General features: G+C 48.7%; 2 protein-coding genes and 1 pseudogene across 10 annotated transcripts in view; 2 read left to right on the top strand and 1 right to left on the bottom strand.

Annotated features, from left to right (window-relative positions):
* Window positions 1-64,899, top strand: part of vill (villin-like) — a 213,885-nt gene extending 148,986 nt beyond the window's left edge. For 6 of the 7 annotated variants that reach the window (XM_070881777.1, XM_070881774.1, XM_070881773.1 and 3 more), the window contains 14 exons: window positions 245-450; window positions 2,444-2,522; window positions 22,567-22,665; window positions 25,735-25,888; window positions 30,278-30,378; window positions 37,130-37,267; window positions 40,243-40,401; window positions 41,675-41,854; window positions 47,411-47,556; window positions 48,423-48,567; window positions 53,409-53,597; window positions 57,713-57,787; window positions 63,208-63,483; window positions 64,362-64,899. In XM_070881777.1, coding sequence (XP_070737878.1) covers window positions 245-450; window positions 2,444-2,522; window positions 22,567-22,665; window positions 25,735-25,888; window positions 30,278-30,378; window positions 37,130-37,267; window positions 40,243-40,401; window positions 41,675-41,854; window positions 47,411-47,556; window positions 48,423-48,567; window positions 53,409-53,597; window positions 57,713-57,787; window positions 63,208-63,483; window positions 64,362-64,475 — 2,061 coding nt within the window. In that variant the 3' untranslated portion in view covers window positions 64,476-64,899. The remainder of the gene's footprint in view (window positions 1-244; window positions 451-2,443; window positions 2,523-22,566; window positions 22,666-25,734; window positions 25,889-30,277; window positions 30,379-37,129; window positions 37,268-40,242; window positions 40,402-41,674; window positions 41,855-47,410; window positions 47,557-48,422; window positions 48,568-53,408; window positions 53,598-57,712; window positions 57,788-63,207; window positions 63,484-64,361) is intronic. The other variant, XM_070881779.1, reaches the window with a different exon arrangement.
* A 29,988-nt stretch (window positions 64,900-94,887) lies between these two features.
* On the bottom strand, window positions 94,888-237,038 carry plcd1a (phospholipase C, delta 1a). Of its 3 annotated transcripts, none has more exons than XM_070881769.1 (15): window positions 236,829-237,038; window positions 173,994-174,158; window positions 155,744-155,972; window positions 148,837-148,966; window positions 143,121-143,349; window positions 142,574-142,775; window positions 138,085-138,229; window positions 124,682-124,834; window positions 120,761-120,898; window positions 118,076-118,232; window positions 115,273-115,389; window positions 109,274-109,452; window positions 98,905-99,040; window positions 97,197-97,346; window positions 94,888-95,077 (listed from the first exon to the last, which is right to left on the bottom strand). In XM_070881769.1, the coding sequence occupies exons 1-15, from the start codon at window positions 236,854-236,856 to the stop codon at window positions 94,995-94,997; spliced, it is 2,241 nt and encodes a 746-aa protein (XP_070737870.1). In that variant the 5' UTR covers window positions 236,857-237,038; the 3' UTR covers window positions 94,888-94,994. The 3 variants fall into 3 exon arrangements, with proteins under 3 accessions (XP_070737870.1, XP_070737869.1, XP_070737871.1); XM_070881768.1 differs by lacking the exon at window positions 236,829-237,038 and adding an exon at window positions 219,870-220,062; XM_070881770.1 differs by lacking the exon at window positions 236,829-237,038 and adding an exon at window positions 200,932-201,299.
* LOC139264845 (U2 spliceosomal RNA) lies at window positions 201,451-201,683 on the top strand (annotated as a pseudogene).
* Window positions 237,039-288,358: the final 51,320 nt, after the last annotated feature.

The raw sequence follows: 288,358 nt of genomic DNA, 5'->3' as shown, positions 1-288,358 counted from the left end.
TGGGGAGATGGGAGGCCGGCCAGGAGAGCGTTCGGTGGGACTCGATGTGGGAGGTCGGGGGGGGGGGAGGGGGTGGGGAGATGGGAGGCCGGCCAGGAGAGCGTTCGGTGGGACTCGATGTGGGAGGTCGGGGGGGGGAGGGGGTGGGGAGATGGGAGGCCGGCCAGGAGAGCGTTCGGTGGGACTCGATGTGGGAGGGCGTGCAGGAGTTTCCCCTCACTCTCTCGCTCGCTCGCTCTCACAGGCCCTGCTGCTCGCCCAGGATATCAAGGACCGGGAGCGTGGTGGGCGAGCTCAGGTCGGCATCGTCGACGCTGACCGGGAGGACCAGCATCCCGAGCTGATGAAAATAATGACGGCCGTGCTGGGAGAGCGGAGAGGGGAGCTGAAAGAGGCTGCACCCGACGACAGGGCGGACCAACTCCAGAAATCCAACGTCAGGCTTTACCAGTAGGTCCCTCGTTCGCTGGCCAAATGCCAAGGGCCACCGGAATTGAGAGACGAGAAGGGGCAAGGTCTATCTAATTCATCAATCATCATAGGCAGTCCCTCAAAACGAGGATGACTTGCTTCCACGCCAAAAAGGGATGAGTTTACAGGTGTTTCAATGAAGGACCTAATATTCCAGATCCCGAACTACATGTTGAAGGGTGGAAGGTGCCTGTGCGTGGATTTTTTTAACGTGTGGTGGCCGTTGCACACCAGCCACCACACGGGCTTGACAGAGCAAGGTTTTGGTCCAGAGGCAAGGATTAACCAAAACAACTGGAGACCAGCTCTGCTGCACGGACCTAGTGCGCGCACATATCGCAGTGTGGGCTGGCCCGTGCTGCCCCTGGCCCCGAACTCACGCCTCTCCTAATCACCTTCCTGGTAGTCACGTGATACAGCAATAGTGGGAGCGGTTGACCAATCACAGCAATGAATCCCCAGCAATGAGTCCACAACAGACTCAGACACGAGGCCAGGAAAACCCCCAGTGATGGAAAGCTTTGGGGAATCACAGGTCTCAAATCACCTGTTCCTCCCGAGCAATGCTACACTCCTCACACCCCACGTCTCAAATCAGTCGTTGACTAAGAAAACAGAGATGTGCATTTATATAGCACCTTTCACATCCTCAGGACGTCCCAAAATGCATTACAGTGGCCCCATTACTGGCCGCATTGTCCCTTGCAATGGTGTGAATCGCCGTTCAGCTTGCTATTGTCTCTGTCGAACTCCCCCTCTGTGTTCGACTACATGTTGGGGCATGCCCGACTGCCCTTGTCTGCCTGGAGAACTGTGTGCTGCTTTAACAATGTTGAATCTCTGTCCCAACCATTCCTTAACACAGTACCTCTCGTCTGTTCTGCTAGTGGCCATGCTCGCGTGGTTTAAATCCCAGTTTCTCGTCGCCATTGATACGTCCTTACTGTACAGTATAAATGCACACGAGGCCCATGCTTGAGAGAAGGTCAGTCTGTGACCTGTCCTTTATTCCTTAGCACTCCAAGTGATGAAGGTGGGTGGAGCTTCCCCTTTTATACCTGAAGGTCCAGGTTAGGAGTGTCTCCCACCTAGTGGTCAGTGTTCTCACAGTGTACAACTTAGGTCAGATTATACATGGGTTACAATGCTGGTTGAGTACATGACACAGCCAATGAATCATTTTTTTTTTGATGCGTAGTCACTGTTGTGATATAGGAAACGTAGCAACCTGATTTGCACTCAGCAAGATGCCACAAACAGCGTTGAGATAAATGACTAGTTAATCTGTTTTTTTAACGATGTTGATTGAGGGATAAATATTGGCCCAGGACACCGGGGATAACTCCCCTGCACTTCTTTGAAATAGTGCCGTGAGATCTTTTACGTCCACCTGAGAGAGCAGACAGGGCCTCGGTTTAACATCACATCCAAAAGACGGCACCTCCGACAGTGCAGCACTCCCTCAGTACTGAACTGGAGTGTCAGCCTGGATTTTGTGCTCAAGTCTCTGGAGTGGGATTTAAACCCACACCCTTCCAACTCAAAGGCGAGAGTGCTACCCACTGAGCCACAGATGAATCCAGAGGGGAGGGATTGTCTTGCACGTCTTCAATTTGAGCTGGATTTGAGACCATGCCCTAGAGGTGAAAGGTCAGCAGGCAAACCCACGCCAACTGCCCAATCGTTTGGTTTTCCTGATGTCTGGAGGGAGTCTTGCCGATTGTGACAGCTATTGGATTCAGGTTCAATTAAACTGGGTCAGGATGGAAGCCCAAGATGATTTTTGGGAAGAGGGGACGGAGAGGCAGGAATGGTAAAGTAAATAAAACAACAAAGGGAATCAAATTAGGAAATTTCTGAACCGCCACTTGAGTTTGGTCTTCAGTAAATGACTTTCTCTAAACCCGTGTCACTACTCGTTCATCCTGTCTGAATTTAACATTCAATGCCTTCTGTTTTTCTCTCTTTCCAGCGTTTCAGATGCTACCGGGAGTCTGATGGTCCAGGAAGTAGCCACGCGACCTCTGACCCAGGACCTTCTAAAACATGAGGTAGGTATCACACCTCAGCCTTGTTATTAATCTTCACACTGGGTCTAATTGATCCACTAACAGTGGCCTCCGTCTGGCTGGGCTACAGGTCCCGATCCCAGACACCAGGTGACCATTCCCGATCGCGGACACTGGGTGACCATTTCTGATCCCGGACACCGGGGAGACCATTCCCGATCCCAGATACTGGGTGACCATTCCCGATCCCAGACACCAGGTGACCATTCCCGATCCCAGACATTGGGTGACCATTCCTGATCCCAGACACCAGGTGACCATTCCCGATCCCAGACACCAGGTGACCATTCCCGATCCCAGACACTGGGTGACCATTCCCGATCCCGGACACCAGGTGACCGTTCCCGATCCCAGACACCGGGTGACCGTTCCCGATCCCGGACGCTGGGTGACCATTCCCGATCCCGGACACCGGGTGACCATTCCCGATCCCGGACAGTGGGTGACCATTCCTGATCCTGAACACTGGGTGCCCATTCATGATCCTGGATACTGGGTGACCATTCCCGATCCTGGACACCAGGTGACCATTCCCGATCACAAACACCAGGTGACAATTCCCGATCCCAGACACCAGGTGACCATTTCCAATCCCGGACACCGGGTGACCATTCCAGATCCCGGACACCAGGTGACCATTCCCGATCCCAGACACCGGGTGACCGTTCCCGATCCCGGACGCTGGGTGACCATTCCCGATCCCGGACACCGGGTGACCGTTCCCGATCCCGGACAGTGGGTGACCATTCCTGATCCTGGACACTGGGTGCCCATGCCTGATCCTGGATACTGGGTGACCATTCCCGATCCTGGACACCAGGTGACCATTCCCGATCACAGACACCAGGTGACCATTCCCGATCCCAGACACCAGGTGACCATTCCCAATCCCGGACATCGGGTGACCATTCCCGATCTCGGACACTGGGTGACCATTCCTGATCCCAGACACCAGGTGACCGTTCCCGATCCCGGACACCAGGTGACCATTCCTGATCCCAGACACCGGGTGACCGTTCCCGATCCCGGACGCTGGGTGTCCATTCCCGATCCCGGACACCGGGTGACCATTCCCGATCCCGGACAGTGGGTGACCATTCCCGATCCCGGACAGTGGGTGGCCATTCCTGATCCTGGACACGGGGTGCCCATTCCTGATCCTGGATACTGGGTGACCATTCCCGATCCTGGACACCAGGTGACCATTCCCGATCACAGACACCAGGTGACAATTCCCGATCCCAGACACCAGGTGACCATTCCCAATCCCGGACATCGGGTGACCATTCCCGATCTCGGACACTGGGTGACCATTCCTGATCCCGGACCCCAGGTGACTATTCCTGATCCCGGACACTGGTGACCATTCCTGATCCTGGACAACGGGTGACCATTCCCGATCCCGGACGCTGGGTGACCATTCCCGATCCCGGACACCGGGTGACCGTTCCCGATCCCGGACAGTGGGTGACCATTCCTGATCCTGGACACTGGGTGCCCATGCCTGATCCTGGATACTGGGTGACCATTCCCGATCCTGGACACCAGGTGACCATTCCCGATCACAGACACCAGGTGACCATTCCCGATCCCAGACACCAGGTGACCATTCCCGATCCCAGACACCAGGTGACCATTCCTGATCCCAGACACCGGGTGACCGTTCCCGATCCCGGACGCTGGGTGTCCATTCCCGATCCCGGACACCGGGTGACCATTCCCGATCCCGGACAGTGGGTGACCATTCCCGATCCCGGACAGTGGGTGACCATTCCTGATCCTGGACACGGGGTGCCCATTCCTGATCCTGGATACTGGGTGACCATTCCCGATCCTGGACACCAGGTGACCATTCCCGATCACAGACACCAGGTGACAATTCCCGATCCCAGACACCAGGTGACCATTACCAATCCCGGACATCGGGTGACCATTCCCGATCTCGGACACTGGGTGACCATTCCTGATCCCGGACCCCAGGTGACTATTCCTGATCCCGGACACTGGAAACCATTCCTGATCCTGGACACTGGGTGACCATTCCCGATCCCAGACACCAGGTGACAATTCCCGATTCCAGACACTGGGTGACCATTCCTGATTCCGGACGCCGGGTGACCATTCACGTTCCCGGACACCAGGTGTCCATTCCCGATCGAGGACACCGGGTGACCATTCCCGATCCCAGACACTGGGTGACCATTCCCGATCCCAGACATTGGGTGACCATTCCTGATCCCAGACACCAGGTGACCATTCCCGATCCCAGACACCAGGTGACCATTCCCGATCCCAGACACCGGGTGACCATTCCTGATCCCGGACACCGGGTGACCATTCCCAATCCCAGACACTGGGTGACCATTCCCGATCCCAGACACCAGGTGACCATTCCCGATCCCAGATATTGGGTGACCATTCCTGATCCCAGACACCAGGTGACCATTCCAGAACCCGGACACCGGGTGACCATTCCCGATCACAGACACCAGGTGACAATTCCTGATCCCAGACACCAGGTGACCATTCCCGATCCCGGACACTGGGTGACCGTTCCCGATCCCGGACAGTGGGTAACCATTCCTGATCCCGGGCACCGGGTGACCATTCCCGATCCCGGACAGTGGGTGACCATTCCTGATCCCGGACATCGGGTGACCATTCCCGATCCCGGACACCAGGTGACCATTCCCGATCCCAGACACCAGGTGACCGTTCCCGATCCCGGACGCTGGGTGACCATTCCCGATCCCGGACACCGGGTGACCATTCCCGATCCCGGACAGTGGGTGACCATTCCTGATCCTGGACACTGGGTGCCCATTCCTGATCCTGGATACTGGGTGACCATTCCCGATCCTGGACACCAGGTGACCATTCCCGATCACAGACACCAGGTGACAATTCCCGATCCCAGACACCAGGTGACCATTTCCAATCCCGGACACCGGGTGACCGTTCCCGATCCCAGACACCAGGTGACCATTCCCGATCACAGACACCAGGTGACCATTCCCGATCCCAGACACCAGGTGACCATTCCCAATCCCGGACATCGGGTGACCATTCCCGATCTCGGACACTGGGTGACCATTCCTGATCCCAGACACCAGGTGACCGTTCCCGATCTCGGACACCAGGTGACCATTCCTGATCCCAGACACCGGGTGACCGTTCCCGATCCCGGACGCTGGGTGTCCATTCCCGATCCCGGACACCGGGTGACCATTCCCGATCCCGGACAGTGGGTGACCATTCCCGATCCCGGACAGTGGGTGACCATTCCTGATCCTGGACACGGGGTGCCCATTCCTGATCCTGGATACTGGGTGACCATTCCCGATCCTGGACACCAGGTGACCATTCCCGATCACAGACACCAGGTGACAATTCCCGATCCCAGACACCAGGTGACCATTCCCAATCCCGGACATCGGGTGACCATTCCCGATCTCGGACACTGGGTGACCATTCCTGATCCCGGACCCCAGGTGACTATTCCTGATCCCGGACACTGGTGACCATTCCTGATCCTGGACAACGGGTGACCATTCCCGATCCCGGACGCTGGGTGACCATTCCCGATCCCGGACACCGGGTGACCGTTCCCGATCCCGGACAGTGGGTGACCATTCCTGATCCTGGACACTGGGTGCCCATGCCTGATCCTGGATACTGGGTGACCATTCCCGATCCTGGACACCAGGTGACCATTCCCGATCACAGACACCAGGTGACCATTCCCGATCCCAGACACCAGGTGACCATTCCCGATCCCAGACACCAGGTGACCATTCCTGATCCCAGACACCGGGTGACCGTTCCCGATCCCGGACGCTGGGTGTCCATTCCCGATCCCGGACACCGGGTGACCATTCCCGATCCCGGACAGTGGGTGACCATTCCCGATCCCAGACAGTGGGTGACCATTCCTGATCCTGGACACGGGGTGCCCATTCCTGATCCTGGATACTGGGTGACCATTCCCGATCCTGGACACCAGGTGACCATTCCCGATCACAGACACCAGGTGACAATTCCCGATCCCAGACACCAGGTGACCATTACCAATCCCGGACATCGGGTGACCATTCCCGATCTCGGACACTGGGTGACCATTCCTGATCCCGGACCCCAGGTGACTATTCCTGATCCCGGACACTGGAAACCATTCCTGATCCTGGACACTGGGTGACCATTCCCGATCCCAGACACCAGGTGACAATTCCCGATTCTAGACACTGGGTGACCATTCCTGATTCCGGACGCCGGGTGACCATTCACGTTCCCGGACACCAGGTGTCCATTCCCGATCGAGGACACCGGGTGACCATTCCCGATCCCAGACACCGGGTGACCATTCCCGATCCCAGACATTGGGTGACCATTCCTGATCCCAGACACCAGGTGACCATTCCCGATCCCAGACACCAGGTGACCATTCCCGATCCCAGACACCGGGTGACCATTCCTGATCCCGGACACCGGGTGACCATTCCCAATCCCAGACACTGGGTGACCATTCCCGATCCCAGACACCAGGTGACCATTCCCGATCCCAGATATTGGGTGACCATTCCTGATCCCAGACACCAGGTGACCATTCCAGAACCCGGACACCGGGTGACCATTCCCGATCACAGACACCAGGTGACAATTCCTGATCCCAGACACCAGGTGACCATTCCCGATCCCGGACACTGGGTGACCGTTCCCGATCCCGGACAGTGGGTAACCATTCCTGATCCCGGGCACCGGGTGACCATTCCCGATCCCGGACAGTGGGTGACCATTCCTGATCCCGGACATCGGGTGACCATTCCCGATCCCGGACACCAGGTGACCATTCCCGATCCCAGACACCAGGTGACCGTTCCCGATCCCGGACGCTGGGTGACCATTCCCGATCCCGGACACCGGGTGACCATTCCCGATCCCGGACAGTGGGTGACCATTCCTGATCCTGGACACTGGGTGCCCATTCCTGATCCTGGATACTGGGTGACCATTCCCGATCCTGGACACCAGGTGACCATTCCCGATCACAGACACCAGGTGAAAATTCCCGATCCCAGACACCAGGTGACCATTTCCAATCCCGGACACCGGGTGACCGTTCCCGATCCCGGACACCGGGTGACCATTCCCGATCCCGGACAGCGGGTGACCGTTCCCGATCCCGGACACTGGGTGACCATTCCTGATCCCAGACACCAGGTGACCATTCCCGATCCCAGACACCGGGTGACCATTCCTGATCCCGGACACCGGGTGACCATTCCCAATCCCAGACACTGGGTGACCATTCCTGATCCCAGACACCAGGTGACCATTCCCGATCCCAGATATTGGGTGACCATTCCTGATCCCAGACACCAGGTGACCATTCCAGAACCCGGACACCGGGTGACCATTCCCGATCACAGACACCAGGTGACAATTCCTGATCCCAGACACCAGGTGACCATTCCCGATCCCGGACACTGGGTGACCGTTCCCGATCCCGGACAGTGGGTAACCATTCCTGATCCCGGGCACCGGGTGACCATTCCCGATCCCGGACAGTGGGTGACCATTCCTGATCCCGGACATCGGGTGACCATTCCCGATCCCGGACACCAGGTGACCATTCCCGATCCCAGACACCAGGTGACCGTTCCCGATCCCGGACGCTGGGTGACCATTCCCGATCCCGGACACCGGGTGACCATTCCCGATCCCGGACAGTGGGTGACCATTCCTGATCCTGGACACTGGGTGCCCATTCCTGATCCTGGATACTGGGTGACCATTCCCGATCCTGGACACCAGGTGACCATTCCCGATCACAGACACCAGGTGACAATTCCCGATCCCAGACACCAGGTGACCATTTCCAATCCCGGACACCGGGTGACCGTTCCCGATCCCGGACACCAGGTGACCATTCCCGATCACAGACACCAGGTGACCATTCCCGATCCCAGACACCAGGTGACCATTCCCAATCCCGGACATCGGGTGACCATTCCCGATCTCGGACACTGGGTGACCATTCCTGATCCCAGACACCAGGTGACCGTTCCCGATCTCGGACACCAGGTGACCATTCCTGATCCCAGACACCGGGTGACCGTTCCCGATCCCGGACGCTGGGTGTCCATTCCCGATCCCGGACACCGGGTGACCATTCCCGATCCCGGACAGTGGGTAACCATTCCCGATCCCGGACAGTGGGTGACCATTCCTGATCCTGGACACGGGGTGCCCATTCCTGATCCTGGATACTGGGTGACCATTCCCGATCCTGGACACCAGGTGACCATTCCCGATCACAGACACCAGGTGACAATTCCCAATCCCAGACACCAGGTGACCATTCCCAATCCCGGACATCGGGTGACCATTCCCGATCTCGGACACTGGGTGACCATTCCTGATCCCGGACCCCAGGTGACTATTCCTGATCCCGGACACTGGTGACCATTCCTGATCCTGGACAACGGGTGACCATTCCCGATCCCGGACGCTGGGTGACCATTCCCGATCCCGGACACCGGGTGACCGTTCCCGATCCCGGACAGTGGGTGACCATTCCTGATCCTGGACACTGGGTGCCCATGCCTGATCCTGGATACTGGGTGACCATTCCCGATCCTGGACACCAGGTGACCATTCCCGATCACAGACACCAGGTGACCATTCCCGATCCCAGACACCAGGTGACCATTCCCGATCCCAGACACCAGGTGACCATTCCTGATCCCAGACACCGGGTGACCGTTCCCGATCCCGGACGCTGGGTGTCCATTCCCGATCCCGGACACCGGGTGACCATTCCCGATCCCGGACAGTGGGTGACCATTCCCGATCCCGGACAGTGGGTGACCATTCCTGATCCTGGACACGGGGTGCCCATTCCTGATCCTGGATACTGGGTGACCATTCCCGATCCTGGACACCAGGTGACCATTCCCGATCACAGACACCAGGTGACAATTCCCGATCCCAGACACCAGGTGACCATTACCAATCCCGGACATCGGGTGACCATTCCCGATCTCGGACACTGGGTGACCATTCCTGATCCCGGACCCCAGGTGACTATTCCTGATCCCGGACACTGGAAACCATTCCTGATCCTGGACACTGGGTGACCATTCCCGATCCCAGACACCAGGTGACAATTCCCGATTCCAGACACTGGGTGACCATTCCTGATTCCGGACGCCGGGTGACCATTCACGTTCCCGGACACCAGGTGTCCATTCCCGATCGAGGACACCGGGTGACCATTCCCGATCCCAGACACTGGGTGACCATTCCCGATCCCAGACATTGGGTGACCATTCCTGATCCCAGACACCAGGTGACCATTCCCGATCCCAGACACCAGGTGACCATTCCCGATCCCAGACACCGGGTGACCATTCCTGATCCCGGACACCGGGTGACCATTCCCAATCCCAGACACTGGGTGACCATTCCCGATCCCAGACACCAGGTGACCATTCCCGATCCCAGATATTGGGTGACCATTCCTGATCCCAGACACCAGGTGACCATTCCAGAACCCGGACACCGGGTGACCATTCCCGATCACAGACACCAGGTGACAATTCCTGATCCCAGACACCAGGTGACCATTCCCGATCCCGGACACTGGGTGACCGTTCCCGATCCCGGACAGTGGGTAACCATTCCTGATCCCGGGCACCGGGTGACCATTCCCGATCCCGGACAGTGGGTGACCATTCCTGATCCCGGACATCGGGTGACCATTCCCGATCCCGGACACCAGGTGACCGTTCCCGATCCCAGACACTGGGTGACCGTTCCCGATCCCGGACAGTGGGTGACCATTCCTGATCCCGGACACCGGGTGACCATTCCCGATCCCGGACACCAGGTGACCGTTCCCGATCCCAGACACTGGGTGACCGTTCCCGATCCCGGACGCTGTGTGACCATTCCCGATCCCAGACACCGGGTGACCATTCCCGATCCCGGACTGTGGGTGACCATTCCTGATCCTGGACACTGGGTGCCCATTCCTGATCCTGGATACTGGGTGACCATTCCCGATCCTGGACACCAGGTGAACATTCCCGATCACAGACACCAGGTGACAATTCCCGATCCCAGACACCAGGTGACCATTTCCAATCCCGGACACTGGGTGACCGTTCCCGATCCCGGACACTGGGTGACCATTCCTGATTCCAGACACCGGGTGACAGTTCCCGATCCCGGACGCTGGGTGACCATTCCCGATCCCGGACAGTGGGTGACCATTCCTGATCTCGGACAGTGGGTGACCATTCCTGATCCTGGACACTGGGTGCCCATGCCTGATCCTGGATACTGGGTGACCATTCCCGATCCTGGACACCAGGTGACCATTCCCGATCACAGACACCAGGTGACAATTCCCAACCCAGACACCAGGTGACCACTCCCAATCCCGGACATCGGGTGACCATTCTCGATCTCGGACACTGGGTGACCATTCCTGATCCCGGACACCAGGTGACCATTCCCGATCCCGGACACTGGGTGACCATTCCTGATCCTGGACACCGGGTGACCATTCCCGATCCCAGATACTGGGTGACCATTCCTGATCCTGGACACTGGGTGACCATTCCCGATCCCAGACACCAGGTGACCATTCCCGATCCCAGACACCAGGTGACCATTCCCAATCCCAGACACTGGGTGACCATTCCTGATTCCGGACGCCGGTTAACCATTCACGTTCCCGGACACCAGGTGACCATTCCCGATCCCGGACACCGGGTGACCATTCCTGATCCCAGACACCAGGTGACCATTCCTGATCCCGGACACTGGGTGACCATTCCTGATCACGGATGCCGGGTGACCATTCACGTTCCCGGACACCAGGTGACCATTCCCGATCCCAGACACCAGGTGACCATTCCCGATCCCAGACACCGGGTGACCATTCCTGATCCCGGACACCGGGTGACCATTCCCAATCCCAGACACTGGGTGACCATTCCCGATCCCAGACACCAGGTGACCATTCCCGATCCCAGATATTGGGTGACCATTCCTGATCCCAGACACCAGGTGACCATTCCAGAACCCGGACACCGGGTGACCATTCCCGATCACAGACACCAGGTGACAATTCCTGATCCCAGACACCAGGTGACCATTCCCGATCCCGGACACTGGGTGACCGTTCCCGATCCCGGACAGTGGGTAACCATTCCTGATCCCGGGCACCGGGTGACCATTCCCGATCCCGGACAGTGGGTGACCATTCCTGATCCCGGACATCGGGTGACCATTCCCGATCCCGGACACCAGGTGACCGTTCCCGATCCCAGACACTGGGTGACCGTTCCCGATCCCGGACAGTGGGTGACCATTCCTGATCCCGGACACCGGGTGACCATTCCCGATCCCGGACACCAGGTGACCGTTCCCGATCCCAGACACTGGGTGACCGTTCCCGATCCCGGACGCTGTGTGACCATTCCCGATCCCAGACACCGGGTGACCATTCCCGATCCCGGACTGTGGGTGACCATTCCTGATCCTGGACACTGGGTGCCCATTCCTGATCCTGGATACTGGGTGACCATTCCCGATCCTGGACACCAGGTGAACATTCCCGATCACAGACACCAGGTGACAATTCCCGATCCCAGACACCAGGTGACCATTTCCAATCCCGGACACTGGGTGACCGTTCCCGATCCCGGACACTGGGTGACCATTCCTGATTCCAGACACCGGGTGACAGTTCCCGATCCCGGACGCTGGGTGACCATTCCCGATCCCGGACAGTGGGTGACCATTCCTGATCTCGGACAGTGGGTGACCATTCCTGATCCTGGACACTGGGTGCCCATGCCTGATCCTGGATACTGGGTGACCATTCCCGATCCTGGACACCAGGTGACCATTCCCGATCACAGACACCAGGTGACAATTCCCAACCCAGACACCAGGTGACCACTCCCAATCCCGGACATCGGGTGACCATTCTCGATCTCGGACACTGGGTGACCATTCCTGATCCCGGACACCAGGTGACCATTCCCGATCCCGGACACTGGGTGACCATTCCTGATCCTGGACACCGGGTGACCATTCCCGATCCCAGATACTGGGTGACCATTCCTGATCCTGGACACTGGGTGACCATTCCCGATCCCAGACACCAGGTGACCATTCCCGATCCCAGACACCAGGTGACCATTCCCAATCCCAGACACTGGGTGACCATTCCTGATTCCGGACGCCGGTTAACCATTCACGTTCCCGGACACCAGGTGACCATTCCCGATCCCGGACACCGGGTGACCATTCCTGATCCCAGACACCAGGTGACCATTCCTGATCCCGGACACTGGGTGACCATTCCTGATCACGGATGCCGGGTGACCATTCACGTTCCCGGACACCAGGTGACCATTCCAGATCCCGGTCACTGGGTGACCATTCCTGATCCTGGACACCGGGTGACCATTCCTGATCCTGGACACTGGGTGACCATTCCCGATCCCGGACACCAGGTGACCATTCCCGATCACAGATACCGGGTGACCATTCCTGATCCCGTACACCGGGTGACCATTCCCGATCCCAGACACTGGGTGACCATTCCCGATCCCAGACACCGGGTGACCATTCCCGATCCCAGACACCGGGTGACCATTCCCGATCCCAGACACCGGGTGACAATTCCTGATACCGGACACTGGGTGACCATTCCCGATCCCAGACATTGGGTGACCATTCCCGATCACGGACACCAGGTGACCATTTCCGATCCCGGACACCGGGTGACCGTTCCCAATCCCGGCCACTGGGTGACCGTTCCCGATCCCGAAAACTGGGTGACCATTCCTGATCCCGGACACCGGGTGACCGTTCCCGATCCCTGGAAAGTGGGTGACCGTTCCCGATCCCGGACACCGTGTGACCATTCCCGATCCCGGACACCAGGTGACCGTTCAAATCCCCGGACAGTGGGTGACCATTCCTGATCCCGGACACCGGGTGACCATTCCCGATCCTAGACACTGGGTGACCGTTCCCGATCCCAGACGCTGGGTGACCATTCCCGATCCCAGACACCAGGTGACCATTCCCGATCCCAGACATTGGGTGACCATTCCTGAACCCAGACACCTGGTGACCATTCCCGATCCCAGACACCAGGTGACCATTCCCGATCCCAGACACCGGGTGTCCATTCCCGATCCCGGAAACCGGGTGACCATTCCCGAACCCGGACACCGGGTGCCCATTACTGATCCAGGACACCTGGTGACCATTCCCGAACCCGGACACCGGGTGACCATTGCCGATCACAGACACCAGGTGACAATTCCTGATCCCAGACACCAGGTGACTATTCCTGATCCTGGACACTGAGTGACCGTTCCCGATCCCGGACACTGGGTGACTGTTCCCGATCCCGGACACAGGGTGACCTTTCCCGATCCCGGACAGTGGGTAACCATTCCTGATCCCGGGCACCGGGTGACCATTCCCGATCCCGGACAGTGGGTGACCATTCCTGATCCCGGACACCGGGTGACCATTCCCGATCCCGGACACCAGGTGACCGTTCCCGATCCCAGACACCGGGTGACCGTTCCCGATCCCGGACGCTGGGTGACCATTCCCGATCCCGGACACCGGTGACCATTCCCGATCCCGGACAGTGGGTGACCATTCCTGATCCTGGACACTGGGTGCCCATTCCTGATCCTGGATACTGGGTGACCATTCCCGATCCTGGACACCAGGTGACCATTCCCGATCACAGACACCAGGTGACAATTCCCGATCCCTGACACCAGGTGACCATTTCCAATCCCGGACACCGGGTGACCGTTCCCGATCCCGGACACTGGGTGACCATTCCTGATCCCGGACACCGGGTGACCATTCCCGATCCCGGACACCAGGTGACCATTCCCGATCCCAGACACCGGGTGACCGTTCCCGATCCCGGACGCTGGGTGACCATTCCCGATCCCGGACACCGGGTGACCATTCCCGATCCCGGACAGTGGGTAACCATTCCTGATCCTGGACACTGGATGCCCATGCCTGATCCTGGATACTGGGTGACCATTCCCGATCCTGGACACCAGGTGACCATTCCCGATCACAGACACCAGGTGACAATTCCCGATCCCAGACACCAGGTGACCATTCCCAATCCCGGACACCGGGTGACCATTCCCGATCTCGGACACCGGGTGACCGTTCCCAATCCCGGAGACCGGGTGACAATTCCTGATCCCGGACACTGGGTGACCATTCCCGATCCCAGACATTGGGTGACCATTCCCGATCACGGACACCAGGTGACCATTTCCGATCCCGGACACCGGGTGACCGTTCCCAATCCCGGCCACTGGGTGACCGTTCCCGATCCCGAAGACTGGGTGACCATTCCTGATCCCGGACACCGGGTGACCGTTCCCGATCCCTGTAAAGTGGGTGAACGTTCCCGATCCCGGACACCGTGTGACCATTCCCGATCACAGAAACCGGGTGACCATTCCTGATCCCGTACACCGGGTGACCATTCCCGATCCCAGACACCAGGTGACCATTCCCGATCCCAGACACTGGGTGACCATTCCTGATTCCGGACGCCGGGTAACCATTCACGTTCCCGGACACCAGGTGACCATTCCCGATCCCGGTCACTGGGTGACCATTCCTGATCCTGGACACGGGGTGCCCATTCCTGATCCTGGACACCGGGTGACCATTCCTGATCCCGGACACCGGGTGACCATTCCTGATCCCAGACACCAGGTGACCATTCCTGATCCCGGACACTGGGTGACCATTCCTGATCACGGACGCCGGGTGACCATTCACGTTCCCGGACACCAGGTGACCATTCCCGATCCCGGTCACTGGGTGACCATTCCTGATCCTGGACACCGGGTGCCCATTCCTGATCCTGGACACTGGGTGACCATTCCCGATCCCGGACACCAGGTGACCATTCCCGATCACAGATACCGGGTGACAATTCCTGGTCCCGGACACTGGGTGACCATTCCCGATCCCAGACATTGGGTGATCATTCCCGATCACGGACACCAGGTGACCATTTCCGATCCCGGACACCGGGTGACCGTTCCCAATCCCGGCCACTGGGTGACCTTTCCCGATCCCGAAGACTGGGTGACCATTCCTGATCCCGGACACCGGGTGACCGTTCCCGATCCCTGGAAAGTGGGTGACCGTTCCCGATCCCGGACACCGTGTGACCATTCCCGATCCCGGACACCAGGTGACCGTTCAAATCCCCGGACAGTGGGTGACCATTCCTGATCCCGGACACCGGGTGACCATTCCTGATCCTAGACACAGGGTGACCGTTCCCGATCCTAGACACTGGGTGACCGTTCCCGATCCCAGAGACCGGGTGACCGTTCCCGATCCCGGACACCGGGTGACCGTTCCCGATCCCGGAGTTCGGGTGACCGTTCCCGATCCCGGACACCGGGTGACCGTTCCCGATTCCGGACACCGGGTGACCGCTCCCGATCCCGGGCACCGGGTGACCGTTCCCGATCCCAGACACTGGGTGACCATTCCCGATCCCAGACACTGGGTGACCATTCCTGATTCCGGACGCCGGGTAACCATTCACGTTCCCGGACACCAGGTGACCATTCCCGATCCCGGTCACTGGGTGACCATTCCTGATCCTGGACACGGGGTGCCCATTCCTGATCCTGGACACCGGGTGACCATTCCCGATCCCGGACACCGGGTGACCATTCCTGAACCCAGACACCAGGTGACCATTCCTGATCCCGGACACTGGGTGACCATTCCTGATCACGGATGCCGGGTGACCATTCACGTTCCCGGACACCAGGTGACCATTCCAGATCCCGGTCACTGGGTGACCATTCCTGATCCTGGACACCGGGTGACCATTCCTGATCCTGGACACTGGGTGACCATTCCCGATCCCGGACACCAGGTGACCATTCCCGATCACAGATACCGGGTGACCATTCCTGATCCCGTACACCGGGTGACCATTCCCGATCCCAGACACCGGGTGACCATTCCCGATCCCAGACACCGGGTGACCGTTCCCAATCCCGGAGACCGGGTGACAATTTCTGATCCCGGACACTGGGTGACCATTCCCGATCCCAGACATTGGGTGACCATTCCTGATCACGGACACCAGGTGACCATTTCCGATCCTGGACACCGGGTGACCGTTCCCAATCCCGGCCACTGGGTGACCGTTCACGATCCCGAAGACTGGGTGACCATTCCTGATCCCGGACACCGGGTGACCGTTCCCGATCCCTGGAAAGTGGGTGACCGTTCCCGATCCCGGACACCGTGTGACCATTCCCGATCCCGGACACCAGGTGACCGTTCAAATCCCCGGACAGTGGTTGACCATTCCTGATCCCGGACACCGGGTGACCATTCCCGATCCTAGACACTGGGTGACCGTTCCCGATCCCAGACACTGGGTGACCATTCCCGATCCCAGACACCAGGTGACCATTCCCGATCCCAGACATTGGGTGACCATTCCCGATCCCGGACACCGGGTAACCATTCCCGATCCAGGACACCTGGTGACCATTCCCGAACCCGGACACCGGGTGACCATTCCCGATCACAGACATCAGGTGACAATTCCTGATCCCAGACACCAGGTGACCATTCCTGATCCCGGACACTGAGTGACCGTTCCCGATCCCGGACACTGGGTGACCGTTCCCGATTCCGGACACAGGGTGACCTTTCCCGATCCCGGACAGTGGGTGACCATTCCTGATCCCGGACACCGGGTGACCATTCCCGATCCCGGACACCAGGTGACCGTTCCCGATCCCAGACACCGGGTGACCGTTCCCGATCCCGGACGCTGAGTGACCATTCCCGATCCCGGACACCGGTGACCATTCCCAATCCCGGACAGTGGGTGACCATTCCTGATCCTGGACACTGGGTGCCCATGCCTGATCCTGGGTGACCATTCCCGATCCTGAACACCAGGTGACCATTCCCGATCACAGACACCAGGTGACAATTCCCGATCCCAGACACCAGGTGACCATTCCCGATCCCGGACATCGGGTGACCATTCCCGATCTCGGACACTGGGTGACCATTCCTGATCCCGGACACCTGGTGACCATTCCCGATCCCGGACACTGGGTGACCATTCCTGATCCTATACACCGGGTGACCATTCCCGATCCCAGATACTGGGTGACCATTCCTGATCCTGGACACTGGGTGACCATTCCCAATCCCAGACACCAGGTGACCATTCCCGATCCCAGACACTGGGTGACCATTCCTGATTCCGGACGCCGGGTAACCATTCACGTTCCCGGACACCAGGTGACCATTCCCGATCCCGGTCACTGGGTGACCATTCCTGATCCTGGACACGGGGTGCCCATTCCTGATCCTGGACACCGGGTGACCATTCCCGATCCCGGACACCGGGTGACCATTCCTGATCCCAGACACCAGGTGACCATTCCTGATCCCGGACACTTGGTGACCATTCCTGATCACGGACGCCGGGTGACCATTCACGTTCCCGGACACCAGGTGACCATTCCCGATTCCGGTCACTGGGTGACCATTCCTGATCCTGGACACCGGGTGCCCATTCCTGATCCTGGACACTGGGTGACCATTCCCGATCCCGGACACCAGGTGACCATTCCCGATCACAGATACCGGGTGACCATTCCTGATCCCGTACACCGGGTGACCATTCCCGATCCCAGACACTGGGTGACCATTCCCGATCCCAGACACCAGGTGACCATTCCCGATCCCAGACACCGGGTGACCATTCCTGATCCCAGACACCGGGTGACCGTTCCCAATCCCGGAGACCGGGTGACAATTCCTGATCCCGGACACTGGGTGACCATTCCCGATCCCAGACATTGGGTGACCATTCCCGATCACGGACACCAGGTGACCATTTCCGATCCCGGACACCGGGTGACCGTTCCCAATCCTGGCCACTGGGTGACCGTTCCCGATCCCGAAGACTGGGTGACCATTCCTGATCCCGGACACCGGGTGACCGTTCCCGATCCCTGGAAAGTGGGTGACCGTTCCCGATCCCGGACACCGTGTGACCATTCCCGATCCCGGACACCAGGTGACCGTTCAAATCCCCGGACAGTGGGTGACCATTCCTGATCCCGGACACCGGGTGACCATTCCCGATCCTAGACACTGGGTGACCGTTCCCGATCCTAGACACTGGGTGACCGTTCCCGATCCCGGAGACCGGGTGACCGTTCCCGATCCCGGACACCGGGTGACCGTTCCCGATTCCGGACACTGGGTGACCGCTCCCGATCCCGGGCACCGGGTGACTGTTCCCGATCCCGGATACCGCGTGACCATTCGTTCCCGATTCCCGGACAGCGTTGACCATTCCCGGTCCCCGGATACCAGGTGACCATTCCTGATCCCGGACACCGGGTGACCGTTCCCGATCCCGGACGCTGGGTGACCATTCCCAATCCCGGACACCGGGTGACCGTTCCCGATCCCGGACACTGGGTGACCATTCCAGATCCCGGACATTGGGTGACCATTCCCGATCCCGAACAGCGGGTGACCATTCCAGATCCCGGACACCAGGTGACCATTCCCGATCCCGGACACTGGGTGACCATTCCTGATCCTGGACACCAGGTGACCATTCCCGATCACAGACACCAGGTGACAAATCCCGATCCCAGACACCAGGTGACCATTCCCAATCCCGGACACCGGGTGACCGTTCCCGATCCCGGACACCGGGTGACCGTTCCCGATTCCGGACACTGGGTGACCGCTCCCGATCCCGGACAGTGGGTGACCATTCCTGATCCTGGATACTGGGTGCCCATTCCTGATCCTGGATACTGGGTGACCATTCCCGATCCTGGACACCAGGTGACCATTCCCGATCACAGACACCAGGTGACAAATCCCGATCCCAGACACCAGGTGACCATTCCCAATCCCGGACACCGGGTGACCGTTCCCGATCCCGGACACTGGGTGACCATTCCAGATCCCGGACATTGGGTGACCATTCCCGATCCCGAACAGCGGGTGACCATTCCAGATCCCGGACACCAGGTGACCATTCCCGATCCCGGACACTGGGTGACCATTCCTGATCCTGGACACCGGGTGACCATTCCCGATCCCGGACACGGGGTGACCATTCCTGATCCTGGACACCGGGTGACCATTCCCGATCCCAAACACCGGGTGACCATTCCCGATCCCGGACACCGGGTGACCATTCCTGATCCTGGACACCGGGTGACCATTCCCGATCCCAGACACTGGGTGACCATTCCTGATCCTGGACACCGGGTGACCATTCCCGATCCCAGACACTGGGTGACCATTCCTGATCATGGACACTGGGTGACCATTCCCGATCCCAGACACTAGGTGACCATTCCCGATCCCAGACACTGGGTGACCGTTCCCAATCCCGGACACCAGGTGACCATTCCCGATCCCAGACACCAGGTGACCATTCCCGATCCCAGACACCAGGTGACCATTCCCGATCCCAGACACCGGGTGACAATTCCTGATCCCGGACACCGGGTGACCATTCCCGATCCCCGACACTGGGTGACCATTCCCAATCCCAGACACCAGGTGACCATTCCCGATCCCAGACACCGGGTGACCATTCCCGATCCCAGACACCAGGTGACCATTCCCGATCCCAGACATTGGGTGACCATTCCTGATCCCAGACACCAGGTGACCATTCCCGATCCCAGACACCAGGTGACCATTCCCGATCGGGTGACCATTCCTGATCCCGGACACTGAGTGACCGTTCCCGATCCCGGACACTGGGTGACCGTTCCCGATCCCGGACACAGGGTGACCTTTCCCGATCCCGGACAGTGGGTAACCATTCCTGATCCCGGGCACCGGGTGACCATTCCCGATCCCGGACAGTGGGTGACCATTCCTGATCCCGGACACCGGGTGACCATTCCCGATCCCGGACACCAGGTGACCATTCCCGATCCCAGACACCGGGTGACCGTTCCCGATCCCGGACGCTGGTTGACCATTCCCGATCCCGGACACCGGTGACCATTCCCGATCCCGGGCAGTGGGTGACCATTCCTGATCCTGGACACTGGGTGCCCATTCCTGATCCTGGATACTGGGTGACCATTCCCGATCCTGGACACCAGGTGACCATTCCCGATCACAGACACCAGGTGACAATTCCCGATCCCAGACACTGGGTGACCATTCCTGATCATGGATACTGGGTGACCATTCCCGATCCCAGACACCAGGTGACCATTCCCGATCCCAGACACTGGGTGACCGTTCCCAATCCCGGACACCAGGTGACCATTCCCGATCCCAGACACCAGGTGACCATTCCCGATCCCAGACACTGGGTGACCATTCCCGATCCCAGACACCAGGTGACCATTCCCGATCCCAGACACCGGGTGACCATTCCCGATCCCAGACACCGGGTGACCGTTCCCAATCCCGGAGACCGGTTGACAATTCCTGATCCCGGACACTGGGTGATCATTCCCGATCCCAGACATTGGGTGACCATTCCCGATCACGGACACCAGGTGACCATTTCCGATCCCGGACACCGGGTGACCGTTCCCAATCCCGGCCACTTGGTGAGCGTTCCCTATCCCGAAGACTGGGTGACCATTCCTGATCCCGGACACCGGGTGACCGTTCCCGATCCCTGGAAAGTGGGTGACCGTTCCCGATCCCGGACACCGTGTGACCATTCCCGATCACAGATACCGGGTGACCATTCCCAATCCCAGACATTGGGTGACCATTCCTGATCCCAGACACCAGGTGACCATTCCCGATCCCAGACACCAGGTGACCATTCCCGATCCCGGACACCGGGTGACCATTCCCGATCCAGGACACAGGGTGACCATTCCTGATCCTGGACACCGGGTGCCCATTCCTGATCCAGGACACTGGGTGACCATTCCCGATCCCGGACACCGGGTGACCATTCCCGATCACAGACACCTGGTGACCATTCCCGATCCCGGACACCGGGTGACCGTTCCCGATCCCAGACACCGGGTGACCGTTCCCGATCCCGGAGACCGGGTGACCATTCCCGATCCCGGACACCAGGTGATCGTTACCGATCCCGGACACCGGGTGACCGTTCCCGATCCCCGGACAGTCGGTGACCATTCCTGATCCCGGACACCACGTGACCATTTCCGATCCCGGACACCAGGTGACCGTTCCCGGACACTGGGTGACCATTCCCGATCCCAAACAAGGCTGAGAATTTTGAAATCGAGGTGTTGCAATTGAAGGATATGTTGATGGGGTGAGATGAAGAGGGGTGGGAGGAGGCTCGTGTGGAGCATAAACACCGGCACAGACATGCTGGGCCGAACGGCCTGTTTCTGTGCTGTACATTCCATGGAAGTTATGTTCTTGACATCAATGCATTTTCTACTGACAATGTTCTGCTATTTAAACCTGTAAAAATGTTGATGTTATCAAAGCCTACAGATCCTTATTGTTGACATTTTTATCTCATTCAGCTATGACAACTGTATTTAATTTTTGCCCTGATGGTACAGCTGATGGAATACTGACGTAGAGTGCATTTCAGGTCCCACTCACATCGTAACTCATTCTTTTCAATCGACCGTCTGTAAGGGCAATGGGTCTCTGTGTTCACACAGACACAAACCAGTAAAACACAAATTGGGAATGCTGAAACCGAGTGTAAAAGCGAGAGATTTAAACAACTCCGTCACCTTGAAGCAGAGGCGTGTGTCTCATCACTGGTTTTACAGAGGCTGTTATTTCAGCTGTGCGTTTGTTCCCAGAGTGCTGAGGTGTTTCGGGAGGAGCGGTGTTTCGGAACCGTTTGTTGGGGTTTCGCTGGGTTGGGCCTGGTGTGATTTCCTTATGGTGCCCTTCCAACTGCTCTGTCTTCTTCCTGCAGGACTGCTACATTCTGGATCAAGGCGGGGCCACCATCTTTGTTTGGAAAGGGAAGGAGGCAAATAAAGAAGAGAAACGGTCAGGGATGAACAGGGCCTTGGTGAGTAGGGGCATCAGTTAAACTGAAACACGTAGGGGGCTGAAAATGGACTTAGCTTGGGATGCAAAACAAGTGGAAATGAATATCAGGCGGGGCGTATATTGGGCGGTGTGTAGAACGGCCGGGGTGTATATTGGGCGGGGTGTATAATGGGCGGGGTGTATAATGGGCAGGGTGTATAACAGGCAGGGTGTAGAACGGCTGGGGTGTATAAACGGGCAGGGCGTATAACGGATGGTGTGTATAACGGGCGGGGTGTATAACAGGTGGGGTGTATATTGGGCGGGGTGTATGACGGGCAGGGTGTATGACGGGCGGGGTGTATAACATGCGGGGTGTATGACGGGCAGGGTGTATAACGGGCGGGGTGTATAATGGGCGGGGTGTATATTGTGCAGGGCGTAAAAACGGGTGGGGTGTATAACGGGCGGGGTGTATAACGGGTGGGGTGTAGAATGGGTGGGATGTATAATGGGCAGGGTGTATAACGGGCGGGGTGTATAACGGGCGGGGTGCATAACGGGCAGGGTGTATAACGGGCGAGGTGTATTACGGGCAGGGTGTAGAACGGGCAGGGTGTACGGACAGGGTGTAGAACGGGCGGGGAGTATAACGGGTAGAGTGTATAACAGGCGGGGTGTATAGCGGGCAGGGTGTACGAACAGGATGTAGAACGGGCGGGGAGTATAACGGGTGGGCTGTAGAATGGGCAGGGTGTAGAACGGGCAGGGTGTAGAACGGGCGGGATGTATAACGGGCGGGATGTATAACGGGCAGGGTGTATAACAGGCAGGGTGTATGACGGGCAGGGTGTATGACGGGCAGGGTGTATGACGGGCGGGGTGTATGACGGGCAGGGTGTATAACGGGCGGGGTGTATAATGGGCGGGGTGTATATTGGGCGGGGCGTAAAAACGGGTGGGGTGTATAACGGGTGGGGTGTATAACGGGTGGGGTGTAGAATGGGTGGGATGTATAATGGGCAGGGTGTATAACGGGCGGGGTGTATAACGGGCGGGGTGTATAACGGGCAGGGTGTATAACGGGCGGGGTGTATAACGGGCAGGGTGTATAACGGGCGAGGTGTATTACAGGCAGGGTGTAGAACGGGCAGGGTGTACGGACAGGGTGTAGAACGAGCGGGGAGTATAACGGGAAGGGTGTATAACGGGCGGGGTGTATAACGGGCAGGGTGTACGGACAGGATGTAGAACGGGCGGGGAATATAACGGGTGGGCTGTAGAACGGGCAGGGTGTAGAACGGGCAGGGTGTAGAACGGGCGGGATGTATAACGGGCGGGATGTATAACGGGCAGGGAGTATAACGGGCAGGGAGTATAACGGGCGGGGTGTATAATGGGCGGGGTGTAGAACGGGTAGAGTATATAACGGGCGGGGTGTATAACGGGCAGGGTGTATAACGGGCAGGGTGTATAACGGGCGGGGTGTATAATGGGCGGGGTGTATAACGGGCGGGGTGTATAACGGGCAAGGTGTAGAACGGGCGGGGTGTATAACGGGCAGGGTGTATAATGGGCAGGGTGTAGAACGGGCGGGGTGTATAACGGGCGGGGTGTAGAACGGGAAGGGTGTATAACGGGTGGGGTGCATAATGGGCAGGGTGTAGAACGGGCGGGGTGTAGAACGGGCAGGGTGTAGAACGGGCAGGGTGTAGAACGGGCAGGGTGCATAATGGGCAGGGTGTAGAACGGGCAGGGTGTATAACGGGCAGGGTGTAGAACGGGCGGGGTGTATTACGGGCGAGGTGTAGAACGGGTTGTGTGTATAACGGGTTGGGTGTATAACGGGCGGGGTGTATAACGGGCAGGGTGTAGAACGGGCGGGGTGTATAACGGGCAGGGTGTATAATGGGCAGGGTGTAGAACGGGCGGGGTGTATTACGGGCGAGGTGTAGAACGGGTTGTGTGTATAACGGGTTGGGTGTATAACGGGCGGGGTGTATAACGGGCAGGGTGTAGAACGGGCGGGGTGTAGAACGGGAAGGGTGTATAATGGGCAGGGTGTAGAACGGGCAGGGTGTATAACGGGTTGGGTGTACAACGGGCGGGGTGTATAATGGGCAGGGTGTAGAACGGGCGGGGTGTAGAACGGGTTGGGTGTATAACGGGCGGGGTGTAGAACGGGCAGGGCAGGGTGTATAACGGGCGAGGTGTAGAACGGGCGAGGTGTAGAACGGGCAGGGTGTATAATGGGTTGGGTGTATAACGGGCGGGGTGTATAACGGGCGAGGTGTAGAACGGGCAGGGTGTATAACGGGCGAGGTGTAGAACAGGTTGGGTGTATAACGGGCGAGGTGTAGAACGGGCAGGGTGTATAACGGGCGGGGTGTAGAACGGGCAGGGTGTATAATGGGTTGGGTGTATAACGGGCAGGGTGTAGAACGGGCAGGGTGTATAACGGGCAGGGTGTATAATGGGCGGGGTGTAGAACGGGCAGGGTGTATAACGGGCAGGGTGTATAACGGGCGAGGTGTAGAACGGGCAGGGTGTATAACGGGCGGGGTGTAGAACAGGCAGGGTGTATAACGGGCGGGGTGTAGAACGGGCAGGGTGTATAACGGGCGGGGTGTATAACGGGCGAGGTGTAGAACGGGTTGGGTGTATAACGGGCGAGATGTAGAACGGGTTGGGTGTATAACGGGCGAGATGTATAACGGGCGAGATGTAGAACGGGTTGGGTGTATAACGGGCGAGGTGTAGAACGGGTTGGGTGTATAACGGGCGGGGTGTAGAACGGGCAGGGTGTATAACGGGCGGGGTGTAGAACGGGCAGGGCAGGGTGTATAACGGGCAGGGTGTAGAACGGGCGGGGTGTAGAACGGGCGAGGTGTAGAACGGGCAGGGTGTATAACGGGCGGGGTGTAGAACGGGCAGGGTGTATAACGGGCGGGGTGTATAACGGGCGAGGTGTAGAACGGGCGAGGTGTAGAACGGGTTGGGTGTATAACGGGCGGAACCGATGCGGTCGGAATGTATCGATGGTGTGACCTGTGCCGGTGAACCCCATCCTTTAGTCCAGTGCCTCATTCCCTTTCTTACCTCCTTCTAGGGTTTCATAAACGCCAAGAACTACCCGCCCAGCACGAACGTGGTGCTACTGAATGATGGTGCCGAGGCGGCCATGTTCAAACAACTCTTTAAGAAGTGGAGGGTCGAGGGGCAGACCATGGGCATGGGCAAGAAACATACGGTGGGCAAGATCGGTAAGTGCCCTGCTCGACTTGACTGCCACGTCACAGGGACTTTCTGAGCCCGCACTTCCCTCTGCCTCTCAGGCCTCCACCTCTCCTCCCCACTCCTCTCCTGTTCATAGAATCATAGACTAGTACAGCAGAGCAGGAGGCCATTCGGCCCATCGAGTCTGCACCGGCTCTTTCGAAAAGCAATCCAGTTAGTCCCACTCCCCGCTCTTTCCCCATAGCCCTGTAATTTTCCCTGGCCAATATTTATCCCTTTATCAACATAACAAAAAAGCATTATCTGATCATTATCACATTGCTGTTTGTGGGAGCTTGCAGTGCGCAAATTGGTTGCCGGTTGCCTACATTACAACAGTGACTACACTCCAAAAGTACTTCAGTGGCTGTAAAGCACTTTGTGACGTCCGATGGTCGTGAAAGGCGCTATATAAATCCAAGTCTTTCTTCTTCTTTCTTTCTTATTAATCCATCCCTTTTGCAGGCTGCTATTGAATCATATCCAGCACCCCACCAGGCAGCGCATTCCAAATCCGAATCACTCGCTGCGTAAAAATGTTTTTTCTCAAGTCACCTTTGGTTCTTTTGCCAATCAGGAAGGATAGACAGAAAGGAAAAGGAGGCGGGGTGGCATTGCTGGTTAAAGAGGAAATTAACGCAATAGTAAGAAAGGACATTAGCTTGGATGATGTGGAATCGGTATGGGTAGAGCTGCGGAACACCAAAGGGCAGAAAGCGCGATTGGGAGTTGTGTACAGATCACCAAACAGTAGTAGTGAGGTTGGGGACAGCATCAAACAAGAAATTAGGGATGTGTGCAATAAAGGTACAGCAGTTATCATGGGCGACTTTAATTGGGCTAATCAAACTGGTAGCAATACGATAGAGGAGGATTTCCTGGAGTGTATTAGGGATGGTTTTCTAGACCAATATGTCGAGGAACCAGCTGGAGAGCTGGCCATCCTAGACTGGGTGATGTGTAACGAGAAAGGACTAATTAGCAATATTGTTGTGCGAGGCCCCTTGGGGAAGAGTGACCAGAATATGGTAGAATTCTTCATTAAGATGGAAAATGACACAGTTAATTCAGAGACTAGGGTCCTGAACTTAAGGAAATGTAATTTCGATGGTATGAGATGTGAATTGGCTAGAATAGACTGGCAAATGATACTTAAAGGGTTGACGGTGGATAGGCAATGGCAAACATTTAAAGATCATATGGATGAACTTCAACAATTGTACATCCCTGTCTGGAGTAAAAATAAAACGGGAAAGGTGGCTCAACCGTGGCTAACAAGGGAAATTAAGGATAATGTTAAATCCAAGGAAGAGGCATATAAATTGGCCAGAAAAAGCAACAAATCTGAGGACTGGGAGAAATTTAGAATTCAGCAGAGGAGGACAAAGGGTTTAATTAGGAGGAGAAAAATAGAGTATAAGAGGAAGCTTGATGGGAACATAAAAACTGACTGCAAAAGCTTCTATAGATATGTGAAGAGAAAAGATTAGTGAAGACAAACGTAGGTCCCTTGCAGTCAGATTCAGGTGAATTTATAATGGGGAACAAAGAAATGGCGGACCAGTTGAACAAATACTTTAGTTCTGTCTTCACAAAGGAAGACACAAATAACCTTCCAGAAATACTAGAGGACCGAGGGTCTAGTGAGAAGAAGGAACTGAAGGAAATCCTTATTAGGCGGGAAATTGTGTTAGGGAAATTGATGGGATTGAAGGCCGATAAATCCCCGGGGCCTGATAGTCTGCATCCCAGAGTACTTAAGGAAGTGGCCCGAGAAATAGTGGATGCATTGGTGATCATTTTCCAACAGTCTATCGACTCTGGATCAGTTCCTATGGACTGGAGGGTAGCTAATGTAAGACCACTTTTTAAAAAAGGAGGGAGAGAGAAAACGGGGAATAATAGACCGTGTTAGCCTGACATCAGTAGTGGAGAAAATGTTGGAATCAATTTTTAAAGATGAAATAGCAACGCATTTGGAAAACAGTGACAGGATCGGTCCAAGTCAGCATGGATTTATGAAAGGGAAATCATGCTTGACAAATCTTCTAGACTTTTTTAAGGATGTAACTAGTAGAGTGGACATGGGAGAACCAGTGGATGTGGTGTATTTGGACTTTCAAAAGGCTTTTGACAAGGTCCCACACAAGAGATTGGTGTGCAAAGTTAAAGCACATGGTATTGGGGATAATGTACTGACATGGATAGAGAACTTGTTGGCAGACAGGAAGCAGAGAGTCGGGATTAACGGGTCCTTTTCAGAATGGCAGGCAGTGACTAGTGGGATGCCGCAGGGCTCAGTGCTGGGACCCTACCTATTTACAATATACATTAATGATTTAGATGAAGGAATTGAGTGTAATATATCTCCAAGTTTGCGGATGACACTAAGCTGGGTGGCGGTGTGAGCTATGAGGAGGATGCTAAGTGGCTGCAGGGTGATATGGACAGGTTAGGTGAGTGGGCAAGTGCATGGCAGATGCAGTATAATGTGGATAAATGTGAGGTTATCCACTTTGGTGGCAAAAACACAAAGGCAGAATATTATCTGAATGGCAGCAGATTAGGAAAAGGGGAGGTGCAACGAGACCTGGGTGCCATGGTACATCAGTCATTGAAAGTTGGCATGCAGGTACAGCAGGCGGTGAAGAAGGCAAATGGTATGTTGGCCTTCATAGCTCGGGGATTTGAGTATAGGAGCAGGGAAGTCTTACTGCAGTTGTACTGGGCCTTGGTGAGGCCTCACCTGGAATATTCTGTTCAGTTTTGGTCTCCAAATCTGAGGAAGGACGTTCTTGCTATTGAGGGAGTGCAGCGAAGGTTCACCAGACTAATTCCCGGGATGGCAGGACTGACATATGAGTAGAGACTGGATTGACTGGGCCTGTATTCACTGGAGTTTAGAAGGATGAGAGGGGATCTCATAGAAACATATAAAATTCTGATGGGACTGGACAGGTTAGATGCAGGAAGAATGTTCCCGATGTTGGGGAAGTCCAGAACCAGGGGTCACAGTCTAAGGATAAGGGGTAAGCCATTTAGGACCGAGATGAGGAGAAACTTCTTCACTCAGAGAGTTGTTAACCTGTGGAATTCTCTACCGCAGAGAGTTGTTGATGCCAGTTCATTGGATATATTCAAGTGGGAGTTAGATATGGCCCTTACGGCTAAAGGGATCAAGGGGTATGGAGAGAAAGCAGGAAAGATGAATGATCAGCCATGATCTTATTGAATGGTGGTGCAGGCTCGAAGGGCCGGATGGCCTACTCCTGCACCTATTTTCTATGTTTCTGCGTTGCAGATTAAATCCCACTGCCCCTTGCCCCCCCATCCCTGTTTCTAACAATTCTGGGTGTAAGGGCAGCGATTCCTGAACATATTCTCCACAAGGTGTGGGGGAAAGGCAACGTTGGCTCGGAGTTCCCTTGGAGCTGCCTATGTTAATTCCAGCCTCGACTATTCCGGCTCTCTCCTGCCCGGCCTCCCACCTCCCACCCTTCGTAAACTTGAGCTCATCCCCAAACTTTGCCATCGGTACCCCAACTCGCACCAAGTCCCGTAACCCCTCCCCCCTGGGCTCGCTGACCTACATTGGCTGCCGGTCTGGCGATGCCTTGATTTTAAAATTCTCATCCTGGTGTTCAAATCTATGTCTGAGCCAAATGCAGGTCTTTCTTTTATTTTTTTCTTTCATACAATCATGGAATCATCATCTTCATCATAGGCGGTCCCTCGAACGAGGATGACTTGCCAAAAGGGATGAGTTCACAGATGTTTCAATGAAGGACCCGATATTCCAGTCCTGAACGCCCATTGAAGGGGTGGAAGATGCCTGTGTGTGGATTTTTTTAACGTGCGGTGGCCGTTGCACACCAGTCACCACACTAAGGTGGGATCATATGGCACTGCAAGAGGCCATTCGGCCCATCGTGCCTGTGCTGGCTCTTTGACAGAGCTGTCCAATTAGTCCCACTCCCCTCGCTCTTTCCCCATTAGCCCTGCACATTTTCTCCCCTTCAAGCATTTATCCAATTCCCTTTTAAAAGTTACTATTGAATCTGCTTCCACCGGCCTTTCAGGCTGCGCGTTCCACAGCACAACAACTCGCTGCGTAAAAGAATTCTCCTCTGGTTCTTTTGCCAATTACCGTAAGTGCGTGTCCTCTGGTCACCCGAGTGCGCGCTGCTCAGGGGTGAGCCCGGAGCTGAGGGAGAAAGGGACGAGCCGGTGACGCCGACAGGATTAGGGTGAAGTAGGGTGTGGGGCACAAGCACCAGTGTGGAGCGGTTGGGCCGAATGGCCTGGTTCTGTGCCGCGCAGTCCATGTAGAACGAAATCCCCGCAGGCGTTCATGCTCTGCCCGTTCTCTGTTACAGCCAAGGTGGAACGGACCAAGTTCGATGTGACGGAGCTGTACGCCAGACCGGATCTCGCAGCTCGGCACAGGATGGTGGACGATGCATCTGGGAAAGTTGAGGTGAGTGGCACTGCGCTCACACTAAGTGCTGACTCACCCCCTGGAAGGGGGGACGCGGGGGGAGCTATTCTCAAGTTTACCAGCAGGGCCTCTACAACCTTGTCTAAGTGGTCACTTTTCAAAATCAGAATCTTACAACACAGAAGGGGACCATTCGACCCATCGTGCCTGTGCCTGCTCTTTGAAAGAGCTGTCCCATTAGTCCCACTCCCCCTGCTCTTTCATCGAAACATAGAAACATTAAAAATAGGTGCAGGAGCAGGCCATTCGGCCCTTCTAGCCTGCACCGCCATTCAATGAGTTCATGGCTGAACATGCAACTTCAGTACCCCATTCCTGCTTTCTCACCATACCCCTTGATCCACCGAGTAGTAAGGACTTCATCTAACTCCTTTTTGAATATATTTAGTGAATTGGCCTCAACAACTTTCTGTAGTAGAGAATTCCACAGGTTCACCACTCTCTGGGTGAAGAAATTCCTCCTCATCTCGGTCCTAAATGGCTTACCCCTTATTCTTAGACTGTGTCCCCTGGTTCTGGACTTCCCCAACATTGGGAACATTCTTCCTGCATCTAACCTGTCTAACCCCGTCAGAATTTTAAATGTTTCTATGAGGTCCCCTCTCATTCTTCTGAACTCCAGTGAATACAAGCCCAGTTGATCCAGTCTTTCTTGATAGGTCAGTCCCGCCATCCCGGGAATCAGTCTGGTGAACCTTCGCTGCACTCCCTCAATAGCAAGAATGTCCTTCCTCAGGTTAGGAGACCAAAACTGTACACAATACTCCAGGTGTGGCCTCACCAAGGCCCTGTACAACTGTAGCAACACCTCCCTGCCCCTGTACTCAAATCCCCTCGCTATGAAGGCCAACATGCCATTTGCTTTCTTAACCGCCTGCTGTACCTGCATGCCAACTTTCCCCACAGCCCCGCACATTTCTCCTTTACACGTATACGTCCAACTCCCTTTTGAAAGTTACCATTGAATCTGCTTCCCCTGCCCAGTGCATTCCAGAGGTGACCATGTACACAGGCTGGAATTTCGGTTCTGCTCACTTCGGGGCGGTAATGGTGGCGGGGCGGTAAAGCTTGCGCCCGGCAACAGTTTGCGCCTCAGTCAGCAAAATTGGGCCGCTGGGCCCCGAGTGTGGGGCGGAGCGCTAAGGGAGGCATTGCACATCGCTCTTAGGGCGCTTGGCTGGCTGAGCTTGGGAAAATCCCGAGCTAAACACTCGGCCTGGGAGTGCTATGTGAGAGGCCTGCGGGGGGGAAAAAAAACCTGAAAAAATCCACCAAAAACATTCCCAATAACTAACTCATGCCAGCACAACATAAATCACAAAAAAAATTAAATAAAAAACAATCGTTACTTACCTCATTGCGACCGCTACAGTTCAGACCGCCCGCTTTCACAGGCGGTCCCAGCAGGGGGCGCTCTATGGAGCACTACGGATCGGGTGGCAGCCACAAATCGAGCCAGTGTCGTAACCAGGGACATTGCACACCGGCTCGCGCCGCACCGAAACCAGCCCCGAATGTCCCGGCAGAGCGCTGGCAGCTGGCCGCCCGCCCGGATGAGCTGACCGCCGCCATTGCCGCCCCTCCGGGGCGAAAACAGAGACAGCCACGAGTGGAAAATCCATTTCCATTTAACAATCCCTTCCAGACTCTGAGTGAACAGGGAGGGAGTGCAGGGACCGGCTTCCTGTGGAAGGTATTGACTGGTTTTAGTGGTATAGCTTAATGGCTCGTAGCGATACAACTGTAATTTGGTTTAAGTGGTATAACGCAGGTTTTCATGTGTGTGTGGGTGCGTGTGTGTGTGTGTGTGTCTGTGTCTGTGTGGGTGTGTGTGTGTGTGCGCGTGTGTGTGTGTGTGTGTGTGTGTGTGTGTGTATGTGTGTGTGGGTGTGTGTGTGTGTGTGTGTATGTGTGTGTGTGTGTGCGCGTGTGTGTGGGTGTGTGTGTGTGTGTGTGTGTATGTGTGTGTGTGTGCGTGTGTGTGTGTGTGTGTGTGTATGTGTGTGTGTGTGTGTGTGTGTGCGTGTGTGTCTGTGTGTGTGTGTATGTGTCTGTGCGCGTGTGCCTAAAAAGTGAGTGTTATATCCAGCTATTTGACCATGGAAAGCAGCAACCCCTATCCTGATGCTGCCGTCACTTGGTATGGCCATACTTTTCAACAGGAGCCATCAGATAGCCGTGGGTTACTCTTTCTCCGGGGGTTTAGACACAACCCAAGGCTCAAACTCTGGACTATTCCCAGCCTGCATGGCCTAATCCTGGATCAGGTGGTGCAGCTTCCCACTGAGCCAGTGAGGAAAGCTCCCAATTAGATTTTTTATTGTGGGTGAGTCTCCCTGTCTGGTTCAACCTGTGAAGCTCCGTGAATCTTTCTTGATAATAAAAGCTGTGTATAAATGTAAGTAGAAACATTGAAACAGAGAAAATAGGTGCAGGAGTAGGTCATTCGGCCCTTCGAGCCTGCACCACCATTCAATAAGATCATGGCTGATCATTCACCTCAGTACCCCTGTCCTGCTTTCTCTCCATACCCCTTGATCCCTTAGGCGTAAGGGCCATATCTAACTCCTTCTTGAATATCTCCAATGAACTGGCATCAACAACTCTCTGCGGTAGGGAATTCCACAGGTTAACAACTCTCTGAGAGTTTCTCCTCATCTCGGTCCTAAATGGCTTACCCCTTATCCTTAGACTGTGTCCCTTAGTTCTGGACTTCCTCAACATCGGGAACATTTTTCCTGCATCTAACCTGTACAGTCCCATCAGAATTTTATATGTTTCTATGAGATCCCCTCTCATCCTTCTAAACTCCAGTGAATACAGGCTTAGTCGATCCAGTCTCTCTTCATATGTCAGTCCAGCCATCCCGGGAATCAATCTGGTGAACCTTTGCTGCACTCCCTCAATAGCAAGAACGTCCTTCCTCAGATTAGGAAGAAATAGCGGGACATCTAGATAGGAATAGTGCAATCAAGCAGACGCAACATGGATTCATGAAGGGGAAATCATGTTTAACTAATTTACTGGAATTCTTTGAGGATATAACAAGCATGGTGGATAGAGGTGTACCGATGGATGTGGTGTATTTGGATTTCCAAAAGGCATTCGATAAGGTGCCACACAAAAGGTTACTGCAGAAGATAAAGGTACGCGGAGTCAGAGGAAATGTATTAGCATGGATAGAGAATTGGCTAACTAACAGAAAGCAGAGAGTCGGGATAAATGGGTCCTTTTCAGGTTGGCAATCGGTGGTTAGTGGTGTGCCACAGGGATTGGTGCTGGGATCACAACTGTTTACAATATACATAGATGACCTGGAAGAGGGAACAGAGTGTAGTGTAACAAAATTTGCAGATGACACTAAGATTAGTGGGAAAGCGGATTGTGTAGAGGACACAGAGAGGTTGCAAAGAGATTTAGATAGGTTAAGCGAATGGGCTAAGGTTTGGCAGATGGAATACAATGTCAGAAAGTGTGAGGTCATCCACCTTGGGAAAAAAAACAGTAAAAGAATATTATTTGAATGGGGAGAAATTGCTGAGGTGCAGAGGGACCTGGGGGTCCTTGTGCATCAATCCCAAAAGGTTAGTTTGCAGGTGCAGCAGGTAATCAGGAAGGCGAATGGAATGTTGGCCTTCATTGCGAGAGGGATGGAGTACAAAAGTAGGGAGGTCCTTCTGCAACTGTATAGGGTATTGGTAAGGCTGCACCTGGAGTACTGCGTGCAGTTTTGGTCTTACTTAAGGAAGGATATACTAGCTTTGGAGGGGGTACAGAGACGATTCACTAGGCTGATTCCGGAGATGAGGGGGTTACCTTATGATGATAGACTGAGTAGACTGGGTCTTTACTCGTTGGAGTTCAGAAGGATGAGGGGTGATCTTATAGAAACATTTAAAATCATGAAAGGGATAGACAAGATAGAGGCAGAGAGGTTGTTTCCACTGGTCGAGGAGACTAGAACTAGGGGGCACAGCCTCAAAATACGGGGGAGCCAATTTAAAACTGAGTTGAGAAGGAATTTTTTCTCCCAGAGGGTTGTGAATCTGTGGAATTCTCTGCCCAAGGAAGCAGTTGAGGCTAGCTCATTGAATGTATTCAAATCACAGATAGATAGATTTTTAATAAGGGAATTCAGGGTTACGGGGAGCGGGCGGGTAAGTGGAGCTGAGTCCACGGCCAGCTCAGCCATGAACTTGTTGAATGGCGGAGCAGGCTCGAGGGGCTAGATGGCCTACTCCTGTTCCTAATTTTATGTTCTTATGTTCTTATGGAGGAGACCAAAACTGAACACAATATTCCAGGTGAGGCCTCACCAAGGCCCTGTACAACCGCAGTAAGACCTCCCTATTCCTATACTCAAATCCCCTCGCTATGAAGGCCAACATACCATTTGCCTTCTTCACCGCCTGCTGTACATGCATGCCAACTTTCAATGACTGATGTACCATGACACCCAGGTCTCGTTGCACCTCCCCTTTTCCTAATCTGCCGCCATTCAGATAATATTCTGCCTTCGTGTTTTTGCCCCAAAGTGGATAACCTCACATTTATCCACATTATACTGCATTGCCATGCATTTGCCTATTCACCTAACCTGTCCAAGTCACTCTGCAGCCTCTTAGCATCCTCCTCACAGCTCACACCACCACCCAGTTTAGTGTCATCTGCAAACTTGCAGATATTACACTAAATTCCTTCATCCAAATCATTAATGTATATTGTAAATAGCTGAAGTCCCAGCACTGAGCCCTGCAGCACTCCACTAGTCACTACCTGCCATTCTGAAAAGGACCCGTTTATCCCGACTCTCTGCTTCCTGTCTGCCAATCAGTTCTCTATCCACATCAGTACATTACCCCCAATACCATGTGCTTTGACTTTGCACACCAATCTCTTGTGTGGGACCTTGTCAAAAGCCTTTTGAAAGTCCAAAGATACCACATCCACTGGTTGTCCCTTGTCCACTCTACTCGTTACATCCTCAAAAAATTCCAGAAGATTTGTCAAGCATGATTTCCCTTTCATGAATCCATGCTGACTTGGACCGATCCTGTCACTGCTTTCCAAATGTGCTGTTATTTCATCTTTAATAATTGATTCCATCATTTTCCCCACTACTGATGTCAGGCTAACTATAATTCCCTGTTTTCTCTCTCCCTCCTTTTTTTAAAAGTGGTGTTACATTAGCCACCCTCCAGTCCATAGGAACTGATCCACAGTCAATAGACTGCTGGAAAATGATCACCAATACACTTCCCTAAGTACTCTGGGATGCAGACTACCAGGCCCCGGGGATTTATCGGCCTTCAATTCCATCAATTTCCCTAACACAATTTCCCGCCTAATAAGGATATCCTTCAGTCCCTCCTACTCACTGGACCCTCGGTCTCTTAGTACTTCCGGAAGGTTATTTGTGTCTTCCTTCGTGAAGACAGAACCGAATCATTTGGTCAACTGGTCTTCCATTTCTTTGTTCCCCATTATAAATTCACCTGAATCTGACTGCAAGGGACCTACGATTGTCTTCACTAATCTTTTTCTCTTCACAGATCTATAAAAGCTTTTGCAGTCAGTTTTGATGTTCCCAGCAAACTTCCTCTGATACTCTATTTTCCCCCTCCTAATTAAACCCTTTGTCCTCCTCTGCTGAATTCTAAATTCTCCCAGTCCTCAGGTTTGCTGCTTTCTCTGGCCAATTTATATGCCTCTTTCTTGGATTTAACATTATCCTTAATTTCCCTTGTTAGCCACGGTTGAGCCACCTTCCGCGTTTTATTTTTTACTCCAGACAGGGATGTACAATTGTTGAAGTTCATCCATGTGATTTTTAAATGTTTGCCATTGCCTATCCACCGTCAACCCTTTAAGTATCATTTGCCAGTCTATTCTAATCAATTCACGTCTCATACCATCGAAGCTACCTTTCCTTAAGTTCAGGACCCTAGTCTCTGAATTAACTGTGTTACTCTCCATCTTAATAAAGAATTCTACCATATTATGGTCACTCTTCCCCAAGGGGCCTCGCACAACAATATTGCTAATTAGTCTTTGCCATTACACATCACCCAGACTCGGATAGCAAAGCAAATCAAACGTCAATATCTAAGTTGGATATCCAGGCCAAAGCTTCCGGTGTAACAGCGTGGATATCTTATAGGCTGCCTGCGAATTCCCTCTGAGGGCAGTACTCAATGATGTGCTCCAGGGTCTGGTTAGGAGCTCCACAGTCACGTGATGGGGATACTTTAACCTTCCATCTGTGGACAAGGTGGTAGCATTGACCATGACCTGTTCTGAAGCGGGTGATGGTTGTCCACTGTTAGCGAGGAAGGTTTGATCCTTCAGGTTGCACTGTGGGGTCCTCTAGAAGGAATCCATTCCGTATGTCGCAGTTCTTCCGAGCATTTCGCCACCAGTCATCGAGACTGAGGGGAGATCGCTGAAGGGCTTCGGCGACGGTCCAGAATGGCCTTCTAGATTGGAGACGGGTTGGTGGTAGGTTGTTCAAGTCGGCCTGGATCGGCATGTCTTTGCTGGTGTAATGGCTGTATTCTCTGGAGACCGCGTATTCGTGGTCGTGTGATGTTTGCAAGCACGGGCAGCCAAGGCGTTGGATGATATTGACTGATGCACAGGTTGAATTAAATTGACTCACGCGCTGAATGGGATCAGTTCGGCAGCACGTTAAGTCACAGCGAGTGCTAATGTGTCCCCTTCCTTGGATTAGGTTTGGAGGATCGAGGAGAGAGAGCTTGTCCCGGTCGATCCCAAGACCTACGGCCAGTTCTACGGGGGAGACTGCTACTTGGTGCTGTACACTTACATGAGAAACAACAAGACTGCCTACATTCTCTACATATGGCAGGTGGGGATTACCCATTGATACCGGCATCCACCTCGGGGCCAGAGTTCCCGCTTTGGGCACGATCGGCGATTTGCGCCTGTTTTGAGAAGTGTGTTTATTGTTTGCCTCGAGTTCACGCTGAAATTCAACGGCATGTCGGCGATCGCAGATCACACCATGACCCAACGCAATCGGGCAGTGTCTCCAGACGTAATTCTTTTTAAAAAATGGCTTTATAAATATTCCTTGATATATGTAAGAGTGGTAACTTGGTGCAGTTTGACTCGTGCAGCGGAACGTGGGATTATCACAAGAAATAACCTCAATTTTTAATCACAGTGTCGATCCACTACCTGAGAGTGACCCCAATTTAAATGACTGAAAATTACCTTTAATAAAAACTGTTCAGAACCATTTGCTAGTTTTATTGGGGGTCAGTAGTCAGTTTCATGGTAAATTTAAAAATAAATTGGCCCTGAAATTGTGTCCTCTCCGGGTGCTTTCGATATGCGTGTGCGCCCCACAAGTTCCAGGTTTAGGTGTGCGAAGTTTATGCGCCTGAACCCAGTATTTGCGATCTGTCAATGTCTTTTAACAGATCGCACACATCCCCAGGAGAAGGCCCTCCGCGGATGGAGATTTGGGCTATTGGCCCAAATCTTGCCCAGCGAATGTCCTTCAAACCCTTACCAGTGTAAGAACATAAGAAATAGGAGCAGGAGTAGGCCATTTGATCCCCCGAGCCTGCTCTGCCATTCAATAAGATCATGGCTGATCTGATCTTGGCCTCAACACCACTTCCCTGCCTGCTCCCCATAACCCCTTACTCCTTTACCTTTCAAAAATCTGTCTCTCTCCACCTTAAATATATTCAATGACCCAGCCTCCACAGCTCTCTGGGGCAGTGAATTTCACAGATTCATGGCCCTCTGAGAGAAGAAATTCCTCCTCATCTCAGTTTTAAATGGGCAACCCCTTATTCTGTGACTATGCCCCCTAGTTCTCAATTCCCCCATTAGTGGAAACATCCTCTCTGCATCTACCTCAGAGACTTATACGTTTCGATAAGATCACCTCTCATTCAACTAAACTCCAATGAGTATAGGCCCAACCTGCTCGACCTTTCTTCATAAGACAACCCCTTCATTCCAGGAATTAGCCTCGTGAACCTTCTCTGAGTGTTGATAGATAGAAAATATAAATGTTGTTGCTTATTTTTATATTAAAAAACCTGTATAAGAAGGTAAGTTTATTTTTAACACTATTAAAACATTAAATTTCATTCAATTTCTATTATTTTTTTTAAAAAATGAAAGTTTTTATTTATGTGTGTGTTTTATTTGATTATAGGGGGATTCTCATTGATAGTAGTTGGAGCTCAGAGCTCCCATTACTATCAATGAGAATACTACATTGTGATTGGTGGTCCAGGCCCATGTGATCCCGGGATGCACTTACGCTGCTGGAATACATGGGCCTCTGCTCTGGGCAGTGCATCTAGACCTCGGAGAGTAAGTGTTCCTTCCTCCGGGACCACCAGGTACTTTCGTTACAAAACTTTCAGTCGGACACGTCCGCCCAGGGGAAGCCTCCAACTGCAATTTTTGGCCCAATATTATATTCAAAAGCTTTTAAAACATTCCTATTAGTATCCTTGCGCCCCCCCAAAAAAACAGCTTAACTGTTACACCTTAATATTTAATTCTCAGTAACAAAAAATGGCCTCACTGCATCCCTTTCCCAGCTCTTTTATTATTGCTGTCCTTTGTGAAAGAAAGAACTTGCATTTATATAGCGCCTTTCACACGGCAGCCAATATGTGTACAGCAAGGTCCCACAAACAGCAGTGTGATAATCTGTTTCTAGTTACGTTGGTTGGGGAGAATGCCCCTGCTCTTCTTCGAAATAAGGCTGGTGGCACTTTTTACGTCCACCTGAGAGAGCAGACGGGGCCTCGGTTTAACATGTCATCCAAAAGGCGGCACCTCCAACAGTGCGCCGTTCCCTCAGCACTGCACTGGGAGTGTCAGCCTGGTTTATGTGCTCAGGTCCCGAGCGGGAGGCGAACCCACGATTGGACTGGTCACCTCCTTGTGATGTACAACATTCCATGGCTGAGGTGGCGGGCGGATGAACCCCAGCTTAGTCTGGAGTTGTCACTTTGGCGGATGGGGGTGGGTAACAGCGCACCATGTCGCCCTCCCGCTGGTGCGCTGGGCTATTGGACTGCCATCAATTGACGGTTCCCCACCCAATTCATCCCCTGTTGAAGGCGCTGGCACTCCCCGGTTCCCTCCCTCCACGCCTGTCCCGAGTCGCAGGTGTCCCAGTGCGCGTAGACGTCTGGGGCCGAGAGGGCTGAGTAATTTTCACTTTCACTGCCATGGGTGGTGATCAGGCGGAGACTGTAGTTTGCACATTGTAAAGACCGCCCGGCCCTCGTGGCTGTTGCAAGGGATGGAAGCTTGGGCAGGGGAGAGGGTTGGTGCACTAGATGCTCACCCAGATTACTGCCCAGCTCCTCAAGATAAAATTCACTCCCCGTTGACTGCTGGTAAGTTATTGAACCACAGTAAGTGAGGCAGGTGAGCCCAGCCTGTGCTCCCCGATATCCACATCTCATTCTGGTACATTGCCTCCACACCCTCTCCAAGGTCTTGTTATCTGTAATGTATTTGCTTCAGGGGTTCGTTGCTTAAGAATTCATAGCAATTCATTGTTATTAAGAACTAGTTGGTTCATTAGCAAAGGTTTAACAATCACACGACACATTACCAGTTCATCCACTAGGCTCACAACTGCATACCTCATCGTGGATCCCCCGAACCTAACTGGCTGGGGTTTTATTGAGTGAACATCACGTGACTGGCTAAGCCACTCCCAACTCAATAGCTCTACCAACCTGTGAGCATGCTCACTGGTGCATACATTACAGCCTCCTTCCTGAGGTGATGGACTATGGGCTAGAGTAATGCTGTTTGTCTTTGGCTATTCAGGGATTGCACGCTTCCCGGGACGAGGTCGCTGCTTCCGCCTTTCAAGCTGTCAACCTCGATGACAAGTACAATGGTGAGCCGGTTCAGGTGCGGGTGACAATGACCAAGGAGCCGCGACACTTCCTGGCCATCTTCAAGGGCAAACTCGTAGTTTACGAGGTGAGCCTTTTCAGCCCTTTGGGAATGGGGGGGGGGGAGGGGGTGGGGAGGCGGGGGGAAGGGGTGGGGAGGTAGGGGTGGGCGAGGTGGAGAAGCGGGGCAGGGGAGGGGAAGCGGGGGTGAAGGGTGGGGGGTGGGAAGGTGGCAGGCAGGGTGGGGAGGTGGGGTGGGGAGGGGGAGGTGGGGGTGAGGAGTGGGGGAAGGGTGGGGAGGCAGGGTTGGGGAGACGGGGTGGGGAGGCGGGGGTGAGGAGGGGGAAGTGGTGGGGGAGGGGTGGGGAGGCAGGGTGGGGAGGTGTGGTGGGGAGGTGGGGGAAGGGTGGGGAGGCAGGGTTGGGGAGACGGGGTGGGGAGGCGTGGGTGAGGAGGGGGAGATGGGGTGGGGAGGTAGGGGTGGGCGAGGTGGAGAAGCGGGGCAGGGGAGGGGAAGCGGGGGTGAAGGGTGGGGGGTGGGAAGGTGGGAGGCAGGGTGGGGAGGTGGGGTGGGGAGGGGGAGGTGGGGGTGAGGAGTGGGGGAAGGGTGGGGAGGCAGGGTTGGGGAGACGGGGTGGGGAGGTGGGGGTGAGGAGGGGGAGCTGGTGGGGGAGGGGTGGGGAGGCAGGGTGGGGAGGTGTGGTGGGGAGGTGGGGAAGGGTGGGGAGGCAGGGTGGGGAGGTGGGGTGGGGAGGTGGGGGAAGGGTGGGGAGGCAGGGTTGGGGAGACGGGATGGGGAGGCGGGGGTGAGGAGGGGGAGGTGGGGGAGGGGTGGGGAGGCAGGGTTGGGGAGACGGGATGGGGAGGCGGGGGTGAGGAGGGGGAGATGGGGTGGGGAGGTGGGGGAGGGGTGGGGAGGCAGGGTTAGGGAGACGGGGTGGGGATGCGGGGGTGAGGAGGGGGAGGCGGTGTGGGGAGGTGGGGAGGTGGGGGAGGGGTGGGGAGGCAGGGTGGGGAGGTAGGGTGGGGAGGCAGGGTTGGGGAGACGGGGTGGGGTGGCGGGGGTGAGGAGGGGGAGATGGGGTGGGGGAGGGGTGGCGAGGCAGGGTTGGGGAGACGGGATGGGGAGGCGGGGGTGAGGAGGGGGAGATGGGGTGGGGAGGTGGGGGAGGGGTGGGGAGGCAGGGTTAGGGAGACGGGGTGGGGTGGCGGGGGTGAGGAGGGGGAGATGGGGTGGGGGAGGGGTGGCGAGGCAGGGTTGGGGAGGGGGGAAGGAAGGCGCGGGTGGGCCCAACATGCTACTCAAACTCAAAGTTACCAGCACTAATTGCCGTTTTCTTTTCCTTTTCCGATGGCGGCAGGGGGGAACGGGACGTGGCGGGAAGAAGATGGACGATTTGCCTGCCAGACTCTTCCAGGTCCGCGGCACCAATGAACTGAACACCAAAGCCACCGAGCTGCCCGCCCGTGCCTCCCACCTCAACTCCAACGACGTCTATGTCCTGGTGGCGAATCAGACGACCTACCTGTGGTGTGGGAAGGTAAGCAAACCGTGAGGGAGTGGACGGGGGAGTTGTGTGGGGATCACTTAGATGCGGAGTTAAGGTGCATTCAAGGGTTTGGATAGGAAGGGGATCAAGTGATATGGGGCTCGGGCAGGGAAGTGGAGTTGAGATAGAGGAGCGGGCATGATCTCATTGAATGGCGGAGCAGGCCCAAGGGGCCAAATGGCCTACTCCTGCTCCTAATTCTAATGTTCTTCTCCTCAGTGTAGGCAGATGAGAACAGGCTGCGTACCTGTTAGGGAATGGATGTTCTGACTTAGGGCGGTGGAAGCAGATTCAGTAATAGTCTTCAAAAGGGAATTGGATAAATACTTGAAGAACAAAATTGCAGGGATACGGGGAAAGAGCGGGCAGTGGGACTAACTGGATTGCTCTTCGAAGGAGCCGGCACAGACTCGATGGGCCGAATGGCCTCCTTCTGTGCTGTACTGTGCTTCTATTCTAAGTTATTCCACAAGCTAATAGGGTTCAACAGCATTTGGTGGCGTTCATAGGAATTAAGCATTCAATGATAACTATTATTATTCATAATTGAACATATACTTGAGACACTTACGTTACAATGTGGCAGAGAATGCACCACCTTCTTTCGTATGGTAGTAGCAGAGCAAATCAAAGGTCAATATCTAAGTCGGATATCCAGGCCAAAGCTTCCAGTGTAACAGCGTGGATATCTTGCGAAGTCCCTCTGAGGGCAGTGCTCGATGATGTGCTCCAGGGTCTGATTAGGAGCTCCACAGTCACATCCCTTACCACATTTAAAAGATGGTTGGATGGTCACTTGAAGTGCCGTAACCTGCAGGGTTATGGACCTAGAGCTGGTAAGTGGGATTAGACTGGATAACCTCTTGTTGGCTGGCGCAGATGCAATGGTAAGTACTGCAGGGAATAGAATACGGCCAGGGTGATCTAGACTAGTTTCGATCGCCTGGATGGGTCGGAGAGGAATTTTCCCAGATTTTTTCTTCCCAAAATTGGCCTGGGTTTTTATCTGGTTTTTGCCTCTCCCGGAGATCACATGGCTCCGGCTGGGGTGGAGTATAAAATGTTGCGGTGCAAGGGGTGTCGCAGTTGTGTGGGGCGGACTGGTTGGGCCGGGTGCTCTTTACCTTTCCACCATTATTCATTGTTCCTAGGTTTATATGTAACCTTCAGGGCTGCTGACCGAGGGCCATGCGGCTCTTTGTCGGCCGGTGCGGACACAATGGGCCAAAATGGCCTCCTTCTGCACTGTAAATTTCTGTGTTTCTATGTTTCTATGATGGGGCTGCTTTAATCTTCCATCTGTGGACAAGGTGGCAGCATCTACCATGACCGGTTCTGAAGCGGGTGATGGTTGTCCACTGTTTGCGAGGAAGGTTTGATCCTTCAGGTTGGACTGTGGGGTCCTCTATAAGGAATCCATTCCGTATGTCGCAGTTCTTCCGAGCATTTCGCCATCGGTCATCGAGGCTGAGGGGAGATCGCTGAAGGGCTTCGGCAACGGTCCAGAATGGCCTTCTGGATTTGAGACGGGTTGGTGGCAGATTATTCAAGTCGGCCTGGATCGGCATGTCTTTGCTGGTCTAGTGGTTGTATTCTCTGGAGACCGCGTATTCACGGCGTTGGTGTGGTAGTGGTGCGATGTTTGCAAGCATGGGCAGCCAAGGTGTTGGTGTCGTGAATTCCCCCTGTCATCGAATCCGAGCTCCAGGGGAACGACTGGACTGGTCTTGTCGAATTCCATAGTTATTCTAACACATTGCCTCGTCCAGTTAGCTGGACTTCAGCTTTAACAAGAAAACCTCCCCAAGCCTTCCCCTTCACTGAGCTGTCAATCAAGTCCTTCACCCAGAGGCAGTTAAAGGGCCGAGCCCTTGTTTTTCGCAGATGTGTCCTTGGAGGAGTTACTGCCTAGGAGGACAGTTGAGATCGCGAAGGGACTTGGACAAAGGACCTTTGTAGCCCAATGCTTATCAGCAAAGTCTCTGTCTGATGACTTATTATTTCACCCACGCTTCCAGCCTTCTAATGTTCAACTCACTTAAAAGAGTGAACTGGTATAATTGCAGGAAATGTTCTCAGTACCCTCGCCAAGGCTTGACATCCTCCCTAACGTGTGGTGTCCAGAGTTGGCCACAGTGCTCCAGGTGGGGCCTAACTTTGGAGGAAGTTCTGGCTCATCTGCGACTTGATGTCAGGCAAGAATTGGGGCGACACTTGTAGAGTTTCGAGTGGTGGGTTGATGGAGCTGTGGCCTATGTTTGGAAGCCTACGGAGGAAAAAACATTGGACAAGCAGTAGAAGGAGGGCTGAGGATGGAACATTGGGGTAACCTCCAGTGCTGGCAGGCGGACAAGAGGAGAAGGCTATGTTGCGGCAAGTAGGAGTGAACAGTGATTTCATGGGTGACTTTAATATGCACATAGATTGGGCTAACCAAACTGGAAGCAATACGGTGGAGGAGGATTTCCTGGAGTGCATAAGGGATGGTTTTCTAGACCAATATGTCGAGGAACCAACTAGGGGGAGGCCATCTTAGACTGGATGTTGTGTAATGAGAGAGGATTAATTAGCAATCATGTTGTGCGAGGCCCCTTAGGGAAGAGTGACCATAATATGGTGGAATTCTACATTAGGATGGAGAATGAAAGAGTTAATTCAGAGACCATGGTCCAGAACTTAAAGAAGGGTAACTTTGAAGGTATGAGGCGTGAATTGGCTAGGATAGATTGGCGAATGATACTTAAGGGGTTGACAGTGGATGGGCAATGGCAAACATTTAGAGACCGCATGGATGAACTACAACAATTGTACATCTCTGTCTGCCGTAAAAATAAAAAAGGGAAGGTGGCTCAACCGTGGCTATCAAGGGAAATCAGGGATAGTATTAAAGCCAAGGAAGTGGCATACAAATTGGCCAGAAATAGCAGCGAACCCGGGGACTGGGAGAAATTTAGAACTCAGCAGAGGAGGACAAAGGGTTTGATTAGGGCAGTGAAAATAGAGTACGAGAGGAAGCTTGCAGGGAACATTAAGATGGACTGCAAAAGCTTCTATAGATATGTAAAGAGAAAAAGATTAGTAAAGACAAACGTAGGTCCCCTGCAGTCAGAATCAGGGGAAGTCATAACTGGGAACAAAGAAATGGCAGACCAATTGAATAAGTACTTTGGTTCGGTATTCACGAAGGAGGACACAATTAACCTTCCGGATATAAAAGGGATCAGAGGGTCTAGTAAGAAGGAGGAACTGAGGGAAATCCTTATTAGTCGGGAAATTGTGTTGGGGAAGTTGATGGGATTGAAGGCCGAAAAATCCCCAGGGCCTGATGGACTGCATCCCGGAGTACTTAAGGAGGTGGCCTTGGAAATAGCGGATGCATTGACAGTCATTTTCCAACATTCCATAGACTCTGGATCAGTTCCTATGGAGTGGAGGGTAGCCAATGTAACCCCACTTTTTAAAAAAGGAGGGAGAGAGAAAACAGGGAATTATAGACCGGTCAGCCTGACCTCAGTAGTGGCTAAAATGATGGAATCAATTATTAAGGATGCCATAGCAGCGCATTTGGAAAGAGGTGACATGATAGGTCCAAGTCAGCATGGATTTGTGAAAGGGAAATCATGCTTGACAAATCTTCTGGAATTTTTTGAGGATGTTTCCAGTAGAGTGGACAAGGGAGAACCAGTTGATGTGGTGTATTTGGACTTTCAGAAGGCTTTCGACAAGGTCCCACACAAGAGATTAATGTGCAAAGTTAAAGCACATGGGACTGGGGGTAGTGTGCTGACATGGATTGAGAACTGGTTGGCAGACAGGAAGCAAAGAGTAGGAGTAAATGGATACTTTTCAGAATGGCAGGCAGTGACTAGTGGGGTACCGCAAGGTTCTGTGCTGGGGCCCCTGCTGTTTACATTGTACATTAATGATTTAGACGAGGGGACTAAATGTAGTATCTCCAAATTTGCGGATGACACTAAGTTGGGTGGCAGTGTGAGCTGCGAGGAGGATGCTATGAGGCTGCAGAGTGACTTGGATAGGTTAGGTGAGTGGGCAAATGCATGGCAGATGAAGTATAATGTGGATAAATGTGAGTTTATCCACTTTGGTGGTAAAAACAGAGAGACAGACTATTATCTGAATGGTGACAGATTAGGAAAAGGAGAGGTGCAACGAGACCTGGGTGTCATGGTCCATCAGTCATTGGCATGCAGGTACAGCAGGCGGTTAAGAAAGCAAATGGCATGTTGGCCTTCATAGCGAGAGGATTTGAGTACAGGGCCTGGGAGGTGTTACTACAGTTGTACAGGGCCTTGGTGAGGCCACATCTGGAGTATTGTGTACAGTTTTGGTCTCCTAACTTGAGGAAGGACATTCTTGCTATTGAGGGAGTGCAGCGAAGGTTCACCAGGCTGATTCCCGGGATGGCGGAACTGACATATCAAGAAAGACTGGATCAACTGGGCTTGTATTCACTGGAGTTCAGAAGAATGAGAGGGGACCTCATAGAAACGTTTAAAATTCTGTCAGGTTTAGACAGGTTAGATGCAGGAAGAATGTTCCCAATGTTGGGGAAGTCCAGAACCAGGGGTCACAGTCTAAGGATAAGGGGTAAGCCATTTAGGACCGAGATGAGGAGAAACTTCTTCACCCAGAGAGTGGTGAACCTGTGGAATTCTCTACCACAGAAAGTTGTTGAGGCCAATTCACTAAATATATTCAAAAAGGAGTTAGATGTCGTCCTTACTACTAGGGGGATCAAGGGGTATGGCGAGAAAGCAGGAATGGGGTACTGAACTCATTGAATGGTGGTGCAGGTTCGAAGGGCCGAATGGCCTACTCCTGCACCTATTTTCTATGTTTCTATATTTCTATTAACAGTGTACAAACTTCCTAAGCTCACATTGACAACACCTCCCAGTCCCATGATCCCTGACACCAAAAGGAATGAGAGCAACAACAACTTGTATTTATATAGCGCCTTTAACGTAGTGAAACGTCCCAAGGCACTTCACAGGAGCAATTAAAATTTGACACCGAGCCACAGAAGGCAATATTAGGGCAGATGACTAAAAATTTGGTCAAATTTGATTAAAAAAAAGGTAGGTTTTAAGGAACTTCTTAAAGGAGGAGAGAGAGGTGGAGGGCGGAGCGGTTTAGGGAAGTTAATTCCAGAGCTTGGGGCCTTGGCAGGTGAAGGCACGGCCACCAATCGTGGAGTGATGAAAATGAGGGATGCGCAAGAGGCCACTAATGGGGGGAGTGCAGATATCTCGGAGGGTTGTAGGGCTCGAGGAGGCCACAGAGGTAGGGAGGGGCAAGGCTGTGGAGGGATTTGAAAACAAGAATTGAGAATTTAAAAATCGAGGTGGTATTGGACCGGGAGTCAATGTGGGTCAGCGAGCACAGGGGATGGGTGAGCGGGACTTGGCGTGAGTTAGGATATGGGCAGCAGAGTTTGGGATGAGCTCACGTTGATGGAGGATGCAGTAGGAAGATGTGGATGCTTTGTTTAAAGGATTGAAAGTGAGTGTTTGTTCCAAACCCCAGGGCTGCAGTGGGGACGAGCGTGAGATGGCGAGGTCTGTGGCCAACAACCTGTCCAAGCGTGAGAAGCAGACCATTCTGGAGGGTCAGGAGCCCGCAGACTTCTGGGCAGCTCTGGGAGGGAGAGCACCTTATGCGAATGACAAACGGTAAGGACCACCTGCCAGTATCGAGCTTCGGGAATCACTGTCGATAATTGTAAAATCCAGTGTCAAACCCCACCTATTACATCCCCATGCCAACCTAGTGACCGTAGGGAATGTATTTTGTGATGTCTCACTGGCTCGCTGAACCTCACTGTGTGTTGGTCACATGACCCTGAACCTCACTCTGTGTTGATCACATGACCCAGGACCTCACTCTCTGTTGGTCAATGATGACTCTCTCTCTCTAAACTTCACTCTGTGTTTTTCAGTGATGACTCTTGCTTCAAGGGTTCTTGCTTAAGATTTCATAGCAACACGTTGCTATTACTAACAAAGGTTTAACAATCACCAGTTCATCCACCAGGCTCACAACCACCTGCCTCATCGTGGATGACCCAGACCCAGCTGACTGGGGTTTTATTGAGTCTTGTGAACGTCATGTGACTGGCTAAGCCACTCACAATGCAACAGCTCTACAACTATTTTAAAGTTGAACTGTAGATCAAGTGCCCCCTGATTAAAGGGGGGGCTCTAAAACCGACAAAATAAACCAATTAAACTTCTGACGTTAATGGATCAAATTAAAATTTGGTTGCCAGGGGTGATGATGCACTCCAGTCCCTCCGGTGAGCATACTCATAGGTGCCTACATTACAACTCTCTCCCTCTCAATCTCACTCTGTTTTTCAGCGATGTCTCTCTCTCTCCCTCTCAATCTCACTCTGTTTTTCAGTGATGTCTCTCTCTCTCAATCTCACTCTGTTTTTCAGTGATGTCTCTCTCTCAATCTCACTCTGTTTTTCAGTGATGTCTCTCTCTCTCTCAATCTCACTGTGTTGGTAACTGACGATGCTTTATGTGAACTTCAGATTTCAGGAAGAAGAAATTGAGTATGAGCCTCGCCTCTTTGAATGCTCCAATCAGACTGGGCGATTCATCATGACAGAAATGTATGACTTCTCGCAAGAGGACCTTGATGAGGATGATGTCATGTTGCTGGATACGTGGGAAGAGGTACGAGCGAGTTCAGAGTTGGTCATCAACATCTGCCCCACCATTACTGAGCAGCTCAGTCCCACAGAGCCTCAGCAAATGGCCTGTTCTTTGTAGGGAGGGTTGCCGAACTCGGCCTCCCTTGTTGCCCACACTCCCAAGACTCACAGGACTAGGAGGTGCATTTAATGCTTTCCCCTACCCACCGGCCCAGCTTCTCCATTTTCTTCCCTCTTCTCTTGATGGCAATGATTCATGCCAGCACTCTGTCCCACCACACGTGGATCGTGTCCCAGCCCCTGCGCCGACACGGTGGGCTCCTTAACCAACCCTCAACCACGTTCTACCCGACGTAAACTAGAAGTGATCCAAAACTCGGCTGCCCGTGTCCGAACTCGCACCAAGTCCCGTTCACCCATCACCTCTGTACTCGCTGACCTACATTGGCTCCCAGTTAAGCAACATGTCGATTTCAAAATTCTCAGCCTTGTTTTAAAATCCCTCCATGGCCTCGCCCCTCCCTATCTCTGTAATCTCCTCCAACCCCACAACCCCCCCGAGATGTCTGCGCTCCTCTAATTCTGCCCTCCTGAGCATCCCTGATTATAATCACTCAACCATCGGTGTCCGTGCCTTCTGTTGCCGAGGCCCCAAGCTCTGGAACTCCCTCCCTAAACCTCTCCGCCTCTCTACCTCTCTTTCCTTCTTTAAGATGCTCCTTAAAACCTACCTCTTGGACCAAGATTTTGGCCAGCTGCGCTAATTTCTACTTAGGTTGCTTTGTGTCAAATTTTTATCTCATAATACTGTGAAACACTCTGGGACGTTTCACTACGTTAAAGGCGCTATATAAATAAAAGTTACTGTTGTTGTTGTCTGAACCAGATATGCATGAAGAAGAGGTGTAGTGGTCATGAGCTGACTGACTGATCCCCTCCCTACACAAGGGATAACTGTAGCACCTTACCGTCACTCTGGCTGACATCAGTCGTGTTGTTGGTACCACAGAACAAGCATTAAATCTGAGTCCCTCCTGATCTGTGTGGCTTAGCTCCACACTAGGGGGTGTATTTACACAGCAAAACCCTTGTCGGACCCTTTATTTTGGGTTTCAGACACTTTTTTAATCTGGGGTTTTTCCTCGAATTTACAGCCCAGCGAATGTCATACAATGAAAGAATAAACTGGCACTTAGTCATAAAACAGTGCACCTCCATCAGTTTCTGCAGGTTGAAATTAAGGTGATGATAGAAAGACCCGCATTTACCTATTTGTCTTCATTATTGCACTTCTCAGAAGTGTTCATCACACCCGTGGCTTGAACTGTTACAATTCGGCCTAACAGGTCCGTGCCGGTGTTTATTCTCCACACCAGTCTCCTCCTACCCGATCAGCACATCCTTCGATTCCTTTCTCCCTCATGTACACATCTAGCTTCTCTTTAAATGCATCTATGGTATTCGTCTCAACCATTCCCTGTGGTAACGAATTCCACATTCTCACCACTCTCTGGGTGAAGAGGATTCTGCTGAATTCCCGATTGGATTTATTGGTGACTATTTTATATTTATGGCACTTAGTTCTGGTCTCACTCACAAGTGGGAACACCATCACTTCGTCTACCCTATCAAAGCCTTTCATAATCTTGAAGCCCTCTATCAGGTCACCCCTCAGTCTTCTCTTTGCTGGAGATTTTGCGCTCGTGCCCCCCTGCCAATGGCTTTTTACAGCACCAGTGCGTAAGAACATCAGAATTAGGAGCAGGAGTAGGCCATACAACCCCTCGAGCCTGCTCCGCCATTCATAGAAATATAGAAAATAGGTGCAGGAGTAGGCCATTCGGCCCTTCTAGCCTGCACCGCCATTCAATGAGTTCATGGCTGAACATTCAACTTCAGTACCCCATTCCTGCTTTCTCGCCATACCCCTTGATCCCCCTAGTAGTAAGGACCTCATCTAACTCCTTTTTGAATATATTTAGTGAATTGGCCTCAATAACTTTCTGTGGTAGAGAATTCCACAGGTTCACCACTCTCTGGGTGAAGAAGTTCCTCCGCATCTCGGTCCTAAATGGCTTACCCCTTATCCTTAGACTGTGACCTCTGGTTCTGGACTTCCCCAACATTGGGAACATTCTTCCTGCATCTAACCTGTCTAACCCCGTCAGAATTTTAAATGTTTCTATGAGGTCCCCTCTCATTCTTCTGAACTCCAGTGAATACAAGCCCAGTTGATCCAGTCTTTCTTGATAGGTCAGTCCCGCCATCCCGGGAATCAGTCTGGTGAACCTTCGCTGCACTCCCTCAATAGCAAGAATGTCCTTCCTCAGGTTAGGAGACCAAAACTGTACACAATACTCCAGGTGTGGCCTCACCAATGCCCTGTACTACTGTAGCAACACCTCCCTGCCCCTGTACTCAAATCCCCTTGCTATGAAGGCCAACATGCCATTTGCTTTCTTAACCGCCTGCTGCACCTGCATGCCAACCTTCAATGACTGATGTACCATGACACCCAGGTCTCTTTGCACCTCCCCTTTTCCTAATCTGTCACCATGCAGATAATAGTCTGTCTCTCTGTTTTTACCACCAAAGTGGATAAACTCACATTTATCCACATTATACTTCATCTGCCATGCATTTTCCCACTCACCTAACCTATCCAAGTCGCTCTGCAGCCTCACAGCATCCTCCTCGCAGCTCACACTGCCACCCAACTTAGTGTCATCCGTAAATTTGGAGATACTACATTTAATCCCCTCATCTAAATCATTAATGTACAGTGTAAACAGCTGGGGCCCCAGCACAGAACCTTGCGGTACCCCACTAGTCACTGCCTGCCATTCTGAAAAGTACCCATTTACTCCTACTCTTAGCTTCCTGTCTGACAACCAGTTCTCAATCCATGTCAGCACACTACCCCCCAATCCCATGTGCTCTAACTTTGCACATCAATCTCTTGTGTGGGACCTTGTCGAACGCCTTCTGAAAGTCCAAATATACTACATCAACTGGTTCTCCCTTGTCCACTCTACTGAAAACATCCTCAAAAAATTCCAGAAGATTTGTCAAGCATGATTTCCCTTTCACAAATCCATGCTGACTTGGACCTATCATGTCACCTCTTTCCAAATGCACTGCTATGACATCCAGGCTGACCGGTCTATAATTCCCTGTTTTCTCTCTCCCTCCTTTTTTAAAAAGTGGGGTTACATTGGCTACCCTCCACTCTATAGGAACTGATCCAGAGTCAATGGAATGTTGGAAAATGACTGTCAATGCATCCACTATTTCCAAGGCCACCTCCTTAAGTACTCTGGGATGCAGTCCATCAGGCCCTGGGGATTTATCGGCCTTCAATCCCATCAATTTCCCCAACACAATTTCCCGGCTAATAAGGATTTCCCTCAGTTCCTCCTCCTTACTAGACCCCCCGACCCCTTTTATAACCGGAAGGTTGTTTGTGTCCTCCTTCGTGAATACCGAACCAAAGTACTTGTTCAATTGGTCCGCCATTTCTTTGTTCCCCGTTATGACTTCCCCTGATTCTGACTGCAGGGGACCTACATTTGTCTTTACTAACCTTTTTCTCTTTACATATCTATAGAAACTTTTGCAATCCGTCTTAATGTTCCTGCAAGCTTCTTCTCATACTCCATTTTCCCTGCCCTAATCAAACCCTTTGTCCTCCTCTGCTGAGTTCTAAATTTCTCCCAGTCCCCAGGTTCGCTGCTATTTCTGGCCAATTTGTATGCCACTTCCTTGGCTTTAATACTATCCCTGATTTCCCTTGATAGCCACGGTTGAGCCACCTTCCCTTTTTTATTTTTATGCCAGACAGGAATGTACAATTGTTGTAGTTCATCCATGCGGTCTCTAAATGTCTGCCATTGCCCATCCACAGTCAACCCCTTAAGTATCATTTGCCAATCCATCCCAGCCAGTTCACGCCTCATACCTTCAAAGTTAGCCTTCTTTAAGTTCTGGACCATGGTCTCTGGATTAACTGTTTCATTCTCCATCCTAATGCAGAATTCCACCATATTATGGTCACTCTTCCCCAAGGGGCCTCGCACAACGAGATTGCTAATTAATCCTCTCTCATTACATAACACCCAGTCTAAGATGGCCTCCCCCCTAGTTGGTTCCTCAACATATTGGTCTAAAAAACCATCCCTTATGCACTCCAGGAAATCCTCCTCCACCGTATTGCTTCCAGTTTGGTTAGATCATGGCTGAACTCAGTCTTGAATATACTCAACTGAGTATATTCAACTGAGTATATTCAAGACTGAGCCTCCACAGTCCTCTGGGGCAGAGAATTCCAAAGATTCACCACCCTCTGAGTGAAGAAATTCCTCCTCATCTCAGTCCTAAATGGCCAACCCCTTAATCTTGGACTGTGACCAACTTTCCCTCTAAGCTTTGCAGTTACTCTCTGCTGGTTCCGGGCAGCACCTTAAAGGGGCCACGCACCCAAAGAAAACTACTGGCAACATTGACTATAGCCCCTAGTTCTAGACTCCCCCAGCCAGGGGAAATAGCCTCTCAGCATCGACCCTGTCAAGCCCTTTAAAGAATTGTATATGTTTCAATGAGATCACCTCTCATTCTTCTAAACAGAGAGTATACGCCCAATCTACTCAATCTCTCCTCAACCTCTCCTCTCTTCTCAGGGATCAATTTGGTGAACTGCCTCTAACCTTGGGGCTTGTGATGAAAGGTGCCCTCCTCATTGCTAGCTTATAAAGATCCCACGCTTGAGTCTGTGTTGCCTTGACGCCCGCCACCTCCCCAATGGCTGGTAGGCTAAGGAGGGAAGGTTTAGATCTTACCATTGCTCATGTTTCTTTGTCCCCACAGGTGTTTACGTGGGTGGGCCGATCGGCCAACGATTATGAGAAGAAGGAGACCATTAAGTCGGCGACAGAGTACCTCCAATCCCACCCAGCTGGACGGGACCTGGACACACCTATCATCAGGGTAAACCAAGGGTCCGAGCCCCTGACTTTCACCGGCTGGTTCAATGGCTGGGATTCGCACAAGTGGAGCGTAAGTTGGGCCTGCCTTACCTACCTTGCCTGCCATCATTAACCCTTTCAACACTCAGCACCTTTGGCCAATGTTTTGAAAGAGATCCTCCCTCCCGCCTCTCATTACAGAGACTTCGTAGCCCGTGAAACGCATTACCTCGAGTGCTCGGGGAGGGAGCTATCAATCAGCTGTGAATTTTTCTGAGAGGTGTTCAGGTTTATTTATCTTTCCCTCACCCCCCTCCCCTGAAGACATCGATTCATTTTCATAGCATGATACGGCACAGAAGGAGGCCATTCAGCCCATCGTGCTTACGCCTGCTCTTTGAAAGAGCTTCCCCATTTATCCAACTCCCTTTTGAAAGTCACTATTCAATCTGCTTCCACCGCCTTTTCCGGCAATGCATTCCAGTGCGACTTGCAGTGTAAAGAAAATTCTTCCTCATTTCCTCTCTGTGTTTTTTAGCCAATCACTTTAAATCTGTATCCTCTGGTTACCGACCCTTTCACCAGTAAAAACAGTTTCTCCTTATTTACTCCATCAAAACTCTTCGTGATTTTAAACACCTCTATTAAACCTCTCCTTAACCTTCTCTGCTCTAAGGAGAACAACCCCAGCTTCTCCAGTCTCTCCATGTAACTGAAGTTCCTCATCCCTGGCACCATTCTCAGAAATCTCCTCTGCACCCTCTCCGAGGCCTTGACATTCTTCCTAGAGTGCGGTGCGCAGAATTGGACACAATACTCCAGCAGAGGCCTAGCCAATCATTTATAAAGGTTTAAGAACATAAGAACTAGGAGCAGGAGTAGGCCAATTGGCTCCTCGAGCTTGTTCCGCCATTCATCTAGGACAAGAAATTCCTTATTTCCATTTTAAATGGGCGACCCCTTATTCTGAAACGATTCCCTCTAGTTCTAGATTCCCTCGAGGGGAAACATCCTCTCTGCATCCACCTTGTCGAGCCCCCTCAGAATCTTATAAGTTTCAATAAGATCACCTCTCATTCTTCTAAACTCCAATGAGTATAGGCCCAACCTACTCAATCTCTCTTCATATGACAACCCTTTCATCTCAGAAATCAACCTAGTGAACCTTCTCTGACCAGTCTCCAATGCAAGTATATCCTTCCTTAAATACGGAGACCAAAACTGTATGCAGTACTCCAGGTGTGGCCTCACCAATACCCTGTACAGTTGTAGCAGGACTTCTCTGCTTTTATACTCTATCCCCCTTGCAATAAAGGCCATCATTCCATTTGCCTTCCTGAATACTTGCTATACCTGCATACTAACTTTTTGTGTTTCATATACAAGGACCCCCAGATCCCTCTGTACCACAGCATTTTGTAATCTCTCCCCATTTAAATAATAATTTGCTTTTTTATTTTTCCTACCAAAGTGGATAACCTCACATTCCCCACATTATACTCCCATCTGCCAAATTTTTGCCCACTCACTGAGCCCATCTATATTGCTTTGTAGATTCTTTGTGTCCTCCACACACATTGCTTTCCCACCTATCTTTGTAGCAACAGCAAATTTGGCTACATTACACTCGGTCCCTTCATCCAAGTCATTAATATAGATTGTAAATAGTTGAGGACACAGCATCAATCCCTGCGGCACCCCACTAGTCACTGTTTGCCAACCTGAAAGTGACCTGTTTATCCCGACTCTGTTTTCTGTTAGTTAGCCAATCCTCTATCCACACTAATATATTACCCCCAACCCTGTGAGCTTTTATCTTGTGCACTAACCTTTTATGTGGCACCTTATCGAATGCCTTTTGGAAATCCAAATATACCACATCCCTTATCCACCCTGCTCATTACATCCTCAAAGAACTCCAGCAAATTTGTAAAACATGATTTCCCTTTCATAAAACCATGCTGACTCTGCTTGACTGCATTATGATTTTCTAAATGTCCTGCTACTGATTCCTTAATGATGGACTCCAGCATTTTCCCAATGACAGATGTTAGGCTAACTGGTCTATAGGTTCCTGCTTTCTGTCTCACTCCTTTCTTAAATAGGGGCAATACATTTGTGGTTTTGCAGTTCATTGAGACCTCTCCAGAATCCAGGGAATTTTGGTGGATTACAACCAATGCATCCACTATCTCTGCAGCCACCTCTTTTAAGACCCTATGATGCAGGCCATCAGATCCAGTGGCTTGTCCACCTTTAGTCCCATTCGTTTGCCTCGTACTTTTTCTCTAGTGATAGTGATTGTATTAAGTCTCTCCCACCCTCCAATAGCCCCTTGATTATCAATTATTGAGATGCTTTTACTGTCTTCTACCATGAAGATGGATACAAAATATTTGTTCAAAGTCTCCGCCATTTCCGTTCCCCATTATTAATTCCCCAGTCTCATCCTCTAAGGGACCAACATTTACTTTAGCTACTCACTTCCTTTTTATATACTTGTAGAAGATCTTACTGTCTGTTTTTATATTTCTTGCTAGTTTACTCTCATAATCTATCTTTTCTCTTTTTATCATTTTTTTAGTCGTCCTTTGCTGGTTTCTAAAAATTTCCCAATCCTCTGGCCTTCTATTGTTCTTCACAACATTGTATGCCTTTGTTTTCAATTTGATACCATCCTTAACTTCCCTAGTTAGCCACGGATGGTTCATCCTTCTCTTAGAGTCTTTCTTTCTCAATGGAATATATCTTTGCTGAGAGTTATGAAATATCTCCTTAAATGTTTGCCACTGCTTTTCTACAGTCTTACCTTTTAATATATTTTCCCAGTCCACTTTAACCAACTCTGCCTTCATATCTTTATTTAAGTTCAGGACACTAGTTTGAGACCTCGATTTCTCACCTTCAAACTGAATTTGAAATTCAACCATGCTATGATCACTCTTCCCAAGAGGATCCTTCACTATGAGATCATTCATTAATCCAGACTTGTTACACATTACCAGAACTAAAATACTCTGCTCCCTGGTTGGTTCCACAATGTATTGTTCTAAGAAACCATCCCGCATATACTCTATGAACTCTTCCTCAAGTCTACCTTTGCCAATTTGATTTGCCCAATCAATATGAAGATTAAAATCACCCATGATTATTGCCGTACCTTTCTTACAAACTTCCATTATTTCTTGATTTATGCTGTCCTACAGTTTAGGGGTCTGTAGACCATTCCCACCAGTGACTTCTTTCCATTATTATTTATTGTCTCCAACCAAAACTCATTCTACATCTTGATCCTCTGAGCCAATATCATTTCTGACGTCTACACTGATCTCATCCTTTATTAACAGAGCTGCCCCACCTCCTTTTCCTTTCTGTCTATCCTTCCGAATTGTCAAATACCCCATAATATTCAGTTCCCAGCCTTGGTCACTTTGCAACCTCGTCTCTGTAACGGCAATCAGATCGTACCCATTTATATCTATTTGTGCTCATCTATCTTGATACGAATGCTGCGTGTGTTCAGATATAGAGCTTTTAATTTTGTCTTATGTGTATATGCTCTGTCCCTTCCTGTCACATTCTGGTTTACAACAACCTCCTTGCTTTTGTACTCTGTGCCTCTATTAATAAAGCCAAGGATCCCGTGTATTTTTTTAACAGCCTGATCAACTTGTCTTGCCACCTTCAAAGATTTGTGTATGTGAACCCCCGGGTCTTTTTGTTCCTGCATCCCCATTAAAATTGGAGCATTTATTCTATGTTGCTTCTCCTCATTCTTCCTTCCAAAATGTATCACTTGACACATCAGGTTAAACATGGCACATCCCCATGGCCTCTTCCAATCACCTTGCCCAGAGGCCAGTCTTGGTGTGTGCACTTACTTACTGTTGGCAGGCAGTCCAACAATGGTGGTGCTCCTCTACTGCCATCTGGGGGTGAGAGGGCGAACAGGCTTCATATGCCCCACTGCGGTGCTGCTGCTGTTCCAGAGATGACCACCGGGGGAAGGGCATCAGAGCAACCCTCAACTTCCTTCACCAGGCATTTCACCTTGGAGTCAACCTGACCCCATTGGAGATCCCATTTCCTCCACCCCCCGCCCAACCCATCAGCTAAAGGTCCGAGCAGGAGATTGGCCTTTGATTTAAACATGAGTGGATCAGGCATGCACTTGGGAGATAACCTTGCTTCTCTCCTGCTCTTTAGCCTGGCAACAGAAACCACTACGATGAGATGATAGGTAACCTGGGCGATGTTTCCGCGATCACAGAGATCTCTGTGGTGAGTACTGGCAGTCATTTTATTGACCATTCCTTCTTCACAACAACAACTTGTATTTATATAGCGCCTTTAATGCAGTGAATCGCCCCAAGGCGCTTCACACGGGTATTATGGGATTTTAAAAAATTGACACCGAACCGCATAAGGAGAAATTAGGGCAGGTGACCAAAAGCTTGGTCAAAGAGGTAGGTTTTAAGGAGTGTATTGAAGGTGGAGAGGTTTAGGGATGGAGCTCAAGGGTTATGGGGAGCAGGCAGGAAATTGGAGTTGAGGCCAAGATCAGATCAGCCATGATCTTATTGAATGGCGGAGCAGGCTCAAGGGGCTAAATGGTCTACTCCTGTTCCTATTTCTTATGTTCTTATGTTCCAGAGCTGGGGGTCCACGCAACAGAAGGCACAGCCACCGATGGTTAAGCGATTACAATCAGGGCTGCTCAAGAGGGCAGAATTAGAGGTTCGCAGACACCCCAGGGTGGGTTGTGGGGCTGGGGGAGGTTACAGAGATAGGGAGGGGCGACGCCAGGGAGGGTTTTGAAAACAACTTCCTCATTCCGTTTCAGAGTAATACACATCGAACAGCCGCTCAGCACACAAAGTGCCGCTCCCCCTCAGTAAAGGAGCTTCGCCTTCTGTCCGCCCTGTCTCAGGTTTCTCTGCAAATCACGAGGATGTGGGGGAGGGGCCGGACTTTCAGGTGTAAGGCAAGGAGCAGCTAGAACTGGTGAACAAGTCTCTTGCCATCCATGAGCTTACTGCGGATCTTTGCATTGACATCATGGTCTTGACTGAAACTTGGCTCACGGGCGATAACACTTTGCCTCTTTCTGGAGCCTCCCTGCCGAACTATACCTTCTAGATCCTCACTGCTTTCCTTCCTCAGCCTCTGCACCGAGCGACTTCTCATCCTCGGTGATTTCAACCGCCGTCTCCACTCATCATGCCCTCCTCGCTGAGGGAGAGAGAGGGAGTAGGGAGGGAGAGTGAGCGTGAGAGGAAAGTGGGGTTGGGGGGAGAGAGAGGGAGAGAGAGAGAGTAATGGTGACCATGAAACTACTGGACTGTTGTAAAAATATAACTGGCTCACTAATGTCCCTTTCGGGAAGGAAACCTGCCGTCCTTACCCGGTCTGGCCTATATGTGACTCCAGACTCTCAGCAATGTGGTTGACTCTTAACTGCCCTCTGAAATGGCCCAGCGAGCCACTCAGTTGTACCAAACAGCTACGAAAAACAACAATAAGAATAAAAGCGGACGGATTACCCGGCATCGACCTTGGCACCGGCTTCGGACACGAAAATGGCACGCCCAGCCCAGTCGATCCTGCAACATCCTCCTCACCAACATCTGGGCACTTGTGCCAAAATCGGGAGAGCTGTCCCACAGACAAGTCAAGCAACAGCCTGACATAGTCACACTCACAGAATCCTACCTTTCGGCCAATGTCCCAGACTCCTCCATCACTATCCCTGGGTATGTTCTGACCCACCGGCAGGACAGACCCACCCGAGCTGGTGGTACAGTGGCCCTGGGAGTCCTCAACATCGGCTCCGGACCCCATGAAGTCTCATGGCTTCAGGTCAAACATGGGCAAGGAAACCTCCTGCTGATTACCACCTATCGCCCTCCCTCAGCTGATGAATCAGCACTCCTCCATGTTGAACACCACTTGGAAGAAGCACTGAGTAGCAAGGGCACAGAATGTACTCTGGGTGGGGGACTTCAATGTCCATCACCAAGAGTGGCTCGGTAGCACCACTACTGACCGAGCTGGCTGAGTCCTGAAGGACATAGCTGGGCAAAGGGCGGGGGGGTGGGACTAGCTAAAGTTATCTTGCAGAGAGCTGACATGTACTGCAACCATCTATGATTTTATAATTCAGACTGGGCCTGCGGCAGGTCGGGAGAGAACTAACACGATGGAAAAGCCTACAAAGTGTCAGCTGTGGCTCAGTGGGTAGCACTCTCGCCTCTGAGTCAGATGGTTGTGGGTTCAAGTCCCACTGGAGCACAAAAATCTAGGCTGAGACTCCAGTGCAGCGCTGAGGGAGTGCTGCACTGTCGGAGGTGCCGTCTTTCGGATGAGACGTTAAACCGAGGCCCCGTCTGCTCTCTCAGGTGGATGTAAAAGATCCCATGGCACTATTTTGAAGAGGAGCAGGGGAGTTATCCCCGGTGTCCTGGCCAATGTTTATCCCTCAATCAACATCACAAAAACAGATTACCCTGTCATTATCACACTGCTGTTTGTGGGAGCTTGCTGTGTGCAAATTGGCTGCCGCGTTTCCCACATTACAACAGTGACTACACTCCAAAAAGCACTTCATTGGCTGTAAAGCACTTTGAGACGTCCGGTGGTCGTGAAAGGCGCTATATAGATGTAAGTCTTTGTTTCTTTTTACTTGACCTTGTCCTCACCAATCTACCTGTCGCAGATACATCTGTCCATGACAGCAGTGGTAGCAGTGATCACCGCACAGTCACTGTGGAGACGAAGTCCTGTCTTCACACTGAGGACACCCCCCATCGTGTTGTGTACCACTACCACCGTGCTAAATGGGATAGATTGAGAACAGGGCTAGCAGCTCAAAACTGGGCATCCATGAGGCGCTGTGGGCCATCAGCAGCAGCAGAATTGTATTCCACCACAATCTGTAACCTCATGGCCCGACATATCCCTCACTCTACCACTACCATCAAACCAGGGGACCAACCCCGGTTCAATGAGGAGTGCAGACGAACATGACAGGAGCAGCACCAGGCGTACCCAAAAATGAGGCACCAACCTGAGGAAGCTGCAACACAGGACTACTAAACAGCAGAAGCAGCATGCTATAGACAAAGCTAAGCGATCCCACAATCAACGGTTCAGATCAAAGCTCTGCAGTCCTGCCACATCCAGTCGTGAATGGCGGTGGACAATTAAACAACTAACGGGAGGAAGAGGCTCCATGAATATCCCCATCCTTGATGATGGCGGAGCCCAACACACGAGTGCAAAAGACAAGGCTGAAGCATTTACAACTATCTTCAGCCAGAAGTGCCGAGCGGATGATCCGTATGGGCCTCCTGTTGAGGTCCCCACCATCACAGAAGCCAGTCTTAAGCCAATTCGATTCACTCCACGTGATATCAAGGAACGGCAGAGCGCACTGGATACAGCAAAGGCTATGGGCCCTGACAACATCCTGACTGTCGTGCTGAAGACTTGTGCTCCAGAACTAGCCGCACCTCTAGCCAAGCTGTTCCAGTACAGTTACAACACTGGCATCGACTCGACAATGTAGAAAAGTGCCCAGACATGTCCTGCCCACAAAAAGCAGGACAATTCCAATCTGGCCAATTAACACCCCATCAGTCTACTCTCAATCATCAGCAAAGTGATGGAAGGTGCCATCGCCGGTGCTATCAAGCAGCACTTACTCACCACTAACCTGCTCATCAATGCTCCATTTGGGTTCACTCGGCTCCAGACCTCATTACAGCTTTGGTCCAAACATGGACAAAAGAGCGGAATTTGAGATGTGAGGTGAGGGTGACTGCCCTCGACATCAAGGCAGCATTTGACCGACTGTGGCATCACGGAGCCCTAGTAAAATTGAAGTCAATGGGAATCAGGGGGAAAACTCTCCACTGGCTGGAGTCATACCTAGCACAAAGATAGATGGTTGTGGTGGTTGGAGGTCAATCATCACAGCCCCAGGACATCGCTGCAGGAGTTCCTCAGGGCAGTGTCCTAGGCCCAACCATCTTCAGCTGCTTCATCAATGACCTTCCCTCCATCATAAGGTCAGAAGTGGGGATGTTCACTGATGACTGCACAGTGTTCAGTGCCATTCACAACACCCCAGATAATGGAGCAGTCCATGCCCACATGCAGCGAGACCTGGACAACATTCAGGCTTGGCTGATAAGTGGCACGTAACATTTGTGCCACACAAGTACCAGGCAATGACTATCTCCAACAAGCGAGAGTCTAACCATAAACAGCATTATTATCACTGAATCCCCCACCATCAACATCCTGGGGGTCACCATTGACCTGAAACTTAACTGGGCCAGCCACATAAATACTGTGGCTACAAGAACAGGTCAGAGGCTGGGTATTCTGCGGCAAGTGTCTCCCCTCCTGACTCCCCAAAGCCTTTCCACCATCTACAAGGCACAAGTCAGGAGTGTGATGGAATACTCTCCACTTGCCTGAATGAGTGCAGCTCCAACAACACTCACGAAGCTCAACACCATCCAGGACAAAGCAGCCCGCTTGATTGGCACCCCATCCACCACCTTAATCATTCACTCCCCACATCACTGGTGCACCGTGGCTGCAGTGTGTACCATCCATACGATGGACTGCAGCAACTCGCCAAGGCTTCTTCGGCAGCACTTCCCAAACCCGCGACCTCTACCACCTAGAAGGACAAGGGCAGCAGGCGCATGGGAACACCATCACCTCCACGTTCCCCTCCAAGTCACACACCATCCTGACTTGGAAATATATCGCTGTTCCTTCATCGTTACTGGGTCAAAATCCTGGAACTCTCTCCCTAACAGCACTGTGGGAGCACCTTCACCACACGGACTGCAGCGGTTCAAGAAGGCGGCTCACCACCACCATCTCAAGGGCAATTAGGGATGGGCAATAAATATCAGCCTTGCCAGCGACGCCCACATCCCGTGAACGAATACAAAGAGAGGGAGGAGTAAAAGGGAAGAAGAAGAGAGAGAGAGAGACGATGAGAGAAGAAGGAGGGAGAGAGAGAGGGCTGAAGAGAGCGGAGTAAGGAGGGAGAGAGAGAGAAGAACAGTACATTATCCTGAATGACAGTCTGACCAAATCCCAAAACTGGGAAGCCTGTGAATCGGATTCCCAGAGACACTTGGAGCAGAAACTATTCTGAGGCTGAGGAGGATGCAGGCAGGAACAACTCTGTCACACGCGCAGTGCTCCAGATCAAGTTTTGCTTTTAAAAGTTGTTATGTCTATAATGCACTTATGAATGACTCCACGAGGCAATGTGTTGTACTCAAACTGTAGTGACCTTGGTCCTTTATTCGTAACCCCAGAATGAGGCACAAGCCATGGTGGGCAGCCTTTTATACTGGGCCCTGCACACCTATGCAGGTCACCCTCAGGTCTCCCACCGCAGTGCCCTCTGATGGACAGCCTCTGCCACAGGGGCAGGAAACCCCGGTCTCCACCAGTTACACCCTCTAGTGGTGCCAGCATAGTATATACACAGTGTAAACCTTATTGATAGTACATCAGGTAACAAGTCTCCATCTTATGCAACTATACAGTGACTACACAGAGAGTATATCTATAGTCTGCATATATAACAAAAGTTATTTACACTTTCAACAAATGGAAGATCATGACGCTTTATAACGATGTGTTTCTTCTCCCGTGTTCTCTTCCAGGACCTCAACGATACAGATCTGAACAGAAACGGAGGCCGATCCCCTGCCTCTCCCATGGCCCCTCCCTCGGGCTCGGCCTCTGCCGGCCGGTCCTCTCCCCTCCAAAGGTCTGGGGGTCACGATTTGGACAGCCCGCAAACTGGAGCCGACCGCCCTGCTTCCCCACCCCCCACAGCTCCCATCGTCGTCAACGGCAAGCAGTATTACCCCCAGGACGTGCTGGTGAACAAAACGCCCGATGAGCTTCCCGAGGGAGTGGATGCCGGGAAAAAGGAGGTGAGAACTAAATGGTCCTATTTTCAAGAGTGCGCAGGAACAGCGAGACCTGGGCGGTGTATGTGCACAAACCTCTAAAGGTGGGCAGACAAGTTTATCAGGCTGTTAAAAAAGCACGGGGGGGGGGGGGGGGGGTCCTTGGTTTTATAAATAGAAGCAGAGTACAAAAGCAAGGAAGTTATTCCAAACGTTTCTAAACGATTGCTTAGGCCTCAGCTGGAGTATTGTGTCCAATTCTGGGCACCGCACTTTAGGAAGGACGTCAAGGCCTTGGGGAGGGTGCAGAGGAGATTTACTCGAGTGGTGCCGGGGATGAGGGATTTCAGTTATGTGACAGGACTGGAGAAGCTGGGGTTGTTCTCCTTCGAGCGGAGAAGATTTAAGGGGAGATTTAATAGTGTTCAAAATCATGAAGGGTTTAGATCGAGCAGATGAGGAGATACTGTTTCCAGTGGCAGGATGGTCGGTGACCAGAGGACACAGATTTAAGGTAATTGGCAAAAGAGGGGAGATAAAGGAGACTTTTCTTGTTGCACAGAGAGTTGGTTATGATCGGGAACGTGCTGCCTGAAAGGGCGGTGGAAGCAGAATCAACAGGGAATTGGATAAATATTGGAAAGGGAGTAAGTTGCGGTGGTAATTGGATAGCTCATTGAACGAGCCAGCAGAGACACGATGGGCAGAATGGCCTCCCCCTGTGCGGCACGACTCGATGAACCGGGCTTTAGGCAGGACGTGTGAGGAAGGGTTTTACTGACGCACTCCGACCTTTCTTAAAGGTGCGCTGCCCAATAATCCCCAACCCCCCCCCCCCCCCCCACACAGTTTATGTTCTGGTCACTTACCTTAAATAAGCCCGTTGTCCGATCTCTCCGCAGGACTATCTGACGGACCAGGACTTTGAGGACATTTTCGGGATGACTCGTCAGACGTTTCACAAAATAGCAGTCTGGCGGCAAGTGATCTTGAAGAAACAGAACCACCTTTTCTAAAGGGTTTGCGGATTTTCTATCTCTGCTCTGCACATCTTCAGTTGTAATCGCCGAGAATCTAACCTCTCTGTGGAAGGTGTGGGGTGTGGGGGCGGGAGGGGAGGGCGGCGGGAAGAAATTAGAAAATAGAAGTCAGGCTATATATACATATATATTTTCTTTTTTAAAAAAAATCTCTAGCTCTTTGTGCAACACCGCTGATTATACGAGGTCAATAGAATAATGGTTTATACAGTTTTTCGAGGCAGCTTCTGGTGGATTTCCCACAATGATGTCCTCTGGCGAGGGATGCACCAGTTGCCGGCGATCCGGCTCCACCTCAGTGGAACGGGAGCAAGCTGTTTGCCGATTATCCCGCCACTAGTGCTGCCGCTGGTCGTCCCGTCCGCCGCTGACCGTCTGAGTCCGTGGGAACGGGAACCGAGGGAGGGAGGAGGGGGGGGGGGGGTTCCTGCTCCCGGCCATTGTCCAGTAGGTGCCCGGCAAAAGGGCGGGTGTGCGGAATGTGTGAGGGTGGGGGAGGAGGCGGACCCGCCTCGGGCTCGAGGGCGATGCACCCCACAGTCAAATAGTCTGCCGGTACTTCGACCTCTGGGCCTCACGGGGGGGGGGGGTGGGGGGGGTGCAGATGAGAGCGGAGGTGAGGGAGTAAATGGTCACCGGCGGCTGAGGCACCAGGCGGCCACTGTAACCGTGCCAACCAACCTGTGGAAAACTGCAGCCCCGGCAACAAGTCGATTCTTTGCAGAAAAGGACGGGAGCAAAGTGGAGGGGGTGGGGGGTGTAGGGTACCGTGGTCAGCATAATCCACAGCAAGACATGTCAAACTACACGTGTCCTGTCTGCAAGCGGCCCAAACTGGTTCCTCATGGGCCTCAGTAGCGGCTGACAAGCAGCAATGCTTGAGGCCATCAATTTCATCTTGTTTGCTAGTTTTTGGTTCTCACTTTGCTTTCTGAATAACAACTTCCTCCTTTCCCAGTTCTTGTTTTCTCCTTTTTTTAAATTTGTTAAAAATTGTAGCTCTTTGGAAACTATTCGGGAATGTAAAGTAGATCGTGTGAGCGCGCAGACTCGATGGGCCGAATGGCCTCCTGTGCTGTACTATACTATTCCGTAGTATACCTGCTCATCCCACAAGCTGTTCGTGGACAGGGGTGGGCTTATTCGGGTTGTTTCATTTTCCCAAGTTTCTGGAGTGGATTAGAGTGGGGGTGGGGGTGGGGGGGAGCGGAGGGGGTATTGGGGAGGGGAGGGGAGGGAAAAGTAGGGGCAGGATGCTGGCCTGCGTCTGTAACCACAGGACAAGGATTCCTCTCCTCACCCAGAAGGACAAGGGCAGCAGGTGCATGGGAATACCACCAGATCACAAAGGTCACAGATCAGCCACGACCTCATTGAATGGCAGAACAGGCTCGAGGGGCTGAATGGCCTCCTCCTGTTCCTATGCTCCTATCACCTCCATGTTCCCCGACAAATCTCACACCATCCAGAGGTTGAAATATATCGCCGTTCCTTCATCGTCGCTGGGTCAAAATCCTGGAGCCCCCTCCCTGACAGCACTGTGAGAGTACTTTCACCACACGGACTGCAGCAGTTCAAGAAGGCAGCTCACCACCACCTTCTCAAGGGCAACTATTGATGGGCAATAAATGCTGGCCTTGCCAGCGATGCTTACAACCTTCATCTTTTTGAATACATTTTATAATTTCCCCAGAAGTAGCCCCCAGATCAAATCCTTCTGAGAAGACTGTTACGTGTATTAAGTAGGGGAAGTCCCATTTCCCAGACCCATCTATGTTGATTATTATTACGGGAGTTCAGAAGGACATGCAGCATCTATTAGGCTGGGTAGATTTGCAGTGTGACTGCAGAGTGGTACTCATTAGAGGGAGTAAGATGAAATGAAGGTTACGTGATGTTATGTGATGTCGTCTAATGTTATGTGATGATGTGCCTTGACATTGCCTGACGTTGTATGACATTATGTGACATGACGTGATGTTATGTGACGTGTGAAGTTATGTGACATTCTGTGGCATTGTATGACATGTGCCATGACATGATATGTGACATGTAACATTATGTAGCATTGCATGGCATGTGACATGACGTGATTGTATGAGACGTGTGAAGTTATGTGACATTATGTGCCATGACATGATTATGTGACATTATGTAGCGTTGTATGACATGTGACATGACGTGATGGTATGTGACGTGTGATGGTATGCGACATTATGTGGCGTTGTTTGACATCATGCGACATGACGTGATGATATTTGACATGTAACGTTATGTGACATTATGTGACATTTTGAATTTCTCAAAGAAGGCGGTACATTCAACTTTTACCCATGATTCATAGAACATTTCAAACTCTTCGATGTAATGTCATACAGAAGTAAGTAGGGTTTAAAGAATAGACTTTTTTGGGGGGAGGAGGGGGTGGGTGCAATTTTAACCTAACCTGACGGGATCAGTTCCGCCACCCCTTTGAGACACCCGCCTGATTGACCTTCCAATTGGCGGGTGCTGTGTAAAGCGTACGGCTGATTTGATCCCGTCAGTTTCCCACCAGGTGAGTGGGGTTAAAATGAACCCCCTCCCCCCCCGCCCACCCCCGGGCGCCCAGTTTACCCACCAGAACCTATCAGAGAACCCAACGAAAGGACCTGGACAACCTGGTCCAAAGCGAATCCCTCGTTGGCCAGGATCTCTCCAGTGCCCAAAACAATTTACTCTTGACATTTTTTTAAATATTGGAAACGTGCAATCGTCCCAACAGGCCCCACCACCGGGGGTTGCCAGCTCCGATCGGGTGTGTCTTGCTGGAGGTTTCGTCACATGATGTCCCACACTTGTGCCATTGGCCCATCCTCCAGGTACCAGGGTTGTCCCATGGCAGACTGGGAAGGACCAGACCCATTGTTACCGAACTGGATTAACCGTGACTGTCAGCGAAACAGTCATTTCCCCCGCACACCATCTCCAATAGTTTTATCATTAAAGACTTTCATTTATACGAAGAAAGATTTATATAGCGCCTTTCATGGCCTCAGAATGTCCCGAAGCACTTCACAGCCAATTTTTCAAGTGTAGTCAACATGAAATGAAAATAAACTGCACCACCCCCTCACCCCCCCCACCCCACCCTACAATTTTGTTTGAAGCCGCTGTGTGACTTTTCTCCCGGGAGTCGCTCGGTGCAGGGTCCCGGAGATTAATCTTCCATTCCTGGAGACTCCCGGCCAATCAGGGAGCACGGGCGACGCTCAGCAACAAATCCCATTGGCCAGTGAGAACTGTCAGGCTATCGATGCGTCAACTGAGGTAACGGTCCTGTTGCAGCAAAAGCGGGTGTCTGGGTGCCACATGTATCACCAGCTGAGCTCGGGGGGGTTGGCCGGGTGATGGTGGGGCAAGGGCCGAGGGCCAGCGATGTTGAATATTCCAGTTCTGTTATCGCGATTGGACGTGGGTTTCTCGAGGGAGTTTTACACAGTTTTTGCTTTGTAAAGTAGGGCAGATAAATAATATCTTGCCTATTGATAGCTGGGGCTCCCTGCTTTCCCCTCCTCTCCCTGTCAATTGACCTGATGTGATACTACTACAGCACTAGTTTCATGTACTAATATTATTAAAACAATTAACGCTTTAAGTGTTTGTGCATTGATTTTTTTTATTGTGTTGCCTGAAAGGGATTTCGCTTTATTCTTTCTATAATCATAGAATGGAATGGCACAGAAGGAGGCCATTAAGCCCATCATGCCTCTGTCGGCTCTTTGAAAGCACTATCTAATTAGTCCCACTCTCCTCCCCTGCCTTCAGTTTAACTCGTTAGGTCATACTCGTGTCTCTCTACGTCCAGGTTGTGGGTTTGAGCCCCGCTCCAGCACTTACAGGCATAATCTAGAACACAAAGTTCAGTGCTATACCGTCAGAGGTGACATCCTTGGGATCAGATGTTAAACTGAGGTGTGTCTTCCTGTTCTGCTCGTTGGCGTGGATCGTAGAATCATAGAAATTTATAGCACGGAAGGAGGCCATTTCGGCCCATCGTGTCCACGCCGGCCGACCAAGAGCTAATCCCACTTTCCAGCTCTTGGTCCGTAGCCCTGTAGGTTACGGCACTTCAGGTGCACATCCAAGTACTTTCTAAAAGTGATGAGGGTTCCTGCCTCTACCACCCTTTCAGGCAGTGAGTTCCAGACCCCCACCGCCCTCTGGGTGAAGAAATTTCCCCTCATATCTCCTCTAAACCTCCCCCCAATTACTTTAAATCTCTGCCCCCTGGTTGTTGACCCCTCTGCCAAGGGAAACTAGGTCCTTCCCATCCACTCTATCCAGGCCCCTTATAATTTTATACACCTCAATCAGGTCTCCCCTCAGCCTCCTCTGTTCCAAAGAGAACAGACCCAACATCTCCAATCTTTCCTCATAGATAAAATTACCCAGTCCAAGCAACATTCTTGTAAATCTCTTCTGCACCATTTCCAGTGCAATCATGTCCTTCCTGTAATGTGGTGACCAGAACTGCACACAGTTTTCATCATAGGCAGTCCCTTGAATGAGGATGACTTGCTTCCATACCAAAAGGGATGAGTTTGCAGATGTCTCAATGAAGGACCCGATGTTCCAGTCCTGAACTCCAGTTGAGGGGGTGGAAGATGCCTGTGGGTGGATTTTTTTTAACGTGTGGTGACCGTTGCACATCAGCCACCACACGGGCTCGACAGAGCTAGGCCTTTATCCAGTGGCAAGGGTTAACCAGGACGACTGGAGACCTGCTCTGCTGCACAGACCTAGTGTGCGCACATATCGCAGTGTGGGCTGGCCCGTGCTGCCCCTGGGCCCTCGCCTCTTCTGGGCCCCGTACCCTCATTTGCCGCGCCTCCACCACGATCTCTCGCCGCTTATCCGCCCCAACCTACCCGCTCCTCCGTTGTACCTGGCCTCTGCCGATGCTCCTGCCCACGCTCCAAATGACGAGCTGGGTTTTAATGATGTCACTCAATCGCCCACCAGTTGCACACAGTACTCCAGCTGTGGCCTAACCAGTGTTTTATACAGTTCAAGCATAACCCCCCTGCTCTTATAGTCCATGCCGCGACCAATAAAGGCAAGTATTCCGTATGCCTTCTTAACCACCTAATCTACCTGGCCTGCTACCTTCAGGTATCAGTGGTCCTGCACACTTTTCAGTGTCATACCATTTAATGTGTATTCCCTTGCCTTGTTAGATCTCCCCAAATGCATTACCTCACACTTCTCCGGATTGACTTCCATTTGCCACTGTTCTGCCCACCTGACCAGTACATTGATATTGTCATGTATTCAACTGTCATTGTAATCCATGTATAAGCTGACCTAAGTTGTACACCTTGAGAACATTGACCACAAGGGGGTGAACTTATGGGAGACACTCCTAACCTGGACTTTCAGGTATAAAAGGGGAAGCTCCACCCACCTTCATCACTTGAGGTCTTGGTAATAAAGGTAACTGGTCACAGAGTGACTTTCTCTCAAGTATGGGCCTCGTGTGCATTTATACTGTATAGTAAGGACATATCATTGGCGACGAGAAACTGGGATTTAAACCACGTGAGCACGGCCACTAGCAGCACAGACGAGAGGTAATATGTTGATGATAATTGGAACGACTTTATTGCGAGACTACAGCAAAGTTTCGTCACCAAGGAATGGTTGGGACAGGATTCGGCCGACAAACGCAGGGCTCATCTCCTGACGGTTTGTGGATCCAGGATGTACTCCCTGATGAAGGACCTTCCAGCACCAGAGAAGCCGGCAGACAAGACGTTCGAAGAGCTCAGTAAGTTGATCAGGGAACACCTTATACCGGGGAGCAGCATGCACATGGCGAAATACCGGTCTTACACGCACCGGCGGCGAGAAGGGCAAAGCGTTCCAGATTTCGTGGCAGATCTCGGGCAACTGGCGAGCCTATGTAAGTTCCCAGATGCATGCAGAGCGGAGATGCTGTGAGACTTTTTTATTGAGGGCATCGGGCACGCTGGGGTTTTCAGGAAACTGATTTGAGACCAAAGACTTGACCTTTGGAAGCGGTGGCTCTGATAGCCCAGACATTTATCTCAGGGGAGGAAGAGACCAGAATGATGTATGACAAAAATCTTGGCTCAAATGTGGCAAACGACCAGGGAGTCAACATTGTTAACGCGGCACACAGTTCTCTAGGCAGACAAGGGCAATCGGACATGCCCCAGCATGCAGTCAAACCCAAAGGGGGAATTCAACAGAGACAATGGCTAGCTGAATGGCGATTCATGCCATCGCAATAGACAATGCGGCCAGTATTGGGGCCATCAACGCCTGTTAAGGGTGCGCTTAAGGACAGTTACAGAGACAGTCAGAGACGATCAACTGGTAATGGACCTTTTGTTTCCAACAATGGGGCCTCCAGCACATGCTGGAGGTGTGGAGGCAAACATCCAGCCAGAACTTGCAGGTATCAGCAATTTACCTGCAGAAACTGCAACGTCAGCGGTCACTTGGCGCGTATGTGCAGGAAGCCTGCAGCCAGGTTGATGTAAGAGGAGGACGGGCTCAATGTAAGCCCTACGAGGCCAAATGAATACTGGGGGAAATCGCTGGAAGCTGAAGTTCAGCGAGTTCATGTGGAGCACATATACAGTTCATATACCAGGACGCCACCGATAATGATGAAAGTGCTCCTCAAAGGCATCCCGGTATCAATGGAGCTAGACACGGGGGCCAGCCAGTCCCTGATTAGTATTAAACAGTTCAAAAGGTTGTGAGTGTCCAAGGCCAGGAGGCCAAAATTATTGCCGATTGATGCACAGCTACAGACATATACAAAGGAGATCATTCCAGTGCTAGGCAGCGCCACGGTAGAACATAAGAACATAAGAATTAGGAGCAGGAGTAGGCCATCTAGCCCCTCGAGCCTGCTCCGCTATTCAACAAGATCATGGCTGATCTGGCCATGGACTCAGCTCCACTTACCCGCCCGCTCCCCATAACCCTTAATTCCCTTATTGGTTAAAAATCTATCTGTGACTTGAATACATTCAATGAGCTAGCCTCAACTGCTTCCTTGGGCAGAGAATTCCACAGATTCACAACCCTCTGGGAGAAGAAATTCCTTCTCAACTCGGTTTTAAATTGGCTCCCCCGTATTTTGAGACTGTGCCCCCTAGTTCTAGTCTCCCCGACCAATGGAAACAACCTCTCTGCCTCTATCTTGTCTATCCCTTTCATTATTTTAAATGTTTCTATAAGATCACCCCTCATCTTTCTGAACTCCAACGAGTAAAGACCCAGTCTACTCAATCTATCATCATAAGGTAACCCCCTCATCTCCGGAATCAGCCTAGTGAATCGTCTCTGTACCCCCTCCAAAGCCAGTATATCCTTCCTTAAGTAAGGCGACCAAAACTGCACGCAGTACTCCAGGTGAGGCCTCACCAATACCCTGTACAGTTGCAGCAGGACCTCCCTGCTTTTGTACTCCATTCCTCTCGCAATGAAGCCAACATTCCATTCGCCTTCCTGATTACCTGCTGCACCTGCAAACTAACTTTTTGGGATTCATGCACAAGGACCATTATTTAAAGGGGCTGCACCTGAAATTCTGGCTGCACTTCAGTCCCACTCTCCTGATCTTTGGGCACCCTGTGCGGAGGGGAGCGGGTAGGTCCGAAGGCCTCCTCGTAGGACTGTTCCTGGGCACGGCCAAGGGTGCCATCAGCCGGTCCAGGCAGCGGGCGGTCGAGGGGGTCGTCCAACCTGACTGCCTGCCTCTCTTCCGCTCTTACATCCGGTCCAGGGTGTCCTTGGAGATGGAGCATGCGGTGTCCACCGGTACGCTCGCGGCCTTCCGCGAGAGGTGGGCACCGGAGGGACTGGAGTGCATCATCACGCCCGGCAACCAAATTTTAATTTGATTTTACGTTTTAAAGTTTAATTTGTTTTAATTGCCGGTGCTTTTAGTGTCCCCCTCCCCTTTTATAGGGGGCACTGGAGGAAAAAATTTGATTTTAGTGCCCAAAAAAAAAACACAAAAAAGAAAAAAAAAAGGTGCCTTGTAAATGTCTGGTGTGTCATCCAGGTTGGGTGGCACAGATTAATGTTTTATGTTTTGCAGATAAACTCCAAAAAGAGTTTCATGCACAAGGACCCCCAGGTCCCTCTGTACCGCAGCATGTAGTCGTGACCCACAAAGATTTGGAGAACAGGTTGCCACTCTGGATTGTCCCGGGGGACAGTCCCGCACTACTGGGGAGGAGTTGGCTTGCTGTCATGAACTGGAAATGGGGCGATGTCAATGCAATTTCTTCTGTGGAGTGAGTATCATGCTCACAGGTCCTGGACAAATTTGACTCATTATTTCAACCCGGCATCGGCACTTTCATGGGGGCGAAGGTAGTAATTCACATAAACCCGGACTCCAGGCCAGTACTCCACAAGGCCAGAGCGGTGCCGTACGTGATGCGGGAAAAGATAGAAGGCGAATTGGACCGCCTGCTGAGGGAAGTCATCATCTCGCCAGTCGAATTCAGTGACTGGGTGAGCCCGATTGTGCCGGTGCTCAAGGCGGATGGGTCAGTCAGGATATGTGGCGATTACAAGGCCACCATCAATCGGGTGTCACTCCAAGACCAGTACCCACTACCGAGAGCGGAGGACTTCTTTGCGACGCTATCCGGTGGCAAACTTTTTTCAAAATTGGACCTGACCTCAGCTTACATGACCCAGGAGCTGGCGAGTGAGTCGAAGAAGCTGACCACCATCACGACACACAAGGGGTTGTTTGAGTATAACAGATGTCCGTTCGGGATTTGTTCAGCCGCCTCGATCTTTCAGCGAAATATGGAAAGCCTCCTCAAGTCGATTCCAAGGACGGTGGTTTTTCAAGACGACATCCTCACCACGGGTCGCGATACTGAAGAACATCTCCACAACCTGGAGGAGGTGCTACGCAGACTGGATCGGGTAGGGCTGCGACTGAAAAAGGTGAAGTGCGTCGTCTTAGCTCCAGAGGTAGAATTCCTGGGGATGAGGGTAGCAGCAGATGGGATCAGACCTACTGCATCCAAAACGAAAACGATCCAGAGAGCACCCAGACCCCGTAACACGACGGAGCTGCGTTCATTCCTGGGGCTCCTGAACTATTTTGGTAACTTTCTTCCCAAATTGAGCACGCTGTTAGAGCTGCTACACGTGCTCCTACGCAAAGGTCGCGATTGGGTCTGGGGGGACAGCCAGGAAAGGGCTTTTGATAGAGCACGCAATTTGTTATGTTCCAACAAATTGTTAATGTTATATGACCCGTGTAAGAAACTTGTTTTAACGTGCGATGGGTCGTCCTATGGGGTCAGGTGTGTGTTGCTGCATGTGAATGCCAATGGTCAGTTACAGCCGGTAGCTTATGCCTCCAGAAGTCTGTCCCAGGCAGAAAGGGGCCACGGGGTGGTAGAAAAGGAAGCGCTAGCATGTGTATATGCAGTAAAACAAAAGCACCAGTACCTGTTTGGCAGGAAATTTGAGCTGGAGACAGATCACAAACCCCTAATGTCCCTTTTGGCCGACAACAAGGCCATAAATGCGAATGCATCGGCCCACATACAGAGGTGGGCACTCACGTTAGCCTCCTATGACTACACAATTCGACACAGACCGACACTGAAAACTGCGCCGATGCACTCAGCAGGCTCCCACTAGCCACCACTGAGGGGGCAACTGAGCATGATGCTGAGATGGTCATGGCTGTTGAAGCTTTCGAAAGCAAAGGCTCACCTGTGACAGCCCGTCAGATTAAAGTCTGGACAAATAAAGACCCGCTACTGTCTTTAGTTAAGAAATGTGTCCTGAATGGGGACTGGGCAGCCACGTACGGGGCATGCCCTGAGGAATTTAAACCATTTCATAGGTGCAAGGATGAACTCTCGATTCAGGCCGATTGCCTACTGTGGGGAAACTGAGTAGTCATGCCCCAGATGGGCAGAGAGGTGTTTATCAGAGAACTTCACAATGAGCACCTGGGCATTGTCATGATGAAGGCAGTTGCTAGGTCACACGTTTGGTGGCTAAGGATAGATGCAGACCTGGAACTTTGTGTTGCTCGTACCCAGCTGGGCAACGCACCCAGGGAAGCCCCCCTTAGCCCCTGGTCCTGGCCCGCCAAGCCATGGTCATGCATCCATGTGGACTACGCAGGTCCTTTCATGGGAAAAATGTTTTTGGTTGTAGTAAATGTTTTTGGTTGTGGATTGAGTGTGCCATTTTAAATTCAAGCACATCCTCTGCCACGGTAGAAAGTCTGTGGGCAATGTTCGCCGCCCATGGTCTATCGGATGTCTTGGTCAGTGACAATGGCCCGTGCTTCACAAGCATTGAATTCCAGGACTTCATGGCAGGCAATGGAATTAACCATGTCAGAACGGCACCGTTCAAGCCGGCCTCAAACGGCCAGGCGGAACAAGCAGTGCAGATAATCAAACAGGGGATGCTCAGAATCCAAGGAGGTTCCCTACAAAGCCGCTTATCACGCCTCCTGTTGGCCAATAGATCCCGACCACACTCACTCACAGGTGTTCCACCAGCATGAAAAGGACGCTCAAAACCAGGTTATCCCTTATACACCCTACTATGAAAGAACTTGTTGAGAGCAGGCGTCAGTCACAATGTGACTACCATGACAGGGCGCGATGTATTGATGTCAATGACCCTGTTTTTGTCCTTAATTACGCTGCAGGGCCCAAATGGCTTGCAGGCACTGTGATTGCCAAAGAGGGGAATAGGGTTTTGGTAGTTAAACAATGGACAAATCTGCTGCAAACACGTGGATCAAACTAAAAAGAGGTTCAGCAACCCCATAGAAGAAGCAGAGGAAGAACACGATGTAGAGTTCACTTCACCACAGGTGACCGAACACCAGAACCAAGTGGAGGAGAGCCCAGTCACTGTGGGCAGTCCGGACAGGCCTGAGGCACCGCAAACAGCAGACACTCAGGCCAGCGCCCAACAACCGGAGCCCCAACTCAGGCGCTCTACAAGGGAGCGTAAACCACCAGAGAGACTTAACCTGTGATCCCAATAAGACTTTGAGGGGGAGGTGATGTTATGTATTCAAATATCATTGTAACCCATGTGTAAGCTGACCTAAGTTGTACACCTTGAGAACATTGGCCACTAGGTGGTGAACTTGTGGGAGACACTCCTAACCTGGACTTTCAGGTATAAAAGGGGAAGCTCCACCCACCTTCATCACTTGAGGTCTTGGTAATAAAAGTAACTGGTCACAGAGTGACCTTCTCTCAAGTATGGGCCTCGTGTGCATTTATACTGTATAGTAAGGACATATCAGATATCTTCCTGCAGTCCACAACTTTCTTCTTCATTATCAACCACACAGCCTATTTTAGTATCATCAGCAAACTTCTTAATCATACCCCATATATTCAACTTCCCACTGCACCATATGAAGAAGAGCGGGAAATTCAGTGTCCCAGCCAACATTCTTCCCTCCAGCAGCCAAAAACCAATCATCATTACCCTTTGTGTCAGCTGTGGCCCACTGGGCAGCACTCTCACCTCTGCATCAGAAAGTTGTGGGTTCAAGTCCCACTCCAGGGACTTGAGCACAAAAACCTAGGCCAACACTCCCAATGCAGTACTGAGGGAGTACTGCACTGTTGGAGGTACAGTCTTTTGGATGAGACGTTAAACCGAGGTCCCGTCTGCTCTCTCAGATGGATGTAAAAGATCCCACGCCACTCTTTCGAAGAAGAGCAGGGGAGTTATCCCTGGTGTCCTGGCCAATATTTATCCCTCAATCAACATAACCAAAACAGATTATCTGGTCATTGTCACATTGCTGTTTGTGGGAGTTTGTTGTGCACAAATTGGCTGCTGCGTTTCCCACATTACAACAGTGACTACACTGCAAAAGTACTTCATTGGTTGTAAAGTGCTTTGAGACATGAAAGTCGCAATATAAATGCAAGTCTTTCTTTTCTTTGAATCAACTTGCCTTCAAAAATAGCGGATAGCCATGACTCAGTGGGCAGCACCCTCGCCTCTGAGTCAGGTTGTGGGTTCAAATCCCACTCCAGAAACTTGAGCACAAAAATCCAGGCTGACACTCCCAGTGCAGTGCTGAGCGAGTGCTGCACTGTCGGAGGTGCTGTCTTTTGGATGAGTTGTTAAACCGAGGCCCCGTCTGCTCTCTCAAGTGGACGTAAAAGATCCTGTGGAACTATTTTAGAGAAGAGCAGGGAAGTTATGCCTGGTGTCCTGGCCAATATTTATCCCTTAACTAACATCACTAAAACCCCGATATTCTCGAGATGATCTCATTACTGTTTGTGTGACCTTGCTGTGCGCAAATTGGCTGCTGTGTTTTCTCCATTACCACGGTGACCACACTGAGGTGGTGAAAGATGTTATATTCTCAATGAAGAACCAAGTACAGACAGACATGATCAGACATTGCAAGCAACGCAAAAAGCTTTATGAAGAAGGAAGTGGTTTGTGTTATAATAGTTGGGTGTGAAATCCCTTTCGATGGTCTTAATCCAGATCCCATTGGGAGCGCCGTGGGCCCACAGAACAATACTGACCCCAATTGGGTCGTTTCCCTGGAACAGGCCATGGGACGGTTGGTGCTGTCCTTGAGCTTCTGGGTTCTACGCATTGCTGGAGCATGGGGTGCTTTACTCTCAGAGCCTGGGAATAGGAGGAGGCCATGCAGCCCCTCGAACATGCTCTTCTATTCAATTAGGTCATGGTTGGTCTGCATCTTAACTCCATCTTGGTTCTGTAACCCTTAATACCCTCAAAATCTATCCTTCTGAGGTTTGAAATTTTCAATTGGCTTTTGGGGAGAGAGTTCCAGATTTCCACCACCCTTTGTGTGTGAACCAATGCAGGGAGACAGAGGGAAACAAAAAGGAGACAAAAGCAAAAGACAGAAAGGAGATGAGGAAAAGTGGAGGGCAGAGAAACACAAGGCAAAGAACAAAAAGGGCCACTGTACAGCAAAATTCTAAAAGGACAAAGGGTGTTAAAAAAACAAGCCTGAAGGCTTTGTGTCTTAATGCAAGGAGTATCCGCAATAAAGTGGATGAATTAACTGTGCAAATAGATGTTAACAGATATGATGTGATTGGGATTACGGAGACGTGGCTCTAGGATGATCAGGGCTGGGAACTCAACATCCAGGGGTATTCAACATTCAGGAAGGATAGAATAAAAGGAAAAGGAGGTGGGGTAGCATTGCTGGTTAAAGAGGAGATTAATGCAATAGTTAGGAAGGACATTAGCTTGGATGATGTGGAATCTATATGGGTAGAGCTGCAGAACACCAAAGTGAAAAAAACGTTAATGGGGTGATGTTGGGGAGGGCATCAAACAGGAAATTAGGGCTGCATGCAATAAGGGTGAAGCAGTTATAATGGGTGACTTTAATATGCACATAGATTGGGCTAACCAAACTGGAAGCTATACGGTGGAGGAGGATTTCCTGGAGTGCATAAGGGATGGTTTTCTAGACCAATATGTCGAGGAACCAACTAGGGGGGAGGCCATCTTAGACTGGGTGTTGTGTAATGAGAGAGGATTAATTAGCAATCTCATTGTGCGAGGCCCCTTGGGGAAGAGTGACCATAATATGGTGGAATTCTGCATTAGGATGGAGAATGAAACAGTTAATTCAGAGACCATGGTCCAGAACTTAAAAAAGGGTAACTTTGAAGGTATGAGGCATGAATTGGCTAGGATAGATTGGCGAATGATACTTAAGGGGTTGACTGTGGATGGGCAATGGCAGACATTTAGAGACCGCATGGATGAACTAAAACAATTGTACATTCCTGTCTGGCGTAAAAATAAAAAAGGGAAGGTGGCTCAACCGTGGCTATCAAGGGAAATCAGGGATAGTATTAAAGCCAAGGACGTGGCATACAAATTGGCCAGAAATAGCAGTGAACCCGGAGACTGGAATAAATTTAGAACTCAGCAGAGGAGGACAAAGGGTTTGATTAGGGCAGGGAACCTGGAGTACGAGAAGAAGCTTGCAGGGAACATTAAGGCGGATTGCAAAAGTTTCTATAGATAGGTAAAGAGAAAAAGGTTAGTAAAGACAAACATAGGTCCCCTGCAGTCAGAATCAGGGGAAGTCATAACGGGGAACAAAGAAATGGCGGACCAATTGAACAAGTACTTTGGTTCGGTATTCACTAAGGAGGACACTAACAACCTTCCGGATATAAAAGGGGTCAGAGGGTCTAGTAAGGAGGAGGAATTGAGGGAAATCCTTATTAGTCGGAAAATTGTGTTGGGGAAATTGATGGGATTGAAGGCCGATAAATCCCCAGGGCCTGATGGACTGCATCCCAGAGTACTTAAGGAGGTGGCCTTGGAAATAGCGGATGCATTGACAGTCATTTTCCAACATTCCATTGACTCTGGATCAGTTCCTATGGAGTGGAGGGTAGCCAATGTAACCCCACTTTTTAAAAAAGGAGGGAGAGAGAAAACAGGGAATTATAGACCGGTCAGCCTGACATCGGTAGTGGGTAAAATGATGGAATCAATTATTAAGGATGTCATAGCAGTGCATTTGGAAAGAGGTGACATGATAGGTCCAAGTCAGCATGGATTTGTGAAAGGGAAATCATGCTTGACAAATCTTCTGAAATTTTTTGAGGATGTTTCCAGTAGAGTGGACAAGGGAGAACCAGTTGATGTGGTATATTTGGACTTTCAGAAGGCTTTCGACAAGGTCCCACACAAGAGATTAATGTGCAAAGTTAAAGCACATGGGATTGGGGGTAGTGTGCTGACATGGATTGAGAACTGGTTGTCAGACAGGAAGCAAAGAGTAGGAGTAAATGGGTACTTTTCAGAATGGCAGGCGGTGACTAGTGGGGTACCGCAAGGTTCTGTGCTGGGGCCCCAGCTGTTTACACTGTACATTAATGATTTAGACGAGGGGATTAAATGTAGTAGCTCCAAATTTGCGGATGACACTAAGTTGGGTGGCAGTGTGAGCTGTGAGGAGGATGCTATGAGGCTGCAGAGTGACTTGGATAGGTTAGGTGAGTGGGCAAATGCATGGCAGATGAAGTATAATGTGGATAAATGTGAGGTTATCCACTTTGGTGGTAAAAACAGAGAGACAGACTATTATCTGAATGATGGCAGATTAGGAAAAGGGGAGGTGCAACGAGACTTGGGTGTCATGGTACATCAGTCATTGAAGGTTGGCATGCAGGTACAGCAGGCGGTTAAGAAAGCAAATGGCATGTTGGCCTTCATAGCGAGGGGATTTGAGTACAGGGGCAGGGAGGTGTTGCTACAGTTGTACAGGGCCTTGGTGAGGCCACACCTGGAGTATTGTGTACAGTTTTGGTCTCCTAACCTGAGGAAGGACATTCTTGCTATTGTGGGAGTGCAGCGAAGGTTCACCAGACTGATTCCCGGGATGGCGGGACTGACCTATCAAGAAAGACTGGATCAACTGGGCTTGTCTTCACTGGAGTTCAGAAGAATGAGAGGGGACCTCATAGAAACGTTTAAAATTCTGATGGGTTTAGACAGGTTAGATGCAGGAAGAATGTTCCCAATGTTGGGGAAGTCCAGAACCAGGGGTCACAGTCTAAGGATAAGGGGTAAGCCATTTAGGACCGAGATGAGGAGAAACTTCTTCACCCAGAGAGTGGTGAACCTGTGGAATTCTCTACCACAGAAAGTTGTTGAGGCCAATTCACTAAATATATTCAAAAAGGAGTTAGATGTAGTCCTTACTACTAGGGGGATCAAGGGGTATGGCGAGAAAGCAGGAATGGGGTACTGAAGTTGAATGTTCAGCCATGAACTCATTGAATGGCGGTGCAGGCTGGAAGGGCCAAATAGCTACTCCTGCACCTATTTTCTATGTTTCTATGTTTCTATGTTTCTAAGTGCTCCCTGACATCACCCCTTAATGGGCTGGCTCTAATTATGGACTCCTCCTTGTTATAGACTCCTCCCACCCCCACTCCATCCCAAAACCAGAAGGAATAGTCTCTATCCACCCGATCACATCCTCTAATCATCTTAAACACCTCAATTGAATCCCTCCTTACTCTCCTATATTCGAGGGAATACAAGTCCAGTCTATGCAACCCGTCCTCATAATTTAACCCTTTGATCCCCAGTATCACTCTGGTGAGTTCTTTCTGCACCCGCTCTGAGACCAATCATCATCATAGGCAGTCCCTCAAAACGAGGATGACTTGCTTCCATGCCAAAAAAGGATGAGTTCACAGGAGTTTCAATGAAGGACCCAAACTACATCCTGAAGGGTGGAAGATGCCTGTGCGTGGATTTTTTTAATGTGTGTTGGCCGTTGCACACCAGCCACCACAGGGGCTTGACAGAGCTAGGTCTTGGTCCAGTGGCAAGGGTTACCCAAGACGACTGGAAACCAGCTCTGCTGCACGGACCTAGTGCGCACACATATCGCAGTGTGGGCTGGTCCGTGCTGCCCCCGGGCCCCTGGCCCTGAACTCACACCTCCCCTGGGCCCCGATCACGTCCCTCCACAGTCTCTCGCTGCTCCTTCGCCCCGACCTCGCCGCTCCTTCTCTACCTGCCCACGCTCCAATCACCGACCTGGACCTTGCTGACGTCACTTTTCACAGCCGTTGCTCTCCTGCTCCAGCTCGCGCTGTACCTTGTAGTGGCCTCCACGCTGCTCCCAGGCCACCGCTCACTGCTCCTTTTATGGCCCCGACCTGCCGCTGATGTTCCCTCGCAGGTCGGGGCCTCCAAGACCAATTATAGCCTTCCTGAGGGCTGGTGCCCAGAACTGAATGCAGTAACTCTGCTGGGTAAATGTTCTCAGCCTCTGTATGCAGTATGCGGGCGAGGATTGAGAAAGTGGACCAGATTGAGCCACAACTGATTTTAGAAGGGGGCCATTTTGCCGCCCGAGTGTCGGCCTGATGAACCTCCCACTTTACTGTGCCCACTCCCTGATGCTCTGAGGGGTGTTCAGAGTCAACCGCATAGGGTGCGGACTGGAGTCACGTGTAGGACAGACCGTGTAAGGGGTGAGAGGCCTCCCTTTCCTCCAAGGGCCTTAGTGAACCAGTCGGGTTTCGCATGGCAAAATTATTATTGGATATTAAGGGAATCGAGGGATATGGGGATAGTGCAGGAAAGTGGAACTGAGGTAGAAAATCAGCCATGAGAACATTGAATAGCGGAGCAGGCTCGAGGGGCCGAATGACCGACTCCTGCTCCTAATTCTGATGTAAAAATAGTCAGTTTTTAATGGTTATTTGGCTGGTGTTGAGGACCAGATTTTATTAAATTCGGTTTCACAACTCGGCACGGTGGGGGGTTTGAGCTCTGGATTACTGGCCAGGAACATAACCAGTTCTCCGTGTGGGCTCCGAGCTGAAATCCTCCAGCCGGGTGAGGCTCCGGCCCACAGCACGCTCCTGGCCCAGAAATAATGATACTGCTCTGGGAAACAAGTCCCCCCGGCAGGGAGTTTCCCTTAAACGTTGGCAGTTGATGGACCTGCATTGTTGGTGTAAAGAATCATCCTCGGGATGTGAGCAAGGCCGGAGTTTGTTGTTCATTGCTAGCTAACCCTGAGAAGCTGGAGACAGCCGCCTTCTCGAACCTCTGGGGAAAAACGACTGGCTTACGAGGTCACGCAAGGGTCATAGAATGATACAGTGCAGAAAGAGGCCATTCGGCCCATCGTGCCTGTGCCGGCTCTCTGAAAGAGCTGTCCCATTGGTCCCACTCCCCCCTGCTCATTCCCCGTAGCCCTGCAAATGTTTTCCCTTCAAGCATTTATCCAACCGCGTTGCTGTGGGAATGGAGTCACATAGAGGCCAGACTGGGTATAGAGGGCAGGTTTCCTTCCCTAAAGGGACATTAGTGAACCCGTTGGGTTTTTATAATAATCTGACAGCTCCGTGCTCACCTTTAGTGGTACCAGATTCCGATTTACAGATTTTAAAATTTAAACTGAATCCAAATTCTCAGACTGTCCACGGTGGGATTTGAACCCACGTTTTCTGGATTATTATTCCAGGATTACGGGTTCACTGGTCCCGTAACATACCCATTACACAGCTATGTCCCCTACGATGGGGGCTGGCCGGCTCCCGGTTAAGCAACGGCTCCATTTAAAAATCCTCATCCATATTTTCAAATCCCTCCGTGGCCTCGCCCCTCCCTATCTCTTAACCTCCACCAGCCCCACAACCCCCCGAGATGTCTGCGCTCCTCTAATTCTGCCCCCCTGAGCATCCCTGATTATAATCGCTCAACCATTGATGGCCGTGCCTTCAATTACCTGGGCCTGAAGCTCTGGAACTCCCTCCCTAAACCTCTCCGCCTCTCGTTCCTTCTTGAAGACACTCCTTAAAACCTACCTCTTTGAACAAGCTTTTGGTCACCCGCCCTAATTTCTTCTTATGTGGCTCGGTGTTAAATTTTGTTTGACCACGTTCCTGTGAAGCATCTTGGGACGTTTTACTCCATTAAAGGCGCTATATGTTGTTGTTGGTAAGTGAGCATTTCTGTCCAGCTGCCTTGTCTGGTTAGCCTCCCAGGGCCCAATCACCGACAATTTTAACCGACTCTAGACAAGAGACTAGGGAAGCTGGGATTGGTCTCCTTAGAGTGGCTACGGTTCGGGGAGCTTTAATAGGGGTGTTGAAAATCATGAGGGGTTTTGATCGAGTAAATAGGGAGGAATTCCTTCCAGTGGCAGAAGGGATGGTAACCAGAGGACACAGATATTTTTTTTTAATTGGCAAAAGAACCAGAGGGGAAGATGAAAACGTTTTGTTAAACTCTGTGCCTTGTTGTGATCTGGAATGCACTCCTCTGTGTCCTGCACGATATTTATCCCTCAACCAACGTCATGTCATTATCTGGTCATTATCTCCTTGCTGTTTGTGGCAGCTTGCTGTGCGCAAATTGGCTGCTGCGTTTCCCACACAGTGACTGCTCTTCAAAAAGGTATTTCATCGGCTGTAAAGCGCTTTGTGACATCCTGCAAGTTCTTTCTATAAACGGAAAAAAAAACCTTCCAGAACCTTTTGGACCCAAGTTATACCAAACAGACACAACCCGAATAAAGCAGCCGGGGTCAGGGCCGACCAAGCCAGTGGGGAGGTCAGAACTCACAACTTCGCCCCGGCCAGACACACCTCCAGGGTTCGGTCCAAGTGCAGAATCCCGACTCCACTGCGGAGGCTGACATGTGAAGAATGTCCACTAGAGGGCAGACAGCACCAGTGGAACCAAACTCCAGCCGGGAGACAGCACCTTCAGCACAGGAGGACAGTTCTCACAGCGACTTCCTTCAGTCGTTCAGTGATGTGCTTTTCATGACATGTTGCTCGGACATGTCTCCGCAAGATCCGACAGATCCCCTGGGAAGACAGACGCACCAAGACCAGTGTCCTCGACCAGGCCAACATCCCCAGCCATCGTCATCAGAGGCAGTCCGTCGGAATCAAAGACTTGCTTCCACTCCTGAAGTGAGTTCTTTGGTGGCTGAACAGTCCAATACGAGAGCCACAGACTCTGTCACAGGTGGGACAGACATTTGCCGAGGGAAGGGGCGGGTGGGACTGGTTTGCCGCACGCTCTTTCCACTGCCTGCACTTGACCTCTTCACGCTCTCGGCGTTGTGATTCGAAGAGCTCGACGCCCTCCCGGATGCACTTTCTCCACCCAGGGCGGTCCTCGGCCAGGGACTCCCAGGTGTCAGTGGTGATGTCACACTTTACCAGGGAGACTTTAAGGGTGTCCTTGTAACGTTTCCGCTGCCCACCTTTGGCTTGTTTGCCGTAAAGGAGCTCCGCATAAAGCACTTGCTTAGGGAGTCTCGTGTCTGGCATGTGAACTATGTGGCCTGCCCAGCGAAGCTGATCGAGTGTGGTCAGTGCTTCAACACTGGGGATGTTGGCCTGGTCGAGGACACTGATGTTGGTGCGCCTGTCCTCCCAGGGGATTTGCAGGATCTTGCGGAGACATCGTTGGTGATATATCTCTAGCGACTTGAGGTGCCTTCTATACATCATCCATGCCTCTGATCCATACAGGAGGGCGGGTATTACTACAGCCCTGTAGACCAGACAACACCAGTGGAACAAAACTCCAGCCAGGAGACAGCACCTGGTGGTAGATTTGAGGGCCTGGTCGTTGAACACTCTTTTCCTCAGGCGGCCGAAGGCTGCGCTGGCGCACTGGAGGTGATGTTGAATCTCCGCATCAATTTCTGCCTTTGTTGATAAGAGGCTCCCGAAGTATGGGAAGTGGTCCACGTTGTCGAGGGCCGCGCCGTGGATCTTGATGACTGTGGGGCAGTGCTGTGCGGCGAGGACAGGCTGGTGGAGGACCTTTGTCTTACGGATGTTAAGCGTAAGGTCCATGCTTTCATATGCCTCAGTGAATACATTGACTATATCCTGGAGTTCAGCCTCTGAATGTGTGTAGACGCAGGCGTCGTCCGCATACTGTAGCTCAACGACGGAGGTTGGGGTGATCTTGGACCTGGCCTGGAGGCGGCGTAGGTTAAACAGCTTCCCACTGGTTCTGTAGTTTAGTTCCACTCCAGCGGGGAACTTGTTGACTGTGAGGTGGAGCATGGCAGCGAGGAAGATTGAGAAGAGGGTTGGGGCAATGACGCAGCCCTGTTTGACCCCAGTCTGGACGTGGATTGGGTCTGTAATGGATCCGTTGCAAAGGATCACGGCCTACATATCGTCGTGGAGCAGGTGAAGGATGTTGACAAACGTTTGGGGGCATCCAAAATGGAGAAGGACGTTCCATAGACCCTCACGTTGAAGCACTGACCACACTCGATCAGCTCTGCTGGGCAGGCCACATTGTTCGCTTGCCCAACACAAGACTCCCAAAGCAAGCGCTCTACTCGGAACTCCTTCACAGCAAACGAGCCCCAGGTGGGCAGAGGAAATGTTACAAGGACACCCTCAAAGCCTCCCCGATAAAGTGCAACATCCCCACTGACACCTGGGAGTCCCTGGCCAGAGAACACCCGAGATGGAGAAAGGGCATCCGGGAGGGCGCTGAGCACCTCGAGTCTCATCGCCGAGAGCATGCAGAAATCAAGCACAGGCAGCGGAAGGAGCATGCGGCAAACCAGTCCCACACTCCCCTTCCCTCAACGACTATCTGTCCCACCTGTGACAGGGACTGTAATTCCCAAATTGGACTGTTCAGCCACCGAAGGACTCATTTTAAGAGTGGAAGCAAGTCTTCCTCGATTCCGAGGGACTATCTATCATGATGATGTCAGGACATGCAAAATAGTCTCGACCCGAATAAATCAGCTGGGGTCAATTGCGAGCACACTCGCCTCTGAGTCAGAAGGTTGTGGGTTCAAGGTTCACTCCAGGGACTTGAGCACAAAAAAAATCTCGGCTGATGCTCCAGTGCAGTGCTGAGGGAGCGCTGTACTGTCGGAGGTGCTGTCTTTCGGATGAGGGCCCTCGGGTGGACGCAAAGGATCCTGCGGCACTATTTTGAAGAATGGGAGAATTCTCGCAGAGTTCCTCCTGACCACCATATAATCCCTTCACTAAAAACGGATGACATGGTCATTTACCTCATCGCTGTTTGTGGGAGCTTGCTGTGCGCGGGAGCTTGCTGTGCGCAAATTGGGTGCCGTGATTCCTGCATTACAAGTGACTGCACTTCAAAAAGTGCTTTGTTGGCCACGAGGGCAAGGATGTCAAAGGCGCTATATAAATGCAAGTCTTGCTTTCTATTTCATCTGGTCCTTCGTGTATCTGACGAGACAGCTCCGAGACTTGGGACCACGGCTGATGGAAGCATGAGTTTTGTCCCGGGCTTGGGCTACTGAGAGGCAGACAGGTATCAGATCAGATCACGGGTTTAACTCAGTCCCAATGACCATAACCAGCAGTGTCATCGCCCACCACCACTCTCACCCTAGGGACCGGCTGAAGGCCTTAGATTGCGCCGTCGGAGGTGCCGGCTTTCGGATGAGATGTTAAACCGAGGCCCCGACTGCTCTCTTGGAAGGACGGAAAAGATCCCGCGGCCCGAGAAGATGCAAGTTCTTTCTATAAATGGAAATAACTTTCAGAACTTTTTGGACCCAAGATATACCAAACAGACCCAACTCGAATAAGGCAGCCGAGGTCAGGTCAGAACTCACATCCCAGCCCCTGCAAGACCCTCCAGGATTCTGTCCAAGTGCAGAATCCAGACTACACGGCGCAGGCTGACATGTGAAGAATGTCCACTAGAGGGCAGACAGCACCAGTGGAACCAAACTCCAGCCAGGAGACAGCACCTTCAGCACAGGAGGGCAGGGAAGGAAGGGAGGGCGGTTTTCACACCTATTTTCATTAGATACTTCTGTATTTTACCGTCTCTTGAACAACTCTGGGGGGTTGTTCATTTTGCAACCATTCCATCCATAGCAGAATAGGTACATACAGTTGCACCGCTCAACATCGATTTCGATCGGCCCGAAAAAGTCCTACAATGCCAATATTTCGGTCGTAGATGCGTTCGACGAAAGATCGGAAATCTCCGCTTCTGACACCATGTATTTTATAGTCTCTTGAACAACTTTTGAGTTCAATTTAACTCCCTTTATTCTGGAGCTCAGTCAGCGTTGTGCAGTTAAAATGGCGATCCACCTATACACCACGAGGTTTTTTCACACCGACCAAGGGCACTATACCTCCGAGCTACAGTGCCCTGCACATTCTATCGTTACCACTTCCTTCAGTAGTTCAGTGATACGCCCAAACTCACCGAGAGCAGAGGCGAGAGCGGACCTGGTCGGGGACAGACAGAGTCGAGGAGAGTGAGAGAGAAAATCGAGGTGTTACATCACAGGACAGCAGGTAGGTGATTGGTTGGTGAGTATTACAGCTACTTTGTTCTCTAGGTTAGTTAAACTGCATTAACTAATTCAAACTACAAATTAAAAGTAAAAATAATCCTTTGAATAAATACTGTAACTAATTATATAAATAAAAGAAGGTTGATCAAGATGACAGGGCAGGTGGTGTGCTGTAACTGCAGCATGTGGGAGTGGGTGGAGACTAGTGGGATCCCCAGCAACCACATCTGCGGTAAGTGTCTGAAGCTCGAGGAACTTCGGCTCAGAGTTGTTGAGCTGGAGTCCGAACTGTAGACATTGCGATGCATCAGGGTGGGGAGAGTTACCTGGACACTTTGCCCCAGGAGGCAGTCACAGTCCTTAGGTTAAATAATACTGTAGAGTTCGTCAATGGTCAGGGACAGGAGGGTGTGACTGTGAGTCAGGAAGGTATGGGGACCCAGGATGCAGTGGTGGAGGACCCTCAGCTCTTGACCCTGTCCTGCAGGTACAAGGTACTTGCTCCCTGTATGGATGAGGAAAAGGACTACAGGGAGGATGGGCAAACTGACCATGGCACCATGGTACAGGAGGCCATCCAAGTGGGGGGGGGGGGGAGAAGGAAGGAATGTGGCAGTGGTAGGGGACAGTATAGTCCCCTACCACTTTTCTCTGCAGCCATTACAGGGAGTTCTGGAGTTGTGTTGCTAGCCCGGTTCTAAGGTTAAGGATATCTCTAGCGGCTGGAGAGGAACTTGGAGTGGGAGGGGGGAGGATCCAGTTGTCGTGGTCCACGTAGGAACCAACGACGTAGGTAGAACCAGGAATGAGGTTCTGCAGAGGGAGTTTGAGGAGTTAGGCTCCAAATTAAAAAGCAGGACCTCAAAGGTAATAATTTCTGGATTGTTACTGAGCCTAAATAGGCATAGGGTCAAACAGATCAGAGAGTTAAATTTGTGGTTCAAAGAGTGGTGTGGGAAGAAGGGGTTTCAGTTCATTAGACACTGGCACCAGCACTGGGGAAAGAGGGAGCTGTTCTGTCACGGTGGGCTCTACTTAAACCGGGCTGGGACCAGGGTCCTGGCAAATCGAATAACTAGGGCAGTAGACAGAACTTTAAACTAATGATGGGGATGGGGTGGATTCAGGAAAGAGTAAATTTTAAAGCAGCAAGAGAAACGACAAGGCTCTGGTGCAGAGAAGTGTTTTTGGTCAAAATAAGCAGTGGGCCAGGAAGGGACAGAGAGAGTAACAAAGGTAATGAGGCATCAGGTGACATAGAGTCTTAGAAATTTACTGTAATTAGGAGGACGAATTCATGGAATGTATACAAGCTGGATTTCTAGATCAGTATGTTGAGGAACCGGCTAGGGGAACAGGCTATTTTAGATATAGTATTGTGCAATGAGAAAAGGTTAATTAATAAGTTGTAACAAAGGGAAGTTTAGGAAAGAGTGACCATAATATGATAGAATTTTATATTGAGTTTGAAAATGATTTGATTGAATTTGAAACTAGAGTCTTGTATCAGGACATTTGGAAAAGCAAAATTCGGTCAGGGAGAGTTAGCATGGATTTATGAAGGGGAAATCATGTTTGACAAATTTGCTGGAATTATTTGAGGATGTAACGAACAGGGTGGATAAAGGGGAACCAGTGGATGTGGTGTATTTGGACTTCCAGAAGGCATTTGACAAGGTGCCACATAAAAGATTACTGTACAAGATAAAAGTTCACGGGGTTGGGGGTAATATATTAGCATTAACTAACAGACCACAGAGAGTTGGGATAAATGGTTCATTCTCGGGTTGGCAATCAGTAACTAGTGGGGTGCCGCAGGGATCAGTGCTGGGACCCCAACTATTTACAATCTATATTAACTACTTGGAAGAAAGGACCGAATGTAATGTAGCCAAGTTTGCTGATGATACAAAGATGGGAGGAAAAGCAATGTGTGAGGAGGACATAAAAAATCTGCAAAAGGACATAGACAGGCTAAATGAGTGGGCAAACATTTGGCAGATGGAGTATAATGTTGGAAAGTGTGAGGTCATGCACTTTGGCAGAAAAAAAAATCAAAGAGCAAGTTATGGAGAAAAATTGCAACGTGCTGCAGTACAGCAGGACCTGGGGGCACTTGTGCATGAAACACAAAAGGTTAGTATGCAGGTACAGCAAGTGATCAGGAAGGCCAATGGTATCTTGGCCTTTATTGCAAAGGGGATGGAGTATAAAAGCAGGGAAGTCTTGCTACAGTTATACAGGGTATTGGTGAGGCCACACCTGGAATACTGCATTCAGTTTTGGTTTCCATATTTACAAAAGGATATATACTTGCTTTGGAGGTAGTTTAGAGAAGGTTCACTAGGTTGATTCCAGAGATGAGGGGTTGACTTATGAGGAAAGGTTGAGTAGGTTGGGCCTCTACTCATTGGAATTCAGAATAATGAAAGGTGATCTTATCGAAATGTATAAGATTATGAGGGGGCTTGACAAGGTGGATGCAGAGAGGAAGTTTCCACTGATAGGGGAGACTAGAACTAGAGGGCATGATCTTAGAATAAGGGGCTGCCCATTAAAAACTGAGATGAGGAGGAATTTCTTCTTTCGGGGATTTATAAATCGTTAGAATTCACTGCCTCAGAGAGCTGTGGAAGCTGGGACATTGAATAAATTTAAGATAGGAATAGAGAGTTTCATAATCGATAAGGGGTTATGGGGAGCAGGCAGGGAAGTGGAGCTGAGTCCATGATCGGATCAGCCATGATCTTATTGAATGGCGAGCAGGCTCGAGGGGCCGTATGGCCTACTCCTGCTCCTATTTCTTATCTTCTTATGTAGTATATATGGATTTTAGCAAAGCTTTTGATAAGGTCCCACATGGCAGACTGGTCATGAAAATAAAGGCCCACGGGATTCAGGGCAAAGTGGCAAGTTGGATCCAAAATTGGCTCAGTGGCAGGAAACAAAGGGTAATGGTTGATGGGTGTTTTATTGATTGGAAGGCTGTACCCAGTGAGGTTCCGCAGGGCTCAATGCTGGATCCCTTGCTTTTTGTGGTATATATCAGTCCTTGGACTTGAAACACAAAAGGAAAGACCATCAGCAGGCTGGGGCCATTGGAGGGAGCAGCGTGCGGGAGGAGCTGCGAAGCCAGGTCGCTGATTGCAGTGTGGGTAGGCACAGCAGGAGGGGCGAAAGAGCGGCCATAGAGGGAAATGACCGGGGCCCAGGAGAGGCATGAATCTGGGGCCCAGGAGAGGCGAGGGCCCAGGGGCAGCACGGGCCAGCCCACACTGCGATATGTGCGCGCACTAGGTCCATGCAGCAGAGCTGGTTTCCAGTCGTCTTGGGTAATCCTTGCCATTGGCCCAAGACCTAGCTCTGTCAAGCCCGTGTGGTGGCTGGTATGCAACGGCTCTCATATTGGACTGTACAGCCATCAAAGAACTCACTTCAGGAGTGGAAGCAAGTCTTTCTTGATTCCGATGGACTGCCTATGATGATGATGATGAAAAAGGAAAAGATTAGCGAAAATAAATGTGGGCCCCTAACGGGCCGAGACAGAAGATAGTGATAATGGGGAATAAGGAAATTAAACAAATTCTGTGTGTCCGTTTTCGTGGAAGAGAACCCAAAAACTTGCTGGAAATAGGGGATAACAAAGGGTCTAGCGAGAATGAGGAACTGAAAGGCATTAGTATTATGTAAAAAAAAAAGTACTGGGGAAATTAATGGGACTGAAAGCCGATAAATTCCTTGGATTTGATGGCCTACATCCGAGGGTTTTGAAAGAGGTGGCTATAGAGATAGTGGATGCATTGGTTGTCATCTTCTAAAATTTCTTGGATTCTGGAGCGGTTCCCACGGATTGGAAGGTAGCAAATGTAACCCGACTATTTAAGAAAGGAGGGAAGAGAGAAAATGGGGAACTACAGACCAGTTAGCCGGACATCAGTAGTAGGGAAAATGCTGGAGTCTATTAAGGACATGGTAACAGGACACTTAGAAAATAAGATTGAGCAGAGTCAACACGGATTTATGAACGGGAAACTATGTTTGATAAATCTGCTAATCGTTTTTGAGGTTGTAACTAGCAGGATAAGAGGGAACCAGTGGATGTAGTGTATTCGGATTTTCAGAAGGCATTCGATAAGGTGCCACACAAGAGGTTATTGAACAAAATTAGGACTCATGGGATTGGGGGCAATATAGCATGGATTGAGGATTTGTTATCAGACAGAAAACAGAGAGTAGGAATAAACGGGTAAGTGTCGGGTTGGCAGGCTGTAACTAGTGGGGTGCCGCAAGGATCGGTGCTTGGGCCCCAGCTATTCACAATCTTTATTTATGGATGAGGGGACCAAAATGTAATGTATCCAAGTTTGCTGATGATACAAAGCTAGGTGGGAACGTAAGTTGTGAGGAAGATGCAAAGAGACTTCAAGGGAATATAGCCAGGCTATGTTAGTGGGTAAAAACACAGCAAATGGAGAAATGTGAAGTTATCCATTTTGGTAGAAAAAATAGAAAAGCAGAGTATTTTTTTTTTAAATGGTGAGAGATTGGGAAATGTTGGTGTTCAGAGGGACCTGGGTGTCCTTGTACACAAATCACTTAAAGTTGACATGCACGTACAGTATGCAATTAAGAAAGTAAATGGTATGTGGCCTTTATTATAAGAGGATTTGAGTATAAGAGTAAAGAAAACTTACTGTAATTATATAGAGCTCTGGTGAGACCACACCTGGAGTATTGTATACAGTTTTGGTCTCCTTACCTAAGGAAGGATATACTTACCATAGAGGGAGTGTAACAAAGGTTCACCAGACTGATTCCTGGGATGGGGGGATTGTCCTGAGGAGAGATTGAGTAGACTAGGCCTATATTCTCATAAGTTTAGAAGAATGAGAGGTGATCTCATTGAAACATACAAAATTCTTACAGGGCTTGACAAGGTAGATGCATGGAGGATGTTCCCCCTGGTTGAGGAGTCTAGAACCAGGGGTCATAGTCTCAGAATAAGGGGTCAGCCATTTAGGACTGAGATGAGGAGAAATTTCTTCACTCAGAGGGCTGTGAATCTTTGGAATTCTCTACCCCAGAGGGCTGTGGAGGCTCAGTCATTGAGTATATTCAAGATAGAGAGCCATATATTTTTTGGATATTAAGGGAAACAAGGGATATGGGGATAGTGCATGCAAGTGGAGTTGAGGTAGAAGATCAGCCATGACCTCATGGTTCGCAGCAGGCTCGAGGGGCCGAATGGCCTACTCCTGCTCCTATTCCTTATGTTTTCATGACATGTTGCTAGGACATGCAAAATAGCCTCGACCTGAATAAATCATCTGGTGCCAATTGCTAACACACACGTCTGAGTCAGAAGGTTGTGGGTTCAAGGCCCACAGAGTCTGGAGCACAAAAATCTAGGCTGACACTCCAGTGCAGTGCAGAGGGAGTGCCGCACAATCGGAGGTGGCGTTTTTCAGATGAGGGCCCTCGCGGGTGGACGTAAAAGATCCTGTGGCACGATTTTGAAGAATGGAAGAATTCTCCCAGAGTTCCTCCTGACCACCATATATCTCTTCACTAAAAATGAATGACATGGTCATCTACCTCATCGCTGTTTGTGGGAGCTTGCTGTAAGCAAATTGGTTGCCGTGATTCCTGCATTACAACAGTGACTACACTTCAAAAAGTGCTTTGTTGGCCACGAGCGCTTTGGGACATCCCGAGGGTGTCAAAGGCGCTATATAAATGCGACTTTTACGTTCTAATACATCTGGTCCCTCGTGTTTGTCTGTTGTGTATCTGACGAGGTAGCTTAGGGCCTTGGACCACGGCTGTTGGAAGCCCAAGTTTTATCCATAACAACGTAAGAAATAGGAGCCATTTGGCACCTCGAGCCTGCTCTGCCATCCAATATCATGGCTAATCTGATCTTGGGCTCAGCTCCACTTCCCTGCCCTCTCCCCATATCCCTTCACTACCTTATTGTTCAAAAATCTGTCTACTTCCACCTTAAATATATTCAATGACCCAGCCTCCACAGCTCTGAGAATTCCACAGATTTACAACCCTCAGAAGAAATTCCTCCTCATCTCTGGTCTAAATCGGCAACCCCCTATTCTGAAACTATGCCCCCTAGTTCTAGATTCCCCACGAGGGGAAATATCCTCTCTGCATCTACCTTGTCGAGCCCCCTCAGTACCTTATATGTTTCAATAAGATCACCTCTCATTCTCCTGAACTCCAATGAGTATAGGCCCAACCTGCTCAACCTTTCTTCATAAGTCAATTCCCTTCATCACAGGAATCAAGCTGGTGAACCAGTGCTCAGTACCTCCCGGGTTTGGGATACAGAGAGGCAGACAGGTATCAGATCAAATCATGGGTTTAACTCAGTCCCAATGACCATAACCAGCAGTGTCATCGCCCACCACCACGCTCACCCCAGGGACCGGCTGAAGGCCTCAGAATGCAGTGTCGGAGGTGCCGGCTTTTGGATGAGACGTTAAACCGAGGCCCCGACTGCTCTCTGATGGACGGAAAAGATCCCGTGGCCCGAGAAGAGCAGGGCAGTGCTCCCTGGTGCCTGGCCAATATTTCTCCCTCAACCAACAACAGATTACCTGGCCATTATCACATTGATGTGCCTACATTTCCGACAACTGTGACAAGATTTCAAAAGTGATCACTGGCCGTGAAGCACTTGGGACGTCCGGAGGTCACGAAATACCCTGTGTACATGCAAGTTCTTGCTCTTCGTATATAAAGAGAGGGGACAAATGACGGGTGAAATGAGTTCTTTTATTATGCTTGAAGTTATAGACAGTGTATCACAAGAGAAGGTCCCCAACCAATCAATCAGATGACATTTGAAGACAACCCTTTTCTCTCTCCCTCACTCCACCTCAGTCTCTCTCTCCCATGTCCCAGGATTAGTATTAAAGTGGAATATGCAGAGATGTTTTTTTATTTAAAAAGTAAATAAAAAAGTCAAAGTGTATTTGACAAAACAAGCAGTGGCAGCAGCAAAACCGACCACAATACTCTGGAAAAGACCATGTGATGTGCGATCAGTCTGCCTCTCTACCTCCTCCCATATCTCTCCCTCCTCCCACTCCTCCCTCCCCTTCGCTCTCTCTCTTCCCCCCCCCCCACCCCTCCGCCCCGTATCACTCCCTCTTCCCACCCCACTCGCCCCATCTCCGTCTGTCTCTCTCTCCCCCTCTCTCCTCCGCTCCTCCTCAGTCTCTCGCTCTCCCTCCCCCCTCCCCCCATCCCTCTCTCTCATCACCCCCCTGAAGTTTCTCCCCCCCCCCCCACCCGCCGCATCCCCACAGACTCTCTCTCTCTCCCACCCTCCCGCTCCGTATCTCTCCCTCTTCCCACCCAACTCGCTCTCCCTCCTTCCATCTCCGTCTGTCTCTCTCTCTCTCTCTCTCTCCTCCGCTCCTCCCCAGTCTCTCTCTCTCTCTCTCCCCCTCTCTCCCCCCCCTTCCTTCTCTCACCACCCCCCCTGCAGTTTCTATCCCCCACCACCGCTTCAGTGCAGGCGGCACCGGGTCAGGAAGACGGGTCGAGGTGGAAGAGACCGAGTTGTGGACGTTTTACTCGATCATGATATGGACGAAGAGTGAGGCGGAGGGCAGGTGATCCCCATTCTCCGACAGTAGATGAACGTGTCGATAGCCTGCGGACAGCGAGCAAAGAGAACGTCACTATCCCCAAAACACACACCAAACCGCCTGCTCCAACCGAGCCTTGCTTCTTCAATCCTCGAAGGCTCATGGATTTGAACATAGCCTCTCAACCCTTCACCTCCCCTTTCCCATCACCCCCCTCCAATCCCCTTCACCCCCTCCCCCCATACACCCCCCAGATCATCCCCAATCCCTGCCCCCACCCAGGCCTCCCTATCATCACCCAATCCCTTCCCGCACCGACTCCCCTCCCAATCAGCCCTTCCCTTCACACCCGCCCTCACCTACAGCCTCGCTCCAATCCTTCGCCTACACAACCTGCCCCCGCCCACCCTTCGCCCCTTCACCCCCCACCCCCCCTCCCCTCGCCCCTTCACCGCCCCCCGCCCCCCCCTCCCCCAGCACGCTGGCAAAAGCTTTCACTGGTATCCGGAGCCTTTGCCCGAGAGGCCCCGGTCTCGGAACCCCGCTCCTGCCCCAGTGATGATCGCAGGACTGCCCTGGTCACCTCGGAATATAACCACTGCTCTCCGGTCCGGAAGTTGGTGGGGGGGGGGGGGAGGCGAGGGTATTGCGGAGTCGGATTCACTGGACCCATAGAATGCCAGCTCTCCTCTCTCCAGCCCAGGTGTGTGGGGAGGACAGGCACTGAATCCAAATACAGTGCTCCCACCAACAAACACAGCGGAGATCAGATTAACCCGGACCTGACCAGAGAACCTCCCTGCCCGACCTGGCTCAGCTCCCCGCTGAAGCAGCAGGATCATTTGAAGGTGATTGGCAAAAGAAGCCGATTTTTTACGCAGTGAGTTGTTATGAATGCCGGTTGGCAGAAGTCTCGCTCGGGAGATTGGAACGCGTTGGTTGAGAGAATTGGATAAATACTTGAAGGGGAAAGCAATCAGCAGGGGCTTTCGGGGAAAGAGTGGGGAGTGGGACTAACTGCACTGCTCTTGGAAATCATAGAAAACTACAACACAGAAGGAGGCCATTCGGCCCATCGTGTCCGCGCCAGTCAAAAAAGAGCTATCCAGCCTAATCCCACTTTCCAGCTCTTGGTCCATAACTCTGTAGGTTACGGCACTTCAAGTTCACATGTGGTGAGGGTTTCTGCCTCTACCACCCGATTCAGGCCGTGCGTTCCAGACCCCCACCACCCTCTGGGTGATAAAAGTTCTCCTCAAATCCCCTCCTATCAATTACTTTAAATCTATGCCCCTTTCATAGTGACATCCCTACGAAGGGAAATAGGTCCTTCCTATCCACTCTATCTAATCCCTACATAATTTTATACACCTCAATTAAATTTTCCCTTAGCCTCCTCTGTTCCAAGGAAAACAATCCCAGCCTATCCAACCTTTCCTCGTAGCTCAAATTCAGGCAACATCCACGTCAATCTCCTCTGTACCCTCTCTAGTGCAATCACATCCTTCCTGTAATGCGGTGACCAGAACTGCACGCAGTACTCCAGCTGTGGCCTAACTGATGCTTTATACAGTTCAACTATAACCTCCCTGATCTTGTATTTTATGCCTCGGCTAATAAAGGAAAGCATTCCGTATGCCTTCTCAAACACCTTATCTACCTGTCCTGCTACCTTTAAGGATCTGCCGACATGCACTCCAAGGTCCCTCCACACTTCTCAGTATTCTCCCATTTATTGTCTATTATTGTGTCTTCCAAAGACCCAACACAGGCACGATGGGCTGAATGGCCTCCTCCTATGCTGTAAGATCCTATGAAACGTTAAATAATGTGTGTATGTGGGGGGGGAGCTGCGGGGGGCAGGTGGAAGAAGCTTCAGATGCAAAATCCCTCCTGTATCAGAATCGCTGGACTTCACTTGACCCCGGTATCTGGTTTTGATTTCAGGCTGGCCGAAGAGGTGGGTGGGCCGGCGATGGGAACAAATGTGTCCTGGTGCGGCCGGGAGAGGGCAGTTGGAACCTACAGCGCTGGCGAGAGAACCTGAACCTCCGGGAGCCCACGGCCCCAAAGACTGCGGTGCAGCGCTGTGCGATCTGGCTCCGCAGGAGCAGGGGCAGGCCTCCCCCTATCTTCCAATATATATAAAAAAAAGAGGGCCTGCGACAAGCAGCGTTACGGTACCTAGTTTCAGGCTGGTGAACGGCACTGTGAACTGTCCGATGAAGTCGTTCCTGGAGGACAAGTCAAAGTCCTGGACCAGAAACCGGACCAGGGCCAGTTCGGGGACAGACACGTTGAACTGGAAGTTCACATTCCACATGGGGTTGAACCCTGCAATGAAAAAAGGAAAAAAAAGAGATGAAATAAATAAATCACGAAACAGTTTTGTCCACGCCTGTGTAGCGGTTGTGTTACTGAGAGGTTAGAATCCCACCACCGGCAGTTTGAGAATTTTAATTCAGCTTGAAATTAAATAAATCTGTAAATACAAAAAATACACGATCATCAGTAAGAGTGAGCTTGAAAGCTGTCGGACTGTCGCTAAAACCACAACTGGTTCAGAGGTCCCTTTACAGCAACAGCAACTTGTTTTCATATAGCGCCTTTAACATAGTAAAATATCCCAAGGCGCTTCACAGCAGTGTTTCAAGACAAAACAAATAAATTTGACACCGAGCCACATCGGAAGAAATTACGGCAGATGACCAAACTCTTGGTCAAAGAGGTATGTTTGAGTGAGCGTCTTAGAGGAGGAAAGAGAGGTAGAGAAGCGGAGAGGTTTAGGCAGGGAGTTCCAGAGCTTGGGGCCTAGGCAACAGAAGGCATGGCCAGCAATGGATGAGCGATTATAATCAGGATGCTCAGGAGGACAGAATTTGAGGAGTGCAGATAACTCAGCAAGGTTGTGAGGCTGAAGCAGATTACAGAGACAGGGAGGGGCGAGGCCATGGAGGAACCTGTAAACAAGGATGAGAATTAGGGAAGGGTATCTGCCGTCCTTACCCAGTCAGGCCTATAGGTGACTCCAGTCTCTCACCCACGTGGACTCTACCTTCTGAAATCGCCGAGTACCACTCAGCTGTACAGGGCAATGAGATGTGGGCAATAAATGCAGGCCTTGACAGCGAGCCCACATCCTGAGAATGAATTGTGTCCAGAAACACTAAATACTCAGAGTAACCCTTTAGAGCATGGCTGTGAAATAATGCAGAGGCTCATCAATATGCCTACACACACCCACCCACACATATATGGTCTGTGTCTACCCTGTACAGTGCTGTATATAAAGGGTGTGTCTATCGCTGACCGTACAGTGCTGTATATAAAGGGTGTGTCGATCGCTGACCGTACAGTGCTGTATATAAAGAGTATGTCTATCCCTGACCGTACAGTGCTGTATATAGTGTGTGTCTATCCTGTACAGTGCTGTATATAAAGGGTATGTCTATCGCTGACCGTACAGTGCTGTATATAAAGGGTATGTCTATCGCTGACCGTACAGTGCTGTATATAAAGGGTGTGTCTATCGCTGACCGTACAGTGTTGTATATAAAGGGTGTGTCCATCGCTGACTGTACAGTGCTGTATATAAAGGGTGTGTCGATCGCTGACCGTACAGTGCTGTATATAAAGAGTGTGTCTATCGCTGACCGTACAGTGCTGTATATAAAGGGTGTGTCTATCCTGTACAGTGCTGTATATAAAGGGTGTGTCGATCCCTGGCCATACAGTGCTGTATATAAAGGGTGTGTCTATACCGTACAGTGCTGTATATAAAGCGTGTGTTTATCCTGTACAGTGCTGTACATAAAGGGTATGTCGATCCCTGACCATGCGGTGCTGTATATAGCCTTGCTGGTTGCTGTAGTTACTCTGACCCCACTCTTACCATTGTTGGAAATGTACTCTGTTACTTTCGTGTCACTGTCGTTGCTGACTCCAAAAACCTCCACCGTCACAAGCGGGTCCACGACAGACTTGAGCTTCTGCTTTTCGGACTTTGGAAGCTGCTGGGCAGAGATGACCTGAGGGGGAACAAGGAACCAGTGGATAAGGACCAGTGGGTAATTGTTTTAACAATTGGGCAATGGATCAGTAGCTTGATGTTGGTTAACGATTGGATGAAAATTCTTCTTAACCGATTCCAACCAGGGAAAGCGTAATTTCCTTACCATGGGTTTCCCACAGGATCTCTTCCAACCCGCCTCTCCTCCATCACCGAGGAGTCGGGGATAATAAGCATTCCATTCATTTAAATTACTTCAGTTCATAAAAAAATATTTATAGTTTGGGTACGGTTCTAAAAGGGTACAACTACGAGGACAGGTATTCCCTCGCGTATAGAAGACTGAGGGGGTGATCTAATTGTGTTTAAGATGATTAAAGGATTTGATAGGTTAACTGGAGCAAAACTATTTTATTTGGTGGGGGGAGGAAAGAGTCCAGAACGAGGGGACATAACCTTAAAATTAGAGTAATGCATTTAGGGGTGATGTCAGGAAGCACTTCTTCACACAAAGGGAAATCTGGAACTCTCCCAAAGCCTGGGGTCAATTGAAAATTTCAAAACCAAGCATGATAGACTTTTATTAAGCAAGGGTATTAAGGCTTACGGAGTCAAGGCGGGTAGATGGAGTTATGATAGCGATCAGCTCGTATGTAACTGAATGACGGAACAGGCTCGAGGGGGCTGATTGGCCTACTTCTGTTGCTAGAGGCCTTAATACTCCAACAGCCACTCAGGAGATGCCGTGGGACTTGAAATAAGGAACATGTTGGGAGAGAGTGTACAGCCTGGTCGGGTCAGGATATGTTCCCACTCAATGGGGAGACTTACACACGCGATGCCAATGCAAGCCAACGTTTGTGAGCCAAGGTGTGCCATGGTGATCAAGCACCGTGGAGGCTCAGCAAGTCCTCGGAGGCACAAGGGGGAAATCAGAATGAGCATCATCTCTGGGGACTGGTTAGTATAATTCCTGGGGGCCATTGCCAATGCTTATTGCGGAGCTCCTTCCAAAGGTGGGCAGCAGAAATGTTACAAGGATACCCTCAAAGCCTCCCTGGTAAAGTGCGACATCACCACTGACACCTGGGAGATCCTGGCCGAAGACCGCCCTAAGTGGAGAAAGTGCATCCGGGAGGGCGTTGAGCTCATCGCCGAGAGCGTGAAGAGATCAATTGCAGGCAGCGGAAGGAGCGTGCGACAAATCAGCCCCTCCCAACCCTTCCCTCAGCAAATGTCTGTTCCACCTGTGAAAGAGTCTGTGGCTCTCGTATTGGACTGTTCAGCCACCAAAGAACTCACTTCAGGAATGGAAGCAAGTCTTCCTCGGTTCCAAGTGACTGCCTATGATGATGATGGCACCAAGCTTGAGCCAACGCATTCTCCCCTTTTGCCTCTTCTCCTGGCTCTTTCTATCAAATGGGTCTTGGCCCTCATCTCCCAAATACTGTCCAAGTGGCCACTGCTCGTGAGCCCAGAGGCCGGGTCTTGAGGGGCCACTAAATGGTGGGTGGCGTGGCAACAGATCCTCAACTTGAGTCAGTGCACTTCACTCTCCCGAAGAGGTCACTCAATAGCCTCCACGAAAGGCAACACAGCTCTCTCGCTCCTCTTTAGCCCAGCAATTGAGGCCCAACTTTCACCGAGTCAGAACAGTTAACTCGGCAATGACCAGGGGCTGGCCCTGGGGGACATCCCAGACTGCACAGTTGGACACTGCGCTGGTTGCAGATGGCTGCCGATACCCACTAAACCAGCTGTTGGCCCACCTGTTCCTTTGGCCGTCGAGGGTGCTTGGCGAGGGAACTCGGAAACGCAAGCTGGCAACACTGTAGGCCTAATGTATACCTGCTCTCGAGCAGAAGTGGAAGCTCCAACATCTTGGGGCTAGGGTTTCAGATTCAAAACTTCAGGTCGCCGCCAATGGTATAACTCTAGCCTCCCAGTGTTTGGTTGCACGGTACAATGCCTGTTTAACGTACTGAGTCATAGAGATTTACAGCACAAAAGGAGGCCATTTCGGCCCATTGTGTCCGTGCCAGCCGACCAAGAGCTATCCAGCCTAATCCCACTTTCCAGCTCTTGGTCCGTAGCCCTGTAGGTTACGGCACTTCAGGTGCACATCCAAGTACTTTTTAAAACTGATGAGGGTTTCTGCCTCTACCACCCTTTCAGGCAGTGAGTTCCAGACCCCCACCACTCTCTGGATGAAAAAGTTTATCTTCAAATTCCCTCCAAACCTCCTACCACTTACTTTAAATTTATGCCCCCTGGTCGTTGACCCCTCTGTTAAGGGAAATAGGTCCTTCCTATCCACTCTCTAGTCCCCTCATAATTTTATACCTCAATAAGGTCTCCCCTCAGTCTCCTCTGTTCCAAAGAAAACAAACCCAGCCTATCCAATCTTTCCTCATAGCTAAAATTCTCCAGTCCAGGCAACATCCTCGTAAATCTCCTCTGTACCCTCTCCAGTGCAATCACATCTTCCCTGTAATGTGGTGACCAGAGCTGCACACAGTACTCCAGCTGTGGCCTAACTGATGCTTTATACAGTTCAACCATAACCTCCCTGCTCTTGTATTCTATGCCTTGGCTAATAAAGGCAAGTATTCCGTATATCTTCTTAACCACCTTATCTAAATGGTCTGCTACCTTCAGGGATCTGTGGAACTGCACTCCAAGGTCCCTTTGTTCCTCTACACATTCCAGTGTCCTACCATTTATTGTGTAGTCCCTTGCCTTGTTAGCTCTCCCCAAATGCATTACTTCGCATTTGTCCACATTGAATTCCATTTGCTGACATCCCCGACCTAGGAGGGAACACCGGAGGAGGAACGGGGGTAAAAGGGCAAGCAGCCCACCCCAGCCCAGCACACACAGCCGACACCCCCTGTTGTGTATCTGTAAAGCATGCACTCCCATGTTCCGCCACCAGGGAGTGCATCCCCTGAAGTCCCAAGGGATCCCAGCATCCCTTGGGAGCACTGTATATAAGCCGGCCCCCAAGGCTTGTTTCTCACTCTGGAGTGTCTTAATAAAGACTGAGGTCACTGTTACTTTAACTTCCCTGTGTGCAGTCTCATCTGTGTTACCCCTGACCTGGGACCTAAAACGACGATGGCGGCAGCGGAGGATAAAAAGAGCAAGCCACCACAGGGAGCAGCGCGAGCAGGTAAGAGAGGGCAACGAAGGAGAACAGGGCGACTACATTCGACGTTACAGGAAGGCAGGGAAGTGATTGGTTGGTGAGTTTCTCTCTCTCTCGCGTTGCTTTAAATTAAGGGCCTTAAATTAGGGGCCGGTATTAATAACTAAAAGCTAAATCTGATTAATTAAATACATTAGAGATGGCAGGGCAGACGATGTGGCACTGCTGCAACATGTGGGAGCTGGTGGACACCATTGAGGTCCCTGGCGGACCACATTTGCGGCAAGTGTCTGCAGCTCGAGGAACTTTGGCTCCGTTTTGATGAGCTGGAATCCGAGCTGCAGACACTGCGACACATCAAGGAGGGGGAGAGTTACCTGGACGCCGCGAACCAATGAGAGTAATTAATTCAAATTCGATCCGTGGTCAAGGACAGGAGGGAGTGTGTCAGGATAGAGTGATGGAGGAGGCTCAGCCCTTGATCTTGTCCAACAGGTTTAAAGCTCTTACTCCCTGTGTGAACGAGAGCAGGGATTGCAGGGAGGATGAAAATGGCATAAAAATAAAAAAGCAAAGGTGGGTCAACCGTGGCTATCAAGGGAAATCAGGGATAGTATTAATGCCAAGGAAGTGGCATACAAATTGGCCAGAAATAGCAGCGAACCCGGGGACTGGGAGAGATTTAGAACTCAGCAGAGGAGGACAAAGAGTTTGATTAGGGCAGGGAAAATGGAGTACGAGAAGAAGCTTGCAGGGAACATTAAGACGGATTGCAAAAGTTTCTACAGATATGTAAAGAGAAAAAGGTTAATAAAGACAAATGTAGGTCCCCTGCAGTCAGAATCAGGGGAAGTCATAACAGGGAACAAAGAAATGGCGGACCAATTGAACAAGTACTTTGGTTCGGTATTCACCAAGGAGGACACTAACAACATTCCGGATATAAAAGGGGTCAGAGGGTCTAGTAAGGAGGAGGAACTGAGGGAAATCCTTATTAGTCGGGAAATTGTGTTGGGGAAATTGATGGGATTGAAGGCCGATAAATCTCCAGGGCCTGATGGACTGCATCCCAGAGTACTTAAGGAGGTAGCCTTGGAAATAGCGGATGCATTGACAGTCATTTTCCAACATTCCATTGACTCTGGATCAGTTCCTATGGAGTGGAGGGTAGCCAATGTAACCCCACTTTTTAAAAAAGGAGGGAGAGAGAAAACAGGGAATTATAGACCGGTCAGCCTGACATCGGTAGTGGGTTAGATGATGGAATCAATTATTAAGGATGTCATAGCAGCGCATTTGGAAAGAGGTGACATGATAGGTCCAAGTCAGCATGGATTTGTGAAAGGGAAATCATTCTTGACAAATCTTCTGGAATTTTTTGAGGATGTTTCCAGTACAGTGGACAAGGGAGAACCAGTTGATGTGGTATATTTGGACTTTCAGAAGGCTTTCGACAAGGTCCCACACAAGAGATTAATGTGCAAAGTTAAAGCACATGGGATTGGGGGTAGTGTGCTGACATGGATTGAGAAATGGTTGTCAGACAGGAGTAAATGGGTACTTTTCAGAATGACAGGCGGTGAGTAGTGGGATATCGCAAGGTTCTGTGCAGGGACCCCAGCTGTTTACACTGTATATTAATGATGTAGACGAGGGGATTAAATGTAGTATCTCCAATTTGCGGATGACACTAAGTTAGGTGGCAGTGTGAGCTGCGAGGAGGATACTATGAGGCTGCAGAGCGACTTGGGATAGGTTAGGTGAGTGGGCAAATGTATGGTGGATGGAGTATAATGTGGATAAATGTGAGGTTGTCCAATTTGGTGGTAAAAACAGAGAGACAGACTATTATCTGAATGGTGACAGATTAGGAAAAGGAGAGGTGCAACGAGACCTGGGTGTCATGGTACATCAGTCATTGAAGGTTGGCATGCAGGTACAGCAGGCGGTTAAGAAAGCAAATGGCATGTTGGCCTACATAGCGAGGGGATTTGAGTGCAGGGGCAGGGAGGTGTTGCTACAGTTGTACAGGGCCTTGGTGAGGCCACACCTGGAGTACTGTGTACAGTTTTGGTCTCCTAACCTGAGGAAGGACATTCTTGTTATTGAGGGAGTGCAGCTAAGGTTCACCAGACTGATTCCCGGGATGGCGGGACTGACCTATCAAGAAAGACTGGATCAACTGGGCTTGTATTCACTGGAGTTCAGAAGAATGAGAGGGGACCTTTATAGAAACGTTTAAAATTCTGATGGGTTTAGACAGGTTAGATGCAGGAAGAATGTTCCCAATGTTGGGGAAGTCCAGAACCAGGGGTCACAGTCTAAGGATAAGGGGTAAGCCATTTAGGATCAAGATGAGGAGAAACTTCTTCATCCAGAGAGTGGTGAACCTGTGGAATTCTCTACCACAGAAAGTTGTTGAGGCCAATTCACTAAATATATTCAAAAAGGAGTTAGATGGAGTCCTTACTACTAGGGGGATCAAGGGGTATGGCAAGAAAGCAGGAATGGGGTACTGAAGTTGCATGTTCAGCCATGAACTCATTGAATGGCGGTGCAGGCTAGAATGGCCGAATGGCCTACTCCTGCACCTATTTTCTATGTTTCTATTTTCTATGTTTCTATGAGCAAACTGACCACAGCACTGTGGTACAGGGGGCCATTCAAGTGGGGGGAGTAAAAAGAAACGTTATAATGGTAGGGGATGATTAGGGGGATGGATAAGGTTCTTCAGCTGAGAGCGTGAGTCACAAATGCTGTGTTGCCTGCCCAGTACCAAGGTTAAGGACATCTCCTCTGGGCTGGAGAGGAACTTGGAATGGGAGGGGGTGGGAGGGGGGGGGAGGAGATCCAGTTGTCATGATCCACGTGGGTACCAATGACATAGTTAGGTTGATAGGACAAAGAAAGAGGTTCTGCTGAGGGATTATGAGCATCCAGGGGCAAAATTAAAAAGCAGAACCACAAAAGGCAATAATCTCTGGATTAGTACATGAGCCACGAGCAAATTTGCATAGGATAAATAAGATCAGAGAGTTAAACCCTAGCTCAAAGACTGGTGTGGGAGAAATGGGTTTTGGTTCGTGGGACACTGGTACCAGTACTGGGGTAAGAGGGAGCTGTTCCATTCGGACCATGCTGGGACTAGTGTCCTGGCGACTCAAATATCTAGGGCTGCAGAGGGGGTTTTAAACTAATTAGTGGGGGGGGGGGCGCGGCGGGGAGATTCAGGTGAGCAAAAATGTCAAAAGTCAAAGAATAAGGAGAAGGCAATAGAGCAGGCTGGCACTGGGGGAAATGAAATCCAGAGCATGCCAGGAAGGGACAGAATGTATAAACATAAAGGTGAATCAGAAAGTGGGGTCAAAGCAGGAAAAAAATGATTAAAAAAAACAAATTTAAAAGCTCTTTATCTGAATGCACGCAGCATTCACAATAAAATAGATGAGTTGACGGCACAGAGATACAAATGGGTATGATATCATAGCCATGACAGAGACGTGGTTGCAAGGTGACCAAGACTGGGAACTAAATATTCAGGGGTATTTAACAATTCGGAAGGACCGACAAAGAAAAAGGATATGGGGTAGCGCTGATAATAAAGGATGAGATCAGTGCAGTAGTCAGAAATGATATTGGCTCAGAAGATCAAGATGTTGAAGCAATTTGGAGATAAGGAATAATAAGAGGAAAAAGTCGCTGGTGGGCATAGTCTATAGGCCCCCTAACAGTAGCTACACAGTTGGACGGAGTATAAATCAAGAAATAATGGAGGCTTGTAATAAAGGAACGGCAATAATCATGGACGATTTTAACTTTTATATTGATTGGACAAAGCAAATTGGCCAGGGTAGCCGCGAGGAAGTGTTCATAAGTGTATCCGGGATAGTTTCCTTGAACAGTACATTGCGGAACCAACCAGAGAGCAGGCTATCTTAGATCTGGTACTGTGCAATGAGACAGGATTAATAAATGATCTCGTAGTAAAGGATCTTCTAGGAATGAGTGACCATAACATGGTTGAATTTCAAATTCAGTTGGAGGGTGAGAAAGTTGGATCTCAAACTAGTGTTCTAAGCTTAAATAAAGGAGACTACAAAGGTATGAGGGCAGAGTTGGCTAAAGTGGACTGGGAAAATAGATTAAAGTATGGGTTGGTTGATGAACAGTGGCATACATTTAAGGAGATATTTCATAACTTGCAACAAAAATATATCCCAATGAGAAGGAAAGAATAAGAGAAGGGATAACCATCCGTGGCTAACTAAGGAAATAAGAGATGGTATCAAATTGAAAACAAGGGCATACAATGTGGCCAAGACTATTGGGAGGCCAGAGGATTGGGAAACTTTTAAAAGTCAGCAAAGAACGACTAAAAAAGTGATAGAGGGAAGATGTATTATGAAAGTAAACTAGCACGGAATATAAAAACAGATAGTAAGAGTTTCTACATAAAAAGGAAAAAAAAAAGAGTGGCTAAAGTAAATGTTGGTCCCCGAGAGGATGAGACTGGGGAATTAATAATGGAGAAAAAAGAAGTTGCAGAGATGTTGAACAAATATTTTGTATTGGTCTTCATGGTAGAAGACACTAAAAACATCCCAATAGTGGATGATCACGGGGATATAGGGAGGGAGGAACTCAATACAATCACTACTGAATTAATACTCGGTAATATAATGGCACTAAAGGCGGACAAGTCCCCTGGATCTGATGGGTTGCATCCTAGGGTCTTAAAAGAAGTGGCTACAGAGATAGTGGATGCATTGGTTATAATCTATCAAAATTCCCTGGATTCTGGGGCGGTCCCAGTGGATTGGAAAACCGCAAATTTAACGTCCCTATTTAAAAAAGGAGGCAGACAAAAAGCAGGAAACTATAGACCAGTTAGCCTAACATCTGTCATTGGGAAAATACTGGAGTCCATTATTAAGGAAGCAGTAGCGGGACATTCGGAAAAGCTTAATTTAATCAAGCAGAGTCAGCATGGTTTTATGAAAGGGAAATCTTGTTTGACAAATTTGCTGGAGTTCTTTGAGGATGTACCGAGCAGGGTGAATAAGTGGGAACCAGTGGATGTGATGTATTTGGATTTCCAGAAGGGATTCGATAAGGTGCCACATAAAAGGTTACTGCACAAGATAAAAGCTCACGGGGTTGAGGGTAATATATTAGCATGGATAGAGGATTGGCTAACGAACAGAGAACAGAGAGTCGGGATAAATGGGTAATTCTCTAGTTGGCAACAAGTAACTAGAGGGGTGACGCAGGGATCGCTGCTGGGTCCTCAACTATTTACAATCTATTGACTTAGATGAAGGGACCAAGTGTAATGTAGCCAAGTTTGCTGATGATACAAAGATGGGTGGGAAAACAAATTATGAAGTGGACACAAAAAATCTGCAAAGGGATATAGACAGGCTAAGTGAGTGGGCAAAAATTTGGCAGATGGAATATAATGTGGGAAAGTGTGAGGTTATCCAACTGGCAGAAAAAAATAGAAAAGCAAATTATAATTTAAATGCAGTAAAATTGCAAAGTGCTGCAGTACAGAGGGACCTGGGGGTCCTTATGCATGACACACAAAGTTGGTATGCAGGTACAGCAAGTAATCAGGAAGGCAAATGGAATGTTGGCCTTTATTGCAAGGGGTATAGAGTATAAAAACAGAGAAGGGTATTGGTGAGGCCACACCTAGAGTATTGCGTACAGTTTTGGTCTCCGTATTTAAGGAAGGATATACTTGCATTGGAGGCTGTTCAGAGAAGGTTCACTCAGTTGATTCCGGATATGAGAGGGGTTGACTTATGAAGATAGGTTGGGCCGTTACACATTGGAGTTTAGGAGAATGAGAGGTGATCTTATCGAAACATACATGATAATGAGGGGGCTCGACAAGGTGGATGCAGAGAGGATATTTCCACTCATAGGGGAAACAAGGTGACATATTCTGAGAATAAGGGGCCGCCCATTTAAAATTGAGATGAAGAGGAACTTCTTCTCACAGAAGGCTTAAATCTGTGGAATTCTCTGCCCCAGAGAGCTGTAGAGGCTAGGTCATTGAATATATTTAAGGCGGAGATAGACTGATTTTTGAACAATAAGGGAATAAAGGGTTATGGAGAGCAGGCAGGGAAGTGGAGCCGAGTCCATGATCAGATCAGCCATGATCTTACTAAATGACGGCGCAGGCTTGAGGGGCCAGGTGGCCTACTCCTGCTTCTATTTCTTATGTTCTTATGTTCTTGCCACTGTTCTGCCCACCTGATCAGTCCATTGATATCTTTCTACAGTCATCAACTTGCATTTTCATTACCAACCACACAGCCAATGTTTGTATCAGCTGCAAACTTCTTAATCATACCCGCTACATTCAAGTCTAAATCATTGACATATACCACAAAGGACCTAGTACTGAGCCCCGCGGAACCCTACTGAAAACAGCCTTCCAATCACAAAAACACCCATCAACCATTACACTTTTCTTCCTGCCTCTGAGCCAATTTTGGATCCAACTTGCCTCTTTGCCCTGGATCTCATTTTACTTTTGTGACCAGTCTGCCACGTGGAACCTTATCAAAAACCTTGCTACAATCCATATATAGTACATCAAATGCAGTACCCTCATCGACCCTCCTTGTTACCTCCTCAAAAAAGTTAATCAAGTTAGTCAGACACTATGTTCCCGCAACAAATCCATGCTGACTGTCCTTGATTAATCCGTGTTTTTCTAAATTAAGATTTATCCTGTCCTTCAGAATTTTTTCAAATAATTTTCCTACCATTGAGGTTAGGCTGACTGGCCTGTAATTACTCGGTCTATCCCTTTCTAAATAACAGTACAATATTAGCAGTTCTCCAGTACACCTGTAGCCAGAGAGTATTGGAAAATGATGCCCATGAGGCATGATAACCATGAATCACTGCTCAACAAGATAGAGGGGGCTGTTTGCTTGACCACGTTAATGGCTCCAGAATCTTGGAGATAGCGGAGTGGCAGTATAACTTTGATCTAGGTGTTCATGGTACCCTGTTGCATTAACATGTCCACTGTTGGAGAGATCTCAGTCTCCGACTGGTGAAATCAAAGCTGTGCTCTCTTACCATCACATGGAGCTTCTTTTGTTTCAGCCAGTCTCCCTTTTGAACATTCTTCGGATCAAAGTCCGTCTTCTTCTCTCGCAGGTACTTTGGCTTCAGATTATAACCAGCGAAACCATTGTCGAGAAATTTCCCCTGGTTGATGTCCATCTCCTCCCCTGGGGTCTGGAAGTTTAAGGCCACTGGAAAGAGGGGGAGAAGAAGAGGGAAGAGGGAAGAATGGGGAAGGGGGGAAGAGAAGCAGAGGGAAGAAGGAAGAAGGGGGGAAGAGGGGAAGGGGGAGAGGAGGATGGGGGGGGGGGAAGAGGGAGAGGAGGATGGGGGGGGGAAGAGGTGAAGGGGTGGGGAAGAGAAGGATGGGGGTGGGAGAGAGGAGGATGGGGGAGTGGAGAGAGGAGGATGGGGGAGTGGAGCAGAGGAGGATGGGGGGGCAGAGGAGGATGGGGGGCAGAGGAGGATGGGGGGGCAGAGGAGGATGGGGGGGCAGAGGAGGATGGGGGGGGCAGAGGAGGATGGGGGGGGCAGAGGAGGATGGGGGGGAGAGGAGAAGATGGGGGGGAGAGGAGAAGATGGGGGGGGAGAGGAGGGTGGGGGGGGAGGAGGGTGGGGGGGAGGAGGGTGGGGGGGGAAAGGAGGTGGGGGGGAAAGGAGGTGGGGGGGGAAAGGAGGTGGGGGGGAAAGGAGGTGGGGGGGAAAGGAGGTGGGGGGGGAGAGGTGGGGGGGGAGAGGTGGGGGGGGAGAGGAGGTGGGGGGAGAGGAGGATGGGGGAAGAGGATGGAGGGGGGGGAGAGGAGGGGGGGGGAGAGGAGGGGGGGAGAGGAGGAGGGGGGGAGAGGGGAGGAGAGGAGAATGGGGGGGCGGAGAGGAGGATTGGGGGTGGCGGCGGAGAGAGGAGAAATTATTCATTAATCACCTATTTCATTATCATTGTTACCGTGGGCACTGAATGTGACAAATATAACAGGCCTGTTTGCCTTCATGTGCGGCCTCAGGCAGATACAAGAGTTGCTGTAGTTCAGAGTTGTGCCGCCCAGAGTTCCGGTCAGTGGTGGAATTTGTAGGGCCTATCAATTTAGTGCAATCAGTGCTCAATTAGAGACAGTTTTCGCTGAGGGATGCACCCATCAGGATCTTGTGGGGGGGTGGGGGGGGGGGGGGCGGAACTGACAAACTCACCTCAGGTGGCTGAGAGAGAAGGTGGTTGGTTATCCCATGAATCTGGGCTGCTTTTGGATTGAGCCTATTTAGATAATAGAATTTAGACATAGAATAAGGTAATTAATATCACAGAAATAGGCAGAACATGCCGATGCCAAGATTTTTGCTCCACACAAGCTTCCTTCCACCTTACTTCATCTCAACCCATCAACATATCCTTCGATTCCCTTCTCCCTCATGTGTTTATCAAGCTTCCCTTTAAATGCATCGATACTATTCACCTCAACCACTCCCTGTGGTAGCGAGTTCCACAATCTACCCACTCTCTGGGTGAAGATGTTTCTCCTGAATTCTTTATCGGATTCATTTGTGACTAGTGAATTATATAGAGCCCCGGTGAGACTGCACCTAGAGTAAGTATTGTGCACAGTTTTAGTCTCCTTACTGAAGGAAGGATATACTTGCCATTGAAGGAGTGCAACGAAAGTTCACCAGACTGATTCTTGGGATTGCGGGGGGGAGTGGGGGGGTGGACGGAATTGTCCTATGAGGAGAGATCGAGTAGACTCAGCCTATATTCTCTAGTGTTTAGAAGAATGAGAGTTGATTTCATTGAAACATACAAAATTCTTACAGTGCTTGACAGGGTAGATGCAGGGAGGATGTTTCCTTTGGTTGGGGAGTCTGGAACCTTAGTCTCAGAATTTAGGACGGAGACGAGGAGAAACTTCTTCACTTAGAGGATGGTGAATCTTTGGAATTCTCTAGCCCAGAGGGCTGTGGAGGCTCAGTCGTTGAGTATATTCAAGCCAGTGAGCGATAGATTTTTGGGAATCAAGGGATATGGGGATAGTGCAGGAAAGTGGTATTGAGGTAGAAGATCAGCCATGATCTTTTTGACTGGCGAAGGAGGCCCGAGGGGCCGAATGGCCTACTCCTGCTCCTAATTCTTATGTTCTTATGTTCTATCTTATTTAGTGGCCCCTAGTTTTGATCACCCCCCCCCCACAAGTGGAAAGATCTTCGATACGTCTACCCCATCGAACCGCATAATTGTAAAGACCTCAGTCAGTCACCTCTCGAGATGAAGGTCATGGTGCTGGAAACGTTATTACTTCTTCCGTGTCAACATCGAACCGTTCCAGGTCAGCTGCAGCAGTGGTTGGACGGAGAGGAGAGCATCCTTCACACTGCTCACATTACGCCAACTCCAGCACCCACTGCTGCACCAGTGGAACATTTTACCATTTCCGCCATCCTGAGCGAGTTTGCCAATTTAGAGCCAAATAGGCATAAGAACATAAGAAATAGGAGCAGGAGTAGGCCATACGGCCCCTCGAGCCTGCTCCACCATTTAATACGATCATGGCTGATCTGATCATGGCCTTGGGTCCACTTCCCTGCCCGCTCCCCTTAATCCCTTATCGTTTAAGAAACTGTCTATTTCTATCTTGAATTTATTCAATGTCCCAGCTTCCACAGCTCTCTGAGGCAGTGAATTCCACAGATTTACAACCCTCAGAGAAGAAATTTGTCCTCTTATTCTAAGATTATGCCCCCTAGTTCTAGTCTCCCTTATCAGTGGAAACATCATCTCTGCATCTACCTTGTCAAGCCCCCTGGCGACAGTAACTGGGTTAAAACTCCTGTGTGGAGCCCTTACAGGCAGCAACCAGAAGGGACTCCCTGCATTTGAACCCAGCTCTGAGAAGTGACACGCCAATTGCTTAACTCACTGGACCTAGGGGCTGCCAACCTTCCAGATTGGCCTGGGGTCCCCAAGAATTGAAGATTAATCTCCAGGACACTCCTCCGAGCAACACCCGAGGGAAAAGATCATAGGGGCATTAAAAAAAGTTTTTTTTCATTATCATGCATTAGTTATAAAAGTATTGGAGATGGGGGGGAAAGGCTATTTGACTGATAGCGAACTATCATCCAATACCTTTTCAATTGGCTGTGGGAAGACGCGGCGTTGCCAAGATGGACATGTTGGGCAACCAATCATAGAACAAGGAAGGAGGCCATTTCGGCCTATCATGGCCGTGCCGGTCGAAAAGAGCTATCCAGCCTAATCCCAGTTTCCAACCTTTGAAGTGCCGTAGCCTACAGGGCTATGGCACTTCAAGTGCACATCCAAGTACAGGTACTTTTTAAATGTCATGAGGGTTGCTGCCTCTACCACAATTTCAGGCAGAGAGTGCCAGACGAAGAAATGTTCCCTTCATCTCCCCTCTAATCCTTCTACCAACTACTTTAAATCTATGTCCCCTGGTTATTGACCCCTCTGCAAAGGGAATCAGGTCCTTCCTAGCCACTCTATCTCGGCCCCTCATAATTTTACACACCTTAATAAGGTCTACCCTCAGCCTCTTCTGTTCCAAGGAAAACAAACCCAGCCTATCCAATCTTTCCTCATAGCTAAAGTTTTCCAGCCCTGGCAATATTCTCGTAAATCTCCTCTGCACCCGCTCTAGTGCAATCACATCTTTCCTGTAATGTGGTGACCAGAACTGCACGCAGTACTCCAGCTGTGGCCTAACTAGTGTTTTATACAGTTTAAATATAACCCCCGGCTCTTGTATTCTATGGCCCGGCTAATAAAGGCAAGTATTCCATATGCCTTCTTAACCACCTTATCTACCTGGCTTGTTACCTTCAGGGATCTGTGGACATGCACTCCCAAGGTCCCTCAGTTCCTCCACACCACACAGTATCCTTCCATTTATTGGGCCCAAGTTTCGGCCTCAGTTGCTCCTGATTTTTTGGAGCAACTGGTGTAGAACGGAGTATCTTAGAAATTCAAATTCGCAGCATTTAGTTTGCTCCAGTTCTAGTCAGTTAGAACAGTTTCACTTTGGAACAGAATTTTTTTTTCAAAAGGGGGCGTGTCCGGCCACTTACACCTGTTTTCAAAGTTTCGGCAGTGAAAACTTACTCCAAACTAACTTAGAATGGAGTAAGTGAAGAATTTTGTACGCTCGAAAAAACCTTGTCTACACTTTAGAAAATCAGGCGTAGGCTACAAATCAGGCGTAGGGAATGGGGGGGGGGGGGGTTTAAAGGGAAGTTTACAAACATTAAACACTTCAGTTTTACAAATAAAGAGCCATCATCAATAATAAATGATAAAAACATCAATAAATCAACCAATAAATCAATCAAAAAAAATTAATAAGAAATAATTTTTTAAAACAGTAAATAAAACATTTTCTACTTACCGACTGCAGCACCGGGAGCCCTCCAACAGCGTGCTGGGATGCCCCCCCCCCCCCCCAGTGTGTCTCTGTCAGTGTCTCTATCTCTCTGTCTGTCTGTGTCTCTCACTCTGTGTCTGTCAGTGTCTGTGTTTCTGACAGCGAGGAGGGAGGTAGAGGGGAGGGGGGGTAGAGGGAGAGGGGGGGGCAGGGGGAGAGGAGGGGGGCAGGGGGAGGGGAGGGAGGGAGGCAGAGGGGGAGGGAGGGAAGGGGGAGGGAAGGGCAGAGAATGGGGAAGAGGGAGAGGAGGAGAAGGGGAAGGGGGGAGGAGGAGAAGGGGAAGGGGGAGGAGGAGAAGGGGAAGGGGGGAGGAGGAGAAGGGGAAGGGAGGGAGAGAGGAGAAGGGGAAAGAGAAGGGGGGAGGAAAGAGAAGGGGGGAAGGAGAAGTGGGGGAAGGAGAAGGGGGGGAAGGAGAAGGGGGGGAAGGAGAAGGGGGGGAAGGAGAAGGGGGAAGGAGAAGGGGGGGAAGGAGAAGGGGGGGAAGGAGAAAGGGGGGAAAGGAGAAAGGGGGGAAGGAGAAAGGGGGCGAAGGAGAGGGGGGAAGGAGAGGGGGGAAGGAGAAGGGGGGGAAGGAGAAGGGGGGGGAAGGAGAAGGGGGGGGAAGGAGAAGGGGGGGAGAAAGGAGAAGGGGGGGAGAAAGGAGAAGGGGGGAGAAAGGAGAAGGGGGGGGAGAAAGGAGAAGGGGGGGGAAAGGGGGGGGGAAAGGGGAGAAGGGGGGGGGGGGGGAGGGAGGCTGAATGGGCCGAGCCCAAGACTTCGGGCAGGGACCGTCCCCAGCACCAGATTTACAGGTAGGTGGCGTTGGGTCGGGTCGGGTCCGGGATCCGGGGTCGGGACCGGTGCGGGAACCCGGGGGGGTGGGGAGGGGGAGGGAGGAGGGAGGTCGGGTTGGTGTCGGGTCCGGCCCGGGGGCGCGGGGGGGGGGGGGGGGGGGGAGGGGGGTTGGTGAAGCGGGAGTCGAGTCGGGTCGGGAGGAAGCAGGAGCTGGGCCTGGGAGGCAGCCTTATGCACGCAGCCCCAGTGAGGCCATTCGGCCAGGGTTAGGGGCTGCGTGCTTCAGGCCCCTCCCACACAGTTTTGGGTACCTGGAGCTACTGCACATGCGCGCCCACTGTAGCACGCATGTGCAGAGGTCCCAGCACTCTTTTCAGGGACCTGGCTCCGCCCCCACAGCTCGTGCTGCGCCGCGCCCGACTCGAGGACCAGCAGGGAGCCGGAGAATCTGTAAGTTTTTTTAGGCGCACTTTGTGGCGCGAAAAACGGGCGTCCAGGTCGGGGCTGCGCCGTTTTAGGCGCGGCCCGAAACTTGGGCCCATTGTGTATTCCCTTGCCTTGTTGCCCCTCTCCAACTGCATTACCTCACACTTTTCCAGAGTGAATTCCATTTGCCATTTTTCTGGCCAATGGCAGGAGTGGGTGAATGGGGCACTTGGAGGCAGGAGGCTGAGAGATAAAACCTTGAGGAATGCATGCAACCAGAGTTGGCAACCCTAGTCCTGCACCACCTAGTCTACCCATACTTACCGGCCCCCAAAAGTGTCTGCGACAGGAGCTTGCAGGAAAACCAGTCAGTTACACGTGGCTTACCTATCTGACAGCCGGCGTTCCACATATCAGTCGGACGGTAGTTGGAGGAGTCTGTTCTTAAGCCCGCCGGGTAAATCCTGCTCAGTTGTCGGGTGTTGAGTTGAATAAATGGCTTGGCTGCAAGTGAATACAGCTTATTAATATTTGAACACCTCCCTCAGCGAAACCATCCTCAGCCGCTTCATCAGCAACCTTCCAAACCCTCAGAGTCGGCCGTTGCTCAGTGGGCAGCATTCTCGCCTCTGATGGTCGTGAGTTCGAGTCCTGCTCCAGAGACTTGAGCACATAATCCAGGCCGACACTCTCAGTGCAGTGCTGAATGCCGGCCTTGCACTGTCGGAGGTGCCGTCTTTCGGATGAGGTGGACGAGACATTAAACGTCTGCTCTCTCAGGTGGGCGTAAAACAAGGGTACAGTAACGGTGGTTATGTTACTGGGCTAGTAATCCAGAGGCCTGGACTAATGATCCAGAGACACAAGTTCAAATCCCACCACGGCGACTCGGGAATTTAAATGCAAGTTAATTAAATAAATCTGGAATAAAAAAACTAGTGCCAGTAATGGTGACCATAAAACTACCAAATTGTCAGAAAAACCCATCTGGTTCAATATGGTCCTTTAGGGAAGGAAATCTGCCGTCCTTACCAGGTCTGGCCTACATGTGACTCCAGAGCCACAATAATGTGATTGACTCTTAACTGCCTTCTGTGATTCAAGGCGGCGGCTCCCCACCACCTTAAGGGCCATTAGGGATGGGCAATAAATGCCGGCCTTGCCAGCGATGCACACATCCCATGAACAAATTGCTTAAAAAGATCCCAGGTCAGTATTTCTGAAGGAGAGCAGGGGAGTTCTCCCCGGTATCCTGGCGAATATTTATCTTGCGACCAACATCACTAAAAACAGTTTAGCTGGTCATTATCATATTGCTTGCTGTGGGCAAATTGGCTGCTGTGTGTCCTACATTACAACAGTGACTACACTTCAAAAAGTATTTCATTGGCCGTAAAGCGCCTTGAGGACACCAAGTCCGTGAAAGGTGCAGTATAAATGCAAGTTCTTATGTTAAACCCATCTTGTGATGAGGCCACACATGGCAATCTCCTTGTTTGAGGGGGGGGGGGGGGGTTAACAATGTGGCAGATCTAGGATCTAAACAGCCCAACTTTGACAGATTGTGTAAAATGGGCCTGTATTGTTTGGAGAAAAATGAGAGGTGATCTCATTAACATCTATAAAATTCTTAGAGAGCTTGCCAGGGTACATGCTGAGAGGCTGTTTCTCCAGGCTGGGGAGTCTAGAACTAGGGCTCATAATCTCAGGATAAGGAATCAGCCATTTAGGACTGAGATGAGACATTTCTTCACTCAGAGGGTTTTAAATCTTCAGCATTCTCTACCCCAGAGGGCTATGAATGCTCAGTTGTTGAGTATATTCAAGACGGAGATTGATAGATTTTTGGGCACTAACGGAATCAAGGGATATGGGCACAGTGCAGGAAAGAGGAGTTGAGCTCGAAGATCAGCCATGATCTTTATTGAATGGTGGAGCAGGCTCGAGAAGCAGTATGGTCTACTCCTGATCCTACTTCTTATGTAACTGGAACAAACTCCTCCTCCTGCCCTTTGCCTTCCTTTCCCGGAGGCACTGGCACTTTTCAGTTCGTATCCATGGCTGTCAGGAGCCCACTGAGGTGTAACCCAAGGGATCATTTGCAGCAGTGGGCCTGGAATAGGACAGTCCAAGCTTTCAGCCTCCCTGGGCCCCTTAGTAACGCATCATGGAGCAGATTGGCCTCCTAACGAGGTTTGAATCTATCTTCATATTACTGCCAGATTGTTGTAAAAACCTAATGTCCCTCAGGGAAGGAAACCCGTCATCCTTGCCCCATCTGGGCCCACATGTGACTCCAGTATCACACTGTCTGGTTGTCTCTTAAAGTCCCTCTGGGCAACTAGGATTGGGGAAGAAATACTGGGGTGCCAATGCCAGCCACATCCCAACAATAAACTATACACCTCACGCTGGCGATGCCAAGAAATCGTGCTGTTCGATGTGGGATTCATCCACCAATGAGGCAACAGCGCCAAGAACAGTTCTTTTGGAATATGGAGGAGGCCATTCAACTTCTCGAGCCTCAACCCGGCATTCAACCAGATTATGGCCATTGAGCCACCTTTGAGGCACGTCATAGATACTGTGGCTACAAGAGCAGGTCAGAGGCTGGATATTTTGTGGCACCTCCTGACTCCTTTCCACCATCCAATCCACAAGTCAGGAATGTGATGGAGTACTCTCTTGCCTGGATGAGTGCATCTCCAACAACCCTCAAGAAGCTCGCTATAATCCAGGACAAAGCAGTCTTCTAGATTGACACCCCATCCACCACCTTAAACATTCACTCCCTCCACCACCGGTGCACCGTGGCTACCATCTTTAAGATGCACTGCAACAACTCACCAAGGCTTCTTCGACAGTACCTCCCAAACCCGCGACCTCTACTACCTAGAAGGACAAGGGCAGCAGGTGCATGGAAACATAATCACCCTCCAAGTCACACACCATCCGGACTTGGAAATATATCGCCGTTCCTTCATCGTCGCTGGGTCAAAATCCTGGAACTCCCTCCCCAACAGCACTGTGGGAGCACCTTCACCACACGGATTGCAGCGGTTCAAGGCGGCGGCTCACCACCACCTTCTCAAGGGCAACTAGGGAATGGGCAATAAATGCTGGCCTTGCCACAGACGCCCATATCCCAAGAATTAATTTTTTTTAAATTGTTACGTTATGTTCGACTTACCGGATTCTTGTACCAGCTTATTGAACTTGCTTTCTACAAAGGATGACATCTCATAGAAGACCTGGTTTTGCAAGGCATCTTCAAACCCGTGGAAGTGGACACTCTTGCAGAAGATGACAAGGTCTGAGAGTTCCTTGGCCAGCTTTATCTTTCCGTTCTGGAGTAAAGAGACATTTAGCCAGGAGAGTTAAATGTGCAGGGTTTCCTACATATAATTTTTTCAGTGAATTCTGTGCTCATTGAGGTGATCCTGGCTGGTGCTAATTCAGGAGAGAAGGCCCTAGCCACAATCCCATGCCCCGCGCCGCATCTAGTGAGACTCATGGCATCCTACAGCTCTCCGAGATCTCTGCGCTCCTCCAATTCTGGCCTCTTGTGCATCTCTGATTTTAATCGCTCCACCACTGGCGACCATGCCTTCAGCTGCTGAGATCTAAGCTCTGGAATTACCTGCCTAAACCTCTCCACCTCTCTATTCTCCTTTAAGACGCTCCTTAAAACCTACCTCTTTGACCAAGCTTTTAGTCACCTGTCCCAATATCTTGTCATGTGGCTTGGTGTCGTATTTCTGTCAGATTATGCTCCTGTGGAGCACCATGGGTCGTTTTTACAACTGTAAAGGGGAAAGAAACTGTTGCAAGTCCGAGGCTGTTATGCCTGCCTCTGGGTCTCGCCTCGAACGTTGCATCCAATCCTGGTCACCGAGTGCGCGGGGGAAACACCCAAACCCCCCGAGGTCGTGAAGCGGAATGGGCTACGACGCCGATCCTTGGTGTCGGAGGGAAGGTGTCGAGTTATGAGGGAAGGTTAGAAAACCCGAGGCCGTTATTGGTCTTTGGGTGGTAATGCAAATCGGGCGATAGCAAACCGGCTATCCGGTTTTACACTGCCGCACCAGTTTCTTTTCCATTGAAGGGGCTGCTAATTTGCTATCGCCCCTCAACAATTTCACCCCTTGGGACAGGTTTAAGATAATTGCCAAAAGGATCAGAGGGAAGAGGAGGAAAACATTTTTTTTTTAGCGCAGCTAGTGGTTATGATCTGGAATGCGCTGCCTGAAAGGGCGGTAAAAGCAGATTCAATAATAACTTTCAAAGGGGAATTGGATAGATACTTAAAAAGGAAAATGTGCAGGGCTATGGGGAAAGAGCAGGAGGGAGTGGGACTAATGGGACAGCTCTTTCAAAAAGAGTTGGCAGTGCTGTATCATTCTATGACTCTTTAGCCTTGAAAGGAGATGATTTGAGAAGGGATCTTAGAGATATTTAAGATATTAAGGGGAATAAAAAAGCTTATTCCTGAGCACAGTCTTAAGTTAAACCACACGACTGTAGGATCAGGTCACATATGTACAAACCACTAACAGACAAATTTGGGATTGACATCAGGAAACACTTCTTCATACAAAGAGAGCGATACCTAGGCTGATCGTGGGGTAGGGAGACTGGAGGCAAAGATCTAGGGGGCACAGTCTCAGGATAAGGGGAAGGCCATTTAAGACAGAGATGAGGAGGAATTTCTTCACTCAGAGGGCTGTGAATCTTTGGAATCCCCAGGGCTGTGGATGCTGAGTCTCTGAATATATTCAAGGCTGAGATACATAGATTTTTTGAGTCATGGGGAATCAAGGGATATGGAGATCGGGTAGGAAGGAAGAATTGAGATCGATGATCAGCAATGATCTTATTGAAGGGTGGAGCAGGCTTGAGGGGCCGTACGGACTACTCCTATTTCTTGTGATGTTAAAAACTTGAGTCATTCAAGAGGGGGTTAGCAGTGTGAAGGAAGGGGGAATGGTAGGTTTCTATCAAAGGATGAACTAACTGGCCTCCCTCATCAAAACAGTCTCAGGAACAAGCTCAAGATTAACATGTTTAGATACAGAGTAAAGCTCCCTCTACACTGTCCATTAATCACTCCCAGGGCAGATACAGCATGGGTTAGATACAGAGTAAAGCTCCCTCTACACTGTCCCATCAAGCATTCCCAGGGCAGGTACAGCATGGGTCAGATCCAGAGTAAAGCTCCCTCTACACTGTCCCATTAAACATTCCCAGGGCAGGTACAGCACGGGTTAGATACAGAGTAAACCTCCCTCTACACTGTCCCATCAAACACTCCCAGGGCAGGTACAGCAGGATTAGATACAGAGTAAAGCTCCCTCTACACTGTCCCATCAAGCATTCCCAGGGCAGGTACAGCATGGGTCAGATCCAGAGTAAAGCTCCCTCTACACTGGCCCATCAAACACTCCCAGGGCAGGTACAGCACGAGTTAGATACAGAATAAAGCTACCTCTACACTGTTCCATCAAACACTCCCAGGGCAGGTACAACATGGGGTTAGATATAGAGTAAAGCTCCCTCTACACTGTCCTAGCGATGCGCCTCAGCCCTAACTGCAGAAGGGCGCTCTCTAACTTTAGTGACATCTGCAGACTATATGCTGCCCACGAATATCCCCTGGTCCCAGCCCCAGATCTCTCCCACTCTTCGTGCTCCTTTAGTTAACCCAAATAGATACTGCTTTTTCCACAGCTTGTTTTTCCTCCCTAACTTCCTGGTTACTAGTTGACAGTGAGCGAGGGAGGGATGGAGGAATGGAGTGAGGGAGGAAGGAAAGGGAAGGGAAGAAGGGAAAGGAAGGGAAGAAGGGAAAGGGAGGCGCGCCTGTAAAATTACTTACCTTTTCTTTGGTTTCCTTTTTCTCTTCGTCATCCTCATTCTCGTCCTCGTCAGATACCTCATCATTTACCTCCGTCTCCTGGTCATCCTCCAGGTGATTCAGCCTCTTTCCCTTCACCAGGATCTTACCCTTCAGTTGCTGCAAACCATTCATAACGGTCAACAATTATTTTTTTTAAATTGGTATTTTAGCTAAATTTCCCCCTCCCCTGCCCCCAAAATGAGACCATTAGCCCCCTCCCAACTTAAAGGTCCCGGCTCACGTTGGCTGGATATTCACTGCCAGCCAAAGGTTCATTCTTTGTGTGGGAGACGAGACAGCGAATGCCGGCACGGTATTCTACAATGGAGGGCATCACCACTACGCCCAATCCCATCCCCACCTGCACTTTACAGCAATCAAGATGTGTGCCAACTTGGCTTACAGAGTGGGGGATTAACCAAATGTCGGGCTCCAACTGCTGACCTGACTGCAGATAAGGTCACCAGGGAATGGGACCCCTTGACCTTCTGGGTCATAGGGTCCGGGCACCCTGGACGGACAGTACATCCAAGGGACTTGAACCACCAGAGGAGCTAATGGCTGAACTCTCCTCCTCATGATGATGAAACGTGCTCCCTGAAAGACGTTTTAGTTTTAACCTTTCCTTATAACCCAATGATGTGGCGAGTAAAAAAAAAAAACACATGCCTGAGCGCTCAAACGCGACATTCGTATCCAAGAGACACCAAAATCTGGGCCGCTGCCTCCACCAAGAGGCAGCACTCCCTCAGTACCACACTGCGGGGGGGGGGGGGGCGGGCGGGCGGTGTTGGCCCAGATCTTTGTGCCCACAACCTCTGACTCACAAACAGGGAGTGCTAGTGACTGAGCCAAGCTGATACACAGCTACGTCTCTTGACCTGCGTTACGCTGAAGTAAATTCAAAAGGAGTTCTTTCCAATAGATTCATTTCTCCCGCTATATAAATTCAAATTGTTGTTGTCGAGCAAGAAAGGCCTTTTGCGAATTTACTTCCCCTAGTACTTTTTTCCCTTTCCACTCCAGTCTCGTTTTCGGAGTTTGGTTCCACAGGTTTTCACAGGCAGTAAAAGCAGGCTATTTGACTGTGAAGGCCTTCGCCGCTGAGTCCGATCCTGTCCTCGCTTGATACGCACGTATATTCCAGTAAGTGGGGCGGGGGGTGGTGGGGGTCATTCGATGATCAGCATTAGAAACCCTGACTCTATTTTTCTACAGTGGAATTGCAACGTCAGGTGTAGCACTGCTACCAACAGCCGGCAGTGAGCAGCTGACTCAACCCAGGCCAGCAAAGTGGGTCGGGGGGGGAGTTGAGGATTGAAATATTAGAACATATCAGAAATAGGAGCAGGAGTAGGCCATACGGCCCCTCGAGCCTGTTCCGCCATTCAATAAGATCATGGCTGATCTGATCATGGACTCAGCTCCACTTCCCCGCCCGCTCCCCATAACCCCTTATTGTTTAAGAAACTGTCTACTTCTGTCTTAAATTTATTTAATGACCTAGCCTCCACAGCTCTCTGAGGCAGCGAATTCCACAGATTCACAACACTCGCAGAGAAGAAATTTCTCCTCATTTCAGATCTAAATGGGCGGCCCCTTATCCTAAGATCATGCCCTCTAGTTCTAGTCTCCCCCATCAATGGAAACATTCTCTCTGCATCCATCTTGTCAAGCCCCCTCATAATCTTATACGTTTCGATAAGATCACCTCTCATTCTTTTGAATTCAAATGAGTAGAGGCCCAATCTCCTCAACCTTTCCTCATAAGTCAACCCACTCATCCCGGGATGAATCTAGTGAACCTTCTCTGAACTGCCACCACAGCAAGTATATCCTTTGGCAAATATGGAAACCAAAACTGTACACAGTATTCTAGGTGTAGCCTCAACAATACTCTGTACAGCTGTAACAAGACTTCCCTGCTTTTATACTCCATCCCCTTTGCAATAAAGGCCAAGATTCCATTGGTCTTCCTGATCACTTGCTGTACCTGCGTCCTAACCTTTTGTGTTTCATGCACAAGTACCCCAAAGTCCCGCTAATGCAGCATTTGCAATCTTTCTCCATTTAAATAATAACTTGCTCTTTGATTTTTTTTCTGCCAAAGTGCATGACTCACATTTTCCAACATTATACTTCATCTGCCAAATTCTTGCTCACTCAGCCTGTCTATGTCCTCCTGCAGCCTCTATGTCCTCCTCACACAGTACCCTTCCTCCCATTTTTGTATCGTCAACAAATTTGGCTATGTTACACAGTCCCCTCTTCCAAGTCGTTAATATAGATTGTAAATAGTTGGGGTCCCAGCACTGATCCCTGTGGCACCCCCTTGTTACTGGTTACCAACCAGAGAATGAACCATTTATCCCGACTCTCTGTTTTATGTTAGTTAGCCAATCCTCTATCCATGCTAATATATTACCTCCAAACCCGTGAACTATTATCTTGTGCAGTAACCTTTTGTGTGGCACCTTGTCAAATGCCTTCTGGAAGCCCAAATACACCACATCCACTGGTTCCCCTTTATCCACCCTCTTCGTTACATCCTCAAAGAATTCTCGCAAATGTCAAACATGACATCCCCTTCATAAATCCATGCTAACTCTTCCTGACCGAATTTTGCTTTTCCAAATGTCCTGTTACTGCTTCTTTAATAATGGACTCCAACATTTTCCCAACCACAGATGTTAGGCTAACTAGGGACTTCGGGTATGGTTCGGTATCATGTTGTATATTTTCCACCAAACCACTGGGTGGGGTGGGGCCTGCTGAATTACATCATTAATTTGACCTACATCTTCCAATCAAACAAACAAACTTGTGTTGGATAACACAAACCCTCTTTGTACTTGGGTTAAGTGGGAGCCCATGGCTGGTGGCATGACCTCTTAACACAGCAGCATGAGAGAACATTTCGCTGCTGAATGCCTCCTTTCTCTTGCTCCGTGCAAACCTCCACTTGTTTTGTCTGCAAGCTCCCGGCACCCATTGATCTTTCAGCTGCTCGATTGGAACGACTGGAGTTTCCTGAATCTTCGGACGCGGGGCGGCCATCAATGGTGCAGCAGGGCTCGTCAATCTGAGACACCGTGAAGGACTTTGGGCTTATTATGGTCCTCGGAGGAGCTCAGCTTCTTCTGCTGTCCTAACTCGCACCAAGCCCCGTCACCCCCCCTGCTCGCTGACCTAGGAGAAAGGGCGGGGGAGCGGGACTAGCTGAAGTGCAGAGAGCTGGCAAGGGCTCGATGGGCCGAATGGCCTCCTTCTGTGCTGTAATCTGGCTGGAGAAAGCGCTCGGGTTGAGCAATGGAATGACACACTAAATGAATGTTCTGGAGTTTGCCTGCGGGGATTAGGGAATGTTTATAGAGAGCTTTTCCCCAAGAGGCAACATCATCATTATCATCATCATAGGCAGTCCCTCGGAATCGAGGAAGACTTGCTTTCACTCTAAAAATGAGTCCTTAGGTGGCTGAACCGTCCAATACGAGAATTACAGTCCCTGTCACAGGTGGGACAGATAGTCATTGAGGGTATGGGTGGGTGGGACTGGTTTGCCGTACGCTTCTTCTGCTGCCTGCACTTGATTTCTGCATACTCTCGGCGATGAGACTCGAGGTGCTCAGCGCCCTCCTGGATGCACTTTCTCCACTTAGGGGGGGTCTTTGGCCAGGGACTCCCAGGTGTCAGTGGGGATGTTGCAGGTCGAATCCCTGATGGAGTAGATATTAGAGAGTCTATGGCAAGAGATTAAATGAGTGGGTGGTCAATGAGGATGTAGTAGACTGCACAGGGCGTGTGGAAGTTTGATGGGCAGAATGGCCATATCCGGTTTGGTGCTTGCCTACTGTCTAATTGAGCGCTCATGTCGAGTGTGCGCAAGGCACTGTTCCTTACCTCAGGCGAGGGGAAATTGGTGGGCACTTTGCCGTCGATGGTCCTGGTGAGCAGCATTTCTCCCAGGATGGTTTTCATGTGTTGGGCCATGACAATCTGCTGCTCTATACTGCAGTGATTCTCGAGAGACAGGATGACAGGATAGGGAGAGGTCTGTAAACAAACATCACAACAAGTCACTACTTCAGCCAGGCTTCTGCTCACAACAAGGAGATGGGAACCGGGGAGCACCGCGGCACTAGAGGTAAAGGGTGGGGGCTGATACAATTGGCCCCCTTTGACGCAGGCCTAGCTTCCATGCGTGGGAAGCTATTGAAATGATTCGCCCCGATCTCCCAAAGTTTGATTAGTGGGACCTAATAGAGGTCTATAAAATTGTCTGGAAACACTCCGAATTATGAAAGAGTTTGATAGGGTAGGCATAGAGAAGATGTTTCCACTTGTGGGGAAGACCAAAACTAGGGGTCATAAATATAAGATGGTCGCTAATAAATCCAATAGGGAATTAGAGAGAAACCTCTGTAGCTAGAGAGTAACCCTAATTTGGAACTCACAAGGTGTGTTTGAATTGAATAGCATAAATGCATTTGCAAGGAAGCTAGATAAACACTTGAGAGAGAAAAGAATCGAAGGATATGCCGATAGTGTGAGATGAAGAGGGGTGGGAGGAGGCTCGTGTAGAGTCTAAACACCGGCACCGACCAGTTGGGCCGAATGGCCTATTTCTGTGTTGTAAATTCTATATTAATCTATCTACATCATCATTTCCTTCATGTCCAGTGTGTATGCAGGCACAATTTCTTGGCTATTGATTGGTCAACACTTAACCAATCACATTCTACACCATACTTCGGTACAGTTGGTATTTTGGAACGATGAGATCAAACGGTCCTTCATTCCAATCTACATTGAGATTTCATTCATAGTCCTGTTGACAAATGAACCTGCAGATGTTGCAAAGACCCAAAGAAATAAACACTTGCAAATATTTATATAGCGCTTTCACGACCTCAGGACGCCCCAAAGCGCTTTACAGCCAAATAAGTACTTTTGCAGTGTAGTCAGTGTCGTGATGCAAGAAAAGTGGCAGCCATTTTGCGCACCGCAAGCTCCCACAATGTGATAATGACTAGATAATCTGTTTGTTATGTTGGTTGAAGATTAAATATTGGCTGGGACACCGGCGATAACTCCCCTGCTCCTCTTCAAAATAGTGCCATGGGATCTTTCACGTCCACCTGAGGGGGCAGACAGAGCCTCGGTTTAACATCTCACCCGAAAGGCGGCACCTCCAACAGTGCAGCGCTCCCTCAGCACTGCACTGGGAATCTCAACCTAGATTATGTACTCAAGTCTCCAGAGTAGACGCGAACCCACAACTCGGATGTGCTGCTGACGGAGACACAGCTCACCTCAGTGAGGATGGGCCTGTGTATTTCATTTGTTTTTCTTTTTACAATAGTTCTTCTATTCTAGGCCCCACTGCTCTGCCCAGCTTCTGTCCCGGCTTCAGCTCGATGCCTCTGCTCCCATCCTCATGTATGTATCTCCCGTGCCCCATGTCCCAGACTTTGCTGCTCCTGCACCCAGCCGGGATGCACCGGATGCAGTCACTCCTGTTTGCCAGCTCACAGTGAGAGTGGCCCAGCTCTATTCCTGCTTCAACCCAGGCCAGACTCCCTACTTGGCCAGCAGGAGTGGGTTGTGTGGGAGCTGCACTGGGCTGGAGGCGAGTGCCAGCACGAGAGACTGAGGCACAGGTATAACGTCTTTCTATTATCTAATAAAACACACCATTTAGCACCCATCAATTCCAGTTTTCTGAGAGGCCGAAATTCGGTACCATTTTCGTGACAGATGAGGACACAGTTGCTATGGTAACCAGCAAAGGGGGAGGAGGCCGGGGTGGAGTTTGAGGCCCTTTTTCTAGGCCTGGTTGCTATGAGTAACCAGCAGGAAGGAGGATGGGAGAGGGATTATTTTAAACTGAACACTGAGATTGCCAATCAAGTAAGGATGGAAAATGCCGGAAACATTCAGCAGGCCAGACAGCATCCGTAGAGAGAGAGGGAGAGGCAGAGCGAGCGCGAGAGGCAGAGAGAGCGCGAGAAAGGCAGAGAGAGCGCGAGAAAGGCAGAGAGAGCGCGAGAGGCAGGGAGAGCGCGAGAGGCAGGGAGAGCGCGAGAGGCAGGGAGAGCGCGAGAGGCAGGGAGAGAGAGCGAGAGGCAGAGAGAGCAGAGAGAGAGCGCAAGAGGCAGAGAGAATGGACAAGGTCATGTTTCCGGTATAGATGCTGGAAGGGTTAACTCCTCGGTTCCCTCCTCAGATGCCGTGGAGAGTTTCCACCATTTACTGTTCTCATTTCCGATTTCCTGCAAGACCGTGACACATACTGAAATAGAAATCTACAAGATTTCCATATAGAGTGTATGATTTGCTTAAACCAACTTGTTTTTAAACAGTTGCATTAAGTGACTGCAGTAGGAACCCATAAATGGCTCAACTCAAATACAAAGTGTGAAAATCAACTGGGCAGATTACTATGTCCATCGTCATCAGACCACCATATCCCAATCAACAAGCTTTTCAAAACTTACTGGAAGACAGTAACCAACCTTTCAGCCTTCGCGAACCACGCATAAAGTTTAATTCATTAAATGCAACATCGCAGGTCAGCACAGCAATTAAAAATGCTAACAAAAGCACTGGGATTTATTTCTAGAGGTATAGAATTCAAAAGTAGTGAAGTTATGTTAAACGTGGCCAGGCTGCTGAATTCTGTGCAGAGTTCTGGTCTCCATACTAGTAAAAAGGATATAGAAACACTGGAGAAAAGGCAAAAAAAATTTGCAAGGATGGTACCAGGACTGAGAGATTACAGCTGTCAGGAAAGATTGACAGCTTGGGACTTTTTTTCTTTAGAAAAAGGTAAGATTTATAGGTGACCTGATAGAATTCTTTAAAATTCTGAATGGTAGATGTGGACAGAATGTTTCCACTTGTGGTAGATTCCAAAACTAGGGGCCATAAACACAAGGTAGTTACTCATTAATCCTATAGGGAAATAGGGGAATTTGTTCCTGGGCGTTGCTGGCAAGGCCGGCATTTATTGCCCATCCCTAATTGCCTTTGAGAAGGTGACACTGAGCGACCTTCTTGAACCGCTGCAGTCCGTGTAGTGAAGGTGTTCCCACAGTGCTGTTAGGGAGGGAGTTCCAGGATTTTGACCCTGCAACGATGAAGGAACGGCGATATATTTCCAAGTCAGGCTGGTGCGTGACTTGGAGGGGAACGTGGAGGTGGTGGTGCTCCCATGAGCCTGCTGCCCTTGTCCTTCTGGATGGTAGAGGTCGCGGGCTTGGGAAGTGCTGCTGAAGAAGCCTTGGCGAGTTGCTGCAGTGCATCTTGTAGATGGTACACACTGCAGCCACGGTACGCCGGTGATGGAGGGAGTGAATGTTTAAGGTGGTGGATGGGGTGCCAATCAAGCGAGCTGCTTTGTCCTGGATGGTGTCGAGTTTCGTGAGCGATGTTGGAGCCGCACTCATCCAAGCAAGGGGAGAATATTTCATCACACTCCTGAATTGTGCCTTGTAGATGGTGGGAAGGCTTTGGGGAGTCAGGAGGGAAGACACTCAATGAGAATACCCAGCCTCTGACCTGCTCTTGTAGCCACAGTATTTATGTGGCTGGCCCAGTTAAGTTTATAGTCCATGGTGATCCCCAGGATGTTGATGGTGGGGGATTCTTTACTCAGAGTGGTTAGAATGCGGAACTCGCTGCCACAGAAAGTGGTGGAGGGAAACAACATAGAAAGAAACTAGAAGAGTACATGAGAGAAAAGGAAACAGAAAGATGCTGAGATGAGATGGAAAGGGAGGAGACAAGTGTGGACTATAAACACCAGCACAGACTAATTGAGCCAAATGCCCTGTTTCTCTGCTGCATATTTTATGTCATTCTAACAAAAATTAACATTTGATTATATTTCTAGTTGCTGCGGCTCATGGATCTGCGATTTAAGGTCTATTCACCACCGGCGCTTAGAAGGGTCGTGGGAGCAATTCAAACGGAACAAACCAGTGAACCATGAGAGTGAATAGAACCATGTTGCCAGTGCCAGTGCTCCAGAGGTCTCACGCTACTCCTCGAACCACAGTTTTCGATCCTCCCTGCAGTATGGCATTCAATCACGGTGAACTAACAATATCTGGGAGCTGGAATAGAGCAGCAGTTTAGTCGAAGTGAATGTTGTGGAAATGTATTTTTATCTAAGCTGATACCATACGGTATTTGTGTGCCTTTTGATCAAAATGGAGTCCTGGCCCTTCCAGAACTTTCTGCATTTTAGCAGTCAGCTTGCATAAACAGCTAAACCTGGTTTGAGATGGCTGATGGCCATCAGACAGCTAGGAGACAAGTCATGCTGAGACAAGTACCCCCCCCATGGTGCTCTCCTATTGTCTACACGACACCAGTTCCATGTCACCCCACCCTTATCTTCTAGCCATTATCTCTTGCAGAGACCTCATCCATTTGATGCAAACAGATAAACTGACCAGGAAATTGGAACAATCCTGACACAATACAAGACAGGTGATAGCCCATTACCTATGACTCATGGAGTAATGGCCGGCTGGCCAACTGATAACCCTGACAAAAGGAAATATCTGGATACCATGTCAGGACCAGGATATAGTAATTAACTCTTTATCTGTATTCACTGACTGTGAGACAGAGCAATACACAGGGAGAGGCCATAACTTTGGTTTTACTGTATAAATATCTTGTTAAACTGAACCATTTCGGAGGTGTTCACTTAGCCCTTGACTGAGTGTGACCTACCCCTTGCGAGCAAGTAAATTAAAGAAACTTCTACCGGAGCTGTAAGTGTCGGAGTCATTCTTTTCGGAGGTCGAGATTTCGACAGTTATAACTTGGAGGTTCCACCGAGATGCATACTCTCTGTCCTGTGAGTAAAACGGATACAGGCATAGTGCCTCTCCAGTGAAAGGCTTCAGTGGCCAAACAAGGTGAGCCTTTTGCTCACAAGAGGTTTCTTCACTGTTGAATCGCATATGTAATCTGTTGTCCACAGCGGAGGTACTGCATCTACAAGACTCGGCATTTAAAAGTTAAAGGTATTTTTTATAACCATTTCTTTCTCAGCTCGCCAGCAGAAGAGAACAGGTTCTGAAAAAAAATCTCGAGACAGCCCGGGGAAGGTTTCAGTAGGTAAGGGAGCGCTAGTCGATCGAAAAGGGTTTCAGGTTCTTATGTGATAAGATTTTTATTGTTTTTAATTCGGAAGGGGTTCTTATGTGATAAGACTATTAAAAACAAAGAAAGCACTAATCGATCGAAGGTTCTTATGTGGTAAGATTTTTATTGTTTTTAATTCGGAAGGGGTTCTTATGTGATAAGACTATAAAAAAAAAGAAAGCGCAATCGATCAAAGAGTTTGGGTACGGAACCTTAAGTTTTATCAGTTTTTATTAGGATAAGTTAAGGACTCGATCTGTAGTGGCGTACAACGCAGACTGAGAATTTGTTTAGATAAGGTGTAAGGTCATGATTTGTGTACTCGCGGGAATATTGTTTGTTGTCCTTGTTATACTGTCGTGTGCAATACCTTTGTGAGTCATGGCCATTAGAGAAACGGGAAGCGTCACTAGGGAAAGTTGTGATTGGAAAAAAAAAACACAAGGATTGATTAAGAAAAGAAACAGTAACTGATTGATCAACTACGGTTGGTTCGTGCCAACATATCTCACACACCCAGACTGAGCCCGAATTAAGAGCCTTTTCAGGCCACGTAACGGCCAGGAGAAGTGGGCGTAGAGAACTCGGTTGGCCGAAAGGATTGTGAGATCAGAAACTGTGGAAAATCTTAATCATCCAGAATAGGTGCCGGAGCAAGTTAAAACACCACAAAAGGCACACCAGCCTATGTCATGCTCCAGAATTGTGGTCAGTCTTCAATTGACCAAAGAAACAAAAACCGGTAAAGTGGACTAAGGGTGAAAACAGGCCATTTCCACCCGATGGTTCATTTAATTTAGAGAGAACAACATGTCTATAGGAATGTCTTATAAACAGATCCAGGTAGAAAAAAAAAGGAAAGTAATAGAAAAGGCCTGGGTTCCGATTCTTCAAGCCCATGTAAAATTAACAGAGGAAGTAAATCAAATGTAAAAAAAAAGAGAACCTGATAGTGACTTATGGATTCAAAAAAAAATGAAGCTAGCAAAAGAAAAAGCTTTATTGAATGGAGAGAGACTTGTGAATGTCTTGTCTTTGAATGAGAGTGCGTGAATGTCTTGTCTTTGAATGAGAGTGCTTCTGTCTTTTTTCCTTGTGTCTGGAAACCTGTTTGGAAAGGTTGTGGAGCTGCCTGTTTGTTTTAGCTCCACCCACTTTTTCAAACAAAGTGAAGTTTTTTAACCCTTCATAGTGTTGTCCTGTATGTGGGAAGTTTAAGACATTTTAAGTTAGAAGCGCAGGTGTGGATTTATTCGGATGAGAGGTTACGGAGCTAGGAAATGCACAAAGGATAGGTTTGTTGAGACATGGTCCCGGTGGTTAAAAGTTGTGATGCCTTTTTTAAAAAAAAACCTTTGTGGGTCTCTCGAGGTACAGGCTGGGGGAGTACACTCTCATTGTCCTTGGTGTAAAATCTTGGTACAAAAGCTTCTAGCTCAGTAAGAGGATTTTTTTTAGATAAAGAGTGGCAGTACAATATTTGAATTGGGATTTTGAGATATTTCAGGTGATCTCCTTGATCAACATTTTGGGTGTATTGGAAAAATATTGGGTTTGGAAGCCTTTTAATAAAATTAGAAAACAAGTACTTTACATTCTGTGATCTGGGAATCACTATAAGCATAAATGAGAAGTCCGTGTAACACACAGATTCGTCCAGTTCAGAAGCCCACACAAATGGAGGTGTGTCCATGACCTACGAGCTGTGAATTAATCTACTATATTCTCACAATGCTTAAAGGATGTGAAATGAAGTATCCCGGAATGCTTTCCAGAGTCTTAAGCAGTCCCTCACTTCAGCACCAGCCTTGGGAATTACCAGATTACACTAAGCTATTCAACTTATTTGTGCATCACAAGTCGGGTTTTGCACAATCTGTTTTGACTCAGTTACATGGGGACAGGCAGCGACCGGTAGCATATTTCAGTACCCAACTAGACCCAGTGGGACGCGGACTACCAGGATGTCTTCCTTCGTTGGCAGCAGCTTATTATGCTATGCAACAGGCTCAAACAATAACTCTAAATCATCAGACCATTTTGTATATCCCACACTCTGTCGAGATTTTACTTACTAAATGTGCTACCCAACACCTAACCTCCGCAAGAACCACTAAATACGAGGTCGAACTGTTATCAAATCCGAATCTTATCAAAAGATGCACTACCTTAAATTCAGCCACTCTACTCCCCACGGAAGACGACGGCGAACCCCATTCATGTGAAATGGTAACCGAATTAGTGACTAAACCACGTATCAATCTAACAGATGTACTAATGTGTAACCCTGATCTAGTGTACTATGTTGATGGATCAGCCTTACGAAATGATAGGGGCCAACCTAGAGCGGCTTATGCATTGGACCTCAGTTTAATGTTGTCGAAACAGCCTCTCTTCCAGACTCCTTTTCAGCTCAACAAGCCGAATTGTTTGCGTTAACTCGAGCCTGTATTCTGGCTGAAGGACACACAGTTAATATCTACACTGACTCCAGGTATGCTTTTGGGGTATCACATGACTATGGTCAAATTTGGAAGATTCGCGGGTACCTGACTTCTTCAGGAACCCCTATCAAAAATGCAGAACAAGTGGAAAATCTCCTGCGAGCCATTCAATGCCCTTTGAAACTTGCCATTATCAAATGCCAAGCACATACAGGCCAGTCGAATGAGGTGGCACTTGGGAATGCCAGAGCTGATAATGCAGCTAAGTCAGCAGCTCTGTCGAAAGGGGGGATGCAGGTGTCATTGTTCCCACTAAGGAAAAATAATTGCTCAGACCCGCCACCCACTATTAATGACGTGCTGGCCTTTCAGACACAGGCCAGTATGGAGGAGGTGGTGACCTGGACGAAAGATCAATGTTATAAATATCCAGAAGGAATATGGGTTCACCACGACGGCCGCGTGGTGGCCCCTAGATCCTTACTTCCATGGATTGCCCGATGTGTGCATACATTCACACATGCAGGCAAAGGGGGATTGGCAGATTATATTTTGGCAACTTGGTATGCACCAGGTATTTCGGCAATTGCAAAACAAATCTGTGAAAATTGTGTTACCTGTCAGACAATGAATCCGGGTAAGATGGAAAAAGTAGAATCTGCCTCCCACCCAAATCCAGTCGGGCCTTTTGTACATTTACAAATGGATTTTATTGAATTACCTATGTGTATGGGATTCAAGTATGTATTAGTTATTGTAGATGTGTTCTCTAGATGGATTGAAGCCTTTCCATGTAAAAAGGCCGATGCCACTACTGTTGCTAAATGTTTGTTAAAAGAAATTGTACCGCGCTTCAGAATCCCTGCTAAGCTTTCTAGTGATAACGGGTCACATTTCACGGGAACTGTTGGATAAGAGAAATGTGTAAAGCTTTGCAGATTAATCAACGTTTTCATTGCAGTTATCATCCACAATCAGCTGGACTTGGTGAAAGATATAATGGAATGCTTAAAAATAAGCTGGCAAAACTATGCAATGACACTGGACTAAAATGGACAGAACTGCTGCCCTTAGCTTTGATGGTAATGCGATCTGCAACTAACAGAACAACAGGCCTGTCACCGCATGAGATAGTTATGGGACGTCCCCAACGACTACCTTTTACAGCACCATTTACTGCAAAACAGATGGACATCCACAAAATGGAGGAAAATATGTTGAATTATTGTATTGCACTAACCAAATGTATTTCCAGCTTTCATTCACAGGTAAAGGAAGCTCAAATCGAGCCAGCGGAAGGGAAGTGTCATAACCTGGAGCCAGGGGAATTCGTTTACATCAAGATTTTTAAAAGAAAAAGCAGTCTACAGCCAAGATTCGAAGGACCATACCAGGTCTTGCTGGCGACCAATACTGCAATCAAGGTAAAGGAAAGACCAACATGGATCCACACATCCCATTGCAAAAGGGCACCCGACCAGGAGGAAGGGACGAAGGAATCAGAGGAACAGAAAAAGGAAGACTGAATAAGGAACTGTATGGACTATGGGGACTGATGGTGCTGGGCTTGACAGGGTTTTACTTCACATTATTGATTACACCAGGGGTACAGACCCGCCACCGAAGGGAATTGCACGTAAACGTATTTATGGCACTGAGTCATAGGTATGCTCAAGAAAGAAACTTGTCGAGTTGTTGGATATGTTCCCATGTACCTGTCCACTCCAGGGGGGGTATTCCCCTGAGATCTGTCCCCTTTAACGAATCAGAAATGGTAGAATGGTTGACAGTGCAAAATAGGACAAAACTAACTAAGGGGCCAGAAACGAAGGAGCAAACAGAATGGAGGTCGGCAGGGTATAAACATACAGCCTTCCAGGGATGGTACCAGCCCAATTATGATAATAACCATCAGCCTTACTTCCTAAGCATTACTCCCAGAATAGAAAATCCCGAAGGTATAATATGCCTAGTGAGTAATGAGACTAAAGGACCAGAAATGGGACCAGCAAGTGTTCCCAAATGACTAAATGGCAAGCCACAACTAATCCCACTGAGAGAAAGATAGCAACCGTTGGCTGGACAACAGTCCATAACAAAGCCCCAGGTGAAGGGTGGGAAGGTGAAACCACTCGAGTAGGGATAGTGCGAAAGGACCAGGAGCTGACGCCCTATAATTGCACCTACTTTATTTGTGGCCATAAAGCCTACCCATGGTTACCAGCCAACTGGACAGGGTCCTGTTACTTAGGATATGTGGTACCCCTTATCAGATCAGTAAAGACTCTAAGGGAGGCCGATGGAAGTCATAGATTTAAACGGGATTTGACGTGGCTAAACGGAATATTCAAGGTAATGGTGCCACCCTATGGAATAGCATCGACCGAATGGCAGTTACGGGAACTGGCTAACTTAGTCGAATCAGTAGCCAACGCAACTTCCCAAGCCTTTGAAGGGATAAATGACGAAATGGTAGCTATTCGAACAGTGGCTCTCCAAAATCGTATGGCCTTAGATTATCTCCTAGCCAAGGAGGGAGGAACATGCGCATTAATAGGTGAAGAATGCTGTACGTATATCCCAGATAAATCAGAAGATATCGGCAGTCTAGCTGAAAACATCAGGAAAAAGGTAATAGAGTATAAACAGACAGTTGGCCAGGACGGTATCACCTTGTGGGGTTGGGCATCAGGATGGTTGGGAGCCCTGGGGAAATCTGTGGTACAGGGTTTGATCATATTCCTGCTGATAGTCTTCGCCCTGTATCTATTATTTGTCGTTGTTAAGTGTTGCTGTGCCAGGGTGGGAGAAACTATGTTACCTACCGAGACCACGGCTAGAGTTATGATAGCAACAACTGCTGAAGGCTCTTGTGTGGAAATGGAAATGGAGAGACTGTACAAGATCAGAATGGATTGAGTTGTCCTTGTGAAGGACAAAATGGGGGAATGTAGAAATGTATTTTTATCTAAGCTGATACCATATGGTATTTGTGTGCCTTTTGATCAAAATGGAGTCCTGGCCCTTCCAGAACTTTCTGCATTTTAGCAGTCAGCTTGCATAAACAGCTAAACCTGGTTTGAGATGGCTGATGGCCATCAGACAGCTAGGAGACAAGTCATGCTGAGACAAGTACCCCCCCCCCCCCCATGGTGCTCTCCTATTGTCTACACGACACCAGTTCCATGTCACCCCACCCTTATCTTCTAGCCATTATCTCTTGCAGAGACCTCATCCATTTGATGCAAACAGATAAACTGACCAGGAAATTGAAACAATCCTGACACAATACAAGACAGGTGATAGCCCATTACCTATGACTCATGGAGTAATGGCCGGCTGGCCAACTGATAACCCTGACAAAAGGAAATATCTGGATACCATGTCAGGACCAGGATATAGTAATTAACTCTTTATCTGTATTCACTGACTGTGAGACAGAGCAATACACAGGGAGAGGCCATAACTTTGGTTTTACTGTATAAATATCTTGTTAAACTGAACCATTTCGGAGGTGTTCACTTAGCCCTTGACTGAGTGTGACCTACCCCTTGCGAGCAAGTAAATTAAAGAAACTTCTACCGGAGCTGTAAGTGTCGGAGTCATTCTTTTCGGAGGTCGAGATTTCGACAATGTCCAAGAATGGATGGCTGGTAGTGCTTAGGGGAAAGCTCCTGGGATCTCACTGAAACAACAACAACTTGTATTTATCTAGCGCCTTTAACATAGTGAATCGTTCCAAGGTGCTTCACAGGAGCACAAGTAGAAATTAGCGCAGGTGAGCAAAAGCTTGGTCAAAAAGGTATGTTTTACAGAGCATCTTGAAGGAGAAAAGAGGGGGAGAGAGGCGGAGAGGTTTAAGCAGGAAGTTCCAGAGCTTGGGGCCCAGGCAACAGAAGGCACAGTCACCAATGGTTGAGCGATTATAATCAGGGATGCTCAAGAGGACACAATTAGAGGAGTGCAGACATCTCGGAGGGGTTGTGTGGCTGGAGGAGATTACAGAGATAGGGAGGGACGAGGCCATGGAGTGATTTGAAAATAAGGATGAGAATTTTGAAATCGAGGCATTGCTTAACCAGGAGCCAATGTAGGTCAGCGAGCACAGGGGTGGTGGGTGAGCGGGACTTGGAGAGAGTTAGGACACAAACAGCTGAGTTTTGGATCACCTCTAGTTTATATAGGGTAGAATGTGGGAGGCCAGCCAGGAGTGCATTGGAATAGTCAAATCTAGAGGTAACAAAGGCATTATGTTGAAAGGGTTACATCGATGCTTATAACCCACAAGTGCTGAAGTGACTGAAGCCCAGTGTTACATTATAGTCCTGCAATCGGCTGAGCTCACTTAGACACAAGTGCATGCAGTTTATTTTCTGACAGTGATTTTGCCTGCTGTTTCTCGCTGCGAGTGTAATGATTGCAGCGTGACATCTCTTTCAAGTAGTTTTCATCCCTCCAGCTTTCTTTCCTCCTCTCCAGAGAGTGTCAGGGAGTTCTCCCCAGTGTCCTAGCCAATATTTATCTCTCAACTAACACCAGTAAAAATATCCAGATTATCTGGTCATTATCATTATCATCTTAGGCAGTCCCTCGGAGTCGAGGAAGACTTGCTTCCACTCTAAAAGTGAGTTCTCAGGTGACTGATCAGTCCAATGTGGGACCTGCATTCCCTCTCACAGGTGGGACAGACAGTGGTTGAAGGAATGGGTGGTCAGGGAGCCTGGTTTGCCACACGCTCCTTCCGCTGTCTGCGCTTGGTTTCTGCATGCTCTCGGCGATGGGACTCGAGGTGCTCAGCACCCTCCCAGATGCTCTTCCTCCACTTTGGGCGGTCGAGGGTCAGGGACTCAGGTGTCGGTGGGGATGTTGCACTTTATCAAGGAGTCTTTGAGCGTGTCCTGGAAGCGTTTCCTCTGCCCACCTGGGGTTCGCTTGCCATGTAGGAGTTCCGAGAAGAGCGCTTGCTTTGGGAGTCTTATGTCGGGCATGCAGACGATGTGGCCTGCCCAACGAAGTTGATCGAGCGTGGTCAATGCTTCGATGCTGGGAATGTTGACCTGAGCGATAATTAACGTTGGTGCATCTATCCTGCCAATGGATTTGCAGGATCTTGCGGAGGCAGTGCTGGTGGTACTTCTCTAATATTTTGAGATGTCTGCTGTATATAGTCCACGTCTCTGAGCCATATAGGAGGCTGGGTATCACTACTGCCTTTTAGACCATAAGCTTAGTGTTTGAAGACCAGGACCTCAAATCCAGCACCCTCTTCCTCAGGCAACCGAAGTCTGTGCTGGTGCATTGAAGGCGGTGTTGGACCTTGACGTCAATGTCTGCTCTTGCCGTTTGCCGTATCACATTGTGGGAGCTTGCTGCGTGCATATTGACTACTGCTTTTCCCTACACTACAACAGTACTTCATTGGCTGTAGAGACCTTTGCGACGTTCTGAGGTCGTGAAAGGCGCTATATAAATTTAAGTCTCACTTCCTTTCATTCTAAACACAAGTTGTCCTTGCTGTTTGTTCATCCTTTCGGCCTGGGCTGAATTTAGTGCCAAGTGCCAGAGGTGAAAGGTCAGTATCTAACCCTCAGCGTCACCCATTTCCCCATTACTTCACTTTTGTTCTGACTTGCAATGAATGGAGCAAGCAAATCTACCACTGAATGCTTGCACAGAGTCCCAGGAATTTCGGCTTACCTTAAAGGCGTATTCCTTTATGGTTTGGATGACGTCCTTGAAGAGGATTTTAGAGGTCAAGGTGAAGCCATGATAAATGACTGGCTCTCCATCCCGTCCATCCCAGCAGTCCAGCTCCACGCAGCGGCAACCTTTATTCAGGGCCCTGTCGGCAAGAAACGATGCCTCAGGTTATCATAGAATCATTCAGCACAGGAGGCGGCCATTTGGCTATTGTGCCTGCTCTTTGAAGGAATTATCCAATTAATCATGCCCCCCGTTGCTCTTTCCCCATAGCCTTGCAAATTTTTGCTTTTCAAGGAGAAATCCAATTCCCTTTTGAAAGTGGTTATTGAATCTGCTTCCCCTGCCCTTTCAGGCAGTGCTTTCCAGATCAGAACTCACTGCAGAAACAAAATTCTCATCATCTCCCCTCCGGTTGTTTTGTCAATTATCTTAAACCTGCCAGAGGAAACAGCTTCTTCTTTACTTTACCAAAACCCCTCTATTAAATGTCTCCATTACCTTCTCTGCTCTAAAGGAGAACAATCCCAGTTTCTCCAGTCTATCCACGTAGAATCATAGAATGGTTATAGCATGGAAGGCGGCCATTCGGCCTGTCGAGCCCGTGCCGGCTCTCTGCAAGAGCACTTCAGCTAGTCTCACTCCCCCGTCCTTTTCCAGTAGCCCTGCAAATTTTTTTCTCTCAGGTACTTATCCAATTCCCTTTCGAAACCACAATTGAATCCGCCTCCACCACCCTTTCAGGCCGTGCATTCCAGATCCTAACCACTCGCTGCGTAAAAAAGTTTTTCCTCATGTCGCCTTTGGTTCTTCTGCCAATCACCTTAAATCTGTGTCCTCTGGTTCTTGACCCTTCTGCCAATGAGAACAGTTTCTCTCTGTCTACTCTGTCCAGACCCCTCATGAAATCTCCTCTCAACCTTCTCTGCTCTACTCTTTCCACGTAACTGAAATCCTTCATCCCTGGAACCATTCTTGTAAATCTTTTCTGCACCCTCTCTAAGGCCTTCACATCCTTCCTAAAGTGCGGTGCCCAGAATTAGATACAATACTCCAGTTGTGGCGAACCAGTGTTTTATGAAGGTTCATCATGACTTCCTTGCTTTTGTACTCTTATGCCTCTATTCATGAAGCCCAGGATCCCCAATGCTTTTTTAACTGCTTTCTCAACCTGCCCTGCCACCGATTTGTGCACATATACCCCCAGGTCTCTCTGAACCTACACCCCCTTTCGGATTGTACTCTTTAGTTTATATTGCCTCTCCTCGTTCTTCCTACCAAAATGTATCACTTCGCACTTTTCCACGTTAAATTTCATCTGCCACATGTCCGCCCATTCCTCCAGCCTTTCTATGTCCTCTTGCAGTCCATCACTGTACTTCTAAGTTTTGTATCATCTGCAAATTTTGAAATTGTGCCCTGTGCACTCAAGTCCAAGTCATTAATATATATCAAGAAAAGCAGTGGTCCTAGAACCGACCCCTGGGGAACACAATTGTGTACCTTTCTCCAGTCCGATAAACAACTGTTCACCACTACTCTGTTTCCCGTCACTTAGCCAACTTTGTATCCATGCTGCCACTGTCCCTTTTATTCCATGGGTTTCAAATTTGCTGGCAAACCTATTATGTGGCACTTAATCAAATGCCTTTTGGAAGTCCACGTACACCACATCAACTGTATTGCCCTCATCAACCATCTCTGTTACTTCATCAAAAAGCTCAATCAAGTTAGTTAACCACGATTTGCCTTTAACAAATCCATGCTGGCTTTCCTTAATTAATCCACACTTGTCCAAGTGACTGTTAATTTTGTCCCTGATTATTGTTTCTAAAAGCTTCCCCAGTACCGAGGTTAAGCTGGCCTGTAATAGCTGGGTTTATCCTTACGCCCTTTTTTGAACAAGGGTGTAACATTTGCAATTCTCCACTCCTCTGACACCAGCTCCGTATCTATGGAGGATTGGAAGATTATGGCCAGTCCCTCTGCAATTTCCTCCTTTACATCCCTCAGCATCCTAGGATGCATCCCATCCGGTCCGGGTGACTTATCTACTTTAAGTACAGCCAGCCTTTCTAGTACCTCCTCCTCCTCCTCAATTTTTATCCCATGCAGTATCTCAACTACCTCCTCTTTCACCAAGACTTTGGCAGCATTTTCTTCCTTTGTAAAGGCAGATGCAAAGTACTCATTTAGTACCTCAGCCATGCCCTCAGCCTCCATGTGTAGGTCTCCATTTTGGTCCCTAATCGGCCCCACCCCGCCGTTTACTATTTATATTCCTATAGAAGACTTTTGGATTCCCTTTTATGTTATCTGCCAATCTAGTCTCATACTCTCTCTTTGCCCCTCTTATTCCCTTTTTCACTTCCCCCTCTGAACTTTCTATATTCAGCCTGGATCTCACTTATATTCTCGACCTGACATCTGCTTCATCTTACTCTCTATCTCTTTCGTCATCGAGGGAGCTCTGACTTTAGTTGCCCTACCTTTCCTCCTCGAGGGAATGTACCTCGACTGTACCCGAACCATCTCCTCTTTAAAGGCAGCCCACTGATCGATTACAGTTTTGTCTGCCAATCATTGATTCCAATTTTCCCGGGCCAGATTCATTCTCAACCCACTGAAATTGGCTTTCCTCCAATTAAGTATTTTTACTCTAGATTGCTCCCTGTCTTTTTCCATAGCTAGTCTAAACCTTATGATACTGTCATCACTGTTCCCAAAAAGTTCCCTAACTGACACTTGCTCTATTTGACCCACCTCATTCCCCAGAACCAGATCCAGCAATGCCTCCTTCCTCATTGGGCCGGAAACATACTGATCAAGAAAGTTCTCCTGAACACACTTCAGAAATTCTTGCCCTTCTCCGTCCTTTACACTATTACTGTTCCAAGTCTATATTAGGATAGTTGACGTTCCCCATTATCACTACTCTATAGTTCTTGAATCTCTCTAATTTCCATGCAAATTTGCTCCTCTATAGCCTTCCCACTAGTTGGCAGCCTATAGAATACACCTAGTAGTGTCATCCGAGCACCTCTATTGTTTTTCAACCCTAACCAAATAGATTTTGTCCTTGACCCCTCCAGGACATCCTCTCTCTCCAGCACTGTAATACTCTCCTTAATACTGCCACCCCACCTGCTTTCTTTCCTTCCCTATCTTTCCCGAACACATTATATCCAGGAATATTTAGAACCCAATCCTGCCCCTTTTTGAGCCAGGTCTCCGTTATTGCCACAACATCATACTCCCATGTGGCTAATTGCGCCTGCAGCTCATCAACCTTATTTACCGCATGGCGTGCGTTTACATACATGCACTGTAAACCTATCTTAAACCATCCTGTGTTCTCTCTTCGTCTGACCCCTAATACTGTACTATTTCTTACTCAAGTGCTATCTGTTTCTCCCAATCCTTTGAGCACTTTATGTCCCCTTTATAACACTACATCCTGTTGCCAATCCCCCTGCCAAGCTAGTTTCCCCAACAGCACGAGCAACCCCCTCTGCGAGGACATTGGACCCAGCTTTGCTGAGGTGCAACCCGTCCGGCTTGTACAGGTCCCACCTCCCCAGGAATCTAAAGCCCTCCCTCCAGCACCATCTCTCCAGCCGCGTATTCATCTGCTCTATCCTCCTATTTCCATACTCACCAGTTGGTGGCACTGGGAGTAATCCGGAGATTACTACCTTTGAGGTCCTGCTTTTTAATCTCTTTCCTAGCTCCCTAAAGTCTGCCTACAGGACCTCTTTCTACCGATGTCACGACCTCTGGCTGGTCACCCACCCCCTCAGAATGTCCTGCAGCCGCACAGTGACATCCTTGGCCCTGGCACCATGGAGGCAACATACCATCCTGGAGTCACGTCTGCAGCCGCAGAAACGCCCGTCTGTTGCCCTAACTATCAAATCTCCTATCACTATTGCTTTCCCGATCTTCCTCCTCCCCCCTGTACAGCTAAGCTAACCGTTGTGCCATGGACTTGGCAGAAAAACTGGTTTTGAATACTGGTTGGAGAGCGAGATGCACTCAGCGGACTCCTGCACCAGCTGCCTGATCCTTCTCGTCTGTCCTACAGTCACCCATTCCCTCTCTGCTTGCACACGCAACTAAAGTCCCTCATCCCTGATACCATTCTGGTAAACCTCCTCTGCACCCTCTCTAATCCCTTGACATCCTTCCTAAAGTGTGGTGCTCAGAATTGAACGTAATATTCCAGCTGGGACCTAACCAGTGTTTTATATAGGTTTAGCATAACTTTCTTGCTTTTGTGCTGCATTACTTGTCACCAGACGGAAGTGGTCACAGAGACACTCTACTCTATCCAACTCCCCCATCCCTCCAATCACAGAGACGCTCTACTCTATCCAACTCTCCCTCTCCAATAACAAAGACACTCTATTACACCCAGTGCCTGTTCCAAGAGTCACAGCAATCCCCCTCCTACTTCAAGGTATTTTTCTATGCGAAGCTTCAGTACCTGATGTAGGCCTCAACGCTGCTGGGTCCTTCAAGCTGGTCCTTTGTCAGGTAGGTGTTATGAGAGGAAGAAATGTAATATTGATTGAGGGGCTTTGTCATGTCTTGATAAACCTTGCTGTGTTCCTTGTTGAAAATGTTGGCGTCTGGTGACATCAGGTAACTCAAAAAACCGTCTTTGGTCATGAGGAATTCGTTCATCGCTAAGGACAAAGCAAACAGCCATTATCATCTGCATCGTATCCTAGTCGTACTGACAAAAAGCTTGAAAGTAGGGTTGCCAATCCGCCAGGGTTGGTCTTGAGTCTCTAGGAATTGAAGTTTAATCTCCAGGACACCGTTGTGAGCATCACGCAAGAGAAAAATCACAGGGGCATTAAAATAATGTGTTTGGTGCATTTGCATGGACGTGTCGGGCGAACAATGGCGAGAGCTTGGGGGTGGGGCGCTTGGAGGCAGGAGGTCATGTGACGAAACCACCTGGAAAATATTCAAGCAAGTCGGAAACCCGACTTCAAAGTGAGGGCCATCGCAAGGTAGTATCGTACCTTCCTCATTCAGTTCATATTTTTGAATGAGTTTTGCCGCCTGTTCGTGGGTCACGTTTTCCCTTTGCTCCTTCCGTAGGAATTCGGTCAGCTTCTCTACGGTCAGGATACCATCAGTGTTGCAGTAGGCCCCAAAGATGGTGGTAATCTCGCCTCGCTCGGTCACCAGTTTGTAAAACTCCTCAATCTCTTTGCCGTGGAGGCAACAGTCGTTCGACTTGTCGCATTTCTGTGGATTAGAAAGGAGAACTCGGTCTGAACCCAATCAGGCGAAAGAAAACAACGGTGAGAGGGAGGCTATTCGGTCCATCGAGTCTATGCCGGCTCTTTCGGAGAGTAATCCAGTTAATCCCGCTGCCCCGCTCTGTCTCCCATAGCCCTGAAATTCTTTCTCCTTCAAATATTTATTTAATTCCCTTTTGAAGGCTACTATTGAATCTGTATCCACCACCCTATCAGGCAGTGCATTCCAAATCCTAACCACTCGCTGCGTAAAAAAGTTTTTTCCTCAAGTCGCCTCTGGTTCATTTCCCAATCATCTTAAATCTGCGACCTCTTGTTAATCGACCCTTCAGCCAGTTTCTCTTTATTTACTCTCTCCAAGGCCTTCATGACTTTAAATGGTTTTCAAATGTGGAAAAACAAGGTGCAAGCGGATAAGGCCCCATGGACCAGGAACACAATCAATAACCAGAGCGAGGGCGAGGGCAAGGTACAAACCTGGTCTCACCTCCAGCTCAGACGGATGGAGTAAAAGTCTCTCTCAATGTTGGCACAGTTCCGGTCGCCATATTATAAAAAGAATATGGAGGAACTGGAGCAAGTTTACAAGGATGGAACCAGAACGGAATAGTTTTACCTAGATTGAAGAGGTTGCAGCTCTTTTCTCAAGAAAAGGAGGAGGCTGAGGGGGTGACCTGATCTTTAAGATTCTGATAAGATGCACATGAGAAGATGTTTCCACTTGGAGAAGACCAAAACTATAGGTCATAAATATAAGATAGCCACTAATAAATTCAACACGGCATTCAGAGGAAGCCTCTTTACCCAGAAAATGGTGAAAATGTGGAACTTGCTACCACATGAAGTCGTTGAGGTGAATAGTATACAGGTATATGCACTGAAGGGGAAGCTAGATAAGCACATGAGGGTGAAAGGAATATGTTGATAGGGCGAGATGAAGTAGAGTGGGAGGAGGCTCGTGTGGAGCATAAACACCGGCATAGACTTGTTGGGCTGAATGGCCTATTTCTGTGCTGTACAGTCCATGCAATCAAGGTTAAATGATATTTGAAATCTATTTCAAAATGCAGCATAAAATGGCTCCCAATTTGGGACAGCTTGGAAAATGCCACAGTGGTTGCTTTTCCTGAGGCTGCGGCAAAGTAGAGGGACGCTTTCCTCACCATGGGATGGCTAATGCTGACCTCAACCACCTGAAAAAATGGAATTCTAGGTACTGTAAGGTTACACAGTTTCATGATTGAGGCACAGCAAGAGGCCACAGACTAAAATTGTTTAAAAGAAACATGTGGGACTGTTGGACTGGAAAAAAGGCACCAGCCTGGGGCAGGTGATGACTCATTATTGATTAATGAAATTTCCGCAGTCAGGAGCGAGACCCGATTAAACATCAAGACAAAGGGTTTTGATACACTCAAGCTGCGGAGCCCATGGATTAATTGGCCGGAGGGGGAAAACCAGTTCCCTATGGAGACAACAAATCTGCGAAAACCCAGTACAACAAAGGATCCCACAAGGTGTGCATTTTTGGATAATGGGGCACAAAAGATAAGGAGTTATCTTTTGCCCTGTTGATTCCTTGTGCAAATTGTGGCCATCCAAACAGATCCAGACCCATCATCACATCAAGACTCATCCAGACGCATTAACTGAAAGCAGCCCAGTAGGAGATGTATTCATCAAATGGATATAATAAGAGCCGAGAACAAGACCTCAGGTTGAGAAGCAGAACGAGAAGGAGGGAACATCGGAGAGGAACAACAGGTCGAAGAAACATGTCAGAACAGGAGGTCAAAGGCACAACGACCACGAGCCTACAATCGACAACAACAGTAACTGGCTGGCTGGGTGATTGTATGTCTTCGATCAATCTCTAAGAAGTCTTGTTCTGTAATTTTTAGTTGGTTTGTGTGTAATAAACTAACAGTTGGGTTTAAGCCTAAACTTTGCGTTATGTGGAGTCCTTCCTGTAATTCTAGAGGCCTATGAATCAAAGTAGAGTGGAAAACGAACACCCTACAGTACAAGACCCAGGCCCAGAAATTCCCACGGGCAAAGCACAAAAGAATGGACAGAAAATGCGCACTTACCTGAAGCTGCTAGGCCCGCTCGAAATCCCGATCAGGAGGCCTCTCGTGACTGCGCGGATGTCCGTAGGAGTCACGTGGGCCTGCACACCCAATCACAGGTAAGTATTTTCTCATTCATAGTAATAGGGGATTTGTAAGCCATATCTCCTATTACTATGAAGAGAAACACCCCAAAACATAGACACTACATAAAACATTGTAAAAAATCAATTAAAGTAGTTATAAATTGCCGATTTTTAAAAAAGGTTTTAATTCTGGTTAAAAATAAATATAATATATTGGGCAGGGTTTTTAAAAATAGAGTGTGTTTTTTTAATTTTATTTTTTATGTTTTAAGTGTGTTTTAAAACTCTTATGCCTGTAAAAGTAGGCTATATGCCTGCTTTTATCAGGCGCAAGAGTTTTGAAGACATTTGCCATGCACGATATGCGTAAATCCCGCAATCTTGCCCATGCAAATGTCCTCGTTCCCGATCTGCGGATCACCTGTCAAGCTCCAGCATTGCGCACTGAAAACCGGCTTTTCCGATGCCTTCCCGGATCCATAGAAACTTCGTACGGGCCCGGGACGTCGTAATTTCTGGGCCAATATAGGTTAAGAGGAGCAGGAAGAAGAAAAATCAGTTAGCTTCCCTCTGCCAGTTCCTCATCAAGGACCACTAGTGGAGAACGTGTGTGGACAGGATTGGGGTTGGTAGTGATGCTCATTGTGGGGGTGGCGGGTGGGGCGGGGGGGTGGGAACTGGCCTCGGATAAGAAGAATGTAGTTGAGCAAATTATTTAAATGGAGAAAAATTGCAAAATGCTGCAGTACAGCTGAAGCTGGGGGTCCTGGTGCATGAAACACAAAAGGTTAGTATGCAGGTACAGCAAGTGATCAGGAAGGCCAATGGAACCTTGGCCTTTATTGCAAAGGGGATGCAGTATAAAAGCAGGGAAGTCTTGCTACAGTTATACAGGGTATTGGTGAGGCCACACATGGAATACTGCGTGTAGTTTTGGTTTCCATATTTACGAAAGGATATATTTGCTTTGAAGGCAGTTCAGAGAAGGTTCACTAGGTTGATTCCAGATATAAAAGGGGTCAGAGGGTCTAGTAAGGAGGAGGAACTGAGGGTAATCTTTATTAGTCGGGAAATTGTGTTGGGGAAATTGATGGGATTGAAGGCCGATAAATCCCCAGGGCCTGATGGACTGCATCCCAGAGTACTTAAGGAGGTGGCCTTGGAAATAGCGGATGCATTGACAGTCATTTTCCAACATTCCATTGACTCTGGATCAGTTCCTATCGAGTGGAGGGTAGCCAATGTAACCCCACTTTTTAAAAAAGGAGGGAGAGAGAAAACAGGGAATTATAGACCGGTCAGCCTGACCTCAGTAGTGGGTAAAATGATGGAATCAATTATTAAGGATGTCATAGCAGCGCATTTGGAAAATGGTGACATGATAGGTCCAAGTCAGCATGGATTTGTGAAAGGGAAATCATGCTTGACAAATCTTCTGGAATTTTTTGAGGATGTTTCCAGTAAAGTGGACAAAGGAGAACCAGTTGATGTGGTATATTTGGACTTTCAGAAGGCTTTCGACAAGGTCCCACGCAAGAGATTAATGTGCAAAGTTAAAGCACATGGGATTGGGGATAGTGTGCTGACGTGGATTGAGAACTGGTTGTCAGACAGGAAGCAAAGAGTAGGAGTAAATGGGTACTTTTCAGAATGGCAGGCAGTGACTAGTGGGGTACCGCAAGGTTCTGTGCTGGGGCCCCAGCTGTTTACATTGTACATTAATGATGTTGACGAGGGGATTAAATGTAGTATCTCCAAATTTGCGGATGACACTAAGTTAGGTGGCAGTGTGAGCTGCGAGGAGGATGCTATGAGGCTGCAGAGTGACTTGGATAGGTTAGGTGAGTGGACAAATGAATGGCAGATGAAGTATAATGTGAATAAATGTGAGGTTATCCACTTTGGTGGTAAAAACAGAGACAGACTATTATCTGAATGGTGACAGATTAGGAAAAGGGAAGGTGCAACGAGACCTGGGTGTCATGGTACATCAGTCATTGAAGGTTGGCATTCAGGTACAGCAGGCGGTTAAGAAAGCAAATGGCATGTTGGCCTTCATAGCGAGGGGATTTGAGTACAGGGGCAGGGAGGTGTTGCTACAGTTGTACAGGGCCTTGGTGAGGCCACACCTGGAGTATTGTGTACAGTTTTGGTCTTCTAACTTGAGGAAGGACATTCTTGCTATTGAGGGAGTGCAGCGAAGGTTCACCAGACTGATTCCTGGAATGGTGGGACTGACATATCAAGAAAGACTGGATCAACTGGGCTTGTATTCACTAGAGTTCAGAAGAATGAGAGGGGACCTCATAGAAACGTTTAAAATTCTGACGGGTTTAGACAGGTTAGATGCAGGAAGAATGTTCCCAATGTTGGGGAAGTCCAGAACCAGGGGTCACAGTCTAAGGATAAGGGGTAAGCCATTTAGGACCGAGATGAGGAGAAACTTCTTCACCCAGAGAGTGGTGAACCTGTGGAATTCTCTACCACAGAAAGTAGTTGAGGCCAATTCACTAAATATATTCAAAAGGGAGTTAGATGAAGTCCTTACTACTCGGGGGATCAAGGGGTATGGCGAGAAAGCAGGAAGCGGGTACTGAAGTTTCATGTTCAGCCATGAACTCATTGAATGGTGGTGCAGGCTAGAAGGGCTGAATGGCCTGCTCCTGCACCTATTTTCTATGTTTCTATGGTGTGGGGGGTGGTGGGGAGGGGGGTTGACTTATGAGGAAAGGTTGAGTAAGTTGGGCCTCTACTCATTGGAATTCAGAAGAATGAGAGGTGATCTTATCGAAATGTATAAGATTATGAGGGGTGGATGCAGAGAGGATGTTTCCACTGATGGGGGAGACTAGAACTATGGGCCATAATCTTAGAATAAGGGGCTGCCCATTTAAAACTGAGATGAGGAGAAATTTCCTCTGAGGGTTGTAAATCTGTGGAATTCGCTGCCTCAGATATCTGTGGAAATTTAAGACAGAAATAGACAGTTTCTTAAACAATAAGGGAATAAGGGGTTATGGGGAGCGGGCAGGGAAGTGGACCTGAATCCATGATCAGATCAGCCATGATAGTATTAAATGGCGGAGCAGGCTCGAGGGGCCATATGGCCTATTCCTGCTTCTATTTCTTATGTTCTTAAGGTACTAGAGGGTTACTGGTACCCCATGGGTGAGGGTCCAGAGCCTGGTGGTGCGACAGTGCCATACCCGAGACAGAGAGAGACAGAGGAGAGGGAGAGAGAGAGAGAGAGAGACAGAGAGCCAGTGCCCCCAGGGGAGGGAAACTTGAGAAAGAAGTTGCACGCTTTCAATACTGTACCTTGAACAGGTCCCTGGCGTATAAATCATCCACCTCAATGTTCATCATGTGCATAAATTGCTTCACTTCATCCAAAGTCATTTTATTGTCTTTGTTGCCATCAGCCTTTTGGAGATAAATCTGGAACCATCTGCAGGGTGATGCAAGGAAACAACTCAAACTGACAGGGCAGCAGCAACCCCTCGCAAACCCCAAACTAAAACGCTCGAGGCTTTAAACTCATCGTTAGACATTACTAGCCTCTCGCTCATGCTGCCAATTAGTTACTACCGGCTCATTAGTTACTACCGGCTCATTAGTTACGGCCCACTCCTCGTTAGCTGCTACTGAGTGCCTTGATGGTTCAGTCAACATGGGGGGAGAAGGATCAAGAGAGCTTTGCTGCGGACGATTAGTGATTTTCACCCTCAAATTTAGGCCAGTTTTCAGATGATTACAGGTCTGGTTTGGTCTTCTCGGAGACAACCAACTGCGTACGAATGAGACCCCCTTCGAAACACAAGTTTCATCCTCTACGTTCAGCATCCTCACAGTGTACAGACACATTGGCTGCAAGTTTCCCAGCCCTGTGAGTGAGGGTTTGGAGGAAGGCCCGCTGTCAAAATGGCCAAGACTGACAGTGGGGAGGAAGTCCACTCTGAACCCGCCTCCATATCAGTTTCTCAACTGTCTGTGTGCAGATCACAGACCCGACACCAAGCAGCGGGCCAGTCAATTAAGATGCTTAAGGAGTAATTCATAGGATTTTAAAAAGGATTTTACCCAGGCACTTACCATTTTACCAAGTTTTCAACAAGCTTGCCGTCCCTCGGGTAAGTGCATCGGGTTCTCAGTGACACTCCATTATTTTGGCTAGTTGACAGCTGCAGCCATGGTATAAAAGCTACCATTTCACAGCTGTTCACTTTCCAATGTCAGAAGCTGAAACCTTCAGGATTTGAAAGACACTTTTGAGCTATATACAGTTTGAAAGTGTTTACAGTGAACTCTCTATTCACGGTCACTTCCTTGGGGCAACCTCTCTCACCATTGGCAGATCACTTCCATCATCTCAACCTCACCTGTCATCTATTCAAGCAGCATCGGTGCCCTTGAAAAATCTCACCTTGGCCCTCAGAATTCCACAACGATCAAACCCAACATCACTAAACACACCAGCATCACCAACAATGCCAACCTTCTCCGCAATCACCTGATGTTGCACAGGACATCAGCACCTGACCACATTGCTGCCCGGGAGGCCAGGGATAGCCTCACCATGGCCACATTTACTTCACTTGATGCAGTGTACCCTGACTGCCACATGATGCGCCAGGTTGGCACCGCCCCACACCAGCTCCATAAAGCATCCCTGCAATGTCCAACCCATTCCTTTCACACTCATCACCAGTGTGCAGGGTAACCTTATGTCTGACCATTCACTACAACTCACTAAGCCATTTGTAAAGGTGCACACAAATCTGTCCAAGAGCACAAAGTGGTCAAAATAAAGATTTCAATGTTTGACAATACATGAATATTGGCTAAAACGCCCAAGTGCCTACCCTTGTGGGTTATTAGTTGTTATTATTGGACAAGGATGATAGTGAGCATGAGGAATGGCTAGTGAGACGGGGAAGTGATAATATAGATAGAGAGGGATTGGTGGAGGTGCAAGGTCAGTTGGTGTGAGTAAGGGTGTGCAGGAGTAGGGTAGGGAAGGCAGAGTGATGGGGATGTGATGAGTGGCACAGCAGGATGAGGTTGAGTGTGACTTTGCAGTAACATTTTGTGATCTACTGAGATAAGCATCTGGAGAGAGTCATGGGAGAGCCTGGGTGCAGCCCTACACCTTTGTGCAATGCTAGTCAGTGATTGCAGCAGCTCAATGCTGTAGAACACTGACAGCATAACAGTCAAAGAAAAGGTGGTCATGGTCCCTTTAAAGGAAACCGGCTAATGACACATCCTGTAATTGACTGGAAACCTCTCAGGGAGGTCTTAACAAACCCCATCAATGGAAGATTGTGTTGAGAGGACGGGATGGAGCCGGGAGCACGTTGCCCACAGCCACCAATGCCGGCTGTACCGGTCTAGTTACTGTTGGCGAAATCGCGGCCATGTGTGGTGGGGAGAACTAGAGCGTAGCACTTCACCTTTTCACCACTGAAGGGCACAAAATGCATTCACATCACTACTGCCGATTGGATTGGCATTTGGCTATGAAACCTTTGTGAATTCTGGCTCTGAAACAAACCATTGAATTCATTTAATTATTTTCAAAGCTTTGCACTACAGTGGTAGGATCATATGGCGACCAAAAGATTACAACAACTTGCATTTGTACAGCGCGTTCAACGTAGGTAAAAGTCTCACAGGAGCATTATCGGGCAAAAATCAATGCCGAGCCACACAAGGAGATATTAGATGGGGAGACTAAATATTTAGTCAAAATAATAGGTTCAAATGAGCATCTTAAAGAAGGAGAGAGAAGTGGCACGGTGGAGAGCTTTAAGGAGGGAATTCTAGGCCCAATGGCCTAGACAGTTGAAGGCATGGCCACCAATGGTGGAGCAAAGGAAATCGGGATACGCAAGAGGCCAGAGTTGGAGGCACGCAGACATCTCGGGGGCAGGTCAGCTGTGGGGGAGGGGAGGGGTTGTGGGGCTGAAGGAGATTTAAGCAGGGGCGAAGCCATGGAGGGATTTGAAAACAAGGATGAGAATTATAAAATCGAGGCATTGCTTAACCGGGAGCCAATGTAGGTCAGCGAGCACAGGGGTGATGGGTAAGCGGGACTTGGTGCGAGTTAGGACATGGATGCGCACAGCAATGCGATAATGACCAGATAATCTTTTTTTAAGTGATGTTGGATGAGGAATAAATATTGGCCAGGCCAGTTCCCCTGCGCTTTGAAATAATGCTGTGGGATCTTTTTGACCCTCTGGGGGTGTTAGCCTGGAGCGGGACTCGAACCGACAACCCTCTGACTCAGAAGGTGAGTGGTGCTGCCCACTGAGCCACGGCTGACAGCCAGGAAGAACGAGCCCGTGAATAGTGGCCTTGAATTACGCAATCTTACCTCAGGAAGCCGAGCAGCTTCCTGTGATCTGTTCACATGGCCATGTGAGGCTGAATTATCTCTCCTCCCTCCAGCCTCCACGCACTGGTATCAGGTGTCACGGCCTCACTGTCTCCATGTTCGGGACAACAAACATGGGAAGAAAAGGCTCTGATCAGAAGTTGGCAGCAATCCCAGGGCCATTGTTCTGGTCACCGCTTATACACAGCTTTTGTTGTGAAACCAGATTCTACTCAGCTACTGATTTTCAAACACGCACCATAGTTACCAGTGGGATTTTTTTTTTTAAATTCATTCTTGGGATGCGGGTCGTTGCTGACAAAATAGCACTCTAGTCAAAGTCGTGGGTACAAGCCCCACTCCAGGGACTCAAACACAAAATTTAGACGGACAATCTCGTGCAGCACTGACGGAGCGCCGCACTGTCGGAGGTGCCGTCTTTCAGATTAGATGTTAAACCAGGACCCCGTCGGCAGTCTCAGGTGGACTCAAAAGATCCCATGGCACTATTTCAAAGATGAGCAGAGGAGTTATCCCCGGTGTCCTGGCCAATATTTATCCCCGAACCAAAATCACTAAAGCAGGTTATCTGATCATATTGCTGTTTGTGGGAGCTTGCTGTGCGCAAATTGGCTGCCGCGTTTCCTACGTTACAACAGTGACTACACTTCAAAAAGTACTTCATTGGATGTAAAGCACTTTGAGATGCCCGGAGGTGCTGAAAGACATTAGAAATGCAAGGTCTTTCTTTCCACTGTGGGCGAGGGAGGGGGGAAATCTCAGGTAGGATTCTCGCTCCCGATTGGCATCCGGCGAAATGTTTGTGGACAGCGGGCAAGGGTCAGACTTGGGTGTGATGCTTCCCACAGCCGAATAGCCTGCCTCTGCCCGTTCTCCGAGATCGTCACAGGGAGGATGGTAACTCGGGCGAGATGTCAGAGGGCGGCAACTGCATGCCTCTGCGAGAGACAGTGCCTTAAGCAGCGGAGGGGGCAGGCAAGTACTTCAAAGCAAAATATTGCCTCTTGTGACTCTGTGGGACTGACCTGTGCCATTTTAACGCATCGTTAACCAGTGTCAGTTTGGCAAGCAAATGTATTTTCCATAAGCCAGTGCATCACAGAGGAGTTTACAGGACAAATTCTGCGGTCATGCTCTCCCAGTGGGGAGCGAAAGCTTGCTCCAGTGCCAATTGGATGAGAGGCAGATTTTCTGTCGAGCGGTTCCTCACTGGGAGTAGGGGAGCACGGAAAGATTGTGCGTCAGCCGTGGCTCAGTGGGCAGCACTCTCACCTTGGAGTCCGGAGGCTGTGGGTTCAACACAAGAACATAAAAAATAGGAGCAGGAGTAGGCCATTTGGCCCCTCGAGCCTGCTCCGCCATTCAATAAGATCATGGCTGATCTGATCCTGGGCTCAGCTCCACTTCCCTGCCCGCTCCCCATAACTCTTTATTCGCTTATCGCTCAAAAATCTGTCTATCTCCACCTTAAATATATTCAATGACCCAGCCTCCACAGCTCTCTGGGGCAGAGAATTCCAGAGATTTACAACCCTCAGAGAAGAAATTTCTCCTCATCTCAGTTTTACATGGGTGACCCCTTATTCTGAGACTAAGTCCCCTAGTTTTAGTTTCCCTTATGAGTGGAAATATCCCCTCTGCATCCACCTTGTCGAGCCCCCTCATTATCTTATCTTCTGAACTCCAATGTGTATAGGCCTAACCTGCTCAACCTACCTTCGTAAGTCAACCCACTCATCACCGGAATCAACCTGGTGAACCTTCTCTGAACTGCCTCCAATGCAAGTATATCCTTCCTTAAATAAGGAGACCCAAACTGTATGCAGTACTCCAGGTGTGGCCTCACCAATACCCTGTACAGTTGTAGCAGGACTTCTCTGCTTTTAAACTCTATCCCCCTTGCAATAAAGGCCAACATTCCATCTGCCTTCCTGATTACTTGCTGTACCTGCATACTAACTTTATGTTTCATGCACAAGGTCACTGTACTGCAGAATTTTGTAATTTTTCTTCATTTAAATAATAATTTGCTTTTTTAACTTTTTCTGCCAAAGTAGATAACGTCACACTTTCCCACATTATATTCCATCTGCCAAATTTTTGCCCACTTAGCCTGTCTATATTCCTTTGTAGATTGTGTGTGTCCTTCTCACAATTTTCTTTCCCACCCTTTTGTATCATCAACAAACTACGCTACATTACACTCAGTCCTTTCATCCAAGTCATTAATATAGATTGTAAATAGTTGAGGCCCCATCATTGATCCCTGTGGCACCCTACTAGTCACTGTGTGTCAACCGAAAAATGACCCATTTATCCCGACTCTGCTTTCTGTTAGTTAGCGAATCCACTATCCATGCTAATATATTACTCCCAACACTGTGAACTTTTATCTTGTGCAGTAGCCTGTTAGGTGGCACCTTATCGAATGCCTTCTGGAAATCCAAATACACCACATCCACTGGTTCCCCCTTATCCACCCTACTTGTTTCATCCTCAAAGAACTCGAGCAAATTTGTCAAACATGATTTCCCTTTCATAAAATCATGCTGACTCTGCTTGACTGAATTATGCTTTTCCAAACGTCCTGTTACTGCTTCCTTAATAATGGACTCTAGCATTTTACCAACGACAGGCGTTAAGCCAACTGGTCTATATTTCCTGCTTTCTGTCTGCCTCCTTTTTTAAATAAGGGCGTTACATTTGCGATTTTCCAATCCGCTGGGACCGCCCCAGAATCCAGGAAATTTTGGTAGATTACAACCAATTCATCCACTATCTCTGCAGCCACTTCTTTTAAGACCTAGGATGTAGGCCATCAGGTCTAGGGGACTTGTCCACCTTTAATCCCATTATTTTACCGAGTACTTCTTTAATGATAATGATTATTTTAAGTTCCACCCTCCCTATTGCCGCTTGATTATCGATTATTGGGATGTTTTTTGTGTCTTCTACCGTGAAGACCGATACAAAATATTTCTTCAAAGTCTCCATTTTCCTGTTTAATAATAATAAAAATAATAATACTAATAATAATAATCCCAAGTCTCAATTTGTGCTCCAGAGAAGCGAGCACAAAAATCTAGGCTGACACTCCAGTGCAGTACTGAGGGAGCGGAGTGCTGTTGGAGGTGCCGTCTTTCCCTCAATCAACATAACAAAAACAGATAATCCGGTCATTACCACATTTCTGTCTGTGGGAGATTGCTGTACGCAAATTGGCTGCCACTTTTCCTACATTACAACAGTGACTACACTTCAAAAAGTACTTCATTGGCTGTAAAGTGCTTTGGGATGTCCGGTGGTCGTGAAAGCTGCTATATAAATGCAAGTCTTTATTTTTTTTTTTAATTCAATATTGGGATGTGGGCATCGCTGACAAGGCCAGCATTTATTGCCCATTGAGAAGGTGGTGGTGAGCCGCCTCTTGAACCATTGCAGGAACCCCCGGTGAAGGAACTCCCACAGTGCTGTTGGGGTGTTCCAGGATTTTGACCCAGCGGCAGCAACGATGCAGAAACGGCAATATATTTCCAAGTCAGGATGGTGTGTGATTTAGAGAAGGTGGTGCTCCCATGCGCCTGCTGCCCTTGTCCTTCTAGGTGGGAGAGGTCGCGGATTTGGGAGGTGCTGGAGTGCCAAAGAAACATTGGCGAGTTGCTGCAGTGCATCTTGTAGATGGTACACACTGCAGCCACGGTGCGCTGGTGGTGGAGGGGGCTGGATGTTTAAGCCTAGCGGATGAGGGGCCGATCAAGCAGCACATTAACTTTCTCCCCGACCCCCCAGCCCCCGGTGAACACGAGACCCTCAGTAAAAGGATACTGGTCCAGTCGTTCTCTCTTGTTCATGGTGGAGTCTCTCTTCTTGAGCTTGTTGAGGCCCAAGATCCAGTGGTTGGCTTCCTTTCCATCAGCGGCGATGAGGTCAAGGTTCTTCTTCCTGCCCTTGAAGATGATGGAGAAGCAACGATCAGCAGGGACCTCCATGGCGAACCTCTGCATGCCCTCAGTCTGGTGACCGGACCTCACCTCCTGGATGTCATCGATTGAGACTGTGGGAGAACATCGACAAAGAGGACATCAGTTTGCAGAGAAGGCGGAACATCATCTGCAGTAACACTCTGAACAACAACAAAAAACCCACATGGATAGGCGACATAAAACACAACACAATGCAGAGTGGAGCTCAAAGGGAGACTCAGTATTGTAGCACCATCTCAGACGGGGCTTCCCGTGAGCGTGGGAGAGTGGGATTGGTAGGTTTACAGCAAGTGCTATTATGGTTTTGAATGAGTCATTAAACCGAGGCTTCCCTTTGCCTGGATGCAATTGATCCCACGGCACCAGTCCAAGGAGAGTAGGGAGCTCCCTTGGCCAATATCGAATCCTCAACCACCATCACCACCACAAAAAACAGATCAACTGCTCACTGATCTTATTTTGTTGCTCATACACAACTGGAAGCCGCTTTTGCCAGCAAAACCACAGTGAATACAAAATAAATTAATTGGCCGTGAAGCACTTGGCCGTGGCTCAGTGGGAAGCACTCTTGCTCCTGAGTCAGAAGGTCATGGGTTCAAGTCCCACTCCAGAGACTTGAATCTACGCGGACGCTCCCAGTGCAGTACTGAAGGAGCGCTGCACTGTCAGAGGGGACATCTTTCGGACGAGACGTTAAATTGAGGTGCCGTCTGCCCTCTCGGGTGGATGTAAAAGATCGCACGTCAGTGTAGTGCGATGATGATTAGGGGAGTTATCCCTGCTGTCCTGGCCAATATTTATCCCTCAATCAACATCACTAAAAAAAAATGATCTGGTCATTATCACATTACTGTTTGTGTGAGCTTGCTGTGCACAAATTGGCTACCGCATTTCCTACATTAGAACAGTGATTACACTCCAAAAGAACTTCATTGGCTATAAAGCGCTTTGAGACATCTGGTGGTTATGAAAGGTGCTACTTAAGTGCAAGTCTTTCTCTCGCGGATGGGAAAGGCACTACATAAATGAAAGTTCCTTTTAAGTCCTCCCCCAACACAGACAGCCTATGAATAGAGACAGAGCAGGCGTCTCTCCTTATTTACTCCTTTTAAAACCCTTCATGATTATGAACAACTCTATCAAAACATGAGACAAAGAGAAGAGATATACTACTGAGAAAGACAGATGCTAAAAATTGTGTGTAAAAATCGGAGACTGTCGGGTAGAGCTCGAATGCAACTGCTGCTGCCACTGTTATAACTCGTATGAAACATAACACTTGTCTTAATCACCTCGTTATTCTAATGGAATTGTGGCCATTGGTGGGGCCGTAGGGGTACGAGGGTAAAACAATAAGGACTCACTCTGGACTGACAAGTCTTCTGTCAGATTGTTCCTGCTGTGATTCAAAGATGTATCACAAATCCAAAACAGAAACAGGGCTATCAGGGGCAGCCAGATTTCCTGACTCCCTCCGAGCTTTCTGAAGCAGTGCACACACACTCGCAGATAGGAAACTGACCTTGCACCTCTTTCCTTTGTGAAAACAGACGCAAAGTATTCATTAAGAACCACGCCAACATCTTCCGCCTCCACACACAGATTACCCTCATGGTATCTAATAGGCCCTACCCTTTCTTTAGTGATCTTGCTCTTAATATATTTATAGAACATCTTTGGGTTTTCCTTAATTTTGACTTGCCAAAGAATTTTTCATGCTCTTAGCGTTCCTAATATCCTTTCGAATATTCCTCCAGAGATTCTACAGTATTTAGCAGTCGGTATATGTCTGTTTCACAACCTCAGGACGTCCCAAAAGCACTTTAGGAAATATGAAGTACTTTTGAAGTGTAGTCACAGTTGTGCTCCCACAAACAGCCGTGTGAAAAAAGAAAGACTTGCATTTATATAGCACCTCTCACGACCACCTGACGTCTCAAAGCGTTTTACAGCCATTGAAGTACTTTTTGGAGTGTCATCACTGTTGTAATGTGGGAAACGCAGCAGCCAATTTGTGCACAGCAAGCTTCCACAAACAACAACGTGATAACAAAAAACGATTATCTTGTAATTATGTAAATTGAGGGATAAATATTGGCCAGGACACCCAGGATAATTCCCCTGCTCTTCTTCGAAATAGTGCCATGGGATCTTTCACGTCCACTTGAGGGAGCAGTCGGGGCCTCGGTTTAACATCTCATCTGAAATACGGCACCTCCGACAGTGCAGCGCTCCCTCAGTTTTACACTGGACTGTCAGCCTAGATTTCTGTGCTCAAGTCCCTGGAGTGGGACTTGAACCTACAACCTTCTGACTCAGAGAGTGCTACCCACTGAGCCACAGCTGACACTATAATGACTAGATAATGACTATAAATAGTGGCCAGGTCACTGGGGCGAATTCCTCTGCACTTCTTCAAATGGTCTCCATGGGATCTTTACTATTTACCCAAGAGGGCCTGCCCTCGGTTTAATGTCTCGTCCGAAAGACGGCACCTGCGACAGTGCAGCGCTCCCTCAGTATTGCACTGGGGTGCCAGCCCAGATTTGGCGCTCAAGTGTCAGGAGCGGGTCTGAAAACCCAGAACCTTCTGACCAACGCAGCAATCAGCGGGCAATTGGTTAAACGTCTGTCACCGATCTCCATCTGCGACGCAGGGTGGGAGCGGGAAACGGAACCTGGGATCCCTTGCGGCATTTTACGGATGACTGCCGCCTCCCAGTCCCAGATGGATCGGAGCAAACTGCATCTCCTGAAAACACAAGGGGTGGGGGGGGGGGGGGGGGCTGGTTGGGGGAGGACTCGGGTAGCATGAAGAGCCTCCGGGAACAGAGAGCTGGCCGCAGGTTCCACCACGGCCAAACAGAATTTTTCCCTGCAGGAAATGGATAAAGGAGACAAGAGATAAATAGGGGGCTGTTCCCTAGTTGCAGAGCACTGCCATTTAAAAGGGAAATTAACCTCTTAAAATACAGCACGCTCTTCCCACCAACTCCCCTTCTCCACCCAGTGTCTTGTCCATTGTGGCGATTCTTTCACGTGCAGTTCTGGTCACCACATTACTGGAAAGATGTGATTGCATGAGATGGGGCACAGAGGCTATTTATGAGGATGTTGCCTGGACTGGAGAATTTTAGCTATGAGGAAAGATTGGATAGGCTGTGTTTGTTTTCTTTGGAACAGAGAAGGCTGAGGGGAGACCTGATTGAGGTGTATAAAATTATGAGGGTCCTAGATAGAGTGGATAGGAAGGACTGATTTCCCTTGGCAGAGAGGTCAACAACCAGGGGGCAGAGATTTGAAGTAGTTGCTAGGAGGTTTAGAGGGGATTTGAGGGGAATTTTTTTCACCCAGAGAGTGGTGAGGGTCTGGAACTCACTGCCTGAAAGTGTGGTAGAGGCAGAAACTCTCACCACAGTTTAAAAAGTACTTGGATGTGCTGTAACCTACAGGGCTACGGACCAAGAGCTGGAAAGTGGGATTAGGCTGGATAGCTCTTTCTCGGCCGGCGCGGACACGATGCGTCGAATCGCCTCCTTCCATGTTGTAAATTTCTATGATTCTATGAAGTGTGGTCAGCCTATTGAACTGTGGAAGGCAACATACCAAACCCTGCCGTCTTCCTTATGTCCAGATGTGCATTTTGTTTTTTTAAACCTGTGATTGGGAAGAGGTCACCCTGGTTGGATTTGTCCCCGTCCCCACATACCACCCCACTAGCACGGGAGGGCTCCCGACCCAACACCATTGAGAGATCACGGTCACCACAGCGGCTGCAAGGAGAAGGCTCACAACATCTGCTCAGCTCTGAAAGGGACAAGCAGTAAAAGCGGCTGTGCCAGCGTGACCCTGATCCCGAGAATAAATAACAATGCTGACATTCTTCACCAACCCCCCCCGCCCCCCCCATCTCACACTGGCTCTCCCAATGCTCACTGAAAATAAAAAACACTTGCATTTATATGGCGCCTTTCACGACCTCAGGATCTCTCAAAGCACTTTGCAACCAATGAAGTGCTTTTAAAGTTTAGTCACTGTTGTAATGTAGGAAACGAGGCAGCCAATTTGCGCACAGCAAGCTCCCACAACCAGCAATGTGATAATGACCCGATAATCCGTATATAGTGATGTTGATTGAATGATAAATATTGGGTCAGGACACCGGGGATAATTAGTGCCATGGGATCTTTTACAACCACCCGAGAGAGCAGACGGGGCCTCGGTTTAGGTCTCACCTGAAAGATGGCACTATGGACAGTGCAGCGCTCCTTCAGTACTGCACTGGATTGTCAGGCTAGATTTATGTACCCGTATCTTGAGAGTGGGACTTGAACCCACAACTTTCTGACTCAGGAGGAGAAAGTGTTACCCACTGAGTCACGGCTGACACTGGCTGTCCCTCCCTCCCCAACACTTGCTGGCACTCTTGCACCCCGACTAGAAAGCTGGAACCACTCAGCACAAGTAATGTTCATTGCTGGGTTTCCAGTACTCTGTCAGCAGCAAGGATGGTTCCTGATCTCACCCAATGCTGCCACATGGTTATGGGGAGCGGGCAGGGAAGTGGAGCTGAGTCCATGATCAGAGCAGCTTATTAAATGGCGGAGCAGGCGCGAGGGGCCAGGTGGCCTACTTCAGCTTTTATTTATGTTCTTATGTTCATGGTGTAAATGAGAATTCAGGATCTCCCAATATCACTAAACAAATCTAGTCATTTATCTCCACTCTGTTTGTGGGAGCTTGGTGTACTAATTGGCAGCTGCGTTTCCTATATTACAGCAGTGACAACAATTCGAAAGTACTTCATTAGCCGTGAAGTGCTTTGAAGATGTGAAGGGCATAGAATCAAGATCATAGAATCTTACAGCACAGAAGGAGACCATTCAGCCCACCGTGCCTGTGCTTTGAAAGAGCTGTCAATTAGTTTCACTTCCCCCCCCCCCTGGTCTTTCCCTATAAAAATGCTAGCTCCTTCATTTAAATTCTTTATACAGCCAAAGAAACTTGCCAGTAAGGTTCGGAGGTAAGCTCACTCTGCCTGCAGCACTGATAAGTGTCAGCTGTGGCTCAGTGCCTCCACTGAGTAGCACTCTCTCCTCGGAGTCAGAAGGTTGTGGGTTCAAGTCCCACTCCAGGAACTCGATTTTAATGTCTCAGCCAAAAAACGGAGCCAGCAGCCTTCTCTCTCAGCACCGCACTGGGGGTGGACAGTTTAGATTATATCCTCAAGTCTCTGGAGTGGGCCTCAAACCCACGACTGCTGACTCAGAGGCAAGAGTGTGACTCAGTGAGTCAAGGCTGACACACAACGTGGACTAGTGTCTTAGAAACACTGCAATCGTCACAGGCTGCTCGCATATGGATCCCAGAAACAGCTAATAACACGCAACGCCTACACACCCCGTCCCCTTCCCATCAAAAACCCAGACAATATCCCGCACTCCCTGCACTCTGATTTCTACTCTCCGCATTCCTTACGTTCCCAGCTCAGCCCCGAATGTTAGAAGGAACCTCAGCCATTTGCTCAGTTTTTATGCTCTTCTATTCCAGCTGTGCCTGCCCCTTTAAATTCTCCGCCTGCCTTCCCTTGGTTTGGGATTCCTTGAATTCCAGTGTGATTGCTGGATAAACGTACCATTTCTTCCACTCCCATCATGCCCCTGGTTCGTGCCTGCCAAGCACACAAGCCAAGCCTTTAGTCCTTGAATGAATTTCGGCCCCCGGGGATTTTTTTCCTCTGTGTTGATACGAATGTACGAGAAAATCCAGAAGGAAACAGGACCATCCAGCCTCATGCCCTATGCTTTGTGAGCAAGACATCCCCTAACCCAGCCGGGTCCATGCAATCAGGAGATAATCAACAGATAAAAACCCACGGAGGGGGAACAGGAGGGGTGAAAAAAGCCGAAAAATTCTTATCCTGACCCCCACCTCATGGCCAGGAGACCATACAATCAGAAATTTACAGCACGGAAGGCGGCCATTCGGCCCATCATGTCCGCGCCGGCCGACAAAGAGCTATCCAGCCTAATCCCACTTTCCAGTTCTTGATCCATAGCCTTGTGCTAATTTCTACTAATGTGGCTCGGTGTCATATTTTTTGTAGTATAATACTCCTGTGAAGCGCCTTGGGACGTTTCACTACGGTAAAGGTGCTATATAAAATAAATGTAGTTGAAACGCTAGTCCATGCTTCAATCACCTCTGGACTTGACTTCTCCAGTGCCTTGCTACCTGCCCTCCTCGCATCAAGCTTCCATAAGCTTTGACCCATCCACAACGCTGCAGCCCGGGTCACTGCCCGCAGGTCCCACCCTCTCCCAGCTCCCCGTCATCCAGGGCGGCGATGCTCCCATCGCGATGTTCAAATTCCTCGGCCCACCCTATCTTAGTGAGGTCCTCCTGCCTCTACAGCACAGTGCACACCCGCCCTTGCCGCCTCCTCTCATTTCCCTACTCCCTCCACTCTGCCATCATTCATTCAGCCTCACTCCTCCTGCCTCTGGAATTCTCTAGATGCTTTCAAATCCCTCCTCTTCCAGAGTGACATCACTTCAGTTGCCTGTCCTCGTATCTCCATCCACCTGCTCGCTCTTCCATGCTCAATGCCCACCGCATATATTCCCCCCCTCCCCTCCCCTCCCTCCCCCTCCCTCCCTCCCACCCCCCCTCCCACCCCCCCTCCCCTCCCCTCCCTCCCCCTCCCTCCCTCCCACCCCCCCTCCCACCCCCCCTCCCCCCTCCCTCCCTCCCTCCCTCCCCCCCCCCCGCAGCACTTTCCTTCTTATTGTAGAATGCTCAGACAGGTCTTTCTGGATTGTGAAGCGTGCTAGGGGTTGCTTTTTAATTAGTTGATTGCCTGACCTGTAACGTTTGATCTACTTATTAAAACCTTTCTAGCTGGAGCATGCTTTCGTGAGGAACTTTTACATATTTTTATTGATTCATTTGCGGGATGTGGGTAGTGCTGGTGAGCCAGCATTTATTACCCATCCCTAGTTGCAGGTGCGAGCGCTATACCAAGCTACCACCTAAAACGTATTAATGGGCCGCAGGACAATGTCAAGTGGCATCGGTAGTTGATCTCTCTACTTCGCTCTCTTTCCTCGTTTGTCTTTACTGTGATTTTTTTAAATTCATTCCGGGATGTGGGCATCGATGGCAAGGCCGACATTTATTGCCCATCCCTAATTGCTCTTGAGGTGGTGGTGAGCTGCCTTCTTGAACCTCTGCAATTCGTGTGCTGTTAGGGAGGGAGTTCCAGGACAATGAAGGAACAGCGATATATTTCCAAGTCAGGATGGTCAGGGGCCAGGAAGAGGGATGGAGTCGGTGGCTAGGAACAGAATTTGTGGCACAGAAGACGGCCATTCGGCCAATCGTGCCCACTCCCTGTTTGAAAGAGCTGCCCAATTAGTACCTCTCCCTTGCTCTTTTCCCGTAGTCACGCAAAATTTTCCACTTCATAGGGAGTTTCCGTTATAAATGTGGACACAGGAATTTATAAGGGGGGGGGGGGGGGAAATTGACACAAATGTGTTACAACAGGAAGTATGGCTTTGCAAACAGGAAGTGGGAACAGACCTGTGAATTTTAAAATAGATTCCTGTGTAATATCTCCAAGTTTGCAGATGACACTAAGCTGGGTGGCAGTGTGAGCTGTGAGGAGGACGCTAAAAGGCTGCAGGGTGACTTGGACATGTTAGGTGAGTGGGCAAACGCGTGGCAGATGCGGTATAATGTGGATAAATGTGAGGTTATCCACTTTGGTGGCAAAAACACAAAGGCAGAATATTATCTGAATGGTGGCAGATTAGGAAAAGGGGCGGTGCAGCGAGACCTGGGTGTCATGATACATCAGTCATTGAAGTTTGGCATGCAGGTACAGCAGGCGGTGAAAGGGGCAAATGGTTGACCTTCATAGCTAGGGGATTTGACAATAGGAGCAGGGAGGTCTTACTGCCGTTGTACAGGGCCTTAGTGAGGCCTCACCTGGAATATTGTGTTCAGTTTTGGTCTCCTAATCTGAGGAAGGACGTTCTTGCTATTGAGGGAGTGCAGCGAAGGTTCACCAGACTGATTCCCGGAATGGCAGGACTGACATATGGAGGAGAGGCTGGATCGACTGGGCCTTTATTCACTGGAGTTTAGAAGGATGAAGGGGATCTCATAGAAACATAAAATTCTGACGGGACTGGACAGGTTAGATGCAGGAAGAATGTTCCCGATGTTGGGGAAGTCCAGAACCAGGAGACATAATCCAAGGATAAGGGGTACGTCATTTAGGACCAAGATAAGGAGAAACTTCTTCATTCAGAGAGTTGTTAACCTGTGGAATTCCCTACCACAAAGAGTTGTTGATGCCAGTTCATTGGATATATTCAAGAGGGAATTAGATATGGCCCTTACGGCTAAAGAGATCAAGGGGTATGGAGAGAAAGCAGGAACGGGGTACTGAGGTGAATGATCATCCATGATCTTATTGAATGGTGGTGCAGGCTCGAAGTGCCGAACGGCCTATTCCTGCACCTATTTTCTATGTTTCTATGTTTCTAATAGATAGATATCAGGATTTAAGTATTTGTGCTTGGTTGAAATGAAAGCAAACACAGTGGGTGTGAGCTCATAGTACGAGAAGCAGCTTTACAAACAATTACAGAGAATCTTCTGTCCCTCCCCATGCCGGATTGGGACTGCCAAGAGGCAGCCGCTTGGCTGACCACACCACTGAGCCGGATTAAAGCTCCTGGTCACGTTCAGCTGGTGTTTAACCCAAGTGGCTACATTCTAATAACTGCCCCAGGGTGTGCACGGCTCTGCAACTTGTCCACCTCTGACTGGGCGACTGGCGTTGGTTCACCTGGCTCAGAGCAGTGGGCCCAACCCATGAGCTGAAACCAAACACCTGCCGGGGTCACCGAGGGAAAGCGAGCTGCAGCACCACACCTCGGCCAAGCAACAATGCCTCGGAGTCTGTAGAACCACACGGAGTATGGTGTACAGTTCTGGTCACAGATTATAAAAAGGATCTAGAGGCACCAGAGTTGGTGCAAAAAAGATTTACAAGGATGATACTAGAGGGTATACATATCAAGAAAGGATGAACAGGCTGGGTCTCTCGTCTCTTTGAAAGAAGGCTGTGGGGTGACCTAATAGAGGTCTTTAAAATTCTGAAAGGTTTTAATAGAGTGGATACAGAGAGAATGTTTCCACTTACAGGGAAGAGCATAACTAGAGGCCATCAATACAAGATAATAACCAAGGAATCCAATAGGGAATTCAGAAGAATTCAGAAGAAACATCTTCACCCAGAGAGTGATGAGAATGTGGAACTCGCTACCACAGGGAGTGGTTGAGGCGAATAGTATTGCTGCATTTAAGGGAAGGCTAGACAAGCAGATGAAGGAGAAGGGAACAGAGGGTTATGCTGATAGATTTAGATGAGGAAGAATGGGAGGAGATTCAAATGAGTATAAATGCCAACATGGACTGATTGGGCCAAATGGCGTGTTTCTGTGCTGTATATCCTGTGTAATTCTATGTAACTGGGTTTACTCAAAATCCAGGATGTCAGAGTAATTTACATAACTCCCCTCTCCCACTTTTACATTGTCCCCTTGCTCGGGCCTCGGTTTCATTTGCTCTCGGGACGTGGGCAAGGCTGGTATTTATTGCCCTCGAGCAGGTGGTGGTGGGCCTTCCCCTTGAACCACTGCCGTTCTTGCAGTGACAGTGCTCCCACAGTGCCAGTGAGCTGGGGGATTTAGAACCCCAAGACCAGTCCCAATCCCGCAGACCCGATTCTTGGTATGGGTGCTGCACATCATGTGCTCTGGCCGGATGCAGGTGGTCTTTGTGAGTGAGTGGGCAAAAATTTGGCAGATGGGAGTATAATGTTGGAAAGTGTGAGGTTATGCACTTTGGCAGAAAAAAATCAAAGAGCAAGTTATTATTTAAATGGAGAAAAATTGCAAAGTGCTGCAGTACAGCAGGACCTGAGGGTACTTGTGCATGAAACACAAAAGGATAGTATGCAGGTACATCAAATGATCAGGAAGGCCAATGGAATTTTGACCTTTATTGCAAAGGGGATGGAGTACAAAAGCAGGGAAGTCTTGCTACAGTTATACAGGGTATTGGTGAGGCCATACCTGGAATATTGCGTGCAGTTTTGGTTTCCATATTTAAGCAAGGCTATACTTGCTTTGGAGACAGTTCACAGAAAGTTCCCTAGGTTGATTCCAGAGATGAGGGGGTTGACTTATGAGGAAAGGTTGAGTAGGTTGGGCCTCTACGCATTGGAATTCAGAAGAATGAGAAGTGATCTTATCGAAACATAAAATTATGAGGGGGCTTGACAAGGTGGATGCAGAGAGGATGTTTCCACTGATAGGGGAGACTAGAATTAGGGGGCATAATCTTGGGCCGCCCATTTAAAACTGAGATGAGGAGAAATTTCTTCTCCCAGAAGGTTGTAAATCTGTGGAATTCGCTGCCTCAGAGAGCTATGGAAGCCGGGACATTGAATAAATTTAAGACAGAGATAGACAGTTTCTTAAACGATAAGGGAATAAGGGGTTATGGGGAGCGGGCGGGGAAGTGGACCTGAGTCCATGATCAGATCAGCCATGATAGTATTAAATGGTGGAGCGGGCTCGAGGGGCCGTATGGCCTACTCCAATTTCTTATGTTCTTATTTAAGTAATGCGCTGCGCTAGGTGGGCTTGGGAACGGGAACAGTAGGCCGCCTCGATGAACTGGCCCAGTGTGCCGTTTCACACTACGATTCACACTAAGGGATGGTTTTCTAGACCAATATGTCGAGGAACCAACTAGGGGGGAGGCCATCTTAGACTGGGTGTTGTGTAATGAGAGAGGATTAATTAGCAATCTCATTGTGCGAGGCCCCTTGGGGAAGAGTGACCATAATATGGTGGAATTCTGCATTAGGATGGAGAATGAAACAGTTAATTCAGAGACCATGGTCCAGAACTTAAAGAAGGGTAACTTTGAAGGTATGAGGCGTGAATTGGCTAGGATAGATTGGCGAATGATACTTAAGGGGTTGACTGTGGATGGGCAATGGCAGACATTTAGAGACCGCATGGATGAATTACAACAATTGTACATTCCTGTCTGGCGTAAAAATAAAAAAGGGAAGGTGGCTCAACCGTGGCTATCAAGGGAAATCAGGGTAGTATTAAAGCCAAGGAAGTGGCATACAAATTGGCCAGAAATAGCAGCGAACCCGGGGACTGGGAGAAATTTAGAACTCAGCAGAGGAGGACAAAGAATTTGATTAGGGCAGGGAAAATGGAGTACGAGAAGAAGCTTGCAGGGAACATTAAGGCGGATTGCAAAAGTTTCTATAGATATGTAAAGAGAAAAAGGTTAGTAAAGACAAACGTAGGTCCCCTGCAGTTAGAATCAGGGGAAGTCATAACGGGGAACAAAGAAATGGCAGACCAATTGAACAAGTACTTTGGTTCGGTATTCACTAAGGAGGACACAAACAATCTTCCGGATATAAAAGGGGTCAGAGGGTCGAGTAAGGAGGAGGAACTAAGGGAAATCTTTATTAGTCGGGAAATTGTTTTGGGGAAATTGATGGGATTGAAGGCCGATAAATCCCCAGGGCCTGATGGACTGCATCCCAGAGTACTTAAGGAGGTAGCCTTGGAAATAGCGGATGCATTGACAGTCATTTTCCAACATTCCATTGACTCTGGATCAGTTCCTATCGAGTGGAAGGTAGCCAATGTAACCCCACTTTTTAAAAAAAGAGAGAGAGAGAAAATAGGGAATTATAGACCGGTCAGCCTGACCTCAGTAGTGGGTAAAATGATGGAATCAATTATTAAGGATGTCATAGCAGCGCATTTGGAAAAAAGGTGACATGATAGGTCCAAGTCAGCATGGATTTGTGAAAGGGAAATCATGCTTGACAAATCTTCTGGAATTTTTTGAGGATGTTTCCAGTAAAGTGGACAAGGGAGAACCAGTTGATGTGGTATATTTGGACTTTCAGAAGGCTTTCGACAAGGTCCCACACAAGAGATTAATGTGCAAAGTTAAAGCACATGGGATTGGGGGTATGGATGTGCTGACATGGATTGAGAACTGGTTGTCAGACAGGAAGCAAAGAGTAGGAGTAAATGGGTACTTTTCAGAATGGCAGGCAGTGACTAGTGGGGTACCGCAAGGTTCTGTGCTGGGGCCCCAGCTGTTTACATTGTACATTAATGATTTAGATGAGAGGATTAAATGTAGTATCTCCAAATTTGCGGATGACACTAAGTTGGGTTGCAGTGTGAGCTGCGAGGAGGATGCTATGAAGCTGCAGAGTGACTTGGATAGGTTAGGTGAGTGGACAAATGCATGGCAGATGAAGTATAATGTGGATAAATGTGAGGTTATCTACTTTGGTGGTAAAAACAGAGAGACAGACTATTATCTGAATGGTGACAGATTAGGAAAAGGGGAGGTGCAACGAGACCTGGGTGTCATGGTACATCAGTCATTGAAGGTTGGCATGCAGGTACAGCAGGCGGTTAAGAAAGCAAATGGCATGTTGGCCTTCATAGCAAGGGGATTTGAGTACAGGGGCAGGGAGGTGTTGCTACAGTTGTACAGGGCCTTGGTGAGGCCACACCTGGAGTATTGTGTACAGTTTTGGTCTCCTAACTTGAGGAAGGACATTCTTGCTATTGAGATAGTGCAGCGAAGATTCACCAGACTGATTCCTGGGATGGTGGGACTGACCTATCAAGAAAGACTGGATCAACTGGGCTTGTATTCACTGGAGTTCAGAAGAATGAGAGGGGACCTCATAGAAACGTTTAAAATTCTGACGGGTTTAGACAGTTTAGATGCAGGAAGAATGTTCCCAATGTTGGGGAAGTCCAGAACCAGGGGTCACAGTCTAAGGATAAGGGGTAAGCCATTTAGGACCGAGATGAGGAGAAACTTCTTCACCCAGAGAGTGGTGAACCTGTGGAATTCTCTACCACAGAAAGTTGTTGAGGCCAATTCACCAAATATATTCAAAAGGGAGTTAGATGAAGTCCTTACTACTAGGGGGATCAAGGGTATGGCGAGAAAGCAGTAATGGGGTACTGAAGTTGCATGTTCAGCCATGAACTCATTGAATGGCGGTGCAGGCTATAAGGGCTGAATGGCCTACTCCTGCACCTATTTTCTATGTTTCTATGATTCAAAGTTGATGCATCAAACTGAATTAGCAGGTTCATCAGAGCAACAACTTACATTTATATAATGCCTTTAACATTGTGAAAATATCCCATTGCACTTCAAGGGAGCAATTATCAAACAAAAAAGGATATTGAGCGGCAGAAGGAGATATTGGGACAGACGAACAAAAGCTTGATCAAAGAGGTAGGTTTTAAGAAGCGTCTTAAAAGGAAGAGAGAGAGAAGGTAAGGTTTAGGGCGGGAATTTCAGAGCTTAGAGCCGAGGTAGCTGAAGGCACGGGCTCCAATGGTGGAATGGTTAAAATCCGAGATGCGCAAGTGGCCAGAATTGGAGAAGCGCAGGGATCTCGGGGTTGTAGGGATGGAGGAGGTCACAGCGATACTGAGGGGCCAGGCCATCAATGGGTTTGAACACAAGGGTGAGAATCTTGAAATCAGGGCGCTGCCGGACCAGGAGCCAATGTCGGGCTGCAAGCACAAGGTGAGGTCGGCGTCCTGAGGGTAGATGCTGGACCCACATAATGTGGATCGCCACGGACGAAAGCTGCATGGGAGTTAGTCCGTTCACACCCACAAGTAGCGTTGAAGGCACGAGCCCCATGTGCTGCCTGTTGCTGCATTAACAAGGCAAGGAGACCTTTGGATCTGGTGTAGTGTTCAAAGCCCAGTGCAATCTCCGACGGCCGTTCAGCCTTCAGCACCAGCTCAGTCAAAGAGATAGTTATGTCGTCGCTGCCTCCAGAGATGCTCAGACCCATCTAAATCCTCAATGTCAATAGACTCCATCCGCTTTGCGCCTTGGGACCTTTTACTAAAAGGCTCTACATAAATGCAAGTTGCTGTTTTTATTAAAGCAATGGGTTTCACAGCTCCAGGAGTCCAGGGTATTACAGGATGACCACACTGGGCTCTGTGTCTATCGATGTGTCCTTCTCTCTGTGGCTGTGTATCTGTCTCTGTGCCTATGGCTGTGTGCCTATGTGAGCATGTGTATGCACGTGCATGTGGGCAAGTTATGTGTGTGTCTGTGTGCGAGCGTGTGCAAATTCCACCGTGGTAGCTTGAGAATTGAATTCAGTTGAAGAAATCGAAAAATAAAAATCCGGTAATCCGGTGTCAGTAAAAGTGACCACGAAGCTGTTGGGATGGTTGTTAAAAACCCAACTGGGTCACTAATATCCTTTAGGGAAGGAAACCTGCCATCCTTATCCGGTCTGGCCTATATGTGTCTCCAGTGTTGACTCTTAAACTGCCCTCTGAAGTGGCTTAGCAAGCCACTCCATTGTGTCGAAACGCTACAAAGAATTAAAAGCACTGTGGCAGCACCTTCACCACACGGGCTGCAGCGGTTCAAGGTGGCGGCTCACCTTCTCAGGGTAAATAGGGACGGACAATCACTTCCGGCTCCGCCAGCAATGCCAATGCCTCCGGGGGTGGGGGGGGGGAGTGAAGACACCAAGTGATTGATTGGCACCCCATCCACCACCTTAAACATTCACTCCCTCCACCACCGGTGCACCGTGGCTGCAGTGTGTACCATCTACAAGATGCACTGCAGCAACTCGCCAAGGCTTCTTCGACAGCACCTCCCGAACCTGCAACCTCTATCACCTAGAAGGACAAGGGCAGCAGGTGCAAGCGAACACCACCCCCTCCAAGTCACACACCATCTTGACTTGGAAATATAATCGCCGTTCCTTCATCGTCGCTGGATCAAAATCCTAGAACTCCCTCCCTAACAGCACTGTGGGAGAACCTTCACCACGCGGACTGCAGCGGTTCAAGGCGGCGGCTCACCACCACCTTCTCAAGGGCAGTTAGGGATGGGCAATAAATGCTGGCATTGGCAGCGACGCCAAAATCCAATGATTGAATAAATAAATTAAAAAAGGTGAGGAGATCCACCTCACTTGTGATGCACTCCCTGGTCAAACTGCTAACACTTTCTCGGCTTAGGATCATGCATGAAGCGCGGCTATTAGTGTTGGGTACTGGAAGGGGGTGTGGTGGGGGGGCAGTCAGTAGTTGGGGTCCTCTGCCTCAGTTAGGGCCGGCACCTCCCACGAGAGGAAACCGGACAAAGAATGAGAGAAATAAGAGAGCGACAGAGTAGTGCACTAAAGCCAAGTGAAGAACCCCCTCCCCCCGCCCCCCCCCGCGCCAAGATCTGCGCAGACACATTCCTGCTGCTGTACGGGACGCTGCGGTGGGGAAAATGGTTGCCATTTCGGGCACGTAGTAAATCACTGTGTTCAGTTTTATCCAATGAACAGGTGGGGGACGCAGGAACAAGATGGATGGTGGTGGTGGCTGGAGGGTTACCAACTCTGGCCGGATGTATTCCTGGAGGTTTCATCACAGGACCTCCTCCCTTCAACTGCCCCGCCCCTCTCGCTCCCGCCATTGGACACGTCCAGCTTCGTGTCGCAAGGCCTTGCCACGGCCTACTGGATAGCGAGCAGTCTCTTCGTTACCAGATTGACTGTCAGGTCGCCAACATTTTTACAACTAACAAACACAAGTGTTCATAAAAACTTTTTTTTTTTTAAATATTCTTTTGATTTTTCTCCCGGGGGATTAATCTTCAATTGCTGGAGACTCGTGGGCAATCCTGGATGGTTGATATCCCCAGACTGGGAGAGGTGGGGGGGAGCGGGGGGGGGGGGGTTTATCCTCAATGATTTGACAGGCCCAAAGGTTTATTTTAATGCAAGTGTTGAAACTCCACAGACAAGGAATACACTTTAACCCGATTCCAAGACGCCCAGGATTGCTGTGGGTGTGTTCCCAAGGGTCGAGTTTCATGCCCATGTTAAGTTATTGAGAGAACGGTGCCAATACTCTGGTGGATGGGACCACTGTTACTGTGGAGTGTCGGAGGCAGCGGCCGTTTCCCGTGCTGACTAAGGGCTGAGTCCACTGTTGCCGAACACAACTAAATTCTAACAGTTACTGCTGCGGCCTCCGCAGTGTTGAAACAGGGCTGAAGTGGAGCTCAAGGGTACAGCAAGTACAAGGTCTGCCCTCACCAGCACCTTTGCCTGATCAAGGACAACACACACTCCTGCATTGTGAGCATGAGGAAACATAGGAACAGCAGGAGGCCATTCAGCCAACCGAGCCTGTTCCGCCATTCAATTTGATCGTGTCTTAACTCCCATTTACCTTCCTTGGCTCTGTAACCCTTAAATAAAACCCTTACCTATCTATCTCAGTTTTGACATTTTCAATTGACCCTCAGTCTCAAATAGCTTTGTAGGGGGGGGCGGTAAAGAGAGTTCCAGATTTCCACTAACCCTTTGTGTGAAGAAGTGCTTCCTGACATCACCCCTGAACGGCCTGGCTCTAATTTTAAGGTCATGCTCACTTGTTCTGGACACCCCCCCCCCCCCCCACACCAAACAAAACAATTTCATATAATCATAGAATGATACAGCACAGAAGGAAGCCATTCAGTCCCCCGTGCCTGTACCGGCTCTTTGATATAGCTATCAATTTAGTCCCACTCCCCTGCTTTTTACCCAAATTCCCTTTTGAAAGTTACCGTTGAATCTGCTTCCACCACCCTTTCAGGCAGTGCGTTCCAGAACACAACAACTCGCTGCGTAAGCAAGTTTCTCTCTGATTAGCATAGAGGGGAACTTAGATAACATACGAGGGCAAAGGAAAAGAAGGGTATGGCTGCTAGGGTAAGTGATGAAGAGGGGAATGGGAGGAGGATGGTGTGGAGCATAAACACCAGCATGGTCAGTCGGGCCTGTTCCTGTGCTATATATTCTACACAATGTGTAATGTAATATCCTGTCAAATTCTTCAATCATCTTTAAAACCACAATTTGATCCCCCTTAATCTTCTAGCAAGTAGACGCTGTTGAATTTAGTGTCAGCGAGTTCACTGTGACTCAGCCGGCTAATATAGGGAGGGGCCAGCTGAGCCACACGGACTAGGCAAGGTCCCCAGTTCTGTCGAAGGGTCACTGACCTGAAACATTAACTCTGTTCCTCTCTCGCCACAGATGCTGCCTGACCAGCTGAGTATTTTTGCAGCATTTTCTGTTTTTTTCCGTCCCCTCCGACTTGTCCGGCTTAGGGAGTGGGCAAATCGATCAGGGCCTCCGCTCCTGAACGCGTTCCAGTGACCCCACGTATCGCTGTCGGAGGAGGAAACGTGGGGAGGCGGGCAGCCAAGCAGTCGAATAGCCCGCCTACCGTCCAGGCCCGGGTGGGGGCGGGATGGCCAACCACTGGAGTGACCCGTGGAGCTGTCCCCAAGCCTGCAGTCAGTGGCCTTTAGGGAGGACAGGGAGGAACTCGGCAGAAGAGGGAGGAAGCGTAAGCTATTACAGCATGGTGAAGTGAATGGACCCCCTTCACTCCGCTGGGGCATGGCTCCGTGGCTGCCATCAGCCCTCCACAACCTTGCCCCAAAATATTGCCCTTGCGAGCCTTGGCAAGCAGGCTATTTGACCATGGGTGCGTCACAGACTACCCCTGGCGCTTTTCCTCACCAGTGTTCACACAGGCACCCTTTCCAGCTGCTGACATTTCCCTTGCTCACCCAAGCGCCCGGGTTACGGAGACCTTGATCACCATCAAGTGATCTGAACTCCCTGCACCAAACTCACCACCCCTCCACCTCACTGCTCCCCTTCCCCTACCTTTTCGCTCACCTCCCCTTAGCTCTCTACAATTACCAGCAGCAGGTCCCCCTCTGGGAAGCACGCAGGCGTAACTTTGAAAGATGCTTTATAAATGTAACTTGCTCTGGGTTTGGTTTCACTTCCCGCTCTCCCGCTTTGGGCGGATTGCCTACCATCGCCGCGCCTTTTTATCAAAAGAAAAACAAAAAACATTGCGCTAAAGCTTCCCGAACAGACTCACAGATTTGGGCCCTGGCCGTCTTCAGGATTTTTTGCGAATCGTACCACACCGTCCGACAGTCCTCTTGGAGCTTATAAAAGCGGGACTTCATCCACGAGCTGGATTTGATCTTCTGCAGGTGGCTGCCTTTCAGCAGGACTTTCAGATCTTCATCGTTGATGAAGCCTTGAAAGGAAAATAGAAACGACAAATCAGTCAAAGAGTTGATGGAAGGACAGAAGGGTGAGGGAAGGGTGCAGGAAGGGCAAATAATCGCGTGCACAGTGCTCCATCAAACTAAAGCTGCTTTTACCCTGGTGTTTGAACAATGATCCGGTGGAATGTGAACAATATTTCCCAGGTGCTGCCGTTGGGATAAAGCGAGCTGAATTATAGAAATTTAAAACATGGAAGGAGGCCATTTCGGCCCATCGTGTCCGCATTGGCCGACTAAGAGCTATCCAGCCTAATCCCACTTTCCAGCTCATGGTCCATCATCATCATAGGCAATCCCTCGAAACGAGGATGACTTGCTTCCACGCCAAAAAAGGGTGAGTTCACAGGTGTTTCAATGATAATATTCCAAGTCCTGAACTACATCGTGAAGGGTGGAAGATGCCTGTGCGTGGATTTTTTTAATATGCGGTGGCCGTTGCACACCAACCACCACACGGGCTTGACAGAGCTAGGTCTTGGTCCAGTGGCAAGGGTTACCCAAGACAACTGGAGACCAGCTCTGCTGCACTGATCTAATGCGCGCACATATCGCAGTGTGGGCTGGGCCCGTGCTGCCCCTGGGCCTCTGGCCCCAAACTCACGCCTCCCCTGGGCCCCGATCACATCCCTCCACAGTCGCTCGCCGCTCCTTCGCCCCGACCTCGCCGCATTTAGAGTTATCCCTTGGTCCATAGCCCTGTAGGTTACGGCACTTTAAGTGCACATCCAAGTACTTTTAAAATGTGATGAGGGTTTCTGCCTCTACCACCCTTTCAGGCAGTGAGTTCCAGACCCCCACCACTCTCTAGGTGAAGAAATTTCCCCTCAAATCCTTCTACCCATTACTTTAAATCTATGCCCCCCGGTTGTTGACCCCTCTGCCAAGGCAAATAGATCCTATCCACTCTATCTGGGCCTCAATTTTATACACCTCAATAAGGTCTCCCCTCAGCCTCCTCTGTTCCAAAGAAAACAAACCCAGCCTATCCAATCTTTCCTCATAGCTAAAATTATCCAGTCCAGGCAACATCCTCGTAAATCTCCTCTGTACCCTCTCTAGTGCAATCACGTTCTTCCTGTAATGCGGTGATCAGAACTACATGCAGTACTCTAGCTGTGGCCTAACCAGTGTTTTATACAGTTCAAGCATAACTTCCCTGCTCTTGTATTCTATGCCTCGGCTAATAATGGCAAGTATTCCATATGCCTTCTTAACCACCTTATCTGCCTGGCCTGCTACCTTCAGAGATCTGTGAACTCAGTCAGGTAAATGGCAGCAGTCAGCTCCCAGACACCAATCACTCTCGATCCAAACTGGACAAGCACCAATACCCAGCAGCTCTAAAACACGTTTTGTCTGAGGACTGGGGAGCACATTGCCCTTTCCCATTTCGAATCGGTTTCTGGGATTGTGAGCTGCACTGGCAGTATCTGTTGCACTGTCCCTAGTTATCCTCATTCCCTGGAGACTGCACCCAGACCTGATGGGAAAGCTTGTGTGCTCCCATCACCGGAAGAGCTATACCGACAGGAACATAACCCCTGGTAAGGCCACCCAGAACTGGTCGAAGGATAGGAGTCAGGCTAAAGGCCAGTCCACCCATTTGTGTGTCAACTGTGGCTCAGTGGGCAGCACCCTCGCCTCTGAGTCAGAAGGTTGTGGGTTCAACCTTCAGGGATTTGAGCACATAGCTCTAGGCTGACACACCAGTGCAGTGTTGAGAGAGCGCTGCAGTGTCAGAGGTGCCGTCTTTCGGATGAGAGGTTAATGGGGTGCTCTCTCAAGTGGACGTAAAAGATCTCGGGGCCACTATTTCAAAGAGCAGGGAGTTATCCTGGGTGCCCTGGCCAATATTTATCCCTCAATCAACATCACTAAAAACAGATTATCTGGTCATTATCACATTGCCGTTTGTGGGAGCTTGCCGTGCGCAAATTGGCTGCTGCGTTTCCCACATTACAACGGTGACTACACTCCAAAAGTACTTCATTGGCTGTAAAGCGCTTTGAGACATCCGGTGGTGGTGAAAGGTGCGATATAAATCTAAGTCTTTCTTTCTTTCCTGGTAGTCAGTAAGCCAGGCTAAAGGGCAGTTCACTGGGTGGGGGCAATACAAGTCAAGTGAAATGCCAGTCTATGTAAAGATGTATTTCGCTATGGAAACATCCCGGAGACAAGACAAGTTTGTTGCAGACTGGAAAATGTGAACATTGACTGTGGAGAACCAGGATCTGATGGGTGCGAGGCCAGATGTTATTCTGATCAGAGTCAAGAATCGTGCTTTGCTGAGTGGATGAAATGGGAGACGCTATGACCAACTGGATATTTATCCAGCTCCTTTTTGAAGGAGTTAATCAGCAAGATCAGTTGCCGTTTGCGTCCCATCATTTGCCTCCATTTCCCCTTTGTGAAGCACCCTGGCATCTGTTAAATGAATGTCCAAAAGCAAGTCATTATTGTTGGAGCTCAAACCTTTCATTTTAAACCTATGCCCTGATCCTACAGTACCGGACTCAGTGTTGTAAATGTCATCTACACCCCATCCAACAGTAAGCTACCAAAGATGGCACACGATATTCCAAATGCAGTCTCGGCAGTGGCCTAAACAAGGCTACAACTTCTTAGTATGCCTTATAGTCCGACGACGCTGATTTGCCCTATATTTAATCAGCTCTGTTGATCCAGAGTTTTCCATTGACTGGGACCTCTTGTCAAATAGTCACCCCCCCCATATTGCTCCTTCTCCACCAATATTAACAGGGGCCTTTTCATTGGGAGTTGATTGCACAGATGAGTTCACTGCAAGGTGGATACAAGACCAAAAATGGGGGGGTGGCTGAAGTAATATTAGTCTCGTCTCAGAGCATGCAGAAACCAAGCGCAGACAGCGGAAGGAGCGTGCGGCAAAACAGGCTCGCCATCCACCCTTTCCTTCAACCACCTGTGACAGAGACTGTAATTCCCACATTGGACTGCACAGCCACCTAAGAATTCACTTTTAGAGCGGCAGCAAGTCCTCCTCGATTCCGAGGGACTGCCTATGATGAATAGAAATTAGTAACAGGGGCCAACAGAGTAATTACTGCTGGCAACTACTGAACAGGGTGGTAGAGTTGTAAATTGAAGGAGTTTGCAATTCTACAGCGCCTTTCATGACCTTGAGATATCCTAAAGTGTTTCGCTGCCAATCAATTACTTTTGAAGTGCAATCATGGTTTTGTAAGTAAACGCAGCCGCCAAATTACATACAGCAAGGTTCCAGCAAAAAAAACAAACGAGCAGTTAATCAGTTTTGATTGAGGGATAAATATTCAATATCCCTGCTCTCCTTCGATTAGTTCCATGGGATCTTTGTGTCCAGCTGAGATAGGGCCTCGGTTTCGCATTTCATCCAAAAGACAGCGCAGCACTCCCTCCGTACTGCACCGCGAGCATCAGTCGAGGTTATGTGCTCGTGTCTCTGGAATGGGACTTGAACCCACAACCTCTTGCCTCAGAAGGGAGAGTGCTACTCAGCGACTCAAGCTAATTGCTTGCTTAGAAAAGGAAGGGTGCAATTGCACACCAGCTTTAGTGTCGCAGCAAAGCAGTGTCTGCTTCACTGTGATGTTGAGGTTGGTGCCAATCATCTCAGCACAGATTACACTGGAGCTGTGATGAAAATGCCCATCCCTCAGCAGCTGGAGGTTTCAGATCCGAACATAGGAACTGTTAGATGGAATAAGACCAAGGTCCATTTAGCTCGCCTTCTATCACCCTGGTATTTACAATATACATTAATGATTTACACGAAGGAATTGAAGGTAATATCTCCAAGTTTGCAGATGACACTAAGCTGGGTGGCAGTGTGAGCTGTGAGGAGAATGCTAAGAGGATGCAGGGTGACTTGGACAGGTTAGGTGAGTGGGCAAATGCATTTCAGATGCAGTACAATGTGGATAAATGTGAGGTTATCCGCTTTGGTGGCAAAAACAGGAAGGCAGGTTATTACCTGAATGGTGACAGATTAATAAAAGGGGAGGTATCATGGTACATCAGTCAATGAAGGTAGGCATGCAGGTACAGCAGGCAATAAAGAAAGCAAATGGCATGCTGGCCTTCATAGTGAGGGGATTTGAGTATAGGGAGCAGGGAGGTCTTACTGTAATTGTACAGGGCCTTGGTGAGACTACACCCTGAGTATTGTGTGCAGTTTTGGTCTCCTAATCTGAGGAAGGACGTGCTTGCTATTGAGGGAGTGCAGCAAAGGTTCACCAGACTGATTCCCGGGATGGCAGGACTGACATATGAGGAAAGACTGGGTCAGCTAGGCTTTTACTCATTGGAATTTAGAAGGATGAGAGGGGATCTCATAGAAACTTATAAAATTCTGACAGGACAGGGTTAGATGCAGGTGGAATGTTCCCGATGTTGGGGAAGTCCAGAACCAGGAGTCACAGTCTAAAAGATAAGGGGTAAGCCATATAGGACCGAGATGAGGAGAAACGTTTTCACCCAGAGAGTTGTGAACCTGTGGAATTCTCTGCCACAGAAGGTTGTTGAGTCCAGTTCGTTGGACATATTCAAAAGGGAGTTAGATGTGTCCCTTACGGCTAAAGGGATCAGGGGGTATGGAGAGAAGGTAGGGGTGGGGTACTGAAGTTGCATGATCAGCCATGATCATATTGAATGGTGGTGCAGGCTCGAAGGGCCGAATGGCCTGCTCCTGCACCTATTTTCTATGTTTCTATGGTAGTCACATGGTGCAACAATAATGTTGTTGACTAATGACAGCAATCAATCTCTATCACTTAGTCTGCAACAGATTCAGACACGAGGTGAGGAAAGCTCTAGAGGTGGAGCACTTTGGGAACCATAGGACCAAAGTCACCTGTTCCTCCCAAACAATGCTACACTCGCCACGTCATGTCTCAAATTACTCATATCCTGTATCCCAAAATTATATTTTCAAAAGAAGTCTATCCAAGTTGAATTTGAATGAGTCAACACGATCTGCTTCCACCATCTCCCTAGGGAGCCTGTTCCATAGATTTACCGCTCGTTCATTGCAATAATATTTCCGTAGATTCATTTTGAATTAACTTTCCTTCAAACGCAGGTCGTGTCATAAAAACATAAGAAATAGGAGCAGGAATAGGCCATACGGCCCCTTGAGCCTGCTCCACCATTTAATACGATCATAGCTGATCTGATCATGGACTCAGGTCCACTTCCCTGCCCACTCTCCATAACCCCTTATTCCCTTATCGTTTAAGAAACTGAATACATTTATGACAGAAATAGACAACGTCCCACTTTCCACAGCTCTGAGACAGCAAATTCCACAGATCCATAACGAGAAGAAATTTCTCCTTATCTCAGTTTTAAATGGGTGGCCCCTTATTCTAAGATCATGCCCGCTAGTTATAGTCTCCCCTATCAGTGGAAACATTCTCTCTGCATCCACCTTGTCAAGCCCCCTCATAATCTTATACGTTTCGATAAGATCATCTCTCATTCTTCTGAATTCCAATGAGTAGAGGCCCAACCTACTCAACCTTTCCTCATAAGTCAACCCCCTCATCTCCGGAATCAATGTAATGAACCTTCTCTGAACTGCCTCCAAAGCAAGTATAGCCTTTCGTAAATATGGAAACCAAAACTGCACGCAGTATTCCAGGTGTGGCCTCACCAATACCCTGTACAACTGTAGCAAGACTTCTCTGCTTTTCTACTCCATCCTCTTTTCAATAAAGGACAAGATTCCATTGGCCTTCCTGATCACTTGATGTACCTGCATACTATCCTTTTGTGTTTCATGCACAAGTATCCCCAGGTCTCGCTGTACTGCAGTTTTTTGCAATATTTCTCCATTTAAATAATAACTTGCTCTTTGATTTTTTTCTGCCAAAGTGCATGACCTCACACTTTCCAACATTATACTCCATCTGCCAAATTTTTGCCCACTCACTTAACCTATGCCTTTTGCAGATGTCGAGTGTCCTCCTCACACATTGTTTTTCCTCCCATCTTTGTATCATCGGAAAACTTTGCTACATTACACTCAGTCCCTTCTTCTAAGTCGTTAATATAGATTGTAAATAGTTGGGGTTCCAGCACTGATCCCTGTGGCACCCCACTGGTTACTGATTGTCTTCTGGTTCTACTGTTCTGGACAAGGTGGAACAGCTCATCATGGTCTCCATTATCTAGTCCCTTTAGAATCCTAAAAACAGCAATCATAACAATAGCAGTTTGCATGTATAGAACGCCTTTAATGTCCCAAAGCTCGAGAGCATTATCAAACAAAATTTGACACCGAGCCACATCAGGAGAAATTAGGACAGCTTGGTCAAAGAGGTAAGCTTTAAGAAGCGTCTTAAAGGAGAGGGAGGTAGAGAGACAGAGCAGTTGAGTGAGGCACTTCTAGAACTTAGGGCCCAGACAGCTGAAGGCACAGCCACCAATGGTGGAGTGATTAAACTTGGGGATGCGCAAGAGGCCAGAATTGGAGGAGTGCATAGATCTCGGAGGTCTTTAGGGCTGCAGGAGGTCAGAGATAGGGAAAGAGTTGAAAACAAGAATATAAAAATCAAGGGGTTACTGAACCTGGAGCCAATGTAGATCAGTGAGCACAGGGGTGATGGGCGAATGGGACTTGGTGCGAGTTAGGATAACAGCATCAGAGTTTTGGATGAGCTCAAGTTTACAAAGGGTGGAAGATAGGGGGACAGCCAGGAGAGCATTGGAATAGTCAAGTCTAGAGGCAACAAAGGCAACAAATGAGCTGAGGCAGGGACGGAGTGGAATATTGTTACGGAGGTGGTGATGCAAAGTGATTTCACGTCAACTTTCTCTACTCCAGAAGATTCCAGTTTTCATAATCGCTCCTCATAATCCAATCCCTCCATCCCTGTAATCATTCTAGTTTCCCTTTTCTATATACTTTCAATATATCTTTTTTGTTCTACAGGACCCCCAGATCTCTTTCACTTTCCATGCATATTAATTTATTTTCATTGAAATAATAGTCCTTTCCTGGAGCTATTGTTCCCAATTTGCATTTCTCTACATTGAATCCCATCTGCTTCCTGTCTGTCCAATTCCCAAGTATATTCAAATCCTCCTGTAGCTTACCCTGTTCAGGTTTGGATTCTGCCATCTTCATTAGCTTTGTATCATCTACAGATCCATTGTGACTCCTAGCTACAGATCACTTATGGAGATATATTTGGACAGATCCCAAAACAGACCCTTGCGGGACCCCAGTGGTAACATTTACCCAGCCTGATGACAATCCTGGTACCACCACCCTCTTGGTTCTATTGGTCAACCAACTACGTATCCATTGCAAAATAGTTCCAGTGATTCCCGCTTTCAGTTTCAGTGCCAGCCTTTCCAGAGGAACTATCAAAGACCTTACTAAAATCCAAGTACACCAGATCTACTGCCTCGCCCTATCCAACTCCTTTATCCTCAAGAAAACTAGCAAATTAGATTGGCAAGACATCCATATTGGCTATCTTTTATTTCTATCTAGATGTTCCATCATCTTATCTTTAATAAGGGTTTCCATAACTTTACTGGTAGTAAAATTGAAAATTCAAGAGATAATTGTGAAATAATTGGATGTGGATCATAGAATCATACAACAACAACTATTTATATAGCACCTTTAATGTAGTGAAATATCCTAAGGCGCTTCACAGGAGTATTATGAGACAACAAATTTGACACCGAGCCACATAGGAGAAATTAGGGCAGGTGACCAAAAGCTTGACCAAAGAGGTAGGTTTTAAGGAATGTCATAAAGGAGGAAAGGCAGAGAATTCTACAGCTTAGGGCCAAGGTAACAGAAGGCATGGCAGGCCACCAATGCTCAAGGAGGGCAGAATTAGAGGGGCGCAGACATCTCGGGGGGGTGGGGAAGGAGGGGTGGTTGGAGGAGATTACAGAGATAGGGAGGGGTGAGGCCATGGAGGGATTTGAAAACAAGGATGAGAATTTTGAAATCGAGACGTTGCTTAACTGGGAGCCAATGTAATTTGTCTATGTCCTTTTGCAGATTGGGTGTGTCCTCCTCACACGTTGCTTTTCTTTCCATCTCTGTATCATCAGCAATCTTGGCTACGTTACACTCGGACCCTTCTTCCAAGTTGTTAATATAGACTATAAATAGTTGGGGTCCCAGCACTGATCCCTGTGGCACCCCACTAGTTACTGGTTGCCAACCTGAGAATGAACCATTTTTCCCGGATCTCTGTTAGTTAGCCAATCCTAATATATTACCCCCAACCACATGAACTTTTATCTTGTGCAGTAACCTTTTATGTGGAACCTTGTCAAATGCCTTCTGGATGTCCAAATACACCACATCCACTGGTTCCCCTTTATCCTCCCTGTTCGTTACATCCTCAAAGAATTACAGCAAATTTGTCAAACATGACTTTCCTTTCATAAATCCATGCTGACTCTACCTGACCGAATTATGCTTTTCCAAATGTCCTGCTACTACTTCTTTAATAATGGACTCCAACATATTCCCAACCACAGATGTTGGACTAACTAATCTATAGTTTCCTGCTTTTTGTCTGCCTCCTTTTTTAAATAGGGACATTACATTTGCAGTTTTCCAATTTGCTGGGACCTCCTCAGAATCCAGGGAATTTTGGTAAATTACAATCAGTGTATCCACTATTCCTCCCGCTACTTCTCTTAAGACCCTAGGATGCAAGCCATCAGGTCCAGGGGATTTATCTGCCTTTAGTCCCATTATCTTACTGAGTACCATCTCCTTAGTGATTGTGATTGTGTTAGGTTCCTCCCCCCACTTTTGGCCCTTGAACATCCACTGTTGGGATATTGTTAGTGTCCTCTACCGTAAAGACCGATACAAAATATTCGTTCAGAGTTTCTGCCATCTCCATGTTCCCCATTACTAATTCCCCGGTCTCGTCCTCTAAGGGACCAACATTTATTTTCGCCACCCTTTTCCTTTTTATATACCTATAGAAACTCTTGCTGTTTTTATATTTTGTGCTAGTTTACTTTCATAGTCTATCTTCCCTTTCAATCATTTTTTTAGTCATTCTTTGCTGGCTTTTAAAAGCTTCTCAATCTTCTGTCCTCCCACTAGTTTTGGCCACTTTGTGTGCCCGTTTTTAATTGGATACCGTCCTTTATTTCTTTAGTTAGCCTCGGATGGCTATCTTTTCTTTTGCACCCTTTCCTCCTCACTGGAATATATTTTTCTTGAGAGTACTCTGGTTTGAGATCCAACTTTCTCACCCTCCATCTGGATTTGAAATTCAACCATGCTATGATCACTTATTCCAAGGGGATCCATTACTAGGAGATTGTTTATTAATCCTGTCTCATTACATAGGATCAGATCCAAGATAGCTTACCCCCTGGTTGGTTCCGTTACATACTGCTCAAGGAGCCCGTCCCTTATGCACTCTATGAACTCTTCCTCAAGGCTACCCTGACCAATTTGATTTGTCCAATATGGAGGTTATAATCACCCATGATTATTGCTGTTCCCTTTTTACAAGCCCCCACTATTTCCTGCTTTATACTCCAACCAACAGAGTTGCTACTGTTAGAGGGCCTATAGACTATGCCCACCATTGACTTTTTCCCCTTATCTCCACCCAAATGGTTTCAACATCCTGATCATGAGCTAATATCCTCTCTCACTATTACAGTGACTCCATCCTTTATCAATAGAGCTACCCCACCTCTTTTTCCCTTCTGCCTGTCCTTCCAGATTGTCAAATACCCCTGAATATTTAATTCCCAGTCCTGGTCACCTTGCAACCACGTCTCTGTGATGGCAATCAGATCATACATGTAGGTACCAACGATATAGGTAAGAAGCGGGAAGAGGTCCTACAAGCTGAATTTAAGAGCTAGGGGTTAAATAAAAAAATAGGACCTTAAAGGCAATAATCTCTGGATTGCTATCAGTGCCACGTGCTAATCAGAGTAGAGGGAGCAGGATAGTTAGAATAAATACGTGGCTTGAGCAGTGGTGCAAGAGGGAGAGATTCAAATTCCTGGGACATTGGAACCAGTTCTGGGGGAAGTGGGACCTGTACAAAAGGGACGGTTTGCACTTGGGCAGGACAGGAACTGATGTCCTGGGGGTAACATTTGCTAATGCAGTTCGGGAGTGTTTAAACTAATATGGCAGGGGGATGGGAACCGATGCAGCGAGACAGGGCGAAGTAATATGGAGTCAGAAACAGATGATAGAAAGGTAAAAAGCAAACGTGGAAGGCCGAGTAAACAAAGGCAAGAAACAAAAAGGGCCACACTACATCATAATTCTAAAAGGACAAAGGGTGTTAAAAAAACAAGCCTGAAGGCTTTGTGTCTTAATGCAAGGAGTATCCGTAATAAAGTGGATGAATTAACTGTGCAAATAGATGTTCACAGATATGATGTGATTGGGATTACAGAGACGTGGCTCCAGGATGATCAGGGCTGGGAACTCAACATCCAAGGGTATTCAACATTCAGGAAGGATAGAATAAAAGGAAAAGGAGGTGGGGTAGCATTGCTGGTTAAAGAGGAGATTAATGTAATAGTTAGGAAGGACATTAGCTTGGATGATGTGGAATCTATATGGGTAGAGCTGCAGAACACCAAAGGGCAAAAAACGTTAGTGGGAGTTGTGTACAGACCTCCAAACAGTAGTAGTGATGTTGGTGAGGGCATCAAACAGGAAATTAGGGGTGCACGCAATAAAGGTGACTTTAATATGCATATAGATTGGGCTAACCAAACTGGAAACAATACAGTGGAGGAGGATTTCCTGGATTGCATAAGGGATGGTTTTCTAGACCAATATGTCGAGGAACCAACTAGGGGGGAGGCCATCTTAGACTGGGTGTTGTGTAATGAGGATTAATTAGCAATCTCATTGTGCGAGGCCCCTTGGGGAAGAATGACCATAATATGGTGGAATTCTACATTAGGATGGAGAATGAAACAGTTAATTCAGAGACCATGGTCCAGAACTTAAAGAAGGGTAACTTTGAAGGTATGAGGCGTGAATTGGCTGGGATAGATTGGCGAATGAAACTTAAGGGGTTGACAGTGGATGGGCAATGGCAGACATTTAAAGACTGCATGGACGAACTACAACAATTGTATATCCCTGACTGGCGTAAAAAGTAAAAAAAGGAAGGTGGCTCAACCGTGGCTATCAAGGGAAATCAGGGATAGTATTAAAGCCAAGGAAGTGGCATACAAATTGGCCAGAAATAGCAGTCAACCCGGGGACTGGGAAAAATTTAGAACTCAGCAGAGGAGGACAAAGGGTTTGATTAGGGCAGGGAAAATAGAGTACGAGAGGAAGCTTGCAGGGAACATTAAGATGGACTGCAAAGGTTTCTATAGATATGTAAAGCGAAAAAGGTTAGTAAAGACAAATGTAGGTCCCCTGCAGTCAGAATCAGTGGAAGTCAAAACGGGGAACAAAGAAATGGCAGACCAAATGAACAAGTACTTTGGTTCGGTATTCACTAAGGAGGGCACAAACAACCTTCCGGAAATAAAAGGGGTCAGAGGGTCTAGTAAGGAGGAGGAACTGAGGGAAATCCTTATTAGTCGGGAAATTGTGTTGGGGAAATTGATGGGATTGAAGGCCGATAAATCCCCAGGGCCTGATGGTCTGCATCCCAGAGTACTTAAGAAGGTGGCCTTGGAAATAGCGGATGCATTGACAGTCATTTTCCAACATTCCATAGACTCTGGATCAGTTCCTATGGAGTGGAGGGTAGCCAATGTAATCCCACTTTTTAAAAAAGGAGGGAGAGAGAAAACAGGGAATTATAGACCGGTCAGCCTGACATTGGTAAGGGTTAAAATGATGGAATCAATTATTAAGGCTGTCATAGCAGCGCATTTGGAAAGAGGTGACATGATAGGTCCAAGTCAGCATGGATTTGTGAAAGGGAAACCATGCTTGACAAATCTTCTGGAATTTTTTGAGGATGTTTCCAGTAGAGTGGACATGGGAGAACCAGTTGATGTGGTGTATTTGGACTTTCAGAAGGCTTTCGACAAGGTCCCACACAAGAGATTAATGTGCAAAGTTAAAGCACATGGGATTGGGGGTAGTGTGCTGACGTGGATTGAGAACTGGTTGTCAGACAGGAAGCAAAGAGTAGGAGTAAATGGGTACTTTTCAGAATGGCAGGCAGTGACTAGTGGGGTACCGCAAGGTTCTGTGCTGGGGCCCCAGCTGTTTACATTATACATTAATAATTTAGACGAGAGGATTAAATGTAGTATCTCCAAATTTGCAGATGGCACTAAGTTGGGTGGCAGTGTGATCTGCGAGGAGGATGCTATGAGGCTGCAGAGTGACTTGGATAGGTTAGGTGAGTGGACAAATGCATGGCAGATGGAAGTATAATGTGGATAAATGTGAGGTTATCTACTTTGGTGGTAAAAACAGACTATTATCTGAATGGTGACAGATTAGGAAAAGGGGAGGTGCAACGAGACCTGGGTGTCATGGTACATCAGTCATTGAAGGTTGGCATGCAGGTCCAGCAGGCGGTTAAGAAAGCAAATGGCATGTTGGCCTTCATAGTGAGGGGATTTGAGTACAGGGGCAGGGAGGTGTTGCTACAGTTGTACAGGGCCTTGGTGAGGCCACATCTGGAGTATTGTGTACAGTTTTGGTCTCCTAACTTGAGGAAGGACATTCTTGCTATTGAGGGAGTGCAGCGAAGGTTCACCAGACTGATTCCCGGGATGGCGGGACTGACATATCAAGAAAGACTGGATCAACTGGGCTTGTATTCACTGGAGTTCAGAAGAATGAGAAGGGATCTCATAGAAACGTTTAAAATTCTGACGGGTTTAGACAGGTTAGATGCAGGAAGAATGTTCCCAATGTTGGGGAAGTCCAGAACCAGGGGTCACAGTCTAAGGATAAGGGGTAAGCCATTTAGGACCGAGATGAGGAGAAACTTCTTCACCCAGAGAGTGGTGAACCTGTGGAATTTTCTACCACAGAAAGTTGTTGAGGCCAATTCACTAAATATATTTAAAAAGGAGTTAGATGTAGTCCTTACTACTAGGGGGATCAAGAGGTATGGCGAGAAAGCAGGAATGGGGTACTGAAGTTGCATGTTCAGCCATGAACTCATTGAATGGCGGTGCAGGCTCGAAGGGCCGAATGGCCGACTCTTGCACCTATTTTCTATGTTTCTATACCCATTTGTATCTATTTGTGCTGTCGAGTCATCTATTTTGTTAGGAATTGATGCGTGCATTTAGACACAGTGCCTTTAAATGTGTTTTTTTTAACCCTTTATTCCTGCTTGTTTCCTCTCTCCTTCAAACTCACTTTCTTTATATTTGCTTTCTAATTCCAGCTTTACTCCACTCCCGACAGAATCTATTTTCAGGTTTCCACCCCACTGCCAAGCTAGTTTAAACCCTCCCCAACAGTACGAGCAAACCCCCCCCAGCGAGGATATTGGTCCCGGCTCTGTGGAGGTGCAACCCATCTGGCTTGTACATTATGGTAAACTATCTTTCATCCTTTCCGTCGTGCTGAGTCAGGTGCTCAGCAACTACTGAAGCAGAGACGCCAACACTAGTGTTGTCCAATTTATTCGACACTTTTTCATTTCCTAATTGGGTCTTAGGGAGAGCTCCCTCTCCCTTGCAACAAATACTCGCCTTTATTTGGTGCTTTTTATCTCCCCCAGGACTCGTGTCCTCCCCAAAGTTTTGAGTCGAAAGTAATTCAGCTCGACAGGGCTGCAGATATTTAAAACATGAACAAATAAAAGTTGCTGTGCAGACCTTGGTAGAACTTTACAGGATCCAGGAATTCAAACCCCCGGTGATTTGGGTGCCTGAAAATCTTTGAATCCATTCCTAAGTGTCTGCTACAATCAGCAGGGAGGGAGAAGGGAGGAAAAGAGAGCGAGAGAGCAAGGGCTTGAGAAAGAAAGAGGGAAGGAAAAAAGAAAAGAGAGCGAGAGAGAGAGAGAGAGAAAGAAAAAATGATGTTTAGCTCATGCCCAGGAAGAGACAAGCTAGTGTCAGTCCTAGTGCGTGTGGCTTCAGCTTGTTCCTCTCCCTCTCAGCAATGTTGCTGTTCCTGCAGTCACACATCAAAGTGCGAAGGATACTGTAAAATGTGCGATAGCCGTACTCACTCTGCTAACGCATCTTCTTAAAAATAAAACTTTGAGGTAACAATTATGCCTGCACTTCTCGTTTCTATCTCTCTCTTTCTCTCTCTCTCTCTCTCTCTCTCTTGCTCACACACAGACGATCAGGGAATTACACTGCTCATGTTTACCTTTATCTATGCTGTTGCTGCTTGACTTGGGGTTCCAATCTTTGAGCTCCTTTATCCAACTTCTTCTCGAATTCAGCCTCCCACCCCGGAGCTCCCCTCTCCCAGTCCTCGACTGCCCACTCCCTCTCCCACACCGGGGCACACGTCGCCCACCACAGGACTCCCCTTTCCCTCTCCTACTCCGGGGCACCCGCCTATCACCCCGGGGCACACGCCATCCACCACTCTGCAACCTTCGCCCACCTCCGGAATCCCATATCGCAGACCTCCGCCCCAGTCTCCCAGACACCTGCCCCAGGCCCCCAGACACCCTCTCCAGGCCCCCAGAGCCCCGCCCCCCATACACCCGCCCCCCAGACCCCCGCCCTAGTCTTCCAGACCCCCTCTCCAGGCTCCCAGACCCCCGCCCCTCAGAACCCCTCTCCAGGCCCCCAGACCCCCGCTCTAGGCCCCCAGACCCCCGCCCCTCAGGCCCCCTCTCCGGGCCCCCATAACCCCACCCCTCAGACACCCTCTTCAGGCCCCCAGACCCCCGCCCCACAGGCACCCTCTCCAGGCCCCCAGACCCCCGCCCCTCAGAAACCCTCTCCAGGCCCCCAGACCCCCGGCCCTCAGACGCCCCCTCCAGGCCCCCAGAACCCCGCCCCTCAGAGACCCTTTCCAGGCCCCCAGACCCCCGCCCCTCAGAACCCCACCCCTCAGACACCCTCTTCAGGCCCCCAGACCCCCGCCCCTCAGAACCCCACCCCTCAGACACCCTCTTCAGGCCCCCAGAACCCCGCCCCTCAGATATCCTCTCCAGGCCCACAGACCCCCGCCCCTCAGAACTCCTCTTCAGGCCCCCAGAACCCCGCCCCTCAGATATCCTCTCCAGGCCCCCAGACCCCCGCCCCTCAGGACCCCACCCCTCAGACACCCGCTCCAGGCCCCCAGACCCCCGCCCCTCAGAACCCCTCTTCAGGCCCCCAGAATCCCGCACCTCAGACCCCCGCCCCTCAGAACCGAGCCCCTCAGACACCGTCTCCAGGCCCCCAGAACCCCACCCCTCAGACACCCTCTTTAGGCCCCCAGACCCCCGCCCCTCAGAAGCCCTCTCCAGGCCCCCAGATCCCCGCCCCTCAGGACCCCACCCCTCAGACACCCGCTCCAGGCCCCCAGACCCCCGCCCCTCAGAACCCCTCTTCAGGCCCCCAGAATCCCGCACCTCAGACACCCTCTCCTGGCCCCCAGAACCCCACCCCTCAGACACCCGCCCCTCAGAACCCCTCTTCAGGCCCCCAGAATCCCGCACCTCAGACCCCCGCCCCTCAGACACCCTCTCCTGGCCCCCAGAACCCCACCCCTCAGACACCCTCTTTAGGCCCCCAGACCCCCGCCCCTCAGAAGCCCTCTCCAGGCCCCCAGACCCCCGCCCCTCAGACGCCCTCTCCAGGCCCCCAGACCCCCGCCCCTCAGAATCCCTCTTCAGGCCCCCAGACCCCCGCCCCTCAGACACCCTCTCCAGGCCCCCAGAACCCCGCCCCTCAGACACCCTCTTCAGGCCCCCAGACCCCCGCCCCTCAGACGTCCTCACCAGGCCCCCAGACCCCCGCCCCTCAGACACCCTCTCCAGGCCCCCAGATCCCCGACCCTCAGACACCCTCTCCAGGCCCCCAGACCCCCGCCCCTCAGACGCCCTCTCCAGGCCCCCAGACCCCCGCCCCTCAGAATCCCTCTTCAGGCCCCCAGACCCCCGCCCCTCAGACACCCTCTCCAGGCCCCCAGAACCCCACCCCTCAGACACCCTCTTCAGGCCCCCAGACCCCCGCCCCTCAGACGTCCTCACCAGGCCCCCAGACCCCCGCCCCTCAGACCCGAGCCCCTCAGACACCCTCTCCAGGCCCCCAGACCCCCGCCCCTCAGAAACCCTTTCCAGGCCACCAGACCCCCGCCCCTCAGAACCCCGCCCCTCAGACAGCCTCTCCAGGCCCCCAGACCCCCGCCCCTCAGACACCCTCTCCAGGCCCCCAGACCCCCGCCCCTCAGAAACCCTCTCCAGGCCCCCAGACCCCCGCCCCTCAGACCCTCGCTCCAGGCCCCCAAACCCCCGCCCCTCAGACACCCGCTCCAGGCCCCCAGTCCCCCACCCCTCAGAACCCCTCTTCAGGTCCCCAGAACCCCGCCCCTCAGACACCCTCTTCAGGCCCCCAGACCCCCGCCCCTCAGACACCCTCTTTAGGCCCCCAGACCCCCGCCCCTCAGACGTCTTCTCCAGGCCCCCAGACCCCCGCCCCTCAGACCCGAGCCCCTCAGACAACCTCTCCAGGCCCCCAGACCCCCGCCCCTCAGACCCTCGCTCCAGGCCCCCAAACCCCCGTCCCTCAGACACCCGCTCCAGGCCCCCAGACCCCCGCCCCTCAGAACCCCTCTTCAGGTCCCCAGAACCCCGCCCCTCAGACACCCTCTTCAGGCCCCCAGACCCCCGCCCCTCAGACACCCTCTTTAGGCCCCCTGACCCCCGCCCCTCAGACGTCTTCTCCAGGCCCCCAGACCCCCGCCCCTCAGACAACCTCTCCAGGCCCCCAGACCCCCGCCCCTCAGACCCTCGCTCCAGGCCCTCAAACCCCCGCCCCTCAGACACCCGCTCCAGGCCCCCAGACCCCCGCCCCTCAGACACCCTCTTTAGGCCCCCAGACCCCCGCCCCTCAGACGTCTTCTCCAGGCCCCCAGACCCCCGCCCCTCAGACACCTTCTCCAGGCCCCCAGACCCCCGCCCCTCAGAAACCCTCTCCAGGCCCCCAGACCCCCGCCCCTCAGACACCCTCTCCAGGCCCCCAGACCCCCGCCCCTCAAACCCTCGCTCCAGGCCCCCAAAACCCCGCCCCTCAGACACCCGCTCCAGGCCCCCAGACCCCCGCCCCTCAGAACCCGTCTTCAGGTCCCCAGAACCCCGCCCCTCAGACACCCTCTTCAGGCCCCCAGACCGCCGCCCCTCAGATATCCTCTCCAGGCCCCCAGACCCCCGCCCCTCAAGCGCCCTCTCCAGGCCCCCTGACCCACGCCCCTCAGAACCCCTCTTCAGGTCTCCAGAACCCCGCCCCTCAGGTGCCCACTCCAGGCCCCCAGACCCCCGCCCCTCAGACACCCTCTCCAGTCCCCCAGAACCCCGCCCCCCAGAACCCCGCCCCTCAGAGCCCCGCTCCTCAGAGCCAGTCTTCAGGCCCCCAGACCCCCGCCCCTCAGATACCCTCTCCAGACCCCCAGACCCCCGCCCCCCAGAATCCCACCCCTCAGACGCCCTCTCCAGGCCCCCAGACCCCCGTCCCTCGGAACCCTGCCCCTCAGACACCCTCTCCTGGCCCCCAGACCCCCGCCCCTCAGACACCCTCTCCAGGCCCCCAGACCCCCGCCGCTCAGATACCCTCTCCAGGCCCCCAGACCCTCGCCCCTCAGACAACCTCTTCAGGCCCCCAGACGCCCTCTCCAGGCCCCCAGACCCCCGCCCCTCAGAACCCTGTCCCTCAGACACCCTCTCCAGGCCCCCAGACCCCCGCCCCTCGGAACCCTGCCCCTCAGACACCCTCTCCAGGCCCCCAGATCCCCGCCCCGCAGACACCCTCTCCAGGCCCCCAGACCCCCACCCCTCAGACACCTGCGCAAAGCTCCCAGAACTCCGCCCCTCAGGCCCCCTATCCAGTCCCCCAGAACCCCACCCCTCAGACATCTTTCCCTGGTCCAGACCCCCAGTTCTCAAATCCTGATTGCCACTTCTGTCCTTAATTATCAAACCTCCTGGCCCCACCCCCTCCACTCCTGGGCCCACCCCCTCCACTCCTGGCTTCTTTCTGTTGAATATCTGGTGAGCCCACCAGCCGAAGATGATGACGACTCCTCCCGTTGCCACGCCGAGGACCAGCAGTGCGAAGGTGAGGATTTCCATCGTTCAGACACGCAGCTGCCTATCTGTCCCTAGGGAAAACGGTCAGAACTGCAAACGGTACTCCAGGAAAAAAGGCAACAATACCACCTCCTAGAGGAGGGCAACTGGGGCTTGGGCTTTGTTGGGGAATGTCCAACTCGATCAAAAGCTCTTCCTTCAAATAGAGGAAATAAATTAGAATCCCGGATCCAGCTTAAATTGGCTTTATCAGTGGCTTCCAGTTTAATTTCACCACCGACATTTTTTGCTCGCCTTCCCACCTTAATGGGTTACCAAAATTTGAGCACGGGATTTTAGCGGGGGCTGGGATCGCTGTTGCCCAGTAATTCAAAACCAGAAACGCGGCCAAAGTAGATGCGCGTACTAATGCAAAGTGCGTAAAATCACGGATGGTAATTCACTAGATTAATTTCTAGGATGAGAGGGTTGTCCTATGAGGAGCGATTGAGTAGAATGGGCCTCTATTCTCTGGAGCTTAGAATGAGAGATGATCTAATTTAAACGTATAAAATTGTTTGAGGACTTGCCAGGGTAGATGCTGAGAGGCTGTTTCCCCTGGCTGCAGAGTCTAGAACTAGGGCTCATAGTCTCAGAAGGGGTCAGCCATTTATGAGGAGAAATGTCTTTATTCAAAGGGTTGTGAATCTTTGGAATTCTTTACCCTAGAGGGCTGTGGATGCTTAGTCGATGAGTATATTCCAGACTGATTTGACAGATTTTTGAAACTAAGGGAATCAAGGGAAATGGAGATAAGGCAGGAAAGTGGAGTTGAGGTAGAAGATCAGCCATGATCTTAATGATTGGCAGAACAGGCACCAGGGGCCATATGGTCTACTCCTGCTCCTAATTCTTATGTTCTTATGTCAGCTGATCCTGGCTTTAGATTGACCACAACAACAGCAACAGCTTGCATCTACACATTATGCCTTTAATTTGGAAAAACATCTCAAGGGCACTTCACGGACGAAAGAGGAAACGGACATCCAGCCAGAGAAGGAGATATCAGGGGTGGTGCACAAAAGCTTAAGTGAAGGAGGTGGGCTTTAAAAAAGGAGAGCCAGGTGGAGGTGTTCAGGAAGGAAATACAAAAGCATGACCTCCTAAGTTGCCGGGATGAATGGAGGGAATTGGGTGTGAAGTGGCAGGGGGGAGATACACAAGAGGCCAGAGTCACAGGCACCTAGAGCTTGGGGGTGTTGTAGGGCTGGAGCAGGTTACAGCGATAGAAAGGAGAAAATCCACGAGGGAAAGAGGGGGGGGGTGGTTAAACACAAGAGTGAGAATTTTAAAACTGGAGAACGGCCGATAACAGGAACGAGAGACCTGCTCAGTGTCCCGGGCGAATTGCAGACGTGATTAAAGCGTACACGGGCTGGAAGATTCTACATTCTGATCCTTAATGGAAGTTTGAAAAGCATGTGTCAATGAGCAGAGAGGGCTTTGTGAGGACACTTGGGCCTGGCTGTGGGTTAGTGGGCCAGGAATTCTCCAGGCTCCTGCTCCATTCCCGACGGCGAGGGGTGTTAGCAGAGCAGCCCAGGGGCCACACGCCCTACATGCCACGAGATGCGCCTTTGGGGACAGTGCGCGATCTACTTGTGCGAGCACTTGGCCACGCACATCGCAGCAAGATGGAAAAGCAACAATACATCTTTAAGGCAGTAAAACATTCCATCATCGGCAGTCCCTCGAAATCAAGGAAGACTTGCTTCCACTCTAAAAGTGAGTTCTTAGGTGACTGAACAGTTCAATACAGAAATTACAGTCTCTGTCACAGGTGGGACAGATAGTCATTGAGGGAAAGGGTGGGTGGGACAGGTTTGCTGCACGCTCCTTCCGCTGCCTGCGCTTGTTTTCTGCATGCTCTCGGCGATGAGACTCGAGGAGCTCAGTGCCCTCCCGGATGCACTTCCTCCACTTAGGGCGGTCTTTGGCCAGGGACTTCCAGGTGTGGGTGGGGATGTTGCACTTTATCAGGGAGGCTTTGAGGGTGTCCCTGTAACGTTTCCTCTGCCCACTTTTGGCTCGTTTGCAGTGAAGGAGTTCAGACTAGAGCGCTTGCTTTGGGAGTCTCATGTCTGGCATGTGAACAATGTGGCCTGCCCAGCAGAGCTGATCAAGTGTGGTCAGTGCTTTAATGCTGGGGATTAATGTTGGCCTGGAAAGCAGTGACAGGATCAGTCCAAGACAGCATGGATTTATGAAAGGGAAATCATGCTTGACGAATCTTCTGGAATTTTTTGAGGATGTAACTAGCAGAGTGGACAAGGGAGAACCAGTGGATATGGCGTATTTGGACTTTCAAAATGCTTTTGACAAGGTTCCGCACAAGAGATTGGTGTGCAAAATCAAAGTGCATGGTATTGGGGTAATGTACTGACATGGATAGAGAATTGGTTGGCAGACAGGAAGCAGAGAGTCGGGATAAACAGGTCCTTTTCAGAATGTTGATGCCAGTTCATTGGATATATTCAAGAGGGAGTTAGATATGGCCCTTACGGCTAAGGGGATCAAGGGGTATGGAGAGAAAGCAGGAAAGGGGTACTGAGGGAATGATCAGCCATGATCTTTTTGAATGGTGGTGCAGGCTCGAAGGGCCAAATAGCCTACTCCTGCACCTATTTTCTATGTTTCTATGTTTCTAATGTTGGTGCGTCTGTCCTCCCAGGGGATTTGGAGGATCTTGCGGCGTCATCATTGATGGTATTTCTCCAGCGTCTTGAGGTGTCTACTGTACATGGTCCATGTCTCTGAGCCATACAGGAGGCAGGTATTACTACAGCCCTGTAGACCGTGAGCTTGGTGGCAGTTTTGAGGGCCTGGTCTTCAAACACTCTTTTCCTCAGGCAGCTGAAGGCCTCCATACACAACTATAGTCTCCACAATGAACAATGAACAAAGTACGACACAAGTGCACATTGGCCTCCAATACAAGGAACTCCAAAGCGAATTCAAGCCAACTCTACTCTTACCTCGCACCGTGCTTCCACCAGGTGGCTACACGTGCCTTTCTTTTATCTGAGTCTAGTGCTTCTCCTCGGCCGAGGGCCAGCACCGGACGAGGTGATTGGATGCTCATGGGGTACAAAAGGCTCGAATGGACTGAGGCCGGCCTTCCTCTTCATGGCTGCATTTCTGGAGCTGGTGCCTGGGCACCTCCGGCCTGGTACCTGTACTGTGAAGGAGAAGGCTGGAAACCTGGCATTAAGCTGCTGTAGCCGAGAAAGGGCAGCCTCGTGCAGCTCGCCATTTCATCGGGCCCCGGATAATGTCCCCCTGCTATTCATTGGACTGGCTGGCAACATTTTTTTTACATAAACAGTGAGAGATTGGGAAATGTTGGTGTTCAGAGGGACCTGGGTGTCCTTGTATTCGAATCACTGATAATTGCTTGCTGTACCTGCATGTTAACTAAATGGTATGTTGGCCTTTATTACAAGAGGATTTGAGTATAAGAGTAAAGACGTCTTACTGCAATTATATATGAAACCGCACCTGGAGTATTGTGTATAGTTTTGGTCTCCTTACCTAGGGAAGGATATACTTGCCATAGAGGGAGCGCAACAAAGGTTCACCAGACTGATTCCTGGGATGGGAGAATCGTCCTATGAGGAGAGATTGAGTAGACTAGGCCTATATTCTCTAGAGTTTAGAAGAATGAGAGGTGATCTCATTGAAACATACAAATTTCTTACAGGGCTCGACAGGGTAGATGCAGGGAGGATGGTTCCCCTGGTTGGGGAGTCTAGAACCAGGGGTCAAAGTCTCAGACTAAAGGATCAGCCATTTAGGACTGAGATGAGGAGAATTTTTTTCACTCAGAGGGTGGTGAATCTTTGGAATTCTACACCCCAGAGGGCTGTGGAGGCTCAGTCTTTGAGTATATTCAAGACACAGATTGATAGATTTTTTGAATATTAAGGGAATCAAGGAATATGGAGATAGTAGAGTTGAGGTAGAAGATCAGCCATGATCTTATTGAATGGTGGAGCAGGCTCGAGGGGCCAAGTGGCCTACTCCTGCTCCTAATTCTTATGTTCTTATGTAATGGCAGCCATTCAGATCCTGAAAGCCCCTCCAGAGACAGCAGCCTATGTCCCAGGACGTCCCAGGTTATGCCCTGTGCCCCACTGCTACCAGAGTTGCCATCTGCGATTCTAGGAAGGATTAGGTTCAGTGTGGTCCCTGGGCACAGGTAAAAGTCTTCTATAAAGGGAGAGGAGGAGAATTAAAAAAAAATATTAAGGCAAGCAGTTGTAATCTGGAATGCACTGCCTGAAAAGTTGGTAGAAGCAGATTCAATAGTAACTTTCAAAAGAGAATTGGATAAATACTTGACGAGGAGAAAAATGCAGGGCTACAGGGAAAGAGCAGGTGAGTGGCACTTATTGGATAGCTTTCAAAAGAGCCAGCACAGGCATGGTGGGCTGAATGGCCTCCTTCTGTGCTGTAAGATTCTATGATATCCCGTGCAATCAAATTAAACCTGAATAACATCGCAGAATGTCTGTATTGAAAGTGCATACAATAAATTACCGATATGCCTGCCTCATGATAACCTTATCAAAGTGTTTCCTTAGGAGATAATAAAACTCTCTATGGTGATGACCAAACAGCCGAGTTATTGCCCATTACCATGGGAATGATGACTAGACATGACAAAGTCCACCGAAAGTGTACAAAGCCAATGTTTGGACTGGGCGTCACCGCTGGGGTGGAGTCGGCAAACAGCTTGGTTTGTTTCTAATTGAGGCAGGGGTGTAGAATCCAATCAGGATGGAGATAAGCTTCGAGTGTCCGAGGCTTTGGACTCTGGCCCATGGAGGAGAAGGCAGATAACAGCAGGCACTTTCCCCAAGGAGGAGGATGGCAAAAGTGGGAAAGAAACACCTCGGCAGACGCTTGCCCACCTTTTATAGAGTGGCTCTGGAAGAGGCCTAGGACATCCTCCAGCAGCCTATAATACAAAAGGGAATGGTCTGTGGCAATTGAGGAGAGAATATAATGGACCACTCATATTACAATATGTTTCCCAGTAAAAAAAAAAGCAAAACATTCAGTGCCCATTTCCAACATCAGTGAGACTAGCTCCCATCAACACCCATCCCCGAGCCATTTACTGGTCTCTAGGACTCCCTGGCACCACACCCTCCCTAGACAAGAGGAAGGCAATCTGTTCCCAGGCTTTAGAAGCACACGAGAAGTCTTGGAACGAGAAACAGCCATTCAGCCCATCAAGCCCGCTCTTTCCTACAATCCACGCACAACGACTTCAATCATCTTATTGTACATGGGCTAAACCCCGCTGATAAAACAGAAGGAGATCCCATGAAGCGACTCTCAGCTCATCTTGCTCGCGACAATTTTTAGCCTTCCATCATCTAGACTTGGGCTTCTTTCAATGTCACTCGAGGGCTGGATAACTGGGAGCTACACAAGATTTGGAACAGCTTTGCCTCTCCTCGGCACATTCACTGTGTTATGTCTGTGTTATGCCTGTGTTGCACTTATGAATGACTCCACGAGGCAATGTGTTGTACTCAAAGTGTAGTGACCTTGGTCCTTTATTTGTAACTCGAGAGTGAGGCACAAGCATGGTGGGCAGCCTTTTATACTGGGCCCTGCACACCTATACAGGTGACCCTCAGGTCTCCCACCGCAGTGCCCTCTGATGGACAGCCTCTGCCACAGGGACAGGAAACCCCGGTCTCCACCAGTTGCACCCTCTAGTGGTGCCAGCATAGTGTATACATAGTACATCAGGTAACAAGTCTCCATTTTATGCAACTATACAGTGACTACACAGAAGTATATCTATAGTCTGCATATGTAACACACGGCACATTACCTTCTTTGATTTGATGGCTGAAACCCCACCCCAGCATTCAATGGATGCCACAACTCTGAACAAATATACCCAGAACACGAGACTAACTGGGTGCACTGCTCGGAGGCTGGGATTAAGGTGCACTGGTGGGAGTGTTAATTTCTGCCTGCCCCCCGCCCCAGTATCTCTAGCCTGGCAGTGTTTGCTGTCGAAGTCAGCTCGGGAATGTGTTCCCGTCCCTAACACTAAACTCCCTGACGGGGGCCAATGAAGTTGGATGAGGGTCAGTGTGGCATCACAAGAGGCGGCACTGGTATATTCCTGAGTTGGCTCGGTTCCAATGCCACCAGGGAGTGGCCGCACTGAGAGGCGCCATGGGTGGCACATAGTTTTTAGCTTCTCTCGAACTCACAGCGTTGGCAGCGAGTGAAGACGTGGTGCTTCCTGCTATGTATGCAATAAAGGTTCAAACTGAGTACTGTATAACTAAGCAAGGTACAACCTTGGCTCTGCTTTATTAAGGCCCAAAGTGCCTGACTCTCAAAATGGCTGGCCTTTTATACCTGAGCAGCACCATGTGCGTGCTGCTCAGTGGCCTCCAACAATGACACCATCTGCTGGCTACAAGCAGAATGTACATACATGACACTTCCTTGTAGGCATGGCAGGAAAGGCTCACCTTCTGACCAGCTGGGAGTGGTCACCTTCCTGCTCTCATGGGTAATGTGCCAGCTGAAAAGATCTAAAGAAACAGGGAGGTCGTGAAGCAGCTCATCTGCAAATTTGCTTTTTTCCCTCCCCCGCAAAAAAAATTTTTTTCTCGTGCTCATTAAAGCGAGAGATTTTAGTGCTGCGGAATGGAACACTTTCCATTTTTACAGCCCATCTCAACATCGAACACTGCCAGGTGAGGTATAACATGGGGCCAGTCGGAAAGTAAAACAATCTTAGTCTCAGCCTTAGGTAGTGCATCCAACTAGTGTCAGATTCTGAATATATTTGTCCTGTACTTACATCCATTAAGAACTGGATTGAGACTGTCCTATACTCATTTTGCATACAGGATTGCTCCTGTTTATAAAGTGTTACATTCAGGATAACACATTGTCTACAGCGGAGATTCCCACCACATATCCTCTCCATCACCAAAACCGGCTACTTCCAACTCCGTCTCCACCCCTGCCTCAGCTCATCTGCTGCTGAAACCCTCATCCATGCCTTGGTTAGCTCCAGACCCGACTATTCCAATGCTTTCCTGGCCGACCTTGCACCTTCTGAACTTGAGATCATCCAAAACTTTGCTGCCCGCATCCTAACTCAACAAATTCCGTTCACCCATCACCCCCGAGCTCCACATTGGCTCCTGGTCTAACAACGTCTCTATTTTAAAATTCTCAACCCAGTTTTCAAATCCCTCCATGGCCTGGGCCCCTCCCCATCTCTAATCTCCTCGAGCTCTGAGATCTTTGCGCTCCTCCAATTCTGGCCTCTTGCACATCTACGATTTTCCACCATTGGTAGCCATACTTTCAGTTGCCTAGGCCCTCACCTCGAATTCCCTCTTTAAATCTCTCCACATCTGCATTTCTCTTCCCTCCTTAAAAACTTACCGTTTTGGCCAAGCTTTTGCTCAGCTGTCCCAATATCTCCTAATGTAGCTCGGTGTCAAATTTCCTTCGATAATAATTCTGTGAAGTAGCTTGGGACGATTTAAGAACACAAGAAATAGGAGCAGGAGTAGGCCATACGACCCCTCAAGCTTGCTCTGCCATTCAATATCATGGCTGATCTTCCATCTCAACTCTACTTTCCCGCCCGATCTCCATATCTCTTGATTTCCCTAAACTCCAAAAATCTATCTATTTCAGCCTTGAACATTCGGAGACTCGGCCAGAGAAATCCAAAGATTCACAACCCTCAGTCAAGAAATTCCTCCTCATCCCTGTCTTAAATGGCTTACCCCTTATCCTGAGACTGTGGCCCTTAATTCTAGACACTCAAGCCAGGGGAAACAACTTCTCAGCATCTACCCTTTAGAATCTTCTACGTTTCAATGAGATCATCTCTCATTCTTCTAAACTCCAGAGAGTAGAGGCCCATTCTACACAATCTCTCATCATAAGTCAGCCTCATCATCCCAGGAATCAATCTAGTGAACCTTCGTTGCACCGCCTCCAAGGTAAGTGTATCCTTCCTTAGATAAGGAGACCAAAACTGTGCACAGTACTCCAGGTGTGGTCTCACTAAGCCCCTGTACAATTGTAGCAAGACTTCCTTACTCTTATACTCCATCCCATTTTCAACAAAGGACAACATGCCATTTGCCTTCCTTATTGCTTGCTGTATCTGCATGCTAGCTTTTTGTGTTTCTTGCACAAGGACACCCAAATCTATGTTACTATGTCAAAGGTGCTATATAAAAAGACAAATTGTTGTTGTTACATAAAGGATAACACAGTCTGCAATCCGGGGTGCACAAATACAGGACAAGTCTTAGCTTGGAGTGTGTAACCTACATCTGACAAAGACAGACTGCCCACCAGACTGAGCCTTTTGTACAAAAAAAAACAGTAAAAGGCATGTCGCTGCTGTGTAAACATGTCTATGTGTCAGTGCAGCCGGGTGAGCAAACTGATGCTGGGATCGATGCGCTAATGTGGTTTCCACTGTAAACCTTACCATGATTTTAACAAGCAAGTGATCAGGGCTCCAGGCGCATGGGCCAAAAAACACAGACGCCCCAGTAGGCAAGCTTCAGCCCCTCAACTGCTTCGACATGCTTTGCAGTGCACGCAAACTTCGACAGTCACATAAATCGGAACCATCTCGTCAAAATCACAGCGCACAGCTGGAAGCTCGATGACTCGAAGCGGTCGTTAATGAAGCCCCTCCCACCTCTCTCGACTGGGTGTAAATATAACACACACTGCTGGCTGTCCTCTTTCCGCTTCCCGAGTCAGCGGCCGCCCATGGAGATTTTGGTATGTTATTCTGATGTGAGAGCCACCGTGGAAAATAAAAGATTTAAGAGAAAGGGGGAAAACACAAAAAAAAGAAATCGCGATCAGCTTAGGCCCGAAATCTCCTTCCTTTGGGTTTCCTTTCAAGAAAAAACCACCTAACTAGCGAAACAGGAAATGTCTACAATCGGAAATTACAAACCCAGCCACCACAAGGTCACATTCACCAGTAAAGCAGCTCGCTTCTCGGCCTTTTGGCTAAGATCATGCGTAACTGACCTGACCAGCCACCATGACCTCCGGGTGGTTTCTCCCTGGTCAGGAAGGTATATGCTTGCTTTTTTGGAAACAGGAGGTGGGTGGGGTGGCTTGACCCATCCACCTCCACGGAGGTGTGTGGGGTGGCTTGACCCATCCACCTCCATGGCACGAACCTGGTATTGCAGTACTTCCAGGAACGGTGCAGTGGCTCTAGGCCTTTTGGCTAAGAGCATTGGCGCAGAGTGATCCTTGGCATGTGCAAGGTGACCTCTGGCGTTTGTGATTTGACAAAGAATTGGAACGATTGGCTACGAATTTATAATAAAAAAAAAGTAAAGCAGCAGCCACACACTCAAACAGGGCATCATTACATAATAACCGATTCGTACTTTAATCATCAGCCTCGGTTTGCGGAGCTCGCTGCTTGTGGAAAATTTGTGCAGGGAGTGAGGCCTCGGTGCGGACTGGCTGCCGATCGGAAAGTTGGGCCAGTTGGCAGCTCTTAAAGGGCTGCTGCTGGCTCTCGAGTTTGTAAGAATTTGCTTGGGACAGAGCTGGAATTGTGGGACACCGGTTCTAATTTGTGTTTGGGATGGCGGCAGAAGATTCCAGCAATCAGTCCTGATGCACTGGAGGACGGTGACTGAGGTGGGCCAAAGGAGGGCATCTCTCCTTCAGGAAGAGTGCCAGGCCCCTCTGAAACCTGAAACCAGGAGGTACAAGCTGCTTGGGAAGAGGGCGAGTGAACTAGACATTCACTAAAAGTGTCACGGTAAAAAGAAAAAACACTTGCATTTCTATAGCACCTTTCACAACCTCAAAGCACTTAACAGCCAATGAAAAACATTTGAAGTGTAGTCATTGTTGTAATGCGAGAAACGCAGCAGCCAATTTGCGTACAAGCAAACTCCCACAAACATCAATGTGATAAATGACCAGATAATCTGTTTGTTATGTTGAGGGACAAAAATTAGCCAGCTCTTCTTTGAAATAGTGCCACGAGAGCAAACGGTTTAGCGTCTTATCGAAAAGAGGGCACCTCCAACAGAGCAGCGCTCCCTCAGCACTGCACTGGAGTGTCAGCCTAGATTTATGTGCTCAAGTTTCTGGAGTGGGATTCCAACCCACGGCTCAGGTAGGTATGCTCATTTTACAACAAGAACATAAGAAATAGGAGCAGGAGTAGGCCATTTAGCCCCTCGAGCCTGCTCCACCATTCAGTAAGATCATGGCTGATCTGATCATGGACTCAGCTCCACTTTCCTGCCCGCTCCCTATATCGCTCAAAAATCTGTCTATCTCCACCTTAAATAAATTCAATGACCCAGGCTCCACAGCAGAGAATTCTCTGGGGCAGAGAATTCCATAGATTTACATGCATACTCTTCCTTCATTCCAAGGATTTGGCTGCATATTAATTAATTGATTTTTATTTGTTCTCCAAATGTGGGCATCACAGGCAAGCCGAGATTTATTTCCTGTCCACTGTGGCATTGAGAGTATGGTGCTTACGAGGCAGGGGGTGTTATTGGAGTGACCTTGGTGAGCGCATCCTAGATCATATAAGCTGCTCCGATAATGGGAGCGCGCGGATATACATACAGAGTCCACACCCCACCCCCAAGGGCACCGATCAAGCAAACTGTTTCATCCTGGAGATTGTCGAGCTTCTCGAGCCTTGTTGCGGTTGCACCCATCTAGGACATTCCATCACACTCTCTGGCGCATCGCAGTTACTGAACCCCGAAGGCGAGCAGCTGCAAAAGGTACAAGGCTGCCGCGCCTACGCACTCTCATCTACACAGGACATTCACACTCGGAGACGCGCGCATGCACGGAGCAGTGGGAGAAAATGTCAGCACCTGAATTGGCAGGACTGTTGCCAGAAAGGGAACCGCCGGGAGATAGCCCAGCCCTTCTCAAAACAAAAAAAAAAGTCAACAACCTATGAGGAGGAACATGCCTCCTGGCACTGAGCCTCATGCACTGGGAGTGTTGATCGGAAATTCGGGCGGGGGGCCGCCACGATTTATCCGGTGGGGCTGGGGGGGTGCTCCAGGAGCACGTACATGTAAAATTATACTATCGGTGTCCAGTTGCAGAGTGCAGTTGGAGAGGTAACTGCCACGGGGCCTGGCAAAAAGCCATTTTGCTTGCATTTTTTTGGCAATGGTATGCGTCATGGGTGGAGACCAAAACGGAGGAAAGGTTAACATAAACGAGGGAGAAAAATAAACGCACACGTATTTATGAATACAGTACAGTGGGGTAGCATCAACCAAATCTGAACGGCCAGCCAAACACAATAAACATGGGCTACTGGAGACACTGGATACAAGGACTGGCCCTGGCTACCAGCTTTCCCGTTTACACTCAAAAGCACAGATTACCTCTTCTGCATTGGCCATAGCCCCAGGTCCAGGGAGGTGCAAAACCCGCCGATTCTGTAAGTCCGGGTCAAATGGACATTGCACCTACTTGAGCTGCCTCCAGAGGAGGAGAGCAGTGGTGCTCACATCACAACCCAGGGGCCAATGGCAGCCCACCTCCCCGTTCACCAGTGACCCCTCAGCAGTCATGGTGCCTCACTGTGTTTCTGGGCTGCACAATGTTGACTGAGCTCAGATTCCATAGATTTTCCTTGGTGCTCCTTAAAAAGCAATGCCATGAGGGGAGGTCAAGGTTGGCCCAACATTCAGGCAGCAAGTGAAAGGGTCACGTTAAAACAAGAGCGACTCAATACGACTACATTTTTCTTTGCGCTTCCTGGGGGGTGGGGGGCGAAGTGCCGGGCTGCTGCTTATCTACTAGTGTCAGCTGTGGCTCAGTGGGTAGCACCCTCGCCTCCCAGTCTGAAGGGTGTGAGTTCAAGTCCCACTTCAGCGACTTGAGCACAAAAAAAAATCCAGGCTGACACTCCAGTGCAGTGCTGAGGGAGTGCTGCACTGTTGGAGGTGCCGTCTTTCGGAAACGTTAAACCAGGTTATCTCTCTCAGGTGGATGTAAAAGATCCCATGGGACTATTTTAAAGAAGAGCAGGGGAGTTATCCCCGGTGTCCTGGCCAATATTTATCCCGCAATCAATATAACAAAAAACAGATTATCTGGTCATTATCACATTGCTGTTTGTGGGAGCTTGCTTGTGCGCAAACTGGCTGCCGCGTTTTCTACATTACAGCAATGACTACACTCCAAAAGGACTTCATTGGCTGTAAAGCGCTGAGACGTCTGGTGGTCCAGAAAGGCGCTATTTCAACGCACGTCTTTCGTCCTTTTTACTGCTCAGTGACATGATTGAAATCAGGAGCTCGCCGTAGGGAAAATGGCAGCCACAGATCCATGCAACGATCACCCTAAATGTTGCTGCATTCCTTGCAGTGGATTTCAAGACACATTGTTTTGGGGGTCATGGCCCTCAACGAAAGGTTAGCGCATCCCAATTGGTTGGCGTTGAACTGGACTTCGGGGCTTCTACTCCATGCAGTCACAACAAGGAAATAGCCCATTCAGCCCAACCAGACTGTCCCGAGATGTTAGATAGGGTGAGATGGTACAAGGTGGAAGAATGCAGGATTGGAGCATGAACTGGCTGAATGAATATTACAACAGATAAACAGGCCATTGTAATTCGAGAGCATTTACTCTTCACACGAGCATATAGTCCTGATCACATTTACCCTCCCCCTGTTTCCATATCCCTTCAACCCATTTTCCTTTCATCCAATCTAATCTTGAATGGCGACATTGTTTCTGCCTCAATCACTAACCCTGGAAGTGAATTCCACAGCCTCCCAACTCTGAAGAAGTTGCTCCAGCCCTCTGTTCTAAATCTCAGATTGTATCACAACAACAACTTTTATTTATATAGTGCCTCTAACATAGTAAAAGGCGCTTCGCAGGAGGATTATAAAACAAAACAAATACATTTGTAAGGAGAAATTAGGGCAGATGACCAAAAGCTTGATCAAAGATATAGGTATTAAGGAGCATCTTAAATGGAGGAAAGAGAGGCGGAGAGGTTTAGGGAGGGAGTTCCAGAGCTTGGGGGCCCAGGCAGCTGAAGTCACGGCCACCAATGGTTGAGCAGTTATAATCAGGGATGTTCAAGAGGACAGAATATGAGGAGCACAGATATCTGACCACTGGCTCTCCTCTTTCTTACTATTTCTGATACTATGAAGAGCAGAGTCTGGCTTTCGACCTGTGTTCTGCAGGCATTATGGGATGGCACCCTGTCAGGATCGAGGAGGCAGACTTATCTGGTGAGCTGCTGAACCGGAGAAACAGCATTCTCAAAGGAATTTGCCATTTATCTTCTTCCCACTGCAAGATTCCCTTAGGCGAACATGCATGCATGCCTTGTTTGTAGTTACGAGCAATGACCCGACAGTGCCATCAAAAATAACACTGTTCTCTTTCCTGATGACGGCATCCAACACGAGAGGTTTAACTCCCATCTGAAGCGCGAGTGACAACTGAAACAATGCAGGCAGGCACAGACAGTGGGTGGAGGAACAGAGTGATCTCGATAGCATTGGGACGATCAAGCAAATAACCTCATCGGGAAAGACAGACTATGATAATGACTACCTGCCAAAGAGCTGTAAAACCTCTTGGGTAAATGGCACGATTTACATAGAATTACAAGATGGAAACAAGACAGTTCGGCCTAACCAGGTGGTGTTGGTGATTATCCTTAACAGGAGCAGCAGTTCAAATCCCATGTGTCCAGTCCGTTCCCATATGTCTTTATCTTCCTTTCCGTCAACCACCTGTCTAACCTATTCTTAATTGTTGACATGGTTTCTACTTCAATCCACAGCCTAGTAACACGCTAGTAACCTACTCGGTCCTAAATCTCTTGCGTTTATCTTTGTATCCATCTCCCTACAATCACTGGAAACAGTCTGCTTCTATCTACTCCTGTCTCATCGCTTCAGAATTTTAAACGTCTCTATCAAATCGCCCTGTAACCTCTAATTTCAACAAAAACAGCCCGAGTTTTTCTTTGTGTTTGAACTTCCTCGTATCTTGGCATTCGCTCGGTAATCAGCGACTTGTGCGGAGGGAAACCAGAGACAAAGCCAGCTGGTTGGCAAAACGGGTAGAAACATGACACCTTCAAGGAAACTTAATTTCCACCGGTCACTGTTTGCAACTTTGGGGCTCGACCAAGACTTGAGCTGGCAAGTGACAGAATATTGACTCGCCTGCTGGGGTCTTTTACAGACCTGTCACAGGCCTCAAGCGAAACACAGACAAACAGTCAGGTCCGTCAGTAACCACCCTAGATGATGCAAAGTCATTCATCAGCATCCAACCGCTAGTAATGCTAACTTGTGGAAGCAAAATTGGCTTTAACAAAAATAAGTGCTACTTTCAGAAGAAACTCTGATCCTGCACATCCCTATCTACTTAATCAATGTGGATACCATATAATCCAATCTAGGCTGACAAGTGCAGTGCTGAGGGAGCACTACACTGTCGGAGGTGTCGTCTTTCGGATGAAACCATAAACCAAGGCCTCTTCTCCTCCTCTCATGCAGACATAATTTATCCTAAGACACTATTTCAAAGAAGAGCAGGGGTGTTATCCCTGGTGTCCTGGCTAATATTTATCCCTCTACCAACATCACAAAAAACAGATTATCTGGTCATTTATCACAATGCTGTTTGTGGGAGCTTGCTGTGCACAAATTAGCTGCTGCGTGTTGCAACAGTGACTACACTTCAAAAGTACTTCATTGACCGTGAAGTGCCTTGGGACATCCGGAAAGGGATTTTAAATGCAAGTTCTTTTTTCTTCAAGCAACTTTCTGCCAATGTCGTGTAGCATTTGGATGGGTTTGTGAGTGTCTCTGCCAGCTGCTTAAGCCGATAGGCGGGACCTTCGCCAATAGATTAGTTTTATTGAGTCGGGTTTAGCACTAATCCTTCTAAGCTTTTGCAAATCATAAAAGTTGGGTGCTGGTTCTTGTGATATTACTCCTTTCTTCTTGGATTGGGAGAACTTTCTGCTTATGCCTCCCTCGTCCAATAGCATCAGAAATAAAAGCAAGGTTGACTGCTGTTTATGGAGAATTGCTGCTCTCGGTTACAGCCAATGCACTTCAATAGCAACCCATTGTGTGAAGTGTAGAGATGCTTTGATGAGATTTGCATTTATGTATTGCTTATTTATTCATTATTGCAGTGAATGAGAGAACATGCTCATATATTTTGATTTATTTCAGAGAGGTAACAAACCTCATGTCTACATCTGCTGAGCCAATTGCTAAGCTACATTTCTAAAGAAAAACAGAAGCTTTGCCATACAGGACCCAGACGGTGGTCACTGGTTGTTAAATAGCTGCAGAAAGCTCAGTAAGTCAGGAGCATGGAGCCCAATTGTAGCGTCTCTACCAACATCTGCTTACACAACACAGCCCAGGGCTCAAACCTCGGACCTTACTGGTCCACATGGGTCAGCTACTCACTGGGCTACTGGGCAAGCTCAGCAAATCACTTTGATCCTAACCTCAAGACAAATGACCTGAGCAGCATTCCTTTTCATGTCACTACTCTAAAGCCAATTAACTACTGGCACCTGTAGTGACGTCATCAGTGAGAGACCACACACACACACACACACACATACACGAGTATATGTGCACAAATCGTTGAGGGTGGCAGGGCAGGCTGAACATAAGAACATAAGAATTAGGAACAGGAGTAGGCCATCTAGCCCCTCGAGCCTGCTCCGCCATTCAACAAGATCATGGCTGATCAGGCCGTGGACTCAGCTCCACTTACCCGCCCGCTCCCCATAACCCTTAATTCCCTTATTGGTTAAAAATCTATCTGTGATTTGAATACATTCAATGAGCTAGCCTCAACTGCTTCCTTGGGCAGAGAATTCCACAGATTTACAACCCTCTGGGAGAAGAAATTCCTTCTCAACTCGGTTTAAAATTGGCTCCCCCATATTTTGAGGCTGTGCCCCCTAGTTCTAGTCTCCCCGACCAGTGGAAACAACCTCTCTGCCTCTATCTTGTCTATCCCTTATTATTTTAAATGTTTCTATAAGATCACCCCTCATCCCTCTTAACTCCAACAAGTAAAGACCCAGTCTACTCAATCTATCATCATAAGGTAACCCCCTCATCTCCGGAATCAGCCTAGTGAATCGTACCCCCTCCAAAGCTAGTATATCCTTCCTTAAGTAAGGTGACCAAAACTGCACGCAGTACTCCAGGTGCGGCCTCACCAATACCCTGTACAGTTGCAGCAGGACCTCCCTGCTTTTGTACTCCATCCCTCTCGCAATGAAGGCCAACATTCCATTCGCCTTCCTGATTACCTGCTGCACCTGCAAACTAACTTTTTGGGATTCATGCACAAGGACCCCCAGGTCCCTCTGCACCGCAGCATGTTGTAATTTCTCCCCATTCAAATAAGAAAGCGGTTAAAAAGCATACGGGATCCTGGGCTTCATAAATAGAGGCATAGCGTGCAAAAGCAAGTAAGTTATGATAAACCTGTATAAAACACTGGTTTGGCCCCAATTCTGGGCACTGCACTTTAGGAAGGATGTGAAGGTCTTAGAGAGGGTGCAGTAAAGATTTATGAGAATGATTCCAGGGATGAGGGACTTCAGTTACGTGGATAGACTAGAGAAGCTGGGGTTGTTCGCCTTGGAGCAGAGAGGGTTGAGAGGAGATTTGATAGAGGTATTCAGAATCATGAGGGGTCTGGACCAGATAGAGAAATTGTTCCTATTGGTGGAAGTGTCGCGAACCAGAGGACACAGATTTAAGGCAATTGGCAGAAGAACCAAAGGCGACATGAGGAAAAACTTTTTTTTTTAAACTCAGCGAGTGTTTAGGATCTGGAGTGGTGGAGGCAGACTCAATAGTGGCTTTCAAAAGGGAATTGGATAAGTACCTGAAGGAAAACATTTTGCAGGGCGACAGGGAAAGGGTGGGGAAGTGCCCTTACAGAGCCGGCACAGGCTCGACAGGCAACACACACACACACGCAGTGTACGTGTATTTGTATCTGTTGGCCCTTGTACAGACTGGATAGGAAATGGCCAATCTACCCGTGGAGAAGGACAATGCAGACAACAAAATAGTCAAACTCTGAACTCCATTGAGTTTCCTTCATTATTTTTGGCGTAGACTCATGGGGCTCAATTTTCCCCAAAGCATTTTTTTGGCGTATTTGAAGAGTTACACACGCTTTTTTGTGGGCCAAGTGTGCCAAAAAAAGTGTTGCAAGCTTCCCCGTTGGATCTCTTCATTTTGGCATGGCCTAACCCGAGGGGGGGGGAGGTGGAGCCTTGATCTGCGCCAAAAAGATCAGGCTGCCATGGTAACCAGGGACGCAGTGCAACCTGAGGCTGCAAAGTGAAGCATATAGCCACCTCCCAACACATTAAAAAAACTGAAAAGCACATAGCACCATCTTACCTTCAATCCCGCCTCTCTCTCTCCCTCCCCCTCTCCCGGGGACTCCGAATGGAACTGGACTGAGAGAGAGAACCAGGGACCGAGAATGAGACCGGACAGCCTTCGGGCAGATTTGGAGGTAAGTTGCTGCTATGTATTTTTCAATTCTTTCAGTGTGTCTGGGCATCTGCTGCGTCACTTTCCTTACCTGCGCCGATTTCCTTAACTCTAGAGAAGGTTTTTCTGGACAGGCCATATATGCTGGCCTAATCAGAACTGGAGTAACTCTCAGCTGGCCAAACTTCCCTAAATGGCCAAAAGTGGCGTAGGTGGCTGGTTACACCCCTTTTGGCTGAAAACAAAACTGACTCTAAAAATTCATAACTAACTGAGTTACACTGGTGCAAATTGATTGGGGAAACTGGAGATTTTTAAGTTAGGCCAGAAAAAGCAGTCTGCTCAAAAAAAACGGCTCAAATACTGGGGAAAATTGAGCCCATGCAGACTAAGCAGGTGCCAGGACTCGATCTATGCTGGGAGTTGGGACATCATAGTTAGCCTTGGCTGCTCGGATTTAGGAAAGGGGTGCAAATAAATCCAGGGGTGCTTCTCCCAACTCAGACTGGAGAGCACAAGTCAGGCCAAGATCGGGCTCAGCTGTGATACCCTCCATGGTCAGATAGCCTAGGCTCACTCATGAAGAACGCATCCGTTGGGCGATATCTCAGTAAGAGTGTTTTCAAGAAAGAAGTAGGGGAAACCATTTCTTCAACAGCCCTGTGCGCTTTGTTCTGGAGTGTTATAAGAAAAATAAAATCCCGCTTATGCAAACATACAAAATTAATGGGCAGGAAAAGACTAGCTGATCCAACAAGCCTGCCCCACACACCATGGTCCCTCTCCCTGGCAAGTGTGAGGCTGAACCAGACTGTTTGAAACCTTGGTGTCGTATTTGACCCCGAGATGACCTTCCAACCACATATCCGCGCCATCACCAAGACCACCTTTACCCACCTCCGTAACATCGCCCAAGTCCACCCTGCCTCAGCTCATCTGTTGCTGAAACCCTCATCCATGCCTTTGTTGCATCAAGACTTGACTATTCCAATCTACTCCTGGCCAGTCTCCCATCTTCCACCCTCCATAAACCTAAGCTCACCCAAAACGCTGCTGTCCGTATCCTAACTTGTACCATAACAATTCAGAGCAGGAGTAGGCCATATGGCCCCTCAAGCCTGGCCCGCCATTCAATAAGATCATGTCTGATCTTTGAGCTCAACTCCACTTTCCTGTCCGATCTCCATATCCCTTGATTCTTCCAGAGTCCAAGTCCCATTCACCCATCACCCCCGTGTTCACTCACCTACATTAGCTCTCGGTTGAGCAGCGCCTCAATTTTAAAATTCTCATCCTCGTTTTCAAATCCCTCCGTGGCCTCACCACTCCCCATCTCTGTACCTCCTCCCGCCCTACAACCCTCCGAGATATCTGCGCTCCTGAAATTCGGGCCTCTTGCGCATCTAACATTGGCGGACGTGCCTTCAGCTGCCGAGATCCTTAGCTCGGACATTCCCTCCCTAAATCTCTCTGCCTCTCTATCCTCCTTCAAGATACTCCAACACCTCTCTTTCTGCCCTATTATCTCCGTATCAAATTTTGTTTGATAATGCTCCCCTGAAGTGCCTTGGGATGTTTTACTACACGAAAGGCACCATATAAATGCAAATTGGTGTTGGAGCATTTATGACTAAACACTTCCTTATTCCCCACCCACGCCCTCCCATAACCATTATCAGCTTCACTCAGGTGCAAAACCAAGACCAATAAAACTGTCCAACCAGCAAACTAGCTGAATAATAAACTTGAGATCATAAAGGATGACTCTGCAGTCCTCTCCCACACCCTCCAACCTCACTTGTCCTGGCAGATGTGAAAAGCTCACCGATTCCTTTGTTTGCAAAATTGAGGCGATCTACTCAGCTGCCTCTTTCTCCTCTACTCCCCCCACCCTCGCTCCCCAGGTCTCTCGAAATCCAGCTCCACCCCTATAACTATGCAACTCCTCCACCAACTTTCTTCAATCTAATTCCCGCTACGAACTTGCTTGGCCCCTTTCCAAACCATTTCCTATCCATCGGATTCAAAAGCAGGGAAGTCATGTTAAACTTGTATAGAATGTTAGACCACACTGCACTGGTCTTCATATAATAAAAAGGATGTACAGGCATTGGAGAAGGTGCAAAACAGATTCACAAGTATGACACCAGAACAGAGAGATGAAAACTATCAGGAAAGACTCAACAGGCTGGGGCTCTCTTCTCTGGAAAAGAGAAGGCTGAGGGGTAACCTGAAAGAGGTCTTTTAAGATAATGAAAGGGTTCGATAGGGTAGATGTAGGGAAGATGCGGGGAAGACCAAAACTAGAGACCTTAAATACAAGATAGTCACTAATAAATCCAATAGGCAATTCAGGGGAAACGTTTTTTACCCAAAGTGGTTAGAATGTGGTACTTGCTACCAAAAAAAGAGTAATTGAGGAAAATAGCATAGATGTATTTAAGGGAAACATAACATAAATAGCAGGAGTAGGTCATTTAGCCCCTCGAGCCTGCTCCGCCATTCAATAAGATCATGGCTGATCTGATCTTGGGAAGCTAGATAAGCACATGGAGGGAGAAAGGAATAGAAAGATATGCTGATAGGCTGAGAAGAAGAGGGGTGGGGAGGAACCTGGTGTGGAGCATTAACGCTAATATGGACCAGTTGGGCCGAATGGCCAGTTTGTATATTGCAGACTCGATGTAACTCGTACCCAACTTCCCCTTCTCAGCCCATGATTGGCAACATATTCATATCTGGAAGCATCGTTCCCAACTCTTTCAAAATCATCATCAACTGTCTGCTCCTTAAAAAAAAAAACAGGCTCAATGTCTCTAACTTTACAATTACCAATGTCTCATGTTTCTCCAAGTTTTACTCTCATTTTCCTCGCTACTCACTGTTCCAGTCCCAAAAACATGGATCGTGACTGTGGCTACAAGAGCAGGTCAGAGGCTGGGTATTCTGTGGCAAGTGACTCACCTCCTGACTGCCCGAAACCTTTTACTATCTACAAGGCACAAGTCAGGAGTATGATGGAATACTCAACATTTGCCTCCAACAACACAAGAAGCTCGACACCATCCAGAACAAAGCAGCTCGCTCGATTGGCACCCCATCCACCACCTTAAACATTCATTCCCTTCACCAGCAACACACCGTGGCTGCAATGTGCACTATCTAAAGGATGCACTGCAGCACTCGCCAAGGCTTCAACAAACCTCCCAATCCCGCGACCTCTACTACCTAGAAGGACATGGGTCGCAGGCGCATGGGAACACCACCACCTCCAAGTCACAAAGCATCCTGACTTGGAAATATATGGCCGTTCCTTCATCGTGGCTGGGTCAAAGTCCTGGAACTCCCTAGGTGACTCACCACCACCTTCTCAAGGGCAATTAGAGATGGGCAATAAATGCTGGCATTGCCAGAGACGCGCAGATCCCATAAATTAATTTTTTTTTAAAGTCAGAACCATCCTGGTCAAAGTCTCCACGGACATCCTGTGTGACAACATAGTCACTAATACCGCATACAATCGCCTCAGACGTGAGTCAGCATTCCATCCTCGGTACTCTCCTATTCAATATCAAGCCAGCCCCCTGCAGCATCATTTGAAAGCACAGCTTCAGCTTCTGTGTTCGTGTCAATGACAAACAACTATGCCCCTCTGCCAGATCAGGGGCTTTACTATCCATCATCCCCATCCCAAGTCCTGGATGAGTGGAAATTTCTTGCAGCTTAATGCCAGCAAAACTGGTTCAATGCAAGGATTCTAGGGAATAAGGCAGATGATCTAAGGATGCAGATCGACATGTGGGATATGATATTTTAGCTATTACTGAGACATGGCTGAAAGAAGGGCAGGTATGGTAGCTTAACATTCCTGGTTACAGGGTTTTCAGACGAGATCGAGAGGGAGATAAAATAAGACGGCGGGGGGGGGGGGGGGGTGCTTGCCACAATATTGATTAAAGAAACAATTACAGCTGTGAGGAAACATAGAAACATAGAAAATAGGTGCAGGAGTAGGCCATTCGGCCCTTCGAGCCTGCACCGCCATTCAACAAGATCATGGCTGATCATCCACCCCAGCAGCCCCACCCCCACGCCCCCTCCACACCCCCTGATCCCCCCCCCCAGCCGCAAGGACCACATCCAACTCCCTCCCGAACACATCCAATGAACCGGCATCAACAACTCTCCGCGGCAGGGAACCCCACAGGTCAACAACTCCCCGAGTGAAAAAGTCTTTCCCCATTGCAGCCCCAAACAGCCCACCCACCATCCCAAGACTGTGCCCCCGCCCCCCCCCCCCACCCCCCACCGGGAACACTCCCCCCGCACCCAACCCGCCCCTTCCCGTCAGAATCCTTCCCAAATGCCGAACACCCCCAGATGTCGAGCCCCCAGCCCCGGCCACCCCGGAGCCACGCCCCCGCGGCGCCAACCACACCACATCCACCAACCGCCATCTGCGCAGTCAACCCGTCCACCCCACTCTGAACACTCCCCGCACCGAGGCACAGAGCCCCCAGGCCCGCCCCTCCAACACACTTCGCCTCCCCAGACCTCCGCTGCAATGTGACCCCTCCTCTCCTCCGCCCTGGGTTTCTCCGCCCCCCACCTCCACCTCTCTCCCATCCCCCGCCCCCGTCTCCCCTCCACTTCCCTCTGCCTCCCTGCACAGGCTCCCATCTTGGGGGCGGCAACCTTCTGGGGCCGGGAATTTTAGCCCCCAGCATGGAAGTCCTGCTCCCGCCGCAGAATTGGCTTACCACCCCTCAAAAGAGGGATGATATGTTAGAAGGATCATCAAATGAGGCTATATAGGTTGAATTGAAGAACAAAAAAGGTGCAATCACACTGCTGGGAGTGTACTATAAACCCGCAACCAGTCAGAGGGAGATAGAAGAGCAAATATATAGCCAAATTTCTGAGAAGTGCAAACAACAATAGGGCAGTAATAGTAGGGAGATTTCAACTACCCCATATTAACTGGTATAGAATTAGCATGAACAGTATGGAGGGAGCAGAATTCTCAAAATCATTCAGGAAAACTTTTACAGCTAGTACGTAGCAAGCCCAAAGAAAGAGAGGGGGCAGTTCTGGAATTAGTTTTAGGGAATGAATCTGGGCATCAGTGGGAGAGCATTTTGGTGGTAGTGATCATAATTCAGTTACATTTAGGGTAGTTATGGAAAAGTACAAAGACAGACCAGGAATAAAAGTTCTCAATTGGGGAAATTTTATCAAGCTGAGGTGTGATTTAGCCAAAGTGGATTGGAAACAGCTACTTGAAGGTCAACATCAGAGCACTTAAAGTGCCGTAACCTACAGGGCTACGGACCAAGAGCTGGAAAATAGGATTTGGCTGGATAGCTCTTTGTCAGCCGGCACAGACACGATGGGTCGAAATGGCCTCCTTCCGTGCTGTAAATTTCTATGATTCTATAAGGAGGAGATAGTGAGGGTTCAGAGCAAGTATGTTCCCTGAAAGAAAAAGGGTGGGACTAACAAATCTAGAGCCCCCTGAATGTCATGGGGCATACAGGGCAGGATAAAGAAAAAAAAGGAAAGCTTATGACAGAAACCCCAGAGTATAGAAAGTGCAGGGGTGAAATTAAAAAGGAAATTAAGGTGGCAAATATAGGGCATGAAAAAATATTGGCAAGTAAAATCAAAGAAAACCGAAATATGTTTTATAAATACCTAAAATAACTAAAGAGTAGGGCCTATTAGGGACCATAAAGGTAATCTGTGCGTGGAGGCGTTCTTAATGAATACTTTGCATATGTTTTCACGATGCAGACATTGCAATCAGGGACAAGGAGTGTGATAAATCCCCAGGCCCGGATGAAATGTATCCCAGGTTGTTAAGAGAAACACGAGAGGAAATAGCAGAAGTCCTTATCATCATTTTCAAATCCTCTCTGGCTACAGGTTTGTTGACAGAGGACTGCTAACGTTGTACTGTTGTTTAAAAATGGAGAAAGGAATAGGCCAAGTAATTACAGGCCAGTCAGCCTAACCTCAGTGGTGGGAAAAGTACTGGAAAAAATTCTGAAACACAGGATAAATCTTCATTTAGAAAGACATGGATTAATCAAGGACAGTCAGCATAGATTTTTTTTTAAGGGAAGGTCGCGTCTGACGAACTTGATTGAATTTTTTAAAGGAGGTATCAAGGAGGATAGTGCGTTTGATGTAATCTATATAGATTTTAACAAGGCTTTTGATAAGGTTTCACATGGCAGATTTTTCACGAAAGTAAGCCCATGGGATCCAAGGCAAAGAGGCAAAATTGGCTCAGAGGCAGGAAGCAAAGGGTAATGGTTGATGGGTGTTTGTGACTGGAATGATGTATCCAGTGCGGTTCCGCAGGGCTCAGTACTAGGTCCCTTGCTTTTTGTGGTATATATCAATGACTTGGACTTACATGTATGACTAAGAAGTTTGCACATGATAAGAAAATTGGCTGTGTGGTTGATAATAAAGAAACATAGAAAATGGGTGCAGGAGTAGGCCATTCGGCCCTTCGAACCTGCATCATCATTCAATATGATCGTGGCTGATCATGCAACTTCAGTACCCCTTTCCTTATTTCTCTCCATACCCCTTGATCCCTTTAGCTGTAAGGGCCACAGCTAACTCCCTTTTGAATATATCTAACAAGGCAAAGAAGAAAGCTGTAGACCGCAGGAAGATATCAATGGACTGATCAGATGGGCAGAACAGTGGCAAATGGAATTAAATCTGGAGAAGGGTGAGGTAATGCATTTGGGGAGGCTAACAAGGCAAGGGAATACACATTAAACAGTAGAACACTGAGAAATGTAGAGGAACAAATCTTCTGGAATTTTTTGAGGATGTTTCCAGTAGAGTGGACAAGGGGGAACCAGTTGATGTGGTGTATTTGGACTTTCAGAAGGCATTCGACAAGGTCCCACACAAGAGATTAATGTGCAAAGTTAAAGCACATGGGATTGGGGGTAGTGTGTTGATGTGGATTGAGAACTGGTTGGTAGACAGGAAGCAAAGAGTAGGAGTAAATGGGAACTTTTCAGAATGGCAGGCAGTGACTAGTGGGGTACCGCAAGGTTCTGTGCTGGGGCCCCAGCTGTTTACATTGTACATTAATGAGTTAGACGAGGGGATTAAATGTAGTATCTCCACGTTTGCGGATAACACTAAGTTGGGTGGCAGTGTGAGCTGCGAGGAGGATGCTATGAGGCTGCAGAGTGACTTGGATAGGTTAGGTGAGTGGTCAAATGCATGGCAGATGAAGTATAATGTAGATAAAGGTGAGGTTATCCACTTTGGTTGTAAAAACAGAGAGGCAAACTATTATCTGAATGATGACAGATTAGGAAAAGGGGAGGTGCAATGAGACCTGGGTGTCATGGTACATCAGTCACTGAAGGTTGGCATGCAGGTACAGCAGGCGCTTAAGAAAGCAAATGGCATATTGGCCTTCATAGCGAGGGGATTTGAGTACAGGGGCAGGGAGGTGTTACTACAGTTGTACAGGGCCTTGGTGAGGCCACACTTGGAGTATTGTGTACAGTTTTGGTCTCCTAACTTGAGGAAGGACATTCTTGCTATTGAGGGAGTGCAGCGAAGGTTCACCAGACTGATTCCCGGGATGGCGGGACTGACATATCAAGAAAGACTGGATCAACTGGGCTTGTATTCACTGGAGTTCAGAAGAATGAGAGGGGATCTCATAGAAATGTTTAAAATTCTGACGGGTTTAGACAGGTTAGATGCAGGAAGAATGTTCCCAATGTTGGGGAAGTCCAGAACCAGGGGTCACAGTCTAAGGATAAGGGGTAAGCCATTTAGGACCGAGATGAGAAGAAACTTCTTCACCCAGAGAGTGGTGAACCTGTGGAATTCTCTACCACAGAAAGTTGTTGAGGCCAATTCACTAAATATATTCAAAAAGGAATGAGATATAGTCGTTACTACTAAGGGGATCAAGGGGTATGGCGAGAAAGCAGGAATGGGGTACTGAAGTTACATGTTCAGCCATGAACTCATTGAATGACGGTGCAGGCTCGAAGGGCCGAATGGCCTACTCCATTCCTATTTTCTATGTTTCTATGACCTTGGAGTGCATGTCCACAGATCCCTGAAGGTAGCAGGACAGCTAGATTGGGTGGTCAAGGTAGCATACAGCATATTTACCTTTATTAGCCGAGGGACAGAATAAAAGAGCAGGGAGAATATGCTTGAACTGTATAAAACACTAGTTAGGCCACAGCTTGAGTACTGTGTGCAGTTCTGGTCACCACATTACAGGAAAGAAGTGATTGCACTAGAGAGGGTACAGAGGAGATTTACGAGGACGTTGCCTGGACTGGAGAATTTTAGCTATGAGGAAAGATTGGATAAGCTGGGATTGTTTTCTTTGGAATAGAGGCGGCTCAGGGGAGACCTGTATAAAATTTTGAGGGGCCGAGATAGAGTGGATAGGAAGGATCTATTTCCCTTTGCAAAGGGGTCAACAATCAGGGAGCATAGAGTTAAAGTAAGTGGTAGAAGGTTTAGGAGGGATTTGAGGAGAATTTTTTTCACCCAGTGGGTGGTGGGGATCTGGAACTCACTGCCTGAAAGGGTGGTAGAGGCAAAAACCCTCATAGTATTTTAAAAGTACTTGGATGTGCACTTGAAATGCCGTAAGTTTTCAGACTACGGATCAAGAGCTGGAAAGTGGGATTAGGCTGAATAGCTCTGTTGGCCGATGCGGACATGATGGGCCAAATGGCCTCCTTCCGTGCGGTAAATTTCTATGATTCTAAACTCCAGAGGGCAGTTAAGAGTCAACCACATTGGCGTGGGAACTGAAGCCATATCGGCCAGACCGGGTAAGGATGGCAGGTTTCCTTCCCTAAAGAGGATAATAGTGAACTAAGTGGGGTTTTTAAACAACACTGACAACTTCATGCTCACTTTGCAAGCTGCAATGTTTGAACTCCATTCTCTGGATTACTAGTGCAGTAACATGCTACCATATCCTGAGTGGATGATCGTTCAGGCCCTTCTCTCTTAAATGTTCTTTGCTACCTCCCTCCTAGTTTTGAACTTGGCTTTAGTCTCCCTCCGAATGTCCTTTTGCTTGCTGCCCGCTCCTCCTGGCAAAGTTGAGGCATTTGGCTTGGGTAAGTTGTAAATATAAGCTGTTGTACAAACACTGCCCTCCTCTCACGTCAGAGATAAATAAGTTGGCAGAAATGAAATGGAAAACTAGGCAAATACATCAGATTATGTAATAATATACACCAGTAATACAAATACAGTACACACTTTATCAAAGGCACCTTCCCTCCAACGTCATCATAGGCAGTCCCTCGGAATCGAGGAAGACTTACTGCCACTCTAAAAATGAGTTCTTAGATGACTGAACGGTCACTCGCGTGATTATACACAGATATGTAATATAATATACACCAGTAATATAATATACCCCCCACCTACACACCCCAATGCAATAGTCAGTCAGCTCAGAGCATGGGAAAAGATTGTTCAACAACTGGCCTGGACTTGGTGACTCAATCCAGCGCAGCAGAGATGGGCGAGGAGAGGTGGATAAAAATAAAGCTGAAAGGGAAAATCTCGGATCTCCAGCTGTCGCTGCAGGGGAGGCGGGGTAAGTTCTCGGAATTTGCAGCAGAACTTGCCTGGACTGGGACAGGCGCTGCTGGCAATGCTATGTTGGGGAAGTCAGCACTGAATCCTGGATCGGTGTGTGTGTGTGGGGGGGGGGCAGGGAGGGTGATCTCTGTCCCTCTCCCCACACACACTGGGCTGAGCAGCTCCACTGACAACCCACCGCCAGCTCACAGAGCCTCAGCTACTTTCTTACCGAGCCGGGTGAGGTTGGAGCGCGCCTCTTTCTCCAACGCCTCCCGTATTCGCTTCTCCTCGGGCTCTGTACGCCTGGACTTGCGGATGCACTGCATCTTCTGGTTTGATTTTGCACAAAGAACTGGCCGGCTCCCCCCGAGGAGAGAGAGAATCACCTTTCTCCTGCAACGCGAGCGAAGCCGGACCCACACTGAGTGACGTGGGAGGATCTTTATTCTGGTTGTCTTTAGGGGCGGGTTTAAAACTTTGGACTCCTGTCGAACATCCTCCCAGAGGAGAGAATGAAAGACTTTCATTTCTATAGCGCCTTTCATGACCTCTGGATGTTCCAAAGTGCTTTACAGCCAAATGAGACACTTTTGAAGTGCAGCCACTGTTGTAATGTCAGGAACGGAGTAGGTTTAGGGAGGACCAGGGGGTCACAATCTCAAGTTAGACAAGACCAGACCCAGGTTAAATGCCAGGAGGTAGTTCTTTTCCCATAGAATAGCAGACCTGTTGAACAGGCTGCTGCATTGGCTGCCAATTCCTTCAAGTCACTTATTACTGGGAGGGTGCGAGTCTAGGTGGGGTCGAGGAACACAGGGTTCTCAGAGTACAAATGCTAAATCTACACAGGGCTCTGAGTACAAATGCTAAATCGCTAAAAATTGCGACACAGGTTAGCAAGGCTATAAAAAAGCAAACCAAACACTCGAGTTTATTTCTAGGAGGTATAGAATTGAAAAGGAGTGAAGTTATGCTAAACCTGTATCGGACCTTGGTTAGATCACACTTAGAGTACTACGTACAGTTCTGGTTGCCATATTATTAAAAAGGAAAGAGGAACTGGAGAGGGTTCTGAGGAGATTTACAAGAATTACACCAGAAATGCGAGGGTACACATATCAGGAGAGGATGAACAGGCTGGATCTCTTTTCTCTTGAAAAAAGGCTGAGGGGTTGACTTAAGAGAGGTCTTTAAAATTATGAACAGTTTTGATTGAGTGGATACAGAGAGAATGATTCCACTTGTGGGGAAGAGCAAAACTAGAGGCCATCAATATAAGATAGTCACCAAGAAATGTGGAACTCGCTACCACAGGGAGTGATTGAGGCGAATAGTTTAAGGGGCGGCTAGACAAGCATATGGAAGGGGAAGGGAATAGAGAGTTTTATGGATAGAATTAGATGAGGAAAGATGGGAGGAGGCTAGTTAACAGCATAAACTGATTGGGCAGAATGGCCCGTTTCTGTGCCGTATATCCTATGTAATCCGATGTAAAGTGAGAGATGTACCCGTTTCTGGGTGGGAGTGGGTGGGGAGATTGCCTCATAAAAAAGAGGTAGGTACTGAAGGGAATGATCAGGGGCAGAGTGACGTCTTGGACTACTGTGTTCGCCTGAATGGGGTCAGAGGGGAATTTTTCAGATCTTGTCCTTAGTTGGCCTGGGTTTTGATCTGTCTCTCATAAGGGATGGAGAGTGACTGTATTGTGACGCATGAGGCATTACAATGGTGTTGGAGCACGCTGGATGGACCGGTGGATCTTTTCCTATCCGTCATGGTTTGGATGTATCTAGATTAGGAGTTGGAGTTAACAAAGACACTTCATTCATACCGGGCCCACTTAATTCGGAGTGTGTGTGGGAAGAGGTGGGGACATAGCACTGTCTCTCGCTCACCCGAAGCCTTTATGGCGCTAATCCGGCCCCCTGGTCTGGTCGTGGAGGGGGGGGGGTGCGGGGGGCGCAACTTTTCTCGTCGGTCTGTCGCCTGGATGAGACAGCCGGATTTTGTAGAGCAACTGAACCAGAAATTAAAATGCAGCCGGAGGGTCGAAATTGCTGTTGACAATGTTATCGCTCAAAATGCATATCGAACTTATTGCATATGCAAGCACTCTCAATGATTCCACGAGGCAGGGGTATGGCACTTGAACTTTACAGACTGTAGTCCTTTATTGCAGCTCCTAGAGGGAGGACATCAAGAGGTGAGTTCCCTTTTATACTTGGTTACCTGCAGTGTACAGGTGACTCTTAGGTCTCCAGCAGCAGCACCCTCTGGTGTACAGGTATGGTATATACAGGTTGAAGGTACATTCAGGTCTAGTGTAACAGTACAACATTGAAATGCATACATAACAGAGCTCCCATCTTGCCTTCTGGTCACAAAGGTTGTAGGTTCCAGCTCCATTTCACGATCCATGCATTAGGCGCAAGCTTCACTCATGGGGAGCACAGGGGGAGATTCAGTGAAGAAGGAAGGTGATGTTGGCAAGGCTGCAATTTATTGTCCATCCCTAGTTTCCTCAAGAAGGGGATGGTGGTCCTTAAACTGCTGCAGCCCTTGTGGAGATGGTGCACACACAATGGTGTTGGATGGCAAATTCCAGGATTCTGACTCGCAATGGTGAAGGAACAGCAATACGTCCAGGATGGTGTGTGACTTGGAGGTGATGATGTTCCTATGACATTGCTGCTCTTGTCCTTCACATTGGTAGGGGTCGTAGGGGAGGAAGATGCGGCTATTGTAGCCCTGCTGAGTTGCTGCAGTGCATTCTGTAGATCGTACATACTGCAGCCTCAGTGTGCTAGTGATGGAGGAGGGGGTGGAAAGAGAGGCCGGTGATGGGGACACTGATGAAGTAAACTGTAAGGTGTCGAGTTTCTCGAGTGTTGTCGCGGCTTCACCCGTCCACGCAAATGGTGAGTATTCCATCAGAGTTCTGACTTGAGCGTTTCTCGATGGTGGGGAGGCTTAGAGGGGTCTGTAAGTGAACCACTCATCGCAGAATGCTCAATCTCTAGCCCCGCTCTTGTAGCCATGGTGTTAACTTGTCAAGTTGCGTCCCTGGTCAATGCTGACCCCCAAAATGTTGGAGATCCAGCGACAGCAGTGCCTTTGAAGATCGGGGCACTTGGCTGGTCTCTCTCTTGTTCAAGATAGTCATTACCCGACACTTGTACGGCGCGGACGACACCTGCCACGTGTAAGTGGAAGCAGGATGTTAACTGGTCCTGCTGTAGCCCAATATGGGCTGCTTCATTATTGGAAAAGTTGTGAATGGAGCTGAACATTAAACAATTGTCAGCCAATGTCTCCACTCCACCCTCATGACCGAGGTCTATGATCAAGTAGCTGTAGATGGTTACCATCAAAATACAAGATGAAAACAGGCCATTTGGTCCAACTTGTCTGTGCTGATGTTTATCAACAACTTGCATTGATAAAGTGCCTTTAATGTAGGAAAACATTCTAGGTTGCTTCACAGGAGCATAATCAGACAAAAATTGACAGAGTCTGTCATGTATCCAGACATGTTTACTGCTTGTACTATTACATATGATGTGCCATCAGAGGGCACTACTATGGGAAACTTGTACACCAGCTGTATGGTCACTAAGGTGTGCACCAGAGGACACTGCAATGGGAGACTTATAGGTTACCTGTACAGGTGTGCCAGGGCTAGTATAAAAGGCAGGCCACCATGTGTGATCATCACTCTGGAGTTATATTAAATGGACTAAGGTCACTACAGTTCAAGTGCAATATTTTGCCTTGTGGAGTCATTATCAGAGCATCTAAAGACATAACAGAGCCAAAGAAGAAGATACTAAGATGGGTGACTAAAAGCTTGGTCAAGGGGAGGCAAGTTTTAAGGAACTTCGAGAGCGAGAGAGAGAGAGAGAGAGGGGGGCAATGAGCTTTAGGGAGGGAATTCCGGAGCTTAGGGCCTAGATGGCTGAAGGCACGGCTGCCAATGGTGGAGAGGAGGGAGTGGAGGATGAACTCAAGTCCAGAGTTGAAGGAATGCAGAATTATTGGAGAGTTGTAGGGCTGTAGACGGTTAGAGATAGGGAGGGGAAAAAGTCATGGAATGGTTTGAACATGAGGATTAAAATGTTTTAAGTGAGGCGTTGGTGGACGGGGAGCCAATGTAGGTCAGTGAGCACAGGGGTGATGGGTGAGCGGGACTTGGTGCGGGTTAGGCGGCAGAGTTCCACACGAGCAGTAGACCGAATCCCACATGACTGCCTATTCCCATATTCCTTTACTGCTTTCCTTCAGTCCCCTATCGAACCTATTCTTAAATGTTAACATGGTCTTTGCTTCAATCACCAATTCTGGTAATTCATTCCACAGCCTCGCAACTGGTGTGTAGTAAAAAAAAAGGTTTCTTCTGCTCTCTGTCCTAAATCTTTTACATTTATCTACCACCCCTCGTTCTCGATCCCTCAAGCACTGGAAAGTATTTTTCTATCCACCATCATCCTTTCGTAATTTTAAACGCCTATCAAATTACACCTCTGTTCTAATTAAAATAGTCTCAATTTTTCCAGGTCATTATATTTGTATTTTCTCAAACCAGGCAGAATTGTAGTGAATCTGCACTGTACCTTCTTTATTGCCTCAACATCCTTCCTATGATGTGGAGCTCAAAACTATGCACAATACTTCAGCTATGACGTTGAATTAAGCACGTTCCTCTGAAGAACTCCTGTACCGATGGCCTGGGACTGCTGCAATGGTTGGCCTTGGTCAGATAGTACGGAAGTGGTCATTAGGTTGGGAGGTAGAGGTGGGTGTAATCAGCATACATATTTAGGAACATAGGATCAGGAGTAGGCCATTCAGCCTGTTCTGCCATTCAATGAGATCATGGCCGATCTGCGACCTAGCTCCATATACCCGCCTTTGGTCCAGATCTATTAATAACTTTGGTTAACAGAAAACTTTCAATCTCCAAATTAAAATTAAACAATTGATCTAGCATCAATTGCCGTTTGTTGTAGAGTTCCAAAATTTTCCCAATTCCAAAAAAAAGTGTTTCCTAATTTCACTCCTGAAACATCTGGCTTGAATTTTTAGACTATGCCCCCCTAGTCCTTGAATCCCCAACCAGTGAAAATAGTTTCTCTCTATCTATCCTATCTGTTCCCCTTAATATCTTGAAAACTTCAATCAGATCACCCCTTAACCTTCTAAAGTCTAGGGAATACAACCCTAAATTGTGTAGTATAGAAGCTGACCCAATGCCCGCAGATGATACCATTGAGGGCAGAAGTTACACGGGGGCAGATCCTTAAGGTGTTGTGGGACACAGAAAGAGATGCCATTGGTGGAGATATACTGGTTAAGTTTGGACAAGTGGGACTGGAGCCACATGACGTCAGTCCCACAGAGCTAGACATCAGAGGAGACAGGATGGGGATGGTGGCAATGATAGGCCATCTCAAATAGCGGGGAAAATCTGAGGCGGACAAGGAGGGATAATGCACCATGGTCATGGAAGATGTGATTCATGACTCTGGTCAAGCTGTTTCATTGCTTTTGGCAGGGAGTAAACTGAACTGAAGGGATTCGAACAAGAAAGAAAGGCAGACTTGTATTTATACAGCGCTTTTCACAACCACTGGATGTCCCATGAAGTTGCATTGAAGTGTAGTCACTGTTGTAATGTAGGAACAGTGAGCTTAAGGCAAGATGACTGTGCAGCTAGAAGGCTATGGTACATCTGCGGGCCTTAGAGGTGATAAAAAAGGGTGGTGGGGTTTCTGGAATTGTGCAGAATGGATGCTCAGAAAGCATAGGGGCCAGGATGACGTGGTTAAGTGGGCTGAGAATCAAAGGAGCAGAGGGGACGGGGTTAAATAAAGAGGATGAAACACCAATTGAGATCCAGAATGGGGAGAGCCAGACAGGCACAATGTGGGTGGGGGGCAGTGAGAGTCACACAGGCACGGGAGAGGGGCACAGAGAGCCAGAGAGGCAATTGGGGGGGTGGGGGGAGGGGTGCACTTGGAGAGTCAGACAGGCACAGGGTGTGGGAGGGGAGGGGAGGTAGGGGGCAGTGAGAGTCACATAGGTGCGTGAGATGGGCACAGAGAGCCAGAGAGGCAATTGGGGGGAGGGGGGGGGGTATGGGGAGGGGGCACGTGGAGAGTCAGACAGTCACAGGGTGTGGGGTGAGGAAAGGCGAGGAATGCGGTGGGGAGGGGAAGGAGACAGCAGCAAGGTCACTTCCACCATTTTTAACTTGTTAGGTTTATAAAATACTTGGGGTGTGGTGAGCCATTTGAGCTGGAGATTAAACAAACACAGTAACACATAATTAAAACGCCTTGGAGGTTGTGATTATCCTGGAATCTAACTTAAGCCTAATGATCAGGTATGTTTGTTTTTTTGCTTCTATTGCTGGCTGGATCAGCTCTCCCATGAGAATAAGGCCTCAATTGTGCGATAGGTTGTTCCGCCTATACATACACTGTAGGTTACAATCGTGCTTTGTGATAACAATACATAGACGTTACAACGATGCCCACTCATCCCAACCAGTCGGTGTTGGTTTTCACCCTCCACCTGAGCAAATCACATTTACCCAACCTGTTCCCATATCTTTTCATCCACCTACCCAACCTAATCCTGAATGCTGACATAGTTTCTGCCTCACCCACCCATCAACCCTGGAACCCACGATTGTGCATGTGAAGAAGTTGCAATCTGCGTTGTTCGAACGAAAGACAGTTTTCAAGTCTTTTGTTGTATTTGTATTTGTATTTCCTCACACCAGGCAGCACCCTAGTCAATCTGCATGCCTCAGGCCTAGAAATTCGACTAAGTTCAAAAATGGGCGCGGCGATCAAGATGCGCTATCTTCCCACGCCCACTGAAAGGAGTTCAGGTAGCGTGTAAAATTAGTGCTACCTGCTACTTTGCATGATTGCAACGCACAGCCCATCGCTGAATGCATGGCTGACAGACTATGAGCTCAGCAGGGGGTGAAGTTCACGCGAGGCCAAAAGCTAGCCTGCGCCTCTTAAAGGCAGTCTGTACTTCCTAAAGGTGAGCCGCCGCCAGGTGATCAAAAAAGGGCATCCAGGGTCTCGGATGCAACACTCGAGGCCTTTGTGCAGGGAGTGAACACTCAAAGAGATGTCCTCTACCCACAGGGGACCAGGAGGCCTTCCAGAAACACTAAGGAGGATGTGGGATCATCGAGGCAGTCACTGCCAGCAGTGCCGCCCGAGAACATGGCTCCAATGCCCAAAGAAGTTTAATGACCTCAGACAAGTGGTCAAGGTCAGTGAATGCATCTTCAAAAGTTGTCTCCTACCAACTTTAGGGAAGGAAATCTTCCGTCTTTACCCAGTCTGGCCTACACGTGCCTCCAGACCCACAGCAATGTGTTTGACTCTTTAACTGCCCCCTGAAATGGCCTAGCAAGCCACTGAAGGGCAATTAGGGATGGGCAATAAATGCTGGCCTTGCTTGCGATGCCCCCGTCCCACAAACAAAACGAAAACTGCACCACTCGCTACGTACACAGCTCTATGCACCACACCCCCATCACTCACCTGCCAATCTCCACAAAACACCCCTCATATTCCTAGCTTCACTTCACCCTCACACTTACTACTGTTCCAAGCCTCACATCCACATATCACAGCTTGAACACACCGTCAGCTATTCAACCATGACAGTCACATCACCCAAACACATTACACCACACTCACGGACGCACTTCCCTTTCTCTTGCAGGAAAAGGTGGCGCATCACCTGCGCCAGCAGACCTTAATCAGCAGGGGACAAGCTCCTTGGAGGAGATGGTGCTGGCCATTCTTGGCAGGGGCATTGCTGAGCCCATGGCTAGCGGCAGGGCTGAAGGAATACAAGATGCCGGTATCCTCATGTGCTATCCTCCGTCTCAATCTCTTCTGATTTACAATCTGCACATGATGTAAACATTCACCTCTTGCTCCCCCCCACCCCCGCTCCCCACAACACTACCCTTGTGACTTTCTGCTTTCAGATACCCAAAAAATTCAGCTTGCCCAGCCGGGATCAGGAAGAGGGAGAGGAAAGTAAAGAAACAATGGTCACTTGATTTCACACTTCCAGCCACCAGCTTCTCGAGGTTGCCCTACAAGGTAATCTGCAGTATCGCCCACTGAAAGTTAACAGCCTTCCACCAGCCATGCTGCATAGGAACACTTGGATAGGCAAAGGCACATGCAAGATAGTCACTAAGGGAATACACAAGGGTGATCAGTTGATTTTTTTTGTTGCAACGTTGGATGCATATATGGATAAAGTTAGATTGTGCTGGCTTTTATTTCAGCATTGTAGCCAAGAGGATCTTAATCTTCGTCTTGATCTTTTTCTTCTTCTGCTTCTCAAATCAAATCGTCAATATCTAAGTCAGATATCCAGGCTAAAGCTTCCGGTGTAACAGCGTGGATATCTTGTAGGCTTCCTGTGAATTTCCTCGGAGGGCAGTACTCAATGATGTGCTCCAGGGTCTGGTTAGGAGCTCCACAGTCGCGTGATGGGATGTTTTAACCTTCCATCTGTGGACAAGGTGGCAGCATCTACCATGACCAGTTCTGAGGCGAGTGACGGTTGTCCACTGTTTGCAAGGAAGGTTTGATCCTTCAGGTTGCACTGTGGGGTCCTCTAGAAGGAATCCATTTCTTATGTCACAGTTCTTCCAAGCATTTCACCATCGGTCATCAAAGCTGAGGGGAGATCGCTAAAGGGCTACGGCAATGGTCCAGAATGGCCTTCTAGATTGGAGACGGGTTGCTGGTATGTTGTTCAAGTTGGCCTGGTCGGCATGTCTTTTCTGGTGTAGCGGTTGTATTCTCTGGAGACTGCATATTCACGGCGTAGGTGTGAATCACAGAAATTTATGACACAGAAGGAGGCCATTTCAGCCAATTGTGTCCGAGCTGGCCGACAAAAAGCTATCCAGCCTAACCCCATTTTCCAGCTCTTGGTCCGTAGCCCTGTAGATTACGACACTTCAAGTTCACATATAAGTACTTATTAAATGTGGTGAGGGTTTTTGCCTCTACCACCCTTTCATTCAGTCAGTGAGTTCCAGATCCCCATCACCCTCTGGGTGAAGAAATTTCCCCTCAAATCCCCTCTAAACTCCTACCAATTACTTTAAATCTATTCTCCCAGGTTGTTGACCCCTCTGCTAAGGGAAATAGGTCCTTCCTATCCACTCTAGCTAGGCCCCTCATAATTTTACAAACCCCAATAAGGTCTCACGTCAGCCTCCTCTGTTCCAAGAAATCAAACCCAGCCTATCCAATCTTTCCTCATAGCTAAAATCTTCCAGTCCAGGTAATGTTATGTATGAAGAAAGAGTCAGACTGAACACAGAGCTCAAAGTAAAGTGTGACCGTAGTCTTTTATTGCAGGTCTCCAGAGTGCCTCTCCAACCTGTGAGGCCTCCTTAAATATCTGTGCTCCCAAGGGACTATAGGATCCCTTGGGACTCCAGGGGATGAGCCCTCTGGTGACTGTACAGAGTATATGCCAGTTTACATATATAACAGGTAACATCCTTGTAAATCTCTTCTGTACCAGCTCTAGTGCAATCACATTTTTCCTGTAATGTGGTGACCAGAACTGGTGTTTTATACAGTTCAAGCATAACCTCCCTCTGCTCTTGTATTTTATGCCTCGGCTAATAAAGGCGAGCATTCCGTATGACTTCCTAACCACCTTATCTACCTGGCCTGCTACCTTCAGGGATCTGTAGACATGCACTCCAAGGTCCCTTTGTTCCTCTACACTTCTCAGTGTCCTACCATTTAATGTATATTTCCTTGCCTTGTTAGCCCTCCCCAAATGTCACTGTTCTGCCCACCTGACCAGATCATTGATATCTTCCTGTAGTCTACAGCCTTCTACTTGTTTGCAAGCACTGGCAGCCAATGTGTTGGTGTTGATAAAAGCGCACTGGTGATAATTCTCATACTAGAATTCAACTGGACATCAACGAATTTGATATGCGGACTTGATTGCCATGCCGGAGAGCAGTACTCTGCTGTAGAGTGCACCAGGGCGAGTGGTGCCATATGGAGGATTTAAACATCTACTCCCGATGTGGATCCGGCGAGTTTCTGGATCAAGTTGACCAGAGTCTTTAGTTTCTTCAAGGTTCTGTAAATGTCAATACGACAGGGTACGATCAAGCGTGACTTCTAAATAGGAGGGTTTTTTGGGTGTGGTTTACCTCTGTGCTGCAGAAGGAGACTTTCAAAGCTTGGTTTACTTGATGGGTGTTGAGGTGTGGGACTAATGTTGAAAGGGGATTTGGGGTTAAGTTCACTTGTACCAGATATCCCAAACAGAAAGGGTCGCTCTGTCTGTCTGTCTGTCTCTCTCTCTCTCTCAAGTCCTCAGGACTGGGAGCAAGTCATGGTCTCAGAAGACTTTAACAGCCAAAGCCTTGCAAACGTCCAGCAGCACTCCCTCCACTCTAACAACTTTTTTAATGTCTTACACCAAGACACTACTAAATAAACTATACAGGAACCACTACAAAAGCAAAAATCAAAAGTTCTCTCAAAGTTGCACGTGTCGCTTTAAGCAGCATTGGTGGGGGTCCATCGTACAATTGCACGCTTAGCTGTGCATGCTTTGGAGAGGATGTACATTCGAGTGGTGATATCCAAAATGGCAGGTTGTGCGACAATTCAGCGTTGCACGCTGAGTAACGTCATGATCTGCCTTATTGCCATTTTTAGTGAACAAAAACAACGGCCGTGCTGCCAACTTACCCAAAATTGCAGCAGCCGCGGGATGTGCCGGCACCATTTTGTTTGCCGAAACTGCCTGCAAGGTGAGGAATTTCACAGCCTCAATACCTTCCTATAGTGTGGAGCCCAATACTGCACACAGCAGTCGAACCGAGATCCAAATGAGGTTTTATAATAGGCACATCATTATCTCTTGGCTTTTATATTCTATACCTCGTAATAAAACCTCAAATTCAATTTGCTTATTTTACAGCCTAATCAACCCGAGGTTCTGTCTTTAATGTCATGCGATCCTATACCTCCAAATTCCTCAGCACTGAGCCTACTTGTATTCAGACTGTTACAGCTGGGATTTAAAATGTTTTTTTTAAAAAACAAATTATATTACCTCACACTTACTGATATTGAATTCCATCTGCCATTTAAGTCCATTCCCCCATTTTATCAATATCCTATTGCAGCTTCCTTTGTTCTTCCAAACAATTATATATTCCTCCTATTTTGGTATCATCTGCAATTTCTGACACCACTCGCTCTAAGCCTATATCCAAATCATTGATATATACAGTGGCCCCCATGATGTGAATACTGAGACACCACTATCCACTTCCAACTACTCTGAAAAACTGGCCTTAACGCATACTCTCTATTTTCTCCTTTCTAATCATTTTTAAAGCCAGTTGGCTACCGAATTTCATAACCTTTAATCTTCTCCAGTAAACTCCCGTGTGACACTTTGTCAAAGGCATTCCTAAAGTCCACGTATTCTACATTTGTTGCAATTCCTCCCTCCCCATATACCATGTTTGTGGGGTTTTCCAAGCTTGAACGTCACTTTTCAAATCCATGCTGGCTACTTCTATTTAATCTTTATCTCGATATATGAATCCTTCATTAAACACCCTAATATTTTCCCAACCACAGATGTAAGCCAACTGTCTCCCCTTTTAAAAACAAGTACTACATTGGCCACTTTTAAAAGAACCCCCCACCGTAGCTCTACGATCCTGTGTGTCAAATTTCTCTATCCACCTCACCTCAGCTAGCTCCTCATCTTCTAAAAATCTACCCGAACCCAATCTGGTCTTCACCTCTTTCCCTTTTTAGTTGGATCTTAAACCCGATTGCGAACAGTCTAGTTCAACCTCAGACAGAAGTTGGGGAGAGGGATGGAATCAGTGGCTAGGAAATGGAATTTGTGGAGGGGACCGAAAATAATGGCTTCGGTCTTCCCAAAGTTCGATTGGAGAAAATTTCTGCTCATCCGAGACTGGATGTCGGACAAACAGTCTGACAATTTAGAGACCGTGGAGGGGTCGAGAAGTAATAGTAAGGTAGAGCTGGGTATCATCAGTGTACATGTGGAAACTGACGCTGTGTTTTCGGATGATGTCGCCAAGAGGCAACATGTAGATGAGAAATAGGAGGGGGCCAAGGATAGATCCTTGGGGGACACCAGAGGTAACGATGCGGGGGAGGGAAAAGAAGCCATTGCAACGATTAAATAGATAAGAATGGAACCAAGCGAGTGAAGTCACACCCAGCTGGACATGGTGGTGAGGCATTGGAGAAGGTTAGAGTGGTCAACCATGTCAAAGGCGGCAGACAAGTAAAGAAGGACGAGGAGGGATAGCTTGCCTTTGTCACAGTCACAAAGGATGTCATTTGTGACTTTGAAGAGAGCCGTTTCAGTACTGTGGCAGGCGTGGAAACCGGACTGGAGGGATTCAAACATGGAATTGTGGGAAAGATGGGCAAGGATTTAAGTGGTGACAACACATTCAAGGACTTTGGCAACCCTAAACCTGACCCTAAAACAAAGCTGAACCTCCTGTGAAACCCTAAAATGAAAGCTAAAGCCAGGCTGAACTTTCTATTGAAGTAACCCAAAACAAAACTGGAGTTTTAGTAAGTATAAAACCAAGACCAGAGTTTGCAGAAACCGCTGCCTTGTTTTAGGGATGGGTTTAAGATCAGTGAAATTCTCCCTTTGAAGTAAAGTTGTATTTAACATCAACATGCTCTCTAGCCGGTGTTTAATACTTAGCAAAATAATGCAATATTTTTGCTCTGTAAACAAGTGACGAAAGATTTGCCAGTCACTATATCATGCATCTCCTTTAAAACCCCCAAGAGGAATGGAGAAGGATGGTGGTGGTTTAGGGTGGGAGGTGACAATTCCTCTGGGTATCCTTTATCCACAGTTAACACTCCCAGCGCTGAGCTTCAGGTGCTGGGAGCACATATCAGTAAATTGGGCTGCACCCGATTTGCACTATAATATGAAATTAATGGACAGGAATAATCAAATAGCGCTATGCCTGAATTTCCAATATGCACCAAGCTATGCACTGGGAGTCCCAAGCGTGAAAAATCACTGCTGGTCACTATGTATTGCCACATCAGATAGGAGCTCTTTTCGAACGCACTTACTGGCTCACTACACAGAGCGACCACAGTCATTCTTCTAACCCACCCACCTCCGTTTAATCCAAAATATTTTGATCATCAACTCTAAATGAAAGTGTATTTCTTTATCGAGTAGTCTGAAAAACTGTGTACCCCTAATTTCAATAAGTGGAATGGTCTGGAGGGAGAGAGGAGAGGGAGAGAGAGCAAAAGAACTTGAAATAGCAACTTTCACGATCTCAGGACGTCCCAAAGAGCTTATCACCCAATTCTAGAATGGTGACAGCATGGAAGGAGGCTATTTGGCCCGTCGAGCCCGTGTCAGCTCCCTGCAAGAGCACTTCAGCTAGTTCCACTGCCCCGCCCTTCCCGTAGCCCTGCAATTTTTTCTCCTTCAGGTACTTATTCAATTCCCTTTTGAAAGCTACAAATTTAAATAAAAAACGGCACTGGAAAAACATTTTGGAGTGTGACCCCCCTTGCAGGGGGCATTTGTTTAAAATGTACAACTAAAATAGTTGAAAGCTACGATCGAGTCTGCCTCCGCCATCCTTTCAGGCCGAGCATTCCCGATCCTGACCACTCGCTGCGTAAAAAAAGTTGTTTTCTTATGTCGCTTTGGTTCTTTTGCCAATTACCTTAAATCTGTGTTTTCTGGTTCTCGGCCTTTCCGCCAATGAGAACAGTTTCTCTCTATCTACTCTGTCTCAAATCCCTCATGATTTTGAACATCTATTAAATCTCCTCTCAACCTTCTTTGCTCTAAAGGTGAACAGCCCCAGCTTCTCCAGTCTATCCACGTAACTGAAGTCCCTCATCCCTGCAATCATTCTCGTAACTTAAGTACCTTTGAAATGTAGTCACTTTTGTAATGAGAAACGAGAGTCAATTTGCGCACAGCAAAATCACACAAACAGCAATGTGATAATGACCAGATAAACCACGGGAGGTGTGAGTTCGAGGCCAGGGGCCCAGGGACAGCATGGGCCAGCCTACTCTGCGATATGTGTGTGCACTAGGTCCGTGCAGCAGAGCTGGTCTCCAGTCGTCTTGGGTAACCCTTGCCACTGGATGAAGACCTAGCTCTGTCAAGCCCGTGTGGTGCAACGGCCACCCCACGTTAAAAAAAAAATCCACCCACAGGCAGCTTCCACCCTTGCGGATGTAGTTCGGGTCCTCTGTGAACTCATCCTTTTTTGGCGTGGAAGCAAGTCATCCTGGTTTCGAGGGACCGCCTATGATGATGATTGGAACCAAAAACTCTGAAGTCGTTCAAGAGGCAGTTAGGTGCTATCCTAGAATAGTGAATGGGTTTCTGTGGTAGGATAAGTTAGAGGCACTCAATCATCAGTACTTAATGGTGTGGTCTTCGAGCGGTGCAATTTAACTTACAGCGTGAAATGTCGCCACCTGCAGTCCCACCAGGGGCTTTGCAGGTCAGAGGTATACACATATGCTTACAAAGACACCATCCTCATGAGCTGCTAGTTTCCACCTGGACAGTTCCAAGGGTGCTTACAACTCTTTTGGGGGGGGGAACAAAATAAACATTAGATCAAGTGCCCCCCCCCGATCTGGGGGTCACTCCAGACACTTTTAACTGCCCTCTTTTTAAAATATTTTTTGGGTTTTTTTGGTGATTTTTTGGGGGGGCATTAAAATTACATATTTTACAAGTGCCCCCTATAAAAGGGGAGGGGGACACTAAAAACCCGGCAAATAAAACAAATTAAACTTTAAAACATATAAAATCAAATTAAAATTTGGTTGCCGGGGGTGATAAAACCACCTCTCGCGGAAGGCACACTGCAAGGGTGCTTACAACCCATTATATAAAAGGTTGGCCGCGCCGCTGATGATAATGAATTGCCTGGAAGGAAATGATTGAAGACCGCCAGCGACACACCCAGCAACCAGCTGAACGAGTTTTCTAAAGCGTGACACAGCTCGTTTGTACCTCGTCACCGCGAGCCAGTCCAAGTTGGTTATTTAGTTGAAAATTCTTTTCTTTTTAAAGCTAAACAAAAAGCTTAAGGGTTGTGTCAAGAAAGGCAGAGAAATGGGCGTCGCTGCTGGTGATGTCAGCCGAGGCCAACCCTCTCATCTGGGTCTTAATTCAAAGCATATTCCGCTCGATATTTAAGCGGAATGAACAAGACTGCCTGGCTGCATTTTAAGGTCGCCCTAGTATTGCGGGGGCGGGGACTTTTATTTCGAAAAACCAGATGAGTCTTAATTTAAAAACCTCGGGACAGCCTTAAAAATGTATTCGGTCAGTATCCAACGTACATCAGGTGCGCTCATTTAAAGCTAAAACTCAGTGAGACGCCTTCAAACTAAGAATTAAGACTTTTCGGGGAAAAAAGTGCAGTTTCGAAGTCAGCCATGTATGAGAACTTAAAAAAAAACGCAGCGAGTTGTGCTGATCTGAAATGCACTGCCTGAAGGGACGGTGGCAGCAGATTCAATAGTAACTTTTAAAAAAAAGGCGTAGAAGTGGACAAAGTGTGCAGGGCTCTGGGAAAAGAGCAGGGGGAGTGGGTGGGACTAGTTGGACAGCTCTTTCCGTGCTGTATCATTCTACCATCAGAAATGGGAATGATTTTTGCAAGAATGGGGGGGGAGAAATGAGTAACATTTCAAATCCCACCTGCACCCCACTCCCCAAAAAATCTCAAATGTAGCAAAAAACAAAAAAGTGACTGCGCTCTGGCGACAGAGAACTTATGATCTGTCCCGCTGCAGACATGTGTTATGATTCTCATTCACTGGCCGGGCTGGGGTGCTTGTCACATGACAGTTCTGACCCTTGCAGGCCGTTGCTTGATAAAGGGACTGTCACATTTGTAACACACACACACGTGCGCTTTTAAAAGCAATAGGGGATACTGCAATAGAAACACAGAAAATAGGTGTAGGAGTAGGCCATTCGGCCCTTCGAGCCTGCACCACCATTCAATAAAATCATGGCTGATCATTCACCTCAGTACCCCTTTCCTGCTTTCTCTCCATACCCCTTGATCCCTTTAGCCGTAAGGGCCATATATAACTCCCTCTTGAATATATCCAATGAACTGGCATCAACAACTCTCTGCAGTAGAGAATTCCACAGGTTAACAACTCTCTGAGTGAATAAGTTTCTCCTCATCTCAGTCCTAAATGGCTTACCCCTTATCCTTAGATGTGTCCCTTGGTTCTGGTTCAATTAAACCAGCTGAGCATCAAAGAAACAGAATTGGAACAGCGAGGCGGGACTACATTTTAACAATTCTTGTATGTACTAATGCCAGCATTCTGACACTCTCTCCGCACCCCTTTTCAAACGCACCGTCTGAAACGATACATTTCCCAGTTTAATCTGGGAGGAAACACGCGGCATGACAGAAAGGACTAGTACAAAAGCAAAATGCCAGGAGATGCTGGAATCTGAAATAAAAACCAAGCAGAACATGCTGGAAATACTCAGCAGGTCAGGCAGCATCTGTGGAAAGAGAAACAGAGTTAATGTTTCAGGTCGTTGAACTTTCGATAGAACTGGATTATCGATTTGAAAAGTTAACTCCGTTTCCCTCTCCACAGAATGTGCCTGACCTGCTGAGTATTTCCGGCATGTTCTGTTTTTATTGTGGCAGAAAGGATATGTGTGCGGTAAAGAGAGGACATGAACTTGACATGTGTCAACTTTATAGGGGGGGCGAGGGGGAGAGAAGAAAGAGATAATAATTTGCACAGCCCAACGAGAGCGAGAGAAAATATAATTCACGCAGCACAAACGAGAGAGAGAACCCCCTGATCACAACTCGACCTCGGAGGGGCTTTGAAAGTGAGTAACAGTCTTACCTATCGCAGACAAAACATCAACAAAACAGACTGGTCTGTTCAAACAATAATGTAGCATTACAATGTTTTACGTTTCCACTCCATTCCTCTTGAATACCACAGATAAATTATAAATCAGAATGCGAGTATTCCCCCCCCCCCCTTTTTATATAAAGATTTTGTAAACCTACCGTTCTCCACTCCGTTACACTCCAACATCTTGGCAGTGTGCGTGTTCTTTTTAAAAATCCACTTTGCGAAACTTCAAAGGATGCTGCCCGGGTGGAGGACTTTAAATCGCGCGGGTCTAAAGTTATCCCCAAGAGTTGGTGATGGGAAGGGATTGCAGCTTAGAAGCGGCCGCTCCTGCACTGCAAGGTTGGCTGAGCAATGTGCGAACACCTATTGATCAGGGGCAACTAAGCCCGCCCTCTTTCGCCCGACTCCTCCTGCCTGTCTGTCACTCGCCACATGGCCAGGAAGGACTTCAGAAGGCGCCACTCCCTCCTCCAAAGCCCAAGCCTCAGCACAGTTTCATGAATCATTCATAATACACTTTATATAAACATAGATTATTTCACCGTTCAATCAATTTAAAGTACAAGGGATATTTACTCGGGCGTGCAAATGTCTGTCCTTTTGACCAAAGGCGAACCCTGCGAGCGGCGAAAGCAGATTTCATTGTCAGTAATGCAACATTCTTTTTCTCTCCCCAGTGGTTCTGGTGACCTAGAATAATAATGCATAAATAAAATAAAACAGCATGAATGAAACAGAGAAAAGGCTGGGAAGGCTGGCATTAATTGCGGGGCCTGACTATTTGAGTGTCTGTTTTTTGCCAGTGGTGTCGCTGGTTAAGAGAACAATAAACGAAAAAGACTTGCATTTATATAGCGCTTTACAGCCAATGAAGTACTTTTGGAGCTTAATGTAGGAAATGCCAACTTGCGCACAGCAAGCTCCCACAAACAGCAATGTGATAGTGAGCAGAGATTCTGTTTTTGTTGTGTTGATTGAGGAATAAATATTGGCCAGGACACCAGGGATAACTCCCCTGCTCTTTTTTGAAATAGCACCATGGGATCTTTTACATCCACCTGAGACAGCAGACAGGGTCTCAGTTTAACGTCGCATCTGAAAGACGGCACCTCAGACAGTGCACTGAAGTGTCAGCTGAGATTTTTGTGCTCAAAACCATGAGTGGGATTTGAACTTTCTGACTCAGGTGAAAGTGCTACCCACTGAGCCATTATTGGAACCCAAAATTATAAATAACATGATTACAATGCTAACCCTGCACATGGCGGGGAGCTGGCTCAACAGAACTATTTTGTTGTTCTTTCCCAATAAAAACTTGCTAGAATTTGTATGCTTTTTAAGAAGGATACGTCTTAGTGTATAATGGTTTCTTATCCTAAACCTAACCACTAATCCTAACACCTTAATCCCAATTGTGAAATGTGAAAGCATATACTATGGATCCAAGTAAAACCCATTGGAGTATTTATGCTTTTTAAAAGGATACGTCTAGGGGTTTCTAACCCTAACCCCCGACTCTAAGCCCAATCCCAAGTTTGAAGTGTGGGATCCAAGAAAGACCCATTGGAGTATTTTCTAAAGGATGATAAACTAGGAACTGTGGAGAAGGAGCAAAGTGATTTGGAAGCCCAAGTACACAAATCACAAAAAGCTAGTGGACAGCCATCAAAAAAGCCTAATGGAGTGTTGGTTTTTATCTCAAGGGGGCTGGAACATAGTGAAACATAGAAATAGGTGCAGGAGTAGGCCGATCGGCCCTTCGAGCCTGCACCATCATTCAATATGATCATGGCTGATCATTCACCTCAGTACCCCATTCCTGCTTTCTCTCCATACCCCTTGACCCCTTTAGCCGTAAGGGCCACATCTAACTCCCTTTTGAATATATCTAACGAACTGGCCTCAATAACTTTCTGTGGTAGAGAATTCCACAGGTTCACAATTCTCTGAGTGAAGAAGTTTCTCCGCATCTCGGTCCTAGATGGCTTATCCCTTATCCTTAGACTGTGACCCCTGGTTCTGGACTTTCCCAAGGGAACATTCTTCCTGCATCTAACGTGTCTAAACCCGTCAGAATTTTATATGTTTCTATGAGATCCCCTCTCATTCTTCTAAATTCCAGTGAATATAAGCCTAGTCGATCCAATCTTTCTTCATATGTCAGTCTTGCCATCCCGGGAGTCAGTCTGGTGAACCTTCGCTGCACTCCCTCAATAGCAAGAATGTCCTTCCTCAGACTAGGAGATCAAAGCTGTACACAATATTCAAGGTGTGGCCTCGCCAAGGTCCTGTACAATTGCAGTAAGACCTCCCTGCTCCTATACTTAATTCCTCTCGTTATGAAGGCCAACATGCCATTTGCCTTCTTCACTGCCTGCTGTACCTGCATGCCAACTTTCAATAACTGATGTACTATGACACCCAGGTCTTGTTGCACTTCCCCTTTTCCTAATCTGTCACCATTCAGATAATATTAGGAAAAGGGAAGGTGCAACGAGACCTGGGTATCACGGTACATCAGTCATTGAAAGTTGGCATGCAGGTACAGCAGGCGGTGGAGTGATGCTTCAGGTGTACCGAGCCTGAGTCAGGCCACAATTGTAGCACTGCGTTCAGTTTTGGGCACCACACCTCAGGAAGGATTTAGGGTTAGGGTAAGGGGGTGCAGCACAGATTCACCAGAATTGTATTAGGGCTTAACAGCATATTGCATAAACATGGTTACTATTCCCTTGAGTATAGAGGATTGAGGGGTGATCTAATCGAGGTGGTTAAAATGATTTGTTGGGGTAGATATTAGAGAAACCATTTCCTCTGGTGGGGGAATCCAGAACAAGGGCATAATCTTAAAATTAAAGATAGACCATTTCGGAGTGAAATCAGGAAGCAGTTCATACAAAGGACAGTGGAATCTGGAACTCTCTCCCTCTGTAGATGCTGGGGGGTCAATTGGACTGAGACTGAGATCGCTAGATTTTTTTTGGCAGTACGGGTATCAAAGGATATGGAGCAAAGGCGGATACAATTGAGTAGAGGCTCAGATCAGCCATGATCTAAATGAATGGCAGAACAGGCTCGAGGGGCTGAATGGCCTCCTGTCTTGTGTTCCAACCCATAACACTTACGAAACATCCCCCCAACTCTAATCACCCTGGACCCTGCCCTAACCCAAAAACCCAAGAATACCCTCCCACCTCTCAGAAAGCCACCCAACACTAATCCATTCCTTGATCCTAACTACCCTGGACACAGAGCTTAACTTTAGTGGCTGGTGTGCATCGCCCCCCCCCCTCCCCCCACGTTAAAAGAATCCATACACAGGCATCTTCCACCCTTTTAGTCTGTAGTTTGGGACCTAGATTGTCAGGCCCCTCATTGAAACAACTGTGAACTCATTTAATTTTGGTGTGGAAGTAGGTCATCCTCGATACGAGGGACTGCCTAATACTAATCTGAAAAACACCCCAACTACCCCCAACTCTAATCCTGATCCCAAACACCTCAAACCTTGACCCAGATTTACCCTCTTTCCCTGCTTCAGAATATGCTCCTAACTCCTAATGCCAAAAATACATCAAATAAACACATACACTGAGAAAACAAACCAAATATAGGGGGCCAGGAGCAACTCCACGACCATAATCCCTGCAGGGGGCAAGGAGATCAACCAGATAGGGGCAAGAACAGCTGGATAAGACATAGTGGAAAGCATGAGCCAAATGAAAGTAGCAGACCGAGTACAACATATGAGAATAGCAACACAAGAGACAACCGCCAATCTGCTTGCAACCTCTAACCTAACCATTTACACCCTGACCGCTAATCCGAACACCAGTAGCCTCTAACCCCAAGCCCGAACCCTAAGCCCCAGTCCTCACCCTGAATCGTGCACGGCCAAGAGCGCTATGCTCTATCAAAGGTCTGATTGTTTACGCTTTGAGCTGGGTGATGCACACGGGATAACCCGCTGATGTCAAACCTCGTCAACGAGAGTCACAATCACCAATTACTTTCGAATACTCTGCAGCGACAATTTTGCATGTCTTTTATGAATGGAAGGATCAGTGACAACGGTTCCCCATTGATCTTGCCTGGCAATTGGCCGCATTGTAAACCCTATCTCTATTTCACAATTCGACTGCTAACATAGGCTGCAGGAAATGTTATCTCACCGGTGGAAATGCTCTTTCGTCAACATTCCCCCCTCTTCTAACTGCAGTGGAACGTTTTTTTTAAACAAGTCATCCGAATCATTGTCGGTCAAAGGTTCACATTCCGACCCTGATCACAACCGGAGTCAGCAGAGACTCAGGACACCGACTATCTGGTAAGCGAGCTGCATATTTAGGCTTTAACACCCGCCTCACTCATTCCCCATAGACTATTATCACACTCCCTCACTCCAGGTACCACAGTCCTTCTCACTCACTCCCCCAATATATTCACATTCCCTCACTTCAGCATCCACAAAAACATAAGAATTAGAAGCTGTAGTAAGCCGTACAGCCCCTAGAGCCATTCAATATGATCATTGGCTGATCTTCCACCTCAAGACAGGCCACGTCCAAGACCACCCCAACTTCTGTCGTCGATCTACAGTACGCAGACGACGCCTGCGTCTGCGCACATACAGAGGCTGAACTCCAGGACATAGTCAATGTATTTACTGAGGCGTAGCCTTACGCTAAACATCCGTAAGACAAACACCAGCCTGTCCTCGCTGCACAACACTGAGCCCCCAGTCATCAAGATCCACGGCGCGGCCCTGGACAACGTGGACCATTTCCCATACCTCGGGAGCCTCTTATCAACAAGAGCAGACATTGATGACGAGATTCAACACCGCCTCCAGTGTGCTAGTGCAGCCTTCGGCCGCCTGAGGAAAAGAATGTTCAAAGACCAGGCCCTCAAATTTTCCACCAAGCTCCTGGTCTACAGGGCTGTAGAAATACCCACCCTCCTGTATGGCTCAGAGACATGGACCATGTACAGGAAACACCTCAAGTATCTGGAAAAATACCACCAATGATGCCTCCGCAAGATCCTATAAATCCCCTGGGAGGACAGATGCACCAACATTAGCGTCCTCGACCAGGCCAACATCCCCAGCATTAAAGCACTGACCATACTTGATCAGCTCCGCTGGGCAGGCCACATTGTCCGCATGCCAGACACGAGACTCCCAAAGCAAGTGCTTCACGGCAAACGAGCCAAAGGTGGACAGCGGAAACATTACAAGGGCACCCTCAAAGTCTCCCTGATAAAGTGCAACATCCCCATCGACACTTGGGAGTCCCTGGCCAAAGGCTGCCCTAAGTGGAGGAAGAGCATCCGGGAGGGCGCTGAGCACCTTGAGTCTCATCACCGAGAGCATGCAGAAATCAAGTGCATGCAGCGGAAAAAGCGTGCGGCAAATCCCACCTCCCTTACCCTCAATGACTATCTGTCCTACCTGTGACAGGGACTGCGGCTCTTGTATTGGACTGTTCAGCCACCTAAGGACTCATTTTAAGAGTGGAAGCAAGTCTTCCTCGATTCCGAGTGACTGCCTATGATGATGATGATGATGACCTCAAGTTATTATTTAAATGGATAAAAATTGCAAAGTGCTGCAGTACCATAGGACTTGGGGGTCCTGGTGCATGAAACACAAAAGGTTAATATGCAGGTACAGCAAGTGATCAGGAAGGCCAATGGAATCTTGGCCTTTATTGTAAAGAGGATGGAGTATAAAAGCAGGGAAGTCCTGCTACAATTATATAGAAACATAGAAAATAGGTGCAGGAGTAGGCCATTCGGCCCTTCGAGCCTGCACCTCCATTCAATAAGATCATGGCTGATCATTCCCTCAGTACCCCTTTCCTGTTTTCTCTCTATACCCCTTGATCCCCTTAGCCGTAAGGGCCATATCTAACTCCCTCTTGAATATATCCAATTAACTGGCATCAACAACTCTCTGCGGCAGGGAATTCCACAGGTTAACAACTCTCTGAGTGAAGAAGTATCTCCTCATCTCAGTCCTAAATGGCCTACCCCTTATCCTAACACTATGTCCCCTGGTTCTGGACTTCCCCAACATCGGGAACATTCTTCCCGCATCTAACCTGTACAGTCCCGTCAGAATCTTATACGTTTCTATGAGATCCCCTCTCATCCTTCTAAACTCCAGTGAATAAAGGCCCAGTTGATTCAGTCGCTCCTCATATGACAGTCCAGCCATCCCTGGAATCAGTCTGGTGAACCTTCGCTGCACTCCCTCAATAGCAAGAACGATCTTCCTCAGATTAGGAGACCAAAACTGCACACAATATTCCAGGTGAGGCCTCATTAAGGCCCTGTACAACTTCAGTAAGACCTCCCTGCTCCTATACTCAAATCCCCTAGCTATGAAGGCCAACATACCATTTGACTTCTTCACCGCCTGCTGTACCTGCATGCCCACTTTCAGTGACTGATGAACCATGACACCCAGGTCTCGTTGCACCTCCCCTTTTCCTAATCTGCTGCCATCCAGATAATATTCTGCCTTCGTGTTTTTGCCCCCAAAATGGATAACCTCACATTTATCCACATTATACTGCATCTGCCATGCATTTGCCCACTCACCTAACCTGTCCAAGTCACCCTGCAGCCTTAGCGTCCTGCTCACAGCTCACACCGCCACCCAGTTTAGTGTCATCTGCAAACTTGGAGATATTACACTCAATTCCTTCATCTAAATTGTTAATGTCTATTGTAAAGAGCTGGGGTCCCATCACTGAGCCCTGCGGCACACCACTAGTCACTGCCTGCCATTCTGAAAAGGACCCGTTTATCCCGACTCTCTGCTCCCTGTCTGCCAGCCAGTTCTCTATCCACGTCAGTACATTACCCCCAATACCATGCGCTTTGATTTTGCACACCAATCTCTTGTGCAGGACCTTGTCAAAAGCCTTTTGAAAGTCCAAATACACCACATCCACTGGTTCGCCCTTGTCCACTCTGCTAGTTACATCCTCAAAAAATTCCAGAAGATTCGTCAAGCATGATTTCCCTTTCATAAATCCATGCTGACTTGGTCCGATCCTGTCACTGCTTTCCAAATGCGCAGCTATTTCATCCTTAATGATTGATTCCAACATTTTCCCCGCTACTGATGTCAGGCTAACTGGTCTATAATTACCCGTTTTCTCTCTCCCTCCCTTTTTAAAAAGTGGTGTTACATTAGCTACCCTCCAGTCCATAGGAACTGATCCAGAGTCGATAGACTGTTGGAAAATGATCACCAATGCATCCACTATTTCTAGGGCCACTTCCTTAAGTACTCTGGGATGCAGACTATCAGGCCCCGGGGATTTATCAGCCTTCAATCCCATCAATTTCCCTAACACAATTTCCCGCCTAATAAGGATATCCTTCAGTTCCTGCTTCTCACTAGACCAACTGTCCCCTAGTACAATCAGAAGGTTATTTGTGTTTTCCTTCGTGAAGACAGAACCGAAGTATTTGTTCAATTGGTCTGCCATTTCTTTGTTCCTCATTATAAATTCACCTGAATCCGACTGCAAGGGACCTACGTTTGTCTTCACTAATCTTTTGCTCTTCACATATTTATAGAAGCTTTTGCAGTCAGTTTTTATATTCCCGGCAAGCTTCCTCTTTTACTCTATTTTCCCCCTCTTAATTAAACCCTTAGTCTTCCTCTGTTGAATTCTAAATTTCTCCCAGTCCTCAGGTTTGTTGCTTTTTCTAGCCAAATTATATGCCTCTTCCTTGGCTTTAACACTATCCTTAATTTCCCTTGTTAGCCATGGTTGAGCCACCTTCCCCGTTTTATTTTTACTCCAGACAGGGATGTACAATTGCTGAAGTTCATCCATGTGATCTTTAAATGTTTGCCATTGCTTATCCTTTGCCAGTCTATGCTAGCCAATTCACGCCTCATACCGTCGAAGTTACCTTTCCTTAAGTTCAGGGCCCTAGTTTCCAAATTAACTGTGTCACTCTCCATCTTAATAAAGAATTCTACCATATTATGGTCACTCTTTTCCAAGGGGCCTCGCACAACAAGATTGCTAATTAGTCCCTTCTCATTACACATCACCCAGTCTAGGATGGCCAGCTCTCTAGTTGGTTCCTCGACATATTGGTCCAGAAAACCATCCCTAATACATTCCAGGAAATCCTCCTCCACCGCATTGCTACCAGTTTGGTTAGCCCAATCAATATGTAGATTAAAGTCGTCCATGATAACTGCTGTACCTTTATTGCACACATCCCTTATTTCTTGTTTGATGCTGTCCCCAACCTCACTACTACTGTTTGGTGGTCTGTACACAACTCCCACTAACGTTTTCTGCCCTTTGGAATTCCGCAGCTCCACCCATACCGATTCCACATCATCCAGGCTAATTTCCCTCCTTACTATTGCATTAATTTCCTCTTTAACCAGTAACGCCACCCCACCTCCTTTTCCTTTCTGTTGTCCTTCCTAAATGCTGAATACCCTTGGATGTTGAGTTCCCAGCCTAGGGTATTGGTGAGGCTACACCTGAAATATTGCGTGAAGTTTTGGTTTCCATATTTACGAAAGGATATTCTTGCTTTGGAGGCAGTTCAGAGAAAGTTCACTAGATTGATTCCGGGGATGAGGGGGTTGACTTATGAGGAAAGGTTGAGTAGGTTGGGCCTTTACTCATTGGAATTCAGAAGAATGAGAAGTGATCTTATTGAAGCGTATAAGGTTATGAGGGGGTTTGACAAGGTGGACTCAGAGAGGATGTTTCCACTGATAGGGGAGACTAGAACTAGGGGGATTAATCTTAGAATAAGGGGCTGCCCATTTAAAACTGAGATGAGAAGGAATTTCTTCTCTCAGAGGGTTGTAAATTGATGGAATTCGCTGCCTCGGAGAGCTGTGGAAGCTGGGATATTGAATAAATTTTAGAGATAGACAGTTTCTTAACCGATAAGGGAATAAGGAATTATGGGGAGCAGGCAGGGAAGTGGACCTGAGTCCATGATCGGATCAGCCATGATTGTATTAAATGGCGAAGCAGGCTCGAGGGTCCGTATGGCCTACTCCTGCTCCTATTCCTTATGTTCTTATGTAACTCCATCTTCCCACCCGATCCCATATCCCTTGATTACCTTAGATGTCTAAAAATCTATTGATCTCAACCTTGAGTATCCTCAACGACTCAGCATCCACAGCTCTCTGGGGCAGAGAATTTCAAAGAGCCACAACCCTCTGAGTGAAGAAATTCCTCCTCATCTCAGTCCTAAATGGCCGACTCCTTATCCTGAGGCTACGCCATCTAGTTCTAGACTCTCACGCCAGGGGGAATCGCTTTCTAGCATCTACCCTGTTAATCCCCCTCAGAATCTTGTGTTTCAATGAAATCAGGTCTCATTCTTCTCGGCTCAATCTACTCAATCTCTCCTCATAGGACAACTCTCTTATCCCGGGAATCAATCTAGTGAACCTTTGTTGCACCACCACAACCCCTCACTCCAGGATCTACAGCCCATCTCACTTATTGCTCTAATTCATGTCGACTCTCTCTGACTAGAAACAAATTATCCAATCTTATCAGGATCATTGGGACCACATTTTATATATTAGCCTGGAAATCATTATTTTCAATTTTAGCAGATGCACTTTTTACATGCTTGTGTGAAATTCCTCTCTACACTATGCTTATGGATAATTCTCATTTAAATAGCACAGGGATATTAAACACAGGTGTTAAGTGTTTGTACGGTAATACCAAATGCATGCATTAAGTGCTTGTAAGCTACTGTCATACACATACCATGAATGGTTGTACACTAATACTGACATCAGTAATTTTAATATGTGAAGTGGGTGTACACTAAACACACATTATGTGGTTGTACACTAATACTGACATCAGTAATGTCCAGGTGATTGTGTGTAATTTTCAATGTCAACCATAGATAAGATCCCGATGCATTCCATCGGGCTTAGTGAGAAGTCATACGGAGGATTCTTAGATTTAGGATTGAAAGTTACGTTAAGAGATTGACATTATAGAAGAGAAGATTGATGAGAGATGAGATTTATATCTTTAAAATGCTATGGGGGATCGAAATCTATATAGACTATTTGACTAAGACTATTGGTGCAAAAATATAGAGCACAGCTTTAATATTTGAGGAATTTATTTTTGCTCTCAAGTTAGAGCACATGAAATAAACTGCCAACATAACCCTTTACTCCCTCATTGTTCAAAAATCTGTCTATCTCCACCTTAAATATATTCAATGACCCCGCCGACACAGCTCTCTGGGGCAGAGAATTCCATAGATTTATGACCCTCTGATTGAAGAAATTCCTCCTCATCTCAGTTTTAAATGGGTGACCCCTTATTCTGAAACTATGCCCCTACTTCTAGATTCCCCCATGAGTGGAAACATCCTCTCTGCATCTACCTTGTCAAGCCCCCTCATTATCTTATATGTTTCAATAAGATCACCTCTCATTCTTCTGAACTCAAATGAGTAGAGGCCCAACCTGCTCAACCTTTCTTCATAAGGCAACCGCTTCATCTCAGGAATCAAACCCAGTGAACCTTCTCTGAACTACCTCCATTGCAAGTATATTGCTCTTTAAATAAGGGGACCAACACTGTACACAGTACTCTAGGTATGGCCTCACCAATACCCTATACAGTTGTAGCAGGCTTTTATACTCTCTCCCCCTTGCAATAAAGGCCAACATTCCATTTGCCTTCCTGATTACTTGCTGTACCTGCAAACTAATTTTTTGTGTTTCATGGACCCCCAGATCCCTCTGTACCGCAGCATTTTATAATTTTTCTCCATTTAAATAATAATTTTCTTTTTTTATTTTTTTCTGCCAAAGTGGATAACCTCACAATTTCCCACATTACACTCCATCTGTCAAATTTTTGCCCACTCATACTTAGGAATGGGTTTGGAAGTTATAGCAATAGACTGAGATGATTAAATACTCTATGGGTATAATGATTCCTCAGTTGGTACATTGAAGGGAGGGAGAGTGGTCAGTCTGTCAATGACAACAGCCCAGATTCAATGGTGGAGATGTTTGAATGGATGAATATTCTGACCTTTTTTCCACCAAGAGATTAAAGGGACACTTTTTGATGGGAGATTTTTTGGTGTGAGCACTTAAATGGGATAGCATCTGCCTTAAAATAATGCTGGCAGGAACTTGGTGCATGAATACTTTCCCCAAAAATTGTCCATTGAAACTTGCTCAATAAATAGGTTGGGTAGTACCCATGTTAGGATAAATTGTATATGGAAGGAGGGGGTACGATGGGCTAAATGGTCTCCTCTGGTTCCATTCTTCCTTAGGCGCTGATAGCGCATCAAATTTGTTTTGGTATAGGCTCTGCCAAACCCTCTTCCTCTGGTGATTATATTATTAGTTTGAAGAGTTTTACATTTAAGGGTAGAAATTGATATGGAATTGCGCCCATTTTCCGGGTATAAAACGGGCACAAGTGATCCCAGTTTAGCAGTGGGACAGCCTGCACTCAATTTGCGCAAGCATTGGTTCCATTGTCAAACTTGCAGTCACCTAAAACAAGCGTTGGGGCCGAGAAGTATGTAAATGAGGGATTTAACACCTCAATTATTCATCGATAAGCAAAGTAGGCGTTGGGCCTGTCCCACTCAGGAATCTGCAGAAACAAAAAGTGTTAGGCACTTAAAAAAAATACTGTGGATCTAAGAGCAGGAATTCTCCTCCCGACTCCAGAGACCTGCCAATTTCCCCTCCACCCCACGTCCATGTTGCCTGATCTAACCTCCCTCCCGGAACCAAAAACGGGCCTAGACTAATTTATACCCAATTATCTCCTTTAGGCTATTTGTTTACATTCACTGAGGGGCAAGGCGTGGCTTTGATAACATTTACTGTTGCCTTGTAATTAGCGGTTACTACTGCAGGCTCCGCATCATTAAACGTCGAATCACCATCCCCCTTGGGATAAGTTGTTTCATAAGAGCAGGAAGTTGGAGCTGAGCTCTTTAAAACATTTCCAGGTTGACTCATGATATGTTCGAAAGCTTTCTTCAGTAGCAGAGTGGGAGTATAGTGAACAGTGAGGCGGATAGTGATAGACTTCAAGAGGGCATAGATAGGCTGGTGGAATGGGCAGATTCGTGGTCGATGAAATTTAACACAGAAAAGTGCAAAGTGATTCATTTTGGTAGAGAGTATAAGGAGAGGAAATATAAACTAAAGGTTATAATCCTAAAGCGGGTGCATGAACAGAGAGACCTGGGGGTATATGTGCACAAATGATTAAAGGTGGCAGGGCAGGTTGAGAAAGCGGTTAAAAAAACTTACAGGATCCTGGGCTTCAGGAATAGAGGTATAGAGAACAAAAATGTGGAAATTATGATCGACCTGTATAAAACACTGGTTCGGCCTCAAACTGGAGTATTGTGTCCAATTCTGGGCACCGCACTTTAGGAAGGATGTGAAGGCCTTAGAGAGGGTACAGAAAAGATTTACGGGAATGATTCCAGGGATTAGGTCAGATGCTCTTGCAGAGAGCCAGCATGGGCTTGACGGGCCGAATCGCCTCCTCCTGTGCTGTAACCATTCTTTGATTCTGGAGTGGAATCACAATATTATTAATGAATGAGCTGGCAAACTTGGATGAAATGTCTTTACTGCTACTTTGAGGGAAGGTGTTATACTATTTACTTTAAACAGGTTCTTGCCTTCATGAAAGCCACACGGCAAAGGAATTTCATACCCCTGTGCTAATAATGCATAGCGCTGTTCCACTCTAAAGACTTATATTCAAATTCTCATTTCTATCAATGTTAACCTGGAGTTTGGGTTCAAATTCGGAGCAGACTGAATCCTTCTTTGATCTTTTGGCATCTGCAAGGACCCCAAGTGAAATAGGCTTGTGCATTCTCAACCAGGCCGTGACTTCAGCTGTCTAGACCCTCAGCTCTGGAATTCCCTCCTTAAACCTCTCCAGCTTTCCCTCCTCCTTTACAGATGCTCCTTGAAACCCACCTCTTTGACCAAACCTTTGATCACCTGTCCTAATGTCTCCTTATGTGGCTCGATATCAACATTTGTCTCCATCCTGACTTGGACATATATTGCCGTTCTTTTATTGTCATTGGGTCAATACCCTACAATTCCCTACCTAACACCATTGTGGGAGCACCTTCATCACAGGAACTGCAGTGGTTCAAGGGGAAGGCCCACCATAACCTTCTCGGGGCAATCAGGGATGGACAATCACTGAGGCTTTAGCGGTGTCATTCACATCCTGAGAACAAATAAACAATACTGCCGCAAACTCTACACCAGTCAGGACTAATTTGAAAGTCTCGTTCAGAGATGCCACGGGGATATCTGTTTTTTGAAATGGAAATGCCATCTTCGTACAGTAGTGGAGTTCTCTTCAGAAGTATGGTTAAGACACATTTAGTGCAATGTAGAGGGAACATTTCTGTGGCCATTTGTTACAGCAAAACAACATCAACACAGTTTGCTGTTTTTATTCTTGGATTTGGGTTCCTGTTATATAGAATTGCACAGAATTTACAGCACAGAAATAGGCCATTCGGCCCAACTGGTCTATGCCAGTGTTTATGCTCCACAGGAATCTCATCACACCCTACTTCATCTAACCCCATCAACATATCCTTCTGCTGCTTTCTCTCTCATGTGCTAATTTAGCTTCCCCTTCAATGCTATTTGCCTCAATTACTCCTTGTAGTAGCAATTTCCACATTCTAACCACTCTCTGGGTAAAGATGTTTCTCCTGAATTCCTTATTGGATTTATTAGTCGCTATCTTATATTTATGGCCTCTAGTTTTGGATTCTCCCACGTGGGAACATCTCCCATAGTTCCGAAACCATAAGTGACAATTGTAGGGGGGATTTTCCAGTATGCGTTGGTCGTGGGCAAAGTTCCTTGCCTTCAGCACGTACATGGAAACTTACCCCAGTATATCAGGTGATCTAGCTTCATCCCATTTCTGTAATGATGTGTTCAATGGTCTCTTGATTGAGAAGCCAAGGTGGTGGACCAAGCTCCACAGAAAGAAAAAGAAAGTACTTTATCTAGCATCTTTCATAACCTCAGGAGATCCCAAAGTGCTTGAAAGCCAATTATGGTTTTGAAGTGTAGTCACTGTCCTAATATAGGAGCTGCGGCAGTCAATTTGTACACAGCAAGCTCCCACAAACAGTAATGTGATAATGATGATAATCTGTTTTACTGATGTTGGTTGAGGGATAAATATTGGCCAGGTCACCGGGAAGTACACCCCTGCTCTTCTAATGCCATGTGATCTTTCACGTCCAGCCTAGAGGGCAGTTTAACATCTCATCCAAAAGATGCCACCTCCAACAGTGCAGCACTCCCTTAGTATTGCACTGGGAGTATCCAGCCTCGATTCTGTGCTCAAGACCCTGGCATGGAACTTGAACCAATAACCTCCTAGCTCAGAAGTGAGACTGCTACCCATGCAAGACATCATTAAAGTTGGAAAGGGTTAAAGAGAAGATACAGTAAATAAGGAAGTACTAGATAAGTGACTTAAAGCTAGGCTTTTAAAAGCCTGAAGACTGTGGGGGAGGCAGGAGGAAGAGAAGATGGAGTGGGGTAAGGAGTTCAACAGTTTTGAGTTCCTGGAAAGGGAATTGGAAATGGTGCGATAAGTCTTGATTTCAATACCATGAGTATCAAGGTTGCCCCTTAGTTGTGTGGCCGTGCAACAATCGGGAGGTCCCACAGAAGCTGTTGCCGCTGGAAGATAAGGGACCACGCACGGAAAAAAATGAGAAGGAACATCGGTGAAGCTGGAGAGGGGAATGCAACTGTAATATGAACAATGGAAGCATTCCCATTGTTGGCCCAGAAACTGTCCTGTAGAGCGAGGGGGGAAATAGCCATTGGTGAAAAATGGTCAAAAACTGCATTCAAAGTCAGCAAACAACCTTGTATCAACAACAGACATTGCTAATAACTCATTCTGTTGCTACAACAACATTTCTGCTGTTACAAGGTTTGCTTTGGAGTTGCAATGTTTATATATTTTCTTAATATAATCCTTTCTTAATCATCAAAATGATCCATGCAGCAGAACAGTTTGTAGCCAAATTTCTTCATCTGATCATTTGGTCATTTGATTTCTCACGATATAAATGGGACAGACTTTGGTTGGCAAAGTCAATAAGGAGCTGGATAGTATTTTGATTAAGAGGTGTGATAATTAGGGTACAGCATGGCATTTTTCAAACTTGGGGACCCATCAGATGGATTACATTCTTCATTCTTGTGAAGAAAGAGCTGTGTTTATATAGTGCCTTTCATATCCTTAAGATGTGCCGAAGCACTTCACAGACAATTAAGCACTTTTGAAATGTAGTCACTTTTTTGTTTTGTAGGCAAATACAGCAAGGTGCCACAATCGGCAAATTAGAGAAATGACGAGTTAATCTGCTTTGGTTGAGGGTGAATGTTGGCCAGGACACCTCCCCTGTTCATCTTCAAATAGTTTCAAGGGATTTTTCAGATGTCTGAACAGGCAAACATCTCTTAGTTCAGACATCTCTTAGTTTAATATCTCATCTAAAGGACAATACTTCTGGCAATGCTGTCTATACACTCGGCCCCAAGCTCTGGAATTCGCTGCCTAAAACTCTCTGCCTCTCAACCTCTCTTTTCTCCTTCAAGACGCTTTTAACATAGTGAAATGTCCCAAGGCGATTCACAGGAGTATTATGAGATAAAACAATTTGACACCGATCCGCATAAGCAGAAATTAGCGCAGCTGACAAAAAGCTTGGCCAAAGAGATCGGAGAGAAGCTGGAGAAAGATGTGAGGTCAGGGTTAGGGCAGGAGGGATCCTTAGAGGAAGTTTGGCCCGGTGAGCTAGGGGAAGGAAGGGAAGGGGCAGAGGCAGTCGAATGGATAGTCTCACTCTTAGAGACAAAGAAGACCGTGAGTTCCTCGCTCTTATTGTCGGGGGTGAGAGTGGAGACTGGGAGAGGGGTTTAAAAAGGCGGTTTGCAGTGGAGAATAGAAGCAGGAGTTTATCTTTACATTCCAGAATGATTCTGAAATAATGAGCGAATTTTGGCAGACGAGAGCAGGACCCGATAGTGCTTTGTGTGGTCCAGCCAGATCTGGCGGTGAATGGCGAAACCAGTTGTCCGCCATGTCCGTTCAAGTCTGCGTCCCTTGGACTTAAGGGAGCGAAGATCAGGGCTGTACCAGGGGGAATGGCCAGGGTGAGAGAGAGTAATTGTTTTAATAGGGACTAGGGCACCAAAGGTGGTGATGAGGGTGTGATTGAGCGGATCGGTAGCTGCAGAAATGTCATGCTGAATGGAGTTCGCAAGTACAGTTGTAAGAGCATCAGGAGAGAGTTTTTTCCAGGGGCGGACACAGAAGGAGGTAAGTGTGGGGGGGGTGGGGGGTGGAAGGGGGATGTGGATGAAGAGCGATACGAGGAAGTAGTCAGAGATGGCCTTATCTGCGATTGACACAATGGGAGTAGCGAAAATGAGAGATGGCAAGGTCAAGAGGGTGGCCATGAATATGGGTTGGCGAGTTTACATGGGAGGAGAGATTAAGGGGAGGATCGGAGGCTAGTGAACTCAGCAGAGAGAGCATAATGAATTGAGATGGAGGTTGAAATCAACGAGGATGAGAAGTCGTTCAGTGCAGAGGCAGAGGGAGGAAAGTAGTGAAGAAATAGCGGTAATAAAATGGTTATGGTACATAAGAACATAAGAAATAGGAGTAGGCCATTTGGCTCCTCGAGCCTACTCCGCTATTTAATAAGATCATGGCTGATCTGATCATGGACTTAGCTCCACTTCCCTGCCCGCTCCCCATAACCCTTTACTCCCTTATCGCTCAACAATCTGTCTATCTCCGCCTTAAATATATTCAATGACTCAGCCTCTACAGCTCTCTGGGGCAGAGAATTCCACAAACTCACAACCCTCAGAGAAAAAATTCCTCCTCATCTCAGTTTTGAATGGGCGGGCCCTTATTCTGAGACTATGTCCCCTAGTTTTAGTTTCTCCTATGAGTGGAAATATCCTCTCTGCATCCACCTTGTCGAGCCCCCTCATTATCTTATCTGTTTCAATAAGATCACCTCTCATTCTTCTGAACGCCAATGTGTATAGTCCCAACCTATCTTCATAAGTCAACCCCCTCATCTCCGCAATGACCCTAGTGACTCTTCTCTGAACAGCCTCCAATGCAAGTATATCCTTCCTTAACACCGTGGGCCGCCCGACCTGTGTGAGAGCTGGAGCACCGGGCCCTGGAACATCGTGGGCGGAGGTGCGGCGAATGAGGGTACGGGGCTCAGAAAAGCCGAGGGCCCACACTGCGATATGTGTGCGCACTAGGTCCGTGCAACAGAGCAGGTCTCCAGTCGTCCTAGTTAATCCTTGCCACTGGATGAAGACCTAGCTCTGTCAAGCCCGTGTGGTGGCTGATGTGCAACAGTCACCACACGTTAAAAAAAATCCACGCACAGGCATCTTCCACCCCCCTCAACTGGAGTTCAGGACCGGAACATCTGTGAACTCTCGTGGAAGCAAGTCATTCTCGTTTGAGGGACCGCCTATGATGATGATGATGACCCACTCAGTACTGCACTGAAGTGTTCTGCCTCATTTATGTGAAGTCCTGGATTGGGACATGAACCTATGACCTTCTGAACTAACAGGCAAGAGTGCTTGTACTGAGCCAAGTTGACACCGAGTTTAAAAGAAGTAGGAAAGAAGATGAGGCAAATCAATAAACAGTAGTTAGGTAGTCACTTCACTCCAAAAAGTCATTCATTAAAGCAGTTTGAGCTGTTTCGATGGGTTTAGGAACTATAGAAATGAACATATTATTTAGCAAGTTTAAAAAGCTGCAGATTGTAGAATGGGAAGACTGGAGGAGGCAAGGCATTCCACTCTTCTGAGATAGAATGAGTTAAGAGTTGGAAATGGTGCGATGATTCTTAAATTTAACACAATAAGGATGGAGGCTGTGTCTGGGGCTTCAGAAGAACAAGAGGAAAGCTCAGTGAAGTAATGGCCACGGTAGTATCAATAAAATAGAGAGGTAAGAAAGACTATGATCGAGAGGGGTTTCAGGCTCGAGGTGAATAAGGATATCCTATCAGCCTACAGACTTTCTGTTAAGAATTAAGAATTGCCCCGCGTTGAGTTACTGATCTCAATTATGCTATTCTGGATTAGTAACAGGGAGAAGACAATGTTACCATTGCAAGTGGGAAAATTACAAAGTTAACGGCCCATCCCTGAGCAATGTAGAATGTATTGCTCTCATTCATTTGGTTGGAAATGACGCTGGTATGTTCATTATAGTATTAAAGGTGAGTAATGATTGAGATGCTCATCCATTTCTCTAAATGAGTTACCTCATTTTGAAAGCAGGTGTAACTACGCTGAACTCAACAACTGTCATTCACTAAAAAATTATTTTATGGATTGTGAAATTCATGATTCATAAGTATCTCTGAGGTCTGGGTGACTGTCTCAAGTAAAAAAAAACTGGAATCCATGACTAAGAAAGAAGAAATGATCTTACTGTTGGGGTAACTGACAGCAGTTGTTTCACCAGAATGAAAGGACTTTTGTCAATTGCTCCATTTTACCAGCAAACCCTCCAATGTCGCAAGTTTCCTTTTTAAGAAATATTTTTTAGTAGGTAGACCTATTCGGCACATCATGTCTGCTGGTTAAAGCAATCCAAAACTAATCCCACTGTACCGCTCTTCACCCCACAGCCCTCTATTTTTTTTCCAAACATTTATCCACATTTTCCTTTAAAAGATCCAACCTCAATCATGCTTTTGGGCAAAGTATTCCATGATCCAACAATCCTCTGTGTAACTACATTTTTCCTAACCTGTCTCCTCATTCTCAGTGATAATTTTAAAGTTATGACCCCCTCATCACCCACTCTTCAACCAGAGGAACTCAAGTATTTCCCTATACAACAACCTTCATAATTTTGCGAACCTCCATTTAGTCTCTTAGCAACTTCTGCTCTCCAGTGGCAACAGTACCACTATCTCAAGGCTCTCCTCATAACTATAGTTTCTCATCCAGGTGTTCTCCTGCAGACATATACAGGTGAGATAGTCATTCCACCCATCCTAGCTGCTCCATCCATTAAGAATTTGCATGTCTCCCATCACAGCATCCAACTATTTCTTAAATTATACCTAGGGGTTTTGACTCCACAACCCTGCTGGAAAGCCATTCAAGTGGTCAAGCAATTTCTGACTTCAACCCTATTTGTCTCCTCCTTCAGAGAAGGTTCACGAGGTTGATTCCTGAGATGAAGGGGTTGTCTTATGAAGAGAGTTTGAACAGGTTGGGCCTATACTCAATGGAGTTTAGAAGAATGAGAGGTGATCTTATTGAAACGTGTAAGTTTCTGAGGGGGCTGGACAGGGTAGATGCAGAGAGGATGTTTCCCCTCGTGGGGGAATCTAGAACTAAGGGACATAGTTTCAGAATAAGGTGTCGCACATTTAAAACGGAGATGAGGAAGAATTTAAGGTAGAGATAGACAGATTTTTGAACGATAGGGGAGTCGAGGGTTATGGGGAGCAGGCAGGAAAGTGGAGTTGAGGCCAAGATTAGATCAGCCATGATCTTATTGAATGGCGGAGCAGGCTCGAGAGGCCAAATGGCCTATTCCTGCTCCTATTTCTTATATATGTTCTCTCCCACCCACTGTTCTACTGTCATGGCTTAACCTGAAGTAGTGTTCTGTATTTACCTTTATTATCTTAAATCTCTCTCTCTTAGGCAGTCCCCTGGAATCGAGGATGACTTGCTTCCACACTAACATGAGTTCTAAGGTGACTGATGAGACCAATGTGGGGCAGACGGTGGTTGGAGGGACGGGTGGATGGGGTGCTTGATTTGTCGTACGCTACTTCCACTGTCTGTACTTGGCTCCGCGTGCTCCCGGTGAAGAGACTCGAAGTGTTCGGTGCCTTCTCGGATGCTCCTCCTCCATTTTGAGCGTTCTTGCGCCAGAGATTCTCAAGAATCAGTGAGGATGTTGCATTTTTTCTAGGAGGCTTTGAAGGTGTCCTTGAAGCGTTGTCTCTGCCCTCCTGGGGCTCACCTGCCGTGACGTAGCTCGGAGTAGAGTGTTTGTTTTGGGAGTCTAGCATCAGGCATGCAGACAATGTGGCTCGACATCGGAGCAAGTCGAGCATGGTCAGTGCCTCGATGCTGGGGATGTTGGCCTAAGAGAGATCGCTGATGTTGGTGTACCTATTCTGGCAATGGATTTGCAGCATCTTGCGGAGGCAGCGTTAGTGCTTTGAGGTGATGCTGTATATAATCCATGTCTCTGAAGCATATAGGACGGCGGGTATCACTACTGCTTTGTAGACCATGAGCTTGGTGCCGGGTTTGAGGTCCTGGTCTTCAAACACTCTCTTCCTCAGGCGACCGAAGGCTGCACTGGTACACTGGAGGTGGTGTTGGACTTCGTCATTGACGTCTGCTCTTGTTGACAGTAGGCTCCCAAGGTATGGAAAATGATCCACGTTGTCCAAGGCCTTGTCATGGATTTTGATAATCGGGGAGCAGTGCTGCATATGGGGGGGGGGGGGGGGGGCAGGTTGGTAGAGGACCTTTATTTTACGGATATTTAGTGTAAGGCCCATACTCTTGTATGCTTCAGTGAAGGTTTTGAGGATGGCTTGGAGTTCGGCCTCCGAGTGTGCGCAGACGCAGGCGTCGTCTGCATACTGTGCTTCAATGACAGAGGATGGGACAATCTTGGATCTGGCCTAGAGGTGGCGGAGGTTGAACAGTTTCCCGTTTGTTCTGTAGATTAGCTCCACCAAAGTGGGGAGTTTACTGAGGCTGAGATGCAAGGAAGATCGAGAAGAGCATTGGTGCAGTGACACAGCCTTGCTTGACCCAGTCTGAACGTGAATTGGATCTGTGGTGAATCCATTGGTCAAGATCACGGCCTGCATGTCGTCGTGAAGCAGGCAAAGGATGGTGACAAACTTTTGGGGGCAGCCGAATCTGAGGAGGACTCTCCATAGTCTCCCACGGTTGACAGTGTCGAAGGCCATTGGGAGGTCAAAGAAGGCCATGTACAGGGGTTGGTGCTGTTCCCTGCATTTTTCTTGGATTTGCCGCGTGGTGAAGATCATGTCCATTGTGCCCCTTGGGCAGAATCTACAGGGGAGGCCCATAAAAGACCCAGCAATCGGAGGGAGCGGCAGCGTCGAGGAGGAGTGGTGTGTCCAGGGGAGGCCCAACGGTCGAGGAGGGAGCGGCAGTGTCGGAAGAGGACCAATGTGTCCAGGGGAGGCCCATAAAAGGCCCAGCAGTCGAGGAGGGAGTGGCAGCGTCGAGGAGGAGCGGTGTGTCCAGGGGAGGCCCATAAAAGGCCCAGCGGTCGAGGAGGGAGCGGCAGCGTTGAGGAGGAGCCAGCTGATGCAGCTGCAACAGGGAGAGATGGCGAAAAAGAAGTAAAAAGAAATCAAAGTGTGTTGTCACAGCCAAGGCGGTAAGTGATTGGTAAGTAGTTTTTCTTCTTTTTCTTTTCCTTTATCAGTAAGAAACCTTTGGCACTGTTGCCAAATTAAATTAATTTAAGGGTTAAGTCATGGCAGGAGAGTCCAGACCCGTGTCATGCTCCTCCTGTGCTATGTGGGAAGTCAGGGATGCTTCCAGTATCCCTGACGACTACATGTGCAGGAAGTGTATCCAGTTGCAGCTCCTGACAGACCGCATTGCGGCACTGGAGCTGCGCATGGATTCACTCTGGAGTATCCGCGATGCTGAGGATGTCATGAATAGCATGTTTAGCGAGTTGGTCACACCACAGGTAAAGGTTACTCAGGCAGATAGGGAATGGGTGACCATCAGGCAGAACAGTGGAAGGAAGGTAGTGTGGTCATCCTCCTCCAAAACAGATGCACCGCTTTGAGAGCTGTTGAGGGGGATGACTCATCAGGAGAGGGCAGCAGCAGCCAAGTTCATGGCACCATGGGTGGCTCTGTTGCACAGGAGAGCAGGAAAAAGAGTGGGAGAGCTATAGTGGTAGGGGATTCTATTGTAAGGGGAATAGACAGACATTTCTGCAGCCGCAATCAAGACTCCAGGATGGTATGTTGCCTCCCTGGTGCAAGGGTCATGGATGTCCCAGAGTGGCTGCAGGATATTTTGGAGGGGGAGGGTGAACAGCCAGTTGTCGCGGTGCATATACCAACGATATAGGTAAAAAAACAGGATGAGGTCCTACAAGTTGAATTTAGGGAGCTAGGAGTTAAATCAAAAAGCAGGACCTCAAAGGTAGTAATCTCAGGATTGCTACCAGTGCCACTGCTAGTCAAAGTAGAAATAGCAGGATAGCTAAGATGAATACGTGGCTTGAGGAGTGGTGCAGGAGGGAGAGATTCAAATTCCTGGACATTGGAACCGGTTCTGGGGGAGGTGGGACCAGTTCAAACCGGACGGTCTGCACCTGGGCAGGACCAGAACCAATGTCCTAGGGGGAGTGTTTGCTATTGCTGTTGGGGAGGGGTTAAACTAATATGGCAGGGGGATGGGAACCTATGCAGGGAGACAGAGGGAAGTAAAATGAGGGCAGAAACAAAAGATAGAAAGAAAAGTAAAAGTGGAGGGCAGAGAAACCCAAGGCAAAAATCAAAAAGGGCCACATTATAGCAAAATTCTAAAGGGGCAAAGTGTGTTAAAAAGACAAGCCTGAAGGCTCTGTGCCTCAATGCGAGGAGTATTCATAATAATGTGGATGAATTAACTGCGCAGGCAACTATTAACGAATATGATATAATTGGGATTACGGAGACATGGCTCCAGGGTGACCAAGGCTGGGAACTCAACATCCAGGGATATTTAACATTCAGGAAGGATAGACAGAAAGGAAAAGGAGGTGGTGTAGCATTGCTGGTTAAAGAGGAAATTAACGCAATAGTAAGGAAGGACATTAGCTTGGCTGATGTGGAATCTGTATGGGTAGAGCTGAGTAACACCAAAGGGCAGAAAACGCTAGTGGGAGTTGTGTACAGACCACCAAACAGTAGTAGTGAGGTTGGGGACAGCATCAAATAAGAAATTAGGGATGCGTGCAATAAAGGTATAGCTGTTATCATGGGTGACTTTAATCTACATATAGATTGGGCTAACCAAACTGGTAGCAATATGGTGGAGCAGGATTTCCTGGAGTGTATTAGGAATTTTTTTCTAGACCAATATGTCGAGGAACCAACTAGAGGGCTGGCCATCTTAAACTGGGTGATGTGTAATGAGAAAGGACTAATTAGCAATCTTGTTGTGCGAGGTCCCTTGGGGAAGAGTGACCATAATATGGTAGAGTTCTTTATTAAGATGGAGAGTGACACAGTTAATTCAGAGACTAGGGTCCTGAACTTAAGGAAAGGTAACTTCGATCTATGAGACGTGAATGCCTAGAATAGACTGGCGAATGATACTTAAAGGGTTGACGGTGGATAGGCAATGGCAAACATTTAAAGATCACATGGATGAACTTCAACAATTGTACATCGCTGTTTGGAGTAAAAATAAAACGGGGAAGGTGGTTCAACCGTGGCTAACAAGGGAAATTAGGGATAGTGTTAAATCCAAGGAAGAGGCATATAAATTGGCCAGAAAAAGCAGCAAACCTGAGGACTAGGAGAAATTTTTTATTCAGCAGAGGAGGACAAAGGGTTTAATTAGGAGGGGGAAAATAGAGTATGAGAGAAAGCTTGCTGGGAACATAAAAACTGACTGCAAAAGCTTCTATAGATATGTGAAGAGAAAAAGATTAGGGAAGACAAACATAGGTCCCTTGCAGTCAGAATCAGGTGCATTTATAATGGGGAACAAAGAAATGGCAGACCAATTGAACAAATACTTTGGTTCTGTCTTCACAAAGGAAGACACAGATAACCTTCCGGAAATACGAGGGGACTGAGGGTCTAGTGAGAAGGAGGAACTGAAGGAAATCCTTATTAGGCGGGAAATTGTGTTCGGGAAATTGATGGGATTGAATTCTGATAAATCCCCAGGGCCTGATTGTCTGCATCCCAGAGTACTTAAGGAAGTGGCCCTAGAAATAGTGGATGCATTGGTGATCATTTTCCAGCAGTCTATCGACTCTGGATCAGTTCCTATGGACTGGAAGGTAGCTAATGCAACACCACTTTTTTAAAAAGGAGGGAGAGAGAAAACAGGGAATTATAGACCGGTTAGCCTGACATCAGTAGTGTTGAAAATGTTGGAATCAATTACTAAAGATGAAATAGCAGCGCATTTGGAAAGCAGTGACAGGATCGGTCCAAGTCAGCATGGATTTATGAAAGGGAAATCATGCTTGACAAATCTAGAATTTTTTGAGGATGTAACTAGTAGAGTGGACAAGGGAGAACCAGTGGATGTGCTGTATTTGGACTTTGAAAAGGCTTTTGACAAGGTCCCAAACAAGAGATTAGTGTGCAAAATTAAAGCACATGGTATTGGGGGTAATGTATTGACGTGGATAGAGAACTGGTTGGCAGACAAGAAGCAGCGAGTCGGGATAAACGGGTCCTTTTCAGAATGACAGGCAGTGACTAGTGGGGTGCCGCAGGGCTCAGTGCTGAGACCCCAGCTAGTTACAATATATATCAATGATTTAGATGAAGGAATTGAGTGTAATATCTCCAAGTTTGCAGATGGGGTACTGAAGTTGCATGTTCAGCCATGAACTCATTGAATGGCGGTGCAGGCTAGAAGGGCCGAATGGCCTACTCCTGCACCTATTTTCTATGTTTCTATGACACTAAGCTGGGTGTGAGCTGTGAGCAGGAGGCTAAGAGGCTGCAGGGTGATTTGGACAGGTTAGGTCAGTGGGCAAATGCATGGCAGATGCAGTATAATGTGGCTAAATGTGAGATTATCAACTTTGGTGGCAAAAACATGAAGGCAGAATATTATCTGAATGGCGGCAGATTAGGAAAAGGGGAGGTGCAACGAGACCTGGATGTCATGGTACATCAGTCATTGAAAGTTGGCATGCAGTTACTGCAGGCGGTGAAGGCAGCAAATGGCATGTTGGCCTTCATAGCTACAGCATTTGAGTATAGGAGCAGGGAGGTCTTACTGCAGTTGTACAGGGCCTTGGTGAGGCCTCACCTGGAATATTGTGTTCAGTTTTGGTCTCCTAATCTGAGGAAGGACGTTCTTGCTATTGAGGGAGTGCAGCAAAGGTTCACCAGACTGATTCCCGGGATGGCAGGATTGACATATGAGAAGAGACTGGATCGACTGGGCCTGTATTCATTGGAATTTAGAAGAATGAGAGGGGATCTCATAGAAACATAAAATTCTGACGGGACTGGACAGGTTAGATGCAGTAAGAATGTTCCCGATGTTGGGGAAGTCCAGAACCAGGGGTCACAGTCTAAGGATAAGGGGTAAACCATTTAGGACCAAGATGAGGAGAAACTTCTTCACTCATAGAGTTCTTAAACTGTGGAATTCTCTACCGCAAAGAGTTGTTGATGCCAGATCGTTAGATATGGCCCTTACTGCTAAAGGGATCAAATGATATGGAGAGAAAGCAGGAAAGGGGTACTGAGGTGAATGATCAGCCATGATCTTATTGAATGGTGCTGCAGGCTCGAAGGGACGAATGGCCTACTCCTGCACCTATTTTCTTGTTTCTATGTTTCTATTGCGACTCTGGGAGGAGTTCTTCAGCCACAGGGAGAAGACGATTGAGGGGGATTCTTGCGATGACTTTCCCTGTGGCAGACAGCAGGGAAATTCCACTGTAGTTACCCCAATCGGACTTGTCGCCTTTCTTGAAGATGGTCACGATTACCACATCTCTGAGATCCCCTGGAATGCTCTGCTCTTTCCAGATGGCATCTTCCACCCTTCAAAATGAAGTTTGTGCCCTGGAATGTCAGGACCTCAGACAACCCCAACAGCGACAGACCGGAACGGCTTACTGCTATCGTTGCCCGGGAGCTCAGAAGTTTCGACATTGACATCGTCGCCCTAAGCGAGAGTCGGTGGGCAGGGGAAGGTGAGCTCAAGTACTGTAAGTGGTCTGTAAGTCACCTCCTCCTTCATCGGCTCCCCCTAATCCCGAGTACGCTGTGAATGGGCAGTTTGCTGTTGAAAATCTTATACATGCCTTTGTTACCTCCAGAATTGACTTGTCCAATGCTCTACTTGCTGACCTTTCCATCCTCCAGCATCATTAAATTCAGCCTGCCTAAAACTCTGATGTGCATATCCTATCTCAAACTAATTCCCATTCACCCATCACACCATTCCTAACTGACCTACACTGGCTCAACCCCCACACACCTCAAATTCAAAATCCTTATGCTCATCTTTAAATCCCTCAATTGTCTCACCTCACTCTCCAGCTCTATCACCCCCTCCCCACCCCCCCGTCCCAAACATTGTGATCCTCTGACTCGGCCCCCTTGTGCACTCCCCACTTACTTCGCCCCACCATTGGCAGCTGTGCCTTCAGCTGCAGAGGCCCTAACTTCTGGATTTCCCTCCCAATACCTCTCGCCCTCCCTACCTCACTCTGTTCCTTAAAATCTACCTGTTTGACCAAGCTTTTGGTCACTTGTCCTAATATCTCATTACGTGGCTCGGTGTTAAATTTTGTTTCACAAAGCTCCTGTGAAGTGCCTTGGACGTTTTTACTGCGTTAAGTGTAAGTTGTGGGTGGTTCAGAACCTGGTTAGTCTACAGTTGCAGACACCTGTGCTCTCCAGAAACTTTCTCTCAGAGGTGGAAAAAGGTTCACTGCACTTTGGGGGAAGATTTCCCCTGTTCTGTAGAAGAACACGATTAGGATTTTATTACAGCTAGCACTCAGAGGCGTGGTCTAATAACCAGGAAATGTGAGTTCAAATCCTACCGTGGCGCTTTGAGAATTTGAATTCAGTTTTTAAAAAACTTAAGAATAAACAGCTTATATCTGTAAAAGTGATGATGAAGCTGTTGGATTGTCATAAAAAACTGGCTCACTGATGTCCTTTTAGGGAAGGAAACTTGCCGTCCTTACCTGATCTGACCTATATACGCCCCCTGTCCCACACCAGAATGGTTGACTCAACTGCCCTCTGAAGTGGCCCAGTGAACCACTCAGTTGTAACTTCAAGAAGAAAATCCGGAGCCACTTTCTCGGGGCAACTAGGAATGGGCAATACATGCCAGCCTTCCCGGCGATACCAACATCCTGAGAATGAATGGGGGGAAAAAAAATAAATCTTTTTTCTTTGATGGGCAGTCTAGCCCTGCTCAGCACGTGGACGACACTGTGTGGACCTCTCGTCCTAAAACTGGTAGGATGTGGTGGCTTTTGTGTTTTGTGTGGCTCTTAGAAATTGGAAGGGGGTTGAATCCTGATGACAAAGGCACCATTCATTTGCAAATGTGCTTCTTTTGTTTCGTGGCACTATGTGCTCTTATCTGTGCAACGTTGCAGTCATTTACGCAGTCGTGGACTTCCATCTGAATGAGTAAAACAGTGCATGTTTTGGCAGCGTGCCCGCTTTTGTGCATTTTCCCGCAGCCATTTGGCTGCTGTCTGACCCGGGGTCAGCTTTTTCTTGTGGTTCCACATTATCATCATCATCATCATCATCATAGGCAGTCCCTCGGAATCGAGGAAGACTTGCTTCCACTCTTAAAATGAGTACTTAGGTGACTGAACAGTCCAATACGGGAATTACAGTCTCTGTCATACGTGGGACAGACAGTGGTTAAAGGAAAGGGTGGGTGGGACAGGTTTGTCGCACGCTCCTTCCGCTGCCTGCGCTTGTTTTCTGCATGCTCTCGGCGTTGAGACTCGAGGTGCTCAGCGCCCTCCCGGATGTTCTTCCTCCACTTAGGACGGTCTTTGGCCAGGGACTCCCAGGTGTCAGAGGGGATGTTGCACTTTATCAAGGAGGCTTTGAAACATTTCTTCTGCCCACCTATAGCTCGCTTGCCATGTAGGAGTTCCAAGTAGAGCGCTTGCTTTGGGAGTCTTGTGTCAGGCATGCACACAATGTGGCCAGCCCAACGGAGCTGGTCGAGTGTGGTCAGTGCTTCGATGCTGGGGATGTCGGCCTGATCGAGAACACTGATGTCGGTGCGTCTGTCCTCCCAGGGTATTTGCAGGATCTTGCGGAGACATCGTTGGTGGTATTGCTCCAGCGATTTGAGGCATCTACTGTACATGGTCCACATCTCTGAGCCATACAGGAGGTCGGGTATCACTGCAGCCCTGTAGACCATGAGCGTGGTGCCAGATTTGATCGGCTGATCTTCGAACACTCTCTTCCTCAGGTGGCCGAATGCTGCACTGGCGCACTGGAGGCGGTGTTGATCCTCGTCGTCACATTATGCAAGGCTGCCGGTCACTTGGAATCAGTCCTGTTGACTTTACGGGCATCTTTGTCAGAGACGGCAACACTGAGACGATTGCAGAGGTGAAGTAGTTCAAAGACAACCGCAGCAATTGAATTTTTGGGAACAGGCTTTTCCCCAATGGGGTGGGAAGGTCCAAAACTGTCAAGTGATTTTTTTTTTGTTCCCCTGTCTCTCTCTCTCTCTCTCTCTCGAAGAAGAAGAAGAAGAAGAAGAAGAAGAAATCCAAGGCCCACAGCAGAAGACAAGGGGCAGGACAGACGACAGGATAAATCAAGCTGGAAACACTCAGCGGGTCAGGCAGCATCTGTGGAGAGAGGAAGATGCAGTTATCATTTCAGGTCTTGTTTTATAGGAGAAATCAAGCAGTGGCAATTCAAAAAGGACATTGTTGGCTTGTACGCAGCCTGCCTCAACTCTGTGAACTTGAGCATATCCAAAACTCTGCTGCCCGTACCCTAAATCGCATCAAGTCCCGCTCACCCATCACCCCCGTGCTCGCTGACCTCCATTGGCTGCCGGTCGGCAATGCCTCGAATTTAAAATTCCCACCTTGTTTTCAGATCCCTCCATTGCCTCGCTCCACCCTATCTCTGGAACCTCCTCCAGCTCTACAATGGTCCAAGAACTCTGCATTCCTCCAATTCTGGACTTATGCATTCCCTCAGTTCATTGGCTCAACCATTGGTGGCCGTGCCTTCAGCTGTCTAGGCCCTAGCTCTGGTATTCTCTTCCTACACTTCACCGTCTCTATCTACTGCTTTAACCAACCTTTTGGTCACCTGTCCTAATATCTCCTTATGTGGGTCAGTGTCAAATTTTGTCTGATAATGTTCCTGTTTGACTGTTAACGGCGCTATATAAAGGCTAGTTGTTATTGGTAATCTGGAATTCGGCAGTGGATCTTTACTGTTAGTGTTTATTGCCCCCAGAATACCGGTGGACAGGACCTTTTGAGGGATCTCTTTCAGCACACATGCTAACGCTTGTTTGTTTATAAGAAAGAATATTTGCAATTATATAGCACCTTTCAGGACCACCGGACGTCTCAAAGTAGTACTTTTGGAGTGTAGTCACTGTTGTCATCATCATCATAGGCAGTCCCTCGGAATCGAGGAAGACTTACTTCCACTCCTTAAGTGAGTTCTTTGGTGACTGAACAGTCCAATATGAGAACCACAGACTCTGTCACAGTGGGACAGATAGTCGTTGAGGGAAGGGGTGGGTGGGACAGGTTTGCCGCACGCTCTTTCCGCTGCCTGCGCTTGATTTCTGCATGCTCTCGGCATTGAGACTCAAGGTGCTTAGCGCCCTCCCGGATGCACTTTCTCCACTTAGGGCGGTCTGTGGCCATGGATTCCCAGGTGTCAGTGGGGATGTCGCAATTTATCAGGGAGGCTTTGAGGGTGTCCTTGAAACATTTCCGCTGCCATGAAGGAGTTCCGAGTAGAGCACTTGCTTTGGGAGTCTCGTATCTGGCATGCGGACTATGTGGTCTGCCCAGCGGAGCTGATCGAGTGTGGTCAGTGCTTCAATGCTGGGGATGTTAGCCTGGATGAGGATGCTGATGTTCGTGCACCTATCCTCCCAGGGGATTTGTAGGATCTTGCGCAGACATCGTTGGTGGTATTTTTCCAGCGACTTGAGGTGTCTACTGTACACGTTCTATGTCTCTGAGCCATACAGGAAGGCGGGTATTACTACAGCCCTGTCGTCAGTGTTGTAATGTGGGAAACGCGACAGGCCAATTTGCGCACAGCATATTACCACAAACAGCAATGTGATAATGACCAGATAATCTGTTTTTTTGTTATGTTGATTGAGGGATAAATATTGACCAGGACACAAAATGGTGCCATGGGATCTTTTTCGTCCAGCTGAGAGAGCAGACGGGGCCTCGGTTTAACGTTGCATCCGTAAGATGGCACCTCCAACAGTGCAACACTCCCTCAGCGCTGCACTGGAGTGTCTGCTGAGATTTTATGTGCTCAAGACTGAGAGGCGAGTGTGCTACCTACTGAGCCACAGCTGTCACTGAGCTGCTGGAATTGGCTGTGAGCAACAGCACCGTGATACAAATACAGTGTGTTTTCATAATGTGTTTGAGAAAAACTATCGAAAGAACTTAATAGTAGGTACGGTAGTGTAGTAGTTATGTTACTGGACAAGTAATACAGAAGTTTGGACTAGTAATCCAGAGAATTCAAATCCTACCGTATCAGTTTGAGAATTTGAATTCAATTTAATCATCCCTCGAAATCGAGGAAGACTTGCTTCTGCTCTAAAAGTGAGTTCTTAGGTGACTGAACACTCTAATACGGAAATTACAGTCTCTGTCACAGGGACAGACAGTGGTTGAAGGAAAGGGTGGGTGGGGAGTCTGGTTTGCTGCACGCTCCTTCCACTGCCTGCGTTTGTTTTCTGCATGCTCTCTGCGACGAGACTCGAGGTGCTCTTCCTCCACTTAGGGCAGTCTTTGGCCAGGGATTCCCAGGTGTCAGTGAGGATGTTGCACTTTATCAGGCAGGCTTTGAGGGTGTCCTTGTAGCGTTTCCGCTGCCCATCTTTGGCTCGTTTGCCGTGAAGGAGCTCTGAGTAGAGCACTTGTTTTGGGAGTCTTGTGTCAGGCATGCAAACAATGTGGCCCACTCAACGGAGCTGGTTGAGTGTGGTCAGTGCTTCGATGCTTGGGGTTGTTGGCCTATCGAGGACACTAATGTTGGTGGTTTGTCCTCCCAGGGGATTTGCAGGATCTTGTGGAGACAACATTGGTGGTATTTCTCCAGCGATTTGAGGTGTCTACTATATATGGTCCACGTCTCTGAGCCATACAGGAGGGCGGGTATAGAAACATAGAAAATAGGTGCAGGAGTAGGCCATTCGGCCTTTCTAGCCTGCACCGCCATTCAATGAGTTCATGGCTGAACATGCAACTTCAGTACCCCATTCCTGCTTTCTCGCCATACCCCTTGATCCCCCTAGTAGTAAGGACTTCATCTAACTCCTTTTTGAATATATTTAGTATCACTACAGCCCTGTAGACCATAAGCTTGGTGCCAGATTTGAGGGCCTGATCTTCGAACACTCTGTTGCTCAGGCAGCCAAAGGTTACACTGGCGCACTGGAGGTGGTGTCGTCGATGTCTGCCCTTGCTGATAATAGGCTCTCGAGGTAAAATTCAGTTGTTATCAGTAAAAGTGATCACGAAACTATCAGATTATTGTGTAAACCCAACTGGTGCGCTCATGTCCTTTCGGGAAGAAAACATGCCGTCCTTACCTGGTCTCATCATCATAGGCAGTCCCTCGGAATCGAGGAAGACTTGCTTCCACTCCTGAAGTGAGTTCTTTAGTGGCTGAACAGCCCAATATGAGAGCCACAAACTCTGTCACAGGTGGGACAGATAGTCGTTGAGGGGAGGGATGGTTGGGACTGGTTTGCCGCACGCTCTTTCTGCTGTCTGCGCTTGATTTCTGCATGCTCGCGGCGTTGAGACTTGAGGTGCTCAGCGCCCTCCCGGATGCACTTCCTTCACTTGGCGGTCTTGGGCCAGGGACTCCCAGGTGTCAGTGGGGATGTCGCACTTTATCAGAGAGGCTTTGAGGGTGTCCTTGTAGCGTTTCCGCTGCCCACCTTTGGCTCATTTGCCGTGACGGAGCTCCGAGTAGAGCACTTGCTTTGGAAGTCTCGTGTCTGGCATGCGGATTAAGTGACCTGCCCAGCGGAGCTGATCGAGTGTGGTCAGTGCTACAGCTGGGGATGTTAGCCTGAATGAGGACGTTGATGTTGGTGCGCCTGTCCTCCCAGGGGATTTGTAGGATCTTGTGGTGACATCATTGGTGATATTTCTCCAGCAACTTGAGGTGTCTGCTGTACATGGTCCATATCTCTGAACCATACGGGAGGGTGGGTATTACTACAGCCCTGTAGACCATGAGCTTGAGGGCCTGGTCTTCAAACACTCTTTTCCTCAGGGGGCCAAAGGCTGCACTGGCGCACTGGAGGCAGTGTTGGATCTCATCGTCGATACCTGTTCTTGTTGATAGGAGGCTCCTGAGTTATGGGAAGTGGTCCACGGTGTCCAGGGCTGCGGCGTGGATCTTGATGACTGGGGGGCAGTGCTGTGCGGTGAGGACAGGCTGGTGGAGGATCATTGTCTTACTAATGTTTAGCGTAAGGCCCATGCTTTCGTACGCCTCAGTAAATATGTTGACTATATCCTGGAGTGCAGCCTCTGTATGTGCGCAGATGCAGGTGGCATCCGCGTACTGTGACCCTGGTCTGGCCTATATTTGACTCCAGTCCCATATCAACGTGGTTGACTCCTAACTGCCTTTTTTGGTGCAAGTGAATCGCAAACTATTCAGTTGTACCAAATCACGACTGCTGCGGTTTAAGAAGATGGGCACCAACACCAGGGCAACTAGAGAATAAATGTCGGCCCTGCCAGCGATGCCCAGACCCCCCCCCCCCCAGAATCAATGAATAAAAGGAGACTTCTTTTTATCTCCCTCGGACATCACCACTAATGAATTACTTTTGGAGCGCAGTCACCATTTCTTTAGAGGCAACCACAGCAGCCAATTTGCATTCAGCAAGGTCCCACAAACAGTAAATGAGATTAGTTGGCCAGATACTCTGGTTTTGGTGGTGTGAGCTGAGGGATCAACTTTGGCCAGGCCACCTCAGCTTTCCTTCAAATGGAGCCATGGGATACTTCATGTCATAGAAACATAGAAACATAGAAAATAGGTGCAGGAGTATGCCATTCGGCCCTTCTAGCCTGCACCGCCATTCAATGAGTTCATGGCTGAACATGCAACTTCAGTACCCCATTCCTGCTTTTTCACCATACCCCTTGATTCCCCTAGTAGTAAGGACTTCATCTAACTCCCTTTTGAATATATTGAGTGAATTGGCCTCAACAACTTTCTGTGGTAGAGAATTCCACAGGTTCACCACTCTCTGGGTGAAGAAATTCCTCCTCATCTCGGTCCTAAATGGCTTCCCCCTTATCCTTAGACTGTGTCCCCTGGTTCTGGACTTCCCCAACATTGGGAACATTCTTCCTGCATCTAACCTGTCTAACCCCGTCAGAATTTTAAACGTTTCTATGAGGTCTCCTCTCATTCATCTGAACTCCAGTGAATACAAGCCCAGTTGATCCAGTCTTTTTTGATAGGTCAGTCCCGCCATCCCGGGAATCAGTCTGGTGAACCTTCGCTGCACTCCCTCAATAGCAAGAATGTCCTTCCTCAGGTTAGGAGACCAAAACTGTACACAATACTCCAGGTGTGGCCTCACCAAGGCCCTGTACAATTGTAGCAACACCTCCCTGCCCTTGTACTCAAATCCCCTCGCTATGAAGGCCAACATGCCATTTGCTTTCTTAACCGCCTGCTGTACCTGCATGCCAACCTTCAATGACTGATGTACCATGACACCCAGGTCTCTTTGCACCTCCCCTTTTCCTAATCTGTCACCATTCAGATAATAGTCTGTCTCTCTGTTTTTACATTATACTTCATCTGCCATGCATTTGCCCACTCACCTAACCTATCCAAGTCGCTCTGCAGCCTCATAGAATCCTCCTTGCAGCTCACACTGCCACCCAACTTAGTGTCATCCGCAAATTTGGAGATACTACATTTAATCCCCTCGTCTAAATCATTAATGTACAGTGTAAACAGCTGGGGCCCCAGCACAGAACCTTGCGGTACCCCACTAGTCACTGCCTGCCATTCTGAAAAGTCCCCATTTACTCCTACTCTTTGCTTCCTGTCGGACAACCATTTCTCAATCCATGTCAGCACACTACCCCCAATCCCATGTGCTTTAACTTTGCACATTAATCTCTTGTGTGGGACCTTGTCGAAAGCCTTCTGAAAGTCCAAATACACCACATCAACTGGTTCTCCCTTGTCCACTCTACTGGAAACATCCTCAAAAAATTCCAGAAGATTTGTCAAGCATGATTTCCCTTTCACAAATCCATGCTGACTTGGACCTATCATATCACCTCTTTCCAAATGCACTGCTATGACATCCTTAATAATTGATTCCATCATCTTACCCACTACCGATGTCAGGCTGACCGGTCTATAATTCCCTGTTTTCTCTCTCCCTCCTTTTTTAAAAAGTGGGGTTACATTGGCTACCCTCCACTCGATAGGAACTGATCCAGAGTCAATGGAATGTTGGAAAATGACTGTCAATGCATCCGCTATTTCCAAGGCTACCTCCTTAAGTACTCTGGGATGCAGTCCATCAGGCCCTGGGGATTTATCGGCCTTCAATCCCATCAATTTCCCCAACCCAATTTCCCGACTAATAAGGATTTCCCTCAGTTCCTCCTCCTTACTAGACCCTCCGACCCCTTTTATATCCGGAAGGTTGTTTGTGTCCTCCTCAGTGAATACCGAACCAAAGTACTTGTTCAATTGGTCCGCCATTTCTTTGTTCCCCGTTATGACTTCCCCTGATTCTGACTGCAGGGGACTTACGTTTGTCTTTACTAACCTTTTTCTCTTTACATATCTATAGAAACTTTTGCAATCCGTCTTAATGTTCCCTGCAAGTTTCTTCTCGTACTCCATTTTCCCTGCCCTAATCAAACCCTTTGTCCTCCTCTGCTGAGTTCTAAATTTCTCCCAGTCCCCGGGTTCGCTGCTATTTCTGGCCAATTTGTATGCCACTTCCTTGGCTTTAATGCTATCCCTGATTTCCCTTGATAGCCACGGTTGAGCCACCTTCCCTTTTTTATTTTTACGACAGACAGGAATGTACAATTATTGTAGTTCATCCATGCGGTCTCTAAATGTCTGCCATTGCCCATCCACAGTCAACCCCTTCAGTATCATTCGCCAATCTATCCTAGCCAATTCACGCCTCATACCTTCAAAGTTACCCTTCTTTAAGTTCTGGACCATGGTCTCTGAATTAACTATTTCATTCTCCATCCTAATGCAGAATTCCACCATATTATGGTCACTCTTCCCCAAGGGGCCTCGCACAACGAGATTGCTAATTAATCCTCTCTCATTACACAACACCCAGTCTAAGATGGCCTCCCCCCTAGTTGGTTCCTCGACATATTGGTCTAAAAAACCATCCCTTATGCACTCCAGGAAATCCTCCTCTACCGTATTGCTTCCAGTTTGGTTAACCCAATCTATGTGCATATTAAAGTCACCCATTATAACTGCTGCACCTTTATTGCACGCACTCCTAATTTCATGTTTGATGCCCTCCCCAACATCACTACTACTGTTTGGAGGTCTGTACACAACTCCCACTAACGGTTTTTGTCCTTTGGTATTCTGCAGCTCTACCCATATAGATTCCACATCATCCAAGCTAATGTCCTTCCGAACTATTGCCTTAATTTGCTCCTTAACCAGCAATGCTACCCCACCTCCTTTTCCTTTTATTCTATCTTTCCTGAATGTTGAATACCCCTGGATGTTGAGTTCCCAGCCCTGATCATCCTGGAGCCACGTCTCCGTAATCCCAATCACATCATATTTGTTAACATCTATTTGCACAGTTAATTCATCCACTTTATTGCGGATACTCCTTGCATTAAGACACAAAGCCTTCAGGCTTGTTCTTCTAACACCCTTTGTCCTTTTAGAATTTTGCTGTACAGTGGCCCTTTTTGTTCTTTACCTTGGGTTTCTCTGCCCTCCACTTTTCCTCATCTCCTTTCTGTCTTTTGCTTTTGCCTCCTTTTTGTTTCCCTCTGTCTCCCTGCATTGGTTCCCATCCCCCTGCCATATCAGTTTAAATCCTCCCCAACAGCACTAGCAATCACTCCCCCTAGGACATTGGTTCCGGTCCTGGCCAGGTGCAGACCGTCCGGTTTGTACTGGTCCCACCTCCCCCAGAACCGGTTCCAATGCCCCAGGAATTTGAATCCCTCCCTGTTGCACCACTGCTCAAGCCACGTATTCATCTGCGCTATCCTGCGATTCCTACTCTGACTATCACGTGGCACTGGTAGCAATCCCGAGATTTACTACTTTTGAGGTCCTACTTTTTAATTTAGCTCCTAGCTCCTTAAATTCGTTTCGTAGGACCTCATCCCTTTTTTTACCTATGTCGTTGGTACCAATGTGCACCACGACAACTGGCTGTTCTCCCTCCCTTTTTAGAATGTCCTGCACCCGCTCCGAGACATCCTTGACCCTTGCACCAGGGAGGCAACATACCATCCCGGAGTCTCGGTTGCGGCCGCAGAAACGCCTATCTATTCTCCTCACCATTGAATCCCCAATCACTATTGCTCTCCCACTCTTTTTCCTGCCCTCCTATGCAGCAGAGCCAGCCATGGTGCCATGAACTTGGCTGCTGCTGCCCTCCCCTGATGAGTCATCCCCCTCAAAAGTACCCAAAGCAGTGTATCCAACCAAACATGCAGGCAGAGCATCGACTTCACAATTCATCCGAAAGATGGCATCTCCAACAATGCAGCACTCCCCTCTAGTACCGCACTGGAGCCTTTCAGTAAGGCCTACTGTCATGTATCTTACACTACTGTACATAACTGTATCTTACCATGCTATACATGACTGTAACCACAAGCTTACCTTACCACCAGGGCTGCACTTGCAGGAGACACTGGATACCTGTCCCAGACAGGTATATAAAGGCAGGTCTCAGGCAAGTGTGGCATTCGAGAGCTGTGTAATAAAGGTGCAGGTCCTGAGTGACCTTGGCTTCACTATGTGCCTCGTGTGAATCTGTACTGAGGGGACAGGACTTTACAGTGGTGACGAGTTACGGGATTACAGAATCCACAGAATGGCGAACAACAGCTCAGATGAAAAATACAATGCTGGAGATAATTGGGAGGACTTTATAGAAAGGCTCCAGCAAAGCTTTGCAACCAAAGACTGGTTAAGCGACAACAAGGCAGACAAGAGAAGAGCCCATCTCTTGACCAGCTGTGGCTCGAAAACATACGCTTTAATGAAGGACCTGCAAGAAACTAGCAAGCAAATCGTTTGAAGAGTTGAGCACACTGATAAGAGACCACCTGAAGCCAGCGAGCAGCCTACACATGGCCAGACTCAGGTTCTACAACTATAGACGCTGTGTGGGCCAGAGCATACCCGACTTCATGGCGGAACTTCGGAGCTTGGCTGGCTTATGTGAGTTCTCCGATGAACTAAGGAGAGAAGTACGGAGAGACTTTTTTATTGAAGGAATAGGCCACGCAGGCATATTCCGAAAGCTCATACAGATTAAGAACTTGACCTTAGCAGTACTGGTTGCACAGACATTCTTGGCAGGAGAAGAAGAAACGAGGTTGATCGACACTGCGGGTACGGCAACTAACGAAACATCGGAACAAGGGGTTCACAGCGTGAAACAAGCTGATACCCACACACACAGACAAAGGCAGGAGAGCAGGCCTTCAACAGCAGGCAGTGGCACCAGAAGCCATCAAGGGCCACATGAATGGCCGTTCGCACCTCATCAACCCACAATGCAAGCAATCAACTACAAACTGAGAGAAGCTCAAGAGAGATCAGCCAGACGCAGCTCATTCTTTGGAAACAATGGAAGCGGTCTGTGCTGGAGATGTGGGAGAAGGCACGCATCAAGTGGGTGTTGATTTCAGCATGCTGTTTGCAGAAACTGCGACTATACAGGGCATCTGGCCCGCATGTGCAGAAATACGGCAGCTCGGCAGGTATACAAATCGGAAGGGTCGGAAAGCGGACCAGAAGACGGTGGGGACAGTACCCGAGACACCGATGTACAGCGGGTCAACACGATCAATGGCCACTGCTCCTACAACAAGACGGCTCCAATAATGATGAGGGTCCTACTCAACGGGATACCCGTCAACATGGAGCTGGATACGGGAGCGAGTCAATCTCTCATGAGCGCTCAACAATTTGAACAGCTGTGGCCGCACAAAAGAGACAGACCAAAAACTCACAAGGGTCGACACCAAACTAAGGACCTATACCAAAGAAATCGTCCCAGTCCTCGGCAGCGCCATGCTCTCCGTCACACATAAAGGGACAGTGAACTGACTTCCCCTGTGGATTGTTCCCGGAGATCTCCCACCACTGCTGGGGAGAAGCTGGCTGGCAAAACTAAACTGGAAATGGGATGATGTTCATCACATGTCGTCAGAGGAACGGACCTCCTGCTCAACGGACCGCGTTGCGGATTTGGAGCGGAGGGTGGATTCACTCTGGAGCATCCACGATGCTGAGAATGACGTGAGTAGCACGTGTAGCGAGTTGGTCGTCCCGCAGGTGAAGGGTCCACAGCCAGCGAGGGAATGGAAGACCAGCAGGAAGAGCAGTGCAAGGAAGGTAGTGCAGGGATCCCCTGCGGTCATCCCCCTGCAAAACAGATACACTGCTTTGAGTGCTGTTGAGGGTGATGACTCATCAGGGGAGGGCAGCAGCAGCCAAGTTCATGGCACCATGGCTGGCTCTGTTGCACAGGAGGGCAGGGAAAAGAGTGGGAGAGCGATAGTGATAGGGGATTCAATTGTAAGGGGAATAGATAGGCGTTTCTGCGGCCGCAACCGAGACTCCAGGATGGTATGTTGCCTCTCTGGTGCAAGGGTCAAGGATGTCTCGGAGCGGGTGCAGGACATTCTAAAAAGGGAGGGAGAACAGCCAGTTGTCGTGGTGCACATTGGTACCAACGACATAGGTAAAAAAAAAAGGGACGAGGTCCTACGAGACGAATTTAAGGAGCTAGGAGCTAAGTTAAAAAGTAGGACCTCAAAAGTAGTAAATCTCGGGATTGCTACCAGTGCCACGTGCTAGTCAGAGTAAGAATCGCAGGATAGTGCTGACGAATACGTGGCTTGAGCAGTGAGGGATTCAAATTCCTGGGGCATTGGAACTGGCTCTGGCGGAGGTGGGACCAGTACAAACCGGACGGTCTGCACCTGGGCAGGACCGGAACCAATGTCCTAGGGGGAGTGCTTGCTAGTGCTGTTAGGGAGGAGTTAAACTAATATGGCAGGGGGATGGGAACCAATGCAGAGAAACAGAGAGAAACAAAATGGAGAAAGAAGCAAAAGACAGAAAGGAGATGAGTAAAAGTGGAGGGCAGAGAAACCCAAGGCAAAAAACAAAAAGGGCCAATGTACAGCAAAATTCTAAAGGGTCAAAGTGTCATGAAAAGGCGAACCTGAAAGCTCGGTGCCTCAATGCGAGGAGTATTCGGAACCCAGAAGAGGGCTCTGAGCTAGTTAGAGTGGGTGAGAGTGCAGATGAACAGGACCCCAAGAAAGAATGCAAAAGGCAGGAGAAAACAGAGCAGAGTAGCACTGGGGTAAGTGTAAACCACAAGGTGATAGGAAGGGACAATATGTATGAATATAAAGGGGCTGCAGGAGGGGTCAAAACTAAAAATCATGGTTTCAAAACTAGTATTAAAACACTCTACCTAAACGCACGTAGCATTCGAAATAAAGTAAATGAGTTGACGGCACAAATCATTACAAATGGGTATGATTTGGTGGCCATTACAGAAACGCGGTTGCAGGGTGGCCAAGATTGGGAATTAAACATACAGGGGTATCTGACAATTCGGAAGGATAGACAAGAAGGGAAAGGAGGTGGGGTAGCTCTGATAATAAAGAATGATATCAGGGCAGTTGTGAGAGATGATATTGGCTCTAATGAACAAAATGTTGAATCACTGTGGGTGGAGATTAGAGATAGTAAGGGGAAAAAGTCACTAGTGGGCATAGTTTATAGGCCCCCAAATAATAACTTCACAGTGGGGTGGACAATAATCAAGGGAATAATAGAGACATGTGAAAAAAGAACGGCAGTAATCATGGGGGATTTTAACCTACATATCGCTTGGTCAAATCAAATTGCACGGGGTAGCCTGGAGGAGGAAGTCATAGAATGCATACGGGATTGTTTCTCAGAACAGTATGTTACAGAACCTACAAGGGAGCAAGCTATCTTAGATCTGGTCCTGTATAATGAGACAGGAATAATAAACGATCTCATAGTAAAAGATCCTCTCGGAATGAGTGATCACAGTATGGTTGAATTTGTAATACAGATTGAGGCTGAGGAAGTAGTGTCTCAAACGAGCGTACTATGCTTAAACAAAGGGGACTACAGTGGGATGAGGGCAGAGTTAGCTAAAGTAGACTGGGAACACAGACTAAACGGTGGCACAATTGAGGAACAGTGGAGGACTTTTAAGGAGCTCTTTCATAGTGCTCAACAAAAATATATTCCAGTGAAAAAGAAGGGCGGTAAGAGAAGGGATAACCAGCCGTGGATAACCAAGGAAACTAAGGAGAGTATCAAATTATAAACCAATGCATATAAGGTGGCCAAGGTTAGTGAGAAACTAGAAGATTGGGAAAATTTTAAACGACAGCAAGGAATGACTAAGAAAGCAATAAAGAAGGGAAAGATAGATTACGAAAGTAAACTTGCGCAAAACATAAAAACAGATAGTAAAAGCTTTTACTGATATATAAAATGGAAGAGAGCGACTAAAGTAAATGTTGGTCCCTTAGAAGAAGAGAAGGAGAATTTAATAATGGGAAATGTGGAAATGGCTGAGACCTTAAACAATTATTTTGCTTCGATCTTCACATTGGAAGACACAAAAACCATGCCAGAAATTGCTGGTCACAGGAATGTGAGAAGGGAGGACCTTGAGACAATCACTATCACTCGGGAGGTAGTGCTGGGCAGGCTAATGGGATTCAAGGTAGACAAGTCCCCTGGTCCTGATGAAATGAATCCCAGGGTATTAAAAGAGATGGCGGAAGTTATAGCAGATGCATTCGTTATAATCTACCAAAATTCTCTGGACTCTGGGGAGGTACCAGCGGATTGGAAAGCAGCTAATGTAACGCCTCTGTTTAAAAAAGGGGACAGACAAAAGGCAGGTAACTATAGGCCGGTTAGTTTAACATCTGTAGTGGGGAAAATGCTTGAAGCTATCATTAAGGAAGAAATAGCGGGACATCTAGATAGGAACAGTGCAATCAAGCAGAGGCAACATGGATTCATGAAGGGGAAATCATGTTTAACTAATTTACTGGAATTCTTTGAGGATATAATGAGCATGGTGGATAGAGGTGTACCGATGGATGTGGTGTATTTAGATTTCCAAAAGGCATTCAATAAGGTGCCACACAAAAGGTTACTGCAGAAGATAAAGGTACGCGGAGTCAGAGGAAATGTATTAGCATGGATCGAGAATTGGCTGGCTAACAGAAAGCAGAGAGTTGGGATAAATGGGTCCTTTTCGGGTTGGAAATCGGTGGTTAGTGGTGTGCCACAGGGATCGGTGCTGAGACCACAACTGTTTACAATATACATAGATGACCTGGAAGAGGGGACAGAGTGTAGTGTAACAAAATTTGCAGATGATACAAAGATTAGTAGGAAAGCGGGTTGTGTAGAGGACACAGAGAGGCTGCAAAGAAATTTAGATAGGTTAAGCGAATGGGCTAAGGTTTGGCAGATGGAATACAATGTCGGAAAATGTGAGGTCATCCACCTTGGAAAAAAAAACAGTAAAAGGGAATATTATTTAAATGGGGAGAAATTACAACATGCTGCGGTACAGAGGGACCTGGGGGTGCTTGTGCATGAATCCCAAAAAGTTAGTTTGCAGGTGCAGCAGGTAATCAGGAAGGCGAATGGAATGTTGGCCCTCATTACGAGAAGGATGGAGTACAAAAGCAGGGAGGTCCTGCTGCAACTGTATAGGGTATTGGTGAGGCCGCACTGCGTGCAGTTTTGGTCACCTTACTTAAGGAAGAATATACTAGCTTTGGAGGGGGTACAGAGACGATTCACGAGGCTGATTCCGGAGATGAGGGGTTACCTTATGATGATAGATTGAGTAGACTGGGTCTTTACTCGTTGGAGTTCAGAAGGATGAGGGGTGATCTTATAGAAACATTTAAAATAATGAAAGGGATATACAAGATAGAGGCAGAGAGGTTGTTTCCACTGGTTGGAGAGACTAGAACTAGGGGGCACAGCCTCAAAATATGGGGGAGACAATTTAAAACCGCGTTGAGAAGGAATTTCTTCTCCCAGAGGGTTGTGAATCTGTGGAATTCTCTGCCCAAGAAAGCAGTTGAGGCTAACTCATTGAATATATTCAAATCACAGATAGATAGATTTTTAACCAATAAGGGAATTAAGGGTTATGGGGAGCGGGCGGGTAAGTGGAGCTGAGTCCACGGCCAGATCAGCCATGATGTTTTTGAATGGCGGAGTAGGCTCGAGGGGCTAGATGGCCTACTCCTGTTCCTAATTCTTATGTTCTTATGTTCTTATTAACAGTTCTAAGTCGATTTGAACATCTCTTTCAGCCAGGTGTGGGCACCTTCAAAGAGGCTAAAGTCAAAATCTACATCACACAGGATGCTAGACCGGTCCATCACAAGGCTAGAGCTGTGCCCTATGTGATGAGGGAAAAGATTGAACATGAACTGGACAGGCTTCTGCAGGAAGGCATTATCTCACCCGTAGAATTTAGCGACTGGGCAAGTCCCATCGTCCCAGTCATGAAGTCTGATGGATCCGTACGAACCTGTGGGGACTACAAATCTACCATAAACAGAGTCTCCCTACAGGACCAATACCCGCTGCCCATTGCCACATTGGCTGGAGGAAAACTTTTCTCAAAACTCGATCTCACATCTACATATATGACGCAACAATTGACCGAGGAGTCCAAGCTACTCACCACCATCAACACACATCGAGGCCTTTTAATGTACAATCGATGCTCATTCGGCATCAGGTCGGCAGCTGCCATATTCCAGCGCAACATGGAGAGTCTGCTCAAGTCCATCCCGGGGATGGTTGTATTTCAAGACGACATACTTATCACGGGCAGGGATACCGACTCCCATCTCCGCAATTTGGAGCAAGTACTAAAGCGGTTGGATCGGGTAGGCCTAAGAGTTAAGAAATCCAAGTGCCTGTTTCTTGCGCCCGAGGTTGAATTTTTGGGCAGAAGGATTGCCGCTGATGGAATCCGCCCAGCAGAGTCCAAAACCGAAGCAATTCGCCTGGCACCCAGGCCCCAGAATGTCTCAGAAATGCGCACCTTTCTCGGGCTACTCAATTACTTTGTGAACTTTATGCAGAACTTAAGCACGCTGCTGGAGCCTCTCCATGTACTACTCAGAAAGGGGTGCGATTGGTTTTGGGGGGACGCCCAGGAACGCGCCTTCAATAAGGCACGCAACCTTCTGTGTTCCAACAGTGTTTTGGCTTTCTTTGATCCAGGTAAAAAGCTAATTCTCACATGTGATGTGTCAGCGTATGGGGTCGGGTGCGTTTTACAACATGTCAATAGTGCGGGCAAATTACAACCCATAGCTTATGCTTCCAGGTCACTTTCGCGGGCGGAGCGCGGGTACGGAATGGTGGAGAAGGAGACGCTTGCGTGCGTGTACGGTGTCAAAAAGATGCACCAATACCTTTTCGGGGCCAAGTTCGCATTAGAAACTGACCACAAGCCCCTCACGTCCTTACTATCCGAAAGCAAGGCAATAAACGCCAATGTCTCGCCGCGCATTCAACGGTGGGCACTCATGCTGGCGTCTTACGATTACACCATAAGGCACAGACCAGGCACAGACAACTGTGCCGACGTGCTTAGCAGGCTACCCCTGGCGACCACGGAAGGGTCTGACGAACAAGACTGTGAGATAGTCATGGCAATCAATGCCTTTGAGTCCACAGGTTCGCCCATGACAGCTCACCAAATCAGAGCCTGGACGACCAGCGACCCCACGTTTTCCCAAGTAAAAAGATGTGTCCTAACCGGTTACTGGGCAGAGGCTCGCGATGCCTGCCCCGAGGAGATCAAACCTTTCCATCGGCGCATGCATGAGCTGTCACTTTAAGCAGACTGCCTGATGTGGGGCAGTCGAGTAGTTATGCCTCTGCGAGGCAGAGAGGCATTTGTCCGGGAGCTCCACCGCGAGCATCCGGGGATCGTTCTCATGAAGGCCATAGCCAGATCCCACGTCTGGTGGCCTGGCATTGACGCGGACTTAGAGCTCTGCGTCCGACGGTGCACCATTTGTATCCAACTCAGTAATGCCCCCAGGGAGGCCCCCCTAAGGCCCTGGCCCACCAAACCGTGGTCGCGGGTGCACGTAGACTATGCGGGCCCATTCATGGGAAAAATGTTCCTCGTAGTTGTAGATGCATTTTCTAAGTGGATTGAATGCACCATGTTAAACTCGAACACCACCTCCACCACTGTGGAGAGCCTTGGAACCATGTTCGCAATGCACGGCATTCCTGACATATTGGTCAGTGATAATGGTCCGTTCTTCACCAGCGCAGAATTCCACAATTTTATAAGTGACCACGGCATAAATCACGTTAAGACGGCACCGTTCAAGCCGGCCTCCAACGGCCAGGCGGAACGAGCAGTGCAGATCATTAAACAAGGCATGCTCAAAATCCAAGGTCCCACTCTGCAGGGCCGCCTGTCGCGACTGCTGCTGGCATACAGATCTCGATCGCATTCATTGATTGGAGTTCCCCCCGCGCAACTATTAATGAAATGGACCTTAAAGACAAGGCTCTCATTAATCCTCCCAGACATTCATGAAATCGTTGAGGCAAAGTGCCGTAAGCTAACCGAGTACCATGACCGAAATTCGAGGGGGAGGTGGAATGACATCGGGGACAAAGTGTTTGTGCTAAGCTATGGCAGGGGTCCCAAATGACTTGCAGGGACAGTAACAGGCAAGAAAGGAAACAGGCTACTGGTGGTACAAATGAACAATGGCCAAACCTGCCGGAGGCATGTAGACCAAGTCAAAAGTAGATTTACCAACAACACTGCTGAACCAGAGGCAGACTACAATGTGGAACTCACACCACACCTGGTGGACAGACAGAGGGAACAACCTGAGGAAAGGGCAATCGCAACAGACAGCCCAGGCGAGACAAGACACCAACAATCACACTGAACGAAACAGACAGCCCAGGCGAGATACCAGTAATCACCCCAAAAGAACAACAGGCACCAAGGCAAACAACTGAACCACAACTAAGACGCTCCATGCGAGAGCGTAGACCACCTGAGAGACTGAACCTATAAAGACAATAAGACCTTGGGGGAGGGTGATGTCATGTATCTCACACTACTGTACATAACTGTATCTTACCATGCTATACATGACTGTAACCACAAGCTTACCTTACCACCAGGGGTGCACTTGCAGGAGACACTGGATACCTGTCCCAGACAGGAATATAAGGACAGGTCTCAGGCAAGTGTGGCATTTGAGAGCTGTGTAATAAAGGTGCAGGTCCTGAGTGACCTTGATTTCACTATGTGCCTCGTGTGAATCTGTACTGAGGGGGACAGGACTTTACACCTACACCCACAATTGTTTTACTCCGAGGCGAAAGTGCCTCCAACTGATGATGACTGACCTTCTGTGAGAATATTTACATTTGAAATTCTTATCCTCATGTTTAAATCTCTTCATGGCCTTGCCACCCCACCCGTCACACCTCCCATCTCTCGAGCCCACCACCCCTCCTCTAGCCTCTTGTGCAACACCCGCCCCCCCCCCCCACAACCCCTTTTGCCCCAGCTGCCTAGGTCCCATGCTATGGAATTCTCTCCCTAAACCCTTCTGTCTCTGTCCCTCCCTCTCCTCCTTTCAGAGAATTCTTAGACCCACCTCTTTGACCCAGGCTATTGGTCACCCCACCCCCTAACCCCGCTAATGCCCCCATTGTTTTCATTAGGCGCTTTGGGACACTTTTCTATGTTAAACACTTTATATAAAGCAAGTTGTTGTTATATTCTGTATTACAGCCAAATGTTTAATGATTTGATAATTCTAATTATAAGTGGACATAAAAAATCCTATGGCACTATTTTGAAGAAGAGCAGGGGAGTTACCCTTGGTGCCTGGCCAATATTTATCCCTCAATCAGCATTACTCTGAATCAGAAGGTTATGGGTTCAAGTCCCATTCCAGAGACTTGAGCACAAAAATCTAGGCTGATACTGCAGTGCAGTACTGCAGGAGTGCTGCACTGTCAGAGGTGCCTTCTTTCAGAGGAGATGTTAAACTGAGGCCCTGTCTGCGCTCTCAGGTGGATGTATAAGATCCCATGGCGCTGTTTCAAAGAAGAGCAGGGGAGTTACCCTCGATGTTCTGGCCAATATTTCATCATCATTATCATAGGCAGTCCCTCGAAATCGAGGAAAACTTACTTCCACTCTAAAAGTGAGTTCTTAGGTGACTGAACAGTCCAATACGTGAATTACAGTCTCTGTCACAGGTGGGACAGACAGTCATTGAAGGAAAGGGTGGGTGGGACTAGTTTGCCACACGCTCCTTCCGCTGCCTGCGCTTGTTTTCTGTATGCTCTCGGCGATGAGACGCAAGGTACTCAGCGCCCTCCTGGATGCTCTTCCTCCAGTTAGGGCGGTCTTTGGCCAGGGACTCCCAGGTGTCGGTGGGGATGTTGCATTTTATCAAGGAGGCTTTGAGGGTGTACTTGAAACATTTCCTCTGCCCACTTGCTGGGCTCGCTTGCCGTGTAGGAGTTCGAGTAGAGCGCTTGCTTTGGGAGTCTTGTGTCAGGCATCATCATCATCATAGACAGTCCCTCGAAACGAGGATGACTTGCTTCCACGCCAAAAAAGAATGAGTTCACAGGTGTTTCAACGAAGGACCTAATATTCCAGGTCCTGAACTACATCCTGAATGGTGGAAGATGCCTGTGCATGGATTTTGTTAACATGTGGTGGCCGTTGCACATCAGCCACCACACGGGCCTGACAGAGCTAAGTCTTGGTCCAGTAGCAAGGGTTATCCAAGACGACGGGAGACCTGCTCTGCTGCACGGACCTTGTGCGCACATATATTGCAGTGTGGGCTGGCCCGTGCCGCCCATGGACCCCGAACTCATGCCTCTCCTGGGCCCCGATCACATCCCTCCACAATCTGTCGCCGCTGCTGCTGCACCTGCCCACGCTCCAATCACCTGCACCTTGATGACTTCACTCTTTGCTACCGTTGCCCTCCTGCAGCAGCTCACGCTGCTCCCTGAATTGGCCTGCCTCCATGCTGCTCCCGGGTCAGGCATATGGACAATGTGGCCTGCCCAACGGAGCTGGTCGAGTGTGGTCAGTGCTTCGATGCTGGGGTGGTCTTCCCTGAGGCGTACGAACGCATGCGCCTTACACTAAACATGCGTAAGACAAAGGTCCTCCACCAACCTGACCCCGCCACACAGCACTGCCCCCCAGTCATCAAGACAATATTTATCCCTCAATCAACATAAAAAACACAGATTATCTGGTTATTATCACATTGCTGTTTATAGGAGCTTGCTGTGCGCAAATTGGCTTTCGCGTTTCCGATATTACAACAGTGACTACACTTTGTATTTCATTGGCTGTAAAGCGCTTTGGGAATTCTTGAGGTTGTGAAGGGCGCTATAGAAATGCAAGTTTTTTTTTTACTCCCACTTCCCATGCCGCTCCTCCAATTATAGCAGCACACTTCACCCTTCTGCTTCCATTTGCACACTGCGGACCTACTACTGCCCTCACACCAACTTCCCGTTCTTCCCACAACTCTTGCTTCCATCTCTCACCAATGTTGACAACCCTGCACCAGGACACACACTAATCCATCCCCATTATTAGTGAGCTGCCAACCAAGAGCTCTGGTTGCAGGAAAGATTTGGAGACCCTTCACTTCCTCTCCATCCTCCAAGTCGTCTTCCTCGTGCACAACATCCTTCTCCACTGATGGCTTCAGCTGTTGTCCCTGTTTCAACTCGGCAAAGTTTCTTTGTCAGCACCTCCTTAACCACCTAGAAGGACAAAGGCAGCAAGTGCGTGGGGACATCATCAGCTCCCAAGTTTCTCGCCAAGTCATGCACAATCTCGATTTGGAAATATATTGCCGTTCCTTCATCGTCACTGGGTCAAAATCCTGGAACTCCCTCCGTAACAGCACTGTGGGAGTATCTTCACCACACGGACTGCAGCGGTTCAAGTAGAAGGCCCACCACCACCTTCTCAAGGGCAACTAGGGACAGGCAATAAATGCTGGCCTTTCCAGCGACGTCCACATCTCGATAAAGGATAAAAGGAGCAGGACCCTGACTTGCATATTGATGATGCGAAGCCAGGTCGCTGATTGCAGTGCAGGCAGGCACAGCAGGAGTGGTGAAGGAGTGGCAAGAACTTGTAGGTGGAAGTGACCAGGGCCCAGGAGAGGCGTGAGTCTGGGGCCCAGAAGAAGCAAGGGCCCAGGGGCAACACGGGCCAGCCCACACTGCGATGTGTGTGCACGCTCAGTCCGTGCAGTGGAGCTAGTCTCCAGTTCATCTTGGTTAATCCTTGCCACTGGACCAAGACATAGCTCTGTCAAGCCCGTGTGGTGGCTGGTGTGCAACGGCCACCACACATTAAAAAAATCCAAGCAAAGGCATCTTCCACCCTCCAAGATATAGTTCGGGATCTGGAATATTCGGTCCTTCATTGAAACACCTGTGAACTCATCCCTCTTTGGCGTGGAAGCAAGTCATCCTCGCTTCGAGGGACTGCCTATGATTATGATTGTTGCGTACTCTGAATGCGATTCGCAATCTAGTGTCCAAAATGCTGGTAGTTCTATGGTATGGGCTTGTTGCATGCAACGGAGTCAGGCTGTGTGAAATGCTGATTTGTGATCAGGGAGATAACTAGCTTTAATTGTTGAATATATTCCGTTCACAGTGTGGATTTAGGTTGCCATGGCAGCGTAGTTGAGCTGTGTTTCAAAAGCCCCACCTAACTGGCAACCAGCAACTTGGAACGTGATCACTACCTCGCAATGACATCAGCCACTTCTTCAGTAGCCCTGAAGAAGAGTTCCTCCGCTGCCAATGAGACCCAAGTGACATAATATACTAGAGTATCTTGTTCAGATAGCTGGGTGCGTGGTTGCTTAGCTACAGTAAGGTAAATAAATCAGTGATCTACCAGTGCATTCCTCACAGAAAACCAAAAATGTTTTTGCTCTCATGGATCATTGTTATTTAGACAAGGATAGCAACACAAAGGAATGTAGATAAGGCAATCCCTAATGAATGGTTGCCATTGGAATGTGGAAAGTCTAGTTCGTGTGGAAGCTTGCAGAGTTTATAAACATCTCCAGCAGGGTGGAGATTAGATTTAACACGGACAACAAATAGACTACATGTTTCCTTTCAAGTTGTAATTATGCTGGGTCCTCTGAAGAACATACTGTATCTTTTCTGCTATGGTTTGTTTACTTCAGTTTATTTTCATTACACGATTTTAAAGATTTTTTAAAAAAATCTCCTCAGTTTTATCTCTCTCAGCCCCCCCACCCCCACCACCTTCCTATCCTTAGGTTTGCCAACTCTGGTTGGACATAATCCTGGAGGTTTAATCGCATGCCTCCAACCACCCCTCCCCCACTCTCTCGTCATTAGTCGCCTAACATGTCCATCGTTGTGATGCCCCAACTTCCCAACAATAACAACAACAACTTGTATTATAAGATGTTTCGACACCAAGCCACATAGAGAGAACTTAGGGCAGATGACCAAAAGCTTGGTCAAAGAGGTAGGCTGGTTACTGTGGAGATCACTAATGAAAGTGTCCCTGTCTTTTTTTGGTACCCCAACCCCATTACCTCACAGAAGGCAGTCTGCCTGTATAGACATTTCATCTTTGCGCCCACAGTACCCACCCAGGCATTGTAATGATGAAAGCGATAGCCAGATACCACGTGTGGTGGCCCGGTATCGATGCGGACTTAGATTCCTGCGTGCAGAAATGTAACACATGTTCACAGTTAAGCAATGCACCTAGGGAGGCTAAGTGTATGGTCTCGGCCCTCCAAACCGTGGTCCAGGGTCCATGTCGACTATGCAGGCCTGTTCTTGGGAAAAATGTTCCTAGTGGTTGTAGATGCGTACTCCAAATGGATTGAATGTGAGATAATGTCGGCAAGCACGTCCGCTGCCACCACTGAAAGCCTGCGGGCCATGTTGGTATGGCTTTATTTCTTCCTGCATTTCTACTGGGACACTGGACCAGCTCCCGTGAAGCACACAGTTTTTTTACTAAGGACAGTAAGGGGTCCTGGCTCGTCCAGGTTCTAATCTGTCGGGCGGTAACAGGTGATTGCTCACTCTCGAATGCTTCCATTACCATAACTAAGTCTGCGGGCTGTGCCATTTCCACCCCCGTGGTGGGCAATGGCAGTTTGCTGAGAGCATCGGCACAGTTTTCTGTGCCTGACCTGTGGCGGATGACGTAGTTGTATGCGAACAACGTGAGCGCCCATCTCTGGATACGGGCCGATGCATTTGTATTTATCCTCTTACTTTCAGAAAAGAGGGATATCATTGGCTGATGGTCAGTTTCCAATTCAAATTTGAGCCCAAACAGATATTGATGGATTTTCTTTACCCCATAAACACATGCCAATGCTTCTTTTTCAATCATGCTGTAGGCCCTCTCAGCCTTAGACAGACTTCTGGATGTATAGGCAACCAGTTGCAATTTCCCAGATTCATTAGCTTGTTGCAATACACCATATGACGATGCATCCATCACATGCTAGTACCAAACGCTTACTGGATCATACCACAAGCCATTTGTTTGAGCAGAACAGTTTTCTAGCTTTTACAAAGGCATTTTCTTGGCTTTTACCCCATACCCATTCATCTCCAGTAAAGCATGCAGTGGTTCTAACAGTGTGCTGAGACCTGGTAAGAAGTTACCAAAGTAATTCAGGAGTCCTAGAAACGACCGCAGCTCCGTCACGTTCTGTGGCCTCGGTGCGTTCTCGATTGCCTCCGTCTTCGAATTGGTGGGCCTGATGCCGTCCGCCACGATTCTTCTTCCCAGGAACTCCACTTCAGGTGCCAGGAAAACACACATCGAGCGTTTTAACCTGAGTACCACGCGATTAAGCCGACTAAGAACCTCCTCCAGGTTCTGCAGATGCTCGACTGTGTCCCGACCTGTAACCAAGATGTCGTCCTGGAAGACCATGGTGCGCAGGACCGACTTCAGTAAGGTCCTGATGAAATGCATCCTAGGGTATTAAAAAGAGATGGCGGAAGTTAAAGCAGATGCATTCGTTATAATCTACCAAAATTCTCTGGACTCTGGGGAGGTACCAGCGGATTGGAAAGCAGCTAATGTAACGCCTCT

Source organism: Pristiophorus japonicus, chromosome 5, assembly GCF_044704955.1.
Source record: "Pristiophorus japonicus isolate sPriJap1 chromosome 5, sPriJap1.hap1, whole genome shotgun sequence".
Classification (NCBI taxonomy): Eukaryota; Metazoa; Chordata; class Chondrichthyes; family Pristiophoridae; genus Pristiophorus; species Pristiophorus japonicus.
The sequence above is the reverse complement of the archived record's forward strand: the minus strand, read 5'-3'. Positions and strand labels throughout refer to the sequence as shown.

Excerpts from the sequence above, each read along its gene's own strand:
- plcd1a (XM_070881768.1), bottom strand. The coding sequence starts at position 219,966 with ATGCAGTGCATCCGCAAGTCCAGGCGTACAGAGCCCGAGGAGAAGCGA. Across the intron at positions 120,899-124,681 it reads CCAATTTCCCCTCGCCTGAG|CAACTGAAGGGTAAGATCCT; the intron begins GTAAGGAACAGT and ends AATGGTTTGCAG. Across the intron at positions 118,233-120,760 it reads AAAAGGAAACCAAAGAAAAG|AACGGAAAGATAAAGCTGGC; the intron begins GTAAGTAATTTT and ends TCTTTACTCCAG.